The sequence below is a fragment of the Heterocephalus glaber genome, unplaced genomic scaffold (genome assembly GCF_053883595.1).
Source record: "Heterocephalus glaber isolate CG9 unplaced genomic scaffold, H.glaber_assembly_v1.0 deba00001689, whole genome shotgun sequence".
Lineage (NCBI taxonomy): Eukaryota > Metazoa > Chordata > Mammalia > Rodentia > Bathyergidae > Heterocephalus > Heterocephalus glaber.
In genome coordinates, this window is record NW_028258414.1 from 9,036,245 (window position 1) to 9,286,742 (window position 250,498).

Sequence of the window (250,498 nt, forward strand, 5' to 3'; positions counted from 1 at the left end):
CCTGATTCAGTGTAACATTTATGTAAAGTGTTTATCATTCTGTGGTCAGTGGTTCACAAATGTTTCTATGGTCAGCATTTGTGTTACCCACTCAGGAAAAGCTGGGAGAACTGATGAATCACTGCCTGGAAAAGGAAATGAGGGAAAGGAACTCTCTAGCCTTGAAATATTCTAAAAATTTTTTCTTTTTTTTTTTTTCTTTTTTGGTACCAGTGATCATACTTGGGTCCTTGCACTTGTGCAGCATTCAGAGAAACCACTGAGCTAAATCCCCGGCCCTATTCTAAAAATTTTAATCACTAGGCCAGTTCTTGATCTAGACTCTCTCAGGCCACAATAAAGCCGTAGGAACAATAGTCAATGGAGGCCTAGCCTCCGCAGCAGCCACAGAATCCAAACATTTCAGTTTTGGAAGGAGCTTCACATTTTTCACAGGGTGAAAGTGAGGCCTTAAAATTTCAGTTAACTGCCCTGGTGTGATTCTGACCTGTGCGTCTGTTTTCTGGGGCAGTGACTGTTTATTTCCGGCCGCATTTTCTCCCACCTAAGTGCGTGCCACCGCTCCGTGGAAGATTTGATGGATATGGACATGAGTCCCCTGAGGCCCCAGAACTATCTGTTCTGTTGTGAACTAAAGGCCAACAAAGATTATCACTTTAAGGTGGATAATAATCAAAATGAGCACCAGTTGTCATTAAGAACGGTCAGTTTAGGGGCTGGTGCAAAGGATGAATTGCACATTGTGGAAGAGGCAATGAATTATGAAGGCAGTCCAATTAAAGAAACACTAGCAACTTTGAAAATGTCTGTACAGCCAACGGTTTCCCTTGGGGGCTTTGAAATTACAGCACCTGTGGTTGTAAGGTTGAAGTGTGGTTCAGGGTCTGTGCATATTAGTGGACAGCACTTAGTGGCTGTGGAGGAAGATGCAGAATCAGATGAGGAGGAGGAAGAGGATGTAAAACTCCTGAGTATATCTGGAAAGCGATCTGCCCCTGGAAGTGGTAGCAAGGTTCCACAGAAAGAAGTGAAACTAGCTGCTGACGACGACGATGATAATGATGATGACGATGAGGAAGCTGAAGAGAAAGCACCAGTGAAGAAATCGATACGAGATACTCCAGCCAAAAATGCTCAAAAATCAAATCAGAATGGAAAAGACTCAAAACCATCAACACCAAGATCAAAAGGTCAAGAATCCTCCCCAAAACAAGAAAAGACTCCTAAAACACCCAAAGGACGTAGTTCTGTAGAAGATATTAAAGCAAAAATGCAAGCAAGTATAGAAAAGAGTGGTTCCCTTCCCAAAGTGGAAACCAAGTTCATCAATTATGTGAAGAATTGCTTCTGGATGACTGACCAGGAGGCTATTCGAGATCTCTGGCAGTGGAGGAAGTCTCTTTAAGAAAACAATTTAAACAATTTATTAAAATTTTGTGTCTTATTTCATTTCTCTAACAGTTGATATCTGGCTGTCCTTTTTTTTGGTACTGGGGATCGAACTCGTATCCTTCCACTTGCAAGGCAGGCGGCGGAACCACTGAGCTAAATCCCCGGTCCCTGGCTGTCCTTTTTATAATGCAAAGTAAGAACTTTCCCTATGGTGTTTGATAAATGTTGTCCAGGTTCCATTGCCAAGAATGTGCTGTCCAAAATGCCTGTTCAGTTTTTAAAAATGGAACTCCACCCTTTGCTTGGCTTTAAGTATGTATGGAATGTTATGATAGGACATAGTAGTAGTGGCGATCAGACATGGAGATGGTGGGGAGACAAAAATATACATGTGAAATAAACTCAGTATTTTAATAAAGTAAAAAAAAAAATCAATTAACTGAGCCAAGTGTGGTGGTGCATGCCTGCAATCCCAGGACTTGGGAGGCTGAGGCAGGAGGATCACCCTGAGATAGAGGCCAGTGAGTTATTTAGTGAGTTCAAGATCAGCCTGAGCTACAAAGTGAGACCTTGCCTCAAAAACAACAAAAAACAGGCTGAGGATTTAGCTCAGTGGTGCTGCTGCCTGCCTCACAGAGCAAGTTCCTGTGTTCAATCCCCAGTACCAAAAAACAACAAAAACTTTTTCAATTAATTGCTCAAAAATCTCATTAGTTTTTTTGTTGTTGTTGTTTGTTTGTTTTTTTTGGTACCGGGGATTGAACTCAGGTCCTTGTGCTTGCACAGCAGGCAGTGAAACCACTGAGCTAAATGCCCAGCCCTTCTCATTAGTTTTATTTGTATTATTAAATATAAAATTATACCCAAATGTAGATACTCTTACCTTGCTAATATATTGAAAAGTTAATTTCTTTTCTTTTTTCTTTGGAGACAAGGTCTCTCTTGTAGTTCAGGCTGGTCCTGAACTCTGAAAAGTTAATTTCAATGATTATTTTTGCTTTTTTGAGACAGGATCTCACTGTGTAGTACGGGCTAGACCTGAACTCACTATGTAGCCCAGGCTGGCCTAGAACTTGAGGTGATGCTCCTGCCTCAGCCTCTTGAGTGCTTGGATTACAGGCATGTGGCACCGTACTGTTTATTTGGCAATTTCATCTTCGCCAATACGACTTTGGTCGGCGCTGGGGGAAAAAAGGGGCGCGTGTCCCACAGAGGCCGGGACCTCCCGGCCCTGGCCCTAGGCACAAGCCTCAGAGGCGAGCTGCAAGGCAGCGGCCCACAGCAGGAAACAGCACACACCACCTTCTCCTCTTGGGTGGCCTTCGTGACTCGGGCAGCAGAGGGCGCCAGGGAGAGCGCCCCGCGCCCCGCCTCCAGACCTTCGCTCCGCGCCCCCGTGACGTATTTCCGTGTAATGAGCCGACGAGCTTCGCTCCCATTGGCTGCGGGCGAGGCACTGGGGCGGGGCCGAGCGGGCGCGAGGGAAGCCTCGCTCCGAGGCGGGGGCGTGGCTTCCCCTTGGCCGCCCTCTGCCGCCCTCCCCCGCCCTCGGGTCTCCCCCGCCCTGGACGCCTGAGCAGAGCGGCGCGAGCGCAGTGAAGGTGGTGTCGGTGGCGGCGGCAGCAGCAGCAGCTTCTTCGCGGGCCGTGTGAGCGCGAGCGCCGGCGACTGAGGGACAGGGAGGGAGCCCGGGCGGCCGAGCGCGCAGCCCTCTGCGGGCATCGCCGCCCGGACCTCCCGGCAGGCAGCCCCGGCCCGCGGCCGCCACCCGTCCCGCCCGCGTTCGTAATCAATCGGGGCGCCGTCGCCGCGCAAGATGCCCAAGAAGAAGCCGACGCCCATCCAGCTGAACCCGGCCCCCGACGGCTCGGCGGTGAATGGGACCAGCTCGGCCGAGTGAGTGGGCCGGGTGGGGCGCGGCCAGCCTTGATTTCCCCTCTCGGCCCTGTCGCCGCCCGAGCCCTAGCAGCTTCTCCCCAGGGGCCCCTCGTACACCCCCGGCTGCTGTCTGACGCGAGCTTCCAGGACTCTGGCCTGTACGGGATGGGGGCGACTGTCCGGGAAAGATTGAGGTCGCATCGGGGCCTTTGACACCTGTCCAGCCCGCGGAGTTGGCAGGAATTGGCATTCGCCAGCCCCATGCTCCCCTCGTGCCTGACACCTGTGGGGCCCGGAGCAGGTCGCTGCCCGGTGGGCGGGGGCAGACTCTCCTGGGGTTTTCGTGTGCTGACATTAGGGACTCCCTGTCCTTGGCCTTCTTCTTGGGAACTGTCTTGCTGGAAGGGAGTGGCATTTCTCTTCATCACATCCTTCATTCGTTCATTCATTCAACAAACTGCTCCTAGCACTCATGAGGCTAAGGCAGGAGGATTGCTGTGAGTTCCAGGCCAGCCTGGGCTACAGAGTGAGTTCAAGACCGGCCTGAACTACATAGCAAGAGTTTGTCTCAAAAAAACAAAAAAGAAAAGCAAACAAACAAACTATGAAGCAAAACCTGTTGCCTCCTGGGTGACTCCAGGGGCTTTCCTTACAGGATCAGGAGCCCTAAACTTACCTAAGATATGAGCACCGTGACCATGGAAACCACACAGGAGGTGCTCCATATTTGCAGCCTCTGATGTTGTTCAGGAACCAGCACTAATTTCAGGAGGCTGTTTTGTGGGGTTTCTGAGTTCCCACAGCACTCTGGGGTCCTGGGTAAGGGACAAGTCTTTGAGGGACAGACACCTGGATGGCTGGAGAAATAACCAGAAAAGATGAGGATTTTTTTTTTCCCCCTAGTGTTGGGGATCCAACCCAGAGCCTTCACACTGAGGCTTTTTACATTTATTTTAAGACTGGGTCATGCTAAGTTTCTACATTGCCCAGGCAGGGGACAAACTTCTGGATCCTCCTGCTTCAGCCTCCCGGAATACTGGAATTATAGGCATGAACCCCACCCTCTGGATCAGGTTCTTAATCTTTCCCTGTATGCCGATGGCTTTAGGAAGCCAACTGGTGAAATGAACAAAGCAGGCTTGACCTCTCCCCTTTGGTGATTTCTGTGACCTCTCCTTAGATTTGAGTAATCTGGACCTGTGGGCTTGGGGACTGTCCCTTGCTCTGCTGAACACAAGCCCAGCGGTGGGCTGTGTACTGTGTGAGCTCAGCCAGGTTCCCCTGCTGCTGCTCCTCAGTACCCTAGTGGCTGTTTTGCCTGGTGTTGACTTGTACATTGATGGTTTGCATTGTAATGTTTGTTCAGTTTTAATGGACGGTACAGTAGTTACTCCCCTAAAACAGACAGCGAGCCCCAGGATAGGGGGTCCCTCAGTAATTTCACTTTTTTCACGGCTAGTTTTGACCACGGTAGATTCTGGCTGAATGTTGGGGCTGGATAATCCTTTGCCTGTTTGATATGGAAGCCGATACTGAGTAATACCCAGCGTCATTCTGTTAATCGTGACATCTTTATTTTTGCAAGGAGATGGGGGGGTTTCATTCAAAGAAAACAATATAAAGAGTGTGAGAAAAAAATGGTAGCAAAATATCGGTGGGACTGGAAGGTTCTAAATAGTGATTGAAAGGTTAGGCTGCATTTGAAGCCTGACTGTTACTGTGGCTTTTATGATCTGTCTCTAGTCTTGCTGAGGCTTGGGGTTCTTTCATTTTTTTCATCTGCAAAAATGGTGCTAATAATAGAACCTCCTTAGGGTAGTTTTGACAGTTAAATGAGCTATTGTATAGTAAGCTTTCCAAAAATGCTGGCCGCCCGGCTTTGTCACTGGTAGAAGCTGAGCAGTGAGGAGGATGCTGGGAGGTAATTTCCATCTGTGGTGGTGGGTGTGTGGATGTGCTCAGTGGTTCTGGACAAACAGCCCTCCCCGGCCTGCTCTTCCGTGCCACCTGCACCCACCTCGGTGACTCATGGCCATGTTACAGTGGGAGGCATCTTGGTGTGGACTCCCGAGAACAAACAGGGCCGGTCCCTGAGTTTCCTAGCATTATTGAGGGTCAGATTGCTGGGATGCTGCTCATCTGGCTGCCAGCAGGGAGAACGCTGTCACCCGTCACCCTCATGATTTCTGCGATAAGACCACACACAGTTTCACAATTTTTTGTTTTTGTTTTCTTGGTGCTGAGGACCCAGCCCAGGGCCTCGTGCCTGCTAGACGTGTGCTCTGCCACTGAGCTGAATCCTTGGCCCCGCAGCACATATCTACACTCCATCAGACTTGTCAACTAGAGAACGCAGAGAGAGCGCTTGGTAGCAAATTGTCAGTGTCACTCATCCCTTGAGTTTACCTTTAGCATGGAGGTGAGCCTGCTTAGAGGTGGACGGGGTGATGTGGGGCCTGAAGTTTGAGCAAGTTGAGGGGAGGTCCGCAAAAGGAAAATTCAAAAATGTCTTTTGCAAGTGGTACAAAAATATATGAGCACATTGCTGAGCTCCCAAGTGTTCAAGTGAAATGTGCCGGCAATAAGGTCATCTTCTTCTTCTGTTCAGGAGGTTTTTCTGGTTCTGCTGCACTTAGAATTGCTGAGCTGCCTGCTGTGCCCCCCTTGCTGCCTGGCCTCCTAACCGTATTTCCTGTGCTCCTCCCCTGCCTTTCACTTCCTCAGGGCAGGACTCGTCTGACCTCCTGGCCTTTGCACATGTTCTTCCCTTTGCCTGGGATGATTCATCGCTCCCATTCCCAGCCGGGGAATGTTGTCACCCCTCTGTGCATTGTCATTTCCTCAGAGGCACAGACCATCTCGGCTAAAGATCCCCCTCTTTCTCATGTCCCTTTTTTGTTGTGTGAGGGTTACTGGATATTGGACCCAGGTCTCTGCACTGACTTATATTCCCCTACCTCATTTATCCATTTATTTTTTTATTATTTATTTTTTTGGGGGTACTGGGGATCGAACTCGGGTCCTTGTGCTTGCAAAGCAGGCAGCAGAACCACTGAGCTAAATCCCTAGCCCTATCCATTTATTTTTGAAACAGAGTCTCGCTGTGTAGCTCAGGTTGGCCTCCAGCTCTTGAGTATCCTCCTGCCTCAGCCTCCTGAGTGCTGGAATTATAGGCATGAGCCACTGTCTCCAGCTCTCCAAAATGCTCGGGTATGTGATCGTTCCTTCTATTGGTTGCAGAGTTGGCAGTCATGCTCGGGCACCACATCTTAGTTATCTTTTCTTCTAGAATCAGACTGTTGCTTCCAGCTCCTTGCAGCCTCAGAGCTCATCCTTGCATGGCTCCTTTGGGTCCTTGGAGAGTTCCCTGCTCAGGAGTGCACTGGGTAACTGAGGACCAGGCTGGTGGTGGAGAACTTGCCTAGTGCGGGAGGCGCTGGATTCCATCCCCAACACCAGAGCAAGGGTTGCTGGGTCTTAGGATCCCTTGCCCCTCCTTCCAAGATGAGTCCACTTTATTATTTTTTTCTTTTAAAATTTAATTTAAGGGGCCAGGGATTTAGCTCAGTGGCACCTTGTCTGCCTCGAAAGTGCAAGGTCCTGGGTTGGATCCCTTGTACCGAAAAAAAAATTTAATTTAAAATTTTGGGGAGCACTGAGGATCAAGGGTAGGGAATTGTGCAGGCTCAGCGGGGGTCTGCCACTGAGCCCCCTGCCCCCCCAGCCCAGGGCACTTTACTTTTCTTTTACTGGGAGCTGAACCCCAGGACCTTCACACTGAGCTACAGGCTTGGCCCTTTTTATGTTTTATTTTGAGGCAGTATCTCTCTAAGTTGCCCAGTCTGTGCTTGAACATGGGATCTTCTTGTCCCAGCTTCCCAGAGCACTGAGATTACAGGCATGCACGACAATGCTGAACCTTTGAACTTTGTGACTCTTAGTCTCCTTACCTGTGAAGTGGGATTGACTGAGATAGCCTCAGAGCCTTATCTGCTCAGGTCGTTCATTTTCTCCTCCTTGACTCTCCCATTCCCCAGTCAGCACTGCAGCACACTGTCCTCTTTAATTTGCCTTTTTTTCCTTCATAGCACTGGCCGCTAGCTAATGTTGCATAATATGCATTTGTCTGTCCCCAGCCCCTCAACATGTCACGATGGTTGGGCTTTGCTTTTCACCTTGCTCTCTGTGTGGAACTGTATCCAGCACAGGATAGGAGCTCTGTGCCTGGGAGCAACCGTTGGGCTGTTCCTGTGAAGGAGCCCCATGCAGATGAAAGAAGACGCCTGTACCTGTGCTTTGAAGGCCACAGGTGCTGAAGAAACTCAGGAGGGGCTGTGCTGGTGGTGTCTATGGTACTGGATTCTGAGCTGTTGCTGTGTAACCTTGAGATGAGAGCTAATTCCTGCACTCTGAACCCATTTCCTGCATCAGCAGTTCTGCCGGGCAGGTTCGGAAGGACACATGTCTGTTACAGCACCAAGGCCCATGAGAGAGGGGAGGGGCCTCGAGGGGGAGGGAGACCTGCCGATGTGCTTGCGGGCCTCCTGTTTCTTCTGAGCTGTGCGCGTGCTCATTAGCAGCTTGTGACTCGGTTTTGCAGTTTTTAACTTGAATGCGTCTGCCTGCTTCTCCCTGTTTTTCGAGTGGTGTCTGTGAAGTCAGTCCTGCTGAACCTGCGTCTGGAGACAAAGCTCTGTGGGGACAGAAGTGCCCAAGATTCAGGAAGATTGTGTGGCCCCCGGCAGGGTGCATGAGGCTCTTGTTTGAACATAAATACCTTCCACTTTCCCTTTGAGTTTAGTTTTTGGTTTTTTTTTTTTTTTTTGAGGCAGGATCTTGCTCTGCATAGCCCAAGGCTGCCCTGAACTCGAAGGAGTCCTCCTGCCTCAGCCTCCCAATTGCTCGGATTACAGGCCCACTCTCCCTTTGAAAGACAGAGGGAGGACACAAGTGTAGCTGTTGGGTCTGCCTTGCCTGTCCAGTGTGATTGTCCCCTTTCCCAGTTTCCACTGAGCACCCAAGCTGTCCTCACCTTGCCCCAAGCAGACCACCTCTCCCCGCTGTCTGCTCACGGTCTCCTGTGTAGGGAAACGCCCTCTCCACTTCTGTCATCACCATCATCATCATCGTACCCAAATGGTGGTGCAAGCACTCTGCCACAGAGCTCCATCCCCAGCTCTCTGTTTAGCTTCGATGAGGACAGGGACTATGGCTCTTGCTTACTAATTGTTCCCCAGTGTCTAGCACAGTGCCTGAGATAAATGAATGCTACTCGCCTTTCAAGACCCAGCGTGAAGCTTGTCTCCCATGGATATAGCCTGTCCATCTGTCTGTCCATCTTTCCTTTCTTTATTTCTTTTCCTACCCCCTCCCCATCCTATCCCATCCCCTCCCTCCCTCCCGCACTCCGTCCCTCCCTCCCTCCTTCCTTCCTTCCTTTCTTCCTTCCTTCTCTCCTTGACATAGTCTCACTGGTTAGCCAAGCTGGCTCAAATTCCTGGGTTCCATAATCCCCCTGCCTCGGTCTCCCAAGTAGCTGGTCTACAGCTGTGCACCACTGCACTTTTCTGTAGCCCTTTCTGACCAACTCTGTGTCATGTTAGTTATTTTGTTAGATCACTTCTTGGTTCTATAATTGTTTTTTTCTGAATGGATTAGAAATCCACCCTCTGACAAAGTCTTTACTGACAGCTTGCCATTCAGTTTGTCAAAGAATAAAGAAATACAGACTGCAGCAACAGCATCTCATACACGAGAAGTCATCATAACAAGAATCCTTGTCATCATTGTAGAAAAAAAAAATCTCCCCAATCTAAGAACTTAGTTTCGGTGATGAATGGAACTTTGATCCCCACCAAATGAGCTGATTGGATCCACCAGAGAATTCAGTCCAAGAGAGCAGGTAGGGAAGTGGTACTTACCTTTTTTGTGTGTGTGTGTGTGTGTGGAACTGGGGATTGAACTCAGGATCTTGCACTTGCCAGGCAGTCGCTGGTGCCACTGAGCTAAACCTCAGGCCCTATTTTGTGATTTTTTTTTTTTTTGGTACCAGGGGTTCAACTCGAGACCTTGCGCTTGCTAGGCAGGCGGCGAAACCACTGAGCTAAATCCCTGGCCTGGTACTTGCCTTTGAGATGAGGCCTCCCAGTGTTGCCTGGGCAAAATCCATCTTCCTGCCTCAGCCTCCTGAGTAGTTGGGACCTTAGGTGCATACCACCGTGCCTGGCTCTATTCTTTCAGTTTTTTGTATATTTGCAAAAATTCATGGTAAAATAAAACAAAATACCCCAAGAACAAAATTCATCCCAAGACTTATGTCCTATTTTATTCTATTTTGTTTTTCAGATTAAACCCAGGGAGTTCTGAGCTGCATCCCCAGCCCTTTTTAAATTTCATTTCAAAACAGGATTTTGCTAGGTTCCCTAGGCTGACTGAAATTTGTGATCCTCCTGCCTCAGCCTCCGAGCATCTGGAATTACAGGTTGGCCAACACACCCAGCTGTGTCCTTTTTTAAGTCGACTCACATTCCCTCTTGCTCATCCCCAAATCCCTTTGTATTTCTGGCCTCTCTTAGGTAATAAACATTACATTAAATACAACCTACCTCCACCTCCTTCTTTTTTTCTCATACGTGGTCTCACTATGTGGTCTAGGCCAGCCCAGACTTTAAGTCACTGTGTAGGCCAGACGGGCCTCAATCTCGAAATCTTCCTGTCTCAGCCTCCCAGGTGCTGTTATTACAAGACGTGGATCGTCATGCCTTGTATAATCTTGTGTTTTTTTAATGAGTCACCTCTTACTACTTGCATTACTGTCTAATTCTTTATTCATGAAGCGTACCTTCAGTATCTTTTCCCCTTAATTACCAGGGAACATGCCTGTTTGGACCTCGGGCTCTAGAGCACCGTTGTCTTGATGCAGCTGATCATCGCCGATGGGTTTGAGAAAACCAGAGCTTTTGAACTCAGCTCCCACAGGCAGAGCCTTGCTGCCTGCCTTTCCCTGTGAACAGCAGTCGTTTTTGCCACTTCTACATGAGCATAGGTCGAGTGGGGTGTGTCTTTCAACACCTGGAGGAGGTGAGCTCAGAGGGTACACACCAGGCCTGGGAAGGAAGCCTCGAGTTCCTATTTTGTTCCTCTTGCTCCCTTCCCGCAACCATCCTGGCTGTCCCGCTGCTCCTCAGTTCTTGTGTGCACTTCCTGGCCTGCGTCCTGTCTCGAGTCCCAGGAGAGCTGCCTGGAAGGAGGGAGGCTCGAATACCTATCCGCTCAGTCAGCCCCTCCAGGGTAAAGGGCATTTTGTTGTGAAATAGGTGTCCTCTGAGGCCTGGCAGAGGCAGAGCCGGGTGCCAGAAGTGCTGATCCCACCTCCAGTTCCTCTGTGGAGCTCTGTAACTCTTGGTGACCTGCTTTGGTGTGATGAAGGGACAAGTGGAGGCTACACGGGGCTGAAGACACAGTGGACCAGGCTGAATGACCTCCACCCCTCTCTGAATCGTCACCTTCTTAAGGACAGGGCTTTAGAAGCTGCCGTGCCTTTGCACCTTTTAAAGAAACAACCCACAGGCATCACATGCTTAACGGTTGTGAGTTCCATGATAGTCATTTTTTAGATAGTTGGGATCAGCTGCTGAGCACCCCCACACCCCACTTTTACACACAGACATAATCTTCACACTTAGCATTTCTGTTGGATGAAGAGGAGAATATGATAAAGTCTGCCTAACCAAATGGTTGGTTAATTTAGGTGATTTCCAGACTTTTACTTAATAGTGCTGTGATAAATGGATTTTGAACCAATTTATTTTATTTTACATTTGATCTTAGCCAAAAGGCCGAGAAGCAATCATTTTATTTTATTTTGCTTTCACATGAATTCACCCACCAAATCAAGGCAATGAACCGTGCTACCGCTCTTGTTACATATTAACGAGTATGTTCCATAAACATAGGCTGACCCAATTTAAAATGTGTATTTCAGCTATTTCCTCAAGCTTCAAGATTCTCTTAATGAAGGTTTAATGTTTTTTGATAGATTAATAGGTGGTATAAGGGCTCCTTTAAAGACAGTTTGCTTTCCTGTAACATAAGCTGTATTTTTGAAGTGGAATTCTTCTCTGTATCTCCCCATTTCCGTTTACTGTTATTGGACGCATACTGACTGTGAGGCACTGTGCTGGGAGCCACAGGGAGGCCGCTTAGAGATGAGGAAGATCACCTCTGCCTCTGAGGGTCTTACATCTCACAGGGAGTGAGGAAAGTGCCCTGAAGAAGGGGGACAAAGAAGGCACTGTCAGACTGGCTGTGTCAGGAGGAGGTGACACCGAACTGGTCTTGCAGGGTAGCTAGGATTTCAGGGGGGGGCTGTGCATGGCAGGAAGAGGGTGCAAGGTGAGCAGGCCTGCACAACTGGGAGCTTGGCTACTGCAGGAGCTGTGCAGTGCCTGCGGGGGTTGTGGCTCAGCACCCTGTATAGGGTGGGGGATGACACTGGAGAGGTAGGGTGCAGGTGTCTGGGACCAAAGAACATTTAGAAAAGCCACCCCCAAGCTTTTCCCCCTTCTGATCATTTTTTTTTTTTTTGGTACCAGGGATCCAACTCGAGACCTTGCACTTGTGAGGCAGGCGGCAGAACCAGTGAGCTAAATCCCTGGTCCCTTCTGATCATTTTTAAATAGATATCTCTAATAGTTTTTAAGTGCTTCATATTTTATGTGGTTACATTGTCCCATTGCATTTAATGTTAAATTTTTAAAATAATTCTCAAAAGCATATCTAGCCAGGAATTTAGCTCAGTGGTTTTGCCGCCTGCTCCGCAAGCTCAAGGACCTGACTTTGACCCACGGTACCAAAAAAAAAAAAAAAAGCATGTCTTGCCCGGGACAGTCTACTTTTCTTTGGCATTTAGATGTCTGTCACCCCTCCACAACTGGCTGGGGTATGTGGCTTCCTCCTCTTGTGGCCTTTTCTTTTTTGATACCGGGGATTGAACTCGGGACCTTGCGCTTTCGAGGCAGGCGCTGGAACCATAGAGCTAAATCCCTGGTCCTTCTTGTGGCCTTTTCTTTCCCTTACATGGTTAATCTATCCCATGTGGAGTTGATTTTGTTTGGTGTGAGATGTGATTATTTTTCCTCTGCAGTGAGTTCTGTGCTACTGGAATTTATTAAATAATCCTTATTTACATACTTGTATATTCAGATTTTTTGGTTTACTTTTTTTTTTTTTTTTGAGACATGGTATCACGTGTAGTTCAGGCTGGGTTTGAATTCACTGTATAGTCCAGACTGGCCTTGAAATCATGGCAGTCCTCCTGCCTCAGCCTCTCCAATGCTGGGGTTACAGGCGTGTGCCAGCACGCCCAGCAGGTTTTCAGGTTTACTTTTACTTGATATTTATAGTATTTTGATTTAATTCTAAAAATTTTTTGTAGCATTCTATGTAGGTTTTTTTGAGATGAGTCTTGTTTTGTAGTGTAGGCTGGCCTCGAACTCATGGGAATCCTCCTGCCTCAGCCTCCCCACTGCTAGGATTACAAGTGTATGCTACCACACCTGGTTACTCTATGTAGTCTTGTCTTTTTTTTTTTTTTTTTTGGTACCGGGGATTGAACTCTGGACCTTGCGTTTGCAAGGCAGGCGCTGGAACCACTGAGCTAAATCCCCGGCCCTACTCTATGTAGTCTTGATAGTATTTTTAAAAATTTGATATGGTTAAAGAAAACTAAAATTTTCCTATGGTGTCTTTGCATTTATTCTATGATGTTGTGATAGTTTCTTCCAAATAATTTTCTTGTGTTCTGACTTAATTTGTCACTTATTATTTTAATGCCATTGCATCTTCTTTTCTTTTTCTCTTTTTCTTTTTTTGGTACCGGGGATTGAACTCAGGACTTAGATCTTGCAAGCAGGTGCGGTGCCACAGAGCTAAATCCCTGGCCTGCCATTGTATTTTTAAATTTGTATTTTTCATCTTGACTATGTTTTGATTTGTATGAGTTATTTATATCTTATTGCTTTAAGTTTCCTTATTTTATCTGGTACTTTTTGGTTAAATATAGATGCATTTCTGGATATGCTAGTGACGTCTGCAAAACTTTGGACATTCCCACCTTGACTTCCTCTTGAGCCCATTGTTTCGTATTTGGGGGGCATTGAGGAATAGGAGGTTCCCAGGACCTTCCTGTCAGGGACTCTTATGTTCCACCCCAGGAGCCAGGAGTAGGTAGCAGAGCATGGTGGGACTGGATGAAGGGACCCTGCAGAATGCTGTCCCTTCCTCTGAGAAACAGGGAGACCAGGCCAGGCAGGGGAAGGAGGGGCCGGAAGGAGGAGCTGAGCTTTCCCAGCTCTCGTTCTTGCAGAGGGTGTGTGTGTGTGTGTGTGTGTAGTGTGTTTTCATTTGGGATGCCTACTAGTTTGAAAAATTTCCAAGTTTCCTCAATATTGAATTTGGTGACATTATCCAGTATTCTAAAATTTTTTTTTCTTTTTGTTTTCACGTAGTAAACTGAAGGTTTGGAAAAGTTTCCCTGTAGACCCTACTGTCATAAGTGGCTAAGTGAAAAAAGAATAAGGAAATGAAGGGGAGTTATTTTAGTCTTTGATCCTTGGGCAAGGGCTTTTTTGGTACCAGGGGTCGAACTCGGTTCCTTGTGCTTGCAAGGCAGGCGGCAAAACCACTGGGCTAAATCCCTGGTCCGGGGAGGGCTTATTTTTTAAGCTTCATAATGTCAGTTTCAAAATAACCAAAGTCGAAAGTCCCCTTGAAGTGAATGCTTTTCTGGAATTGACCTATTTTAGTTGAACTGTTACCAAGAAGGGTTTAGAATCTCCAAGGCTCTTAAGTGCATTTGCTTTCCAGATAAAGTGGGACAATTGAGTTGAATGAATAATCTGCCTGGGTGTGGGTCAGATTAAATCTTGAAATTTGGAGCCTTGTTGTAGGAAGAAGTGGCTGATTAACCACTCATAGGTTGTCCTCCTAGCTTTGTCTGGATCCAGGTTAATTATGTTTCCTTTTTTAATGAGTTAAAACTTGCATATTCAGGTTAGTTTTTAAAAATTAGATCATGTTAGACACGGGGTTTGATCCCCATGAACACGCCAGAAACAAAACAAAACATCAGACCCTTACATACTAAAGAGTCCAGAGTCAAAAATTTTGCCCTCTTTGCTTTTTGCTTTGGTAAACCTCCAGGAGTGTGCTTATAGCCAGGCATGGTGGCACACACCTATAATCTTAGTACTATGGGAGGCTGAGGCAGGAGGATCACAAATTCAATCCCAGCCTAGGCAATTTAGTGATTTAGGGAAAAGGCTAGGGATGCAGCTCTGTGCAGAGGCCCTGGTTTCAGTCTGGGTTTCCCCAGGGTGTGTGGGGGGGTGGGGGTGGGATGTGTGTGTGTGTGCTTGATAGGGGAGGCCTTAGAAGTTAACAAGAATTTCAAGCTACCTGTAAACCTTTTGTGTGGTGGCTTATTCAAAGCCAGATTGAAATCGTACCAGATTGTCAGCCTAAGTGTCAGCTCTTCTTTCCCTCGTGTAGTTTGTGGAATGGTAGGGAAAACAGGAAAAGAGAGTTAGTTAGCATTACAGTGATTATTAGTATCATAGAAAATTTATCTTGCTTATCTTAGGAACTCATTTGTGTCCACAGACAAAACTTGGACATTGGAGCAAAGGAAAGGCTTTTATCACTAAAGGAAAGACTAGTGGACCCTTTGGACCAGGCATCTGACACATTACAGACATTCCTCCTTCAATGACCAACTTACAGGTCTGTGACTAGGTCCTTAATCGGGCCACACCTGTAAGCCCAGTCCTTGGGAGGCTGAGGCAGGAGGACTGCCATGAGTTGGAGGCCAGCCAGGGCTGCATAGTGAGTTCAAGGCCAGCCTGAACTACATAGGGAGACCCTGTCTCTAAAATAATAATAATAATAATAATTGATCACTAACAGGAATTGTATGTAGTATGTACATTGTAGTATTCAGAACAAAGAAGTGATCAAAGGAAACTCCAGCTTGGTGACTTTGCTTTTATTTGCATAACTCTTACATGCAGTACTATAATGTATAACAGAGCACAAAACTACTGTTCAGTATACTACTATACAGCAAAAAGTACAGTGCTATATAAATAAGATGTACTACACACAAAAAAAGACATTGAGGCTCTATCAACAAGATGTTCAGAACTGTACAAAAAAAAGGACTGGTCATAAGTCTGAGCAACAGGTTGTAAGTCTGAGCAGTGTGTCTCGGTTATAAGTCTGGACAGTAATTAAACAGATGGATTGTTAACTGAGGACTATATGTTAATTTAAGTAGGGATTGCAACATTTTTATTATTACTGGAGCAACATTCCTTCTAAAACAGGCTGTTTTGCCTTATTTTGGTAATTAACCTTGGGTTACCCATAACTGTAGCTTGTTGTGTTTCTATTGCTGAGTGTTCTAAGTCACTGAACAATTAAAAATATAGCCCATTCCAAATAAAAAAGAAGCCATACCATCTCGTGTGTGTGTGTGTGTGTGCGCGCGCGTGCGTGTGCACGCGCTAGGGATTGAACACAGGGCTTCACGCATGGCAGGTAAGTGCTGTGCCTCTAAGTCATATCCCCAGTCCTGTTCCATCTTATTCGGGGCCCTCAAGGGGAGAGTTAATAGGAAAGTCCCAGAAACCGCCAACAAGTGTTTCAGTTGCACTGAACAGTTTTAGCTTGACGCAGAGTGGCTACCAGGAAGAGTTTGTGAATTCCTGCATGCGGCTGTGAGGTGGCAGCACACAGGGTGAACGGAAGTCAGTGCTTCCGGAGGCAGGGGCTGGGGTTCCTGGAGGCCAGCCCACAGCTGAGGAGCTGGACAGTCCCCAAGCAAGTCCATTCCTGATGGGCAGGACCCCAGCTTTAATCCAGGAGGTAATATAAGTGGATTCTGATGCCGGAAGGAGCAGTAGCATGAGGTCAGAGGACACCAGGCTTTTATTCCAGAAGGTATAGTTACTGTTTAATCAATCACAGGCCAATCTGACCTTCGTATATTCATGATCTCAAGTTTGCACTAAAATCATGCAAGAAAGATCATAGTATTCACTGGTGCACAAAAGAGAAATGAAGCTGGGGAAGTTAGGTAATTTCACAAGATTGCACTATGGAGTGGTAGAGCTAATTATAGAGCCTGGGTCTGTCCTATTTTAATGCCCATGCCCCACCCTCGCCCTGTGTAAAATGCTGGAGGTCTCTTGAACTAGAGTTTCCGAAACTACAGCCACAGCCACATACAGCTATGTGTATTTAAACGTGGCTTTTCTTTTTTTTTTCCGTACCAGGGATCAAACTCAGGGGCTTGTGCTTTTGGTTTTTTTTTTTTTTTGCGGGTCCTTGTGCTTGCGCAGCAGGCGGCGAAACCACTGAGCTAAATCCCCGGCCCGAGGGCCTTGTGCTTTTGAGGCAGGCACAGCGCTACTGAGCTACATCCCTGGCCCTAGCTGGTGGCTTTTCTCTTGAGCATCACAGTCCATTTCCATCACCTTCGAAAGTTCTACCAGTGCGGATCTAGAGGGCCATGACCTTGCCTTTTTATTCAATCAATTAATTAATTATTGCTCCTTTATTTTGTGGAGGAGAAAAGGAGGAACAAAGAAAAGAAGTAACTTGCTCAGGGCCCCTCATCTAATCATCCCAGGCTTTTGGACACATTGCCTGGTGGATTTTCCCAGGCCCCATCCTCTCCCTTAAAAACAAAATTAACAACGGAGACCTTCAAAAGAACTGACTTCCCTACTCACCCAGTTTCACCCAGCCTTTAGTAAACTAGATTCTTTGTCCCAAAGCACAACTCTATGTTTTCCCAAGTTCAAAGAGCATGTCCGGATTAGCTTTCTTGAAGAAAATGAAAGATGCTTGTCGGAAAGGAATTCTACACTTAATATATGAAGTGGCACTTAGATTCTCTTTGGTTCCTTCTCTGCTTTCCTACCAAGCACTTTGTAATTGAACTTGCAGCTGCTAACCATTTGTCTTCCAAACAAGACCAACTTCAGGACAGTTCAAGTGACAGAGGTATGGATATTTTGAATGCAGGCAGCTGCCTGTTATTTGTGTTGATTCAAATAGCATTTGTGTCAGGGTCAGATAGATTTAGATTATGATGAAAATTACAGTGGATTTCTAATTTATGTGTTAATATGTGTTGACATTCATCAGACTGATATGCATTACCTACTGGGTATTGGGTTACAAGATGGACTGAAAGGGTTTTGTTGAAAATTGAAACAGATACAGATGTTATGGACTTTGCAGCTTTTTTCTGAATTACATTGTCAGTGTTTGCGGTCGACATGTCTACCTATTTACTGTTGGAATTCAGTTAGGAGCTTCAGTTTAGATCATAACTCTGTAGTCAAGTGAAGAATCATGTGCAAATGTCCTTGTTGTAGATGCAATTAGAGACATTTAAATTATACCCTCCAGTGTCTAAGTGACAGTCTAAAGTGTGTGTGTGTTTGTGGGATGGGCACGTGGGAGCAAAAAGGAGGCATTGTACTGGTGTGATATTTTTAGAGAGCCTAAATGAGATGTTTGATTGCAGTATAACTAACAGACTCAGGGTTTAGAAAGTTCTCTTTCAGAAACTGAGAAATTAAAGTTTTGGATTTCTTTTTTTTCTTTTTTGGTTCTGGGGATCGAACTCGGGTCCTTGCGCTTGCGCAGCAAGCGGTGAAACCACTGAGCTAAATCCCCAGCCCTGTTTTGGATTTCTTAAAGAAATGTTAAAGTCTTGTGCACGAGTACATTCAGAAAGGTTAGAAATGGAGAAGTTGGAATGATGGTAAGGCATCAAGAAGAGTGTGAGGAGGTCAGAGGATTTAGAGGTGGCGGGAGCATTTGGAAGGGGTCCCTGGGAGCTCTGGCACCTGCTCTTAGTGCAGACCACATAGGTGGGGGAACAGAGCACCCAGCAGATGTCCTGTGCAGTTTTGTAGAGTTGATCTGACTTCTAGAGAGTCAGGAATCTGCTTCTGAGAGCTGTGGACTTAGCGGGTCTCATGCAGCTGGTCCCAGAGGACAAGTGTTCCTGTCATGGGCGCAGCAGCCTAGCAGAAAGCCCAGCTTCTGGAGCCAGTGTCAAGTGGTTTATTCGAATCCAAACCTTTTTTTCAGAGGGGTCCGAGAGTCTTTCAGGCTTCAGGGCCTTCATGCTGTGGAGCGACAGTGCGTGTGCAGAGTGGAAGTGTGCGATCTGAGCTGCGTTCCTGGTGCACCTGTCCACTCTGTGCTTGACTGTCCTGTGCCTCGGTTTCTCTGGGCACAGTTAGGGGTGGTGGCTTTCTGTCATCCAGCGTGTGAACAGGAGTCCCATGTGGTACAGGAGTCACCTTTCAGCAGGTAGTGAGTAGACTGAATTTTTTTATTGAAAGCAATCTTGAATGTTCTGTTGCAGTCCTATCTCTTGGCAGGGAAAGAATCAGTACTAAGAAAAGTTGGTTGAGATGTCACACAGCAGTTGTTTTGAATTTCTGACTTTTTAAATTTTTAGTATTGGGGGTTGAACTCAGGGCCTTTGCACTGAGCTACATCCCCAGCCTTTTTTTATTTTTAATTTTGAGACAGGGTCTCGCTAAAGTGCTCAGGCTGGGCTCAAACTTGTAATCTTCCCGTCTCAGCCTGAGAGTACTGGGATTACAGGTATGTGTCACCATACCTGGCTGAATTTGTGACTTTTGAGTAGCACAGTCTTGAAGGTGGGGGAGGACAGCAGAAAGGCTTTGGCCCCGGCAGACTTGAGTTTGAATTGTGACCTGCCTCTTACCGTGTGAACACTTGTAAATTCTTTCATATACCTGAGCCTATTTCTGCATCTGTAAAATGGGCATCATAACACCTGCAGAAAAAATGCACAGACACTCCATGTGTAAACCGCTTCTCGTGATGACTAGAACTGATGGTAACAGCTACAGGTGCCTTACTCTCTGCCAGGTGAGAAGGAGAGATGATTCTGACCTCCCTCAGGACTTGAGTGGCGGTTCTAAAGCTGTCTATCCACACAGACACAGAGGCTACACCAGATACACTTGCGATATTTTAGTGTGTGCAGGAAGCAAAAGAATTATTTTCAGTGAAACAAGAATCTACACAAGGTGCCTAGGAAACAACTGCCACACAGTGCATCCTAATATAGACTCCTCTGGCTTCTCTGGCACGGCCATCTGCCTTTGAGCGCCACCCAGGAAGCCCCACAGTCTTCTCCGGGAGTTTAACGGGATTTCCGGGGCTTTGCGTGTGTGCACACATGCTGGGAAAGGCAGTCACTGGCCTTGGTGGCACAACTGGGAGGTGGCCTCCCTCCTGTGGCAGACGGGAGACATTGGGGGTCAGTGCGTGGTTGTCTTGCTGTCCTGCCCAGTGGGCCCTGGGCTCTGGACACATTGTGCTGTCTAAGGAGTTCCCTTCTCCACCCTCCGTGTATGTTGAAATCTTTATCTGGCACCAGAGTCCAGCTTTTTCTCTAAATCCGGCACAGAGCCTGGCTCCACCCCATTCTAGGCAAGTGTGGAACGTGCGCTCTGCAGGGTGCTCTGCAGATCCCGCCTCACTGCTGCTGCTTGTGCAACCCTGTCCAGGCAGGCGAGCTTGGGACACAGGGCCGGGTCTCACTCTCAGTGCATCGCGCATTCCCTGGCATGGTAGTCAGCTTTCTGTCATTGTAACAAATACTTGTCATCTTAAAGAGAGAAGATTGATTTTGGCCCAGAGTTTTGGAGCTTTTGGTCCATGCTGGATTGGCTTTGTCCTTCTGGGCCTGTGCCAAGGCAGCACATCATGGTGGAGCAGAACTGTTTGCCTCATGGCCAAAAAGCAAAGGAGAGAGAAGGAAGGGACCAGGGACCCACTGTCCCCTCCAGGAGGTTGGCCCAAGACCTGAGATCTTCCCCTGGGCTCCACCTTGTAAAGGTTCACTGACTGCTCAGCGGTTCCAAGTGGGGCCAGGCCTGTAACACATGGGCTGGGGTCTGGCTGGAGCAGTGCTGTCCATGGCTGAACAAACCCTGAGGCACCTGATGACAGAGGGCGGGACTTCAGGGGTCTGAGAAGGGAGTTTCAATTGGGCTTCGCTGGGGGTTGCCTTTTCTCAGTTTACAGCTCTAGTCACAAAGGGTAACCATGCCCACAGTAATCATAGCATTTGTTCTTCAAAGCTCTGTATACTTGTTGATTTTACATCCATTTATCTTAATTGTTCAGCCGCATGAAGTATGGAGATGTGTGGATCAATGAGGAAACTGATTTCTTATAGAAGGACGTGTACATGTCACACAAGCAACTCAGAGTGCCGTGGTCCTCTTTGCTGCCTCTTAGGCCACTGTCCCTTCTTAGCACAGAGCAGACGAATTTGGGGAGTGTGTATTTCTGGGGACACCTTACTTGCCTTGAAGCACCCCTCAGTGTATGGAGGAAGGCTCGGGTGCCTGGAGAGCCTCTGCTTTTGACCTGCTTACTTCCCAGCAAATGCTGGCTTCTCGCTGGAGATGTGACACTGGTGGCTGAATTTACGTGGTACCTGGTGGCTTTTCACACTCCCCTTCATGCCTCCCTGGGGACTGGGATAGGACAGATGGCCACAGGCACAGTCTTCTCAGCTTGGCAGACTCTCTGTGAATCACATTTGGGAAAAAGTTAAGTTCATGCAGTAACTCAGTTTCAGGAACGTGGTTTCATACTGCTGGAAAGTTGTTTAACACTCTTGGATAAATCACACTTCAGCAGAACTCATTTGGGAACAGAGCTTCATTTCTCTGTAAGTGGCTGTGATTCCCACGCACCAGCCCTCCCACCCCATAATAAATCTAGGCTGATAAGGTGAATGCTATGCTGAGCCAGGTTGTTTCTGGGCCCACAATAGAATTATATCAATCTTCCTTTTCACCACCGCCACCTTTAATTCCTTCTCCCCTGAATATAGCCGCCTGCCCTTAAAATCTCAGAGATGGGAAAGATCACAGCAGTTCACCCTCCTTCCTTGTGTACACTGGAAGACAGCAAGGCCAGAGAGACTGGGCAGGGCCCTCCGTGTCGTGGCCACTGAAGCCCTGGACACGATCCAGGGCCTCTGACTTCTAACTTGGGTGTCCCGATTTCTGTCCTGCCCCACTCCACTGCCTGCCCTTTGCTTCTGTCTCAGGACAAGGGGTGTCTGTGACATATTCAGTTTACAATGAGTAAAGGAAAATATATGGTCACTGTTAAAGCCTGCTGGCCAGGATGGCTTAATTTCCTGTTAGCCCTTACTTTTTTTCTTATCTTTGGTAAAGGCCATTAAAATGTCCTGATAGATTTGTGTGCAGTCAAATGTAACCTTGGGTTTAACCCTGTATGGGCTTGACTGATAGGATTTAACCGATAAGGGGGAAAAAAGCAAAGGATAAGTGTGCTGAGAGGGAGAGAAAATTGTTAATGTTTCTTTTAACAGTTAATCTAGAATGGTGACATTGTCATTCATACCTTTTGGATCTAAAAATCATCAGAGTTTGATGTTTCAAATATGGTAGCCGGATATATAACTCAAAAGCAGGTATTCAGACTGCTGAAGGTTTTTTTGGTACCAACATCGAACTCAGGACCTTGTGCTTGCAAGGCAGGCACCAGAACCACTGAGCTAAATCCTCGGCTTTTGTTTTTTATTTATTTTTTAATTTATTTATGGTGCTGGGGTTGAAACCCAAGGCCTTATGTATGCTAGACAAGTACTCTAGCACTGAGCTATACCTCAGCGCCTGGCAACTGTTCTTGAATCTTTTTGGGAGGTCACTTTTGACCAATTAAGCATGGCCTTAGGCTGAACTAGTTGGAGCCTCCAGATGGGACCAACAGATGTGACTCCTGCCCAGGGTTATTGTAAGTAAAGTGCTTGGCAAAGTGTCTGGCACAGAGGGAATTGGGAGTATGAACTGGTTAGCTGGAGTCCATTACTAACCTGTACGTGACTGTGGTGGGAACAGATGTCACAAATGTGGCTGTAGTCTGATGGCCTGGAAGAATGAAAGCTCCTCCCAGAATAGCCCAGGCAGCTCCTAGGAAGGGGCTCGGAGGCACGATGTGGCAAACCAGTGGGTAAATGACGGCACTTCTCCTCTGGAAGAAAAGGAAGTAGGTGGGGAGAAGTAAAGGGGGGAGAGCTTGGTGGCCAAGTCTTTTATCTCTGCTATAAGCTTGTGCTTCCTCTTTGAATGCAGAACAGCCTCCGCAGAATTTTGACCCAAAGTGGTCCAGGTTCTAAGTATGCCAGTTACGCTGGTTTGGGAGTTGGCTTGCTTTTCCCCACAGCCAACAGCTTGAGTTTAATATGCAGTAGAGCATTGTCTTAGATTTTGTTTTCTTGGTTTTGTTTTTGTTTTTGGTACCGGGGATCGAACTCAGGACCTCGTGCTTGCAAGGCAGGTGCAGTGCCACTGAGCTAAATCCCTGGCCCTAGATTTTGTTTTCTAATCCTGGTCACCAGTGTATTCTTCCTCCTCCCTCACTTGGTGGATTCTGTGATACTCTGAGGATTCATACTGAATGTGGTGTGCCATCCTAAATCTCCTTTTCCAACTAAGAATAAGTTAGAAAACTGACTCCAATACATTTACCTACTTAGGCATTTCAGAACATGTTCCTTCCAGTTCTCCGTGCTGGTTCTCCTGACAGCCCACTGTGATACCAGGCAAGAGAACCTGTTCCAGGTCAGTTGACCAGTTGCCCACAGAGTTGATGCAGAGCTGCAGAGCTCTGGCTTCAAGTCCAGGGTTGTTTGTGCAGTGTTAGTACATTTGTGCGCATGTGTGGTGCTAGAGATCAAACTCAGGGCTTCAAACATGCTAAACAAGTGAGCTAATCCCCAGCCCTTTGGTACCTTTTATTATGAGCATAGTTTGCATATTGGAGGACAATTACTTTGCAAATAAAAATATCCCTCAGGGATCCAGTAATACATGAGTTATATAAATAGGCAAACTAAATTTGGTGAACTTTACTTCTCTGAAAAAGCATCTATCATTGCTAAACTTACTGGTCAGACAGCTCCAATGTAAATCGGTATTGGCTTTAGGAACGGGGACTTTATTTTGTAGGACTGTGGTTGCTGTGCAAAGCTTCTCTGACTTTCCTTTGGCTGGCACATCGGATGGGCTGTCTGGCTGTGCTGTTAGAGACTGCTTTGAGCTGGCCCTTTGTCATGTATCAGGAAGTGTAAGCACCTAAGAGAAGTCACCAGTGGGGCCTCCAAGGACTTGGAAAGCTGAGTGAAAGTTTTTGGACTTCAGATTTCTGTGGTACATAACTCTTTACCTTAAGGAAGCAGGTAACTTGAGTTTGGGCACTTTTTGACTCCATTCCTTTGAAAGTCCAAATTATAATTTTCTTCCCCAAACTATAATTTTTAGTTTCTTTTTGTTTTTGGTACTGGGGATCGAACTCAGGACCTTGCACTTGAGAGGCAGACAGTGGCACCACTGAGCTAAATCCCCAGCCCCCCCGAAACTATAATTTTTAGACTCATCCAAATATTGTATAAGCACATGATGGATGATTTTGCCCCCAAAACTGCATATTAAATTTCTTGCTCAAACTATATTATCTCCCCTGAATTTTAAATGTTTAAATTCTTTTTGTTTTTTGAGACAATCTGGCCTCAAACTCACGGTCCTCCTGCCTTAGCTTCCTAAGTGCTGTTATTACAGGTGTGCACCATCATGCCAGGGTTAGATGTTTAAATATTAAGACAAATATTCTTATGGGATTGCTGAGAAGCTAGGGTGTTAATCTGCTCCTCTGCTGAGCTAAACATGCTGAGGCATTCTAGGCTGCTGTTTTAAGGCCATCTTCCTCAGGCAAGAAGCTTGGCTATTTTCTTTGTTTTGTTTTTGGTACCAGGGATCAAACTCGGGTCTTTGCGCTTGCAAGGCAGGCGGCAGAACCACTGAGCTAAATCCCCAGCCCAACTTGGCTATTTTCTTAGTGTTCAACATTGTATTTTCCTCAGTGGAAGGGGAACAAGGGCGAAACAGAGCAGAACAGGTCTGGGACTGGGGGGGAATCTCCATGGGAGGGCGTGTGCTGAGCATGAAGAAGCCATGGGTTCAATGCCCAGCACCAAACAAAATGAACAAAACTATTGTAGATAAGATTGAGGACAACGAACCTGCTCTAGCCAGAATGAAAAACTTGTTGATTTTGAAATTCTCTGACCTTCCTGTACCTAGCTATTCATAGTAACACTAAAACAAATTATGAATTTAATTTGACAGGAAAAGAAAATAATTTAAGAAGCACGAAAAATCTCTTCTCCACTTCTGTAGTGTAGGCGTTTTCTCAGAGCTCACTGCGATCTCTCACTGGATTAGACTAAGGGTGGGGCACGAATACTTTGAGCCTTGTTGAGAATATGAGCACCTGTTAGGCAGTGTGGCAAACGCTCTGACCCAGGCAATGGCAGCGCACAAAGGGCACGTGCACTGCTGTGGGTGGTGAAGCCGGATCCTCAGAGAGGGGCTGTGGCTGTCCTTGGGCTCTGTGGTCTCCTCTCTTATCCTTTGAACTTTCCTCGAGCCTCTCCTGGCTACCCACATACCGTGTAGCCCACTTGGAGAGTGCTCAGCTTGTCCAGAAGAGAGACCCCAAGCCCTCTTGTCCTCAGGGATGACTGATGCTGACTCCCTGGAGTGAGGCTATGGGCTAGGGACAGTCCTCGAGGCCACCCTCATTCCGAACACCAGGCTAGCCACACTTTTTTTTTTGGTACCGGGGATCGAACTCGGGTCCTTGCACTTGTGCAGCAGGCGGTGAAACCACTGAGCTAAATCCCTGGCCCACACTTGTGATGAACTGGTTACTCATTGGGAACTTCCTGTTACCTCTCAAGTTCCGTCATTCACTAGAGCAACTCCCTGGACTCAGGAAGGCACTGTGCTGCTGCTTACAATTTTACTATATCACAAAGGCTAAGAATGAAGACTGGCAGAAAAAAGACTTGTAGGGGGAAAAAAGAGAGAGAGAGAGAGACAGACAGACAGACATGTAGGGTGAAGGCTGAGGGGTGCTAAGTGCAAAGCTCCTGGTGTCCTCTTCTTTTGAGTCAGGGCACACACACCGCTGTGTTAGAGAGCAGTGTGGCGGACCGGGTACTCACCTAAATTTCAGTGTGGCGAGTTTTGTTGGGGTTGGATTGCTGGGCATGACTGGGTTAATCTTTGGCTGAGTGGTCAAACTCCATCCCCAGCCCTTTGGCTCTTGCATATTGGGCTGAAATCACAGGGCTCAAAGCCCCACCTTGCCAAGCACCCTTGGCCTTTCCGGCCCTGCCCTTGTCCACTCTTCTCCTTAGGGCAGACTGTGGGGGACTCACCGTGAGTCATCTTACTTGTGTGAACTCCCAGGGCCACCATGAATATGCTACAGTTACTTAGGAAATTGGGAAGATTCACAGGCTGCCTCCCGGAAACGGGAAAAAGGCCGGGCAGATGCTTTCTTATCTACCCTCCCACCCTCAAAGCTGTCTACTCCTTGTCCTGTAGTGTATAACCAACACCTCCTGGGTGCCCAGCCAGAAAGCTAGAGTCTCCCTTGACTCCCCTCTCTTCTCAGGCCCAGGTGCCCAGGTGGCTGCCACACTTACTGGCTGTGACTCCATCTCCCCACCCTGTTCTCTGTACTGAACCCTGACTGTGTGGCATTCACATGCTTATCTGCTCTTGTTCTTCCCCTGCCTTCAGAGAAATTCCCTCCCTTGTTTTCCCCATCTCTATCTAAGCTCTGTGTTGCTGCAAGATTCTTGGTTAAAATGATCTTCTCATAGGCTTGCTTCGGAATTTGTTGTTGCAGAACAAGGTGTATAATTCCATTTGTGTGAAACAAAACAGAGCATACAGGATGTTCTCAGATGCGCTTGGAAGGATCTAGAAGAGGATACACTGAGCAGCGCACAGTAGTCTGTGGGAAGGTGGCACGTAGAGTGACTTTATGCAGTTCTGGACTGGTTACATTTCTTGCAATGAGCCCCCATCACTTTCTTTTTTTTTTGTACTGGGGATTGAACTCGGGACCTTGTGCTTGCGAGGCAGGAGGCAGAACCACTGAGTTAAATCCCCAGCCTGGCCCATCACTTTTGATGCCTGCTAAATTACAAACCCTCCCCTCCCACCCACTCTCCATCGCAGGGTGCTGTGCCCCTCAAGGTGCCTGGCTCCTGGACACCTGCTCACCCAGCTGATTCTCAGGCCTGGCTGCTCTTCCCTTCCGCTACACAGGGAAGACTGACACCTTAGGATGCAACTCAGGCATTGCATTCTCTGACCTCTTCTGCTTCCTTGTGTTAGATGCAGTTGGGGGCCATTGCTCTGTGTTTCCAGAGCCTCCTGTGCTCACCCTGCTTTCAGTATCTGGAGCCTGCCCTTCCCTGCCCAGCAGGGTTGCTACTGTGCCTGTTCTTACCCTTCCTGGTTTTAGGCTTACCTCGTGCTCTCGATGCCTGCCTCTACCTACCTGCTCCCCTACCTACTAATCTGACCAACCTGGCTTTCCCACTCTGTCCCCCTTCCCCTGAGTTGGCCCTGTCAGGGGCAGGGATCTTACTGTTTTTACTCTCTCCTTCCTAGCCCCAGTACACGTGCCTGCCACCCTGTGGATACTCCAAAATAAACCTGCACCACCTCTGACTGCTGCACAGTGCATGCAGTCAAGTGCCCCATCCTGTGCCCTCCCTACATTGGAGCCATCCTGGAAGTTTCTGCTCTCATGGTCCCTTCTGCCTTGGGACTCACTTTTCCTTTTCTTTGGTCCTTCTCTTCTTTTTGCTGTCTGTTGAACTAGTTTGGAATCTGGCCTTGAGTAAGAACAAGGCACACACAAAGCTACTATATTGTGTCTACAGCAGATTGGACTGAAGGTGTGGGGTGGAGAGGGTGTGGAGTGTATTGGGTTACAGGCAGTAGAGACAGCTTCAAACCTGGTGGTCTTAGGTATTTTTGGTCTTAAATGGCTTTCACCACTCTGCCATTGTGTATCCCCCCCTTTTTTAAAAAATAGGGTCTCGCTATGTAGCCCAGGCTGCCCTTGAACTCCTGGTAATCCTCCTGCCTCATCCTCCCAAGTGCTGGGATTGCAGGTGTGACCACTATGCCCAGCCCCCATCCTTTCTTGCTGATTCTCCACCCCCCCCACCCCCCACCCCCCACCCCCTCCCCGGCAAGATTCTTCCACTTTACTTTGCAACATAATTTAGTTTTTTGGTTTTTTTTTCTTTTGGTACCAGGGATTGAACTCAGGTCCCCTTGTGCTTGGGAGGCAGGCGGTGGAACCACTGAGCTAAATCCCTCGCCAACTTATAATATTCTTAATTCCGGTTCTACCCCATTGTGCAGAGGTTAGCTTCTACTAGAATGCCCTTCCTGCCTTGTTTTTTTTGGTACTAGGGATTGAACTCAGGACCTTGCCCTTGCCAGGCAGGTGTGGTGACACTGAGCTAAGTCCCCGGCCCCCTTCCTGCTTTTTGTTATTTAAATTTTGTTTATCAAGCTAGGTAATGGACAATTCAGTTCTCATCCCTCCAGAACTTCTGGGATATTCCGAACTGTGGGCGCTCTATGTCTTTGGCCCCTCATGAGAGAGGGTGCTGTGGGACGGACCGTGACCCCAAGTCTTTAGGGGTCAGGGTAAAACCAATTAAAAGTAGTGAAGGTTGTATTTAAATACATTGTGCATTTCCCTAGGTTATTTCTTCTTTGCATAAACAACATGAAATATAGGAGGTTTGCTTCCAGTGCTTGCTCATGTGCTTTCATTTTCTTTTCCCTCATAGGTGAGATAGTTTTGTATTTGTTTGGATGGTAACGTCTCTGATGTACATAAGTCTGTGTGACTCTGGACAAGTCACTTCTCTCTGAAACCTAGTTTCTCTAGCTCCAAAGTCAAGGATTGAGACTAAATGAGCAGAAAGCCAAAGCTTTAATTTAGTTTGTTTGTTTGATTGATTGATTGATCTTTTGGGTACTGGGGATCAAACTCGGGACCTTGCGCTTATGAGGCAGGCGCTGGAACCACTGAGCTAAATCCCTGGGCCCAATTTAGTTTTATTTTTGAGATGGGGTATCCCCATGTTGCTCAGGCTGTCCTCAGTTTTATCATCCCCCTGCCTCAGCCTCTTGAACAGCTAGGATTAAAGACAAATGCCACTACACTTGGCAAGTCTTGAAAATATCTTAGGCTTGTGGAGTATTTCACAGTTGTTAAGTGTTTGTATAGATACTCCCAGGCCTGTCTAGATGCTCTTTACATGGTAATAACTGACCCCAGGTGCTGTGTGCACCACGATGCTCCTTTTTTATAGGTAGAGAAACTGAGGTAGAACGAGCATGCTTTCCAAGTCTGTTGGTGCTGTTAGGGGAGAGCCAGGCTGCCTGTAGACTGTGATTCTTTTACCCCTATCCCCTTTTTGTGGTACTGGAGAATTGAACCCAGAGCCTTTACACTGAGCTACATCCATAACCCTCTCCCCTTTTAAAAAAAAATGTGTATATATATATTTTTGGTGGGTACTGGGAATCAAACTCAGGACCTAGTGCTTTCGAGGCAGGTGCGGCACCACTGAGCTAAATCCCTGGCCCCTGATTTTTTATTTTTTCAAACAGTGCCTTACTAAATTGGCCAGGCTGAGCTTAAACTTGTGATCTTAACTCAGCCTCCCAGAATGGCAGTAGTATAGTCATGTGCCATTACGCCTGGCTCCTGATCCTTTTACCTTTGACCTGAATTTTCCTCTGGAATTCTTGGTGTCTGGCTTGTGAGAATTCTGAGTATCAAAAGAGTCAGAAATGGGTAAAAGGTCTCATCTAGTCAGTCTTCATTGTTCAAGTCTAATTTTATTTTATTTTGAGACAGGGTCTCGCTATGTAATTCAGGCTGGCCTTGAACTCAGTACGTACATAGCTCAGGGCGGCCTCGAACCCACAGTGAACTTCCTGCCTCAGCCTCCCAAGTGCTGAGATTACAGGCATATGCCGCCATGCCCAGGTCAGGCCTAATTTTATATTGTGTTCTTTGTGTGTGTGTGTGTTCATTTTTGAAAGTTATTTTGGCCAGTTCTGGGTTTGATGGCTCTTTTCTTCTAGCACTTTTGAGATGTTATCTCCATTATCCTCTGGTTTGCATTGTTTCTGATAAGTCTGTTAGTGTGGGGTTTTTCTTTTTAATCTTGTGGTGTGAGCTTTTTTTTTTTTTTTTTAATCTAGGTTTTCTTTGTTAATTTTGGAATTTTTTTTTTTTTTAACAAGGTCTTACTATGTAGTTCAGGCTGGCCTTGAAATCACTAAGTTGCCCAGGCTGGCCTCAAACTCATGGTGATCCTCCTGCCTCAGCCTCTCAAGTGCCAGGATTACGGGTATATGTCACCATACCTCTTGAATTTTGGAAAATTCTTGACTGATATTTCTTCTGCCCTGTTCTCTGATTTGTCTAAGAATCTACTTATATGTGTTAGACCATTTGATTTTGTCTTACTACTCTTGTATGTTGTATTCTGATTTTCTTTTTTCTTTTTTGCACTTCAGTTTGCATCATTTCTGTTAACCTGTTTTTAAGGTCAGTCCTGTCCAGCATACTGAGGAGCCTGTTGATCTCTGATGGCATGTTTTAAACATTTCTAAAACTGGACACAGTGGCACATGCCTTGTAGTCCCAGCTACTTAGGAGGCTGAGACAGGAAGATCCATTGAGCCCAGGAGTTTGAGAACAGCCTAGGCAGTAGTGAAAATGCTGTCTAAAACAAAACAGAAATCTAGGATTTAGGGAATGTAGAATGTAGCTCGGTGATCAAGTGTATGGTTAGCATGGGCGAGGTCCTAGATTAAATCCTCAGCATCTCGTTAAAAATTAAAAAAAAAAATACCATTTCCACTTGATTCTACCAGTTTTCATCTGTGGTGAAATTCCTCTTTTGTTTATCCCTAGATGAGCCCTTTTTTTGGTGGTAGGGTGTAGTATTAGGGATTGAACCCAGGGCCTTGTACTGAGCTGTGTCCCCAGTGATATTCTGTTTTTTATTTTGAGACAATATTTCATTGCCCAGGCTGGGCAAGAACTTGTGATCCTCCTTCCTCAGCCTCCCAGAGTACTGGGATTACAGACTTGTGCCACCACCCCAACTATATTGTCCACTTCTAACACATTCATTATAGTTATTTTAAAGTCCCTGTCTGATGGTTCCAACATCAGGATCATCTCTGGGTCTGGTTCTGTTGATTGTCCATGATAAGATTATTTTCCCTCCATTTTGATGTTTGTGTCTTGTGATTTTTGAGTGGATACTGGCATTGTGAAGAAGAGAGGCTGTGCTGATCACCTTTATGGCTGGCAGTGGGTGCACTTCTGTTGTGCTGGGAGAGAAGGCGTGGCTGTTAGTGAAGAGTGGCGCTGGGTTTGGGTTTTGTTGTTGATGCTGTTCATTTCCGTCTACCACACTGGGTTCAGATTTCTCCAGCAGTCAGCTTTTATCTTGCGCTTAGAGTGGTGCTGAGCTGTGTAGGGTTTTTCCTCTCAGTATTCCTCCTGCGCTCTCACTGTGAACTGCCCCTTAATGCCTGGCCACAGGAGGTAGGTGTTTCTGCATGCTCTGTTCTCCCTGAGGTATAGACTGTAATTGCAGTATTCATTCATGTGCTGGGATGGAACCCAGGGCCTCGTCATTCATGTGCTGGGATGGAACCCAGGACCTCACACATGCTAGGCTGGTGCTCTGCCGCTGAACTAGACTCCTCAGCCCCCATTTGTTTCTTTTTATTTATTTATTTTGTTTTTGAGACAAGGTCTAACTTACCCAGGCTGCCCTTGACCTTTTGACCCTCCTGCCTCAGCTTCTCTAATAGTTTAGATTACAGGTGTGTGGTGCTACACCTGGCTTATAGTTGCTTTTTATGTAGTGCTAGGGTCAAGGCAGAGATAGGCAGGGTCTATGGGTTTTTTCACAGCATCCCTTCCCTTTCTCTGTGTGGCAGGTATACTCTACTCAGTATTTGTGGCAGGTCTTGGGGAAGAGGAAGATTCTTGTACCTCCCCCAGCAGTAGTAAACCTTTGCTTTGTGTTGCTCTTGAGCCTGGCTTTGGGCTTAGGTTATTTTGTTTTATTTTATTTTATTTTTGGTACCAGGAATCAAACTCGGGTCCTTGCACTTTTGAGGCAGGCGGCGGAACCACTGAGCTAAATCCCTGGCCCATTTTGTTTTATTTTTTGAGGCAGTGTCCAACTATGTTGCCCAGGCTGGTCTTGACCTCCTGGGCTCAGGCTATTTTGCTGCCTCAGCCTCCTGAGTGCCTGGGACTACTGATGTGTCCCACCATGTCTGACTGAGTCTAGAGTTTAACTGTGGGAAGCCGTACTTCAGTTCAGTCATTTTTTTGCGTGGTGTGCAATGTGCTTCACTGAATTTAGCAGGTTTTCCCCACTTTTCCTTGCCTCTGGCTGTGCATGCAAAGCACATTCTGGCCGCCTACTCTTCTCTGCCTGCTGACAAATGTGTAGGTGTGAAAAGTCTCGCAATCATTGTTCCTGAAAGCAGCCCTGGACCATCTGCAGGGCTAGTGACCTTGGTAGGAAATCAGCTGCTCCTGGGCCAGCACAGGTATGCTCTTTCACATTTAGTGTGTGAAACCAGTACAGAGAAGAAGAGCGTCCACGTGACTGCCACATGCTGTACTGCGGAAAGAGTTACAAAGGCTTTGGAGGTCAGAAGACCTGGGTTCAGCTGGGCATGTTGCCACAGGCCTGTAATCCCAGTACTCGGAAGGCTGAGGCAAGAGGTTCACTGTGAGCTGGGATTTAGCTCAGTGGTTTCGCCACCTGCTGCACAAGCGCAAGGACCTGAGTTTGATCCCCGGTATGAAAAAAAAAAAAAACCAAAAGATAATCACTGTGAGTTCGAGGCCAGCTTGGGGTACATAATCAGTGTCAAAAAAACCAACCCAACGTGAGTTCAGCTCTGATGATCATTTGCTCTGTAAATGTGTGCAGCCTGTTACCCTCACAGTTACAGTAGGAGAGTTGAGTAGGCTGGTGCCCAGGGCCGACGTTCTCCCCTCCTGGGGTCGTATCCTCCTCAGTGTTCCAGGGAGACTGCAGCCAAGTGCTGGGCCAGGCTTCTCAGAGTGCTTTGCTTCCCGTGTTCCATGGTGTGAGGCGCTGGCCATTTTTGCCTGCATAGAAACTTCAGTGACAATGATCGCATCCTGTTGTTTTCTCCTTGAGAATACAGGGGTCATTTTGTTTTCTGGGGTCTGCTCTGAGAATCTGAGAAGGCCCTCAGTAAGACAGTAAAAGGAATATAGGCAGCTAAGAGGAAATTAAACGAATTTGTGAGGAGAAATAAAAAGTTAACTGTAGCTGGGCATGGTGGCACCTTCCTGTAATCACAGCATTCTGGGAGGCTGAGGCAGGAGGATCACAAGTTTGAGCCCAGCCTGAGCAACTTAGCTAAGATCCTTTCTAAAGAAATATATATATGGAACTGGGGATATAGCTCAGTGTGAAGGCCCTGGGTTCAACCCCTAGTACAAAAAAAAAAAATCATTAAATGCTAGGAAGATATTTGTTATGTTGTTACTTGGTAATTGTTGGTTAATAAGAATAATATTTGAGGGCCAGGGATTTAGCTCAGTGGTTTCACCACCTGCTGCGCAAGTGCAAGGACTGAGTTCGATCCCTGGTACCAAAAAAAAAAGAATAATATTCGAGGGCTGGGGATTTAGCTCAGTGGAATAGCGCCTGCCTGGCAAGCACGAGGTCCTGAGTTCAATTCTCTGTATGAAAAAAAAAAGAATAATATTTGATTAGATTGAATTTATTGAGACCTACTGTGAGCCATGAATTCTGCTGTGATGAACTCCTTTAATGTCCTAACAGCCCTAACTCTCCCCAAGGCTAAGGCCTTTAAGTAATACCTGCAACCCCTGCTGACCTGGCTGCTGGGGGCAACAGGGATTCAGTCCACTCAGCAGGACTGGGGTGCAGGACCAGGGGCATTATGGGTTGTGAACGCATGGTGTGGTGGGTTTTCAGACCTGGGACTCATAGCCAGCACTCAGATCCAGAACAGGGCATGGCCAGTGCCCAGGGATTCCCCTCCTGCCTGATGTCAGGGTTCTCTGGAGAAACGGAGCCACCAGGAGCTGGAGCGGGGTTGGTGGTGGTAATATTCGTAGTTATTTCAGGGCATTGGCTCACAGGACTGTGGAGGCCTGGGAAGCCTGAAGTCTGTGAGGTGCGCCCGCAGCCCAGAGACCCCAGGGAGGGCTGGAGTGGAGGTCCAGGGGCAGTAGAGAGATTGGTCTGTTGAGGCCTTCACCTGATCAGATGAGGCCGGCCCACGTGTGGAGAGTAATGTCCTGCCATCAGAGTCCACATTTAAATGTTCGCTTCATAAACACACTGATGGAAACGTGCAGACAGCGTTTGGCACACTATCTGGGGGCTGTCGCCCAGCCAAGTTGCATCTAAAACTCACCCGCACACTCACTCCACTGCTCTGAAGGGTGCTGACTTTCCTTGTCTGCAGCTTTGGGGATTAGAACTGTGCTCTCCTTCCACCTGGCTGCTTTGCCAGGCCCCATGTGTACACCCTGGGGTCTCACTGGTGGGAAAGCGCCCCCTGGAGGCTGCAGGGTGGAGCTGTGGGCTAGGGTGGCTCCTTCCCCACCTGTCACCTGGGCTGGCCCTGCCCGTCGCTGCTGGCAGAGTCCAGTCACTTACTACATTGTCCCTCCAGCCACAGTGGCTTGACTTTAGAGACCCCAGTGCCAGTTTCCCCAGTTATTAGCCCTGTAGCCCCTCAGCAGGAACGTAGCTCCTCTGCTGCTGTCTGGGTCATGGTTATTTTCACAGCTCTCCCTTCCCTCTCGGTGTGCTGTTTTTATGGCTGTGGAAACTGAGGACCAGATGGAAGCCCATTTGGCCGGATTTCATGGACAGGGAGTGGCAGAGGTTGTGCAGAAGGTGCTGCAGCCACAGTCTAGGCGCCAGCCCCTCAGATTGGTCTCTGTGTCTCCCCCTGGTGTTTCTGCTCCTGGCCTGTTTCCTGCTTGCTTCAGTAGGTTCCTGCTTGCCAAATGCCCCATCCCCTCTCTTGGGCCCTCCGGCAGAAGCCTAGAGTGGGGTTGGTAACAGCTGGAAGAGTTTGGCTTGCAGCCCTGGCCTGTCCCTGTGGCTGACTGATGACCTCATTCTCTGTCTGGCCCTCACCTCCCCACCCTCCAGTCCTGCCTTAGTCTGTCTTCCAAGGTCCGAGGCCAGTGAGGTTGGCCAGGGCATTGTGGAGCCTTGCAGGAGTTCTGCTGCAGGACTTGGAAACCTGCCATCAGTGAGCTGTGTGACCTTGTGCTCTCTGGGCCTCAGTTTCCTCACCTGTGAGGTGAGGGTTGGACTAGGTGGTCTTTTGGGGGGATGTGTTTTGAAACAAGGTCTCATTATGTAGTCCAGCCTGGCCTTGAACTTGTTGTGTAGCCCAGGCTGGCCTTGAGCTTGTAGTTCTCCTGCCTTGGTCTCTCAAGTGCTGGGATTACAGGCGTGAGTCGCCATGCCCAGCCATGTGGGTTTTAAGGTCCCTTCCTGTGCTTCATTTTATGGTGCTGCCTGTGCCACTTGGTACTGGGGACTGAACCCGGAGCCTTCATACTGAGCTGCATCCCCAGTCCTTTTTTTCTTACTTTATTTTGAGACAAGGTCTTGCTAAGTCACTGAGCTTGAGAATCACTTGTGATCTTCCTGACTTAGCCTCCTAGAGTGCTGGGATGACAGGGGTGCGCCACCATGCCTGGGTATGCTGCTTATTTTAAACACTGAGCTGTGAAGGAAAGACTCGAGTGTGACTGTGTAATTAGGCTTGGCAGATGGGGTGCAGGAGAGAGAAGATGTTCTTGCCCATGGGAGATGCTCTTCCCTCCTTTTCCCTGCACCTCCCTGCTGTCCTCACAATGCAAGTGACAACCTTGTTTTTCTCTGCGTTCTCATTTCAAACCTGTAATCTTCTCCGTCTTCATGGACTGCTGTCTGCTGCTTCACAGCCCGGTGCAGCACACACATCACGCTGCTATCCCTGCAGTGAGGGGGCGGGGTGCTAGATGATTGGAGCTGGGTTTGCCTGGCACAGAATTATTGTGCTGGTTTTGTTTTCTGCTTTTAAATCTCCATTCTCATTTTTGCCAATTTTTGTTAAAACTGAGAGACTGCAAAGGAGGCGAGTTCTTGCTCCAAGTCTGGGGCTTTGCAATGTGGCTGAGGGGTGAGGACCCTCTTCCTCTGCTCACTGTTTGGAGCATGTCACCTTGGGCTGGCAGAACGAGCATCCCGAACACCACTGACTCCTGAGCACGAGCACCGAACGTGGTTATGTTATTGATTGGTTTCCTTCAGTGAACACCGAAAGCTGTTTTGATGCCAGGATCTTCCTTTCACCATTAGATTCAAAGTTTTGTCTTTCATTCTCTGAAAGATTGAAAAACAAAAAAAACTTTAAAAGTGCTTTAAGAATTATTAAAGGAAGCCAGGTGTGGCCCATGCCTGTGATCCCAGTACTTGAGAGGCTGAGGCAGGAGGATCTGGGCTACACAGTGAGTTCAAGGGCAGCCTGAACTATATATATAGTGAGACTCTGTCTCAAAAAAAAAAATTATTGGGGCCAGGGATTTAGCTCAGTGGTGACGCCACCTGCCCTGCAAGTACAAGGACCCGAGTTCGATCCCCGGTACAAAAAAAAAATTATTAAAGGAAAGGCAGAGCTGGGCATTGTGGTGCACGCCTATAGTCCTAGCGCTCAGGAGGATGAGGCAGGAAGACTGCTGTGAGTTCCAGGCCAGCCTGAACTACATAAAGAGACCCTGTCTCAAAAAAAAAAAAAAGAAAAAGAAAAAGAAAAAGCATAATTTCTGGATCCTGCTGTTGTCTTGGTTCCTCCTCCCCTCTCCTTAGCTCCTTCTTCCCTCCTCTCACCCGAACATTAGTGTAGAAATGTGTGGACAATTTCACTGTTTCTGCCCAGCATAGTGTCACACGCCTGTAATCCCAACACACCTGGGAGTCTGAGGCAGGAGGATGACAAGTTTGAGTTCCACCTGGACATCTTAGCATGACTCTATCTCAAAATATAAAATAGAAAGGGCTGGGGATGCAGCTCACTATGAAGGCCCTGGGTTCAGTCCCTAGAACTGTCACTGGTGGAGAGCCCAGGACGCCTATACTAATGACTTGTAAATTTGGTGATGCTCTTCTGGCCCAGTGCCCAGCCTTACCAGCTTTGTGAAGAAGGTCTTTACACTGTGGCTTGGCACACGGTCTAGCTGGCCATCCTGGGTCGGTTCCTGAGCAGCAAGTGAGAAGTGAGAAGGCTGGCACAGGCATCAGAGAAGGAAGGAAGGGGGCACAGGGCCCAGGCTTTGTTTTCTTCCTGAAGGTGCAAGAATGGCTTCTTCTTTCATCCAGGGAAGTGAGCGGTCGGCACTCCCTGTGCCTCACCAAGTGGAGCAAGTTTCCTGGTGGCTTCTGTTGTGCCATTGCCAGATTGGGAGCCGAGGAGACAGAGTCCAATCTGGGGAAGGCCCTGTGTGCAGGGCACACTGTCTTCTTGTGTGATGGAGCCTCAGTGTGTTAAATGCTGCAACTAGGATTCTTATCTTTGCTAGTAAGTCGCCTCAATGGAAATACTGAACTTTTAAAAAATGTAGCTCAGGCCAGGGATTTAGCTCAGTGGTTCCACTGCCTGCCTCGCAAGCACAAGGTCCCAAGTTCAATCCTCGGTACCAAACAAAAAAACAAAAAAAATATTTGGGCTGGGGATTTAGCTCAGTGATTTCGCCGCCTGCTGCACAAGTGCAAGGACCTGAGTTCGATCCCCGGTACCAAAAAAAAAAAAAATGTAGCTCAGGCCGGCCTTGACCTTGCTGTGTGTGTGGCCCTTGGCTGGCCTTGAACTCATGGTGCTCTTGCCTCAGTCTTCCTGGGCTTATAGGCATGCACCACCACACCTGTCTGCTGTTGGGTCTTTGAAGAGGCAGTGCAGTGCAGTGTCATGTAGGGTTAGAGGTTCTCTCTCCCCAGGTTGACCCTGGCTGTGCTGGGTACTAGCTTCTCGGCCTCGGGCAGTTTACCTCCCCTGCCCAGCTTCAGTTTGCTCACCTGTCCTCATCGGGTGATAGAGTGGGTTAGTAAGTGTAGATCACTCAGGAGAGTGTATAGTGTGAGAGGAGAGCCCATTGCCTTCTGGCCAGCCCTCCCTCTTGCTGCCTCAGGTACTCTGGGGTGTTTTTTTTTTCCCCAGTACCGGGGATCCAACTCAGAAACTGGTGCTTGCCAGGCAGTCATGGCACCACTGAGCTACATCCTTGGCCCATCTGGGATGTATTCTTGACCTCACTTTTGGTGATCCTGCCTTTCCACACAGCAGTGACCTCATCCAAGGCAGAGCCATTTCTCTCTCTGTACTTGATGCGTGTATCTAGATGTGGCCCCTGGTGGGCCTCTTTGTGCTGAGAACCCCAGAGGTGCCCACCGTGCCCTCCCAGCCACCTGTGCTCTGGGTCTTCGCACTGAGGGACTAGGGGCATTGAGACTTATCCCAACCTGTTAGCGCACGTTCGGCACATACTGGGTCTCGAAGTTTGGAGCCTGAGGGTGTCGAGGTTGGCCCAGGGGTTCTGAGGAACTCTTCCTGGCATGTGGATGGCTTGTGTGTTTGTGTGGCACCTCCTCCACACATACCCTGACCACCTTTCTCTTAAGGGGCCACAGGTCCTGTCTGACTAGGACCCCTCCCCTTTTGACCTCACTTAACCTTAATTAGCTCCTGACAGACTTTTTCCAGTCCTATTGGCATTCAGGCTTCCATGTGTGAATCTGGGGACGGGCATAATGCAGTCCATAGCATCAGCCCTCCTTCCCGGAGTTACCTGGGCAGGAAGTGAGTGACATCAGCCTGCATCACCTGTCGACTAGGCCCCAGGTGCCGTGTTACCTGCAGGGCAGTGCTGGTGTGTGGAAGGGGAGGTTTGTGGGGTCTGTCTTCCTGTCTCCTTGCACTTGGAATGATGGTGTGAAGGAAGCATGGAAGATTATACTTACTCCGCCTCCAAGCTCAGAGCTGCTGTGTGTGTGTGGGGGGGGTGCACATATTCTGAAGTGTAACAAGGCCTGTCTTGTTACCTCTGTCACTGTGTCATTGTGTAGACCAGGCTGAAATCAGATGAAACGCAGTGGAAGCTCTCTGCCACCTCACAGCAACAGCAAGCACTTTTTTTTTTTGAACCAGAGATCAAACTCGGGACCCTGCACTTTCAAGCCAGGCACAGCGCCACTGAGCTAAATCCCAGGCTAGCAAGCACTTTTTAGTTCTCTGTTAGATGCACTGAATGATGTCTGGTCTGCTCAGATAACCATGCCAGGTGTGTGCCCATTGCCACAGCACCCCCTGGTGAACTGGTGAACTGCATGCACACCCAGAGCCATTCATACTGCCAGCTGGCATCATAGCCAGCAGTACATTTAAAGATGGGTGAACTGAGGAAAATGACTACAAATAGAGTGATTTTCTTTTCTCTTTTCTTTTTTTCCTGGAGCTGGGGATCAAATCTAGTGCCTTCCTTGTGTGTGCTGCTAGGGAAGTAAGTACTCTACCACTGAGGTGCATCCCCAGGCCTTTTTCCTCTTCCTGTACATGAAGTTAAAAGCTCTGGAAAGACTCAGTAAAGCCAAGTCACTAAAATACAATACTGTCAAGTTAGGTGAGCAGTAAGATGGGAGGAAATCCTAAGACTAAAATTTTATGTCTTGTGATTACTCTACAGGCGTCTCCATTTTTACTTCATTGTGTGAAGTTAGGATGTGGAAATCAGAGAGAGTTTATATTCTGGCTGGTGAGGATGATGTGGCGCTCTTATAGTGGGCCCTAGTCCAGAGGGTCTTGCCTTGTGGTAGAGAATGCTCTCGTGAACACAGACTGATTGGTGTTATGCCAAAGTAATTTTAAAGATATCGTTTTTTTAAAAAAATTCTTTTATTGGTACATTTTAGGTATACAATATGTTTACATTTATCATTGGGTGCTTGTACCTGTACATGATGTATCTTAGTTCTTATTTTTTTTTCCCATTACCCGTGTGCCCTTCACCCCCTCCACCCTTCCCTATTTACATAGATTTTGTTTCCATTTTTTTTCTTTTCTTATAATTTTTCCTTTCCTTTCTTCCCTTTCCCCTTCCTTTCCCACCACCCACCCGTACACCTCTGGACCTTTTCCTATTTCAAATTATCAATTATTCATTTTAATCATTTTAATCCTTATTTACACTTTCAGTTTCTCACACTAGAGAAACTATTCGGTATTTACACATGTGTCCTGTTTATTTCACTTAAGAGTATGGCCTCGATATGCATCCATTTAGCTATAAATGTCTCTAGTTTCTCATTCTTTATGGCTGAGTAGTACTCCATTTCATAGAAAAACCATGTTCTTTATCCAGTTTCCAGTTGATGGGCATTTGGGCTGTTTCCAAGCTTTAGCTATCACAAACTGTGCTGCTATGAACATGGGTGCACATATTTCTCTGTGGTAGGATTCTTTTAATTCTTTTGGGAAGATACCCAGCAGGGGCATAGCTGGGTCAAATGGGACCTCTAGCCCTAGTAAAGATATCGTTTTTATGACAGTTTGTCCTAACTTTTTTAGTTAGCCTGGTTCTTAGACCTGATCACACCAAAACTGAAGGTTCTTATGCTGTGACTCAGTTTAAAGTGGTTTTGATTTCAATTGAGAAAATTTAGGGAATTTGTTTGTGTCTGTGTGTATGATATAAATGTAATGAAACCAACATTAGTGGGGCTTTTTGACTGAGGCTTGAAAGCAGCAGAAGGTGGCTCAGTCTTGATTTTAGTAGCTTCTTTGGTTTCTTCTGGAGGCATGCAGTATGTGGAAACCCTAGTGAGGTTGTCTTCCAAGTGAGGAAGTGAGGCTGCAGAGGGAAGCTGGATGAAGGGCCCTGGGGACAGGAGCTCTCAAGTGGGTGCCTCTCCAGTGACTATGTCGCCCCGCCCCTCCTTGCGCAGGACCAACCTAGAGGCCTTGCAGAAGAAGCTGGAGGAGCTGGAGCTGGATGAGCAGCAGCGGAAGCGCCTCGAGGCTTTCCTGACACAGAAGCAGAAAGTGGGAGAGCTGAAGGACGATGACTTTGAGAAGATCAGCGAGCTGGGTGCCGGCAATGGCGGCGTGGTGTTCAAGGTCTCCCACAAGCCGTCCGGCCTGGTCATGGCCCGAAAGGTGAGCTTACCCAGATAAATGACGGTCTGGGGACAGGCCAGGAGGAAGTCAGACTTCTCTCAGATTGGGGGGAGCACCCTAATGATTGTTGGCCTGTGTTAATCCCCATCTTGGGCCCAGGAAATACCAGCCAGGGGCGCTTCTGTAGCTTCTGGTGTGCTGTGTGGGCAGGGTGCCAGGTGTTGGTTTGTCGCCTGTCAGGTACAGGAGGAGCTGCTTTTGTGCTCAGGGTGCACCCTGAGTTCTGGTTGTTTCCTGTGTGACCGGCTCGCCTGTGGCTCCCTGCAGCCCCTGCAGTCCCACCTCTGAGCTCCTCTCCGTGGCAGCATCTTCGAGCTGGACTTTGCTTTTCTGTCCACCCTTGGTGCCTTTTCTGAATGCAGCTCTCACCCTGCCCTGTTCGGAGAACTTGGACTTGCCCATGTTACAGCTTACATGTCCGTTCCTGTCCCCTTGTTGTGCTTGTGCCCCTCACCCAGCTTTTTCCAGCTACTCCACCTCATGCCAGCAACCACACTTCATGTCCTCTGACCGTGACTATGGGCTTCTTTTTCTTGAGACAGACAGCTCTATAGTTCTGGCTGGCCTTGAACACACTACGTGGCCCAGGCTGGCCTTGATTTACTGTGATCCTCCTGCCTCAGCCTTCCGAGTGCAGGGATTGCAGGAGTGTGCCAACCACAGCCAGCTTTTTTTTTTTTGCTTTTTTGAGATAGGGTCTCACTATGCAGTTCAAGCTGTCCTTAAACTCAGTATGTAGTCCAGGCTGGCCTTGCACTTGTGATCCTCCTGTCTCAGCCTCCCTAGTGCTGGGATTATAGGCATGCGCTACCCCACCCAGCTGACTGTGATACTTTTTAGAAGCTCAGCATTAGTAGGTAACCACTTAAGGTGTCTGCCGCCTGTCTCTGGGGTTGGAACAAGGGACATTGTTAGGGGGGCATAAGGTAGCACCTGAGACTTTGGCTAAATCTCAAGCACATCAGGCTCCTAAGGGCACAGAGGAAGCTATTGGGCAGCCGAGGTTGGTGTAACCCAGCTTCCCATGCTTTCCACCCCAGCCCAAAGAGAAGCCAAGCCCCCCAGCCAGTTTCCCCTTAGACTCTGGCTCCATGGGTCTCTCAGGAGCAAGCCCTGTGTTTGTCTTGTTCTTGGGAGGCTGCGCCCCCATCCCTAGGAACAGCAGCTCAGCTGCTCTCATGCTGACCGCTCTGCGCTGCCCACACCTGCCTGATGCACCGGCACTCCCTTCCTTCTCTAACCTTCGGCCCACCACCTCTCTCCCCAGCTCATCCACTTGGAGATCAAGCCAGCCATCCGCAACCAGATCATCCGAGAGCTGCAGGTGCTGCATGAGTGTAACTCACCCTACATTGTGGGCTTCTACGGGGCCTTCTACAGTGATGGCGAGATCAGCATCTGCATGGAGCACATGGTAGGGCGCCTGCCGGCCCTGGGGCAGGGCCAGGGTGCTGGGGGCTCCGGTTGAATCTTCCGTGTGGGAGGTGACAGCTGCTTCCCTGTGGCTCCCTGGATCCACACCACTGTCTGGGGCTTCTGGGAAGCCTGACCGTAGAACCTGGCTTCCTTCTAGGTCCCTGCCTCTCTTCAAAGACAGGTGAAAGTAACCAGGATTCCCTCCCAGTTTCTCCTATCCAGATGACTCCTAAGATTTTGATGTTGCCAGGCATGGTGGCATATGCTTGTAATCCCAGCATTTGGGGAGACTGAGGCAGGAGCATTGCAAATTTGAGCCCAGCATGGGTGATTTAATGAAACTCTGTCTCAAAATGAAAAATGAAAAAAAAAAGATTCTGATATGTTTAAAATCTAGTTAATATAGTTTAAACCCATTTATTGTATATAATTCTGGGTCCTGGGTATAAGGTTCAGGGTTATGAAGATGAGTGAAATAGTCCTTGCCTTCAGAGTTTATAATCTACTTTGAGGGCAGCCTGAGGGGTGTCTCAGGGCCAGGAGAGGAGTAATCCCACCTGTACCTGCTGCACATTAGTGGTGGTCCCGGGCAGGTGAGAGCGTTCAGAGGCTAATGCTAGGTATATGATCTGCCAATCTTTTTACCATCAGCTGCCTAAAATCCCTTTCTTCTCAGTGACTAATGAGAATAACAATAATGGTGTTAATGCTAGTAACGATGAAATGATATTTAGTGGATGTGTTATTGTAAGCAAACCAACATTTTATTGCATTTTCTGAAAACCTTTTTGAATGGGTACATAATTCTACTCAGATGAGGAAACTGAGGCACAGAGAAATCAGTTAACTTACTTAGGTCCTGCAGCTGGTAAGTGCTGTTGGTAAAATTGAAGCCCATGGAGTCTGACTCAGATGCCTGTACTTTCTGTGATGAAGGGACCGGGGTGTCTCCTCCATGTGGCTGAGGGCTTCAGAAAGAGAGGTTGGCTTTGTGGCTGCTAGTTTTCTCTGTTCCCATTGTTGCACCATGGTATAGGGGACTTTAGAATCTGACAGGTGTTTCTCCATGTCCATTCTCCACAGGAACTTTGTCATGTTTGCCACTGAGTCTTGGAAGCCCAGACCATCATTCTTGGCAGGCAGGAGATTCTTGAGAATTGTTTACTGACTATCACTTTCTCGTGGTGATTTTGGGCAGATTTATGTACCTTTGCCTCAGTTTCCTCATCTATAAAATGACCATTATTAGACCTCCTTTATTGTGGCAAGGATTAATTAAACTAACAGAGTAGATACTGTGGCACACGTATGCAATTCCAGCCCATAATCTCAGCTACTTAGGAGGTTGAGGCAGAAGGGTTGCGAGTTTGAGGTCAGCTTAGGCTATTTAGAGAGAGACCCTGTCTCAAAATTAAAAAAAAAAAAGCTGAGATGTAGCTCAGTGGTACAGTGTTTGCCTCGCATGTTTAGGTCCTGGGTGCAGTCCTCACTATTTGCTGCAAATGTTAGCTTTCGGTTTATTTGCATGCCTGGCAGTCAGAGACAGGGCTGACAGGAGCCTGCTGCATGGTGTCTGCTATGCACTCTGTCCAGCATGGTGTCCCTCGGCGCCTTCCTTTCCCTTCCTGTCCCTCCAGCCCTGACCCCACCTCCAGTGCTGGGTCTCAGAGAACTCCGGCAGAGCCCTTCCGGGAGGCTCCTTTCTTGCTATGACCCCCATTATTCTAACGTCTCTTCATTGTGGTCATCAAGAAGGGTGATACACACTGTTGCCAGCCTCTGCCGACGTTTGTGGGTGCTGTACAAAACACAGTTCCCCCGCATGTCTTCTGGTGTCTAGAGGTTATTGGGAACCGTTTCTCCTCTTTGCTTCAGCTGCTGTGAAGCAGTCTCTGTGGGGCTCGCAGAGCTGCCTCTGGCTCGGTCCTGGCCCTGGGTCTGGGTGCCATTGCTTTCTACTACGACAAGGTACCCCCTCGGGTCCTGTTCTGCAGCCTTGTTTCTTGTGCTCAGTGGTGGTGGTGATGGGTTTCAGCTGTGGCCCAAGGGTTTTAGATGAGGGCATATAAATAGCAATGGAGATCCTGGAAGACTAGAAGGAAGAAGTGTGTGGGGTGACAAATCAGTGATGGGATTGGCCAGGGGAGCCTTCTTTCCTCTTGGCTCTTGCCGGCATCCTAGGAGGTGGGTGCTGGGTGGCTAGATAGAGTAGCAGTTCACATTTTCTATCACTTCCCTGGTCCTTGTCACCTCACACCAGCTACAGCCCCAAACTGCGAGGCGGACTGTTGACCCCCCCCCCAGCTTGTAGGTGGGGAGTACAAGTCGCACAGTAGTAAGTACTAGAGTTGCCAACCAAGTCTGCTCTTAAGTTTCCTATGCTCTCTGTTGTCCTAGGCAGGTTGTGTGCTCCCAGAACTTCCACCTCTGCAGAGAAGCGACTGGATGAGCTCTCCTGTTAGGGCCCCTGCTCACACCCTGCGTTTCTATGGTGTTTGGCCCTTGCAGACAGCCGGGGTGTATGTTAGCTGATCAGCATGGTTTCGGCTTCACATGCACTTACTTTCAGTCCCCTTACTGTCCACAGTGCCTCGTGAGCTGCCTTGAGGACACAGACATTGAGAGCAGCATCTCCATCCCTCCCTGAGTGGCTCACAGCTGGCTGCTGTGTTCCAGCACCTTCTCAAGGGATGGCAGTGTAGACAGAAGGAAGCATTTGAGAGCAGCAGCTGCGTGTAACTTCAGGCCTGCTCACATTCTCTCTGGACTGCCCAGATTTCTCCCTGTCATAGGAGAGCCAGGGAGCCATTTGAGGGCTGAGCGTGGTTGAATTCCAGGGTGCTGGCCTCAGAGTTTGGGCGAGGTGTCTCCTTTCTCCAACGGGAACTCTTTCACCAGCCTGCATGTCTTCCTGCCAGGCAGATGGGACGGTCGCATTTGTCTTACACTGACCTCTTCTGAGGTGGTCCTGGAATCCTGCTTATTCACTCTGGACTTGTAGACATTAGTCATGTCCTTTGTGTCCTTGCCATGTCCCCCTTCCCCAGTCTTCTCTAGCAGGAGATGACACTGGAAATAGTAGGGCTTGGATTCCCACCTTCTTGGTCCATTTCTGGTGGCCACGGTAATCTTTCCCCCATGGGTTTGACTCTTTGGGAACAGTGGGTGCTGCCGTCCAAGTCCTCAGAGCAGGAGATGTCTCTGGGATTACCCTGGGCACCTGAGCCTGGAAAACTGACCATCAGAGGCTCGGAGGTAAAAACCTACAGGCATGGTGATATGTGCCTGTAGTCCCACCTGCTGGGCAGCTGAGGTGGGTGGATTGCAAGTTCAAGACCAGCCTAGGCAATTTAGGAAGATCCTCCAGCCAGCCAGCCAGCCAGCCAGCCAAACAGCCAAACAGACAGACAAACAGACAACAGACAAAAAACCTTTTGAGGGCCCAATACAGTGCCAGGGACCTATTAGGTGATACATGTGGAGTGGCTGAATGAGGGTGGCAAGGTGGGTGGGCGGCCAGGTGGGGAGAAGGCCTGCTCAGCCTGGGGTTCAGTGGGAGTTAGGTCTTGGAGTCAGCTCTAACCCCTGGGTGTGTTTGGGTCCACAGGGCACCTGGGACAGCTGTCCATACTCTCAGAGAGGCTCAGAGTAGCTAGGCGGTCTGGGCAGGGCTGTGTAGAAAGCAGCTGTGGTCGGAGGTCCACGCAGCTGTGAGTGACAATAGCTTTTTATCCCCTCTTCCATGGTCCACCAGCAGGCCCCCCAGTGACAGAGCCCTGTCCAGCTGTCCTCCCTGGAAAGCTCTCTTTCTGCTGGCAGCTGCTTCTCTTGCGGTTTCTTCTGTTGGGCCTCTGCTCAGCGTTTCACAGGTGCTGTCGTGTGGGGAGCACTGCTCGGCAGTCACCTCCCAGTTTCTGAGGGCTTCGGGCCCCAGTCATGGTCTTTGCATGGAGTTCATGTCATTAACACTCGGTTCTAGGAGTTTATGATAAACATTCACAAGTGTACAGAAAGCTGAAGGGATGTACACCGTGCTCCCGTGAACCCACCACTCCAGCCTACTACATTTTGCTGCATCATCCACCTAACCATTGCTCACATCGTCTTTTGGGTGTGTTTGAAAGTCAGCTGTGTCCTCAGTGTTCCGCAAGCCCTATCTCCTGGAGGCCCATCCAGGGCTTGCCTTTCACGGCAGTGAGCTGTGTTTATAGTGAGGCCCAAGGGACACGATCTGCCTCATGGAGAGGAATGTGCTTGTCTTCGAGAAGTAGATTCCTGCCCAAGTGGTAGCTGAGCAACAGGGAACTGGGGACTGGAGTTGATGGTTCTTATGCAGGGGTAAAAGCTTCTGAGCTATTATTTTCATAAAGCACTTGTCTCTTTTACAGAAAACCTTCACAAAAGTACCATTGACATAGCTAATAATTGACTTCTAAAAATAAGTACCATTTAGCAATTCTAGTCAGCGAAGGCGGAAGGCAGTGAATTAGAATTAAAAGGCTCTCGGGTTAGTTGCAGGTGACTCTGGATGATCCTGATTAGCCGGGCCCCTGACATCCTGCTAATTCTGTTGTCTTCCCTGTAACTCTGCTTGTAGCCCACGAGGTTAAAGGGAAGAGTCTTGGTGTTTCTTCCTTTTGTTTTTTGAAAGTGAGTCTCACTATGTAGTGCAGGCTGGCCTCAAATTCACAGTGGTCCTCTTGCATCAGCCTCCCAAGTGTTGGGATTACAGATGTGCACCACCACGCCCAGCTTGTTTCTTCCTTCCTTTCTTTTTTTTCTTTTTTTTTTTGGTACCAGGGATCGAACTCAGGTCCTTCTGCTTACGAGGCAGGCGCCGGAACCACTAAGCTAAATCCCTGTCCCTTCTGTTTGTTTTTTGACAGTGCCAGGGTTTGAACCCCAGGCTCACACATGAGGCAGGTACTCTATCCTGATCTAGGTGCCCAGCCTCTAGTTTATGAATCTAAAGAGGTAAAATATTTATACATTACAGAAGATTTATAAGCTATAAAAAGCACAAAGAAGAAACTCATGCAGCAGAAATCGCGTTAACCCTACGGTCTAGATTGGAGGTAGTTCTAATATTTTTTTACTTTGTTTTGTGTGAGCATGCGTGGCCTTTTAATTTTTCTACAAAGGGGATTCTGCTTTTTTCCCCTGATATCCCACTTTCCAACTACAGAAAACAGTACTGATTCTTGAGTAAAATTTCAGTGCAAGCCAGATGTGGTGGTGCAATCCCAGCACTCACGAGGCTGAGGCAGGAGGATCTCTGTGAGTTTGAGGACAGCCTGTGCTATATAGTAAATTCAAGACCAGCCTGCACTACACATCAAGGCTCTGTTTTCAGAAAAGGAAAGATTTCACCTTTAATGCTGCCTTCTGAGTTTAGTCAGAACTCCTGCTCCCTTCTTTTTTATGTCTATAGCACTTTTCTTAGACGTCTGATTTGTTTATACATTTCTGATTTTTATATCAGTTACTAAGTTTATTGAGGACCCAGTGACTTTTATATTTTTGTTCCCTGTAGAAGCTAACGTAGTCCAGTGCACTTGTGGAGTGACATTAGTCTATAACATTAGTCTTTGGATCTGGCTAACTATAATTAGGAGAATGCGGAATGCAATTCTGAGAAAGTGCTACCATTTACTACGTGCTTGTTAGGGTCTGTGTGCTGTTCTACACGCTTTATGTGTGTTAGCTTGCTTAGTCCTCACAACAGCCCCATGAGTATGTCCTCAATGTCCTCAAGTCCCCTGGAGAGGAGGTGGCAGGCGTGGAGTTCAGAGTCCAGCAGTTGCCTGCAGAGCTGGCTCCCAGTCGTGAGTTCCAGCTTGGGATCCAGCACAGGGATTTGGGCAGGGAAGCTCCCAGGACTGGAGTTGCTGGAGGTCTGGTGCTTCCGCAGCGTTTTGTGTTCAGAACCTTATTTGGTCCTGGACATCTGGAGCAAAGCCAGAGTGCTTCCAGTAATCTCCTGGGAGACTGGCCATGAGTAAGGTTCACTTTCCTCCTGAAGTTTAGCACCTGAAATGAGAGAAATATTGTCACTAAATGGCCTGGCTTTTTATTCTCAGGATGGGGGCTCCTTGGATCAAGTCCTGAAAAAAGCTGGAAGAATTCCTGAGCAAATTTTAGGAAAAGTTAGCATTGCTGTGAGTATGTTGTGAAGTTGTCCTGTTGTGTTTTTTTTGGTACCAGGGATCGAACTCAGGACCTTGCACTTGCAAGGAAGACTCGGTGGCACTGAGCTAAGTCCCCAGCCCTGTTGTGAAGTTTTTCTTCAAGGTTCTTTCATTGATAATGACTTGTAGGAAACAGATAAGGGAGGAATCTAGAAAGTCAAGGGAGGGAAAATTTATTTTTAAAGAGGGGTTCTTTAGCCAGGGATGTTGGTGGACACCTGTAATCCTAGAAGGCTGAGGCAGGAGGATTGCAGAGGCCAGGTTAGGCTTCATAGTGAGTTCAAGGCCAGTGTGGACAATGTAGTGAGACCCTGTCTCAGAAAACCAAACCTTGCTGAGTGTGGTGGCGCACACCTGTGGGCTCAGCACTTGGGAGGCTGAGGTAGGAGTGTCTTGAGTTTGAAGCTGGACTATGCAACGAGATCTTGTCTAAAAAAACCCCCCAAAACGTGATGTATCCTGTAAAAGGTGGTTGGTTGATAATGTAGGTTGACTAAGTGAAATGAAAAATAAAAAGGGCTGGGGAGGTAGCTCAGTGGAGAGCACTTGCACAGTGTGTGTGAGGCCTGGGGTTCAACCTCCAGCAACGTCAAAGATAAATGCAGAAAAAAGAAAAGAAAGGGAGGTAGGTAAATTTGTTGTTGTTGTTAGATGAAACATTTTCTTTTTACATTCCCTTTGCTCCAGGTAATAAAAGGCCTGACCTATCTGAGGGAGAAGCACAAGATTATGCACAGAGGTAAGAAACTACTTGCTAGTCGTTATGTTTTGAATTTCAGCTGAAATCTAAAGGTTGTTGGGTCCTCCCTTTTTGTCTTTTGTTCTGTTGAAGGTAAAAGTCCTTTAACAACGTTTTTAACCTCTGGTAGAGGCCTTGTTTAGTCTCAGTACCCTTGTTTTTCTCTACCATTGCCTGCTGTGGACTATGTTCTGTGTTTTTCCAAGGAGAGCGCTAACTTGATTTCTATTCTAAAGAGAGGAAGATTTCACCTCCTCCTCGGATTAGTTCTCTTTCTTTCTCCTTCTGCCTATTGTTGCTCCCACCCTCCTGCTGCCTTTCCTGGCTTCGCCAGATGCCTCTCAGTGAAAGGAGAAGCTGCTGTATTGGCCAGATGGGTCCCAGAGAGTGAACCACCTGCCTTTGGGGAGCATTGACTGCCTGCCCGTTGTGCAAGGGGAGCTGCCTAGGCAGAGGCTGCCCGTGAGGCTGCGGGATCTGGCTCCTGCTGTCTGGGTTTCTCCAGAAGCCCTGGAGAGATCAACCATAAGGCAGTGCTTGGCTCTGAGAAAAAAGCATAGCCAGTTCTTGGAGACCTGAGTTAGGGTTCGAAAGACAACGGTGAGTCTTTCTGTCCTTAGGCTCGCGCGCTGTCAGCAAGTTCTGCCCCTGGTCCAATTATAATATGTTCTGACGAAATTTGAACTCCAGTTCTTCTCATTCTGTCTGTGAGGAAAAATAGGGAAGACTACAGAGGTTTTTTTTTTCCTATGTCTCAAATTTTTATTCTTTTTTTTTTTTTGGTACCAGGGATTGAACTTGGGACCTTGTGCTTGCGAGGCAGACTGTGAACCACTGAGCTAAATCCCTTGGCTCTTTATTTATTCTTATGGGCTGTTATTTATTTGCTGGCAAGAACTTCATGATTGTTTCAATTACCTTTTGCTATATAACAAACCACTCAAAGTTTAACAATTTAAAGCAGCAGTAATTTGTTACTTTCTAGCATTCTTTGGGCTGGCAGAGCCTCTTTTCCCATGTGATCCCTTCCTCCCCATGGGCTACCACTTAGCTTCTTCCCTTGCAGGTCTTAGCATTTGCAGCAGCAGATCCAGTGCCCAGCACTTTCAGCCTCTGTTCATGTCAGCGTGTTGACATTTTATTGGCCAAAGCAAGTGACACAGCGAAGCCAAGAATCAAAAAGTAGCTCAAAGACTCCATCTCTTGTTGGTAGAAGCTGCAGAATATTGTGGCCAGTTTTTTCACTCTTTCACAGCAGTGAAATCCAGGATTCAAATCTTGACTGCTATTTACTAATGTAACTTGGCAGAAGTATTTAACTTGTCCCAAATCTCAGGAAAATGGAGAAATCAGGACTTCCCCAAAGGGTTGCGAGGCTTAAGATAATGCATACAAAGCAGTTAGAATAGTGCTTGACACACAGTGAGCACTTAATAAATGTTAGCTGCTGCTCAGCAGACAGGTTAGTAGACTTTTTGGTGATTACCAGCATCAGAAACTGCCATTGGTTTCTGATTTAAATTTGCTTTAAGCTTCTAGAAACTTATTCATTAAAAGGATTCTGGGGGGCTGGGAATTTAGCTCAGTGGTTCTGGTGCCTGCCTCACAAGCACAAGTTCCCGAGTTCGATCCCTAGTACCAAAAAAAAAAAAAAAAAAGGGATCCTAGGGAAGCTCAGAATCCTTTGAGGAGCAGAACCTGCAGGCCTGGGTAGGCCAGGACTCGGGCCACTCTGGGTCACCGAGGCAGAAAAGCACTACTGCAGTCCTCGACTGCTTCTGGGTTGGTGATGCTGGGCCAGCTGTCCCTTTTCAGTCTTACAGCGGTGGGCTGGGGGACGCAGTCATCCCCCAGAGGGGCACAGGGTCAGTGCCTCTGAGGCATCCATGCCCTCAACATCACACAAGCACCTTGTTTTCAAGTCTGGTGTGCAGAAGTGACAGTTTCCCATTAGGTTGAAAGTGATTTCTAGATATGGTCTGCTCTAACTAAAACTAATGCACAAAAAGAACTTATAACAAGTTGCTCTGGGGGCATTCTTTGCTTTTTCGCAGGTTCATTATAGAGGAAGGATCCTATGGAAACTTCAAAAAGGCAAGCCAGCTGTGTCAGTTTGAGTCCAGCACTTTTCTCTAGGAGTAGTTGAGTAATAGCACACAGGCACACCTGCACGGCAGATGCGGTTTTGGCAGGTCACTGTTCTGGCCAGAGGAAGTGCAGGAATGGTGTTGGGGGAGACCAAGTGTTTGCAGGTACTGTCTGGTAATGGTCTTTCCAGCTAGGCAGTGCCTCCTCTGCTCAGTGCGTGTCCCCTGGGCCCAGGGAGGGACCTTAGCTGGCTTCCACACACAGCTGGCTTTCCGCATGTCCGGTGCATCCACACGGGGTGGGAATGCAGAGATAAGCAGGTCTCACCCTTACCCCTGAGTGACCTGTCTGCTGGCACAGCAGGGCCCTGGGCCGGAGCTCTGGGCAGCTGGTCTAGATTTCACCATAGGGGGCTGGTCCCAGTGATGTGTCCTGGTGCTGTGCAGAACACTGCATTCTGTCTCCCGGGCTGCGCTAAGGGAGAGGCCATCTGCGAGACTCAGCCTGCTGTCTGTGGTTTGCGCGCTGCTGCTGAGGGCTGGGCCCCTCTGGGAGTGTGCATTTTCTCAAGATCTGTGTGCCACCCTGGTGGATGGTTGTGGGTGGCTACATGTACATGCTCCTTCACGCTTAGTCCTCCTCATCTGAGACAGGCAGTTCATATTTGTAAAATATTTATAGAATACCTGCCAAGAGAGAGATACTGGCTGAATCACTACAGAGGCCATAAAGACGGCTCATAAATGAATTGTGTCTTCCAGGGGAAGGAGACTTATCTGTAAACTCTAGTGTACAATGGAACATAACCAATGTCATTTTTTTATGCATGAGTCATGACCTTGCCAACTTTCAAGCAGAATCTGATGTGACATAATTTATTGGCCAGAATTCTTTGGTTGTGTCAGAACTCAAGATTACTAATCAGAGAAGGATTATGTTGGTTCTGAAGACAGGGATGAAGATGGAGTGTGAGGCCCTCAGGACTGCAGTTCCCTCTTGGCTTTGCTCATTCTCGTGGAGGCTTCCTTTTCGGGCAGGATGTCCTCGCTGAGACCAGGGTAGCCCTCACTAGCTCCAGACATACCTGGTCCTTGGTGCTCCCTAACCCAGGGGATGCTCCGCCCACTCTCCCCAGCCCACGGCTGTGGTGAGCCTACTGATTGGCTCTGGTGAAAGCATCTGCCCAGGAGTGGGCCAATCACAGCACCCAGGGACTAGTGTGGTCTGGGGACCAGGCTGTGGGCTGTGAGCTTACCCCTGGGGTAGTAGGCACCAAGCCTCTTGACAGGCCTGCAGCCATTAGCTTGCTCTTACACTTCCATTAGAACATACTTATAAGGGATGTGGTTATCTTGATCTCCCATCTGTTTCTCCCAGATCACAGCCATTGCTTCCAGTTTTACAGTCTCATATCAGAGAGGGAAGAGCTCTGCTGGGCTTCTGGCAGGAGACTGAGGAGACTCCTCTGGGTCAGGCGCCCAGAACTGCTGGGGTCACCTCGGCTGGGGCATGGGCCCTGTGAATGACCCAGGCTGGGGCCAGTGGCCCTGTGGCGGAGGACAGGGTCTCTGGCTGTCAGTCTGCAGCCTGAGCTTCTGGGCTTCTGGGGGCGTGAAGGAAGGAGTGTGTCCCCTGGAGCAGTGTGTGTGGAGGTCTTCTTGCTGGACTGACAAGGACTGTGTTGTTCTCATATCACAAACACTGTCATCTGAGTGATTCCTGTCACCATCTGTCCCCAGCCAGGTGAGGAGCCTGACCTTCTGACCTCTGCTCGGGACTGTGCTGGTGATTTATGCTGGGCAGTAACCCACGCCCAAATGGCAGTGCTTTGGTTTGCTGGCTCCTAGGTCACCACAGACATAGTGAGTGACCTGACCAGAGGTCCTCATTTGAAAATGAACTGATTGTCCATGTGTCTCCTTTTGCCCGGTCTTCTATCCCTTTCACCTCTTGCTGAGCAAGAATTAGCCTTAAGCAGGTGGGAAGAGGATTTTAGCTAATTTCTGGTCTTGAGTGGCAAGTGCTAGGAATCCAGGTGGTCAGCGTGGCTGTCCTGACCACAGTTGGGGGACTGGCCTTGTGACAGATTGGGGTGTAACCCGGATAGTCTGGGGTGGGGGGTGCTGCTTAAATCCGGGCTTCTCTTGATGGAGAGGTTACTTCTGACAAGGAACTTCATTGTGGGTGCTCAGCATCCACGCCTGTCACATAGGACTGCTCTATCTCACATTGTTATAGACTCACTAGGATGAGAGCAGGGAATCCAAATCCCAGAGCCCTTCCCAGAACCATCCTTCTTCCCCTCCCCTCCCCTCCCCTCCCATCCTCTCCTGCCTCCCTGGCTCTCCTCTCAGTGTAACCTCTCTCTCTGGCTCTTGTCACACCCTGTCTTCAAAATTCAGATCAATCCTTGGAGTGGTGGACAGGGGTGCATGATGGGAGGAACCAGGCATCTGGAGGGAGGGAAAGGCTCTTCAGTGCAGATGCTGGTTAGGGTGGAAAGATACTGGAAGCAGAGGCGATAAAAAGGTTGCTTGTTAGGCTCTGACCCGAGCTCCTGGAGCCCTTGGAGCTGGGTGCTGATCAGGTGGAGCGGGGGGAGTGGCTCCAGGCTCTGCCTCACTTGTCCATGTGGGCAGTGCGCTGCTGAGCCCGAGCTCAGGCAGAAGGTTCACTCTCACAGCAGTTTCCAGGATTTCCGAGGCAGTTCCTAGAGCACTTAGCACCTCCTCCCCGGCTCAGCTTTCTAATGACTTGGGTGAAATTCTGGGGCTTGGTGCCCTGTGGTTTGCTTCGAGCCCCGCTGTCTGAGTTCTGGAGAGAGAGCATCCCTCAGGAGTATGGGGTCCAACTGTGCTGCCTGAAGGGGGGTCCTGCCTCCGCTGTGAGGGTCCCAATCCCCCCCTCACACCATGTGCCTGAGAATGTGTTTAACAGGCCTGCTGTGGGTTCACCCAGGGCTCCTGGGCTCCCTTTCCCTCCTAGTCTCTCAGCTGGGAAGCAGGGAGGAGAGGGTGCAGAGCCCCTTAATCAGCTGACTTGGGGAAGGAGATGGGAAAAGAGGTCACAGGGAAGGCTAATTGAAGGGTTTGGGATTTTCTCTGGATTTTAATGACCTTCCTTCCCTAGTTAGCTTCCTAAGGCCACGGATGGCTGGAGGTGGCCCTGTGCAGGCTATGGGTTAACTTGCCGGTCTTAGCACCCTTTCCTGTTCCTCCATCTGCACAGAAAGGTTCTTAGGGCTCTGCCAAGGATGCCAAGAAGAGGTGGTCTGAAACCTAGGGTCACCAGTTTAAAAACCTCATTTGGGGCTGGAAGTGGAGCTCTGTTTGAAAGCACTTGCTTAGCACACACGAGCCCTTGGGTTCGATCCCCGGTACTGTGTAAATAAATAAATCAAAATATTTACAATCTCATTTGCCTTTTTTGAAGCCTTTAGTTCTCACTTTTCCAGGATCATCTCACATTTGGATTCGGCCCGTGTCACAGATGAGCCGCTCTGGCCTTTGGTGTCACCCCTCTTGCTTGTTGCCCAGCCCCCGCTCCTTCCTGCCTCCTCTCTCCACACTCTTCCCGGCTCCCCGCTCAGTGCCTGTCCTTTGTCCCTGTGCCACTTTCCCCACCCTGTGTTAGGAAACAGCTCCTTTATTATCTAAACCAAGCAGAAGGAAGGTGCAGGGACACAGGGGACCCACTGAGCTGCTCTCACCTGCTGGGAGAACCGAGTCCCCTTCTCTGGGACCCTGCCCCACCTGTGCACGCATGCTCTGGATTTGATGGGCTCTGTCTCCCCTGTTGGTGACAGCCTCGAGGGACACAGACCAGGACTGTTTTCTTTACTCATTGCTCTGTGCAGGTGCTCCATGTGTTTGTGCAACAAACAAGTGGGCCACCACATTATTTTATCTAAACCCCTATTCTTCAGGGGCAGAAAATATTTAGAAATTAAACCTCAAACTATATGCTCCTGGGAAATTCAGGGGCTCTGAACAGTGGTTATTTCTGACGCAGAATATAGCAGAAGCTGGGCATGGTAGCACACACCTGTAATCCCAGCACTTGGGAGGCTGAGGCAGGAGGATCGCTGTGAGATCAAGGCCTGGCTGGGCTACATAGTGAGTTCAAAGTCAGCATGGACTACACCCCCTCCAAAAAAACCAGAAGAAAATACTTTCTCCCATTTAGGTTTTTTTTTTTGTACTCACAAGTGCAAGGTCCTGAGTTTGATCCCCAGTACCAAAAAAAAATACCTCTTTGTTTTTTTTCTCTTTTGTTTATTTTCATTTGTTTTGTTTTTTGAGACAGGATCTCACTATGTAGCCCAAGCTGACCTCAAAGTAACAGTGATCCTCCTGCCTCAGCCTCGTGAATGTTGGGATTACAGATGTGTACTCCCACACCTGGCCCTCTTTCTGTTTCAAGAGGAAGGATTACCTGTCATTGCAGGATCGGGCAACATGCCTCAGCATCCTGGGGGTCCCCTGGGAGCCCATGGTGAAGGATGCAGCCTGGCCTGCCAGCTCCTGGGCTCCTCCAGTGTCACCTCTTGACACTGAAGGATCAGTGAGAACCTGTGGCCTGGAGGAGGCTCTGGAGGTGGAGGGCTGGGCCTGCCATTCAGTCCCCTGTGGGTTCTGCTAGGACAGTATGGGAGAAGCAGGGTGCTGTGGCAGGTGGGAGAGGGCTCAGGAGAGCCAGCTGGAGGTGGGAGGGCATAGAAGGGAGGGCCTGCATGAGGGAGGCTGCCCTGAGTGGGCAGGGCTTGATGGGGAGAGGGGGAGGGGGAGGGAGGGAGCGCAGAGGCCTTAGAAAGCCAGCAGAGGGGTCTGTGCCACAGGCAGACGAGTCATGGCAGGCTGTGTGCAGAGGCTGTCCTGCTGGGGAGGGCTGGCTCCCATGCAGAGGAGGTGGAGGGGAAGCTGTGGGGAGGAGAGAAGCCGGGGAGGGCTGGCTGCTATGGGGAGCTGGTGCAGCTGCCCAGGGAGACACGAAAATGAGCCCTCCGACCTTGTGTGATGACATCCCATGTGTGTGTTCTGCTCTGTGTCCTGCCTGGCCGAGGCTTCTTGAAGAGGGTGGGTGCATGGTGTGGTCTGGCAGCCTTCATGTCGTCAGGTCTCCTGTCAGGCTTTCCAGGTCACTGCGAAGTACCCCAGTGCCACTGATGTCCACAGCCTGGCAATGGGTAGAATCATCAGAGGATGCAGGAGGCTGGTGCTGGCAGCGGGTGGAAGGGAGCAGTGTTATGTAAGGCTGAACAGGAGGCTGTGGCAGGAACAGCAGCAGGGTGCAGGCTGGCTCGCCAGGGGAAGGGCTGTACACTGCTTCTTGGAACAGCTGATCTGAGGGGAGCCCCTCTCTGTCCCTGTAGCACAGTATGCATCTCGAGGGATGGGCTCCATCCAGCGCAGCAGGCCCAGAGAGGAGCAGGGACAGCAGGTGGCAGTGCCGGAACTCGAACTCAGGGCGTCAGTCTCTACACAGAGGTGAAGGTCCAGCAGGTCTCCTGGCGTGGTCCCTTCCCGCAGCCTCCCACTCCACACCCCACATGACCTCTGGGGACTGAGGGACAAGGATAGTGCCTCTCACCGGCAGCTGCTGGACTCTTCCTGCCTGTGTCCCCAGAGCCTGTCCTGACAAGGCGAGGGGAGGGGACAGTCAGTCCCTGTGACTCTCCCGGAGGTTATGTGGCCCATGGCCTTCTGTCCTCGCAGAGGTCCCTTCATCCCCATCAGAGCAGTACCTTGCACTCTGTGCTCATACATGGCTCTGTGCTTGTTTTCTTGGAGGCTCATAAGACTGCCTGACAGCACACAGTGTTCCTTGGCTCACTTCTCGTCTGTCTTCTCACCCTAAAAATGTAAGCTTCTCAACAGTGGGGACTTGGCCAGCTTGTCATTGCCACCTCCCTGCACGTGGTGGGTGCTCGGGACCATGAGGTGAGCCGGATGGCTGAGGAATGTGGAGCCCACAGATGGGCAGAGGGCGGGTCCAGGTGTCAGAGGTCTGGGTCCTGCTTCCTGTGTTACTTGGTGTTCGCTCTGTGACCTTAAGCGAGTCCTTGTGATACGGCATACATATACTTTGGACCTTGTCTTGATGATCATGGAAATTAGAACTGAGGCAGCAGCATAAATTTACAGACAAGAGCTTTAATTGAGAAGGAAGAGAAAGTGGGGACCAGCCATGTGTGGTGGCATACATTTGCAATCCTAGCACTCTGGGAGGCTGAGGCAGGAGGATCACAAGTTCTAGTTCAGCCTGGACAATTTAGGGACTTAGCAAGAAGACTCTGTCTCAAAAATAAAAAAAGGTCTGGGGATGCAGCTCATTGCAGAGGCCTGGTTCATTCCCCAGGAGGTGTGTACCCTGTTAGACTCCGATCTTTATTTTTTTGAGGGGGGACACTGGGGATCAAACTCAGGACCTTGGGCTTGCAAGGCAGGTGCTGCGCCACTGAGCTACATCCCCGGCCCCTCCGATCTGTATTTTAGCAGGCATGGAGGTTTTATTATCTATGTTCAGCTGCCTCCCTTGTGACACAGCCGCAGACTCTGTCTCACCAGCAGGAATGGTTGGAGAAACAGACTTTTCATCTCTTTTTTTTCCTTTTTGAGACAGGGTCTCACTGTGTAGCCCAGGCTGGCCTGGAACTCATGGCACTCCTCCTGCCTCAGCCTCCCGAGGGCTGGGATTACAGGGGTGCGCCACCATGCCCAGCTTAAGAAAAGACTTTGAAAGCGTGACTATTCGTGGTAACAGACTCCTTCCTGTTGGTCATCTGGCTGGGTCTGCAACCTCAGTGGAAATTTTTCTTTGTGTCCCGCTTCTCTAGTCACTGGTCACTTTATCCCAACTGTCCTCCCTCGGCCCTGGAACAAGGGGGACAGGGCTTGGGTGGCCAGTGTGTGCAGGCTGCCTCCTAGGACAGTCTGCTCCTGGACCCGAGCTCAGGGCTGCCTGTCTGGGCCGCTCCCTGCCCTCCAGCCTGCCCGCATCTCCCCTCCACCTGCTGTTCCCTCTCCCCACAGATGTCAAGCCCTCCAACATCCTGGTCAACTCCCGTGGGGAGATCAAGCTCTGCGACTTCGGAGTTAGTGGGCAGCTCATCGACTCCATGGCCAACTCCTTCGTGGGCACCAGGTCCTACATGTCGGTATGAACAGCAGGTCCCATTCCGCAGGCTTCTCTGTGGGGTGGATGCAGAGCCACCATAGGAAGCCAGAGTCTTGTGCTGGGTGTCCGGCTGGGGGCAGAGGTGGCAGAGATGGTCCAGCAGTCTTCTCCAGGGTCAGCATCTGAGGAGATGACCTCAGCCTGTCACAGGCCTGGGTGCATAACTGGGGTTTAACCAATGAGAGACTGTAGCATCCCAGCTCCAGAGCAGGCTTCATCCGAAGAGACTGAATCCCAGCTGCCCTGGACATCTTCACCTGATTGTCCTCACTCCCACAGTGCCCAACACGGCCCCACCACAGACTGTGCCACCTCTCCTTTGCTGTTAGCAGCAAACAGCATCACTGCTTCTGGGGCAGAAACTGACTGTTTTTTGGTACCGGGGATCAAACTTGGGAGCTTGCTCTTGCAAGACAGGCGGGGGAACCACTGAGCTAAATCCCCGACCCAGAAACTGACTTTTTAATTCCTTCCCTGTGCTCTTAGCATGCAGTGGCTCCTCCCCACTCCTGACAGTTTTTGTGGTTCCCTCCATCCTGCCTCCTTCCTCCTCACTGCCTGTCTTCCACTCACCCAGCCCCATGCTCCTGTTTGGCCAGCACCCATCTTGTTCCCTATGCAGCTGGCTCCCACTGCCACCAGAGCACTTTGTGGTCGTCCCCCTGCCTGGAGCTCTGTGGGCAGAGCCAGGGCCACCGGTGTGTTTCTCATCCCTGGGGACTGGCATGGAATCAGCATGTGCAGGTGCTGAGGGAAATGCCTGTGGTGGGTGGGTACATGGATGGCGGAGGAGGCAGCAGCTGGCAGAGCTGAGCACGGGAGGTAGAGTGCATCTCCAGAGGGGGGCGCAGGCTGGGGTGGGAGAAGGCAGAGCCAGGAAACTGAGCACATTGGCACCCGGAATGGGCTCCTTTGAGCTACCAGGTGTTTCTTCTCGTAAAGATCATTGCTCCCATCCTGGAAGAACACAGCTCACCTCAGGGAAGTGATGTGACCCACCTTCGTGACCTCTCCACTCGAGTGTTGGAGCCAGCTGCCCCCTCCTCGATCCTTCCTGCTGACGCTGGTCCAGCACAGCACTCCCCCTTCGACCACCCCCACCCCTCTGCATGCCAGTGGCCCATGGTGCCACTCTCATCACACCTTCCGTCTTCCCCTTTGCTGCTTCCCTAGATGATTCACACTTTGGGCCCTCAGTTGCCAGATGCCAAGTCCCAAATCAATGAATGGGGCTGGAACTTACGGTCCAGGGTATAGTGGTTGGGTTTTTGTGGTCAGTTCCAAAATAGCAACAAGTGCTATGGGAAAAGTTAATTTGAGGTCTAAATAAATGTCCTATTGTCAGAGTAAAGGTTTTTGTAGTGTCCTTGAAATACATGTGCTTCCTGAAATACTAATGCTCAGTAAAAATAATGCTTCTGCATAGTACTGTGTACTTTTTTCTCTGACTCTTCCCATGAATGTCAGCTTACCTTTGTTCAGGATTTGCAACATGACACACATTTTCATTTTCATTTGGTTTCACTACCTCAAGGCCAGTGAGCAGAGTGGGTATTTTGTCCTGTCCTTGTTATTGTTACTACAGCAGCCACCCTGTTTTACAGATGAGGAAACTGAGGCTCAGGACCCCACAGCTTCTAAGCCTCAGATCCTTTGTGCCTTTACCCATCACATCACCTCATTCATGGCTCGTGTTTCATAAGCTTTGTATGAATGTCATGCTAGGCTTTGGACAGGCAGCCCTGTATCTGAAAGATAGTGCCAGGCAGGGCAGAGATGCTGTGGGCCCAAGGCAGGTTACAGGGGAGTGAGCAGAGAGGAGGGGTCCAAGCCCCGAGCCAGCTAGGGTCTGGTGAACATGACATTTGGGGGCAACTGAGCAAATCCATGAGGCGAGGGCACCCCTGAAACAGGCTGGGAGCTGTCCAGGAAGGGACCTAATGCCTCAGCAGGCCCCCCAACCCCATCCTGGCTGGCCCAGGTGACTGACCTGTGTCTCCCTCTCTCTTGCAGCCAGAAAGACTGCAGGGCACTCACTATTCGGTGCAGTCGGACATCTGGAGCATGGGGCTCTCTCTGGTGGAGATGGCGGTTGGGAGGTACCCCATCCCCCCTCCAGACGCCAAGGAACTGGAGCTGATGTTTGGGTGCCATGTGGAGGGAGATGTGGCCGAGACGCCTCCCAGGCCCAGGACCCCTGGGAGACCCCTCAGCTGTGAGTGGCTGCTGTGCTCCTAGCTCCGGCTGGGGACCCTTCCTCTTAGGATCTGGAGCAGCTGATTCCCTGCACCTCCTGCCAGCCCTGCCTCTGTCTGTTTTGTTGTTTTGTTTTGAGGGTCTTGGTATGTAGTAGAGGCTGGCCTTTAACTCATGACAATCTTCCTGCCTCAGCTTCCCAGGTGCTGGGATTACAGGTGTGCACCATGCCCAGCTGTGCCTGTCTGGATGCCAGGCTGTGGCTGGGAGAGTAGGAAATCACTGCTGTACCAGCAACTTCCTGCCCTTTACTGAGTGCCCGCCTTGTTCTAGGTACTGTGCTTAGCACATAAGGTGCTTTTTAATCATGACATTTTAGGCCATTTTTTATTGATATAATTTACATAACATAAAATTGATAAAGTACAGAATTCAACTGGGCGTGGCGGTGCACATGGGCATTACACTTGTAAGGCCAGTACTCTGGGATCGTAAGTTTGAGCCCAGCATGGCCTGGAGATGTAGCTTAGTGCAGAGGGCCTGGGTTCAGTCCCTAGGAACACGCGCGCGCGCGCACACACACACACACTCAGTTCCGTGGTTTGTAGAGTATTCCTGTTGTGCAGCCATCACTGCTATCTCACTCCAGAACACTTCCACTGCCCCAAAAAGAGCCCCCATCCACACCAACAGGCATCACCAGCTTCCCCTGAGCCCGTCCCCTGGCAGTCACTAATCTCCTCTCTGGCTCCGTCAGTTTACTGAGCACTTTCTAATCTCAGTTACCATCTATTTGTGAGCACTATTATGAGCTCTGTTTTACAAGTGAGGAAACTGAGGCACAGAGCATTTGACTTGCCAAGTCCCACATCTGCCTGCCATGGTGATAAGCATGGTCTTTACCACGATGAGGTCCCCATGGGAAAGTTGGCGTGTGGAGGGGGAAAAGGAGACCTGTGGGGGCTGATGGCAGTCACTGGGGGTGCGGGGACTGGGGCTTCTGGTCCTGTTCTGTTGTCTCATTTGCTCCGCGCAGCATAAGGAAGGAGGGAGAGGCAGATGTATCACTGTCCATCTCTGCTTTACAAACTCATTTCTGTCTCAGCAGTCACCTGATTCGCTGGAGATCACAAATCTAGGATGTGGCCTTTGCTGGTCCTGTCTGTCGTGCTTGTCCTCCAGACTTCGTTCTTTGCCTCTTGCTGACACGTAGCCACTGGTCTGTTGATAAGTGCTCTCTTTTTCCTTTTTATGAAACCTGTAGCCTATGGAATGGACAGCCGGCCTCCCATGGCAATTTTTGAGCTGCTGGATTACATAGTCAATGAGGTAAGCACGGCTGGCTTCCTTGTCTGGGAGTTCCTGTGCTCTTCTTAGGAAACACCCATGGGTAAGCAGGCTGGGAAACCGAGAACTTCCCGCAGTGGGGTCCCCAGGATGCTTGGCTGTGGGATCGAGTGGCTGCTTTAGAAACGGTCAGTAAGGGGCCAGGGATTGATTTAGCTCAGTGGTTCTGTCGCTTACCCCGCAAACACAAGGACCCGAGTTCAATCCCTGGTACCAAAAATAAACCGGTCAGTCCCTTCCCGGGGATGTTTGGGCAGCTCCACATCCTTCCTCCTCCCAATGGATGGAGGAGCTGGCCTAGGGAAGGGCAGGGCTTAGCAGGAGGAGACAGGAGGGCCAGCCTGGGAAGGGATGGGTTCTGGCACACTTGGGAAGGAACTGGGGCCCCCCAGCTAGCTGGAGTGTTAGGTACAGGGTAGCACCCCCTTCCTGTCTTCCTCGACTTTACCACTGCATGAACCAGACCCCAAAAGGCTCAAACAGATCCCCTGGTCCACTACAAACTCAACAGGGAAAAGCCTGGTTGGCCCTAGAGGTCACGGTAGCAAGGTTAACTGACTTCTCTGAAGTCTGCAGAACTCTCTAAGCCTCGTGGAGGCAGATGAGCAGCCAGGTCTGCTCCTTGCTGTGGAAGGAGTTAGGACGCCAACCCCAGCTCTACTGCTGGCTTCGGCTGCACAGTGGCTCTGGCAGAGCACTGTGCAGGTGCGAGGTGCCCAGGGGACACTTGCAGCTGCCTGTCCTAGTGAGCACTCACACTGCTCCTCAAGCTGCACACTCTCGTTCCTACTCAGTCCTTCTGAGCACAGCTGGCTGGGCCAGACTACAAGTGTCCTCTTCATGCAGGTGAGGAAACCGAAGCTCCCTGGTAAGCAGCAGCTTAGGGCCTTCGCGCCTGCTTTTTCTTCCTCACTACCTGTGACCCCAGGGCCTCCCTTCCAGGACTCCTGTGGCACACAGCCTGCCCTAGCCTAGAGTGGCTGCTGGCTTCCAGAGCACACCCTTCCTCCCCTCAGCAGCAGGACAGCCTGTAGGGCGCTCGGTCCTAAGAGCTGGGCTGTAGTCAACCTCAGATCAGAAGGACAAGGCCTTCATTCAGGGGAGGGGGTGAGGCCAGGCTTTTTGGTAGGAGGTGAGTGTTAGTCTTCTCTTTTTTGAGATGGGAGTTTCACTATGTTGTTCAGGCTGGCCTCAAACTCTTCCTGCCTCAGCCTCCCCCAGAGCTGAGATTATGGCTGCACACTGCTGCATCCAGCTAGTGTTTCTTTTTTGTTTTGTACTGGGGATCAAACTCATGACCTTGTGCTTGCCAGGCTAAATCCCCAGCCCCAAATGTTTCATTTTTAATCTTTTTTTTGGTACCGGGGATCGAACTCAGGTCCTTGTGCTTGTGCAGCAGGCGACGAAACCACTGAGCTAAATCCCTGGCCTTTCATTTTTAATCTTGAATCACCTGTTGATTTGGGGTTACACATCAGAGCAGTGACATCCTAGGGCCTTTTTTAGGTCAGCTTTTCCCAGCAAAGCACCACAGCTCCCAGCACACGTCATGTTAGTGGACTCGAGCTTCCCGGGCCCTTCAGTAGAGCAGTGCTGCCCGGTGTAGCCCAGTGTGGCCGCCATGGGGAAACAGGTCTGTGGCTGTTTGGGTCAGAGGTCCAAAGACAGCCTCAATTCTGCAGTGTACGGGCCTCCTCTTCCAGGCTCAGCCTTCTGTCAGATGATGTTTTATTAACTCTGTTTCTCCCTCTCCAGGCTCAGAAAGATAGGGGTCTTTGGGCTTATATCTGCAGTGTGGCTGAGCCTGAGCAGCCCTGGTGGTTTGCACATCCCCTAGCTGCTCCTGTTAGTAACTGCTGGTGACATTTCCATGGGAGCCACACTTAGTAGTCAGAGGTCGACAGGCACAAGCCCCTCATTTCATAAACAGAACTGAGGCCTACAGAGGAACGATGGTTTGTTCAGTCAGAAGACAGGTGGGTGCTGACATATGTGACATGATCCTAGTTCTTACTGTGCCCCGAGAAAGTTGAGACTTCCATCAGGGACAGCACTGCCCACAGTGGGGTGGGATGGGCAGGGGAGATGCTGGAGGGAAGGAGCCAGGTATTTCTCATACCTCAACCTGTGTTTGCAGCCACCTCCGAAACTGCCCAGTGGAGTCTTCAGTCTGGAATTTCAGGATTTTGTAAATAAATGGTAAGTCTGGGCCGGGGATTTTGTAAATAAATGGTAAGTTTCGCCACCTGCTGCACAAGTGCAAGGACCCAAGTTCGATCCCCAGTACCAATAAATAAATGAATGAATGAATGGTAAGTCTGCTCCTTATCTGGAAGGGGACCTGGAGGGGCTCTGGTGGAGCTCAGGGATATAGCACATGCCCGGCATGCATGAGGCCCTGGATTTGATGCCCAGCACCACAAATAGGTAGAAATAAAAATAATGCAGGGTGCTCTGGATTGGTCAGCCTTTCTGCCCCTTTCCTGTTTCCGCCAGCTTTGCTTCTGGTGGGCACAGCAGTGCCCTCTCCCCTCTTGAGTCCCTCCAGCTGCTGCCATGGCTTTCTTGCTGAGTGCCAGGAGTCAGGACTTTGATGATGACTGCTGCTCGTAGTGCTTGATCTATAGGGATTGGCTTTTGGGGGCCCAGGGGCAAGGTCTCCTTGTTTCTGGGCTGGTCCTCCAGCCTTGTGCTTAGGTGTGTGCCAGCACCCAGCACCTCGCTGGACACGGGACTGTGCAAGGCAGGAAGAAGATGCTTAGCACCCCTCTTCGGCATCTGCAGAGGGGCCCCAGGGAGCAGATAGCAATGTGAACTGGAGCTGGCACAGCCCAAAGCACTCAACATTACCTTTCTTCCTTCCAGCTTAATAAAAAACCCTGCGGAGAGAGCCGACTTGAAGCAGCTCATGGTAAGGCCGTTTATTTGATTCTCACCGTGCCTGCTCTGCACTCCATCTCTTCTTCCTGTCATCTGCCCAGGACTTCTGAGCCCGGGCTGCAGAATCCGCAGCACAGCTCCTGGTTCTGGACCAGTTCACAGGAGCTGGGGGACCCTGCCTGGGCTGCTGGAGTACACACGGGCCCTTGCTCTAACACTGACGGCTCCCGAGGCTGTCTTCTGGCCACCTCTATGTTCATGCCTTTGGTCTGTGCCTCTAATGGGCCTGTGCTGGCCCTGCTGCTGCTCAGCCGAGACAGGTTTCCCCACTTGGTGGCCTGTGTAACACCATTTCCTCTCCATGTTCTCCCACACAGGTTCACACTTTCATCAAGCGGTCCGATGCTGAGGAGGTGGACTTTGCAGGTTGGCTCTGCTCCACCATCGGCCTTAACCAGCCCAGCACACCGACCCACGCGGCTGGCATCTGAGGGGGGCCCAGCAGCCTCTTCAGGCGGTCCCCAAGCTCACTGCTCCGGCCTCTCCCATGCTTGTCTCCAGACGTGCATTTCACCTGTGACACAGGTTGCAGATACAGCATGTGCCAAGCTGTACTCGTGTTACTTTTAATACAGTCTTTATTATCACTGTCATTACCCCTAAGTGGATTGGCTTTGTGCTTGGGGCTGTTTGTGTGTTGACGATCAAACACATGCGGCTCAGCAGTGACACTAGGTGACTGTGGTGGTTGCTGATCCCGCTCCATCTGGCTGGCCTAGTCCCTGGTGTCTCTGGGTTCAGGGACACCTGGTGGCACTTCCCCCTGCCAAGCGCACCTTCTCTCAGCAGAGAGGGGCCTCCGAGTCCCATCCCTGGCAGCGCATGTGACGCATGCTGTGCTGCTGTGACACAAGCATCAGGAAGTGGACATCGTGTTATTTTTTGCTTTTGATGTAAAATTCAGGAATTTCCATCAAAATCTAGCCAGAGCCCCTCACTGCCATGAAAGCTGGGGCGTCACCAGTCTGTCCACCTGGTGACCTGTAGACTTCTGGTTGTGTTTCTATATTTATTTTTAAATATACTGTGTGGGTACTTAGTGGTGTACGTCTCTTTAGATTTGGATTAGTGTTTCTAAAATAGTGGAGTTATTTTGAATGTCACGAATGGATCAAGGCATTAAACGTGTCAGATTTCTACCTTCTCCCCAATCCAAATACCAATGCTATTGTAAACACTGTGTATAGTGCCTAAAAATTGTACGAAAATCCTTTTAATCACTTTAATCCAGATGTTTAACAAATCTAATCTCTTATTCTAATAAATATACTGTCAAATTTTAAAAGATATTTGTACTTCCGCGGTAGGCTTTTCAGTCTCTCCAGTGTACAAGGAAGAAATACTTCAGTCCCCAGCGGTGGTTGGGGGTGGGGGGGAGGACAGGACATGACAGGAAGGCTGCGCAGGCCGGAAGGCAGGCAGGGCCACATGCAGGGCGCCCCAGGGAGCCCAGGCAGCACCCTTCTTGGTCCCCAGCACCACTGGTCTCACCTTTTCCTCCCGCCTCTTTATCCCAGGAGGTGAGGCCTGGGAAGAAGTCTGACAATCCTGAGGCCCTCATTTCCGTCATGCCAGCTCCAGCCCGGGCTCCGGGCCCTTTGGGATGGCGCCTCCTGTGGATGGCGGCCGGCAGGATCCCTGTGTGGAGCAGAGGTTCCCTTCTCACCACTGCACACTCCCTGCTCCTCCCTGGGAAGAGTGCGGTCAGCGCTGGCCATGAGGCCCAAGAGGTGGCAGTGGAGCCTGAGAGCGGAACTGTGTCCCATAACCACTGTGCCTGCTCCGCTGAAAAATGATTCTAGAACTTGGGGAACATGTGAACTGCCAGATCGGTTTGTCTGCCCTTTTTCTTTTTTGAAAGAAAGGGTAGACTGTAGAAAACCAAAGCCTATGTGTATCTAACCAGGCATTGTGGCACATGCCTGTGATCCCAGCACTCAGGAGGGTAAGGTAGGAGGATCGCTGCCAGTTTGAGGCCAGCCTGGGCTACACAGAGAAAACCTGTCTCCAAAAACAAAATTTAAGCCGATTTCATTTTAGATGAAAAACAGAACTTTCGTACTGTCCTGCGTAGGTAGCTGCACTCTGGAGCTGCCAGAGCGTGGGATCCTGCCGGGATTTAAAGACTAGCCAGCTGTTCTAAGTCAAGTCTAACCTACACCTTTCCAGCACACAAACATTCAGGATGAGTTAAAACCCCATACCCTACGTCCTGGTAACGAGAGGATGCCACCCATACTGAGAATGTCTTTATTTAAATGAACAAACTGGACCAGGGGCAGTGGCACACGCTTATAATCCTAGCTACTTGGGAAGCTGATGCTGGATCGAAAGTTTAAGCACAACCTGGTCAACTAGGGAGACCCTGGTTCAAAATAAGGACCAGGCATGGTGGCGCACACCTGTAATGCCAGCACTTGGGAAGCTGAGGCAGGAGGATTGCCATGAGTTCCAGGCCAGCCTGGGCTACACAGTGAGTTTAGGGCCAGCCTGAATTACAAAGTGAAACCCTGCCTCAAAAAAGTTCTATTCTCTTTGATTATGTACTTCTACTAAACTTTAAAAAAAAAAAAAAAAAAAACGGGCCGGGGACATAGCTCAGTGGTCCAGGTTCCATTCCACCACCATTAACAAACAAAATGAACAAACTGCATTCCTTTTAGGGAGGATTATTGTAACCTGGTTATCTAACACCAGGATTTGAGTGCTTTCTTACTTGGTGTCTTTTGAAGGATGTTTAAAATTTTCTACTCACAGCTGGGTGTTGTGGTGCAGGCTAGTAATCTCAGCCCTCGGGAGGCTGAGGCAGGAGAACAACTGCTGTGAGCTCAAGGTCAGCCTGGGCTACATAGTGAGAGCCTGTCTCAAATAATTAACTCTTTACTCATATCTAAAACTTACATTTTGAGTCAGAAAAGTTTTCCAGTAATTTTTACCCAGAATGATTGTATTTGGATCCTAGCATCAGTCTTATGATTTGCCCTTGTGAGAGATTCCATCCTCAAACCTCCTCCTACTCACATACTTGTAATAGCTGGGCTTTAAATGGTACCTCGTTAGCACCTTAGAGCCACCTGAGAGCCTACTAGAGCAGGCAGAACATCCTCACTTTACCTGTGGGAAAGCCACAGCTAGGAAGAGGAGACAAGTGACCTCTTCCCTCAGTGGCACAGCGGGAACTGAGCCAGCTCTTCCAAAACCACACTTGTATTTTATATCAGATCCCAAAATGTACACATGGATGTAATATATTCCAAAACTACTTTTGGCAGGTTTCAAACAGCATACTCTTTTACACCCTGCAGTTTCCTGTAGGAGCACCTTACAATGACTTTAATGAAATGCTGACTGGCAAAATAGAAAAATGTGCTTATGTTTTCTTCTGAAGAGCTATGTAAATTCTATGGAGGTTCTTGGGTGTTTTACTTGCTTTTTCTATTGCTTGGGGAGGGGACTTCATAGAATTAAGTGACTTAACTATTGAGTAGAAAAGGGACAAGATACAGAAATTAATCTCAACTTTTTTTGTTGTTGTTTTGAGACAGGGTCTCAGTGTGTATTCAGGCTGGCCTTGAACTTGTAGCAATCCTCCTGCCTCAGCCTCCGGAGTACTGGGATTACACACATGTACCACGCCTGGCTAAATCTCAACTATAAATACAAGTCTCAACAACTCTTCCTCTGTAGCTGTTATCGCTTTATTGTAAGAATTCAACCCATAGGCATTTTTTTCTTTAATAGCACATTTCTTCTCTAAGGGTCAGAAGCAGGTCTGCAGCCTCCCGCTGTTCTCAGAGGAGGAACTGCTGCTTTCTCTCTCCATGTCTGGAAGCCAGCAAGCTCCAGGACTGCTGCTTACCTGTAATTTATCTGAGCACTTTCCCCAGCCAGGCGTCACACAGCACACAAGTAGTGTGTATGTGTGGGGGAGTGTTCCCATGCCTGAGGTGGCAGCAGCCTGTGCACTCTGCCCTTCCCCTTGATGTCTCACTCAAACTGCAGCCTAAATCTGCTCACAGGGCACAACGACAGCAAACAGCCCTCAATTGGTTTTCTTAATAGAAACATTATCCCTGGAAAGGCCAGCTTGTATTTGAACTTTGCCCTTTTGCAAACACCAGCCTTTTAAATAGTATTTCAGAAGAAATTTGTTTTTAACGTGAAACACTGAGTCTGACCAGATTACAGACACTGTACTATCCAAATGGCTCTATGTTAAGACATCATATCTCTCATTTTCCATGCCACTGTTTTTCTCCTCAGTACCAGGGATTGAATCCAGGCCTGACATACGAGAAGCAAGTGGTCTACCACTGAGCTACCTGCCCAGCCCAGATTTTCTGTCACTAATTTTCACACACCATTCCGAAGCCCAGGTTATTATGGGTTATGTGGCCACCTGTGCACTACACGTCCTCCTACAGATCTTACTTCTTTCAAGTAGGCCAAGGGCCCATGCAAGATGACCTCTACGAAGAAAGTGTCTACAACTCAGAGATTTAATTTCTGTAACTAACGCAGGCACCTGTCCCCTTCAGGAATCTGATTCTTCTTCTTCCTCTTCCTCCATCATGTGGCTCCTCATGCCCAGCTCCAGCGCAGTCTGGTTGATCGATGCTTCATTGTCTACGTGCACCAACATCTGTGTTGCCAAAGACACTGGAGATGAGTAAGGAAGACACTGGCCTCAAAGCAGCAAATTCTTTTAAATACTTTTAAAATTTTTAGGTTTATTAGTCCATTTTTTTTTTTTTTTTTTTGGTACCAGGGATCGAACTCAGGTCCTTGCACTTGTGCAGCAGGCAGCAAAACCACTGAGCTAAATCCCTGGTCCTAGTCCATTTTTTTTGCAGTACACAGTGATTACATTCATCATGGGGAGTTGCTACAAATACATAGACACATCTTAATTCCTTTTTTGCCCACTATCCATCTGCTCCCTCCATCTCTTGATCCCCTTCCTGAAGGCTGTCTCCATTTTTTTTTCCCAATTCTTTTTTTCATCTCCTCTCCCTCCACCTCTTGTTCCCCTTTTCATTTGAAAAAGATCTTCCCTATTTCCTCTTTTATTTTATGCTGTTTACATTTTGGGCCTCTCATATAAGAGAAAGCACCTGATATTTACATTTGTGGGTCTGGTTTATTTCACTTAACACTATGGTCTCAAGGTGCATCTTTATTTATTTTTTTGGCACGGGGCATCAAACTTGGGACCTTGCATTTTCGAGGCAGGCGGCAGAATCACTGAGCTAAATCTTTGGCCCCAGGTGCATCTATTTACCTATGACTATTTCCTGTGTAAACAACTAATACAGAAGGCTGGGGATTTAGCTCAGTGGTTTTGCTGCCTGCCTCACAAGTGCAAGGTCCCAAGTTCAATCCCCGGTACCTAAACAAAACAAAACTAATACAGAGTAGCCAGCTAATTAAACTAGAAAATTCTAATCAGAGTCTGCAGCCTACCATGCTCAAGGCTCTGGGTTTAATCTCCAGCACCTTGGCAGTTCCCAGAATCCTTGGGGTTTGGTAATGTGCTTTACCACAATTTTTGACAAAAGCAGGAAGGAGCAGAGCAGGCTTTGCATTCCCTCCCTGGGCTTGTACTTGATGAAGCTTACATCCTGTGACTGTTCAGCTGCAGAGTGAAAAGAAACCTTCCCATCCTCTGCTGTAGAATTGATCATCGATCGGAGGGCCAATTCTTCAACCTAGGAAAAGAAGAGTTAAGGACACTTTCCTTGGTACAGTATTTCACTGGGCTAACAAAGAAATTCCTTGGGATGCTGTAAATAGCAGGCATCATGGTAAGAGGGAAGACTATCATGGCTGTGCTTCCGGGGGCCAGGGGGACTCTTAGGCCTTACTTGTCTTATTTATTTTTGGTACTGGGGATCAAACTTAGGACCTGGTGCTTGCGACGCAGGCCTGGCGCCACTGAGCTACATCATGGGCTCTTCCATTTTTTTTTCTCAGTACTCCTGGCCCTCCCTGCCTTTTAAGGAGAGAAGCAAAGACTTAAGGAGCCCCTTTCCCTTGGACTATCCAGGTGTTCCAGTTAAGCCACAGATTCCATTCTCCCAGACCTAGCAGCTTCCAGAGGATATGCCATTAAAAAGACAGGTGTAGCTGGAAGTGGGGGTGCAAACCTCCTCTGGGAGGCTGAGGTAGGAGAATCTCAAATTTGAGCCCAGCCTGGGCGACTTAGTAAGCCCCTGTCTCAAAATCAAAAATAAATAAAAAGATATAGGGATATAGCTCAGTGCAAAGGCCCTGGGTTCAACTTCCCCAGTGTGGTGGGGAGCCAGGTGTCATTTTCTGGCTCTACAGAGCCATGGATTTCCTAGGTCTACACTCGTTTTCGGTAACGAGAAAGTGAAGCAAGAAGAAATGGAGGTATTTCCTGGAGCATGAGTGATTCTCGGTTTTGGAGGGCATCATCCAGGTATGTCAATCATCAGTTATTTGTAGGGCTACTTCTGCATATCCAGGCATTATTACTCCCCAAGGGAAAAACGCTTATTATTTTGACATGTCACAGTTACAGAACACTTTTCAGTTTACAAAGGGCTTTTGTAATCCTCAGGTCAGTTGGATTTAAAGATCCGGAATAAGGATGCCGATGGGGCATTACCATTATCGTGTTACAGAGGCTGAAGTGCCCACGGGTATGGAGAGTGACCCCGGTGGGCCTAACTCCTACTCCTCAACTCCACGAACTCAACAACAGCTCCAAAAGCTCCTGGGAATTCTACGCTTTGGGCCAAAACTCTCCCAGGGGTCAGTGGCTTCCTTCCAACAACGGAAGGATCTGAAAAGTCCTTTCAAGCCGGGGAACATGAGAGCCATTTCAAGCGACAATGCAAACTAGTAAGCAGGGGCTGCAGAGAGGGGCGGGCGTGGAGGTCTGGGCGGCCTCCGGAGAGTGCACGCCCTTGACCCGCGGGCCGTCAGCTTTCGAGCAGCCGGCCTGAATGGAGGCGCGTCAGGGACCACACTCGCCAAACAAGATTCCCGGGTTTGGGCCCGGATCTCTAGGTTCAGAGGGGTGGGGCCTAGTCGTCGCGAAGCAACCTCCCCAGCGGCTTTAGCTACTCATTTAAACTGCTAGATCGGCGCCGCGAGGGCTAGATAAGGCCTAGCGGAACCGGCGGCAGCAGGCAGACGCCGCGGAGGGCTGCGCTCGGGAAGAGGGTCGCGCAGGAGGAATGGAGGACGGCGGAGTCACCTTGAGGCGGTTCAGCTGGTCGTGTAGGGCCGCTTTCAACCGTAGCAGCGTCTCCTCTTCCTTGCGTAGCTCCTGGAGCCGGCTCAGCATAGTCTCGGATCACGCCGCCGCCCTCCGTACCCCGGTGCTCGCGCCCAGTGATGACGTGACCACCACTGTCTCACAGAAACGCGCGGAGGTGGGGCTAGCGGCCATGTTGAGAAAGGCAGAAGCGCTTCCTGCCGGCGCGTGGTGTCACCGCGTATCTGCGTTGGAGGCTTGCGGAGGGCCCACTTTCCAGGTGACAACATCTGGACACGAAGTGAAGTCTCCTAAAGCATCTGCTATGGAACCTGGTAGCTGTCTCCCTTAGAGAAAATGGGCACACTCCAGAGCAATAGTGGTCCATCCCACTTCCAATAGACAGCTATATTTTTTGTTTTTGGTACCTGGGATCGAACTCGGGTCCTTGCGCTTGCGCAGCAGGCGGAGAAACCACTGAGCTAAATACCCGGCCGATAGCTAGCTTTGATTTAGAAAGCCTGCAGAGGATGTGAAAGCAGGCATCAAAACCAGCTTCCAGAACCAAACTCAAGGACCTGAACCCAGTTAGGCAGACTCCTAGTGGACGCCCTCCCCTCCCCCCAACTGGCTTCCCTACCCTAGACTGCGGTAAGCTAATGGCCTTGCTAATTAGACTGCCACTGTCAGGTTCTTACTGAGGACCGCACAGACCTCGCCCTGGAAAAGTGAAGATGCTGACCAACTTGCATTTTAGTGCCGAGTCAAGGGTTCACAGCAAAAGCTGGAGCTAATTCTAGGGTGGAAGTTTCACAAGAGGGGACAAAAGCCCTAAAATAGTTTCGGGAACACTTCATAAGCAGTTCCCCAAGCCTGGTTAACCAACCTACCTGCAAGGCAAAACTAAAATATCCTTGAAAACCTTTAGGACTTTTTCAGCCCATGGGCATGCTTGCTAAAACAGTTATAACTTCTCCAGTTATTGCCTATCATCAGGTGACACTTCTTGAGTACCATCGGATTTTTTAAAGGTGGGGTGGGGGGACTGAACTCAGGACGTTGCACTTGCCAGACGGGCTGTGCCGCTGAGCTACACATCCCAGCCCAACCACTGGATCTTACCAGCACCTTCAAACAACATGCAACTGCACCCTATCAAATCTTCATGAACTTCAACTCTCGCTGGCTAAAATTTGAAAAGCCTTTTACATTTTATGGAGTTATTTACAAATCCCTCTTCCATTCAAATGGATGGATCAAGTATGCATCTAAGGTTCCATTTTGTACCAGGAGTACAGTATGGGACAAATTAAAGGCTATGGCAGGAAGATCCTGAATGAGGTTAGTGTCCCCTACCCCACTGGATTTGGAAGAGAACAAAGTATAATTTACAAAATGTTCTAATGAAGATTCACACAACAGCTATGTTTCTCACTGCCTCTTTGACCAAGTCTTTATTCAAATAAACTGTCCAATTTTATGTCACCTGTATGGGATAGAGATTTTGATTTTAAGAGTTTATGCAGCAGGCTTCTTTTCTTCAGCAGGTTTCTTTTCAGCTGCTGGTTTCTTGGTAGCTGCAGGCTTCTTGGAAGCTGCAGGCTTTTTCCCTAAAGGCTTCTTCAAGGGCTTCTTGGTACCAGCAACCTTTTTTCCTTTTTTCTCTTCCACGGGCTTCTTGGCTTCAACCTTCTCTTCCAATTTGGCTGCCCGTGCTGCTGCTTTATCCAGATGGATTTTGTGCTGCAACAAATTAGACAGAAAATGTAAGAAAATTTAAAAAAAAAAAACAAAAAACTTTGACCTATCACAGTAAAAACAAATGAACACCTACATTCCTGGCCTGGCGAAGAATGGTATTCCGGCGCATGGTCTTTGCATATGGGTTCAGCTTCAACATGATCCTCAGGTTCTTCAGAGGATTCTTCTTCAGGACTCTACGATGAATCTTCTTGCTATAAAAAGGTAGACAACAGACATTTAGCTTATATTATACACATTACAGAAATAATTCTGTGACAAGAATTACACTGTAAATGTCAAAACTTTACCGTGGTGCCCGGAGGGCTCTTTGGATCTCTGGACTCTTCAGGATTCTGCTCAGGTCTGTATTGATCATTTTGTGCATAGGCAGGCTGAAGGAGAGATTGACAATGGATGCTGAATTCTGTTCTCACAGAGCTGACTGAAGAACATAAACCTTAACAGAGTGTTTAAACCATTTAATTCTCCAGAATTCAGTAAGAATTTTCCCTACGCTTCTCATAAAACAGCAGCTGAATACTGTGGAATATTTACAACATGCTGCAGCATCCTGCTTATATCATAAATGGAATTGTGAGTAAAACACAATCCAGTTAAAGTATGCAAACCACTTCTGAATGTCCATGTACAGTTTAAACACTTACATTCTCTGTATGAATATGAGGAACACTCACTTATAGTTACTCTTGAGGGAAGCAGCTTTACGCCAAGTGCCGTACAACTCATCTAACTTCCGGAAAGCACTTTCAGTCCAAATGCAGAAGCGCCCCACATGCCCACCAGGAGCAAGTTTCAAAATATTCAGTTTGCTTACATCAAGCAGAGTAATGCCTTAAAAGGAAAGGAAAATCAGGAAACTTGTACTTCAGAAGAATCACAAATCATCTCTATAGCCTAAGTGCTACATAAGCTACGTAGGCACTATATTAAGTATGAAATTTCAGTAGTCCAATTCATTTAGCCAGATATCAGAACTTCCACAAAATCACGGATTTCAGAAACACGGACCATGAAGTGGAATTCATCATTATAAAGGCCGAGTGTGCTGGTACAGTAAAAGTCGGCAACATACACAAACAGTGTAAGAATTACCAGGGATATTTCTGAAGGCCTTGATGATACCATTGTCTTCATTATAGATGATGCAAGGTCCCCTGCGCTGGATGCGACGGCGGTTTCTCATCTTGCCCTTGCCAGCTCTCATTCGCTGAGAGGCGTAGACCTACAAAGCCAGCAGTTTTTTGAGTACTAATGCCTGATCCCTGCAGTTGATTGTCATGGTTAAAAAGCCCTCACATGTGGCATACTAGGGCTTGGCTATAGTTGTCCCTCCCTGTCTGCTAGTTCCACATCCCGAAGCCAACCCAACCCAGACAAGAAACATTCTGAATGCGTACACACACTTTTGTCATTATTTTCTAGACAATATAGTATAACCCACCGAAGTATAAATGTGCACATTAAACCTACCTTTTTGATATCATTCCAGGCCTTCAGTTTCTTCAGAAGCAAAACGGCCTCCTTGGTCTTCTTGTAACCTTCAACTTTATCTTCTACAACCAAAGGAAGTTCAGGAACTTCCTCAATTCGATGACCTTGACAAAGCCAATTGAAGATTGAGCTGGTTATCTGAAGGCTCTTGAAAAATTAACACGTGTATAAACCACAAAAGCAAAACATACAAACTAAACTGCCAAATCAGAATTTCCACAATTATCATGTGTTTCAGAAACACGGACCAATTAAGTGGAATTTCATCATTTTGACAGTTTAAACTGCCACATGAAACATAAAAGGGGTTTAAAAAGAAAGTTTTCTGCCAGGGACTTAGCTCAGTGGTTTCGCTGCCTGCTGGGCAAGCGCAAGGACCCGAGTTCGATCCCAGGTACCAAAAAAAAAAAAAAAAAAAAAATACAACCGAGTCACTATTTGAAGACTTTCCCAGTTATGATGTAGCTGATATTCATCAATGACTGATTTGTTAAGTTAGACTGAACCAGAACCTGCACTTAATAAAGAGATATGTATTTATTGCAGTGCTGGGGATGGAACCCAGAGCCAAATGCTCTGCCTATGACCTATATCCCTGGGCTATTAACGGACCCTTTACAGGACGCTCTGGGCTGAATAGTTACCACTGTAGGAGAAAGAATATCACCAACCTTTTGACATGACCAGCGCTGGCAAAGCTGAGGCAGCCAGGGCAGAGCAGATGGCATATCGTTTCTGAGTTGTGTTCACTCTGCGGTGCCAACGTCGCCAGGTTTTGGTTGGTGCAAACATGCGGCCTCCTCGACACATCTATTTTCTTAGTTAAGAACTGCACTTAACAAAGCTTAGGAGTTAAAAGCCCATGTCTTGCTCAGTAACAATTTTCGTCAACCTTCTGTACCAACTTACTGACAGCAGGCAACTGTCGCTGATAACAGAGTAAGACGCAAATTACGACATCATTGCAAGCAAAACATCTTTATGGGAAGCCCTTAAAAACCCCAGGATTCCACTTCTGCCTAGAGTGGTGTTTACCTGGAACACTTAGTATTGTGGACACAGATGTAGCATACATTAATGAATAAACCCAGTCCAGTCTGCTGAACTCCGTAAGTGCCAAACCAGCCCAGGTAATGAAACAAAGGATACGTTTCCGAAAGCACCCTGGCCAGAACGGTGGGTCCCACCTCCTCGAACCCTTGGAATTCGAGCCACAGCTCTGCCCGTCCCCCAAGACTCAGCACTGGTCTGGTGACCTAAAATTAGGAAATTAAAAGGCTTTAGCTACCTTTAAAAAGTTTTGGACCAATTCGATGACTTACTATCCATGGTAACAGGCAGTATCAGAATATCCAAGAAAATCATGTGTTTCAGAAACACGGACCAATGGAGTGGAATTTCATCACTACTGTAAAGCAGCTCTTAAAAGACCAACCCACAGAAAATGCAAATCCATACCTGCCAATTCGCTGACAGCATAGGGCTGCCTGTTGTTTTTACGCAAGTTGGTGTGAACAAAGTTCACAATATCTGGTCGAATGGGAGCCTTGAACACAGCAGGCAAGGTGACATTTTTGCCAGACGACTCCCCTTTTTCAGAGTACACTGATATCAGGGGACGAGCACAAGCCTTGGGGGAAAAAGATATTTATATTGACAAGCAATGTCAAAGGCAAACTCTTGGGGCCAGGGATTCAGCTCAGTGGTTCCAGTGCCTGCCTTGCAAGCACAAGGTTCCGAGTTCAATCCCTGGTACTCCCCTCCACCCAACGGCAAACTCTTTCACAGGCCAGCAATACCATCAAATGTTACAGAAGAGCCTAATTTTGTGAGGCAGACATTTAAAGCTGAAGGACCAAAGACTAAGTTACAAATTGTACCAATGGGCTGTATTAGTACTTCAATAAACTCTTTAAAACACTTAGAATGTCAAGCTCTTCGGCATAATTTTTAAAGACAAAACTCTATCAAAACATTGACAAGCAAGTCTTACAAAATGTTGTTTATCAGGGTCCACTGATCAAAAAACTTCCATTCCTGTCCTCTTATCCCATGGAAGTACATCTCCAGAAGCTTACTAGTAAAAACTCATTTTGTTACTGTCCAACTCTCTCCCCACGCTTCTCATTGAGAGTAAAACCAAAATCCTGATGGCATACACAATCTGCTCTTCTCTTTGATGTCATCTCCCATACTTTCTCTTCCAATACTTTTCTTTGAGGTGGAGACTGAATCTAAGCATTCTACCATTAAGCAACACACCAGTCCTCCCTTTCTGCCCAAGTCAGCAAGTCTTCATCTGAAGGCCTCCCCATCATCATTCTTTACGCCACTTTCTCTCATCACTGTTTAAAACTGAATCTCCGCCTTCTCTCCAATTCCCCAAGTTTTAGTACAGCTGAACATCACTATGTATTTAGTCCAACTCAGCCGTGATCCACGGAGGACAGCACTATCTCTTCTGCCCACAAACTCCTCTGGCACTGCACACTGTGTAATACACATACGGTCGCTGTACACAGAAGAACTCTACATGTAACAGCCGTCCTGTGCGCTAGCTGAGGGTTCAAACTCTTAGATACCAAGTCCAACCACTTAAGTGAAAGGAAACCAGGAAGTTTTTGCAGAAACGATTCTAAAGCTCGGCAGACAAGCATTCAAAAGCAACGTATTAACAATGATCTTTTCTAACAAAGGTTCTGCCTTGAAAGAAAATGCATCTTCCTAGACTGCACACGAATATGCACGGTCCAGGCAGCCTCTCCAATTCGGTCTCAGGCCCCAGAGTTTCCGTTTCCTGCACAACCAAGTTTTCTTTCTTTTGAGACAGGGTCTCGCTATGTAGCTCAGACTGGCCTTGAACTCACTATGTAGCCCAGGCTGGCCTCGAACTCGTGTCAATCCTACTGCCTCAGCCTATAGAGTGCTGGGATTATAGGCGTGCGCCACCATGCCTGGCACAGCCAAGTTTTCTAAGTTCCGAGGCCAGCTAAGATCCTAAAGGTCGCCGTCAGAGGTAATGGGCTCCTCCAATCGCTTCCAGGCAGCCCGGGCCAGGTATACCCACGTTGCGTCTAAGATGGCTGCCACATCTTCCCACAAACCTGCTCCCCGCCAGCAGCAAAAACATTTGGCGCTCATCTCCTCCTCCTGCTCGCGTCCTCGCCTTCAGACTTTATGTCTTGAGCCCTTCATCCTTCCCTACTGGCCCCGGGGTCTTGGAAAAGTCCTGCCAACCAAGTGAGGACTCACCATGGCGGGGAGAGGAGAAGGCCACGCTCCTCTCGACCCGGCGGCTCCCACAGGAAAAGGAAGCAGCTACCGCTACCACTCTATATGTATCCTTCACCTCGTTTCCCCCACCCGGCCTCGCCTCAGAACATACATAGAAACACGAAATAACTCCCTGCCCATCTCCAAAAACAAAAAATGTTGTGCTATTTCTTTATGTGTGAAAAAGTACACTATTTATTTTCTGCAATGCTAAATAATAGTGCTTAGAAAGGAGGGACTCCTTTTCGCGGACTAATCCGCAAGGGGCGTGACCAAGTCTCGCGAGACAAATTACTCGTTCCTCCAGTTTCTACCTTATTTTAACTTTTTTTCTGATACAAAAGGGAAGACTATTGGGACAAGAAACATACTTGGGTGTTCTCAAAAAAGTTTAACTTTGCGGACAAACGGAACGTGTCCGTTGTGAAAGTAGTTCCGGCTTGGCGGGGTCATGGCCTCTGACGTCGGCGTCCGGGCGCTCAATTCAGTTTGGCGATTCCGGACCCGACTGAGGCTGGGGAGGCATGTGGGCGCGAACGAACCTAGCGACGGAGGAGTTTTACGCTCGCCTCCTGCAGTGAGTTGTCGTTCTTACTGTGCCCGCGGTCCCGGAACAGCCCTTGTCCTTCTGGATGTCGGGGTACCTGCCCCAGGGCTTTTGCCACGCCCCGAAGACTGGCGCTTTGCCCGCTTTCCAAGTCTGGGCGTTGGAGAGGGGGCGGCTCTCTGTTGGGTGTGAGGTTAGCCTGGGGAGGCCTCCGGCAAAGCGACTCCGTTATCACCTAAGGTGCCAGGTGACAAGTGTTCCTGGTGCATGTCAGCTTCTCGCTTCTTTGCCTGTAAATCCTTCTCAGTCCTCTTTTCTTAGTTTTGTTGTTTGTTTCGAGACAGGGTCTTTCTATGTAGTCCAGGCTGGTCTTGAACTCATTATGGAGCCCAGTCTGGCCTCGAACTAGCAGTGATCCTCCTGCCTCTGCCTCCCAAGTGCTGGGATTACAGGCTTGCACTACCACGCCTGGCGACAAAGGGACTCTTTGTCTAGGAGTTTTTGCACACAAAAATGACCATATCTCAGCCAAATTGAGATCAACCTATGGGATAACAAGCAGGAAAGTTTGGCTCAGAACTTATCCTATAGGAACTCAGGTATGCACCATTAGTTGTAACTTTATACAGAGCAATGACATTCTTTAGAAGAGATATGAGTATCTTGTTCCTGGACAAGAAAATCCTGCCAATCTAACCAGGCCTTTTGTTTGTTGAGCCTCCAGTGCCCTGGCCTTGGCCATGGTGTTCTTCAGTGAATCTCCTCTGGCTGCGTGTTCTGTCTGTAACACTCTGTCAGACCACTCGCCACCTCCCCTCCCCTTTGGGGGCCAGTGCCACTCTGCAAAGTTTCCATTTTCCCACAGGGCCCTGCTCATCCTCAACATCATGTTTTACAGAAACTGATTGTTTAGATCACTGCTGGGTACCTCTTGTCAGGTTAGCAAAATGACACCAAATCCTTAGAAAATGGGACCTACACTCAACACTCAACCCTCAACCCTCAACCACACGAGTGTAAAGGGCTCATGATTCATTCTTCTCGGATCTCTTATCTCCCTGCTTCAGCTGTATAGCCCAGTCTGGCCTTGAATTGAGGCGATCTTCCTGCCTTGGCCTCCTGAGTGCTGGGACTAGACCTGGCTGGCTCATTGTTTTCAATTGCCATATAGTTTGTCATTCCATGATTGTAGTGTTTATTTGATCAGTTCCCTATCGATACAGCTTTGTTTGGACTCTGTAGTTCTCAGTTATTTCATGGTGTTATTAGTCTCTCTTTCCACTGATGAGCACCAAAAGTTTGTCTCTTAAAGCTACACATGGGACCTCAAAGTCAATACCACAAGACTGAATTAATCTTTCTTCCTAACATACTACTCCTGAATTCTGTCTTTGAGTTAAGATTTCCAAATCCTAGACCCCTTCTTTCCTTCTCTTTTCACTGCCCCACATTCCTTTTCAGTTCTCTTGAACTCACTATGGAGCCCAGGCAGGCCTCGAACTAGCATCGATCCTCCTGCCTCAGCTCCATCTATACTGTCAATCCTCTGAAGCACTGTAGATTATTCACGGCTGTTGCCCTGGACTCCACATTATTACCCTCCGCATTACAGTCATAGAGATCTTCCTCGCTGAAGATCTTGTATTAAGTTTTTCTGGACTTGCTGAATAAAGTTTGAGCCCTGTAGCTAAATGTCCACCCCAGCTTCCTACAGTGCTTGTCTCTGACTCAGTGACTATTGCTTTGCTCCTTGGACTCCAGGCAAGACTGTGCTTCTGTTTGATACCCTCAATATCTACCAACAATGTCTGGCCTATAATACATAGGATTGTTGAATGACTGATTAAGTAATATTGTTGAGTTATATATAAAAGACAGAATAAGTCACAATATTGTGCTATATGGCATAAGTAACTCAGCCACAGGCCTACGCTTCTCTTTCTACCGTAGCAGGTCAGTCATATGGTAGATCACAGACAGAGATGCTGTCCTCAAACTGTTGTATTGGGTTCCTTCAGTCACTAGAGATTGTTTTCTCTTTCAGGCTAGTTGTGCGTTTTTGTATTTAGTATGCTAATGATTTATGGTTCACAAGCTTCGGGATCCCTATTTTAAAACTTTCTTAAATGATAATTATTAAATGACATCCTGGAATGTTTTGCTTACTTTTTCTTTTTTTGAAACAGGGTCTCACTATGTAGCCCAGGCTGGCCTTGAGCTCACAGCAAGTGCTGGGATTATAGGCATGCGCCGCCGTGTCCAGCTCTTGCTTACATTTTAAAAAGGAAATGTTCGACGTAATAGAGTTTACTGATTGTTTTTAGTAACAGCTCATGAAACGGAGGATAAATGCTTCCAACTTAGTTATAGAAGTTTAAGACCTGAGACCCTTAAGTAACTTCTCAGGAGTTACCCATTGATTCAGTGGTAGATCAGAACCCAGTCGGTTTTACTTTCTCAGAGTCATGGGGCAGATTATATTTTAATATTAATTCAAGGGCCGGGGATTTAGCTCAGTGGTTTTGCCGCCTGCTGTGCAAGCACAAGGACTCCAGTTCGATCCCCGATACCCGCCCCCCCCCCAATTAACTTGTTCAAAAGACAGAAGAGTACAGATAGGCAACCTAATTTCCTGTTGCTTCTAAAAGATCCTTGTACCTGGCCAGGGATTTAGCTCAGTGGCACCGTGCCTGCCTCGCAAGTGCAAGGTCCTGAGTCCAATCCCTGGTACCAAAAAAAGATCCTTGTATCCAATTGTGAGCAGCAGCCTATTAAACTCTGCCACAAGTCCTTTTTCTCTTTTCTTAACCTGTCTCCCCCCCTTTCCATCTATGCCTGAAGGTCTCTGTAGGTAGTTTGCCTTTTCTTTTTCTATTCATACCATGCGGAGGGAAAGTGCTGGTTAACCTCTAAGTAGCAAGGCTGGTACTGTGGCTCTATTTTTCACATGTGGTTCTACATTTTAGGAAATTTAATGAAGAAAAGAAGGGAGTCTGTAAAGACCCATTTATCTATGAGGTATGAGCAATTTATTTGGTTTTAAAATATAACTCAATCCTAAAAGTGTGGGGTTTTAAGTTGGGTTTTTTGAAGTTTATTTATATATCATCAAATGTCACCCTTTTAGGGTACATGTCTGTGAATTTTGACAAATATACATTTAGTCTAAATATTTTCTCATTTGTCTTCATGGTCAACCCTTTCCCCTCCCCCTAGTTTCTTGGAAACTACAAACCTGTTTTCTTTACAGTTTTGCCTTTTCTAGAATGTTATGTAAATAAAATCATATAGCTTTGTGGGGCTGCATTTGACATTCATTTATGTTGGCAGTGCCCACAGCTGGCATGCAGAGCCCGCTCTATCGGCATGTGAGCCAGGTGTATGAGTTGTTTTTTCTAAACTAAAACTTCAGTATTCAGGTTTATTTCAGTGTTGGAATTTTGTGATAAATAAGTGGGTTTTGGGGCACAATTTGGCCACTCGTCTCTAAAAGTTTCACCATCACCTTGTTATGTGTATCAGCTGTTCATGCCTTTTTTGTGTGGTTTTTTTTTTGGTGCTGGGGATCAAACTCAGGTCTTTCCGCTTACGGGGCAGGTGGCAGAACCACTGAGCTAAATCCCCTGCCCTGTTCATGCCTTTTTATTGCTGAGTATGGTTGTGCTCAGCTTGTTACTTACTTTGGGTTGAAGGACATTTAGGTAGTTGAACATTTTTAATGACTATGAACAAAGTTGCTTTAAATATTCATGTATTAAGCATCTGAAATGTGCTAAGTATTTCATAAAACTTATAGTTGTGGAGATAAAAACCTACATCTATGAGTTAATGAAGTATATAAATTATGCATTATAAGATAAGCTATAGAGAAATAATCATGTATGATATGGGTTAATATCTGTATATATTCTCTCTGTCTCTGCTTCCCCCTATATATCATATATTTAAAATTAATAAAAGTACATAATCATAATGCAAGAATAAGCAGAGGAAGCCAGGAATGTAATATAGCTCAGTGCCACAGCACCTGCCGGGCAAGAGTGAGGCACTGAGTTCAATTCCTGGTTAAAAAAAAAAAAAAAAAAAAAAATATATATATATATATATATATATATATATATGTATATAGGTAAAGGACATGAGTGAGTAATTAAGAAAATGCACATGTAGTTATCCTTCATTGAATTCTCACTAACCAAACTCAAGAGTCAAGAACATCCACTTAAATTTATTAATCCTTCCCTATTTGGATTCTGGCTGTTTGGTATCCCTGTTAGTTTCCTAGGCTGCTACAGCAAAGGGCCACAAATCAGGCAGCTTAAAACATAAGAAATTCTCTCAAAATTTTGGACTCCAGAGATCCAATCATATCTCCCACTGAGGGCTCTAGGAAAGGGCCCCTCCTGGCCTCTGCTGGGTTTTGGTGGTTTCAGGCAGTCTTTGGCACTGCTTAGCTTATAGTTGCACTATTCCATTCTCTGCCTATGTGGACTCATGGTGTTGCCCTGTGTTTCTGTGTCTCTGCATCTCTTTCTCCTTACAAGTTTAGCGTCCATTGGTTCTAGGCCTCACTCGGATTCAAATTAATCCTTCTCTTAACTTTATTACATTTGTGAGGACTCTATTTCCAAATAAGATCACTTTTATAGGAATGAGGGGTTGGGGGGGCCACAGTTCAACCCACAATAGTAATAAAACTCAGAAGGCTTGTAGACAAGAATAGTGCAGTATCCTTGGCTGCCTGAGCTTGGTATCTAAATGCTTCAGTATCCAAACTATGATATCAAACATTCAAATAAGGATATATACTTATTAATAAGCATATTAGAAACCACTGTTCACCTTTATTAACGATCAAATGAATGACAATAAGATACTGTTTTTGTGTGAGATGGAAAAATAATGTAAATACTCAGTGTGTTGATGGAAATGAAAATATGTGGATATGACATGTCTGAAAGGCAGTTTGAGAATATCAGTGTGACTTTAGGTATTCATCTTAAGAAAATAATTCACAGATGCTATTGTCCGTTGTTTATCATAATAGCAAATAACTGAGAACTACCAAAATGTTGCCAAATGTGGAGTTACTAATGTGATAGTAGATGTGTAGTATTAGGCAGCCCAAGAACATTTAATGACATAGAAAGAGGTTCATGATATAAAACTACTTAAATATCTTATCTTTATTAAGCCAAATCCTACTAGATATCTAAATAGATACATTTTTATTTAGATAGCTTTATTTATATGCCTCATGAGAAAGAAAAAGAATATATATGGGGGCCGGGGATTTAGCTCAGTGGTTCCTCTGCCTGCCTCGCACGCGCAAGGTCCTGAGTTCGATCCCCGGTACGCCCCCAAAAATGTGTGTGTGTGTGTGTATGGGAAAAGAAGAAGTCAAACTATCCTTATTTGCGGATGATGTGATCCTTTACATAGAAGATTCCACCAAATGCTGGGTGTGGTGGCGCAGGCCTGTGATCCCAGCACTTGGGAAACTGAGGCAGGAAGATCCCTGTGAGTTTGAGGCCAGTTTGGGTACATAGTGAGTTCAAGGCCATCCTGAACTATGTAGCCCCTGTCTCAAAAACCAAAAAAAGAAGAAGAAGATTCCACCAAAAGACTCCTGGAACTGATAAACAATTCAGCTAGGTAGCAGGAGAGTCCAACCCTTGGGAGGCCAGTGCAGGAAATCACCAAAGTTTGAGGCCAACCTGGGCTACATAGCATGCTCAAGGCCAGCTGGAACTACACACCAAGACCTTGTCTCAACCTGAAAAAAAAATAAAAGCCAAACAAAAAGTGGTATTCCTGTACACCAATAATGAAACCACAGAGAAAGACAGGGGAAAAATACCATTCACAATAGCTTCAAGAAAAATTAAATACTTAGTAATTAACCTAACAAAGGAAGTGAAAGGCCTCTATCATAAAAACTATAGTACTCTGAAAAAAAGGAGATGGAAGAGAATATCAGAAAATGGAGGACCAGGGATTTAGCTCAGTGGTTTTGCCGCCTGCTATGACCCGAGTGCAAGGACCCGAGTTCGATCCCTGGTACCAAAAAAAAAAAGAAAGAAAGAAAGAAAAGAAAATGGAAAAAGCTGGGTGTGATGGCACATGCCTGTAATCCCAGCACTTGGGAGGCTGAGGAAGGAGGACTGCTGTGAGTTTGAGTCCATCCTAGTCTATATAATGAGTTCAAGGCCAGTCTGAACTGTATAGCAAGACCCTGTCTCAAAAAACCAGGAAAAAAAAAAAAAGCCCCTATTTGTAGAACCAATATGTCAAAACGGCCATACTTCCAAGTTAATATGTAGATTTAATACAGTTCCAATAAGAATTCCTGCAACATTCCTCACAGAACTAGAGAGAACAATCTAAAATTAATATGGAACCAGAAGAGACACAGAATAGCAAAGGCAATCCTGGGCAACGAGCAAAGCAGGAGGCTTCAAGTTGTATACAAAACTACAGTGATAAAAACAGCATGGTACTGGCATGAAAACAGATACGTGGATCAAATAGAAGATGCAAAAACAACCCCAGGCACATTCAGCCATCTGATCTTTGATGGGCTAAAAACTGCTGAAAGGAAGATACCCTCTTTTATAAATGGTGCTGGGAAAACTGGCTGTCCACATATAGAAGATTGAATCTAAACCCCTATCTCACTATGCTCTAAACAAAAATCATTTTGTCGTTGTTGTTGTTTGAGACAGGGTCTCACTTGGTAATTTCAGTGTAGCTTTGAACTCACTATAAAGCCCAGGCTGGCCTCAAACTTGTGGCGAACCTCCTACCTCATGTCCCAAGTGTTGGGATTATAGGTGTGCGCCACCATGCTCCCCATAAGATCTAAATATTAAAACAAACATTTAACTTGCTGGAAGATAAAACTCTTGAAGTCATAGGCATAGGCAAGGACTTTCTGAACAGAACCCTGGTTGCACAGGAAATAGTATTGAGACTCAACAAATGGGATCATATCAAATTAAAAAGCTTCTGCACACCAAAAGAAACAATGAACAGAGTGAAGAAACAACCTACATAAGGAAAAAAGTTTTGCCATCTATTTTTCAGACAGAGGACTAATACTGGTATCTAGAATATATAAAGAACTCAAAAAACATTAGACTTGGGGCCGGGGATTTAGCTCAGTGGTTCCACCGCCTGCCTCGCAAGCGCAAGGTCCTGAGATTGATCCCTGGTACCAAAAACAAAACAAAACAAAACATTAGACTCCCCCAAATAAAAGACCCAATCAAAAAACAAACAGTTGAAATGAATAGACACTTCTCAAAAGAAGTATAAATGGCCAGTAAATACACGAAAAGACATTCAGCATCTCTGGCTGTTAAAGAAATACAAATCAAAACAATACTGAAATTCCACCTTACTCCAGAAAGAATCACTGTCATCAAAAAATCAAATAATTAGGGCCGGGGATTTAGCTCAGTTGTTCTGCCGCCTGCCTTGCAAGTAAACGCAAGGTCCTAAGTTCGATCCCTGGTACTAAAAAAAATAAATAAATAAATAATAGCCAGGTGTGTTGGCACACATCTGTAATCCCAGCACTTGGGAGCCTGAGGCAGGAGGATCACCATGAGTTCAAGGCCAGCCTAGGCAACATAGTTCAAGGCCAGTCTGAACTACATAGCACTCTGTCTCAAAAAAGATAAAGAAAGAAATCAAATAATAACAGATGCTGGTGAGGCTGCTGAGAAAAAGAAACCTTTCTACATTGTTGATTAGAATGTAAACTACTACAGCCACTATGGAAATCAATACGGAGATTCCTCAGAAAACAAGCTAGAAATTCCTCTCTGGGCATGGTGGCACATGTCTGAAATCTCAGCACTCAGGAGGCTGATGCAGGAGAATCATTGTGAGCTCGAGGCCTGCTTGAATAGCAAGATCCTGTCTCAAAAAAAAAAAAAAAATTCCATTTGACCCAGCTATTCCTCTTCTAGATATCTTCCTGAAAGAGTTAAAGACATATTGGGCCGGGGATTTAGCTCAGTGGGACTGCGCCTGCCTTGTAAGTGCAAGGTCCTGAGTTCGATCTCCAGTTCCAAAAAAAAAAAAAGAAGAAAAGAAATTGCAAGAGTTAAAGACATGTAACAGTGATATATGCATACCCGTTTATAGCAATATAACTAATAATAACTAAATCTTGGGATATGTCCATCAGCAAATGTATGGATATAGAAAATGTAATCCTTTATACACAATAGAGTATTATTCTGCTATAAAGGATACATTTGAGTCATTTATAAAAATGACTGTGTTAAGTGAAATAAATCAAACACACAAGCTTAAATATCACATGGTTTCTCTTATATAAGAAATGCAAATATAAGTAAAGAGTAAAATAAAAGAAAGATAATAAGAGATAGGGAGGTAGATTGGTTGCATATGGGAAGGAGACCAAGGGATGGAGGAAGGTGGAAGGGAAAGGAGGAGAAGGGGACATAAAAAGTATGGAGCTGGGTTATGTATGTGTACCAACCCCCCACAATGTATAGAATCATGTATTGCTAACATGTACTAATTAAAATTTGAAAAAGATTTATATGCCTTCGAAAGAGAGCTGGCAACATTATAAGCCAACCAGGCTAATAACAGTAGCGATTATCCTAGGCAGTAGAATTATGGGCAGTTTTTTTTTAAGCTGTGTTTGTATATTTTCCTAAAGTAAATATTTTGTTTTTTGTTTTTGTGGGTTTTTTTGGTGCCGGGGATTGAACTCAGATCCTTGCACTTGTGAAGCAGGTAGCGAAACCACTGAGCTGAATCCCTGGCCTATTTTCCTAAAGTAAATATTTTGGATTTAATGAAAGTCTTCAATTCCTGCAAGCTGACATGTTAAAAGTTTTAAAATTTTATAAATGTACAATTAGAAGAAATGGTGAAATATAGCAGTTAATATAGTGAGAATAGGAACAAGGACTGTAGTGTGGTCCAAAGCAAAGGGATGCTTTACAGGGCACTGTATATGTCAGGTGGGCCTTGAAGCATGAGCAACGAGAGGTATGAGAGCTAGTTGACTTTCTATACACGAAAAATAACATGGGCTGCAACTAATTAAGGCTTATTTTGAAATTTATGTTTTGTTCAAGTTCTCTTTTCCAGTCACTTGCATAGAACTAGTCCTTATGTGTTTAAATGTTTGTACAAATATATTTACATCTTTGTATGACATTGGTTGGCATTTGTTTTTAACAGGCTGATGTTCAAGTGCAATTGATCAGCAAGGGTCAGCCAAACCCTATTAAAAATATTTTAAGTGAAAATGACTTTGTATTCATCATGGAAAAAGTGGTAAGCAGTGCTTGGGTTGTGTGGTCATTTACTCTTTGGTAACCAAATGTTGTTCTTTGGGAATAATTTCAAGCATACACATTTTTCTGCTGTATTAGTGGAAGTGGATACTGGTTCTTTCAGGAATAAGTACACTGCTGTCTAGTTGAAATATAATGTGAACCATATATAATTTTAAATTTTCTAGTAGTTTCATTGAGAAAAAGAAACATTATCATTAACTCAGTAAAACTGACTTTTTTCTTTTGCTGTCCAGTTCTGTGCATGCATAGATTATTGTACTCTCCAACAGTTGGGATATAGAACAGTTCTACTTCCCCAACACTCTCAGCTGGTCCTTTGTAATCTCATGCCCCCTGCTGGTGACCACCAAACCCTTCTGCATTGTGGTTTTGTCTTTTCAGTAGTGTCACAAATGGAATCACCATTTGAGTTTGTCTTCCTTCACTTAGTATAAGGCCTTTAAGATCCATCCAGAGTGTATTAATAGCTCATTTCGTCTTATTGCTGAGGGGTATCCTGTGGTAGGGATGTACCACGATTGAGAGCTACTGGGTTCAGATGATGGCTTTGCCATGTAGCACTTGTCATCATAGGTGGTACCTTTGTTTTCGTACCTGTTAATTAGGGATAATGATAGTGGTCTTTATTTTTGAAACAGGGACTCATTATATAGTTCAGGCTGGCCTTGAACTCATAGCCATCCTCCTGACTCAGCCTCCCAAGTACTGGCATTGCAGGCATGCACGATCATGCCCGGCCAATGAGAGCGTCTTATCTCAGTATTTTTATAAAGAATAAAGATAATTTAGATAACAGTACCTAGTACTAGTAAGAAATGTTAGCTCTACTGTTATTCTTTCCAAGGCTGAGCTATTTAACTATTTTGTAAATAAGCAGATTATTAGAGCCCTGTAACACCAGTGAGAACTGGTAGCCCCAAGAGGAATTGATATAAGAAGTGAGCGTGGTGGATCTGAGGTCACTTCCCAGAAATGTGTTCTTCCAGTCTAGGGAATGAGAAATCCAGTGAAATCTGGGGCTCCCCCATGGGTTTCCCTTAGTACTTTATCTTTACCTCATTGTTGTACTTCTCTGAATGTATCAGATGCTTCCTGGACCAACAGCAGTTAAGTTAGCATCTTTTTAGGGGACAGTGGGAAGTGCTGCTGACAGCCTAGTTTTTGGCTGTGATTCTTGCCATAACCCAATCATCTGTGCTTAGAAATATAGAAATGAATATTTTATGTTCTGTTTGTAAGATACTGCCTCGCATAGTAAAGAGTGGCCCACTATCTTAAACTCTCTTTTGCCTGGTTAAATAATTTAAAGCCCTTTTCCAGCCTTTAGAAAAGGAAGAAACAAGTCATGTTGAAGAACTGCAATCTGAAGAAACTGCTATTTCTGATTTCTCTGCCGGTGAAAATGTTGGGCCACTTGCTTTACCACTTGGGAAAGCGAGGTAAGTTTTTCTGAGTGTAAGGGTAGCGATGGAGGATAGGATTTAAATTGACGCATACTTATAAACCATGAACAAATATATCAGCCCAAATAACTCTCTTCTCCCCAAGATGTGTTCACCCAGCTCTCTGAGGGTCGCTCTGCATGATATCACACAGCTATCCCGAACGTGACGAAGACTGCAGTTACCTTTCTCCACCCTTCTCTGCCAGTTCTTGTCCTTGCACGTTAACTGTTTTGCATGTGTCTAAGATGGTTCCTCTCTGGCCTTTCTTCGTCACTGCTCCCAGACCATTGTTTGCAAACACCTGATCACCTTGCTCCCCTGCTTAAAACCCCTTTGCTGTTTCTTCAGTGCTTCATGAGAAACCAAATTCCTCACGAGTGACATATCGGAGCCTTCATTTACTACCCAGGAGGTCCGCTACCAGGCTACTGCCACACGCAGTGGCCATCTGAAGTATCTGGGGGTATTTTGGTTGTCCTGCTGACCCAGATGAGCTGCTGGCATTTAGTGGGTCTGGCAATGGGTGGTAAAAGCCCCACAACACAGAACTCTCCTGTGCCATTGTAAGTTACCCACCAGGATGCCAGTGTGCCCTGGGCAGAGCCTGCCACCTCTGACTGCCCAGGAGCTTCACTTCTGCTTCCCTGAGATGTAGCCGTCTGTATGAGGAGACAGAGTCCTGGCCATCAAGGAGCTCTGCAAAGTGGAGCCATGAAATAATGTTAGAGAATGATAACTACTGTCACAGTATTCACACAGTGACTTTCATTTTGCTTGGTAGAAGTTTCAAAAACATTTACATTACTGCATTAACCAGTCTCTTTCTTCACATGACTTCTTGAGTTGAAGGCATAGTGTGGCCTGCTTTCCTTTTCTCCATAATGACTGAACATTGTTCATATTAATTTCTTCAGCCAGTGTTGGTTTAGATTGAGCCATATGCTTGTCATTTCTTTGCTATTTTTTTCTTGCATTTCAGATCTTCCTTTTGGGATTATTGTACTTTCTTTTGGAAGTAAAATCCTTTAGAAATTCCTTTCCTGAACATCTATTGATAATAAATTAAGTTTTCATCTCTTTGAAAATATTGATAATAAATTAAGTTTTTTCTCTTTGAAAATTAAGCCACATTTTGGAGTAATTTTTTTTGGTACTGGGGATTGAACTTGGGTCCTTGCGCTTGCGCAGCAGGCAGCAAAACCACTGAGCTAAATCCCCTGCCCTGAGTAATTTTTAACCTTGATATATACTAAATGTATGGAAAAGTTAAAAGAATAGTACAGAAGCACCTATATGCTTAACTCCGATTCACCAGTTATCTACATTTTGCTGAATCCAGTTTGTCATTCTCTCTCCTCTTCCTCTGTACATGTAGATAGAGCACAGAGCAATCTATATAGTTTTATACATATTTGCATATAGTATATGTTATGATATACTGTCATGACTATATATTTTGTCTTTATGAAATGTAGGTAGCACTTGAAATATAGTATGTATGTATTTACATGTATAGGTAGCTAGATGTACATGTACTACTTAGATACATACACAGCTTTTTAAATGAAATAGAAGCAGTATCTGGGAGACATTATGTTCCTTTACCCCTAAGTACCTCATTATATACAGTAGAATCTCGGTTTACAAACTTAATTTGTCTTAAGATTTTGGGGAAAATGGCTGCGTTTGTGTTTGTGTGGGGAAGATGGCCGTGGTCATGTTTGTCACCCAATGCCGAGTTTGCAAAGAGAAACAAAATTTTGCTGAACACTTTTGTTTGCAAACTGAATCGTTTGCAAAAAGAAGCACTTGTGAACCAAGGTATTGCTGTATTTCTTAAGAGCAAGAACTACTTTTTTATGTAACAAAAAAACAATGATCAAAATCTGGAACTTGGGACCAGGAGTAGTGGGGACACATCTATAGTCCCAGCCCTTGGGAGGTTGAGGCAGGAATAGCACTGTGAGTTTGAGGCTGGCCTGAACTGTGTACCGAGATCCAGTCTCAAAAAAAAAATCTGGAAGTTTAGCATTATGACAATACTGTTATCCAATTGAGAGCTTATAATCAGGTTTCCTTAAGGCCCCCAGTGACCTGTGATCTTGGGCACCTTCTGTTACAGCTGTTGGCTCCACTTACTTTGCTAGCTTATCTCACACCCTGCTTCTATTCCTGCTGACCCCCGTCTTTGCCAGGTTGAGCTCCCTGCCTGTATAGTTCCTCCTACCCAGTTGCACTCAGTTTTGTGGCTGGTTGTTTGCTAGTCACGTTGTCACTTTCTGGTGTGCGTTTTTGTCAGCTTGGTAAGTTCCGTTCTCTCTCCTCTGGGCGAGGTACATATCCATTTATATTTGTGCATCTGACCACTTCATTTCCAGCTTGTTGTTTCGATGTGGCCCTTCCTTCATGGTATCTTTTTAAAAGAATATTTTTGTGTGTGTGTGATGCTAGGGATCAAACGTGGGGCCTTGAGTATGCCACACATATGCTCTACCCCTGAGCTGCACTGTGAGCCCAAAATGGTAGGTAATTTCTTTCTTACTCTTATTTTCAAGGCAGTTCATTGGGCTCTACACCATGGCTCACAATCCTAACATGACCCATTTGAAGATTGAGCGGCCAGTTACTGCCCTCCCTCCCCTTTGGGTCAGATGCGACAGCTCGGATCCCGAAGACACCTGTTGGCTAGGAGCTGAGCTTGTCATTGCTGGTGACAGCATTACAGGAATTGTCTTATATGCCGTCAGTTGTAAAGGTGAATGCTCCCTCTGTACTTTGTGTGTGTGTATTTATTTGCATAGTAATTGTTTTGTGGTTTTTACTGAAAATTGATAAAAGGAAGATGTACAGTGGAAATTTTGTTGATCAGTTGAATTGAATGTGTAACTTCTATGGATCGAACTCATGACCTTGTGCTTGCGAGGCAGGCGGCAGAACCACTGAGCTAAATCCTATAATCAGTTTTTTATGGAACATTCATTGTATTTTTAAAATCATGCCCATATATGTTAGAAGTTACAGCTGGGGATTTAGCTCAGTGATTCTGCCGCCTGCCTCGCAAGTGCAAGATCCTGAGTTCAATTCCCAGTACCAACAAAAACAAAAAAAATCCAATTATAATTCCATTCTCAAATGGGCATTTAGTTATATTTTTCACTTTTTCTTTCTTCTTTTTTCTTTTTGTTTTTTTTTTGAGATAGGGTCTCCCTGTGTTGCCCAGGCTGGCTGGTCTCCAGCTCCTGGGCACCAGTAATCTTCCCACCTCAGCAAGTGGCTGGGACTCTAGGCATGCGCCACCATGCCTGGCTGTTTAATTATACTTTTGATGATGTTATTAACCTTTGTTCTGCTTTCATTTTAAAAAAAATAAACATCTCCTTTTCTGTGATTTAAAATTTAGTTTCAACAATGATTGGTACTGAGTTATGGCATCCTCAGAATTTAAGAGATTATAATTTTTGAGCTCTACCATTATAATTTTGAATTGTATCTTTACATTTTTTTCTTTCTTTCATATCTTAAGCTGATAAAAATTATTTTCCAAGTCTGGAAAACCTAAAAAATTCACACAAGAAAAGACATCACTTGTCTGCAGTGAGTATTTTTCTTCTGTTATTTTCTCTTTTTTTCTTCTGTTATCTTCTTCAAGCTGTTATTGACCTACTTTCCTAGTTTAAAAGGTTTTTTTTCCACCCTTACTATGACTGAGTATTTTTCTATAGTGTCAAAATGTTTTATTTTTGTATAAACTAAGATCCAGTCATCCCTATGTATGCATAGGGGATAGGTTCAGGCTCTGCTATGCTCAAGTCCCTTATATAAAGTGGTGTGGTGTCTGCATATAACTGATGCACACTGTCTTATATAGTGCTCCCGTTGCTACTTTGCTAAAACACCTGTAATGTAAATTGTTTGTAAATAGTTGCTATTGTATTGTTCAGAAATGATAAGAGAAAAGGCTGTACAGACACTGTCTTTGTTGTGTAGTCTTGATCTCGGTTGATCCATGGATGGTAGAAGCCATGGATGAAGAACTCAGGGACATAGAGGTTGGACTGTCTGTGCCTTCCTGGCTGTCAGCTGTTTGTGGCTTCAAAGAATTGTCTTGTTTTTCCATTTGGAATGAAAGTATTGGTATGGTGCTTTTTTTCTTTTGGGACAAGTGTCAAAAGTGGTTTTGATCATGGATACTGTGACGACTCAGCTAAGTGTGTGCTGGGTACACTCTTTCAGGTAATGGCCAAAGGCTTTGCACAGTATGAGCTCTTTAAGTCCAGTGTCTTAGATGACTATGTCACCCCATCACACACGACCATCACTCTGGATATTTCCTGGAGCCCTGTGGATGAGATGCTTCAAGTCCCTCCACTCTCTTCAACTGCCATTCTGGTAGGAGACGCCCTGTTTTCTCCTTGGTCCGTGGGCTGCTAGATAGTACTTTGCTGGCTTGTGGCCGGTGCTGTGTGCTGCCAGGCTCATGGTCCCTGGGTGTGAGGCTGGACCACTCTGAAGGCCTTGCTTGCCCCTGAGGGCTTACAGGACCTCGGAGGAGGTTTTGCCAGAGAGCTGATCTGCCAATTGCTCCCAACCCCACAATTGTGGAACTTAAGAATTTTGCCTGGTTAATGAGTCTGTTGAGGGAGAACACAAGTAGAATTCTCAAAATGACTTAACCTCTATGACCCGTTGAGAAATGTTATGATATTAAACACTTTCACCGTGTGTTTACATTTCTAGGAATCTGTCTTAGGGGATTTGTCAGAATTAAGCCAAGCATGGTGGCACATACCTACCATCCTAGCTACTTAAGAGTCTGGGGCAAGAGGATCACCAGTTTAAGGCCACCTGGGTTACATAGGGAGACTCTATCTCAAAAATAACAAAAAAAAGAAGAGAAAACAAGTCAGAATTGATAACAATTTACATACAAGATATTTGGTGCAGTGAGACAGCTGTGTTTCTGAAATACTGAAAACAAAACCTGAATTTTCAACAGGAAAATAGAATTTCCATGATGAAATGTTATATAGGGTTTATAAAACGTTTTTGTTTCTTTTTGTTGTTCGTTTTGTGTTTATATGGCTTTTTGGGAGGTGGTACTGGAAGGTTGAACTCAAGGGCACTGTATCAATGAGCTGTACCCTCAACTTTCTCTTTTAAAATTTTTTTTTAAATTTAGACACAGGGTCTCATTAAATTGCCCAGGCTGGCCTCAAACTTGTGATCCTCCTACCGCAGCTTCCTGAGTAACTGGGATTATAGACATGCATCATTGTGCCCAACCTAAATTGTACATAATAATAACGAGGGAAAGAGCTAGGTGTGCTGGCGCACACCTGTGATCCCACCACTTGAGAGGCTGAGGCAGGAGAATTGCCATGAGTTCAGAGCCACCCTAGGCTACATTATGAGTTCAAGTCCAGCCTGAAATAAGACCCTGAGGCCAGGGATTTGGCTCAGTGGTTCCGCCGCTTGCCTCGAAAGTGCAAGGTCCCAAGTTCGATCCCTAGTACCAAAAAAAAAAGCTCAATGAACTAAGACCCTGTCTCAAAATATTAATAATAATGACAAGAAATTCTTCTTATTTGGCAAAAAAAGAAAATATACGAAGTAATATACACAACTGCTTTTTTAAAAAGTATACATAGAAGCCTGTTTTTAAAATATATATATAGGCCGGGGATTTAGCTCAGTGGTTTTGCTACCGGCTCCGCAAGCGTAAGGACCCAAGTTCAATCCCCAGTACCAAAAATAAATAAATAAAAATAAAATATATATATTAACAGTGGTTCCCTTGGGGTTATGGAATTATAGATAATTATACTCTTTTCTTGTACTGGGGATCAAACTCAAGACCTTGTGCTTGGAAGGCAGGTATGGCCCCACTGAGCTAAGTCCCTGCCCAGATAATTATACTCTTAGGCTTTTCCTGTAATAGGGATTTACATACATTGATATGTACCTTTTTTTTTTCCTGGTACTGGGGATTGAACTCAGGACCTTGCACAGGTACAGCACCACTGAGCTACATCCCTGGCCCAACATGTACTTTTTATAAGGTGTTAGGTTTGAAAAACTTTGACCTCTGGCTAGGATAGTACACACTTGGTTTTTTAGGAGTGTAATGAAGAGATTTTTTTTAAAATGTGTGGATGGTTTGGAATTCAAGTAACTGACCCCTATGAAGAGAAGATGGGCTTATCAGTGAAAACTGACTTGGATACTTTTTAGAATATCAAAGTGGAATCAGGAGAGCCCAGAGGTTGCCTGGATCATCTTCACAGAGAACTGAAATTTCTCCTTGTGAGTATCCTGAAATTCTTAACTTTTATTAAATTTCATGTTTTCATGAAAATATTTGCTAACATCTTAATTTCTTCAAAATTTGTTCCAAATGTTGTATTCATAGTGTTGACAGTTTGGGCAGTTTAACTTTGCTTATTTGGTAATAGTCCTTACAATTAAGAGGAACGTTAGTTAATAGTTATAGATCTTCCCCCCTTTCTAACTGGAGTGTTTGGTTTTTATTCATAAAATGCCCCCCCCCCCCCCCCGCCTTTTTCTAGATGGTCAGCTGCCAGTTGATTCCAAATACATATATAGCCTGGGTGTGGTGGTGCACACCTGTAATCCCAGCACTCAGGAGGCTGAGGCAGGAGGATCACTGTGAGTTCAAGGCCAGCCTGAACTACATAGTGAGACATTGTCTCAATAAAAAAAATTTATCTTCACATTCTTCCAGAGAACCCCTGGAAATGGCAGATAATATCATTTGAATTGAGAAATATGTAACCTCTCTTTCCTCTGGAGCCAAAGGAAATTTAAGTCACTTAATTGTGTTGTGTTCTTCCCAAAAAATTAGCAGTGGCTATTGTCTGCCATAAGAATTAGCAGAACCTTGGGCCGGGGATTTAGCTCAGTGGTTTCGCCACCTGCTGTGCAAGTGCAAGGACCCAAGTTCGATCCCCAGTACCAAAAAAAAGAATTAGCAGAACCTTCTTAAGTGTTAAGGTTTTTTTTTTTTTTTTTTTGGTACGAGGATTGAACTCGGGACCTTGCGCTTGCAAGGCAGGCACCGGAACCACAGAGCTAAATCTGCAGCCTAAGTGTTAAGGTCTTTGTGTCCCATTCCTGTTCCTTCTGACTCCAGTCCCCACTTCTCTCCTCCCTCCTTCTTCATCTTAGCCCTGCTCCTTCCCTGCTCTACCCCCAAGGTTCCAAAAACTACAGGGAAAACCCCCTTCAGAGTCAGCTCATGTCACTAGACTAGAACCCTTTGTGGCACCTGTGCATGTGGCATCGCAGTTCCCAACAGTGTCCTGGGAATCAGACAATGGGTGTTTTTCGTGACCCTGTCCGTTACTAAGTGTGACCATGAGCAAGGATTTAGCCTTTCTTAGGGTAAAAGTGACCTCTGCCTCATGGAGTTCTGTTAGGACTGAATGACACACTGCAAATAAAGCGCTTCTACAGTGCCTGCCACGTCAGAAGCACTCCAGAAATGCCACTGTAACCAATATTATTACGAACAACATCCTTGGTTAAGCTATGTTTGCCTCTAACAAGTTTCTGGGCCGTTTCCATGTCCCATAGGTTTTGGCTGATGGCTTGAGGACTGGAGTGACTGAATGGCTCGAGCCTCTGGAAGCAAAATCTGCCCTTGAACTTGTGCAAGAATTTCTAAATGGTGTTTTCCTAACTCATTCTTGTTTGTTTTCTTTTTTTGGGGGGGGGGGGTTTACCGGGGAATGAACTCGGGACCTTGTGTTTGGCAAGGCAGACGGTGGAACCACTGAGCTAAATCCCCGGCCCCCTTCGTTTTCTTAATTGAGAATTTGTATATTGCTAGATGTAAATATTACTTGTCTCTAGGCTTAACATGCCTTTTGATTGGGGTACACTACTGAAGCTATGAGGTCAGACGTGGTTGGAGGGACAGCTTTTGTTCTGAAGTACTAATTACAAAGACCTAATTAATTCCTTTTTTTTTGGGTACTGGGCATCGAACTCTAGACCTTGCACTTGCGAGGCAGGTTGCAGAACCACTGAGCTAAATCCCCGGCCCCAAGTAATTCTAAAACTTAGTAAGATTTAGTTTGAAATTTATATAATACAACCACCTCTGCAGCTGTAGGAAAGGAGGGAAGGAACCGTAAGCTTTGAATACTGTACTTGCCTCTGCCAATCCTGTGTGTCAGGAACTCTTGCTGTTACCCCAGTCCTGCCCCACACCCTGTACTTCCTGGGGGGAGTTCAGCAATTTACTAAAATCCCTAGCTGTGCTTCTCCTGTTCCCGTTTCCCACTGGGAAATAGGATTATGATGGAAATAGTTTGGAAAGCAGAAAAGTAAAATGAAGTTAATAAGCTTATGCCACTTTCTAGAATTAAATAAGCTGGATGGATTTGGTGATTCTACAAAAAAAGACCCAGAGGTAAGTGATTACTAATTACCACTTGGAAATGTATACTGGAATTGCTTTTAAAATTTGATCATACTATTATTATTCTCATACTACTCACATGGATCTGGTACGGTCATGTGTATTGCTAGTTGTTACATAGTAGAGAAGTGAGATGAATTCGCTAATACACAATAAGAGGGTGTTGCTATAATGTATTAATAGACTATAATATGGTATCACTAAATTAAATTATGCATTCTCATTTGACAAAAACAAAAATGGAGGCAAAAGTAATTTGATAAATATTTTGTGGAAGGAAAGCTGAATGGTTGCCTTCATTCATTACAGTTTTAAGACAAATTTGAGTCCAGTTGTTCATAATCTGTTGAGGTGTGTGTGTTCTTATAAGTAAATGAAGCCAGGCATGGTGATGCAAATTTATAATCCCAGCACCCTGGAGGCTGAGGCAGGAGTATCACTGCAAGTTCAAGGCCAGCCTGTACTACATAGCGAGACCCTGTCTCAAAAAAAAAAGGTAAATGAGAAGTTGTAGAAAATGTCCTTTCTTGTGTGTTTATGAATCCACAGTTTTTCAACAGTATTTAAAAGCTTAGGTTATTTCACTTTAAAATTAAATTAAATAAGTAAGCCAGATGTGATGGTGCACGCCTATAATCCCTACTCTCAGAGGCCGAAGCAGACAAATTGTGCTGAAAGTTTGAGGCTACTAGCCTGGACTTTGTAGCAAGTTCAAGACTGGCCTAGACTATGTGGCAAGACCCTTAGATGAGTAACAATCAAAAAACCTGAGCATTTTCTGACACCTGTGTCTTTTTCAGACAGTGAACCACGATGCTGCTGCAGTTGATAGGTCTGTTCTTATCATGGTGCGGGGTGATCTTGATTTTGCTGAACAACTTTGGTGCAAAATGAGCAGCAGTAGGTGTCCATTGTGACTTAAATTGTTCATATTGTGTCTTGGGTTTATTTTAAAGTCTTTTGGAAATAATTAAGTGTGTACTGTCCGTCCTCTGTGGAAGTCTGTTTCCAGTTTTATCAAATTCATTGCTAATAGTGGATTGGCACATTCTGCTCAAGAACTGTACTAAGGCAGCCAGGCCTGTAAATCCAGGATGTGAAAGACTGAGGCAGGAGGATTGCTATGAGTTTGGGGCCAGCCTGGACTGCATAGCAAGACCCTGTCTCAAAAAACCCCAAATAAAGAAAAGAAAGAAAGAAAAAGAATTGTTTTAAGGCAAGGCAATCCATACATCTATTCTTTTCTGCCTTTTAAGGTATAAGACTTAGTTGTTTTTTATGATATATTGATAGGACCAAGACATACCTTAATAAAGTTATAATCATTAGAAAAGCAAACACTATTTCTTAGTATTTTACTAAATATTTATTTTGGGGCAATGTGAGTTTGATGTTTTTCTTTAAAAGTACCTTAAATCTGTGTTGGGCGTGTAGCTCAGTGGTAAAGCACTTGTCTCGTATGTATAAGGCCCTGGGTTCAGTTCCTTAGCACTGCAAAAAAGAAAAAAAATACATTTAATCTTTTTTTTTTTGACCCCAAATTTTTCCTCCCTCATCCACAAATACAGATTTTTCTATTTCTACACTTGATCTTAGCCAAAAGGCCAAGAAGCAATGAGATTCTTCTATTTCATTTGTATAACTAAGGTGGATGACATTTTCACGTTTCTGTAGAAATGTGAAAATCACATTAGACTGACTTGGTTTTCTAGGTGTGGTTTCCTATCAAGATTTGGTGAAGTGCTTCACACTGATCATGCAGAGCCTCCAGAGAGGTGACATCCAGCCGTGGGTAGGTGGAATGTGTTCTTAGGGGCCTGGCCCGATGACTAAAAACACAGGCACTGGAACCGACTGCCTGAGTTTGTATTTCTGCTTCGCTGCTGTCTGGCTGTATAAATATGGGCAGATTCCTTTACTTCTATGTACCCTAGTGTCCTTCTGTTTAAAGGTAGAAAGGATACCTACTTTAGAGTGCTGTTTCAGGGTTAACTAACTGATGTAGAGCACCTCGTGCCTGGCTTGTAGTTAAGTGCTGTTCTGAGTATTTTCTTATACCACTGATGAATAAAAGCTGGCATATTCTTTCTGAAAAGCCATTTTGATGATGTATTGAGATCCTCAGTGTAGCCTGCCGTCCGAACCAATAATTCTTTTGTTAGACTCCATCATAAACTCATACATAAAAATGTGTCAAGATTTTATGTGTCAGAGTAATCATCATGACTTCATTTGTAGTACTGAAGAATGGTAAATGGCCTACATTTCCCTTGTTAATGGAATGGCTGTGTGAATAATGATACAGCTATGTAATGGCAAGTGGAATAGTTGGTAAAAAATGGCGCTGACAAATGATGTAGAGAGATGCTTATAATGTTCAGTTTATAAAACAGCATATACACAATTATATATGCAAAAATCTTAATGGTTACCTCTGGCAGAAGGGTTACAATGAGTATTTCCAACTGCATTATACATTTCTGTACTTCATGAATATTCTACAGTAAATTTGTACTTCGTTTACAATGAAGACAAAGCTAAGTAAAAACTTAAAAACAAAAAGAGTTCTTATTTATTAGGAAATATTTAAAATAATGTGGCTGCCAACTGATGATTACAAAAGTTAAGAACTTTCATAGATGTATGGGACCCTGTGTTTTAGACCCTGATTTCAAGACCCTGGTTTCAGGCCCCAGCACCACCAAAAAAAAAATCAGCTTTCATCAGTGTGGACAAAGGTAGACTGCAGAGCAAAGGCATGAGCTCTGCCTGACTGGACGTTCGTGATTCTGGGCATTTACATCGAGGGCATTGAAGTTTCCTCCTGAGAATTTCTGTGAGAATGAAATGTTTACATGTAAAATCCTGCCATGTGCAATGAGAGCAACCCTAGTGAAACTGGTTTTAAAAAAGAAAATGGAAAAAATTATGCTAAAAATGAAGGTAATATAGGGCCGGGGATTTAGCTCAGTGGTTCCGCCACCTGCCTCACAAGCACAAGGTCCTGAGTTCAATCCACAGTACCAAAAAAAAAGAATTCTTGGGCCAGGGATTTAGTTCAGTGGTTCTGCCGCCTGCCTCGCAAGCGCAAGGTCCTGAGTTTGATCCCCGGTACAAAAAAAAAAAAAAAAAAAATTCCTTATGACACATCCATGGACTTGTGACTATTGTGGAACAGAGCCTTCGTTTTCCTACAGCGGCAGGTTATTCTTGCAGAAGGAAATGTTCAATTTGGGGGAAAATGTCCAGTAGCATTTGAATCAGCCAGTAGGAAAAGAGCCTTTCTAGTTGGGAGCCTTTGAAGGACTGACCTGATGTGCTTTGATGAAGTTAAGCTTATCACTTAGGGGTGATAAATTTAAACTCTTCTTAGTTGCTCTGGACTTTAAACAGGTGAGGTAGGAATGGCATTTTAGAAACTGACATGTTTGTAATTTGGAGCTTTTATTCAAACAATTTATTGGGTCAGGAGAATTAAGAATACAGGTATGTAATTTTTGACTTCTAGTTAATGCAGTTTATTTCTTTTCCCCATATTTTTTTTATGTCTTTGTAAAATTTTCTTTATTTCCAGCTCCATAGTGGGAGTAACAGTTTACTAAGCAAGCTCATTCATCAGTCTTATCATGGAACCATGGACACAGTTTCTCTCAGTGGGACTATTCCACTTCAAATGCTTTTGGAAATCGGTTTGGACAAACTGAAAAAAGATTATATCAGTTTTTTCATAGGTAAATCGTTTTCCCAACTTAAAAAAGTAAAAAGCATATCACAGTTATCATTGATAGACATTCCAGGGTCTTGCCTTTCTCTCTGGCCCTGGTCATCCGTGCTCCTGGCTTTGCGGGCCCCCCCCCCCTTCACTGAGACAAGTGTTTCCCTTCTCTGTATCTTACTTTACCACCCAATAGAGATAACTAGATTACATACAGCAGTGGTCTTTGTTTGCTTGCTTTTAGTTCAGACATTTGAGATTTTATGAGTTAGTACGGTATATGAAAAAAAGGCTTTTATGAGGTGCTGTTTTATTTTTCAGGTTTTTGGTTTTTTGAGACAGGTTTGCTATCTATTCTAGGCTGGACTTGAAACTCATTATATAGCCCAGGCTGACCTCAAACTGTTGTTCTTCCTGCTTCAGCCTCCCAAGTGCTGGGATTACAGGCTGAGATTACAGGTGTGCACTGTCACACCCATCTTGAGATGCATTTTAAGTATCCAAGGCTTGGTACTTTTTTTTTGGTATGGGGGATGGAACTTGGGTCCTTGCGCTTGCGCAGCAGGCAGTGAAACCACTGAGCTAAATCCCCGTCCCTTGGTACTTTTTATTAGGGCTAAGCTGTGATCAGTTTTTGGTTTTTTTTGGTACCGGGGATCGAACTCTGGTCCTTGTGCTTTCGAGGTGGGCAGTGGAGCCACTGAGCTAAATCCCCAGCCCTGTGATCAGTTTTATAATAGGTGAGTCCCTTTCCCAACTTAAAAACCATGTTACAGGGGCTGGGGATTTAGCTCAGTGGTTCCAGCGCCAGCCTTGTGAGCACAAGGTCCCAAGTTCGATCCCCGGTACCCAAAAAAATAAAAAAAGCATGTTACAGTACTGTATGTATTTATGGTGTTATATGCCAGAAATATTTGTCTTGTACCATACTCTTAAGTGAAATAAATAGGACACACATGTCTAAATACCGAATAGTTTCTCTGGTGTGAGAAACTGAAAGTGTAAATAAGGATTAAAAGGATTAATAACTAATAATTGATACTTTGAAATAGGAAAAGGTCCAAAGGGGTAGGGGTGGTGGGAGGAGATGGGGAGAGGAAAGAATGGAAAGGAAAAATTATGAGAAAAAAAAAAATGGAAACAAAGTCTATATAAATAGGGAAGGGTGGAGGGGTGAAGGGCACACAGGTAATGGGGAAAAAATAAGAACCAAGATACATCATGTACAGGTACAAGCACCCAATGATAAATGTAAATGTATTGTATACCTAAAATGTACCAATAAAAGAATTTAAGCAAAAAAAAAAAAAAAAAAAAAATACTTGTCCTGTGGGGAACTTTTTACATTGGTCATCTCTTTCATTTAAGAAGTATGAAAATTTTTACCTAGGATCCTTAACATGTCATGGGTAATTCCTAAAGTTTATTTACATATATATATATATTTTTTTTAATAGGTCAAGAGCTTGCATCTTTGAATCATTTGGTGAGGTTTTTTTTATTCGAAAATTTATTTTATTCAGCTATCTTCCATGCAGTTATTAAATGCTTATAATGTGCTAGTCTCTGTTTTAGGTCCTAGAAAAGATTAGTAAGACAATCAATGCCCTTAATTATTACCACCTAGTCAGACAATGACAGAATCACCCATTCAGTGTCATCTCTCACCCTCTGTACGTCTGTGATTGTGCTGTGTAGTAGTCCTGCTCACGCTACTGTGCTGCCACAACTCTCCTGTCTCTAGAATTCTTAGGGAGTACCTGCAGCCCTCGGAAAGAATATTTGTTTTATATTCTCTTGAACCATTAGGTTATACTTAAGGGATTATTTTCCTAAGAATTTACGTTCTTCCATGTATTCGTTCAGTATATTGGCTCAAGACCAATCTCAGGTCCTTGAGGCTGCTCGCAGCCTTTGCCATACTCCTCTCCACAGAACAACCGTTGGCTCCGTCACTCCTCCTAAAGGGCTCCCCTGGTGGGTCACCATAGTGACCGGGCTGTGATTTCTCTTGATTAACTCCTGGTCATTTACTGATCTGATCACAGCAGCAATTCCCATCGTGACCCAGGCTCTGGCCTCACTCCAGGGGAAGGAATTAAACAAGATGTGCACTCTGTGATGCCAGAACATTGGTGGCCGTTGTCAGATTCCGCCTGCTGTGTTGGCCATGGATATTTTCTTAGGAAGAGTTCTCAGAAATGGGATTAGAAGGTCTGAGCCTTTTGTAACACTGGCATGCATTGCCAAATTTCTTTTCCAAAAGACTGCACCAATTTACCAGTTGTGTGTGAAAAGGAAAGCTTGTCAGAACACTTGCTAAATTTCTTGGTAGCTGAAGTTTACTGTCTGTTTTTAGAGCAGTTTAGCAAGTGCATAGTGGGTCTCCCTTTCGTTCCTTCAGGAGATCCTGGTGGGTGGGAGTGGCTACCTGCATGGGGTCCTGGGTGAAGTGGTTCTGCAGTTTGCCTTTACCAGAGAATATGTACAATCATTTACTTAAGACTTCACTTACAAAGGAGTGAAGGATGATAGGTAGTGGTAAATCTGTCCAAGTGCCTTCCCTGTGTTTTTTTCCTCCCTGTTACTAGGCATAATGTAGGGAACATGGCTATATTCTTTCCCAAGATGCTGCTTATCCTTTAACTCCCTATTTTGCGTATACTTCTCCAATCCAGGAATACTTCGTTTCTCCATCAGTAGAGATACAAGAACAGGTTCATCGTGTTCAGAAACTCCACCACATCCTAGAGATCTTAGTCAGTTGCATGCTTTTCATTAAGCCTCAGCACGAGTTCCTGTTTTCTTTAACACAGTGAGTATTTCTTGTCTGCTTACATAGAAATGTATTCTTTTCCAAAAAAATAGCAGCCAGACTATGTCCAGTTTTATTGCCAGTTAAGCTAGACTGTGTTTGTTCACCCTGTCTGTCTTCACATTAGCAGGAGTCCAGGTCAGGGTCAGAGGAAGGAAAGGCTTTGGATTCAAAAGGAATCCGGTTTGGCTGTATCATTTCTGAGTTCCTTACAAGTTTCATCTCCCTGAATCTTGTTTCCTCCTGTTAAAAGGGTCTAGTAACTCGATGCGTTTGTTCTGAGGATTAGATGATGATAGAATGTATGTAAGCTACCTAACATAATAGGTCCTGAATAAGTATTGTTTTTTCTCCTCCTTACGTCCCTATAAATTGAGTGAAACTAGTCATCTGCGTGGTAATGAGTGAAATCAGATCGCATACCGAGGCTGTCAGTAGCATTGCTGTAACGAGGACTTCTGACCAGTTGGACTAAAGACTCACTGCAGTCATTCTCACACGTGGAGTGCTGCTGTCTCGCACATGTTGGAGGCCTCAGACTAGAAATACATGAACTGTTTGTTGTCTTTTCCAGATTTAGAATTGCCCAGTTGTATAATGGGAAAAGTGTAAAATGGTTCTTATTCACAGAATCTAAGATTTTTTATTACAGATCAGTAGCTTTAATTCCCCAGATTCTGAAAACTGTGAAGCTTGTCTGTTGTCTTCTGTCTCCTGTTTTTTTCAGATGCCTCTTTCTCTCCACTGAAGCCTATATTTGGGCTCAAATTAAATATATTTTTATGTTTATGAGAAATATGTTAACTTTTACAAAGTGAATTAGATGTCCTTAAAATAATTAGCTAAGTTTTTTGTGTGTGGGTGTTTTTTTTTTTTTACTTTTGTACCTCTATAATCATTTTCTTCTAATATTTATATACACATCCAAATTTGAAGAGAAAATGTATTTCTTTAGGTTTCAAACACTGTAATAGATAAAAAGCAAAAATAAAAACCTATTACAAAGTTAAAAAAGAAACAAAACCATTCTCTTCATAGTGGTTAGTGGTACTCAATAAAATGTTTCCCTGTGCACTTTAAACTGTTCGAAAGTATCCCCAAACAGCTCTGTTTTTTTCCAAAAATGATTGTTTTCTTTCTTTTTTTTAGATCCTGCATAAAATATTATAAACAAAATCCCCTTGATGAGCAACACATTTTTCAGCTACCAGTCAGACCAGCTTCTGTAAAAAACTTGTACCAGAGGTGAGCAATTTCTGAGTCCAGCCATGATTCTTGACAACTTTGGTGCCCATGTTCCTTGGGGACCTCATGGCTCAGAGCTGCTTGACCACTGAAACCTTAACCTGTGGCCTGCTCCCCGGCCATAGCCTGCTAGTTCTCCCCCTTCTCTCGGGCCTTGTGTCTCTTCTTTCTAGACTGTAGAGCCTCTAGTCTTTCATTTTGCTCTCAATTCAGTTTTGTTGTAGAATAAGAAGTAAGGGAAAATGCAGCCAGGGAAATGACAGGTCGGGAGAAAAATGATCAGGATCTGAGTATACAGCTTCAGGAGTGAAAGAACCATTTGGGACTGGGAAAGGTAGGAAACCATGAGGCTGAGGTGTTAGATAAATAATGTGGTCGTCCAGTCAGATATGGGGGTTGCTACATATGACTGTCTCCCCTGAATTTCCCCTCCACATATGACAGACTTGAAATTTCTCTCCTGCTACCACCATTGTTTAGGTTTCAGACAGGGTCTCACTTTGTAGTTCAGGCTGGCCTTGAGCTCACAGTGATCCTCCTGCCTCAGCCTCCTGCATGCCAGGATGACAGGCATGTGCCTCCATACCCGGCTTACAACCACTGTTTCTATCCTATGTTTAGTTCTTTTGTTTGTTTGGTGGTTTTTTTTGGTACCGGGGATTGAACTCGGGACCTTGTGCTTGCAAGGCAGGTGCCAGAACCACTGAGCTAAATCCCTGGCCCTAGCACTGATGCTTTTTTGAACTTGTCTTTTTTCCTGGTTTCTGTGACATAGCATTCTGTCTTATTTTCATTCTCCCTGTCTGATTTACCTCCAAGACTGAGAATAGTTCTCTTCTCAAGTTCTTTCTTCTCTGTCTGCTTCTCATCTGTGGATTTTCTCCTGACCTCTCCTTTGTCCTCACCGTCTCTTACCTGGGTGATGAGTTCACTCCTAGCTGTCTGTTCCCCCGGGCAAATGAGGCCCACAGTGTCACCTCCAGCTCCTCCTCAGCCGTAGCACCAAGCTTCTAAGAGCCTGTTAGATATGAGTTCCCAGCCTCAAGTGCGGAAGGTGGTCCCGATCTGACACTGGGTGCGTTCAGTGCCGGTGGAGGACTACATATGAGAGCTGCTGTTCAGTGCGGCAGCCGTGAGTACTGACCATGCGCTGAGTTCGTGAATGGTGCTAAGAAAATAGACGTTAAGTATTCTCACCACAGAAATGATAACTTTGTGGTATTGTACATGCTAATCAGCTCAATTTAGCCATTCTACATGTATATGTATCTATATTTCAAGTAATGTATATAATATTTTTTTGTATTTTTGAGACAGGGTCTCACTGGAGTGCAGGCTTGCCTTGAATTCACTATGTAGCCCAGGTTGTTCACAAAGCTGTGGTGATCTTCCTGCCTCAGCTTCCCAAGAGCACCACCAAAATAGAAACTCCTGTCAGTTAAAAAAAAAAAGTTTAAAAAAACAAACCAAGCCCCTTATCCCCTTCCGCACACCTTTTGTTCCTCCTGTATTTCCTCATTCAAGTGACCCTCGTGATTCCCTGCCTGCTGTGCAGATAGAAGCCCAGGGATCTCTCACCATGCTTTGCTGTCCCTCCCCCCTCCCTCTTTAAATGCTCACCACGTCCTGACCCTCTTGGTGCCTCTTGAATCTGTCCCTTTCTCCACACTTTCACACCATCAGTGTTTTAGTATTTTTGCCTCTGCTTCACTTCATACCTGGATTCTGATAAAACCCTCTTTTCTTTTCTTTTACTTTTTTTTTTTTTGAGGCAGGGTCTCCCTTTGTAGTCCAGTCTGGCCCTGAACTCACTAGTCCAGGCTGGCCTCGAACTCGAAGTGATCCTCCTGCCTCAGCCTCCTGAGTGCTGGGATTACAGACATGAGCCACCATACCCGGCTTTGATAAAACACTTTTCTTAACTTCCATTATCTTCCTTCTTTATGCTGCTGCTGCTGCTGTTTTCTTCTGAAATTCAAATCTTGCAATGATTTGGTCCCTGTTACCTTTAGGACAGTAATTCCAATGTCTTAGTGTGGCCTGTGAGCCCTCTGGGCCTGGCCATGCACCTCTCTCTAAGTGCCATCAGGCCTTGCTGCTTCCTTTTTGTTTTTGAGACAGGGTCTCACTGTGGAGTGCAGGCTGGACTTGAACTCACTTTGTAGCCCAAGCCTTGAGGCCTCAAACTTGTGGCAGTCCTCCTGCCCCAGTCTACTGAGTGGTAAGAGTTGCTTCCCTTTTGAGTGAGGGACGTTCTTCTCCACACTCTGGCTTTCAGTGCCTGTGTGCCTGGCCTTTCTTTGCCAGGACCGCTGTCTGCCTTACTGACTCTGTCATTTCACACTCGGCCCAGGCACCACAGTCTGAAGATTCTCTCCAGTCCCTAAGCTCGGTTAGGGTTGTACCTCCTGTTGCCCTCTAACCCATTATGTGTCCCGTTCATGAGTTGTCATTCTTGTTCGTCCCCATCCCTCGGCTGTACTTGTGCAGGGTGGGAATTGTCATCTCGGTGCTTATCACATAAGGATGTCACTAACTGACTATAGAGGAAGGAAGGAAACAGCTGTTTGTTGTGTTGTCTTTACAGTTTTTCTTCTTTTCTTAGTGAGAAGCCACAAAAATGGAAGGTAGAAATAAACGGTGGTCAAAAGAAGGTTAAGACAGTTTGGCAGCTGAGTGACAGCTTACCTGTGGACCACCTGCGTCATCACAAACCTGGTAAAGATGGTTTGCAGTCTGCTCAGACAAATTATCCCAACAGAAAATAAACCAGATCTTACTGGGAGGAATCATTACTATAGCTCTTGTGCCCAGTTTTAAATAATTGTTCTGAACTCTTTAAGTGTAAAACATACTTTAAAAAAAAAAATTATGGGGGCTGGGAATTTAGCTTAGTGGTTCTGCCACCTGCCTAGCAAGTGCAAGGTCCCGAGTTCGATCCCTGGTACCAAAAATTATGACTTTTATGCTAGTGTACTGCTTAGCAAACTTCAGTGTGTGATAATCGTGGAAGGATGCTTGTTCCCATTGTCTGGGCTGGTGGCCCTGTCAGTGGATGAGGTCAAGCCAGAGGGACATGGAAGTAAGAATAGGTCACAGGATGGAAACGCTAGCTGTTCACACGAGCCTTCTCCACAGCTGGAGTGGGCCAACCTTCAGGCCCTGTTAGAGAAGTCCCTGTTAGTGAGAGCTCCCTGTTAGCCAGAGCATCTTAACTAACCCCTGCCATCCAGCATCCCCTCCAGAATCACTGTAGCCGTCTTCATGCTCATGGACTGAGGTGCCACTGTCTCTCACACAGCTCTGAAGGGCTGCATTCAGATAGTGCCAGGGTTATCTGAAAGCAGACCTTATAGTTTTCTGACAGAGTCCAAGAAGATTTCAGAGGCCTTAATGAGACACTGCTCGGAGTATATATAGTTCTATTTGACTGATTGATACCTTGTAGATATTTTCCAGAAAACAATCTCTTCCTCAGATATATTTTGATTCAGGTGTCATAGAAACATCATTCAAGTAGTTGTAAATTTTTATTTTTATTTGAGACTGGGTCTCTATACAGTTCAGTCTGGCCTTCAACTCACTCTGTAGCCCAGGCTGGCCTCAAACTCATGGCGATCCTCCTGCCTCAGCCTCCTGAGTGCTGGGATTGCAGGTATGTGCCACCATGCCTGGCGATTAGTTGTAAATATTAAAAGCTAATAATGATTTATTTTTTACTAAAGGTGGCTATTAATGAAGTTAGATTTTCTGGTGGGGTTTTTTTTGTTGTTGTGTTTGAGATAAGGTCTCGCCCTGTAGCTCAGGCTAGCTGCAAATTTACTTTGTAGCCCAGGCTGGGCTCAGGCTCTCAGCCATTCTCCTGCCTCAGCCTCACGGAGTGCTGGGATTACAGGTGTGCACCACCATGCTGGGCTCAAAGAAGTTAGATTTTTTTATTTCACTGGACCGAACACTTAGGTCAAAAACCATCTTTTTTCAAGATAACTAGTTGTATCATGCTCTTGTGTAAAACAGTTGGCATCAAAACCTGAAGCGCCTGAGAAAGTGTACTTTCAGCTGCCACGGAAAGAGAATAACGATTGGAGTTAGTGGGTGGGGGAAGGGGATCGAGTTGAGCGCCCCCCAGTGGGTGCTGAGTAAGTGATAGTTGGTAATGGTGGAAGGGGGTGGGGGCAGTGGACACCACAGTGTTGACCTGAAGAAGTGGGCATGATCCCATCTAAATGGTAAGGGGACCATTTGTTTTTGAAATGCAACAGTCAGTCTTTGGGAAGCAAAATGGATACGTGTCTAATTCTAAGGCTTTAAATCCTAAGTAGAATTTCTTTCCTGAAATGCATGTTAAGATGGGAAAAAGGGCAGTTATTTAACCTTAGTTGATATAGCACAAAAAATAAAGCAATACATTCCCAAATATTTTTCTTCAAAATCTGTTTCAGATTTCAGGTGTTTAATTATGTAGTAAGTACATCCAGAGGGTTAATATTTAAATGAGTCATCCTGGCTGAGTGCTAACAGATTCTCTCAAGTTGAAGACACGTGCTGTTCATGACCTTTTGATTGTAGTCTTGTCATAAAAGCATTGTACACAGTGGAAAAGTTGCCAGGGGTTGTGCAGTTCTGATTGCTCCGTCTTCTTGGTTACAGATTTTTCTGATTTAACACTAAATGGGAGCCTGGAAGAAAGGATGTCCTTTACCACCATGGTCACCTGCAGCCAGGTGCATTTCAAGTAAAAGGATGCTGGGGCCCTCACTGCCATGGTATTTATGTTCACTGTGTTCTCTCCAAAGACACTATAAGATATTAAAGGCCTTTCTTTTCTCCCTCCCTCCCTCCTTCCCTCCCTCCCTCCCTCCCTTCCTTCCTTTCTTTCTTTGGATACAATCTTGCTATGTACCCCAGGTGGCCACCACCTCTTAATCCTCCTGCCTCAGCCCCCTGAGAGTTGGGATTACAGGTGTGGGCTACCACACACGGCTTTTTAGTTATTTCTAAATGTTGATTTGATACATTAAGAATAAGGATTATTGGGCCAGGGATTTAGCTCGGTGCTGCACCTGCCTTGCAAGTGCAAGGTCCTAAGTTTGATCCCCATTAACCCCCCAAAAAAGAATTATTAAATTCTTAAATTATTAAAAAATATTATTAAAAAATAATTTTTTAAAGAATATGGATTATTAGTAAACACATTAAAAAGCTTACTGAGCTGTGGAAGTCTTAATTTCTTTTTTACCTTTTGTAGTCAGCCTACTAGATCAGTTTAATCCTAAAACCAAGGAAATGAAAAAAATATTTTTTAAATGGTGGTAATTCCTTTGCGTTTTAAATCTATACATTAGAAAGAGAGTTTGATTTCAAAATCCTGAACAAACATACCATTGTGACATCGAAGGGGAAGTTTTATCAAAAACGCTTTGAGATGGACTCAGGGGTGTGAGCTGGAGTCGCAGCTACACAGGAGGCCGATCTGGGAAGCTGGAGGCCGGCCTGGGCGATTTAGTGAAACACTGTCCCGAAATAAAAATGGGCTGGGGTCATAGCTCAGTGATAAGAGCACTGGCCTAGTGCACGTAAGGCCCTGGGCTCAGTCCTTAACCACTTAGTCCAATCTTTAAATACAAGAAGACCAAAAATTGCATTTTTTTCATTAGTTTTTGTAAGGTAATATAACAGGAAATATCAAATTTATCAAATTATTCAATAGAAGAAATGACTGGTTTAAATGACGCCTGCCCAAGCGATGCCCAGGAGAGTCAGTTCATGAACAGATGCGCTGCCCAAGTGTCGCTTGGGGCAAGCTGTTACGTGGTTAACGCAACAACAAAGTAAAACAATTCTACCTCAGTCCAGTTGCATGCTAAAGCCCAGATGTAAGCACTGTTTAAAATCTTTTGATTTGAGATAGCATTAATCAAAAGAACTAATGAAATAACATTTTGTAGTTTTACTTTGTTTCTGAAACAAAACTAAATGGAGTCAAATAATTAATGCCTAACTTTCTCATTGCTTTGTAAGCCATGTTTTGTTCCCAAATAAATGGAGATTAATGTTAGCATTTTAGCGTTAAGGATAAATTGGAAAAAATTAGGACAAAAAAAAAAGAATAAAATGGACCTTTATTTAAAAGAAAAAGTACCTGGTTACCTATGTGTAAATATATATAATATTTATTTTAATGCAATATTTAAAAGATATTCTGTAGTGCTTTTTGTGTTATTTCATTGGGTATAATAAATTGAATTTATTTATTTATTTATATTTTTTGGTACCGGGGATTGAACTCGGGTCCTTGCGCTTGCGCAGCAGGCAGCGAAACCACTGAGCTAAATCACCAGCCCATATTTTTGTTTTCTTGAGACAGGGTCTTGCCATGTTGTTCAGGCTGACCTTGATTCTCACTATGTAGTACAGGCCAGCCTCGAACTAAGGACGGTCCTCCTGTCTCAGCCTCTTGAGTGCTGGGATTGCAGACATGCGCCACTGTGCCTGCCTACAGTGAACTGAATTTATCGTAAGAAGTTGATCTCAGAAAAGTACACATGCTCATTCCTGTGGTGCCTACCCAGTGCTTTCTTCTAGTCGGCTAACAGATCTACAACCAGGAAGGTTCATTGTCTCTGGGGTGACACTGTCCTTCACATAGGACAGTGCTGAGATGACAGTCATTTGTATTGAACAATAACATTTCTGGGAAAATTTAAAATGACAAAAAAATCAAGTCACAGAACTGTACACTCTGGTCCTTAGGAGAGGAGAGATCACAGGTGAGTTTTATTTCATTCACACTATTTTTTTTTCTAATCTTAAATCCTAGCACATATGAAAAAGAGGAAAAAAGAAAGCTGTTAGCCCAGAGCCTTGCAACAGACACGTGTGCAACGTCCCATCCCGTGCAGCAGAGAGGACAGGTCTGAGGATCTCCCTGAGGTGCAGCTGCCCCGGGATCAGTGCTGGTCTCAGCGCAGGCCCCGAAGCAGGACCATGAGCAGCATCGCTGCGATGAGCACGCAGAGGGCGCAAACCGTGGGCACCGTGATCTCCGAGGCCAGGCGCATGTGCTTCAGCAGAGGCTCTGCAACGGAAGAGAGCAGCCAGGGAAAGCTGGAGACACGGCCTCATCCCAGTGGCTAGCTAGTCTCATTTGCTGCAAAGGGAACCTTGTAAATGAAATGTCCTTTAGAAATTGTGGGCTGGGAGTGAAGCTGTGGTGGCGCCCTTGGCTATCAGGCACAAGACCTTGGGTTCCATCCCCAGCACCTCCAACAAAGGAAAAATGATACGGGAGTTAGAAAAGGTTTTGGAAAATGGGTTATCTGCACTAGGTTCTTGCACAGGTGATGTAATAAAGTCTGAACGGGCATCCGTACTTAATGCTTCCTGTGTTCATCTCAATATTGGCAGACGTTCACAGCTTGTACCTTTTTTTATTGGGGGATTTGTAAAAGAAAGACCCTGGGAAACATTTCCCACCTTTGGCAGTGTTGTGTGTATCTAAGAGGTGTGGGGATGAAGCACTGACACAGCAGTGAACCCTGTACCAGTGCTCACTCGTAGTTGCCCTGGGCACCTGGTTCCTGTGATAAATCAGGCCCGGGCCATGTTCTCTTGGAGCTCACAGGCTGCCAGTACATTCTTCATTAGAACCACAGTAAATTTATTTTGGTTGAATGGAAATATACACCATTCATATTTCCTTGTTATTTATTTTTAGTTTTTTGTTTGGTATTTGGTTTTTTGAGACAGGATCTTGATATGTAATTTAAGCTGGCTTGAACTCACTATGTAGTCCTGGCTGGCCTTGAACTCATGGCGATCCTCCTGCCTCAGCCTCCCCAGTGCTGGGGTTACCGGCATGTATCACCACACCCAGTTTATTTTTGGTTTTTTGAGAAGGGGTCTTACTGTGCATTCCAGCAGGCTGGCCTTGAACTCACTATGTAGTCCACACTGGCCTCGAACTCAGTGATCCTCCAGCCTCAGCCTCTGGAGTGCTGGGATAATAGGTATGCGCCACCACACCTTGTTATTTAGAAATGGGCAAGTTGACTTACTGGTCCATAAAAATAGCTAGACAAAGAATTTGATTTAGTACTTTCTACTTTGGATATCACATTAAAGATGTGTTTATTTTAGGGGCCAGGGATTTAGCTCAGTGGTGGCTCATGCCTGCTTCTCAAGCGCAAGGTCCCAAGTTTGATCCCCCCCCCCCCCCGCAAAAAAAAAGATTGGTTTATTTAAAAAGGAAGTGATGGGCCAGGGATTTAGCTCAGTGGTTCTGCCACCTGCCTGGCAAGGGCAAGGTTATGAGTTCAATTCCCAGTACCCCCCCCAAAAAAGTAAAAAATAAAAAGGAAGTAGTTTTTGTGATTGTCATTATAGAGAAAGGTACAATTCAAAGAAACAAGTGATATATCTTGGCATTTTTTTTTCAGTACTGGAGTTGAACCCAGGGACTTCCCACTGAGCTATATCCTCAGCCTTTATTTTGAGACAGCATCTCATCACAGTTGTCCAAGTTGGGCTCAAACTTGTGATCCTCCTGCCTCAGCCTCCCAGAGCGCCAAGGTTACAGGTGTGTGCCATCAGGCCCCACTTGTGTTGGCTTTGCCTGATACATAGTTGCGTCCGGGTTATTCTGCACCTCTGGCTCTTGCAGACCCCGTGCACACAGAATGGTGCTGCTGCAAGGTAGGAAGCTGAGGGAGGCAGGAGAAGGATGGGAGTGGCCTTGGCTCTTCTTTGCCCTCTTCACCAAAAGTGGTCAGTACAAAAAGTTGCAGTGTGAAGAATGAAATTAGTGATTAAAGTATTTCTTTAACAGTGTATGTGTTTTTATGTATTTATTTATTTATTTTGGTACCGGGGATCGAACTCGGGACCTTTGCACTTGTGAGGCAGGGGCTGGAACCACTGAGCTAAGTCCCCGGCCTGTTTTTTTATGTTTAAAATACTTGAGAAGTAACAATTTGACACTTTCATAGTAAAAAAAAATGCCCATTTTTACTTGTAAGTGATTTGAGGGACTGACTTACAGTTTAGTCAGCAGCAGAAGGAGGAGGGTGTACTCACCTGCAGTGCGCATCTGGGTGCTGACAGAGCAAGTCTCCAAGGCTTCCTGGCACCAGCTCTGCACCTAATAAAGACCCACTTGGTGAGTGATGTTGTCTTACACCGATCAAAGTTATTCTTAAAATAAACATAGGCTAGGCCGGGGATTTAGCTCAGTGTTTTTTGCTGCCTGCTGTGCAAGGACCCTAGTTCAATTCCCAGTACCAAAAAATAAAATAAAAATAAAATAAAATAAAATAAATGTAGGATAAAATGAATACTTTTTGCCAGGTGTGGTGGCCCATGTCTGTGATCTTAGCACTTGGGAAGCTGAGGCAGGAAGATCGCCATGAGTAGCCAGCCTGGCTACACGGTGAGTTCAAGGTCAGTCTAAGCTACATAGCGAGACCTTGTCTCAAAAAGAAAAACAAGGTGTCAGCGCAGCACAGGTGTCAGTCCTACCTCTCTGGGCCCGGGAAACCCGTTGGCCGCAACAATCTTCTTGTAGAAGTGAGCTGAAGCCTTGGGGTAGCGAGGCTTGCTTCTGGCGGTGAAGTCCACGTGGAAGAGTCCGTATCTGTCTGTGTAGCCCTTCTCCCATTCAAACTTATCCAGTAGAGACCAGCAAGTGTACCCTTTTACGTTAGCACCGTCTCTCAGGGCTGCAAAGACATTTCATTCCATGTTGAATACTTTTATTAGGAGAATAATATTGTAAAGGTAATAGGAAAATCTTACAAGATTTAGAAGCAAGTTTAAATTGTGTTGATATTAGAAAAATAGGATCTTGGTTTGTGTCTTACCTTTCAGCATTTCATTGATGTATCCTTTAAGGTATTGAATTCTCCACTCATCACATAATTGTGTACAATGTAACTTTTGAGCTGTTCCATTTTCTGCCACGTATATGGAAGGATTGCCATATTGAGTCTGAAAGCAAGTCAGAGAAATAGATATTTTAAAAATTCTGACATAGCTCGGTGTGGTGGTGCACACTCATAATCCCAGAGGAGGATCCCTTGGGAGGCTGAGGCAGGAGGTTCACCAGGAGTTCAAGGCCAACCCGGGCTACATAGCAAAACCCTAACTCAAAAAAAAAAAGTGATCTACAGAAAAAAATTCTAATGTGGGTTTCTGGGTCAGAGCTCATGGCAATGTGTATTAAAGACTGCCATGGTTTTTGTTTTGTTTTGTTTTTAAGACTGCCATGGTTTTGTTTGTTTTTTGATATTCCTGAGACAGGCCTGACTATAGTCCAGCCCAACCTTGAACTTCCCCTGTAGCCCAGGATGGCCTCCTGCCTCAGACTCCCGAGAGCTGGGATTACAGGTATGCACCTGGCTAAGGCTGCCACATTCAAATCAAGTATATTTTTGCATACACTATGTGGCAGTTAACACATTTATTTAGAGATGAGTGTAGCCAGGAGGCAAGTTTACATGAAAATGTTTTTCGGTGAATAGGCCTTGTCGGGAAAATGCACCTCTGGTCCTGTTCTTTCCTGTGTTCCATGTCAGGTGAGAAGGGCAGCAGAATGACTGGAGCTCCCTCAGTGGACGTGGTCATCCCTGTGGGTGTCTGTCTGCGGGGCCTGCATCAAGCAGCTTCTGAAGAAGGCGGTACTGGATTTATTGTGTCACTAACTTGCCCTGGAGTTCCAGGGCTATGCTGTGAGCAGTGAACGCAAATCAAAGGTCCTGAGGTAGCTGAGAGTGATACGAACCTGAGCAAAGTGGAGGAGCCTCCTGAACCCCTACGGTACGGAATGGAGGCTTTGAGACCCCAAATCCAGCCAACTTGGGTCAACAAGTTCAACCAAGTCCTGGTCGTTCTGGTAGCTGGGCCCCTGGAGAGAGGGGCGGTTCCTTTCAGTGATGTACCGTGTGGTGAAATGACCCAGTCCCAGGAAGTCAGAGGTGCCTTCGATGTAGCCCTTCTCCTGGCGGGAGAACGCTGGCAGCCGAGACCGATCCAGGCCCTGCTCTGTGCTCTTTCTTCCTGTGAGCACAAAGGAGAATTTAAAGTCTGTATCTTAGGTTACTATTGCTGTGTCCCTTGATGAACTGGCATGGTGACATGAAAGCTGGACTTTAGGATTCACCTGCATGGAAAATAAAACTTTGGCTTTTCCTTTTGTTTGTTTAATGATTGATGGGTTTTTTTTACTTTTGAATCTGGGTCTCACTATGTTGTCCAAGCAGGCCTTGAACTATGTAGCCCAGACTGGCCTCGAACTCCCTGCAATCCTCCTGCCTCAGTCTCCTAAAGTACTGGAATTATGGGTGTGTACCACTGAGACAGGAGATTAGGGTTTGGCGAGCTGGCTGGGGAAGCAGGTGTAACCTGTTAATTACAAGATCCAAGACACATGCACAGAACAGTTCCCAAAGCCCTGCACGTGGACTTCTCCCGAGAACTGGAGCAGGTTTTCAACAGGATGGCCTGGACCTGGCCTCAGCCTGAGGTATGGGATCCCAGCACCGCCTCTCAGGACCCACACATAGGAGTTCTTGCAGATTTCCTCCAGATTTGGACAGCATATAAGGACGCAGTTGCCAAGAAGCGCTTGCTGTTGTGGCTTTCCTCATGATAGTCTGGCCTGCATACTCCAGGGTGTACTTCTATCTTGCTTTTTCCTCTTATCCGAGCTCTGCAGAGCCAGTTTCTCCCTTACTCTTTGCTTTTACTTTTTCAAATAAACTTTGTCACCGTTTTTTGTTCAATTCTATGTTAGAGATGAGAAGAACCTGGAAACCAACTCTAGCAAGAGACACGAGCACCACAAAACCCAACAGCACATTTTTGGCGAACCATTTTTAGAAGGAGACTGACTACCCAGTAACTGCACCATACCCAGCTATCACAAATAATTTTTAACTTATTGTTTTTTCCAGCCCTGGGGATTGGACCAAGGGCTTGGCACATACTAGATAAGTGCTCTGCCACCGAGCTACACCCCATCCCTGGAAGTGAGAAATGGTCGGGGGAGACAGATATGTTTAACCTGACTTACATCTTATTACACAATGTTAACATGCATCAAAACATTACATCGTACCCAGTACCTATGTACAATGTTTATGTTTTTAGGTGAAATTAAAAGAGGAAATATGAGTTAGGATCTCTGCAAGTTCGAGACCATTCCTGGACTACGTAGTGAGACCTTGTCTCCCAAAAGCAAAAGGAAATGAGACTTGCTCACCGATGCGCTCCTTCATGACTTGGGGGTAGTCGCCGGCATAGATGGGGTTGGCGAACCAGCCCAGGCAGAACTGCAGGTATCGCTCAGCAGCCTCTATGTCCCCGGGGTCACTGATGTCTAAGGGTTCCCCCCAGTCACAGTTCAGCGAAATCCCCACCAGGCCTTAACGGAGAGAAGGGCCTGGAAGTGGTGACATGGCTCCCCCAGCACAGGTCCACTCTGAGGGGGTGCGGAGGTCTGGACTCACCTTGCTGCCGGCTGCGCCACCTGCTGTCATACGAATGCCAGGTGTAGGTGTGGGCCTGCAAGAGGGACACAAATTCACCATGGGTGTCTGGCTCATTCATTTCTTTTCCTCCTTTCAACCTGGGGCATCCTCCCTCTCCCTCCTAGCTCTAGAGAGCCCATCTAAGTCCGGCCTTGATTATCCCAATCCACAGTCTCCCTTTCTCTGATTTCCACGGGCACTTAACTTTTTTTGTGCTGTAGAGGAGACCTGGGGTAAATCTGCCACAAACCACTTTGTGTCGTTACTTATTGTTGCTCTCTCGTTCCTGTTTTTCTTACTTCTTTTCCCACAGGTGCCTGGTGAGTGAGGAGTGTCTAGTGGGTGTCTCGAGAGAGGGGACTGAACATGAGCAGGCTGGCTGCTCTCCTATTCTCCGCCATGACTGGCCCACCTGCCTTTGAGCCGATTCCAAAGGCCAGTGCAGTGTTTCAGGCAAAAGCAAGCTGGGGCGGTGGATCCCAGGCTGCTCCCTGGGGCCTGGTTAGAAAGGCGAATTCATTGGCCCCGAGACAGGTCTGGGTCAGAACTCCGGGAGGGGTGCCCAGCGATGTGTTTTCATGAGGCCCCCATGAGATTCTGACATTTTGTTTGAGATAGGATCTCGCCATGGAGTCCAGACTGCCCTCGAAATCACGGACATCCTCCTGCCTCATCATCGTGAGTACTGGATTATAGGAGTGCGCCACCATGCCCAGCAGGATTCTGACACTTGCTGAAGTTGGACCAACATGGATTTAAACAACTGAACATCTCAAAGCTGCAGAAGCTGGGGATATCATCTGTTATGCCCAGAGAACTTTAACTCTCACCTTCTCACTGCTGCCAGCCAGCAGTGACTAATTAGAAAGAAATAATGAGCCTGGGGTTGTCTCATGACACTGGACATGTCAAAGACAGGGTGGGAGTCACATCTATCCAGCTGTCTTACAGTTAGTTGAGAAGGTCTGAAAAACAACGTCCATGTTCATTACTACAGATGTCTTCAGAGCGCTGCCCTTTACTCAGTTTAAGAGCTGGGGATTTAGCTCAGTGGTGCCATGCCTGCCTTGCAAGCGTGAGATCCTGAGTTCGATCCCTGCTACCAAAATAAATAAATACTCAGTTTAAGAAATCACAAGCCCTGGCTGGGGATTTAGCTCAGTGGTTCTGCTGCCTGCCTCGAAAGTGCAAGGTCCCGAGTTCGATCCCTGGTACCAAAAAGAAAAAAAAGAAATCACAAGCCAACCCAAGGTGGTGGCACACAACTGTAATCCCAGCACTTGGTAGGCTGAGGGAGGAAGATCACCACGAGTTCAAGGTCAGCCTGGATCCCGTGTCAAAAAAACAAAAGATCACAAAAAAGAAGCCAAATGGAGCAAGTCTTCTCCCTGTTGTGAGTCTGAGGGTCTGATGCATCATCCAGTTCAAACAGAGCATCCACCTTGTGCACTAAGTGTCCTGTGTTCCCAGTCATCGTCACCTGAAGCCACTTCTGGGCCTTGCAGGGTGTCGGCCTTGCTGTGCCGTGCTGCTTCCCAGCTACTCCTTCCCCTGCACCCGCAGCCCAGAGCCAGCCACTCCTGACCTTTACACCGCTGTCCTGCTCAACCACCAGTGACCTTAGCCCTGAGCAGCTGACGGACACGAGGAACGTGGTGACGCCACTGCTGCAGGCCTCTCACCTTGAGGACGTGGTGCACCGCCTGGTACAGGCCGGTGCCAGGCAGCCTCAGGCCGGGCGCGTGCTTGCCTGTCTCGTAGCCCTTTTCTACCATGGCCTGCGGGGACAGCAAGTGGAGACCGCAGATCCCGTGATCAGCATGGGGGACATGCTGGCCTCCTCACCACAGGCCCCGCTTACCCGAGGGTCGCTGAATGTGATCCAGTGCTTCACGCGGTCCCCAAAGGCCTCAAAGCACAGGTCGGCGTAGTCCTGGAAGTAGCCGGCCATGCTGGCATTCTGCCACCCCCCGAACCTCGCCTGGAGCAGCTGCGAACAGAGAGGTGGGCACCCGGGGACACCTGCAGCCAGCTGGCCACGTGTTCGGGAGAAACACGGTGACTTCAGCAGGGAGCATGTTTAGAGGGCCTTGCTCAGGGATGGAGCAAGGACCCGGGATGAGGTGGGAGCTTTTGAACAATTTAAAGGGAAACTCGGGACTGGGGGTGCACCTGGTGGTGCAGCACATGCTTAGCATCAAAATACAGAGAATAAATGCCAGGCATGGTGGCACACGCTTATAATCCCAGCTACTTAGAAGGCTGAGGCAGGAGAATCACAAGTTCAAGGCCAGACTGGGAAACTTAGCAAGGCCCTTTCTCAAAAAATAAGAACTGGAGATGTAGCTCAGTGGCAGAGCACTTGCTTAGCTTATGATCCTGGCACTCAGGAGGCTGAGGCAGGAGGACCGCCATGAGTTTGAGGCCTGAACTACATAGTAAGACCCTGTTTCAAAAAACAAAGAAAATGCCCAGGGAGAGGTCTGATCCTGGGAAAAGCAGCTGTGATGTAAGCTGTGAAGAGACGAGAGCTGGCACTGGGCAGAACGGGATTCAGGGCCTGCAGAAGTCGGAGACCTCCCGGGCCTGGGTTCTGTGTGCTTCAGGCTCAGGTGGACTTGGGGGAGTCTCTGGGACAGGTGAGTCTCTGGGACAGGTGAGTGGCAGCCAGAAGGGGCTTCCATTCCCCTCCCCCAGGCCCTGCGTAGGGGCCCCCAGAATAAGCCCCAGTTTCAAGTCCCTTTAGCTCAGGCCCAAGCACCTCTCGCAGCCTCCAGACTCCCCTCTGCCTTCTGCCGGCAGAGGACAGCGTTCAGGGCGCCATCTTGTGGCCACAGACAGACTCGCAACCTGGGTCGCCTTGGCCTCGGCCTTCCCAGCACCCGGAACTGAGAAATAAACCCCAGTCCTCTGGAAGTCCCCAGTTACCCCAGCACAGACGGGCTAAACGCGAATCAGGATTTCTTAAACTGCTCACACCTTGGGGTCCTGAGCCCGGTCCAGGTCCCGGCGCCCCCTTGGCCGCCCCCTCTCCCCAGTCTCCCCTTGTGCGCCTCACCTGCGGCAGATCCCAGTGGTGCAGGGTCACGATGGAGGTGACGTTGCTGCTCAGGAGGGCATCAGTGAGGTCGCTATAGAACTTGATCCCCTACTCGTTCACCTGCTCGGCTGTGGGAGGAAGAGGGTCCCGCGGGAAAGGACCGTGGCCACGGCTTCTGGGGCCCCATCGCCTGGTCCTGGGGTTTGCGGGCCAGATGGTACCTGAGCCCCAGCACCCCGCTCCCCCACCAGCCTGGGACACTGTGGCATCTGTCTCAAGAGGGACCACGCCGCAGGGCAGCTCACCTCGGACGCCTGTGGGCAGGAGCCGGGGCCAGGACAGGGAGAGTCGGTAGTGGTGGACGCGCAGCTCCCTCGGCAGCAGGACGTCCTCCTGTGTGGAAGAACAGCCAGGGAAGGGGACACGGGGTGGTGGGCTCACAGCTGCTGGGTGTGGCTCTGAGCGGCTGAGGAGGGGCCTGTCTCCGCCTTACACAGCAGGGCTGGCGCCACCTGCTCCCTCTCCCCGCTGGGCACCAGCCGAGAGCCACATACCATGTGGGACTCGGGGCACTTGGAGAAGGCCGCCTGGGGGTCTCGTAAGCGTGGGTGACGAATCCCCTCAGATGTCGATCCAAGAAGGAAGTGGGTGCTGAGGCTGAGCAGGTCCCGTTTCTCCACAGGGGGCGATTCTCAGGCAGGGGCCAGGCCACTGTGCCCTGTGGGCCCTGGGGTGGTGGCACTGGTCTGCCACTCCCGTCGGGGGACTGGGGTCCTGGTTCACTGCCCCTTGGGGCCGCGCTGGTTGACAATGTTGACAATGCCGCCCGCCTCCCTCTGTGCGCCCCTCCTAAACACGCAGTGCGTCCCTCGCTCACCTGGGCCTTGTAGTAGCCATCGAAGGCCAAGTCTGCGGTCTTGTCCCCGAGCACCTGTCCCTTCCTGCTGTGCGTAAAGGCGTCCCAGATGCTGGGTCCCTTCCCATCCTGGTCCAAGGCACCCTCTGTCTGGTAGGCAGAGCTGCCCACGCCCCAGGAGAAGCCTGCAGGTGGAGACCCAAGCTGGGCCCAGGCTGCCCCAGCCTTGTGGCAGCAGGGACCCTGGGAGCCGGAGGCCAGGGCAGGGTCGGGGAGCTGTGTCCCTCACTTTCTGCACACTCAGCTCTCGTTAGCCTTTGTCTCTATAGCACTTGGTAACCTCACAAACTCTGTTAGGAACTTCTAAAAATTTATATTTTTGGCAGTGATGGGAACGGAACCCAGGGCCTAGGCAATCACTCTGCCGCTGAGCTACACCCCCAGCCGTTTTTTATTTTGAGACAGGGTCTCGCTGAACGGCCCAAGTGGGGCTCAAACTTGAGATCCTCCTTCTCCAGCCTTCCAAGTGCCTGAGATGACAAGTGTGCGCACCTGGTTTTTCTTTTCTGGTTTTTTTTGAGGGGTGCCAGGGATCGAACTCAGGACCTTGTGCTTGTGAGGCAGGCGGTGGAACCACCCTGCCTTGGCTTTTCATTTTTAAGTTTAGAACAACCCCATGAAGGTATGCTTTTTTATCCTACAGTAAGGAAGTAAGCCACCATTCTCACTGGCAAGTCAGCCATGGCTGGCAGCCCAGAGACACAGACAGATGGACAGACAAACACAGCCAGAGCACGGGGCAACAGAGGGGCACACATACCCGGTGGGAAAGTCCCATAGTAGAAGGACGCCTCTCCTGGGGCTTCCTTCCCTCCAGTGCCCAGCCCAGGCAGCAGCATTAGCGCCCACCAGAGGGCGGCAGCCTGCACCAGCTTCATGGCACAGGGCGCTCCTCCAAACCTGCAAAAAGCGTCCATGTAGCTCACAGGTCCGGCCACGTCCCTGTTTGGGATGACAGCCAGGAGGACGGGGACAGGAGGGGGTGGGCACAGTCTCTGTCCCTGCCGCAGGGGCTGAGCTGGTGCTGGGCCCCATTCCCGGATCACACTGTGCCAGGGACAGGGCTGGGCTCAAGCACCTCCTGGTTGGAAGGCTGAGGCTCCCAAGTGGCCTCTCCCCGGCCTGGCTCCTGTCTTGTGCCTCTCAGTGGTCCCAGCCTGATGGGACCCAGCCCCGAGTCCTGCAACCCAACACTCCCCACTGGGCCAGGTGCCCAGGCCACCCCTCCCCAGCAGGGGCCACCCACGCTGCGGTCAGGAGGACTCCTTCCCCCCAGGACCCACTCTGGTGCCAGCCCAGCTGCCTCACCCAGGCTTGTACCTGGTCCCCGAGCAGCTGCTGGCTCTTCGAGCACCTCACCCCAGGTGGCACTGCCCCTCAGAGCATGGAAGGCTCTGGTCACGGGTGTGGCTGTGGCCTGACCCCCTGCAGAGGCTTCAATAGTGGAGAGGGGCGGGTGGGGGCAGAGTGCTGAGCTGGCCCTTAGGGCCTGAGTCAGGAGACAGCCTTGGCCCTGGGCCCTGCTCAGCCGACTGGACCTCCTGGGCAGAGGGCATCGAGGGGACCCTTCAGCCTCCTCTCTTCGGGACCCTCATCCAGCCCTGCGCCCACCAACACTGTCACTGCTGGGACCTGGGTTCACACCGCTTCCTCCAGCCTCCCTGCCTCCATGGAACCTCTGCCCTTTGATGTTGGGTTTCCTTTCTCTCTTTTTTTCTTCTCCTTCATACTGTAATGTATTTTTTTCAATTTTGTTTTTATTAGTTCATGTTTATAGTACATAATGTTTACATTTAAAAGAAAAAAAAAGAGCTGGGTGTGCTACTGCAAGCCTGTGATCCCAGAACTTGGGAAGCTGAGGCAGGAGGATCCCTGGGAGTTCAAGGCCAGCCTGGACTACATAGTGAGACTCTGTCTCCAAAAAAGAAAAAGAGAGAGAGAGAATGGTAAAGAGGGAGACAGATCTTTTCCAAGTGGGAGGGGATCCAGAGATGGAGGAAGGAGGGAGGTGGGGAGGGAGAGGGACAAGAAGAGTTCAGATGTACTGTCAGGTTGACTTTTTCTGCTCCCACAGTGGTGCCTCCTCCTCGAAGCCTTCTTGGACCTCTCAACCCCAGGCTGGTCCCACTAGCTGGGCGTTGCTGTGGCAGCAGTCTGTGTCTGACCTCCCCACTCCTGCAGGCTCCTGACCTTGTTCCCTAGCGTCCCTGGTGCCCACACACGGCTGGCACCCAACAGTGTGAGCTGAATCTAAACAACACACACATCAGCCTTCGAATGGCTGCCGTGGAACGGGCGGCGCTTCCACACACACTGACCTACTGGCTCCTCAGCTCCAAGACAGCTCCAGGAGCAGCCTCAGCCCTTGCTTGCTGTCAGCTGTCCCTCCTGAGCCTGTCTGGCCCTCTCCGGGTGCCTGGCTCTGAGGCTGAACAGTCACCAGCCTGTTCCCCTGTTCCCCAGAGGTGTGGGCCTCACTGACAGCCCTTGCAGGGCGGGGGATGCAGCCTGAGCTTGCAACTCCAAGGACCTGGCTCTCAGTCCTGGGTGGCACCATGTCCCCAGGTATAGGAACGGTGGGTGGGTCTGGGGCACAGCTCAGGGCTCCCAGGCTGAGCCAGCTGCCCTGCATCTTGGGAGTGACTGAGGTGCGGGGGACACTGGGGAGTCTGGAAAATGAGGTCCTCCCCGCACATTGTGGCCAGGACCGGCTGTGAGGGCCAGGCCAGGCACTTCCTCTCTGGCCCTGGCTTCCCCTTGGCTGACTGTTCTCTTCCCTGGCCGGAGGAGCTGATCTCGCCAGGGATTCTAGGCCCTTCCACCTACTCCTTCACTCCCTGTGCACCAGCCCTTCGGCCCAAATCAGCCCTGCCCAGCCCTGCACTAAGGGGACAAGCCCCAGAGGCAGAATCAGGTGCAGGAGACAGTTTAGTCCTGGCACACTATGCAATGTTAGGCCAGTCATTGCCCCTCTCTGGGCCCACATTTCCTTCTCTGTTAAAAAAAAAATTCATGGGCCGGGGATTTAGCTCAGTGGTTTCGCTGCCTGTTGCTCAAGTGCAAGGACCCGAGTTCGATCCCCAGTACCAAAAAAAAAAAATTCATATATACATATATATATCTATTTCGCTGGGATTTATGGCACATGCTTGCCGTCCCATCCCTCAGTAGGCTGAAGCAGGAGGACCTCTGTGAGTTTGAGGCCAGCCTGTCCAGTATCAATCACTGAATCCCCACTCAGTGCTCTGCTAGGTAGGCGGCTGCATACAAGTCACTGGCTTTCCCTGAGCCCTCAATTTCCTCACAGGGAATTGAAGATGACGCTCGTACCTACTTCATGGGGTCATTTGAACCCTAAATGACTTCATGGGCGAAAGGCCAAGACTGTGCTGGGCAGAGAGGAGCCCTCTCCCCAGTGCCATCCAGTCACAGACGCCCCCTGGTGGCCGTCAGGGGTCCCCACAGCCTGAGGACTTTGGGAAACCCCCGCATCAGTGGGGAACGCGCTGCAGGCTGGGATCAGCAACCTCTCCTCTTCCCCTACACCGTGGCGGCTTGGGGGTCTCCTGGGACAGCCTTGGTCATCAAGAAGGCGGACATTTCTCTCCCCAGCAGCAAGCGTGCCCTCGAACCCGCCTCAGTGTCTCCGGGGAGATAATGTCGCCACAGATGGGGCCCAGTCCCCAAAAGTGCCCCTTTGGCTTTGGATGCCGGCCACACCTCCTCGGGTTCCATTACTTCGCTTGTGCGACTCTCAGAGTCAGGGAAGCACTTGGGTCTCCTGGTTTATGTAAAGGCCACTGCGGAGGTGGGATGGGGAGAGGCCCGGGACACTGCCCCTTCCGGACCCCTCAGGTGCGTGGCTGTCCCGAAGCCCCCAGCCCTGTCGTCTGGTGCAGTTAGAGCTGGGACAGCCGTGCAGCGTGGGGGCGGGCAGGGTGTGGCCTGCGGTCACAGAGGGCTGGGAGCCAGCGGGCCTGTCGGTGCAGATTCCTCACAGGGCGCAGCTGGCCGGCTGCAGGGCGGAGGGTGCAGGACCTGCTGCCCCAGGCGTGCTTCACAGCAGATCAGACGGTTGCCGGTGGCCTGCTGCTGCGAGACGGAAGGCACTTCGGGGAAGAGAAATCCTAGTTTCTGGAGCAGCCTTGGGGAGGAGTTCTGGGCCAGGAGCAGGAGAAAAAGCCACACTTAGAGACCACCCCTCCCTCATGGGTGGCTCTGAGGGCTCAGTGTCTTACAGGGATGCATGGGATCCTCAAAGTCTGCTTCATTTCTTAGGGCCCTGGATTTTTTATTATAAAAAATACCCAGAATAGGCTGGGGATTTAGCTCAGTGGTACAAAAGACAGCCGCCATTAACCGCATGGCCCCTGTAAGCCCTTCCAGGGGCCCACTCTCACTCTGCAGAGCCCGCTTATTTTCCTACCTTTAATAAATGTAAACCCTTGCTATCTTCTGAGCATTTCTTCTCCAATTATTTGTTCAGGACAAGAACCTGGAAAGAATTCCTGGGAAGAGCACAGGACCTTACACCTGAGCTGTACAAGTGACTATTTCTCAACTCACAAAAGAGCACACCTAAGATTTCCCCCCTTTTGAGGTAATGTTTGTTTACAGTGAAATGCACACATTTTGTTTTGGTTTTGGTTTTTGTTGTTGTTTTTTGAGACAGGGTCTCACTATGTAGCCCAAGCTGGCCTCAAACTTGGAGGGATCCTCCTGCTTCGGCCTCCTTTGTGCTGAGATTACAAACATGTGCCACCATGCCCAGCAAAATGCACAAATCTTAGGTGGACCATGAACGTGTTCATCTCTGCCCCTGTGTCACACTGATCTCCTTTCAAAGGACTGTTTAGGGCAGAGTCCTGGAGGTCCTAAGACTGGATCCATGTCATCCATTTCCCTCTTAGCTCTGGCTTTTTGGAACTCCTAAGATCCACTTGTGCCCTATTCTCAGAAGGCACCAGGGACGGAGTTATGAAGTTCAGAGTCTCCTCTTACCCGCCCCCTCTCTGATTTCCTCTTCTGTTGTTTTAAAACCCTACTGAATTCATACACAACTCTACACGTCTGTTCTCAAATCCTGTTTTGGAACGAGACTGATGGAGCGCTGTGTAAAGAAATAATCACGTTGGAATTTCCAGGACATTTCCACGATTTGGAGTCCAAAACTGTGAAATTAGGGCTGTTCCAGCACATCTGGAATGAATTGACACCCTGTCCACACAGTGCAGACCTGTGTGCACAACATGCGGAGGCACGGACATGCACACACGCATACACACACACACATGCACACACAAAGAATTCCTGTCTTGGTCCAGACACAAACAGGCTGCAAAACCACCAGTTCCAAATGGAGAGATGGCACTTGGCACAGCCTGGGGCCCAGGATCCTGCAGACTCAGCCTGGGAGCGGACAGTGGCTTGAGCAGAGGCTTTGCTGGCCAGAGGCTGGCACCGGTGATGATGGTGATGATGACAATGACAATGAACGAGCCAGCACTTCCTGCTCTGAGCTCATCTGCTGCAATTTCCAGCATTTTCTACCCTCTCCACCCAAACTGGTGGCGGAGGAGTCCCCGGGTCAGGTGTCAAAGATCCCAGTCAAGTTTTGGCTTCCAGTCATGAAGGCTGAGGAATGAGGTTATGGGAGAGGGTAAAGGTCTCAACAAAGAGAAAAGGCCAGGCTCGATGGCACTTGCCAGTAATCCCAGCTACTCAGGAGGCTGAGGCAGGAGGATCAAAAGCTCTAGACCAGCCTGGGCAACTTAGCGATCCCGTATAAAATAATAAAATGGACTGGGGATATAGCTCACCAGTAGAGTACTTGCCTGGCATGTGTTCAGGCTCTGGGTTCCAGCCCCAGTACTGGAGAGAGAGAGAGAGAGAGAGAGAGAGAGAGAGAGAGAGAGAGAGAGAGAGAGAGAGATCTTCTGCCTTGGCCTCCCGAGTGCTGGGCTCACAGGCATGTGTGACCAAGGCCAGCAGAGGCCCAGCTGTAATGAGCCCATTTGATCATGGACTGGAACCACTAGAATCATAAGCCTAAATAAACCCCTTCTCTTTAGGGTCCCGGTGACAGACAGATGAACAGTGACCCTTGCAGGGCAGGCGTGAGGTCACCGGACCCTCTGTCTCCCAAACGTGTCCTCTGCCCCGCACACCTTCCCCATGTCTTCTTTGCCTGAGCCAAACACAGCAGAGCCTCAGGCCCCTCCTGTACCCCAGGCCCCAGAGAACCTATTCCATTTCTAGCACAGCAGGCCCCAAATCCTCCTCCAGCCCAGCAGGGTGACCTTGGACCCTGTGCTCCCCAGGCTCTCAGCAGGCCAGGAGAGCAGGAAGCGCCTGAGGCCCCGTCCCCTGGGCTCAGCAGTGAGCAGAGAAGCACAAGAGGGAGAGACTGGCGCCACAGAGGCCAGGACAGACAAGGCCTCGCTCCCAGCTCGAGGGACCCCAAGCAGCCTTGGCCCAGGAGGCTCCCCCCGTTCCAGTGGGATGAGGCGCTGCTGTGGGCTTTGCCTCCCAGGACGGCTTTGCGCCTGGCTGTGGCCTGGCCTGTCACTGCTGCTGTGAACTTGGGGTGGTCGTTCATGTCCCTGTGGGAGCTGTCTGCAGCCAGGGTAGGTTTATTTCCGAGAGTCCCCAAAGCACAGCAGGGCTGAGAACCTCAAGCTGGGTCGTTCATGTCCCGCCTCAGTCTCTCATCGTCAGATGGGTTCACTGGACACTGAGGCCTGTTCAGGCCCCTGGAAAACGTAAACTCCAGCGTGGCGAGTTTGGTGTCCAACGGTGGGAGGGCTTGCAGAGTGGGACATCCCCGGGGTTCCCTTGGCTTTCAAAACTACAAGGCCAAAAAAAAAAATCACAAGGGCACTGCCAGGTGTGGTGGCGCACCTCTGCAATGCCAGCACTTGGGAGGCTGAGGCAGGAGGATTACCATGAGTTCAAAGCCAGCCTGGACTACATGGTGAGACCTTGTCTTTTTTTTTTGGTACCAGGGATCGAACTCAGGACCTTGTTCTTTCGAGCCAGGCGTGGTGCCACTGAGTTAAATCCTCGGTCAGAGACCTTGTCTTTAAAAACCCAAAAAGTTGGTGGATGCCTATAATTCTAGCACCTGGGAGGCTGAGGTGGGAGGATCAGGAGTTCGAGGCCAGCCTGGGCTACATACTGGGCTCAAGGACAGCCTGAACTACATGGTGAGACCCTGTCTCAATACACAAAAACCAGCTGGGAATTTAGCTCAGTGGCACCGAGCCTGGCCTGCAAGCGAAAGGACCCAAGTTTGATCCCCAGTACAAAACAAACAAACAAATAACAAAAAAACCCCAAACCAACCAAACAAACAAAAACCCCAAAAGCAACAATGAAAATCAGGCCACGGGCCCTTGAGCTGTAGTCTGCGGGCACTCTTAACTGCCCCCTGGCCCCTCCATTTCTCTGGCAGCAGTGCCCTCAGCTGCCTGGATTTTCGCCCCGCAGAGCCCAATGCTTCAATGCTAACGTCTGCCCCTTGCTGTCTGGTGGAGGTCCCCAGATTAGAGGAGGCAGGGGAGCCCAGGCTTTGAAGAGCAGCTCCTTCTAAATGACAAGCTGGTGCATCAGGAGCAGGGTGCCGGGAAAAGGTTGCCCTGAGGCCCCTCCTCCCTTTCTCTGCTCCTGGTCTGGCTCTGGGCCTTCCTGGGGCACTGGGCAGGAGGGCTGAGGAGGCCCAGGGGCGGCAGCAGGCGAGGCTGGGGTGTCCTGGGCTCTTCCTTCGTCTGACAGAAAGGGGGCTGGGAGATCCACTCTGGGAGCTAGAAAGAGGGGTTATGCTACCTGCTTCCTTCAAAGATAGCTGGCTCAAGGGCCAGGCATTTAGCTCAGTGGTTCTGGTGCCTGCCTGGCAAGTGCAAGGTCCCAAGCTCGATCCCGGTACCACCACCAACAACAAAATAGCTGGCTCTTATCTCTGTCATTTTTTTTTTTTGGTACCAGGGATCGAACTTGGGTCCTTGCACTTGTGCAGCAGGCAGCGTTATCTTTGTCTTTATCTGACCGACTTCTTCCCAGCCCCCTTCCTCTGTCTTTTTGTTTTATGAGACAGTGTCTCGCTATGTAGCCCAAGCTGGCCTCGAACTTGTAGCAATCCTCCTGACTCAGCCTCCTGGGTGCTGGGATCACAGGTGTGCACCACCACACCCAGCTTTTCTCAGTTGAGTCTTTGAAACTTGGTGTGTGATTTACACTAACAGACGTCTCAATTCAGGTCTTGTTTCAGTTCTCAGTAGCTACGAGTGCCAGGTGCCACTGAATTGGACAGCTCTGAAAAATGCCATGAGAAAAATGTCACCGTATGTATGGGGTGAGCAGAACAGAAGGCCCTGCTGGAGATGAAGCTGTGGGTTTTCTCTTCTGTTCACTTCGTTTCCTCAGGGAAGAGGTAGGGGATCCACCTGCTAGAAGCTTCGTGTGTGTCTCAGGGTCAAGACACCCAAGCTTTGTCCAGGAAGTGGGGACCAGAAGGGGGGACCAAGTGGCCCTTTGTAAGGGTCAAAAAAGATAAGTTGACGGGGGTCCCAGGAGGGACCCAGGTGTTGCCCCCGGATGTATACCAGGGCAGCTTGTTATGCAGGAGGAGGGGAAGTGGACCCTTGTCAGTCTGCTCAGACAGAGCCCTTAAGCTTGGCTCTGGAGCCCGTGGTGTTCAACTGGGGACAACGTGTCCTGGCACGGGCAGAGCCTGACCTGGGCATGTTTGTGTCCTCTGACGCCCTGTCCATGCCTTCCAACCCTAAGGCCCCTCCTTGAGTTGCTCACGCAGTGTATGGGGTGCAAAGGCCCCTGGCTGAGGGTGGCAGGGGCCGCCTGAGCACAGGGCACTGGCCTGGGGTAGACGTCATTCATTCCCCACAGGAGCAGCAGCTTGGGCTGGCCAGATGCTGTCAGCAGAAGCTGATCGGCACCCCGCTGTCTCACCCTGGGACCCGTGTAAGTAACGAAGCTGGCCTGGCCGTGCAGCCCTCTCGTGGCACACATGGATAAACTGAGGCTGCTGGCGGCCAGAGGAAAGGGGCGCTGATTCAAGGTCAGCATGGGAAGCTCTGTGACCCAGCTCACTGGTTCCAGGTCTCAGAGGACCATTTACAGAGCTGGCAGAGGCCGTGGCTGGTGGGTGGCAGAGCTGGTATTCCTGCCTGGACAGGGGCAGGACGGGACCACAGTGCCCTGGGTGAGGTTCATCTTCCCTCAGCTTCTCCCCTTCCTTCTGGACAGGGAAGGAGGGTTTCAGGGAGAGAGAGCCGAGCACTAGGACAGGAGAGCATCCCAGACCTCTGACTTAGGTGAGCCAGAAGTAGAACTTAATTTTTCTGGCATCCTCCTGCCTCATCCTCCCAAGTTCTGGGATTACAAGGCGTGTACCACCAGGGGTGGTTGGGCTTTCAGTTCTAAAAGGGGAGCATCCTGGGTAGGCAGATGAGCGGTCCCCCTAGCTCTCTCCCTCTGTGACTGTTTTAATTGAAAGACTGTTTTATTCTACTTATTTATTTTTGAGACCAGGTCTTGCTCTGTAATTCAGGCTGGCCTTGAACTCACTATGTGCCCCAGGCTGGCCTCAAACTCGTGACGATCCTCCTGCCTCAGCCTCTCAATGCTGGGAAGGCTGTTTTAAAGGACATTTTTGTTTTGTTTTGTTTTTTGTTTTTTGAGACAGGGTCTTGCTTTGTAGTTCAGGCTGACCCTGAACTCACTATGTAGCCCAGGCTGGCAATCCTCCTGCCTCAGCCTCCTGAGCTGGGATCACAGGCTTGCGCCCCCACGCCCGACTTAAAGGACACTTTTTAGTGTTCAAATTTTGGTGTCAGGTTAAAGCCCTGAGTGGGGCTGGCAGGGGTGGGATCCGTGTAGACCAGTGATGACAGAAGCACTTATTCATCCCAAAGTGCCAACACTGCAATTAACCCTGAATACTAGCTGAGAAAAAACAACTACATTAACATGTTTTGTCTTAAAAACCCAATAACGTGTGCTACAGCCTCACCACCCCTGGTGTAGCCTGCGCGGTTCCTGTTGCACTTGGATGAGCCGCCTCTAGGGGGCGCTCACACCCCGCCTGCGGCCTAGTGTGGACGGCGTTGGCGCCCCCCCGCGGCTCCAGGGGCCAGGAGACTCCCCCACCCCGAGAGGGGCTGGGTCCCTGCTCCCATTAGGAGCCCAGAGCGCTGCCAGTCTGGGCCACAGGGAATGTGCCGTTCCCCTTGCCGCCCCCACCCATGTGCCTGAGGATCCCGGGCCTCAGTCTCCTCACTTTAGCGGGGCCCTGAGTGCGCACTGTGTGGCGTGGGGCTGAGACCCAGGGGGAGATTCAGGGGCAGGCCCTGCTGTTCCCCCAGAGCTGGGTGCAGAGCCCCTTGCTGAAGCCCCCACTCCAGGGACCAGGCCCCTAGTTCTGCAGGGCAGAGACGCAGCGGGTGCTTTTGCTGACCGAGCCTTCGCCAAGCCTCTCCCCGGACCCAACGTTAGGCAGCGGAATTAAGGTGCAAAGAGAGTTCCGGGCCCTGAGCCGCTGCCCAAGAACACAGACCGGCACACAGTAGGTCCCCAAGAAATTCTTATGGAACCAGAAACGGGTGACATTGTGCCATCCACACTGTGGGTGACCTCGGGCCAGTTCCTCTGTCCGCCTCGGTGGGAGGCGTGGCCCACAGCGGGACAGAATTGTGTGCTGGGAACCTCGACTCTCAGTGAGATTTCCACCTGGCTCCTGGGAAACACTGGCCTGGTGTCCACGCCCTCCGCATGGCAACTGGGCACCAACCCTATCGACTGCCGAATTAACACTGAGCACAACACGGTGGCCCAACACTTGGGAGGGATGCAGCTCACAGGTTCGAGCCCAGCCTGGGGGACAGTGAGGCCCAATCTCAACAAAACAAGGCCAACACTATAACAAAAATACTTTTGTGTGAATATTACAGAATTTAAATTTTGGGAGGGTTTATTTATTTTGAGGCAAGGTCTTGCTTCTATACTCCAAACTGGCTTTGAACTCACAGTGATCCTCCTGCCTCAGCCTCCCGAGTGCTGGGATTACAGACATGCACCACCATGCCCGGCGTTGGGGGAGAAGTACTTGTAAGCAGAAGGCTGGGAGGGGTGATGGCTTCTCGGCCCTTTCTGCTCACTTTTCAGAGGAGGGGAATGAGGTGCGGAGGAGGGTTGCACCCCAAGACTTTGGCAGAAGCTGCAGCCACCTCATCCTGCAGTGGGAGCCGATCTGATGCTGTGCAACCCTGGGGAACTGCCTGACCTCTCTGAGCCTGAGTCACTCTGTATCACTGGCTCAGCATGGCCCGAGTCTCACACGGCGACCCCAGGCATGACGATTGTCCATCCCTCGCTTGTGGGGCAGTCTGACTGGGACCAGGCTTCGGCTGTGGGCACGGTAGTCCTGGGCTCCGGGCCGGCAGATTCTCGGTGACCTGAGGCCAGGCGAGAGACGCCAGCCCGGCCGGAGGGGGCGGAGGAAGGGGAGGAGCAGGCCACGGCTGCCAGCCCGGAAGCGTCTGCCGCTGGCACTGGGCGTTCTGAACCGCGCGCTTCCTGCGGGTGCAGCGCCGGGTGACCTCACCCCGCAGACATCCCGAGGCGGCCTTCCCTGCTGTCCCCCGGAAGGGTAGGGCCGACCTCGAGGCCCCGAGCAGCCCATTCATGCTGCCGGGTCTAGCGGGCACCGTGCCAGGCACCTGAGGGAGGCTTCCGAGTTCACTGGCTGTGCCCACCCCCTGCCTGCTGCTCTGCCTGAGATTCGAGGTCCTTGGTTACGGGGTGAGGCCCGAGTCAGCTTCCATCACACACAGGCACCGTGGCAGCCACTTGTGGGCCCCTTCGGATCATAGGTTGGACTTTAGTCCAACCCCAAGAAGCTTACAGTCGAGTGAAGAGAACCAACACTAATGTAAGACGTCCCTGTGATCCCCTGTTGCTTGAGCACCTTCAGATTTGGTACACAGTAGGTGCTCAGTCTATGCTGAGTGTAACTAAAGCAAAAAGTACAACAAGGGGCAGGCCCAGAGCAGTGGGATGTTTTTCCAGCGGAGGGACCATTTACACAGGGTATTGATGGCTATATAGGAGGCCTCTGCCCTTGAGTCTGTCCACTGATCCTTGCTCCAGGCTGATGAAGACCACAGCAAGGAGAAGCCCCAGCCTCTCCTCCTGCTGTGTCCATGAAGGGCTCATCGGAACTCCAAGGAGACTCCGGATGTGGAGAGGAAGTGGCTGGGCTGCGGCAGGCAGCCTAATTTCCAGTGGAGCCGGCCCACCAGCCCTGGGTCCTGTTTACACAGCGAGGTGGACGGGGCAACGAAAGCCAGCGGCAAAAGCGCTCCTGCCTCTGAGAACAGAAGGGGCTGGCAGAGCCCAGCCAGGCGGGCGCACGGCCGTGCCCAGGGGAAGTCCGATGGGAGCGATGGGAGCGCCCAGACCTCCGTCTCCAGCCCGCGGCAGGCCCGCCCCCGCCCAGCGGGGAACTTACAAAGAAGCCCTGCTCGGACGGGCCAGGCCAGGCTGCGGAAGCCACGGTTCCCCCTGGGACCGAGGGGGCCGGGTCTGGAGGGGCCGAGCTCATCTGCTTCCCAGCAGACTGGGGGGAATGAGGTAGTGTTCTGCAACAGCCGGGCGGCAGACAGTTTGTGATCAGGGTGTAAGCGGGGCGCGGCGGTGCGTGCACGCCTGCAATCCCGGCACTCTGAGAGGCTGAGGCAGGAAGATGGTAAGCCCGAGCCCAGCCTGGGCAGTTTAGTGGAGACCCTCCTTCCTCAGCCTCCTGTGTGCTGGGATTACAGGGATGTGCCACCATGCCCAGCCAGCTCCCATCTCCCTTTCTAGCGAAGAAACTGAGTCCCAGAGGCAGTGTGAAACTACTACAAGCTCACACAGCAGGCGGTCGGGTTTTCCTGTGGAAAAGCCGCTTGGGCCTCACCTGCTAGTTTTGTTCTTTTCTTTTCTTTTCTTTTTTTTTTTTTTGGTACCGGGGATCGAACTCGTGTCCTTGAGCTTGCGCAGCAGGCGGCGAAACCACTAAGCTAAATCCCTGGCCCACCTGCTAGTTTTGTACACAGTAGGTGCTAAATTAATGCTGGGCCGGTCCTGTTCCTGCTTGCTGTATGATCTGAGTTCGGGCCAGCCTTCCCGAGGCCTCCACCTCCTCAGCATGGCGTAGGCGCGGGCATCTCTGGGTGGGACACGAGGCATTTGCACAACAGCCCTCTCTCGGGCCCAAGGAAGTGGCAGAGCCTGCGGTGTCGCCCCACAGCAACGCAAACTCCCGCAAGTGCTCTGAGCTCGTGCAGTGACGGCGCCTGACCACCAGATGGCGCCGCGCTGTCCGCACCTGCGCGCGTTTCAGGGCTGCTCTGAGGGAGGGAGGTTACCTGCCCTCCTCTCGCTTCACAGCCTGGGAAACCGGGTCCTGCGGGCTGCGTGGGCCACACTTGACGCCTCCCGGGGGTGGTAACCCCGGTTAAGCAAGGGCTCAGGGTAGATTCTTGCTTGGCCTCTGCAGGGGTCCGGGGCAGCTGTTGGGTTTCCCAGAGCCTCAGTTTCCCCATTTACAGAACACCGTGCGTCTTCTGCCTGAGGTCTGGGTGTCAGGTCTGGGGAGCCCATGTGAATCCAGGGGCTGCCTTTTGCCCAGCCCAGGCCCCTGAGGGACCGGGCCAGGACATTGGCAAGGAAGGGGCAGAGGAGCCGGACCACCAGGTTGGTAAAGGACCAGGGCACGCTTGTGATCCCAGCACTTGGGAGGCTGAGGCAGGAGGATCTCTTCGAGTTTGAGACCAGCCTGGGCTACATAGTGAGTTCAAGTCCAGCCTGAGCTACATAGCGAGACCCTGTCTCACAAACAACAACACCCCCCCCCCCCCCCCCGCAAAGGCCTGGTGTTGCAACCCAAGGAACTGCCCTCCTTGGGAGGGATAGCCTCCACCCCAGATCTCCTGTGGAAAAGCCCCTGGGCCTCACCTGCCCAGGCCTAGGCGGGGAGACTTTTAAATTTTTAATTCTCTCCTGGAAACAGGCTGCTTTTGTAAGCAGCATCTAGTGAGTATTCATCTATGCTTTTATTAAGGAAATTGAAAGATTTCTAATCTTTGTGACTAGTGGGCTCCCAGCTCGGGGTGCTGGGGGGCCAGGGAAAAACCAGTCAAAGCAGGAAAATACAAGGAATTGCAGATACCCCACCCCGGGCAGGCCAGGGCAGGGACCCAGCGAGGCGGCGAGGCGGCGCAGGGTCTGGGCAGCCGACGCCCGCCCCATCTCCCGCGGCCGTGGCGTCTCCCTGTCTCGGCCTCCCGGGCCGGGCCTGGGCGTTGTCTGCGACGCTACTCCCGCCTAATCTCCGCCCCGCTGGCGCTAGGCCAAGGACGCGTGGGAGGGGCAGCACTGTGCCCGGGACCCGGCCCCGCCCGCCCCTGCGCCCCGCCCCCGTCGCCCCCAGTTCAGCTGCTGAGCCGCTTCCCGGAAGGGACGTGCACCCCCCAAGGTTGCTTCTGGTCTTCTTGTTTTCCCCCAGATTTTTCCTTCCCTTAAAAGACAATCTAAGGATGCTTCATCCCAGTTAGTCACGTTTTACAGGATTTCACAAGAGAGGAAAAATTATGCAAAACAAAGCAAAAAACAAAGGCACCCAGCCCTGAAACCCATTCAGCCCGCAGGGCTGTGGGGGACCCCGGATCGCCCCAGGGCGGCCACGCGTGTGGGGCGCTGCAGCCCCTCTTGCACCCCGGCTGCTCACGTGATCCGAGGCCTGGGACTGCCGAGTGCGGGTGGGTGGCAGAGAGCACGGTGCATCCTAGGTAAGGACGCGCTGCGTGCGGTGTAGACGGAAGCCAGAGCGCACTCACATCTGGACTCAGCGGGCCAACGGCGGGAGTGGATCCTTGGGTTCCGCATCACAGGATTCAACCAAGCTCTGATAGAAAATATTTGGGGAGCCGGCATGGTGGCGAATAGCCTGTACCCCCAGCACTTGGGAGGCTGAGGCAGGAGGATGGCTGCTAGTTTGAGGCCAGCCTGGGCTACACAGACCGTTTCAAAGAAGGAAAGAAAAAGAGGACCATATTGAAGACAAGCAGCCAGAGAGTCTGCCTATGTTCTGTTTGATCTTTCCCCGTCTAATTGTAAGAACAGCGTGTGGGAGCTGTAAAGCTTCCTTCCGGGCAGCAAGACTCCTGCCGCGTGTTCTGCTTGTGGCATGATCTCTGGCTGGTGGGAGGGAGGCCCGGGCAGTGGCCTTTGCTCTCCCCAAATCTCTGACATTGGCTGTGGCAGCGTGTGCCTTTCAGGCCGCTGTCCACTTCCGTGCTGAGCCACTGAGCCAGGGCTGGAGGGGTCGATGGGGAGCGCTGGGTGGGCCTAGAGCCTCCCAACCCTCGGCTGCGCCTCCCAGCGGGCGTCTTGGCTTCTGTGATGAAGGACAGTGGGGAAGGAATGTGGGCAGACCCAGAGCCCGGCCAGGACGGGCGCCAGAGAGTGTGGGTGGCTCCCCAGGCCGGGGAGGAACCCTGTGTCACACAGACAGAGAGGGGACGCTGGGGGACACCCCGCCCATGGCCAGAGTTGCAACTCTGCTCAGCCTCATTCTTCTTTCACTTCCTTCTTCGTGCGTGCAAGCTAAGCCAGTGTGTGCCACTGAGCTCCACACCCCCTTCTTCCCGTTTTTTTTTTTTTTTTTGAGATAGGGTCTCCTTATGGAGTCCAGGCTGGCCTCGAACTTGTGGCAATCCTCCTGCCTCAGCCTCCCGAGTGCTGGACTTACTGTCTGAAGCTATGGTGTCTAAGCTCAGAATGCCCCCATCTTAGGTGCACCCAGGGGAATGCGACAATTACTGGTGGCTCCGAGGGGTCAAGGAGCCCCGAGTGTGGGTGCTCACCGAGCTCTGGGCAAGGGTGACCAGAAAGATTTATAGGAAGCAAAGCCACAGGGTCCTGGGTGCCGAGGCACTGAGCGCTGCTTCATTCCTGACTGCTGGGTCCCTGTGCTTCGTCTTGACCTTGGGCGGCATCTGCCCTTCCCAGGCCTCCATCAATCAGCACAGAGCTCCGACCAGGGTGACCAGGATTGAACACACGCTCCCGCTGCTGCCTGGGGAGCCAGGCAAGGCGCTAGGGGCTGGGGAGAGCTCCACCCTCTGGGGTCTCAGCATCCAGGGAGGGGACCAGCAGGCCTGGTTTACCTACCCCGATGGCTTTCCTGGGACATGAGCTGTCAGCATCTAGACCTGTAAAATCCATAGCAGACTGGGACACATTGGGCACTGTGTGTCCATAGCAGGGGTACAGATAAACAGGCTTTGTCAAGAAGACTGTGTGAGCCTGGTGTGGTGGTGCACACCTGTGATTCCAGCACTTGGGGAGGCCGAGGCGAGAGGATCCCCACCCCACTGAGTTCAAGGTCAGCCTGAACTACATAGCGTGACCTTATTTCAAAAAAAGAAAAGAGCCAGGGATTTAGCTCAGTGGTCCGGCTGCCTGCCTCACAAGCACAAGGTCCTGAGTTCGATCCCTGGTACCAAAAAAAAAACCATAAGAAAAAAGAAAAGAAAAAGACAGCTTGGGGAAGAAGTTCTGGCTGTCAGGGAAGATTTCTGGGGGCCGAGATGAGGACAGGAGGAGAGTGTACCAGCAGGTAGGCAGGGCTGGGGGCAGGTGACAAGGGGGTACCTGGGGACTAGGGCATCCCCAGAAACTCAGGTACCTGCACCAGGAGAGCCTGGCACGGGAGCAGGAGGAGGGTGGGTGGGGCCAGCGTGCTCACCCCAAGGCATCTTTGCACGCCTCTGCTAATCCGGGAGGTAAAGGGGAAACCGCTGCTCCTTCCTCCCGCAGGCAGGGGCTGTCCCGGCCGGGGGCACCTCGCCGCCTAGGAAAGGGAAGAGGCCACAGCCGCACTGTCTGCCGCCGGCCTGCAGACGGAACTGAACAGGCCAGCTTATCAGCTGTCGGCACTACGTCCACCCTCGGAGCTGGGCTCTGGCTGCTGGAAAGTGGCCCCTGTCTTTTGCCAGGGACAGCACTGGCCCAGGGTAGGGCCCTGCCCACCCCACAGGGGTGTTTTCCCAGGGGTCCAGATGGGACTGGGGTAGGGTCTGGTGTGGTGGGTTCTAAGAATGGATTTTTGGTGTTATTTTAAAGTGATACAAGATTCAAGAATGCTTTCTTCTAAAATAAAGAGGCAAGGCGGGCATGGCAGGGCACTCTGTAATGCCAGCAGTATGGGAGGCTGAGACAGAAGGGTCAAAAGTTGGATCCCAGTCTGTGCAACTTAGTGAGTCAGCAAGACCCTGTCTGAAAAACTAAAAATAAGAGTTGGGGATATAGCTCACTGTGAAGGCTGTAAGTTCAGTCCCCAGCACTGCAACATAAAAAAATTAAATAAATAACGAGGCAATGGTTCAGCTCGTGAATTACAAACTCCCTCTTCTAGAAACAGTCTGGTGCAGGGGCCCGGCTGTGCTGGGTGACATTCCTGTCCTCCTTCAGTCCTTGTGACCCACAGGGCTGGGCTCTGTCCCTCCTGCTCGTTTTACAGGTAAGAAACAGAGGCCTGGCAGGGTGAAGGTTTGTCCAGACCCCTGGGGAAGGGGCAGCAGAGGGGTCTCTGTGATGCGCGCCACTTTCTTCCTGTGGCCTCTCTGGGCCTCGGCATCCTCCGCTGAGCCATGTGGTCAGATGCCCTGGCCTACTTCCTGTTCAGGGTGGTGGTGACAGGGTGAAGGGGGGGCCGAGGAATTCCCCCTAAACACTGCGTTTGTCATACAAAGCCTGTCAACCCCCACCTGGTTCAGTCCCCAGACTTGGTCAATCCCTGCCCTCCAGACAAGAGACTCAAACCTTCTACTTCCGGGTCAGGGGCTCTTGCCCAGGAACTGATCCCCGCTGCCCTCTGCCGGAGTTGTCTCTATCCACGCAACCTCCTGCCTCCCCCTGACCCTTCCCAACTGCTGGACAAGATGCTGCCCCCACCCCAAGCTCACTGATGACCAGGACTAACAGCCAAGCACTTCCTGTGTGCTGGGCCCAATTCTAAACCATAAAATCACCTTGTACCCCATGTTTCACAGATGAAGCTCCAGGCTTTAAAACACAGATTCCGTCTCCCAGGGTCATCCAGCACTGGCTGTGGCAGACCGAGTCCAGGTCGAGGGCTTGGGAGCCCTGCTTTTGCCCCTTCCCGGCCCTCTGTCTTCCTGGGTGGGTGAGTCTCGATCTCGCTGTCCTTCCCATTGGAGCAGAAGGAGCCCTGGCCTTCGAGTCCACTCACACGGCTTCTGGTTCCAGCTCTGCGGCTGCTGCCCCGCACCTCTCTGGGCCTCCGTGTGCTCCTCTGCCATATGGGAGCAGCCTGTCCACCCTGCCCACATCCCAGGCCTATTTGGGAACCTGGGAGGAGGGGTGTGGGTTGGGCTGGTGGAAGTTTGTTCCCCAGAAGTGAGGCACCCCAACTCCTGATGGTGCCTGGCACCCAGCTTTGCACAGAGTGGGTCTGTGGGTGCAGAGGGCCTGTCCTGGAGCCTGGAGGGCTGTGCCCCGACCTGGGACCTGAAACGGTCTTGGCCTCCCTGGGGCTACTGGGCTCTGTCCCCTCCCAGGCCCCTCCTGCCCTCTTGGCCTTGGCCTTGGCCTCCAAGGCGTGGCCCGGACCCTGCAGGGGACTCTCGTGGTTTCGGAAGGACACAGACGGTCGTTGCCAGCAGGGCAGGGACTGCACGGTGGGGTTTCTTGGCAGACCCCCAGACTGGCGTGGGCACCACTGCGCCATGGAAATGTGTTTCTCATTACTGCGTGGATGTGGCCGGCTGGGCCAGCGCTTTACAGGATCTGAGGGGAAGGGACGTTAACCAGTTCCTCCCCAGAGGCCTTCGGACGGATGTGCAGATGCCGATGGACTGGAGGTGCCAGGTGGCCAGGCGCAGGACAAGGCCTCAGCCCCAGGTCCCCAGGAGTGAGGAAGAGATAACCTGGAGGGGACAGCTTGGGGAGGCCCGGAGTCCCAGTGTGAACCAGGCTGGTGACGTCCGGCTGTGGCCCTGGGGCGTCCTATGGCCCCTTGGCCTCAGGCTCAGCGGTCAGACTCCTGGGAGGGGAGCTCTATCCCTCTTTTTTGAGCCTGCTGTGAACACGAAGGATGAATCCAGCAGGGTGTTCAGCCCAGAGCCCTTGGGGGTGGCGGGGAGAGGACTTAGGCCCCGGTCTAAGAATCAAAGCGTGATTTCTTTTTTTTCTTTTAAAGCAAAACATTTATTGATACATTTTAGATATACATAATGATAACATTCATTATAGGGGATTTACACCTGTACATGATATATCTTGCTTCTTCTCAAAGCGTGATTGGTACTAAGTTTATAATTTTGAAAGTATTTTCTCACTGTGAAGCAATCTCTGGTCATTGTCAAGGTTTTGGTCCGAAGGTCGTGGCTGGGGTGCTCCCCAACAGGCAAGAGGCCCTTAGTTCCATCTTCAACACTGGAAAACAAAATTTAGTGTATACAATCGGTTTTGTTTTTGTTTGTAGTGGCACTGGGCATTGAACCCAGAATTTTTACACTGAGCTACATCCTCAGCCTTTTGTTTAACTTTTAAAGCTTCGAGGTGAGTGTGCTGGCGCGTGCCTGTGACCCCAGCACTCGGGAGGACAGGCCCAGGATGGGCACACAGGTGGCCTGGCCCTGCCAGCTGCCGCGGTGGGACTTGGCCGGCTCCCCGCCCCCCACCCCACCTCCTCCTTTCCCTTTGGCCTCACTGCCACTGAGAGCAGCTAGGTCCCCTCCCAGTACTCGGGGTCGGGAGCGTGGGGGGGGGACAGGGCCGGCCCTGGGCCACATAGCCCGTGTGGTGCCCAGCTGCCTTTCTTACTCCAGGCCAAGGGTGGCAGAAGAGGAGGGGCTCAGGGCAGTGGGTCTCGCTTTCCGTGGGGCACTGGCCTTCTCGTCCCCCATCCAAGTGATCCTGGGGCCCTCTGAGCACTCCCCCTGCTGGAGGCTGGGGACAGGGACCTGGGAGTGTCCCCATGTCTGTGAAAAAAGCATCACAAAATAATGTGTGGGATTCAGGTAGCCGCCACTGCACACGTTCAGAGGGAGGCTGTGGTGCATGGTCCAGAAGAGGCCTGGGTGGGGACCCCGGATGTCCACACGGGGTCTCCTGGGGAGGGGAACAAGGGCGCCCTCCCCCATCCCTTAGCCCTGCAGCACAGTCTGTTTGGGGACCCTAAAGGGCCACACGGATTCTGTAAGAAACGCAGCTGATGAGACTAAGGCCCGGAGCGCATGGAGCAGCCCGCATGCTGTCACTGCCAACTCTCCTCCTGAACCTCACACAGCCCTCAGCTTGTAATCCTCACGGGAAAGGCATTATGTTCTCTCTCCTCCGGGGATGAGGGAACCCACGATTACGACCAACCAACACGTAGCGCAGCATGGCCGGGGAAACTGAGGCCCATAGCCAGGCTGGGACTTGACCCAGAGGCTTCTTTTTAAATTTTAATTTCTTTTCTTGGGGGGTGGGGGGAGACAGGGTCTCACTATGTGGTCCAGGCTGGCCTTGAACTCACAACATTCCTCCTGCCTCAGCCTCCTGAATGCCAGGATCACAAGTGTGCACCACCACGGCTGGCTCCGTAAGGGTTATTTTTGTTTTTGATTCACTGGATGCCGTGGCCTGTTGAAGGACCTGTGTGCCCCTGATACTTCCAAAGAGAGAACGGAGAGAGAGAGAAGGGGCGGTTGCTGTGGGTCATAACAGCCTTGTGTGCCACCCTGGACACCCTCGTGTCCCTTAGTCGGGGTAGGCAGGCACCTCAGCCACACTTTCCAGAGGGGAAATAGAGGCTCAGAGTCCCCAGCCTGGGCCACCTGGACCCCAAGCCACACTCTGTGTCCCGTTTCTACCTACCTGGCCGGCTGGGGCCCTCTGTGTGGTGGGCAGAGCCCAGGCCTGGCACCTGGAGCCAGGCAGGCGGCTCAGCATGGACGCCCTGCCCTCCCCAGGCCTGCTCTGCACTCCGCTGTTGCTGTGTTCCCTCCTGGGCCTGTTATCTTCCTCGGAGCCCGACGCCTGCTTCTTCCTGTTTAAAATTTAGACTCTGGGCTTTTCCTCTGGGGGTGCCTTTGCGTTTGTTTTGTGTTTTGGACCCCTGGCCCTGTGTCTGGCACTTCAGATCGCTCGAGTTCAGCAACAGCCCTGCCCTCTGTACCTGCCCAGCACCTGGGCCTGGCTGTCACCCCCAGGGACCCCCAGCCCTGTCCTGTACCACCTTCTTACTGCACAGCTCCTCAGTGCCACCCAAGCTGGGGGTCCCCTGCTTCCTGCAGTGCTCGGCTTTGAGCCCCGTGCCCAGGAAGGAGGCTTAGCCAGAGAGCAGGAGGTGGCCTTCGAACATCACCCTCCCTGACGGGCTCTGCATGTGACAGCTGAGGCCAGGCCCCCACAGCCCTGCCTGTCTGCGAGAGTCTGCGGCTTGGGGGAGGGAGCCAGGGCTCCTGTCTCGCTGTCACCCACAGGTGTGAGCTAAGCGTGTCATGTCCCTCTCTGGGCCTCAGTTTTGTCAGAGGAGGGCAGCTGAGGAGGTGGCCAGCAGTTCTCTCAGGGCCTTTGAGGTTGAGAAGCCATGGTTTGAGGTCACCACGTGCATGTGATACCCTCAGGGACTCTAGGTGGGGGGACTGTGGGGTGATAGGGGACAGAGAATGGGCCCTGGGGTGTGCTTGGCCTGCAGGACACAGACTCCTCACTCCTAGCAGCTTCTCCATCACTTGCTCCCAAAACATGGGAAGGCCTGGGCTCGGGGTGACTGTGGGAAGGTCATCATGTCCCGACACACAGAGGTAGCAGCCCCGGTCTGCTGGGAAGACAGAGGAGACGCATCGTGTGTGTGGACCCTGGGTGTCTACACGGGGACACATGGACTTGCTGCCCGGGCCTCAGTCCCCTGGCCTGCATGGTGGGTGTTAGAACTCGGGTGTCCTGGGGCACCCAGCCTGGACCTCTGAGCTGGCTCCACTTCATGCCTGTGCCCTGGGGGTCCCACCCTGCAGGCAGCAGAATGGGGCTCTGGAGACGCAGCTGGATGTGGAGCAGCAGAAAGACGAGAATGTGCAGCCAGAGAACCAGGCCTGGCTTTGCCAATGGTGATAATGCTGCTTTGGCCCCTGGCAAAGTCCCCAAGGCCCCAGCTAGGCACAGGGGACACGGTGCAGCGAGACAGGCAAGACAGCCTGCTGTGAGCTGGGGCTGAACCCTGTGGCCTGGCAGCAGCACCGTGGGCAGAGGGAACACTGGGCAACAGGACTCCCGGCCTCCTGCCGCCAGTGCCCCAGGCCGCCTGTCTGCAGCAGCCCTGCCCTGCCCAGCCCGCCAGGGTGGCCGAGGGCCTGGAGCCATGGAATCAGCGTGCCCTTCCCTCCTTTGTTTGCGGGTGCTTCCTTCCCTTCCCAACGGCCTGGCTTTTTTTCTGGTTTATCAGGCCCTGGGGAGAGCTGGGGCCAGCCAGGCTCCCTGCCGAGCACCCCTGGGAGGCTGCCAGCCAGTGGGAGCAGACAGCCCCATCCTGCTGTTCCCTCCCACCACCCTCCCTCCGTCTGACCCCAGGCTCAGCCTCCCAACTCCTAGCATGGGGGTGGCGTCCTGGAATCTCAGAGTGTCCCCTTCAATGGGGACACCCGAGACCCCTGCCTGGAGACAGGCAGAGCCCTACACCCAGCTCAGGCCCCTCCCCATTAGCACACAGCTTCCTGCTGGGACCTGGGGAGCTGTGGTCTGGAAGCTCCCCCACTGGGCATCCTGGCATCTGTGCCTCGGTTTGCCCATCTGCACCATGGGGAAAGTGTTTTGAAGACCAGGGAGCTACTCAGGTGACTGCCCAGCCTGCGCAGGCATTCCCCAGGGATGAGACATTGTCCTCAGAGGGGCACAAATTGGCTAGGAGAGGGGTGTAGGAAAGTCTTAATTATGAAGATGGGTACAGTGGCGTTCACCCGCAATCCCAGCACTCAGCAGGCTGAGGCAGGAGGATCACAACTTTGAAGCCAACCTGAGCAATTTAGCAAGACCTTGTGTCAAAATAAAAAAGAGCCCGGGGTGCAACTACAGCCCCAGGTTCAATCCCAGGTATCACACCTGCACAGTGGGCAAAGTGGCAAGGATAACCCTCGTTCCAGCACTCAAGGCATTGCTGGAATAGATGGCCTGGAGATACGATAAGTCTGTTACATGTGGAGGGGGGACCACAGCCCTGTGGGCAGTGAGATGTGGTGGTAAGCTCATCTGGGAAAGGGGACATAAGAGATGGGCTTTGAGGGATAGGTAGGAGTTCCCATGTGGAAAAGTGCAGAAGGAAGTGCCACAGAGAGAAACAATCCAAACAAAGATCACGAAGTGTGCCTGAGGGCTGTGAGCCACCCTGTGAGTCATGGTGAGATGTCATGGTAAGAGGCCAGGGACCTGGAGTGTGGCTTCAAGGGACACCCTGTTTGTAACTTCTCTCTGGTTGTTTTTGATGTCTCTGTGACATCCTTTTATACACAAGTAGTGCATGTTCTTTGTAGAAAGACTGGGAAGCTCAGGAGCAAACAGAAGCCCTGCTTCCACCTGGGAGGGGTTAGGGCAGGATTTTCTGCCTGTTTGGTTTGCCTGGGTCTGACTTGGCCCCCACTGGAAGTCCTTCCTCATGTCTCTGCTAAGTCTCTCTTGCTGCAGCCCAGGCAGATTTCCCTGGCTTCTGTGCTGCCTAAAGCAGGCAGCAGACAGGAGCTCGGGTTAGCAGGGAGGGTAACTGGCTTGCCACTCAAAGGCGGCTGTGAAGATAAACATGCAGACCCATCCCTTGGCCCCTTGGGAAGAGATGACCTCAGCTGGGGGGCCTCCCACTGTCCCTGAATCTCAAGGCTTTGGACAGAGCAAGCCCATGAATTGTGGCCCTGTGTCGCAGTGCTCAGGCCCTGCTCCCAGCCAGGCACAATGGTGATCCAGCTACCAGGGCCTAGAACACAGATGGGGAAACTGAGGCCTGCAGGGATGAAGGCCACTGCCATGCCAGCTGGGGCTAAAGAGGCTGAATGGGTGGGAACTTGAAGATCCAAGTCCATGGATGACAAAACTTCGGCTCAGAGAGTTGAAGTGACCTGCTGAAGGCCACACAGCTCAGGCAGAGGCTGTGCTGTCCCCTGGCTGCTTGGAACACCTGTGTCATAAAATCTGCTAAATGAGCTCAGCACTTGGGTGTGAGTCTGGCCATTGCTGTGGCTAGGTGACTTCAACTTATAGCAATAAATGTATGCAGTGCTAAGTGCCCCCCCGGCCTCCCCAAACAGCTGCCTCCCTTCAAAAAAGACAGATGAGCCAGGTGTGGTGGTGCACGCAGTCAGGAGGATGAGGCAGGAGGATCTCTACAAGTTTGAGGCCAACCTGGGCTACATAGTGAGTTCAAGGCCAGCCTGAACTATGTAGTGAGACCCTGTCTCAAAACAAACAAACATGATGAAGGGGAGACCCTCAGCTGGCCCAGATCCTGCTCAGAGACCTGCTTGGAGCTCTGGTCCGAGGGTTGGAACTTTACATAACTGTGCTCTGCCAAGCAAGTGGCCCAGCAAGGCAGGCACCATCCCTCCAGGGTGGCTGTGGACGTCCAGGCTTGGCCTTAAATACCCTCCTGCACCACAGCCCCGGGCTCCCTGTGGTTCCTGTGCATGAGGTGGCTCTGCTCAGAAGTCCCTGTCCTGCCCCGCCCCCGCACACCTTGTTTTCGTGGTACTGGAGACTGAACTCAGGGCCTTCAACTGAGCTACATCCCTACCCTTTTTTGTTTGTTTGCTTGTTTTTGAAACTTTGAGACGGGGTCTCACTAAGTTTCCCAGACTGACTTGAACATGTGACCCCCCTGCCTCAGCCTCCCAGGATGCTGGGGTTGCAGGTGTGCACCACTGCACTGAGAAAGAAGCAGGGATCTGAGGGAGACTCCAGAATGGAAGGTGTGCAGGGAGAATGGTTTCCTGGGGCCTCCTGTGGTCCTCCATGGAGGCAGTGTGTTGGCACAGGGAGTCTGGGCCATGGTGGTGTCCTCATTTTTAAACAACCCCTGTGGTTCCAACCTAGTACTGTCACTGCTGTCCCATTGGCTGTGACTCCCTGGAGCCAAATCTCTCCCCACGGGGCCCTGTTCACATAGGAAGGGTAAGACTCTAGCTCCCCATTTGCCGCCTACACCATGGTAGAGAAAGACAGGCAATCAGGGCGGGTTCTGGGAGGAGGTGTCTTTGTGCAGATTCCTCAGAGGACCAGGCAGCAGAAACCGGAAATCAGGACTCAGTCTGCAGGAGCTGAGAGGCAGCAGTGGGAAGGGAGCTGCAGACTGGGCTGTGTGTAGCAGTGGCTGTGGGGCAGCCGAGAGCTCAGGGGCCTGTGGCTGAAGGTCACCCGAGATGGTGTGGGACAGACCAGGAGGCCCCACGTGCCTGCCTGGGGGAGGCAGGGGACCCCAATTTGCCCTTCTGGGGCAGGCTGCTCTAGGAGGCCAGCCACAGCCCGGTGGGTGTCAGTGTGCGCGGACAAAGGCCCTTGATGTTTGACGTCACCTCTGTCCAGGCGTGGCCTGAATCTGTGAGCAAGAGTGGAGCCATCTTGGAACAGGGGGACAAGGAAAGCCCAGGCAGGCCCAGGAGTTTAGGGTGGACTGGGAGGAGGACGCCGGGCTGGTGGGCACCAGTGGAAGGGGTGGGCCAGGACCCCCAGAGACTTGTGCACCCGAGGTGAGTGTGCAGGAGCGTGTTTCGAGTGTCACCCGGTGAGCCGCTGCAGTCACTGGGAGAACCCAGATGTGCACGGAACCCGGCTATCCCAGATCCCAGCCGCTCCGGCTCTGGCTCTGTCAGTCAGGATAAAGACGCTGGGCCCACACCCCTCCTTCCTCACGTGACACCCCTGAAACCCCTGCACCCCGGCTGGCTGGGAGCTGGGTGCCGTTGCAGGTTTCTCCTCCATGCCCTCCCGGCCCCAGGGCAGGGCCTGGGAATCTGCATTTTAGCTCCTGGGCTGCCACCTGCCTGGGCATTTGGGGCCCATGACCGGGTCCCCTTCTCCACCGGCTCCCACAGATCCTCTAATGCCTCCCTCCCTCCCCTTCGTGCACCCCAGGCCCTTCCTCTTGGGGCTCCCCCTGCAGAAAAGTGAAAACACATGGTTTCCCAGGCAACCGCATCTCTCCGGCCCTGGCAGGACCTCCCAATGACTCTGCTGTTCAGAGAAATATTTCAAATACCAGCTGCTGACAAAGGTGACTCTCCCCAAACCCTTCTCTCTGAGGGGCTGCGGCCCAGCTCCCCTCAAACCTGGATGCCTGGGGTATCTGGAGATTCCAGGCCATCACCCTGGTTACTACGTGGGCTCTTGCGGCCACCAACTCTCTGCTGAGAGCACCTTGCTGTGTGTTCTTCATCTTTAGATGGGGGTACCTGGAGACCAGAGAGGGCAAGGCCTCACCTCAGGTCACACAGCAAAACTGTGGTCTAAAGGCTGAAGGAAAGAGGAAGTAAGACTGCTTAAGTACCTGCTGTCCCCCAGACATAGCACAGGAGGCTCTGGAAGCACTAATTTGTTCTTCCTTCCCACAACCCCAAGGTCAGTTCTTATTCCTGTTTTATAGCTGAGAAAACCAAGGCTCAGAGAGGTGAAGAACCTTGACCTAGGTCACCCAGCGTTCAGAGCTTCAGGAAGCTGGGTCTGCTTGGCCACTGAGCCATGGTCTTCCCACTCCACCCTGCTGTTCTCAAAGCTGGCAGAGACTTGGGGGATCATGGGGCTCTGAGGATCCCTTCCCAGTTATTGTGTTTACACTTCCTCCTCAGTGTGTAGCCCAGGCTAGCCTGGAACTCGCCGTGATCCTCCTGAGTGCTGGGCCTACAGGTGTGCACCACCACGTCCGGATGTGAACATATATGTGGGTGTGCAGGGGTGTAAGTGTGTGCATGTGTGCAGGGGATCGTGATGCGTGGTCTACACAGTTGGGGCTCTCTGGGGTGTGTTGTTACCTGGTGGGTTCAGGCCTGGGGACCTGGTCCCTTGTCCTTGAGCTTCCCTAGAAGGGGAACTGGAGCGAACCCTGCCTATAATCAGCTCCTGGTACTGCTGGTTGCTTCTCCAGGAGGAATTTGGGGCTGAGTTCTGGCCCCAGTCAGGTCTCTTTGGAGGAGGAAAAATTGGAGAGGGGAAAACTCCCAAAAGGTGGCTTTATATGGAAATATTTCAAGACACGCAAACAAATAATTGATTTCCCTATTAGCGGGTGATTTTTGCCTGAATTTAGGAAATGAGGGGTGAGGAGCCCATGAGCTAGGCCTGCCCCGCCCTATCGTCCCCCGAGCCGTGCCTTCGGGGTGCTGCATTCACTTTCCAGGTGTCACTGTGGGGTCAGGAACAGCCCACCATCCCAGGCCTCCTCCCCTAACCACAGGCTACTGTCTGAAGTCCCCCGCCAGGAAGTCACTCCAGCTCCTGCTACGGGGTCGCTGAGTCCCCTTGGTTACTTATTTGTGTTTGTGGGACTCTGCAGTCTCCTTGGTTTTTTTTTTGAAACAGGGTCTTACTTTGTAGCCCAGGCTGACCTTGAACTCAGTGATCCTCCTGCCTCAGCTTCTTGAGTGCTAGGGTTACAGGTGTGCGCCACCACACCCAGCTTCCCCTTATAAAATGGGGACGTCTGTTACCATGCTCCAGGGTGGCCAGAAGATGAGCTGAGGCCAGGTGTGTGACTCCCACCCCCTGGGGAAAGTGGCTGCCTCAGGGATCCTCTCCTGTGGGACAGGGGCCCAACAGGTACCTGGAAGGGGAAGACATTTTATCGGAAAGGTTCCAGAGGATGCTTTAGGCCACCATTGTTATCCTGACTCATCTGAGGGGAAACTGAGGCACAGGGAGGCACATGCACTGCCTAGCTAGGTGGGGTTTGGACCTCTGTCATGTCTTCTAGTCATTCTGGAAATAGATGCGGATGCCTCTGCAGAGCCGGGACAGAGAAACAGCTTCTGTCTCCACCAGGAGGGATGGATGGACCAGGGAGCAGTGTGTCAGGACAGGCGAGGAGGGAGAGGGCCAGCCAGCCCTTCAGGGACCCTCAGGATGAGGCCGTGAGGTGCAGAACACAAAGCCTCAGGCCCTGCCACATCCAGAAGCCACGTGGCAACTGCTGGGAAAGTAACTTCTGGGCCCTGTGCTCAGTGCTGGTTCTGCCCCTGGGCATGGATGGGGGCAGGGGCTGGAGGCCGGAGTCCAGGCCGGGCCACCAGGCCTGCCGCTCCACACGTCCCCTTCCAGCCCGCATGGGCTTCCTGGGAAAGGCCCAGGGCCTGTGTGAAGTTCCTGTTCCCAGCGGCTGGCAGTCGCCAGGCACAGGGAGACAAAACGTCCCCGAAAGCAGCGGGGCAGGGAACAATATGGGGCCACAGGAAGCAGGGCAGGGACAGCGGGGGAGCTGGCCTGAGGCTGGGGGTGACTCAGGGACTTGTGACTTGATAAGGTAAGACGACTGGGCGGGAAACATCCAGAGTCTCCAGCACCATGTCACCCCAGGCCAGGCCGACCCCAGAGCCCGAGTGAGGCCCTGACCTGGGCTCTCGTGCCAGGTGTGTCTCCATATTCTTGCCAATAAAATGGGGGCATCCCTCCCCTCAAAAGAGCCCCCACAAAAAGGACCACTTTGCCATTAGAACTTAGAGTTTAAGAAAATATTTGAGAGAGGAAGATCATGTCTCTCTCCCAAATATTACAAGAAAACTTCAAATAAAATTAATAATCACAAGTCAGGCACGGTGGCACACGCCTGTAATCCTAGCACACTGGGAGGCCGAGGCAGGAAGATCCCAAGTTCAAGACCAGCCTGGGCAACTTAGTGGCTTAGCCAGACCCTGTCTCAAAATAAAAAAGGGCTGGGGATATAAAGGGCCTGTGTTAATCCCCAACACCACTACTGCTAATAATAATCACAGTAAAAATCCGACTCACTCTAGGGTCAGGGTTAATAAGAGGCCTCCTGTAGTGGGACTGTGGATGCCTGGGCCTCCAGCTAGGCTGTGAGCTTTGGCGGGGCCTGCAGTGGATGCAAGGACCCTGGGCTTGGGTCCCCAGTGTGACCTCGAACTGATCGCAGTTTTCTCAGCCTCGGTTTTTTAATTAATAAAGTGGGGCCCGGGTGACAACCTCCTCCCCAGTGGACGGGAGGGTTAAACACAGCCCAGGGAGCCTGGCCTCACTCAGCTATTGTTTGGCCTCCTTGGGCCACCCTGCCCAATTTCAGGAAGTCCATTTTGGCTGGAGATTTTTGAGGATGAAAGAATGTTGAAGAAGGCGCCTGGAGATAAGGCAGGGCTGTTGCTCTCGTGGGAGAGAACAGCAGGAATTTGCAAGGCTCTGTGCTTCAGCTCCCTCTCACCCTGTTCCAGCCTCATTCTGGCCCTACCAGACTTGGGCTTCATGGGGCTACAGTGCGCTGCCTCCACCCTCCTAATTAGGGTGCTGGAAGCAGAGTCTGAGTCACATTTGTCTGTTTCTTTCCTTAAAAACAACGACAGCAACAAAAAACCCCAGCTCTAAGGCCAGGTGTGGTGCATATGCTTGTAATCCCAGCACTGGGGAGGCTGAGACAGGAGGATTGCCATGAGTTCCAGGCCAAGCGGCAGCATAGTGAATTCAATGCCAATCTGGACTGCATGGTGAGACCCTGCTCAAAAAACCCCAAGCCAAACAACAAAAACCCCAGCTCTGTTGAGGTGCAGCTGACATAGAATAGACTACATATATTAAAAGTGTACAGTGTGATAAAGTTTGACATGTGTTTTCACTCATGAAACCATCACTGTAATCAGGAAAGTGTGGGCATCATTGCTCAGGGTTCTCCATTGTTCAGATTTGTTTTGTTTTATTTTGTATCCAATCAACCAATTATTCAGCACCATTTGTAGAAAAGATATCCTTTCCCCCATTGAATTATCTTGGAGTTTTTTTTTTTGGTACCGGGGATCAAACTCGGATCCTTGCACTTGTGCAGCAGGCGGTGAAACCACTGAGCTAAATCCCTGGCCCCTTTTTTTTGGTTTTTTGAGACGGGGTCTATGTAGTTCAGGCTGGCCTTGAACTCACAGCGGTCCTCCTGTCTCAGCCTCCGAGCACTGAGATTACAGGTGTGCACCACCACTCACAGCAAAAGTTTTATAATTTTCACTGTGTAGTCTTGGGTGTCCTTATGCAGATTTCTCTATATTTCCTTTTTTTTTTTTGGTACTGGGGATCAAACTCGGGTCCTTGTGCTTGCACAGCAGGCAGCAAAACCACTGAGCTAAATCCCAGGCCCTATATTTCCTATTTTTTTTTTTTTTGGTACCAGGGATCGAACTCGGGTCCTTGCGATTGTGCAGCAGGCGGCCAAACCACTGAGCTAAATCCCCGACTATATTTCTATTTTTAACGGTATTGCAAATAGTATTGTTTTTGTTTTTAATTTAAATTTCCAGGCCAGGTGTGGTAGCACACACCCATGATCCCAGGACTCAGGAGGTTTGGACAGGAAGATCAACAGGAGTTTGAGGCCTGGGCTACATAGTGAGTTCAAGACCACTCCAAACTATATGTGAGACCCTGTCTCCAAACAAAACACAACAGAAAAAACAAAACACCATAAATTTATTTATTTATTTATTTATTTATTTATTTATTTATTTACTTTGGTAGTACCAGGGATTGAACTTGGGTCCTTGAGCTTGCAAGGCAGATGGTGGAACCATTGAGGTAAATTCCTGGCCCCTATTTAGGTTTTTTTTTTTGTACCGGGGATCGAACTCCGGTCCTTGCGCTTGTGAGGCAGGCGGCAGAACCACTGAGCTAAATCCCCAGCCCTATTTAGTATTTTTTGAGACAGAGTCTCACTGTGTAGTCCAAGGTGGCCTTGAATTCACTAGGTAGCCCAGGCTGGCCTTGAATTTGCAGAGATTCTCCTGCCTCAGCCTCCCAAGTTCTGAGACTACAGGTGTAGTCTCCTCACCACACCCAGCAACATCATAAATTTAAATTTTGATTATTGACACTTTTGGGTCATAGGAACAGGATTTACCCTGTCATCTGAAATAACTAAAAAGCTTGATCAGTAATAAAAACCATAACTCTACAACATGGGGTAACAAACAGTGAAGGATAATGATCTCCTAAAAACAGAAAACAAAGCAGATGACTTCCGCCTGTCCCAGCCCATGGCCCAGAGAGCGTTTCTGAGCCATGGGAGCCCTTCCGGGTCACGGAGCAGGACTAGGAGCTGGGACAAAGCCCGGCAGTGGGCCCTAGCTGAGGAGAGGAGCTGGCAGTCCAAGGAAGCCAAGGTGGTAGGGTTTGCAGGGAAGGGTGCTGGGGAGGAGGGTAGATCAGACAGACCCGAGTAACGCCTGTTTCTGGCCAGGATGTGAACCATCATCACTCAGAGGCAGTCCTGAGAGAACAAGGAAAGCCCTGACTCCGTAGTACGGGGACAGCCTTAGACTAAATGCTCCCCTTGTCCTGCCTGATAAAGCTTAAAACCAAGACCTAAAAGTATCAGACTTTCCGAGTGACACAACCTCCTCCTAGATTTAATCTCAAGAATGCTTTTAGAAATACAAAAAGATTTGCCAGGAGTGGTGGGGCACGCCTGTAATCCCAGTGCTCAGGAGGCTGAGACAGGAGGACCGCCTGAGTTTGAGGCCAGCCTGGGCTACATAGTGAGTTCAGGGCCAGACTGAACTACAAAGGGAGACATTGCCTTAAAAAAAGAAAGAAAGGAAGGAAGGAAGGAAGAAAGAAAGAAAGAAAGAAAGGAAGAAAGAAAAGAAATACAAAAAGATTTTAACTAACAAGACAAAATTCATGATACCTAGCACCTGCTCAAGATCACCAGGCATTCAAAGAAGAAGGAAAGTGTAACAAACAGTGAAAAGAGGGTCATTAGCACAAGCCTGAAATCCCTACCCTGTGGGAGGCTGAGGCAGGAGGACTCCAAATTCCAGCCAACTTAGTGATTTAGTGAAACCCAGTCTCTAAATAAAAAGTTAAAGAGGGCTGGAGATGTAGTTCAGGGTGAAGGCCCTTGGGTTCAACCCCCAGTACTACAAAAAAAGAGAAAAGAAAAAAGAGAGTTATTAATGCATCATAATGAAGAAAAGGTAAGAAAACAGCTATTATAATTGGATTCCAGACATTTCAAGAAGCCAAAGGAAAGATTGGACATATAAATGGAGACATATAAACCCCACAAAAGATTCAAATCAAATTTTTAGGTATGAAAAACACAGTATTTGAGAAAAGATGAAAGACATTTGATATTATAGAAGAAAACCAAGCTGAACCAGAAAATACAGGATAAGGAACTGTCCAAAAGGAAACATAGCAAGAGAAATGAATTGGGAAAAATGAACAGAGCATTAATGAGCTATGGAACAACAATGTTGTGGGGTCAAAAATATGTGTAATTGGACCCCCCTAAGGAAAAAGAAAGGGTGGGAGCACTAAAAGATTTGTGACTGGGGTGGGGTTTCTTGCCTGTAATTGCAGCTACTTGTGAGGCTGAGGCAGGAGAATTGCAACTTCAAGGCCAATCTGGGCATCTTAGTAAGACCCTGTTCTCAAAATGAAATAAGGCTGGGATGTACTGCAGTGGTAGAGCACTAACCTAGCATGCAGGAGCCCTGGGCTTAATCCCCAGTACCACCAAAAAAGAAGAATTATTAAAGGCAGTTTGTTAAGCAAAAGGAATATGATGGTTGATGGAAACCTAGATCTACACAAGGGAGGAAGACCACAGAAGGGTGGGGGTGTAGCTTGGTGCAATGTGTATTTAATACGTGTGAGCCCTGGGTTCAATCCTTAGCAGCAAAACAGCCAAACAACAAATCCAGAAATGCTAACTACATGGGTAAGTGCATCTTTATAACAAACTATTAAGGGGAAATAATAACTATGTGTGTAGAGTTTATAACAAATTTAAATGCAAAATGTGTGACAATGTTGGCAGAAAGGGTAGCTGGGGACAGATGTAAATCCATTATGAAGAGATTTGCTTGCTGTGTGAAGTAGGATAGGATCTATGCAGAGATTAACTTGAGAAACAACACACAAGAAAAAAAACCACTGCTCAAGGACCCGAGTTCGATCCCCGGTACCAAAAAAAAAAAAGAGAAAAACCACTGCTAGCTGAGGATGTAGCTCAGTGGCATCACACCTGCCTGGCAAGCCCAAGGTCCTGAGTTTGATTTCTGGTACCAGAAAAAAAAAAATTCTGCTGTTTAAGAAAAACCACTGCTAGGGCCGGGGATTTAGCTCAGTGGTTCCGATGCCTGCCTCACAAGCGCAAGGTCCTGAGTTTGATCCCCGGTACCAAAAAAAAAAAAGAAAAACCACTCCTAACCAGACAGCAAAAGAGATAAAATAAAAGCGTAAAAAACTATTCAAGTACAATAACAAAAAAGCAGACAGGAAGGAAATGGAAATGTATAATAGAAAAAACAAATATTAAACAAGTAGCAAAATGATAGGTTTAAATCCAATCACATCAATAATCAAGATTAAATATGATCAAATGTGAACACCCACTTAAAACCCGGCAATTTTAGGTCTGATTAAAAGAGCAATATCTAACTAATGCTGTATACAAGAAGCCTAGTTTAAACTGGGCATGGTGGTGCACATCTGTTATCCCAGCACTCCGGAGGCTGAGGCAGGAGGATTACTGCAAGTTCAAGGCCAGCCTAGGCTACATAGTGAGTAGAAGGCCAGCCTGAACTACCTAGCGAGACCTTGTCTCAAAAAATGAAACAAAACAAGCAAAGACACCTACTTTAAATATAAATTAAAAATCAGTTAAAAGTAAAAGCACAAAAAGTTGCACTATATTAACATTAATCAAAGAACCCGGAGTAGCTATGTTAATACCAGAAAAAGTAGACATCATGTCCTAATGATGAAGTCAACTTACCAAGGTGACAATAATTCTAAATGTTTATGCACTAAATAACCGTACTACAAAATGAGTGAAGCAAAAAGTAATAGAACTGCAAAGAAGAAATATACAAGCCCACAATTACACATCGATCTCAACACTTCGCTTTCAGTAATTCACACAACAGACAGAACGCTGGTAAGGATAGGAAGGCTTCAAGTCCTACGAAACCCTGATCTGGTCAATGTTTCCAGAACCTCTCCGATATCTGAAGACCACACATCCTTTCTAGCACACACAGGACATTGATCAGGACAGACCACACTCTGGGACATCAGGCAAGTCTCAGTGACTCTAAAGTGACTCGGGACATCCCGAGTATGTTCTCTGGTGACAATGGCAATAACAGATATCTCTGGGAAATCTTCAACTGTTCAGAAACTAAGAGGTACACTTGTAAATAAGCCATGGGTCACAGAAGTAATCAAAAGTCCAGCCTCAGTGTCTGCAGGCTTGGTGTCCCTGGATGCCTCCCTCATGGTTCCTGTCCCGGTGTCACACTGTGTGTCCAAATTCCCTCTTCAGGACACCAATCAGATTGGTTCTGGGCCCATCACCGTGGCCTCAATTTGCCTTAATCACCTTTTTTAATTTATTTGAGGCACTGGGGATTGAACTTGGGTCCTCACACTGAGCTGCATCCCCAGCCCTTTTTTATTTTGTTTGAATCAGAGACTTGCTAAGTTCTGAAGTTTCCTGGGCTGGGCTGAAACTTGTGATCTTCCTGCCTCAGCCGCCCAGAGTGCTGGGATTATAGGCACATGTCACCAGGCCCAGCTCTCTTTAGTCACCTCTTTAAAAGCCTTGTCTCAGGCCAAGGATTTAGCTCAGTGGTTCTGCTGCCTGCCTCGAAAGTGCAAGGACCAGAGTCCGATCCCCGGTACCAAAAAAATAAAAAATAAATAAAAAGACTTGTTTCCAAATATAGTCCTGTTCTGAGGTCCTGGGAGTTGGGATTTCAATATATGACTTTGGGGGACAGGAACACAAAACACCCATCAGGGCTTCTCCCGAGGCACAAGTGCAGACCAGGACTTCCAGGAGGGGCTGCCTACAGGGCTGAAGCATTCTGGGAAGGGAGACTTATGAGAATTAGAAGGAAGGGTACTTCAGGCACAGGGTCAGCATTAACAGGGCCTGGGAAGAGGCGGCATGAGGAGATACAAGCTGGGAGGTTTGCTAGAGGATAAGAGCTGAGGAGGCCTGGGCAGAGGTGTAGCCCCTGTCCCCAAGCCTCTGCAGCACCAGCAGGGCGAAGACCCCAGTTTGCCTGTTTTGCAGACTGGGAGTGCAAGGTGGAAGGTGATGCTTGGGCAGGGGTATTTCCGGGTTCTGAGTTCAACATCTTGGGCCTGGGTTGCCATGGCATCTGGTAGGCATCTTCCGTGGCATCCACTTGGCACAGGCCTTTCAAGAGCACTGTGGTTGTGATTCAAAAACATGACCCAGATAGCTGGGTTGCCAGGGGGAGAGGAGGACATGCCCACCTTGGTCCTGTCAGTGATGCCCCAAATGAGGCCCTGCCCATAAGCCCCACCCTTCAGGCCCTGCCACTCTAGCCCCACCCAGTGCCACCCTGACTGACCCCCAGCTCTCCCTCCTGCTGGTTGTGTGATTTGGGGCAGACACTTCCCTGTACCTGTGCTCTCTGGTTAGCTTTGGCCAGGCCCTGACACCCACCCTCTGTCCTGGACCTTCTAGAATCTGCTTCCCACCCAGGAGTCTACACTGAGCATGGGGTGTGAGAGGTCAGTGAGACAAATCGGATCCTACTGTGACCCTGCTTGAGAATCCGCCCTAAGCCATTCACCCAGATGCTGCCTTTCACACTGACCTGCCTGATTCCTTGTGGACAGGGTCTCACTAAGTTGCTAAATTGCCCAGGCTGGAATCAAACTTTTGATCCTCCTGCCTCAGCTTCCCAGGGTGCTGGGGTTACAGGTGTGCATCACCTCACCTGGCTCATTCTATCTTTCTCGAAGGAGCCCAATCCCTAGGATTTAAGTGTGGAAAGCATGTCCTGCCCTGGCCTCTAAGCACTGGGCAGCAGGCTGAGCCTCACTGGCCCTCGTGGATACCTCAAGAAGGGAAGCCGTGCGCTGCCCTTCGGGTGTGTTGGGGTGTGGGGCTAGGGTGTGGTGGGGTGGTCACCCAGTGACTCCAACCCTGTGCTTGCCATGGGGAACTCATGGTCTGCTGGCTTTGAAAGTGCCAAGGAAGAACTCAGAAATTATTAACTGGGGTCCACCCTTTTTTTCAGTCAGTACTGGGGATCAGTAATTCCCAGTCGCCCGCAGACTTATAGGTGGGACCCAGAGCTGCTGGGACTCCTAGCCGAGTGCTCCTCCTGGGGTTCCCGGGAGGCACTCGTTATTTCAGTGGTTCCATTTGCTGCTACTTCCCAGAGCATTGTGGGGGAGCTGCCCGCCTGTTCCCAGGATCTTACTCTGCCCTGAGACCCCGGGAAGGAGCCAGCACAGACCAGTGACCCACTCCAGGCTCCACGTGGGGCCTAGGGCAGGCAGTGCCTGGGTGGGGAAAGGGAGGGGTCCCAGAGCTCCCTGTGTGGCATCTCCCCTGTGTCAGATGGGACACTGTGCACCCAGCCTTGCCCCTCCAGGGGGCTGAGAGCCCCAGGTTGTAATGGGCACGATCGACCAGGGCCTGGGCTGTGGCACCACTGCCCAGCTGACAAGGGCACTGCTCTGCTGCCTCCTATGCAAGCAGCTTTCACTGAGCGCTCACTGGGCCTGGCTGGAAGTGCTCCCCGTGCACTCATTCATTTTGGTGTTTGAGACAGGGTCTTGCTCTGCAGTCCAGGCTGGCTTTGAACTCACTGTGCAGCCCAGGCTGGCCTCAGAGTCATGGCTATCCTCTGCCTCAGCCTCCAGAGTGCCAGGGTCACAGACCTGTGCCATCATGCCTGGCTTCATTAATTCATTTAATTGTTCATGGACTTGGAAACAGTCAGGGAGAAGCACTGTGTGTCTGCAGAGGCCACAGAGGGCACAGATTCTCAAGTCTTTGAACATAAAGGGAGTTTTGCAGGCTGGACTCCTGGCCCCTGGACATGACTGCCCACTCTGGCCTTGGCTTCCTCCTTCTAAGCACTGGCGTGGTCCCAGCACAGGCATCCAGCCCCCCACTCAGCCCCCAGCCCTGCTGGAGGTGTTCAGGCCCCACGCCAGGGCCACCCTGAGATTTCCACTGCCGGATCCTAGCTGCAGCCCTGGGACGGCTCCGCTTATCACCCACAGCGGCTCCGGGCAGGCAGACTGTCTCCACCTCGCTGGGCTGAACTGATAACAGGACAGGCCCTTGTGTTTACTGTGGCCCAGCCTGGGGAGAGGCTGGCCTCCCAGAGGCGCCCGTCTCCTCTGGGAACAGACTGTCTGTTTGTGGAGATAGCATCGCATTCCTGCAGAAGGGCAGCCCTGGGATGGGGGGGGTGGTGGTGAGAGGAGGAAGCGGGACAGCTGCTGGCCTCTGCTCCCCTGGGACTGGTACTGGGGCAGTCACCGAGATCCTCAGGGGTTCTGGTTCCCCAGCCCGATGTCAAGCACTTTGGAAGGATTGGTCTCGGCCAACATGGGCACATGGCTCCCCAGCTCCCAAGGCCTTTCTCAGAATAGAGCTGTGCTCCTCCAAACGGCATCCTAAGAGGTGGTCTGGGGAACGGAGTTTCCAGAGAAGGAGATGCCCACGAGACCAGGATGGGCTAGGGACTGAGCAACGCTGTGGTGAGCAGGCTGGGTCTGGTGGAGGCTCACACTTCCAGTGTGCTGGCTGTGTGGTTAGGAGTCACAGCAGCCATCATGGGCAAGTGCTGCAGTGTCCAGTATACAGGTGACATCAGGGAGACACAAATCAGGTCACCTGCCTGAAACCACACAGGTACAGAGCAAGAGGCCCCAGGACCCCCAGCTTCACCACTGAGCTGCACCGCCAGCTCAAAGGAAGCTAGTGATGGATTCTGTTTCCACACTGGTACCGAGGCTGAGTGCCCTCAAAGCTACAGGAGGCCGCTGGGGCATGAGGGAATGGACTCCCCACACCGACACTAGTGAGTTTGAACACGCTGAGCCTCAGTTTCCTTAGTTGGCAAGCAGAGTCAGCACCTGCCTCTGGGGGAGAGTGTGAAGGGTTTGCTACACAGCGGATGTTCATTCAAGAATTACTCTGAGGGCTGGGAATTTGGCTCAGTGGTGCTGCCACCTGCCGCACAAGCGCAGGGTCCTGAGTTTGATCCCTGGTACCAAAAAAAAAAAAGAATTACTCTCGCCAGGTGTGGAGGTGCACACCTGTAATCTCCGCTACTCTGGAGGCTGAGGCAGGAGGATCACAAGTTTGAGCCCGGCCTGGGCAACTTAGGGAGACTGTGTCTCAAAATTTTAAAAAGGGCTGGGGATGTAGCTCCGTGATAGAACATCCCTGGGCCCTGGTTGGGTCCCTAGTGATGAAAAGAAAGACAAAGAAAGAACCTTTCTCTCTTGACAGCTGAGTTGGTCTGTCCTAATAGAAACTTCAGGGAGCATCTTTTAAAAGAAGTCCCTGTTACTCAGTTATGGGTACACAGGAGTGGGTAACATCTATAGGAAACATGAGCAAGAAGTTGGGACTCTGGCTTCTGAGTTGGGCAGACTTGAGAATGAGTTTCATCTCCCACCTTTACTTCCTGTGTTACCTTGGGGATTACATAACTTCTTAAAGTTGTAGAATGAGAACATTATGGAAGCTTCCTCATCGGGTGGGGAGAGTGGATGAGGTCATCCACAGGTCAGAGAGGCCTGCTGAGAAGCAGCCATGGAGACACTGGCAGCCATATAGTTAAGTGTCCCAGCTGTCTGTTGCTGGCATAAAATACCTGACACCCACAATTTAGAGGAGAGGTTTATTTTGGTTTGCGGTTTCAGAGGGTTCATGCCATGGTTAGCTGGCTCCAAGGCAGAAACATCATGGCAGAAGGGTGTGGTGGAGCAAAGCTGTTCAATTCATGGTGGTCTGGGAAGAGCCAGAGAGAAAAGGGCCAGGGACCAAATACTGTCCCCAAGATCAGGCTCTCTTGATCCACCCAGACACACCCAGAATTGTGCTTTACCGATCAAGCTGACCATCCAGATTGAGCATGAGAGTCAGTGCTCACCAAATGCTAGTGCGAGCCTTGCTCCCAGGGGCCAGGATAAGGAGCAACTACGAGTGTGCAGGCAGAACAGTGCCCCCACTCCTGCCAGATGTCCAATTCCTTGTCCCCGGCACCTATAAATGTGCCAGGTGACACAGCAAAGAGCACTGAGGCTGGAGATGGGATTTAGGCTGCTCGTCACCTGACTTGGCCATGGAGAGGGTGTCCTGGAACGCTGGACCTCAGGGGTCCTTGTGACAGAAGAGAGGGTGTGGTGTGGGCAGGAGACTTCCCCAGCTGGTGGTGATTTCGAAAGGGGGAAGGGGCCATCAGCCACTCAGTGCAGGCCACCTTCAAAGGGGGTGAGGCGGAAAACGAATCCTCCAGGAGCCCCTGGAAGGTAGGCAGCCCTGTCAACCCTCGGGCTGTAGCCAGTGATGACCATTTTTCACTTGCACACCTGGAGGGTGAGACAACGGATGCGTGTTGTTGAAGCCACTATGTTTGTGTAATTTACTGCAGAAGGAAAGGATACCAGGTGTGTGCTGAGACTTGGCCACTGGCAGGGTGGTGACAGGCAGAAGTGGGCAGGAAGAGCACAGTGTGGACCCCATGGCCTGGGCTGGAGAATGCAGGGCATGCAAGGGACAGGTGGGGTGCTGTGAGTGCCTTTGCAGAAATGGGCCCAGCCCTCCATCGTGGTAACAAACCGGGGAGGTCCTCAATAGAGATGGAGACGGTCCCCATCTCTCGCCTCTAGTCTGGGCCTTACGACTCGCTTTGGCCAAGCATATGTGAGTTCAGAGCCTGAGCCTCAAGAGACTGCACATGTCTACACTTGCCGCCACTGCCCTTGCAACTCTGCCACCAGGATAGTGCCAAGGCTGGTGACAGGAAGCCTCTGACGTGGCCCCCAGTAATTGCCACCTCCTGGTGTTAACGCCCTGTGTAATCTCTCCCAGTGTGCACAGGCGGGACACAGTTGCTTCTAGCAAACAACGCCGCGTGGCTGCCATGATGGTTGGCACGTCTGGAATTAGGGGTAAAAAGACTGTGACCTCCATGGAGGTCTCCCCTCTGTTCCCTTGGAAGAAAATGATGCCTTCACCCAACAGTCAGTGGGGACCCGAGACTTCCTGATGCCACGGGAGTGAACTGGGAAATGGGTGCTCCCCAACTGGCATCTCCAGAGGGCCAACTTGGTCTCTTTGATACCTTGATTTAGCTGTGGTACGGACCCTGAGCCAGTGGACCTAGGCAAGGAGCATTCTAATTCCTGACCCACAGAAACTGAGAAAATAAGCCTTTGTTGCTTTCAGCTGTGTGATTTGTTCAGCAGCAGCAATGAGCAGCTAATACACCTGCCAGCTCGTCTACTGGGTGATGAGTGGCACATGGCCGCATCCCTTCTTGTTACCCAGCTAATAGCCAATCAGCAGCCATGCCAGCCAAGCTTGCCCCAAGCAGCAGAAAGCGAGACCCTGGCCTTGTTAGTGATAACTCAAGTTTTTGTAAAAAAAAAAAAAAAAAAAAAAAAAAAAGTTTTCATTTTGGGATGACTCCTGAGTTTTTGGGTGATTTTACCCAAAACAACTGGCCTAGATAGCCTGAGGTTTGTACAAAGGGTGACCAAAAAATAGTTAACATTTACATTTTAAAATTATTACGGTAAAAGGCACAGTGCTATGAATTCCCCTTACAATACTCCCCTGTCTTCAAATACACTTATCCCATACACTTGCTGCTTTCTGAAGAGTTCTGGAAGTCCTCTTTCATGAGTGTCTTTACGAAGTGTGATAAAAATATAGTGAGTACTGCTGCTGAGTGCCATCCAACAGAAAGGCAGGTTGGTAAAAGCATCACAGTGTGCCAGATATGGCACAGTGTGACTTCTGGCTCTTCCCCAAAAGCAAAATGACCATGAAAAGTAAATGTTTTGAATGGATTCAGGACTTTGAGGCAGCCAGGACAGCAAAGCTAAAGTCGCTCATGAAAGAGGACTCCAGAACTGCTTCAGAAAGTGGCAAGAATGATGGGATAAGTGTGTTCCAAGTGAGGGGGAGGATTTTGAGGGGGTTTCATGGCAATGCGTGCCTCTGGGGTGATGGGAGAGAGCAGAGGTGGGCTTCCTCCAATCATCGTACCTCCTGGGAAATGTCATTCATTATCAGCCTCAGTTTCCCGATCCTCCCACTAAAGGGTGAAGTGAGTGCCACCCAGGCTGGACCCTCATTCATTTTCTGCATCTGTGAGACAGGATGTAATACTAATGACCTGAACAGTGTGAGCGCACATTTCTAATGAGATGACTGTTGCAGTTTAGATCCAAAGTGTCCCCCGTGCTCTAGTGTTCAGAGGACAGGCCCATCATTAACAGACTGTCCCGTGGTACAGGGCGATGAGGCCCCCATTTTCCAGCATGAGCCACCCAGCCCAGTGTGGTCACGGCTTCCCACTTCCAGCTTCCAGAAGGGACCTGCCTGTGTCCAGACACCAGGGTGAGCTCAGGGATGCTGGCCACCCCCTGGGAACCTTCCAAGAGGGCTAGATGGAAGCAGGACAGGGAGCTGCTGTCACAAGGGGCACGCCTGTCCCAAGTTGCTTTGGTGTCTGCAGCTGGTGTGGTGGATCCTCCATGCCCGCGTCACCTGCTGTGGAGCCCAGGACTCTGGCTGTGTAGAGCAATGCACCCTCAGGGTGCTGTGCTCACCTCTGCACACTCCAGGACAGCACCCTCTGGACCCTTTCCCATCTAAGCCATGCATTGGGAAACTCCTCCAGAGCTAGTGCCCGGTGTGACCCAAAATCATACTGCCACCTCCTAGCAATGCAGGTGAGGAATGTGTCACCTTGAAGATTCATTCTCAGCATGTGCAAGGCAGGCTCTGACCTTCCCCAGTGAATGGGCCCCTTAATGAACTTGTCCTTTGGTGCATTATTGCAAGGGGATGGAGACAGGAGGCGGGGCCTAGATGAAGGGCATGGATAATGGTAGCAGGGGTCTCTCTTTTGTCCCTAGCCCCTTCCTCTCTATTTCCATTTCTCTCTTCTTCCTGGTCACCACGAGGTGAGCAGCTTTCTCCCATCATACCCTCCTGCCATGATATTCCTGCCCTGCCACAGGCCTAAGGCATGGAGCCGGTTACCCATGGACTGAACTCCTGTTAACCATGAGCCACCGAAAACTTCTCCCTCTGCAAGTTGTTGATAAGGTCTTTGGTCACAGGATGGCAAATTGACTACCACAAATGACTGATATTTTCAAGTTCCTTTCAATACCCTTGTCTCCACTAGAGGTCAGCAAGGCAGGCAAACACACAAAGGTAAGAATAATGTTACAGCTAAAATCCAGTGAACATGCGTGCGTGCCAGGTTCCATCCTAACTACATGATTTATACGAGCTCAGCTACCCCCACGTATTTCCCCCATCATGGAGATGAGGAAACTGAGGTTAATTTGACCACAGTCACACAGGTATGAAGGGCAGAGCTAGGCCTTGGACCTGGGTGGGCTGGCACCAGAGCCTGGGCTCTGCCCTGCGGCCACTGGTAGTGTTTGACTGGCACCAATCCCATGGGAGGCTTCTGCACAGGCAAGTGGAAGAGGGTGATTAAAAACAAAAAGGGCTGGGATGGAGCTTAGTGGTACAGTGCCTGCTGAGTGTTCATAAGGCTCTCATTTTGATCCCCAGCAATGAACAAAAAGTCAGGAGCCAAATAGGCAGGTAGCCCAGGCCTGGCATTGTGGGTTCAAGGAAGCATCAGGGATTTAGGCTTCTGTTTCTGCTCTACCATCCCTCAGTGTATGGGTTCTATCTGCAAAGGTCACTTCATGGTCCATAATGGCTTCCAGGGCTCTGCCCATTACATCCGTACTCTAAGCTGAAGAAGGAAAGGTTAAAGGTCAAAAAAGATGCTTTCTAGTGGGGTCAGCTCCTGTTATACAGCCTTCCCAGAAGTCTCACACAATGCTTCTGCTCATATCTTAACAGCCAGAAATAGCCACAGGGCTACGCCAAGTACAAAGGAGTGTAGGGGTAGTCTCATGATTATGATCAGGCAAAGGCAATCTTTTCCCCCTGAATAAAATTTGCCCAGCTAAGAAAGAAATCACCATGATAGCCTGGGTTGGAGAAGCAGATAGGTTGCTCACACTGGGCCAGACCTCATAATCTGCTCCCCCCGATCCCTCCTGAGTCCCTACCACTCAGTGTCAGCTGCCATTTGTCATTGGTCTTGTACTGGCTTTTTTTTTCCCAAAGAGGAGAAAGAAGTAGTTCCTATGATCACATCTTTAAAAAGTGAAAGAGCAGGGTCGGGGATTTAGCTCAGTGGTTCCGGCACCTGCCTCGCAAGCGCAAGGACCCAAGTTCGATCCCTGGTACCAAAAAAAAAAAAAAAAAAAGTAAAAGAGCAAAAGATACATTGAGAGAGTTGCATGTTTCCAAAAAAAAAAAGAAGAAGAAAAAGGAATGTTGGGGCCAGGGATTTAGCTCAGTGGTTCCAGTGCCTGCCTGGAAAGCGCAAGGTCCTGAGTTCGATCCCCGGTACCAAAAAAAGAAAAAAAAGGAATGTTGAAAAATCCAACTGTCCTTCCTGCCCTGAGCAGGTAACTGCTACCTAGGAGTGGTGGTCCCAGCACTGGGAGGCTGAGGCAGGAGAATGTGTAAGTTTGAGGCCAGCCTGGGCTATTCAGCTTGATCTTGTCTCTAAAAAAAGACAGACAGGCAGGCAGGCAGGCAGACAGCCAGCCAGCCGATTCCTGTGCACCACTCCTGGCCTGGCCTGCCTTGGCTGATGTGTGGCTGCCCAGGGATAACTGGGCTCAGCCTCCCCAGCTGGTTGGTCCCAGCCCTCGTACCTCGAAGTTGGCAGGATCTTGCCCTTCTGTTCCAGGCAGCCTGCTTGGATTTCTTCTTCCTGAAGCCCCAGACACGTGACCCATGCACTCTCTCTTGCTTGCCCTTCGGGTTGGGTGCACACTCACTCATCTTACCTGGGTATAGGTGCAGAACACAGGTCCTCCCTGAGGTGACCATGCCTGTGCTGACACCAGGGATGTGGGCTCAGTGGGTCTGGGGTGGAGGGGTCAGCCTTGAGGAAACCTACTAGAGGCAGTAGTCCCGTGTCCCTGTCCCACCGGGGACGCTCTGTCCCCTGAACCTCCAGGCTTCAAGCAGTACCAACAAGGACAGGCCCAGGATGGATGCAGCCCTGGCTGTGCATTTAGGGGCTATCTGTGGGGCACAGGGTCTTGGAAGGGCCTCTTTTAAAATGTGGGGACACTGATCTCACTTTCTTTGTTTTCTCAGCACTGGGGATTGAACCCAATGCCTTTGCTCTGAGCTGCATCCCCAGCTCTTTATTTATCCTGAGAAAGCATCTTGCTAAATTACTCAGGCTGGGCTTGAACTTGTGATCCTCCTGCCTCAGCCTCCCAGAGTGCTGGGATCACAGGTGTGCACCACCATGCCTGGCTAGGAGACACCTTTTATTCTGAGCCTTTGATACTGTTTAGATTTGGTACCAGGTGCAAGTCTTACCTGTTGAATAGAATACATGTTAAAAAGCAAACAAAACCCCAATGGCCATGAGAAAGATAATTCCCCTGGCTTCTAGTTTCCCAGGGTCTCTCCAGAGAGACCCATCATAATCAGTTTATCATGTCTCTTTTCAGGCCTGTATACTTAAGAAATGTATGCAAAAATTGTCTATGCTGTTGCAAGTCACTTTATGTCTTGATCTTTTCATCTAAGGGCTGCCTGTTTCTTTTTTCACAACTGGGTGGTAGACCATCATTTTTTAAACTGGATGCTGCATTGATAAAGTGAAGTTTACCAGAATCTTTTCTTTTATTACTACTATTTATTTTTTGATTTTTCAGAGACGGTCTTGCTATGTAGTTCAGGGTGGCCTCGAACTCACAGTGATCCTCCTGCCTCAGCCTCCCAAGTGCTTGGCTCACAGGCGTGCACTGCCACACCTGGCTTTAGGCTTTGTTCTTTGGAGTCTCTTGGATGGATGTGCACACCATTTCCAGCCTTTGGGAGGAGGAAGGAGGGATGAACAGATGCTGCCCAGGCAGCGAGGGTGGTAGCTTCGGGCTGGGCCCTGGTTGGAGGGAGGAAGTATCGTTTGTTGAGAAGAAAAGGAGACTGGGGATTTTGGGCAGATGGATGGGCTCCCGCAGCATCCGGTGTGTTAGGGAGCCCTGGGCATTCTGGAGGGCAGGTCCTCTCCTATTTGGGTTCCTGGAGTGGAAAGGGGAAGGAAAACGGGACCCCACAGCCAGCCAGGCTGGGAGGGCGCTCTCTAGTTGTCAGATCCACTGGAGGGCTGAGGTCACCTTCAGGCAGTGTGGAGTGGCACTGAATGTGTCCCCTCACCCCCCAAGGCCAGGGTCACTGTGCTCAGTGGCCTTGGCTCACATCCCTGGTCACTGTTGCTCCCAGAGGGTTCCTGTGTCTCCCGAGGGCCAGGAGAAGGGTCCACCTCCAAACGGGGCTGGGGACAGGGGCTGTTCACAGTGACCGTGTCTTAGTGTATGTGTAGAGAGTGTGTGCATGGTACTGGGGACTGAACTGGGACCTTGTACATGCTAAGCGAGTGCTCTACCACTGAGCTACACCCCCAGCCCTTTTAAAAAATCCTTACTAATTTATTTTGAGACAGGGTCTAGCTAAGGGGCCCAGGCTGGTCTCAAACTTTAGACTCTCCTGCCTCAGCCTCCTAGGTAGCTGAGATTACAGGTGTGCACCACGGTGCTCAGCTTGACCATGACATTCTTCAACAGCTTCCCATATCTGTTCAGAAACTCACGTGAAACCAGGTATGGTGGTGCATGCCTATAATCCAGCACTCAGAAGGCTGAGGCAGGAGGATTGCTGAGAGTTTGAGCCCAGCCTGAACTACATAGTGAGACTTTGTCTCAAAATATCAAAAAACAAACAACTGCCCCCTCCTTTTGAGGAAGTAGCAAGCCCACCTCACTCATTCTTACCTCCGGTCACTTGTTGAACTTGTTCAGAGACAGGGTCTTGCTATGTAGGCCAGGCTGGCCTCAAACTCTGTCATGCTCCTGCCTCAGCCTCCTGAGGGCTGGGATTACAGGTGTACGTCACCGTGCTGCTTGTCTCTTGGTGATGGATAATATGTCCAGGGCCTCTGCTGATCCTGCCCTGGTCCAAGCCACCACCCCTAGCCTAGGCCGGGGCAATGACCTCCTGTGCGCTGTTCCCCGCACAGCCGCTAGGGGGAGCCTGCTAAAACAGAGGTCGGGAGGGTGTAGCTCAGCGCTGGAGCCCGAGACCATCCAGCGCCAGGCCCTGGGTTCCAGCCCAGGACTGCAAAAAGAACGATGACAAAGACTAGAAGGCGGGTCTTGTCTTTCCCCCGCTCAGAACAAGGGCTCCTCAGCGACTCAGAATACAGGCCGAAGGCCCAGCAATGGCCTGTATGACCCTATAATCTGCTGCCCTGGTAATTCTCCATCTGGTCCCTTCTTTGATATCCTGGAATATGCCAGGCACGCCCACCTTGTGCTTGCTGTCCTTTGTCCCTATAATTCTTGGAAGACTGTGCTGGGTCTTCCCTGCACCATCCAGACCTTGCCATGAGCAGGGCACAGTGGGGCATGCTTATAATCCCAGACTCTAGGAGGCTGAGGCAGGACAATTGCAAGTTCAAGTACAACCTGGGCAACTTGGTGAGCCCTTGTCTCAAAATAAAATAAAAAGTAAAAGATCTGTGGATGCAGCAAGAGGTGATCTCTCATGATGTCTGTGTTTGTAAGCAGTAGCCCTTGATCCTACTCCTTCCTGCTACCGGGAAGCAAGCTCTGCCTGGCATGATTTCTGCTGTTTCCGGCTTCTTGCCTTTCCAGCTAGTGTGCACACCTCCCTAGGGGCAAGCACCAGTTTTCTGTCCTAGGACCAGGTGTTAAGATTACCACTTAACCTCAGGCAGCCCTGGGTTCAAGTCTCACCTCTGCCACCTATTGGCAATGTGACCAGAGCAAATTACTGTACTTAACCTCTGTATCCTCTTAAAAGATGGGTCCGGGAGGCACAAGCTCTGCATAGTGATGTTGGGAGGAAGGCGAGGTGGTGCTGGGCTCGGGGATGGGCACAGAACCGGGCAGACAGGACAGAGGAGCACTTACTTGGTGACTCCGCAGGGCCCTGAGGACAAGCAGCCGGGTCCTCCCCTCCTTCCCTGCATCCATTCCAAACTGCATCAAGCATCATTTCTTGATTTTTTGTTTTTGTTTTTGGTACCGGGGATCGAACTCAGGACCTTGCACTTGTGAGGCAGGCGGGGGAACCACTGAGCAAATTTCTTGCGGAGCTGTATGGGGGCTTGGGTGTCCCAAGGCTGGGCTCTGAGGCCCTGCCGAGAAACACATCCCCTAGTGGCCACACGTGTGCCAGGCACTAGGCTGCCCGGGCCTGGGATCCCAGGGACAGGATGTGTGTGGGGGAGACCATCCCTGCCTGCCTCATTGACCTTCCTGGGGTTCGGAAGCAGGCAAGGAGGGCAGCTTCTGGTCCTTGTGTCATTTAACTTCCCAACCATTTGCAGCTCAACTCCGATCGATCCCATTCTGCAGACAGAGCAACCGAGGCTTTTGGAGCAGAGGGAGATACCCAGGCTCAGTACCGAACTCTGCCCACCAGACTCTGGTTTCAGGGCTCTTTGGGTGGCATCTCCGAACCCAGTGCTGCATCCCCCAGTGAGCAAGAATGGAGGCCAAATTCTGCCTGATTTTGTGCCCAGGGAAGAAAGCAGCCAGGGGGTGGGTTTCTCTTGGGACTGAGCCTTGAACACAGACCGGAGCCCCTCCAGGCTGCATGTCTGGGGGGGGTGGGCACAGCTCATATGGAGCTGGATCCGAGGAACCCTTCTGCCCCAGGGGAGGCCCTGCAGGTGCCCCTCTTGTAACCCAGCTCCTCCGGTGCTCACTACTCCTTCCCCAGGTTGCCTTTCCTCCACCCCTAACCACAAGCTGCGCCATCTTCTCCCCGTGATAAATGGCTCCTGAGGTCCCATACAGGTGCCCCCCCCAGCTGCATTCAGAAAACCCCAGCCCTAAATGGTGTGCTTGGGCAACACAGATACACCCACACGGCTTCCAGCTGTTGGGGTGGACATGCTCGCTGGCGCGTGCAGCTTTTAGCACATTTGCACTCTCAACACTGCCCTCCTTTCAGAAGTGAAATAAATGGGGACGCTCTCGTTCCTCAGTTTCCTCATCTGGGACGTGGTGGAAAATAATACTGTCTGTTGTGAGTAACCAAGCCCTGGTAATGCTAGGATTATTGTCTTGCCCACTATAAAGGGCCAACAGCCCTGCACTGTTAATGTAATTTGCATCTGAAGCAGCAAGGAACTTCATACCTTACATTTAGTTTCCCTTTTGTATTTTAAAATGCATTAATTTAGCCAGGGGGTGGTAGCCCACGGCCGTAATCCCAGCACTCCCCGAGGCTGAGGCAGGAGGATGGCTGTGAGTTCAAGGCCAGCCTGGACTACACAATTTGTTTTGGAAAACAAACAAAAAGAAATTCAGATGCATCAATTTTCCCCGGGGGAAAAGGAGTGACTTCTGGGGTTGGGTAACTGTGCTTTGTTTGTTTTTGGGGTGCTTGCTACTGATTTGTGATTTGTGCACTTGGACACCCTCTCCTAGGGTCTTCAAGGTCCTGGGTAGCAGGACCCGAATTTCTGAGCAAGCACCTCAGGCCAGGGGAGCTACAGTATTTGGACTGGGCCAGAGCAGTAGGGCTGGGCGTGGGGACGTCTCTCGTCCCATTCTTCATTCCGGAGGGCAATCGCCTCTTTGGCCAGCGCGCCACGCACAGTACCTGGGCCCAGGTGAGGCTCCCGACCCTCCCTACAGACTGCGCCCTCCCCCTTCCCCGCGCCCAGAACCGGGGCGACCCCGGCACAGACCCGGCCGCCGGGTGTGAGCACCCGAGGGAGCTCCGCGCGCCGGCGCCCCCGAGCCCCTAGGGGCCTGGCGCCCAGCCCCCGGCCAATGAGAGTAGCGGAATTTCTTTCATTGAGCGCCGGGGCCCGGCTCCTGCCCGGAAAGGGGCGGGGCCGCCGCGCGCCAGGGGAGGGCGGGGCCGGCCCTGCGGCCCGGCCAATCGGCGCCACGCCCGGGAGGGGGAGGGGGGGACCAGGCCTCTTTTTCCCCTCCGCGCGGGACCAATCCCGACTTTACAAGCTTGAACTTTTGCCACCCTCGGACGAGCGAGCGCGCCCGAGGAGGTACCCCGCCGCGCCGGCTCCAGGGCCCGAGCGGGCTTAACCCTTCCCGCGCCGGGTGTCCCAACCCCGCCCCCGGCTCACCCCCATTTCCCTGGTGACCCTTGCTGGGGAGAGCGCGATCCCCTAGCCACAGCCCTTACCGGGGAGCCAACAGAGCCAGCCGCCGGGGTGTCGTGACGCCCAGTGGAGCCATAGAGGACACACTCCCCACCCTCTCCAAGTCCCTACCTGGGGCAAGCCTGGATGGCCCTGCGCGCAGCGCCCCGCGCCGACTCTGCGCAGGGGGTGCGCAGTCCTGGTGCGCCACGGAAAGTCTTGCTCCCTTAGCCTATCCGTCGCCCCTGCTCCCCCTAGACGCAGGAAGGCTCACTCACACCCTTTTCTATTGGCCCGCGCTGGGGCAGGGGTTTGCACGACTCTGAAGTGCAACGCGTGTCAGTAGGTTCGTGCACCAGGCAGGGAGAGGCCGGGTGCCCCGTTCGCGTCCAAGATTCGGTGCGTGCGCGGAGCCCCGGCTCGCACGCCCGGGCGTTCAGCCCAGGGTGCGTGCGCGCGCGCGCGCGCGTCCCAGTGCTCGCGCGCACCCGTGCCCGGGGGTGGCCCGAGAGCGAGCCACCAGCGCTGTCCGGCCCCGGGGCAGGGGTGCCGGGGCGGGCGGGGGGCGGGGGCCAGCGCTTGGCCCGCCCCGGGAACCAGCCCCTCGGAGCCTCCGGCCCTGCAATGGGACGTGTTCTCCTTTAAGAGTTAAGAAACTTGAAACCTTGTTTGCGCAACAATCAGCGCCGCGGAGCCGCCAAAGTGTCTAGACTGGCATATGATGGGAGGCAGCCAATGACTCCGCGGCGCTCCTCCGGGGGCCCTCACTGTGCGTTTGAGGAGAACAAAAAAGAGAGAGAGCCGAGCGGGGGAGCGAGCGAGGGAGCCGAGCAGAGAGAAAGAGCTGCCGGCCACTGTGTCGCCGAGCCTCGCCGGGACCGCGGGGCCGCCAGGAGGCACTTTGGTGGCGGGGGGAGGGGGGGCGACCTCGGCAGCCGCGGCGCCCGAAGCGTCCGAGCGCAGCGTGGGGCGGGCTGCGACCTCTGCCTCGGCGGACTGCATTTTAAATTAAGGATTCCCAGCAGCTCTGGGGTTTTTACAGCTCCCACTCCTGTGTTGACACCTCGTTTCAGAGAAACTCGCTCTAAGTGCATCTAACGCCTGGGACCTGAGACGGAGTTGGCCTTCCGTGCATGCAAACCCTGGGATTGGGGTTTTGTTTGGGATTTCTTTTTCTTCCCCACCTTTTTTCCCCCCTTCCCTTTCTTTTTGCAGGGACTTGAGGGTATCCACAAGCCTGCCTTTCGGACCCTGCAGAAAGAGGCCATGCAGTGAAGCGCTTGGGTTTTAAAGGCAGAGTCTTTCGGGGCTTCGGCGCGAGCGCTTTGTGCTCACGGACCAGCACGCAACTTCTGGAGGCTCCTCGGCCCATGCGGGGTCCCTCCAGCTGCGCGCCGCCTGCAGCGCCCCTGACACGCGGGGCCCGGAGCTGAGCAGCGCGGCCGCACGGGTGCGTGCAGCCGCCGGCCCCGCGCGGGCTGCGGCTCGGCGCAAGAGCATATTCCCGGCCGTCCCGCCCCGGCGAGCTCCCTCATGTTGCGGCCCCGCGGCGCCACTTCGACGACGGGCTGCGCGCGCTCTGCACGGCGCCCCGCGGCGGAGCTTCATGCGGGGCTGCGGCCCGCGCAGCCAGCGCCTCGCTGAGGGAACGGACCCCCGGTAACCGGAGACCGCCCCCCCCCCACGCCAAAGGATATCGTATGTTCAGGTCCAAACGCTCGGGGCTGGTGCGGCGACTTTGGCGAAGTCGTGTGGTCCCCGACCGGGAGGAAGGAGGTAGAGGCGGCGGCGGCGGAGGAGACGACGAGGATGGGAGCCTGGGCAGCCGAGCGGAGCTGGCCCCGCGCGCACGCGAGGGCGCAGGCTGCGGCCGCCCCGACGTCCGCCCGGTAGCCCCGTGGCGGCCCCGGGACGCGGTGGGACCGCGCGGCGCCCAGGGCGCGGGCAGGCGCCGGCGCGCAGGGGGGCCCCCGAGGCCCATGTCGGAGCCGGGGGCTGGCGCCGGGGGCTCCCCGCTGGACGTGGCGGAGCCAGGAGGCCCGGGCTGGCTGCCCGAGAGTGACTGCGAGACGGTGACCTGCTGTCTCTTCTCGGAGCGGGACGCCGCGGCGGACGCACCCCAGGAAGCCGGTGAACCTCTGGCCGGGGCAGGTCCAGAGCCAGCGAGCGGCGGGCGGAGCCGCGAAGGCCGCTCGCGGCTGCTGCTGCTGGAGCGGGAGCTGAAGACCGTCACGTACTCGCTGCTGAAGCGGCTCAAGGAGCGCTCGCTGGACACGCTGCTGGAGGCCGTGGAGTCCCGCGGCGGCGTGCCGGGCGGCTGCGTTCTGGTGCCGCGCGCCGACCTCCGCCTGGGCGGCCAGCCCGCGCCGCCGCAGCTGCTGCTCGGCCGCCTCTTCCGCTGGCCCGACCTGCAACACGCCGTGGAACTCAAGCCCCTGTGCGGCTGCCACAGCTTCGCCGCCGCCGCCGCTGACGGCCCCACCGTGTGCTGCAACCCCTACCACTTCAGTCGGCTTTGCGGGCCAGGTGAGTGTGCGCCCACGCGGGGCTGCGGCTTCCTCCCTGGCCGACAGCTTTTGCCCTTGGGGTCTGCGTCCCGGGACCCTGCGGGCCGGGCGCCTCTGAGAGTGGAGGTCCTCGGGGAAAGGGCGTCCGAGCACTCTCGGCAAAGGGCAACTTCAGGTTAAGGCTCCAGCAAACAAAAAAGTGCACAAATTGGAGTTTGCTCTGTGTGGTGACAGGGACGCCTTATGGGCTTCACCTTCAAACCCTGAAAAGGGAGGGCAGGCCAAGGAGAGTTCAAAGAAATGGGTGCCACCCATTTCTATCCCTAAGCTTCTAGCATTCATGTGCATAGCATTCCTAGTACCGTTCTGATCCAAGGATCTGAAAGTTGTGAAACAGGGTGTGTAGACAAATTGTGGCCAGAGTCAAAGGTGTTGCTAAGATGTTCCACTTGTTCCGTTGTGTACTTGGGAGCAGGGTGACCCCTCTCTCCTTGCCAGCATCCTTTGGTGTGCGATGCCAGTGTTCTCCATCATCAGTTCTCCAGCCTGGAGCCAGGTTTCTCCAGAGCAGAGGTCCTGGAGGCATGTGAGAGTAGGGAGGAGCCAGCTGTTTTATTGCCCCGGAGAACTGCCTCCTTCTTTGTTCTCCTCCTGGGCTTCCTGCCACCCCCCTCCCCTTTGCTTACCTGGGGACAGGTGCTGGAGCAGAGGTGAGGGCCCTGGGAGGCCCCTGGCAAGCTGCAGCCTGCAGCCCTTCTCTAACCTCTGCACTGCAGGGATGATCTTGAGGGATCCCTTGGGTGTGCCATAGGCGGGTCTGCTGGGAGGGGACTGGCAGATTTGCAGGCTCTGGGCCCTGGGAGGGCTCTGGGTCCCCTCACTGTGTCCTCCCTGGACAGAGTCAGGACTCGAGGGTCTCCTGACTCTTAGTGTGGAAGGAGAAGGTGGAGGCTCTGCATCTACCCCCCGGGTCATGAGTGTGTTGGGGCAGGTAGTGGCTGGAAGGGAAAATGTGCCCTCAGTGGTGGGGGAATTGGTGGGGGGCTGCTCTTGGTCACTGGTCACTCCATGATCCATATAGAGCCCCTGGGCAGTCCCTGGCCTGTGGCCCACACTGGCTTCCCATGCCCCTCGTTCCTCTTGCTGATGGCCTTGGAAAGCGCTTTCTCCCTTCTGCTACTTGTCACCTTGACCCTGGGGAAGGTAACCCTAATGTGGTTGTCTGGTCCCTGGTTATTTTCTATTAGGAGGTGGACAATGAGGCTCACTCCTCTTCTAGAAGGGCCCAGCAGGCATTGTGTCTTTCACTATGTCAGTGGGCCAGTGTTGGCTGAGCATTTGCCTTGTGCCAGGCAGTGTGCTGGGTGCTGTAGCTGACAGAGTGGGAATGTAAGTAGGCTCTGTGCCCTTGCGTGGGGGAGATGGGAAGAAGGGAAGTGGGCAGGACCAGGTCAGTGGTATGAAGCTCCAGAAGTGCTGTGTGTGTGTGTGTGTGTGTGTGTGTGTGTGTGTATGTGTAACAGGATCACCTCTGGAGCACCACACTTCCAACCTGGGGCAGCTGGGTGTGCAGGGGCCAGGTGCGCTCAGGTGGGTGGACAGGAAGGGAAGGATGTGAGCAAGTTGAAGACCCAGATAGGACCTGCTTGGGCTCCTGCTGCTTGGACTGGGAGTTGGGCTGGCTGTGGGTGTGAGTTTGGAGGCCATGGGCAACTGCAGGCTGAGGCCCACCTGACAAGCTACAGACCAGTTCTTAACCATGGAACCTGGTCCTGGCCTCTGCCCCGCCTGGAACTAGCAAGTTGACCTTGGACGAGTCACTACCCCATTCGAAGGTCTTACAGGTCAGTGTGGGTGGCTCTAGGAACACCCCTGCATCTAATTCTGGACTGAGCCCTGGGCCTTGGCTGCCGTGCTATCTCCAAAAGGAGGCGCTGTCACAGGGCCTGCAGCGCCTGCCTATTGCCCTGTCTCCTTGCCGGCCACTAGCGGTTAACTCCCAAGTCAGCCACACTGGGGGAAGCTTCGAGAACTGCTGGTGTGGGACGGGTGTCCAGCATGCCCGCGCTGACCCTCTCGCCTTTGCTGGGACACAGAGCTGGGGAAGCCCTCTGCTGCCCACCCCGCCCCCGCCGCCTGGCCGGCAGCCTGGCTCCTGCAGCTGGGCGGGCGCATAGCTGGGACTCAGCCGGGCGAGGCCTGATTAGGAGAGCGCTCCTTGCAGAGGCTGGGACAGGAGCAGGGGAGCACGGAGCAGGCCCAGGGCTACGGGATACCGGCACCACCAGTCACTCCATGTCCCCACTCCTCAGCTTGCAGGAAGCCCAGTGACGGGGCTCCTTCCTGGGCAGTGGCGCCTCCTGGGGTTTAGAGCCAGCCTGCCCAGGCCCATCAGCTTCACTTGGCGCTTGCAGTACAGCGTCCCTCTCTGTGCCTCTTCCCATCTGCACGGTTTGGGGGTTCCAGGCTATGGGGAGGGCCCTCTTCATGCTTTCCTGTCCTGGAAACTGGCCTCTCAGTAGAGGCCCCACCCTTGGTGCCAGGCTGCATCTTGGGCACCATCCCAAGGTCCTCTCTGCCACCCTGTTCGGGGCACAGGCATCTGAGCCCGTGGGTGCCTATGTGGACGGAAATGTGGAGAAATACTTTAATCACAGCTCTGACCTGTGTTTATAGAGCTCCTTTCTCTCGAAAGTATCCATTAACTTTGGAGTAAATCTGCTCTGTGCTTCACTTTTTTTTTCTGTAATTATATTCAGTAAATTACTATTATCCAAATTGCGCCCGGGAAAGAGAGACAGAGGGAGAGGGGAGAGGGAGAGAAGGGGAGAGAGAAACTTCTAAACGACTGGAGGAGGCTGTGGAGGAAAACACAGGGTTCCCAGGCCAGGCCTGGAGGAATTAGACCGGCTCCAAAGTTTTCCTTTGCTTTGGCCTGGCCTTCTCCCTTTGAAATGAGATCAATTTCAAGCTGGGCTTCCCAGCCCCCGCCCGCCTGCTCCAGCCCTAGGCTGCCCGCCTGCTCCTCCTTGCTCCTCCTGGAGGTGAGGAAGGGGTGATAATGTGCAGTTTGCCTCTCACTGGCGCCAGCCGGCCTCGCTGTTTATCTGGCTGCCGGGGAAATCTGGGCAATTAGGCTCCACGGGCCTTAAAGTGCCGGGAGCTCCTTTTCTGCTCTCCCGGGCTGGGCCTGGGGTGGAGCCTTAGGGTTCTGGGGGGAGGAGGAGACCAGGACCCCAGAGGCCCCCTCCCTACCCACCCACCCACGGCCACCTTGGGGAGGGGAGAACTCGGAGGCCCCAGGGAGGCTCCGAGTCTTTCTAAGCAGGAGGCTGGCCTGATAGGATGGAGGTGGAAGGAGCAGTCCCAAGCTGAAGCCTGGCCAGGCGCTCCCGGCTTCAAAAGTAGGTCCAGATCCTGGAAGGCTCAGCAGCCCTTCTGACTGGAGGTGCATCTGGGCCAGGCTGAGCTGAGCATCCCCAAGCCTTGGAGCCCTGGAGTCCTGGCCCCTGGCTGACTGTCCCTGGTTCCCAGACTTGGGAGGAAGTTGGGGGAGATTCCTGAAGTTGAAGCCTCAGGCTGGACTGGGGGGTGGGGTGGTGCAGTTTCTGAGGTTTTTATCCCTAATTCCCTTTCTCTATTCTGCAGAGGGGCTGAAAGGGGTTAGGGAAGTCTTAGGGTTAGAATGTATGGTTTATTTTAAAATCACATCAACTTTTGCAAATGCTGGGGCGTCTTCTGAGAGGTTAGCGGACAGAGGACCTGGTGGTGACTCAGTTTCTCTTCTGACCCTTTATCTCACCCATGAGAATCCCACTGGAGTTTATGTCCTGGGGCTCCTGGATCTGGAAGACCTGACCATGTGGGAGTGGAGTGGGAGTGGCAGTGAAGAATTATCTAGAATTATCCAGTATTGTTCAGTGCACATCATTCATAACAGCAAAGAGTGGAAACAGCCCACATGTCCATTAGCTGATGAATGGATAAACAAAATGTGGTACATCCGCACAATGGAATATCATTGAGCCATGAAAAGGGAAGGACTGATCATGCTATGCACAGATGAGCCTTGCGAATATTTGGCTAAGTAAAAGAAGCAGGACACAAAAGGATACAGACTGTGTGGTTTCATTTACATGAAACTTCCAGAAGAGGCAAATCCACAGAGACAAAAAGGAGATTAGTGGTTGTCTTAGTTACTTTTCTCGTTGCTGAGGCAAAATGCCCAGCACCCACAAGTTAAAGGAGGAAGGGTGTATTTGGCTTGAAGTTTGTAGAGGTTTCAGTCTGTAGCCGGCTGGCTCCAATGCAGGGTTGCCTGGCAGAGGGGCATCCCAGAGGAGAAACAGTTCATGGTGGGCCAAAGGTAGCAAAGCAAGCAAGGGCCTTTAGCAGCTTCTTTCTGCCCCTTTTATATTTTATCTAGGCTACTGGGATTAGGATGGTGCCAAAGCTGTTAGTGAACTGATTAATAATCACACACCCTTAATCCTAGCATCACACACTCTAGATCCGGCCACCTCTGAAAAAGACCCAGCTATGACCGTGTGAGGCTTTGGGAGACATCTAGATGAAAGTTGTAACAGTGGTTTCCTAGGGTTTGAAGGCTAGGGTATAAGGATTGACTGCTAATGGGGTTAGGATTTCTTCCTGCAGTGTTGGAAATATCCTATAATTAGATAGTGGTGATGGTCGCACAACCCTTTGAATAAAGTAAAACCTACTAAGCTGTATGCTTTCAAAGGGTGAATGTTGGGCTGGGAATTTAGCTCAGAGGTTCTGCCACCTGCCACACAAGTGCAACGTCCCGAGTTTGATCCCCAGTACCAAAAAAGAGGGTGAATATCATGGTTTGTGAATTATCTCTCTTTTTTTTTTAGAAGATCATCTAGTTTTGGTCTCCAGCTGGCCTCCTTGCCTTAGTGACATCTGCAGCCACCTTCATGTGTGGCCTTGGGCGGGTCCTTTCCCTGCCTGGACATCAGGTGCTGAATGGGTTAAGAGAAGGAGCTGAGCATGGTGACCCCCGAGGACCCTTCCCTCTTGGACATTCGGTCTCCCTGTGTCACGTGGGGGGAGTCAGAGCCTTCAGACTTTTTACCTGCCTAGGGTGGAATTGTCCTTGGCTCCAGGTCTCCTCCAGTTTAAATGGAGTGGTTGAATGGTTAAGTAGTGCTGTGTGCATCTTTCTGCTAGGGTAAACGGGGGCTTGGTTGGCAAAGTGCCCTTGGAGGCCTTCTGCTCTCACTAGCTGGTGTGTCGGCATTTCAGGCTCCTAGGTTTTCTATCTGTCTCCCTGATGACATTAAAACCCCCCAACCCAGGCATGGCCTTGGGTAGTGGGTGTCAAACTCAAGGGCCGAGTGGCTTCTGTGGGCGATGCTTCATGAGCCCTTCTTGCCCTCCACCTTCTAGGTTTCGGGTCACCAATCCCTGCAAGAGATGCTGGCATTGGTAACAGTGGCTCTACTCTGGCTGCCGCCACCATGCTGCCAAGCCTCACCTTTGGGGACAGATTGGGGGAACAAATGCCCAGAGCTCCGTGCCATGTGCTGCTGGGCCTCGGCCAGCCCGAGTTTTGCAGGAGTAACCGAATCCAGGGTGACTTTCCAACTCATGGGTAGGGTGGTGGGGGGTGAGAGGCCGGAGCCCAGAGACCTGGCTCCAGTTCTGGCTCCATGACCTATGCCCACGGGAGCTGCTGCCACCTGCCAGGCCTTGGTCTCCTCCCTGTGTGGGGGGCGCCGACCTGGGGCCCAGGTGTGTTACATGGCTTCCACTGCTGGCCAAGGCCTTCCCCTTCGGTCTTGTTTGAGGTCTCCTGTGGGTCCCCAGTTGGTCCCCAGGTCCCCTCAGATGAACCCGTTTTACCAGTAACCCCATCACTGTTGTCTCTTGGAACAGTAGGGCCAAAGGGCTATGAGATGGGACACTGCCTGGGTCCCTGTTCCACTGGGCCTGGGTGCCAATCCTAGCTCCACCAGAGGGCTGGGGGCAGGGGCAAGTCAGTTTCCTCAAATGGGGATAAAGATTATTCCTAAAATGGGGATAATCTTGTCATCTTATTTATTTTTGTTTTTGAGAAAGGAATAAATGAACACAGTTGTCTGATGAGCCCCATGAACCACTCTGAACCTCAGGTCTGCAAGAATAAAACACAGTAGAGAGCCAGGTGTGGTGGCACACGCCTGTACAGTAATCCCAGCACTCAGGAGGCTGAGGCAGGAAGACTGCAGTGAGTTCGAGGCCAGCCTGGGCTACAGAGTGAGTTCAAGCCCAGCCTGAATTTTACATAATAAGATGCTGTCTCACCGAATGCCCTCCCCGCCCCCCCATAAGAATAAAACCCAGTATAGAACTGGGAGAAGTAGAGCAACATCCTCTCCAGTGGCTGCTCTGCAGCCTTCCCCTCCTAACCCCGGTGCCCATTGCTGCTCCCAGTCCTCAGCCTGGATGTGGCTGAAGTCACCCTGGGCTGGCCGGGCAGGTCGGGGGAGAGGTGAAGCCTGGCTGGGTGTGTGGAGCACTGCTAATTGTGCCTCATAATTGGGGAAAAAGCATTTATTACCCCTGTGTCATTTGTGATACTGCCTAATAATAGTTATTACCAGTTTATTATGGCGCGGTGCAGCCTGCCTTCGCTGGCGATTTGATGGTGTTGAGTTTCACATATGGAAAATGAAGGGTCATTTCATTCATGCAAATTGTTACTTAGTTTGGCAAATTGTTACTTCCCATAAAGCAAGAGGCTAAGAAATTCTTCAGAAGGCGAAGTGTATGTTTTTAAGAAGGAAGATTTTAGGCAAATGAAAGGAAACCCAAAGGAAGCATAATAGATAATGAGGAATCAAAGAGCCCCAGCTGGAGGCTGTGTCCCATCTCTGCCTTTTCTTTCCAAATGGGGAAACTGAGGCTGGGAGCCAGAAGTGACTGGTTCAAGGCTTCATATCTAGGTGCTTGAGCTGGGTTCGGCTCCAGGGACCCCAGCCCTGTGCCCTCCCTGGACCCATGGGTGTTGGTTCTGATGCAGCTTGTTTGGGAGCAAGTTTCCAAGTCTGGGTCTCTGCAGGCACCCTCAGCTTTGCCAAGGTTTGCCAGATTTAGCAAATAAAATGCAGGGTTCCCGGTTAAATTTGAATTTCATATAATCATATGTGTGTGTGTGTGTGTGTGTGTGTGTAGTTCAGGGTGGGGTGGAGCTCACTGTGTAGCCCAGAACTCACAGCGATCCTCCTGCCTCTTCCTCCCCAGTGCTGGGATTACAGGTGTGTGCCACCATGCTTGGCATAAGCATAATTTAGTGGAAGCATATCCCAAATATCCCAAAGGCTGTACTTGTACTAGAAGCACGATGCTGTGCTTACTCCAAAGTCGCATTTAACCAAGCACCCTGTATTTTACCTGGCAGCCCTGCCTGACTTCCCTGGCACCTGTGCCCGTCTTGTTTCAATGATTGTAGATACTTTTTACAGAGATGTTTTTCTACAGTGCCAGGAGCTGAGCTAAGCATTTTACACACATTATTTCCTTCTGCCCTCCAGCAAAACTGGGAGGTCTCTGATTATTATCCCCACTTTCTAGCAGAGGAGACAGGCTCAGAGAGGTGCAGGAACTTGCCTGAGCACACACAGCCTTCTGTGGCGGAGTGGAGATTGAGACTGGGTTTTTCTGTGCCCCGGGCCTGTGGCCTTAACTGTTGCAGTGCATTTGGGCAGCAGAGGTGGCAGGAGAAGTAGAGGGTGTCTTGAGGGCTGAGGTTATTGTTTGAGGAAATGAATCATTAAAACATAGTGTCGGGCATGGTAGCACACACCTGTGAGCCTAGTACTTGGGAGGCTGAGGCAGGAGGATCGCTTTGAGTTCAAGGCCATCCTGGGCTACATAGCGAGACACTGTCTCAAAAGGCAACAACCACAAGAAGTGTAAAAGCACAAAGAATCCAGGTCAACCCCCCACTGAACACCACCCCAGTAGTGACGAGCTGTCTCATGTCTTCCAGAATCACCACCACCTCCCTATTCTCGGCTGTCTCCTCCCGAAGAGTACAAGCCACTGGGTAAGTGTCCTGTGTTCTCTGCAGGGTGCGGGCTTTGAGATGGGCGAAGCTTTACAAACACTCCCACCCTTGGGCCTAAGCAGACCCAGCTTCTGCAGCTGCCTGTTTACATCTCAAAATTCCAGGGCTCATCATTAACCTCTTTGTGACCTTTAAACACCGGGCCTGGGGGAGTGAGTGGGTTCTGAGTTAATCAGGGCTTTGGGGGTGGGCTGGGATTCCTGGGTTTCTTTTCTTCTTCCTCCCCCGGCCTTGGGTTGTTCTGTAGCGTGAATTAATTTGGAGTGTGACAGGTAGGTCACCAAGTCTTGGTAAGAAGGAGCCATGTGTACCCTTCTTTCCTTTTTTTTGAGACAGGGTCTCACTATGTGGTTCAGGCTGGCCTTGAGCTCACCATGCAGCCCCGGCTGGCCTCAAACTTGCAGTGATCCTCCCGCCTCGGCCTCTTGAGTGCTGGGATTACAGGCATGCACCACCATGCCTGGCTGGCCATGTCATTTTAGACCGGGCCAATTCAGAGCAGGGCATGTTTTCTGTAAAACTTTGGGGCTAAGTAATCGGCTCATATTCTGGGGTGATCCATGCGGTTTTAGAAAGATGTGTTCCCTTCCCCATTGGCTGTCTGTTCAGTGGTCCTCAGCATGGGCTGTGACAAGGGCAATTCTAGAGCTGAAAGTCCCAGGATGGTCACTCTGTGACCTGGGAAGCTTCTGTGGACACAGGCATTGATGCTAAATAAACATCCCTGAGGGACCGCAGAATGGGTTTTGCTTTGCTTTTGATGAAGACATTGCCTGGTAATAGGAGGTGGAGGCCATATCTGCGGGTCCTGGGGCCCCACCCCACTTCTGCCCAGCCCCCCACCCCCTGAGGCCAGGGGTGTCAGCAGGTACCCTCAGTACTATGACCTGTGCCAAGGGAAAAGAGGTTACCTAGAGGGTGTTCGAGGCAGTGGCCGAGCGGGGTGGCTTCCCCAGGATTTGTTCCAGAAAGGTCTAGCGGCCCTTTGTTTAGGGGAGCTGCAGGATCTGCAGGGGTGAAGATAAGGAGCAGTCTCTGTTCAGGTCCAGGACACGCATCCTGCTGCTCCAGACTGGCCTCTGCATTTCCTAAGCCAGTGTCATGGAGCTGATCACGTGGAAGATCCCTAGTTTCATTAGAGAAAATACGACAAAAAGCCCTCAAAAGTTCATAGAAAAGGTAGCACTGTAGTTTGAAAATCAAGGATCCGTGCCCTGGGGACCATCAGTCAGCCTGTGGTAGAGGTTGGTGGCCAGGTCCCCCCAAACCACCCAGCCCTCAGTGCCATTTGGAAGTTAACACAAAAGTTCCCCATTTTTTTTATGAACGGGACAACTGAGGCCCAGAAAGAGGAAGTCTCATTTGCTGGTGGTCACAGAACTCGGCTCGCTCTTGTTTTAATATGGATTTCAAGCTAAGAATGATTTTTACTTTTTAAATGGTTAAGAAAAAGTTTTAAAAAATCAAGAGATGATTCCTGCCATGTGAAAATTACACTACATTCAGACATCGTGTCCAGGGACTCAGCCACGCCTGGTCACCTCCATCTGGCCCTGGGCTCCTTGTGCCAGAGAGGCCCAGTTGAGTAGTCGCACTGATTTGTTCAGTTGACAGAGCTGAAGATATTTACTCTCTAGCTCTTTACAGAAAAGGCCAGTGACCCTGAGATTGCTGTTTGTGGAGGCGAGGCTCGAACCCGTGTCCCTCCTTGGGGTTGTATTGTTCTTCACCTGGCCCTGTGACCCTGCTGGAAGTGCTGAATGTGAGGGTTGGTGGGGGCACAATGGGGACTTGGTAGCTGTGAAAGGTGGGAGCCACCACCTCAGGCAGAAATAGAACTCAGCCCCTGGTGTCCCCACCCCGATGGAAGTGGCTTTGAGCACTTGGGAACATCCGATATTAACAGCAAAAGTCTTTAAAGAATTTCCCACAGAGACATCGAGGGATGTCTCTTTTCTTTATTTTTGTTTTTGTTTTAAAGATTTTTTCCATGTGCCTTTATTTTCACCCTAATACTTTGACCAGCAGATAACATTTCTGTGCCCTGATAAATAGTCTAAGGGTTTTTTGTGGTTTTTTTGGTTATTATTTTCTTTTCCTTGCATTGTGGCTTTTTCATAAACAAAAAGTCAGTTCACTTCTAAGCCTCTGTGATCACATGAGACCAAAAAACAAAATAAAACCCAGAATACCCCAGTCAGCATCTGGCAAGTGGGGCAGAAAAAAAAAGGCCAAATTGGTTAATGTTTCATCTTCCTGCTCCCCAGACCATGTGGTAAAGGGAAAAATTCCTGCAGGATCGGATGGAATTCTAGTGAGCTAAGGCCCAGACTTAACAGTTCTGGCGCTGGAATCTCTGGCCTCCAGGGCCTCTACTAGACCAGGTGGGGCCAGCCCTATGGGATCTGGGGGCACTGGCTGCGGACTCCCCACACTCCTGGACAGGCCTGTCCCTTCACAGTGACAGCTCCCTACTGCGCCTGATGCCTGGTAGCAGAGGCCCAGGCCTAGGAGCCATTTCTCAAGTCTGCCTGTCCCGGAAGGCATCAGCCTGTCAAGCTAGCAGCTCAGCGATTGAGAGAAAATGTGCAAAAGAATTTCTCTCCCCATCTCAACTGCACTGGAGACAGAAAACAAATATTGCAGGCCACATGAAGGCCTTGAAGCTACTTTAAAAAAACGAGCACCTTCAAAAAAAGTGTAGGTATTGAAAATTGCACCAAGTGGAGGTGTAGGTGTTTGGGAGTAGGGGAGGGGCCAGGAGGGGAAAGAGAGATGGGGGAGTTAATCTGGGAGCAAATGTTGAGCCCTTAATTAGAGGGGTGTAAGCGGGACAGCGAAGATGACTGTGACTTGTTAAAACAAAGTTTCCCCAGCTCCAGCAGGAGGAAGGAAGGGAGGAAGGAAGGAAGCAAGCAAGCAAGAAGGAACACCTTCAAGAATTTTAATGGTTGTAATTATGTACGGCAACTCTGAATTGTTTAGGGGCTTAATTTCACCTTGCCCGGGACGCTCCAAGTTGCTACTTGCTCGGGCCCCTGAACTTGGGCTGTTTCTGTGGCCAGAACATTTGCTACTTTTTCAGGTTCCAGGACCTCAGCAGCCCACATCTGCCAGAAAAGTCCCAGGGTGGGCTGGGTGTGATCCCAGGGCAAGGTTAAGAGTCGCATCAGGAAGTTGCAAGGGACACACTGCCCTTCACCGGCACTCGTGTGCACACACTTGCACGGATATGTGCACAGACGTGCACACAGGTTCACGAGAGAGATGGAGCACGGAGCCCTCCAGCCGACTAAGTTTTCTCTCTCTTTCCCCCGCAGATCTGTCCGATTCCACATTGTCTTACACTGAAACGGAGGCCACCAACTCCCTCATCACTGCTCTGGGTGAATTCTCAGGTTGGCATTTCTTCTGGCATGTTGAACTGTGTGGCCGGGGACAGGTGGCGGGGGCTTGGCGGAGGTCCTTTTGATGTCCTCTCCGCATTTTGGTTTTCTCCTCCTACTCCTTGCATGGGAAGATGGCCAGTGTGTGAATCTGCTCCCGGGCTGAGGGACAGTCTGAGTGGAACCCGTGGTGGCTGCCTGTGAAGTGGCTGCCAACATGTCTCTTGTGGAAGGCTGAGGGGCCAGCGGGCTCCACCCGTCGCTTCAGCAGGGGACCCATTCCCGCTGTAGGGAACAGTGTGGTGGGGCTGCCATGCATTTTTCTTTCTTCTGTCCCCACACAGGGAGAAGGACCGATGTTTAGGGTCCAAAGAGGGCAGCACAAGTGGAGTGGTTAGGAGCTGGAGGGAGGGTGGGTCTGGCAAGTGAGGACTTTGCCAGAAGCCAGAGCTTTCCATGTCCCTTCTGAGCGCTGAGGGAAGGAGAGGGAACCCCGGTTTGGGGGCTGTTCCCTGACAATCTAAAGCCCCCACCCCGTCACTAAAAGCTGGCCTTAAGGGACCCCTGCATGTGGAGGAACCGTAATGAAGGTTTCCTTGAGAAATGAGAGGTGGTTGGTGACTGGGGCAGCAGGTCAGGAGGGACTCAAGTGATGAGATCGGGCTCCCTTTGGGAACATGCAGTGAGGGTGTGCTGTGGGGTCAGCTGGGCCTCGGCCTGGCTCTGAGCTGGTGGGCGGGGCTGGGTGTCTATTTTCGCGTGCACTGGCCTTCCCCACGCCTGCCATGCTGTGGCCACGGTCCTCGTGAGAAACCTTGCTGGTTATGGGGTGTTGCTGCCGGCCAGGCCCTGCCTGCATGGGGCCTCTTCACACACTTTGGTGCAGGACAGCCCGGGCTGGGGACACCAGAGGTAAAGGGACTTGAGGGACTTGACGCAGGTTAGAGACTTTGCATCTGGATCTGTGCTCCTTAGTGCTGTGTGCCCCTTTTGACCAAGACTCAGTGTACCTTTGATGAATGGGTTTCCTGTCATTCGGCCTGTCATTCTCCACATGCCTAAGGTGCCATGGAGCTGGCTGCTCACAGCTGCTAGGCTGTTTCCCCAGCCCTTCCCCCTTGTTCCCAGAGACCCCAGTTGTGTGGCCGCCTCCTGGAGGGACAGGGCTGGCCTGCTCTGACCACACTTGGGCTCATATCTTGGCCTATGCGGGAGGCTGGGTCCCCTCGTCCACTCCTGGCTGTCCCTCGGTCTCTGGTGTCCCCCTCATTGGGCCGCTTCGTTCTTGTCTCTGCCTCTGGGCCCAGTTTGGTTTTAATCTCTCCCTCAAAGACCCAACCCGGTGAAGACAGAAGTTACAGTGCAATCCATTCTTTTTCTTCTGTACCTGTGTGGGCGGGACCCGCATAGAATTTCGAACAAGGGGCTAAAAAGTGTCTCTGGCAACCCGGGAATATTTCATTGAGACAGACTGTTGCATTGATGATCTAGATCACAGGCACTCTTCTGATGTCCCCTGTCCCCGAATGTTTATGGTGGTGACTTACTTGTGTTTTGTGGGGTGTTTGCACACATAATTGCATATGATCCCTGCTCTCCTGGGGCTATGGGTGGGCCAAAAGGAGCAGACTTCACCCAGCACTTGCCAGAGGCCCTGCCTCCAACCTATCCTGGAGACAGCGCCCCCTAGAGGTTGGGAGGCCTGCAGTAGATGCCACCTGGACCACTGTTGGGCTGATCTGGGGGGTCCAGTAGCGCAGTGTTTGGGATTTCTGCTCCCTAAAAAGAGCAGAATCTTCAGTACTGGGCAGTGAGGCGGTCACTGCTGTTTTTTATTGCATAGTTTTCATCTAAAATATTTTGCATTCAGTGGCTTGGGATTTTTAAGGGGCTAGATTTGGGGAGAAAATTTGGGATTTCCTGTGACAGGATGAATGAGATCCAGGTGGCCTTAGGAGGTGAGTGGACTGCCACCTTGGTGGTCATCCAGGCCCCTTCCCGACAAGACATGTGTCCCCTCCTGAGCTCCCAGACTTGGGGCTGTGTTGGTCTTGGTGGATGGCAGTGGCATATCTGATTCTGCAAAGATGGACGGCACGGTGGCAGGAAGGTGGTGAGGGAGGAGTCAGGTTGGGACATTTGATCTTCACCAGTGATGATGGTCCTGGTGAGGACAGCAGGCAACATATAGTGATACTTACTGTTGACATTCTCTGTCTCTGTGACACCTGGCACTGGCACCTGTCACTCTGACCCTAGCCCACAAGACAGCTGGGATTCTCCCCATGGAACAGCTGGGGAAACTGAGGCTAGCAGCTCAGATTCCCAAATTGTCCACAGCAGGCTTTGGGTGTGTGCCCAGGCGTGAGACTCCCCGGCCTTCCCCAGCGAGCTCTCTATCCCCTTCCCACCCCAGACCCCGGAGAGGACTCTGGGCAGAGTGGAGACAGGGAAGCCTGTCCTCATTGTGTTCCAGGGCAGGGATTCAGTGACAAGGGGACAGGACCCCTCACTTACCAGACCCCCTCTGGGCAAACCTCTCGGACAGCGCAGATGCACCAGCCAGCTGTCAGGGGCTGCAGTCCCCAAGAGCCAGTCCCTCTCTCATCTGGGGACAGGTGGGTGTTCTGCTTCAGCAAGGTGTTTGGGGCCCTGGGCTGGAGGGTGGCCTTGTTCGTCTCACATGGACCATCCTGTGCCCAGTCTGGAGCTTTGTTTTTACCCAGCTCCAAGTCCCTGTTTCACTGTTCCTTCCTGTCCCCCGTCCTGCTGTTGAGGCCATCAGGGGGAATGGTGGGAACTTGTGGACTTGGTCACAGGTCCTGGCAGGTGGGGGTGCATTGGTGGCAGGGCAAGGTGCCAGGAAGGGAGGCTGTTGCATGTCAGTTCTCCACAGAAAAGCTGATTGGACATTCTCATTCGATCTCTGCCTCCATACACGATGCCCACTGAACACCCAAGAAAAACTGCAGCTCAGAGGACAGGCAACTCCACCAAGGTCACTTGGAGTGTGGGGAGCTAGGACACAGCTTTCACCAGATGGGAAGACCTTAGGCCTGGGCTCTTCTGTTCGAGGTGAGAGACTTGAAAGCCTAGTGCTTCTGTTTAGGTTGCATTCTAGACGCTGGCTTTCTTGTCTGACTCAGGACAGCTCTAGGCTGCTGACCTGAGCCTGTCAGTTTGTCTTCCCCCATTCCCTCAATTTCAAGTTGGTTTGGAGGAGTTAAGCATGATGTGCTACTTAAAGAAATTCATACTAAGATGTGAGTGACTGCTAGGCAATGCTTGTCTTTGGTTGTTTTAAATTTGAAAGAGGAAGGCTGGTGCAGGAGGGCCATTTCCTGCTGTGGCTTAGGAGAACAGAAGGGGCCTGGAATTGGGAGCTTTATGCCGAGAGTGAGAGGAGCCCCAGCCTGGGTGCAGGGTGCTGGGCACTGAGCATAGGGTGCTGTGTCGTTTAGTTGAGAGCCTATGGGATGGAAAGTGTGGTGTGAGCTGCCTGTCACAGGGACCGGAAGGCCTTTCTGGTGGCCTTGTTGTGAGTGACCATGGCTAGCAGAGGAGAAGGCCCAAGGAAGGAAGGGGGCCTGTGCAGGACTCCCGGGCATGTGTGGTCAGAGCTGGATGTCACGTGTGTCCTCCGCCAGCCACATGGGCTCCTGCAGGGCACAGGTCATTCTGCCCACACTCACATTCCACAGGTGACAGGGCCTGGAAACAGAGGCCAGAGAGGTTCCGAGCCACTGGGGTCACAGAGAGCATCAGTCGGAGGCTGTGGGTCCCTCCAGGGCCCTTTCGGGTGGTGCTGTCCGGCGTCCCACTAGGGCCACGAGGTGGAGAGGAGTGTGCACTGTGCATGCGCTGTCTGACCCTGGCTGGGGCCGCCCATACCTGCATGACCCGGGCTGGGGTCTCTGGTCCTCTTCTCAGTGCAGCCGCTGTGTTCTTGGTCTGGTGGGGGCGGGGCCCTGGAGTTCCAGCCCTGGCTCTGCCATTGGCTCGTTGTGTGACTCCGCCCCTAATGCCTTCCCTAATGGAAGGGTTTCTTGTGGGTCAGCCATGGCTGGCACCCTGCAGGTGGGTGTGGCCATGCCAGTGTCCCAGGCAATGGGCAAGGGCCACAGAGATGGACCTGATGTCCTGTCCAGCTTGAGCTGCTCATACACAGCTAGCAGGAAGCAGCAGAGAAGGAGGCGGGACTAGGGCTGGACTCTTGGTGGGTCAGGTGGCAGCCTGGGAGGCCTCCTGGAAGGGATGATAACTGCACTGAGCTCTAAGGGACAAATAGAAGCTCAGATGTTGGTGATGAGGCAGGTGGAGGCGGGGGCCTGAGTAAGATTTACAAAAACCTAACAAGCACACAGTGCCCTGGTGGCTGCCACAGATGGAGCCCGCGGGTGACTGTGGTCCCCAGTGCCTGCTGGGCTTGTGGCACCCTGAGTGGCTGGGAAGGGAAAGCGGGGAGCTGGGAGTCCAGTTTAGCCGGAGAGGCTCTGTTTGGCCTTGGGGAGAGGAAGGACATTTGACTTGGAGCTCGGGGTTTGTGGTCCCCTGGTTGCAGCCCACGCCTGCTCCTACTCTGCCTTATCGGGGTCAGGACGCCTGCAGGGGGCAGACGGACTCCTGCGCTCAGGCTAAGCCCAGGGCCAGGCCCAGCCTGCCATCCAGTCCAGAAAGCATGCAGTGGCGCACACCTGTAATCCCAGCACTCTGGGAGGCTGAGGCAGGAGGATCACAAGTTTGAGTCCCACCTGGGCAACTTAGTGGCTTAGTGAGACCCTGTCTCAAGATAAAAAATAAAATTAGGGGCTGGGAATGTGACTGAATGGTTGAGGCTCCCGGTTCAATCCACAGTACTGCCCACAGCAACCACCCCAGCAAAGCCTGGCCTCCTCGCCTTGTCCAGGGGCGAAAGGGACAGAGGAAAGGAGAACTTGGCCTCTGTCCCCAAATCCACAGGACAGGAGTGGCTTCAGCAGAAGTCTGGACTGAAGGGACCAGGCAGTTTGGAGAGGGGCCAGCCGACTCGGTATTGGAAGGAGAGGTGCAGGGCGCCGGAGTGTGTATTTGCTTTTATGGTGCTGGGCGCTGAACCCTGGGCTGTGCACTGTGCTATACCCCAGTCCCGCTCCCTGAGACACAGTCTCACTGCATTGCCCAGGCTGGCTTCAAACTTATGACCCTCCTGCCTCAGCCTCCAAGTAGCTGGCCTTGCAGGTATGCACCACCATGGCCGACCCAGGTTACATTCTGAACTCAGCTTTGCCATTCCCTTCTGTGTGACCTTGGGTGAGATCCTCCTCTCTCGGCTGCTTAGCTGGTCTCTCGGACCCTTTGGTGCTGATGCATTCCTGGCTGTCGCACCAGCTCCTAGCCTTAGCAAATGGCTGGGCAGAGTGCTGGGGCTGCTGACCTGCAGCATCTCAGCTTCTCTCATTATTTCCCAGAAGCACAGCTTTATTCTGGAGCAAAGCCATGCAGAGAACGTTGTCCTGAAGGCCAGGTCTCTGCTGGGGTGAGAATGTGAATGTTCAGGGAAACCTTCATGGAGATGGTGATTCTGAGTTGGGCTTTGTAGGATGACTAGGAGCACACCAAGAAGAGACAGGCTGCAGACATGCTCTGGGTTAGAAAGAACAGTTGTGCAAAGCAAGGAGTCATACAGTAGTATTACATGTTCTAGGAGTTAATGGCCAGAAGGAAAGTAAGTGAGAGAAGGGAGAATGGGAAAGATGAATCCAGATGAGATACCGTTACCCTGCATAGTGGAGGAATGGGTGGAGCAGAGGGGACATGGCCACTGTGGCCAGGGAACCCTGGCCTGTACTTGGTCCCCAAGGACCTTGTTGGTATCAAGGACAGGTTCTGGCCTGTCATGGGCTATTTGCAAAATGAATGAGTGAAATTTGGTCGGTAACAGAGAGCAGCAGGCTGAGACAGAAAGCTCATCCCGTGTGATATTCAGCAACGGCAGCTCACAGGAGCACTGTACCATGTGCCTTCTTCTGTCCCTCGAGAATTCTCATTTGTGGAGTCTTCCAAGCGCTCTGTGAGCTTTCCAGGTGGCCACTTTATTGACCAGATTAAGGAAGAAGTAACTGGGGTCCGGACAGACAAGTTAGGTAAGTTGTCCAAGGCTACCCAGCTGGAAAGCAGGAGGATCGGGGTGGGAACCAGGCAGTCTGGCCCCCATGGCTCCTGGGGTCTGGCAGGCATCCTCTCTGCCACTCTTGGCAGACACAGGGTAGGAACAGGGTCTGTGAGCTCCTGGAGTGGGCACGAGCGGCCCACTCACTGGGGGTAGTGGGTTCCTGTGGGGTGCAGGGGTGTGGAGTGCTGTCGGGAGCCAATCCTGAGCTGGGGACACAACTCTGATGCCCCAGGACACCTCCAGGGTGAGACCCGTGGCACCGGTGCTCTAGAAAGTCAGTTCACTGCACCTGGCCCCCGTGCCACCCTGTCCCCAGGCACCATAATGACCAGAGCTGCACTTGAGAGTTTCCTTGTCAGGGTAGAGTGGCCCTTGCTAAGAGCTAGTTCTTTGATGCAGGAAATATACCCTGAGGTACTCTTTGTCAGGTGTTTTCATGTTAAACATCTTCCCTGCGTGGCCCGAGGCTGCCAAGGGAAGCAGAGATCAGCGCTTTCCCAGTTGCCCTTGGCAGAAAGAATTCCTGATATTCATGGGCCTGTGCCCCTCATTGGGCTGGCACCCCAGCCAGAGAGGGTGAGGCCTGCTGCTGGCACCTCTGCAGAGCTAGGCCCCCTGGCCAGAGGATGGACCCCACCCTGCCCTTGGAGTAAAAGTTTCTGGGTTTGGAAGAACAAGTCTCAAGTCTGGAGTGGACATCAAAGCCACCAGCCCAGAGTGCAAGGTGACTGCTGCTAGGACTCGAGTGAGCTTTAAAAGGAGAGGGTGAAAGCCAGGTGTGGTAATACATGCTTAATCGCAGCACTCAGGAGGCTGAGGCAGGAGGATCACTTTGAGTTTGAGGCCAGCTTGGGCTGCATAGTGAGACCCTGTCTCAAAACAAACAAACAAACAAAATAAAGGGGAGAGGAGCCCATAGATAGGCCCAGGAGGTGGCTTCCCTCTGAGTCACCCATCCTAGTGCCAGTGCTGGCAGTGTGCTATGGTCACACAGCCTGAAATTGGGAGTGGCTAGGCAGGGCTGGGCACTGTCATGCTCCCCAACATCCCCTGGAGGAAGTGAGGGCAAAGGTTTTGATGGAATATGTGCTGTTGGGACTAGGGGCAGGGACTAGACGGGCACAGCTGTTCCCGTCTGGCTGAATTGGGGTGCCTGCAGCCGCCTCTGCAGACAGTGGTTGGGGGCAGGCCATCGGAGGTGTGGGTCCAGAAGGTCATGGAACCTTTTTGTCCCCACCTCCCATCCGTACCTACTCCTCTTGTGTGTAGGCCTCAGATTCTGCCCCAGGGACAAGAAAGTTGTGTGGGTTCAGCCTGGCTCACCTCAGGGCCAGTGGGGAGAAGGGACATGGTCTACATGGCATTTGAGGGGCTTGACCCAGGCAGGGTCTGGGTCTTGTCCACCTAGTGCCCACGGCAGGGCCTGGGATTGTGCCTGCACTTTACAGAAGGGTGCAGCTGCTCTGCCCCACTGAGGGTTCAAGCTGGAAGGGCTTCGGCTTGGGTTGGGAGGCAGGTGAAGTATCTCGGGGATGCTGCTGCTGCTGGGCCTGGGAGCAGCCAAGGAGGTTGGGGAGGGCACAGGCTCCTCTGTGTCCCCACTGCCTGCCTCCTGCTTCCCAGGACAAAGGCCAGACAGAGCCCCAGGGACCCCCATGTCTAAGGCAGCACCACCCCAGCAGGACAGGAAGCCTAGGTCCTCACTCTGCCCCTGTCTCCGGGTCATCTCCATTTGCCTCCTCGACTTCTCCATCTGTAAAATGGGTCCATTGGTCCACTTATGGGTCCTCACCCCTCTTTGCACATTAGATGATCATAAGAGTTTTGAAAAGCCCTGATCCACGTGTCTTATGTCACCAGTGAACCATGCCATTGTCGCTGCTGTAGTTGATATAGAAACAGCGTGGCCTCAGAAGGCCCCTCTCTCATTCCCTTCCAGCCCTCCCCAAGGTACCTGAGCCCAGTCCTGACTTCCCAGGCCTCAGGCGAGGTGTGCACAGAGGCTGATTTAGGGCTCTTTCAGTCAGCTGCTTCATTTAACTCACAGTGGGTGTGGTGATGGGTGTTGGAGGCATCCTTTGGAAGGGATGGAGGTTCTGCTTCTCAATGGGCACTGAGAGCTGCAGGCTTTGGTTCTCACCAGCACTGCTGAGATCCATATTCTGTGCCCGCCTTTTCATGGACACAGGACTTGCTCCTCGTGGCCGCATACCTAGGAGTGGAATTAGGCCTGGGGGCCCCATTAATAGGTCTCTGCTAGAGTGGCTGATTTCCCCACCATGGCCTATTATTATTATTATTATTATTATTATTTATTTGGTTTTTGGAGACAGAGTCTCACTATGCAGCCCAAGTTGGCTTTGAACTCTCAGTGATGCTCCTGCCTCAGCCTCCCAAGTGCTGGGATCACAGGCACGAGCCACCATACCTGGTGGGCCACTGGCATTTTAGTGAGAAGCCCTGTAAGGGGGGATTTTATTCCTGCCACCAAGGAAGGCCAGCATCAGTCCTTGGCCCCGGCTCCAAACGGCAGAGCTCAGTGCAGGCCCGGGTGTCGCCTGTGTGCCCAAGACCTCTGCCCACACGTGTGGTGCCCACCTGCCCCTCGGCCATAGTGGGCTCTGCACTCGGCTCCCCTCTGTTGCCCCAAGGGAAGATTTTTAGCTCCACGTCCTCTGCTGAGGCCCTGGGCAGTGCACTCCGGGAAAAACTAAAAGGAGAGAAGAGTGAAAGGAAACTAAACATTGGAAAAGAAGTGTGTTTCCAATAAACCGGGCCTTTCACCGGTAGCCAAAACAGTACATTCCTGTACCCGGGAGCAGCCGTCCAGCCTGGCCTCTGTGGCCGTAAATCCTGCTGGGAGTCGGGTTGGGATTGTCCCTGGGACACACAGGCCAGCAGTATTCTTCGGGTGCTGGGTCCCCAGGCTCGCGGGTGACCTGGGCATTTTGTCGGCGGCCTGGCTGTGGCCCAGGTGTGGGCACACGTCCTCCTGCAGCGGGGGTCTGGGCCTCGCCAGGGGACAGCGTGCAGCTTCCTGTAAGGCGTTAGCCCCTCCCCCCTTGGGTGCTTTGATGGGCGCAAGGTGTTTATAGGTTTGATTCACAACCCAGTTACCAGGGTTTTCCACGGAAATAACTTATTAAAGGTGCCGTGCACACAGCGACATTGAAGTCTGGAGGTGGCGGGCATCAAAGGTGGCCCGCAGCCGGCAGTTGGCATTTCGGGAGCCCCCAGCTGCAGACGCGGCCAAGGCCGCAGAGGGCCAGTGAGGGGGTGGCCGGGGCTGCAGGGAAAACACTTGGCCTTTAAGCAAACACACCCCAGACAGGCCGGATTCAGGTTCATGGAAAAAGAGCAGGCCCCAGATCCCGGATCGGCCTGCGCCAGACCCTCTGCCCCATCGTGGGGACGCCTGTGGTGCCCAGCCTGCTGCTGTCACGAGCAGGGCTCCCCTCGGAGGAACTGTCAGGGGAGCCAGGCGGCTGCCAGCATGAGCTGGGCCACAGGGAAGAACCCAGGGCTGGTGGACTCTCAGCTTCTGCCCTTCCCGAGAGTGCTTTCCTCTGATGTAATTCCATCTGATTTGTTTCTGAGGCTCCGTAAAAGCCTTCCTATTCCAGGAAGCCTGTGGGGATTGCACAGCCATGGTGGCCTCCTTTCTGAGCCTTTGTTTTCATCGGTATAGCTGATGCATTGGTCATCTGTGTCCAAGGCCAGACAGTGAGTGGCTTTTGGCCAGGCCTGCGTGTGCCCCTGCCCCGGGGGGTTGTAACCAGGAAACAGTGGGCCTGGGAACCTGGCATGGCCCACCTCCTGCAGGAAGGTGGAGTGCAGAGTCAGTGCTGGTCAGGACGCCAGGAGCTGCGACAGCAGAATCACGGGGCTCAAATTGGAGTTCAGGCGTGGTGCTGTCTCAGGCCTGGAGCTCATCTGGTCCCAGTGGGAGAGATTCTGTGGTCACTTATGCCCGCTGTACAGGTGAGCACCCTCAGGGTCATGAGGGACAAGCCACTTGCCCAGGGGGAGCACGCTAGTGAGTGACAGCCAGGATTTGGACCCAGGTAGGCTCTGGATCTTGTGCTCCATCTCTCTGGGCTTGAGGGGTCCCCGTGTGCTGTCAGTGAGTTTGCAGGCTTGCGGTGAGTTTGCAGGGTTTGCTACTGCTGTTCTTTTGGTTTCAGATACAATCTACATACTTGAAATTGCCTGGACATACGCTCTTGTATGTATGAGGTCATGTGACTGTCACCCCTGATGACAGAGAACAGGCCCAGGGCCGAGCTCCATAGCTGGGTGCTTGCCTAGCATGTGCAAGGTCCGGGGTGCCTGCCTCCCCAGCGCTGTGTTTATATAAAGAGAGAGAACACTTGTCCCCCTTACCCCCCGGCATTTTTTGGTGTATTTCTGTGGTCAGCCTCTACCCCATCCCCTAGCTGCTGGCAGTCACTGACCTGATTCTTGTCTAAGATTTTGTTCTTTCCAAAATATCCTACAAATATAATTACACATCAAGTAGACTTTTGTACAGCTAACTTTCCTTCTTTCTCTTCCTTCCTTTTTTTGGGGGGTGGGTTGGGGTGGGGTACAGTACTGGGGATTGAACCCAAGGCCTGCACACTGAGCTACATCCCCAGCTCTTTTTTATTCTGAGACAGGGTCTTGCTAAGTTGCTCAGGCTGGGTTTGAACTTGCCATTCTCCTACCTGAGCCTCATGGAGTGCTGGGATTACAGGTGTTCGCCAGTGTGTCCAGCATATAAATTTTCTTTCACTCAATATACTACTTTGAGACGCAGCTGTGTTGTTGTATGAAAGAATATTTGGGTTGTTTCCAGATTTTTTTTTTTGCTATAAACATTTGTGTTCAGGTTTTTGTGTGAACCTAGTTTTCAGTTCACTTGAGTAAATACTCACTAGGATCTCTGTATGTGTAGTAAAAGATTTACATGTTTGGCTTTGTTAAAAACTGCCAAGCTGTTTTTGCCATCTTGCAGTCCTAGCAAGGGTATGTGATTTCTGGTTCTTCCTCATCCTCCCCAGAGCATGGGATGGCCTATTTATTTTTTTGTGGAACCAGGGATTGAACTCATGACCTTGCGCTTGCCAGGCAGGTATGGCGCCACTGGGCTACATCCCCGGCCCTGGCCAATTTATTTTTATTTGAATTATTCCATGGGTGATGGTTTTAATTTGTATTTTCCCGCTGACGAATGGCACTGAGTGTCTCCTCCTCTAGCTTCTTCACTTTCTGTGAGTCTTCTTTGGTGAATTATCTGTTCAGATCTTTGCACTATTTTTTACATTGAGTGGGTGTTTGTTTTCTTCTTTTTTTGGGGGGGGGATCTCAGGGATTGAACTCAGGACCTTGCACTTGCAAGGCAGGAACCGGAACCACTCAGCTCAGTGGGAGCTAAATCCCTGGCCCTGTTTTCTTATTATTGAATTTTAGAGCTCTTTATATATTCAAGCTATCAGTCATGTGAAAGCTATGTGTTTTGCAGATAGTTCTCTCCTAATCTGCGACTCATCATTTTGTTTTCTTCACGGAGCCTTTCGAAGCAAAGAAGGTTTTAATTTTGCCACAGTTCAGTTTATCAGTTGTTTCCTGCCGTGAAGAGCACTGCAAGACCCACAAAGATTTTGATCTAGAAATTTTACTTTTAGGTTTTGTGTGTATGTTTATAAACCACGTTGAGTTATTTTTTAATATAAAGTGTGCATCTGAGTCTAGATTATAATTTCGTTTTTTTGTATCTGAAGGCCCAGCTGTTCGAGCATCATTGGTTGAAAAGACGGACCTTTTCACCTGGAATTCTGTTGGTTCCTTTGTCAAAACCCAGGTGATGATACAGGTGTGGTTCTCTCCCTGGAGCCTTTATGCCATTTCATTTCTGTGTGTCTACCCGGTGATGCATGGTCTTGATTACTGTAGCTTTTTATAAGTTTTGAAACCACGTAGTGTGAGTTACCCACGTTTAATCTTTCACTGTGGTTTCGGCTATTCTAGGTATTTGCAGTTTCACATGAATTCTTCCTTTATTTTTGCAGTGCTGGGGATCAAGCCTAGGAGTTTTGCACATGCTAGGCAAGTGCTTTACCACTGAGTACATCTGCAGCTCCATGTAAATTTTACTCATTTTTCCTAAAAAAATTTTTTTTTTCAGTGGTGAAGCTTAAACCCATGGCCTTCATACTGGGCTACATCCCCAGCCCCCTTTCTTCACTTTTTATTTTGAGAGAAGGTCTTGTTAAGTTGTCCAGGCTGGGCTCAAACTTGCAGTCCTCCTGCCTCAGCCTCCCAGAGTGCTAGGATTCCAGGAGTGCACCAGCATGCCCCAGTGTCCCCATGTCAATTTCAGAATCCGCCTGTTGACTTCCACAAAAAGGCATGGGATTTTGATTGGGGTTCCATTGAATCAGTGGATCCATTTTCAACGTATAAGTCTCACACATTATTGTGAAGTTTGTGCTTACTGTAGTTCATGCTTCTGGGGACTGTCATCAATGATATTTTGAACACATTCTAGTTACTTATTGTTGGTAGCTGGAAGTGGGGTGCTTTTTTCCTTGGTGACCTTGTGTGCCTGGGATTGATGCTTGGAGCTGGGTGCCATGTTTCAGAGGAAGAGTTAGAAAGTGGAGAAATCCTTCCCACCAGGCTCTGGGGAGTACTGCCCCTGCCTGTGGGTTTATCCCTCAGAGGGATGTGAGGTTGTGGGAGCAATGCCTGTCTGTAGAGAGGAAGAGTGGAGAAGCTGGATCGGATGCCAAGATGAGGTCCTTCTTGCCCGGGAGCTTGGTGTTCACAGCAGCTGCAGGTTGGACATTTAGACGAGAGCTCTGGTCTGGTCACAGGCAATCCTCTCTTGTTTATGGAACAGAGAAGGCAAGACACTTGCCTGGGGTTGCACAGCAGCTGGGACCCATCCATGAGCCCCGCATCCCTGCTCCAGACTGGCCTGGGCAGCTCGGCTCAGTGGGAGGAGGGGAGGGTGGCTGTCAGTGCCGGCAGCCTCCTCCAGAGTGCTGACCCTCAGAAGTAGCTGGTTCACTTTTGGCTGTTTTCAAAGGGCAGTAGCTTGGAAGTACAGGTACTGAGCACAGTGTTTAAAAGTACTCTTTTTTGGGGGGGTAGTACCAGGGATTGAACTCAGGACCTTGTGTTTGTGAGGCAGGCGGTGGAACCACTGAGCTAAATCCTCAGCCCTTTGAGCACAGTGTTTAAAGGTCTTGGTAACTCTTAGGTGTGGAACAGGGATCTGGGAATGGCGGGGAAATTGCTCTTCCCTGAGAGAGGGACGTGGCCTCCTCTCCCCTCCATCACGTCAGGGGCCTGGGAACCTTCTGGGGACAGTGTGCGCCCCTGCTGTGCTGAGCGCACGGAGCACTTTCTGCTGTTAGCTCTTCGTCCCCAACACCTCTGAGTTACTGTCCCATTTCACAGATGGAGACACCAAAGGTCAGAGAGGCGCCCTTCACCTACCTGTCACTCAGGCTGCTATGGCTCCAGCCTGGTTTGTGTCTGAGCTTGGGTGTGTCGGGAGGTGACTGCTGGTTGGGGACCGGGTTCTTTTCAGGGTGATGCCAGGCAGTGGCGGTGGCCGTACTGCACTGTGGATGTACCTCACGCCACCGAGCTTTAAAGCTGGAAAGTGGCAAAGGTGGCCAAGTTGTGTGTTATATGCATTTTGCTGTTGTTTAAAAGGCTGTTGGCCACAGCAGGCACCGCAGCTGGGGAGAGGGTGGCCCTCATGGCTCTGCCCCTGTGGGACTGCTAGGGTCTGGGCAGGAGGGTGGCAGGGGCTCTGGTCAGTAGGACAGCCAGGGCTGACTGGGCCTGTCCATGCCACACCCCTCTTTCTGGTGCTTGACAGTGTCCCCACGAGGGTTCTGCACAAGAAGGGTAGGAGCTGGGGTGACCATAGCCTGCTGGCCACCAAATCCACGATGTGGTCCTGGGCTGGGCTGGAGCAGGAGCGGATGGCCAGGTGCCTGCCTGGTTGGCCCCTGCTGTCTGTCCCTGGGCGTGGCAGAAGTCACAGCTCTTTTCCTGCCAAAGCCATTTTTGTTTGGGGGGAGGGATGTTGGAACCTTGTCGCCCCTGTTGTCCAGAGCCACCTGACGAATATGCATGGGTTGGGACTCAGGGGCCTCAGCCAAAACAAACAGGTGGGTATGAAATAGGAGAAGCTACTCGGAGCAAGGATGGTTGGACCTAGGTGAGAGAGGGTAGGGTGGCTTCTTAGCAGCAGAGCCTGAGCTGGGGTTTCAGATGCAGCTGGAGGATGGGACAGGGTGGCCCCAGGAGAAGGGACAGCAAGGGGGCCTCGGGGCTGTGGGCTCCACAGGAGGCCGGCATTGGCCTGGTCCCAAGGATGCTGGAGCGGGGCTGCCTGAGGGGAGGAGGAGTGTGCACCTGCTTGTGTGCACACACACCACAGAGGGCTGCGTGGTCACCTGACCTAGGACCGCTTTGCTGACATGGGCATCAGGGGCGCATTGGCCTCAAACTCCCAGGAGTAGGGATCAAGAGAGGACCCGGGCAGCATCGCCCACACTGGCATATAGGTATTGTTCTTTCTGCATTGGATGTAGGCTTGAAACTTTTCATAATAATAATTTTAAAATTTTCTACTGAAGCATGCTCACGGGTTCCCTCCAAACTCCCTGTGTTTCACTGATACAAAAGGGGGAAACCGAGACTCAGTGAAGTTAACTAACTAGTTCTAGGGGTAAAGTTGCCAGATGGAGCTAACACAAATACGGGATTCCCACTTGTATTTGAATCTTAGCTAATGAAAACAAGCTGGGTGTGGTGTCGCACATCTGTAATCCCAGCACTTGGGAGGCTGAGGCAAGAGGATTGCCACAAGTTCCAGGCCAGCCTGGGCTATATAGTGAGACCCTGTCTCAAAAAAACCAAAGAAAAAGAAAAAAAGAAAAAAACAGCATAAACCATCCCTGTTCATTATTTGGATCAGATTTGTCCTAGATGTTATTTGTTATCTGTCTGGAGCTCAGATTTGACCTGGGCCTCTTGAGTCCCTTGTCTCATAAACGGCAGAGCCCAGGTTCATGTTTGGGTGGGGTGATGCAGAAGCTTTGGTTTTTCATCCCTGCTGATAGAAGGTCTTGGGAGGCATCCTGCCTCAGGGGGCTTGCAGACTGCAGAGCACCCCAGACCCCTGAAATCAGAGCCTCTGTGGGTGAATCTTACCTGTAACCAAGGCTGAGGACCCTTGCCAGCATCCTGCCTCTCACTCCTCACTCCTTGAAAGTGTGGGAAGAAACCTGGGCCCTTAGAGCTTGGTCCTCTCCTGGCTCAGCATCCTCCCAGCATGCCCTGCAGCTGGTAGGTGAACGCTCAGCCCTGCACACAGCCCCTGCCTGACTGCCAGTGCCCCAGGGTCCTTCCTAGACTACGAACTTTGCTGTCCTTGTCCTGGAATGCCCTACTGGGCTGCTTTTGTCCCTGTGGCTCCTTGCCTCTGCAACCTGCCTGGGTCCCCACAGCAGAAAGGGACCCCCATCCTCCGCAGGCCCTGGCTTGGGCTTCAGCAAGGGGACAGCTTCTTAGCAGGAGCAGACGAGGGGTGCGCTGGCCCCTTTTGCTGCTGGCTCTGTGCTTCTCCGTGTATACTGCGGAGCCTGTATGGCCTGGTCCTTTGGCAAATGGGCGCTGAATTGGAGGGAGAAGGAAGGATCTTGTGGGGGGAGTGGGGTCCTCCTCACCTGCTGTCCCACTCTTTTTCTCGATGCTTTGCTTCCTGACTGGCTCTTAAGTTCTGTTTGCCTGGAACCCGGGCCCTTTGCAGCTCAAAGGTAAACAGGTTTATAAAAACTTGAGTGAAACGGGGAAAAAAATAAAAGCAAATGAGCCAAGAAATCTTGCAGTGCCAGCTCTGGGCCTGGGGAGGTGGAAAAAGGCCCGGATGGCAGACCAGAGCCTTGGAGCCAAGCCCTGGCCAGCCCGGGCCAAGCCTCCACTACCCAGAACTGCCCTCTGGATGAACACAGAAGTGGGGCTGGGGTAGAGGAAGGGCTTGGGTACGTGATCTGGGAGGAAGCCTGGGGAGCTCTTGTGCTTTGGGTGGTAGCAGAAAGGCCCTTTAATTGGAAAACGGTGCTGAATCCTGGGCATGGTGGTGCACACCTGTGATCCCAGCACTTGGGAGGCTGAGGCAGGAGGATTGCCGTGAGCTCGAGGCCAGCCTGGGCTACATAGTGAGTTCAAGGTCAGTGTGAATTACAGAGTGTGACCCTGTCTCAAAAACCAAAAAAAGAAAACTAAAATATGCACAGAGAGACTAGATTTACATCCATGAATGGGGAGAGAGGCGAAGAAAATAGCCTCTGTCCTTGGGGAGCCCTCATTCTTGGGGAGCAGATGATCCCAGGACAGATAGGACCAGGGTGACAGAAGTGACATTTTCCTTTCTGCCCTCCTCATCTCACATGTTTTTTGTTTTGAGACAGAGTCTCTTTGTGTTGTTCAGGCTGCTTTGAACTTGTGGTGACTCTTCTGCCTCAGCTTCCCAAGTGCTGGGATTACAGGTATGTGCCACCATGCCTGGCTTCACCTTGCATGTTAGAAATACTTTTCCATGTTGGATCCTGGGCATCCAGATGCCTGAGTCACCCTGCTCTGTGCAGGGAGCGTGTCTGCTGTTGTCACCTGTGAGAGGTGGGGTGGCCATGCTAGGGCCGGAGAGCAGGTACAGGCTGCGGCTGGCAGGTAGAGGCAGTGAGGCGCGGGCTTTGCAGCTGGCCAGACTTCTGCGGGCAGTCAGTGATATTTATGTGGCATCTTTGAGTCCGTATGGGGCGTTTGGCATCCGTGTCCCCTGGGGGTAGTGAAGCCAGGTGTGGATTGCTCCCCTCTACCACCTTCCGACTGACATAAGTGTCCATGTTCACGGGGCTCCTGGAGAGAGCTTCCCAGGTCTCTGTCTGGCCCCTGCCGGGAGTGAGGTCAAGCGGGACCTGCTCAGGGTCGCAGGTGTGCAGGTCTCAGGGCCTTGGCGAAGGTTGCAGGGGCAGGAGGGGCTGGCAGCAGCACCTCTGGGGATTGCTTTAAACCTGCAGGCTTTTGTTTTTCAAAGAAGCATGTGGCTTATTTTGGAAAAATTGGAAAGCAGAGAGAAATGCTAGGAGATGCAGGGAATGACGTTCTTGAATCCAGTGCTGCACAGATAGCTGCTGGTAATAGGATGTTTTGGCCTTTTTTTTTGTACAGGGGATCGAACTCAGGACCTTGCGCTTTTGAGGCAGGCGGTGGCACCACTGAGCTAAATCCCTGGTCCATTGGCTTATTTTGTTTAAAAATATATAAGCCAGGTGTGGTGGCACATGCCTATTATCCTAGCACTCGGGAGGCTGAGGCAGGAAAATTGCCTCAAGTTCAAGACCAGCCGGGGTTATGTAGTGAGTTGAGGGCTAGCCTGAACTCCATAGTGAGACCCTGTCTCAAAAAAAAAAAAGTACTGGGGCCAGGCTTAGTGGGGGAGCGTTTGCATGAGGCCCTGGGTTTGATTCCCAATGTCACAAAAATAAAAATTTAAAAAGTATAAAAATTGATGTGTATGGTTTTGTACCCAGCCCTTTCTCCTTGGCACTAAATCAGTATTTTCCTGCATTATTAACACTTCGTGAACATTGCTTCCAGGGCTTTGACTCTTCCAGGCTGGACTTGGTGCCTCCAGGTGGGAAGAGGAGGGAAAGGGACACTGCTGACCCCCGGTGCTTGCTGCCTGACTGGTGGGCTGGGCACCCTTCCTGCCGGGTTGGTCTTTTTCTTCCTTCATTTTTTCTTTTCTTTTTGCAGTATTGGGGATTGGACCAAGGGCCCTACCGCTGAGCTACAGTCAAGCCCTTTTTAAAATTTGTTTGTTTGTTTTGTTTTTTTGGTACCAGGGATTGAACTTGGGTCCTTGCGCTTTCGAGGCAAGCGACGGAATCACTGAGCTAAATCCCTGGCCCTCTTTTTAAAATTTTTTATTTTGAGATGAGATCTCATTAAATCACCCAGGCTAGGCTTGAATTTGCCATCCTTTTCTGCCTCAGCCTCCCAGAGTGCTAGGATCACAGGTGTGCACCACCACGTCTGGCTAAATGCCAGCTTTAGAGTAAGCCTTGCCATTTGCTAGCTGTGTGACCATGGGCAAGCTCCTTAGCCTCTCTGAGCCTTGCTTTGTCTTGTAAAATGAGGCTGATGAAAGTGCCCTACCTCGCTAGTTATTGTGAAGAAAGGAACTATACAAGTGCTGTGCCAGGGGCATGGCGGGTGCTGGGGAAGGGGCGGAGCTGTGCTGAGTGTCAGCCTCAGACTCTGGTCTCATCCCTGCCCCTCTGACTCACAGGAAGGACCCGCCGGTGGGTAATAGTTGACCTGACTATGCTTGACTCAGCTGCTTATGAATGAACCATCTCTGCTCCCTTTTCTTCTGCTCCTGTTCAGTGGGAGAAACTGAGGCTGCCCTGAAGGTCCACCCGCACCCCATGACTCCCCGGCTCTCTTGGGGTGGTTCTGGAGAGCCAGGGACGCTCGGGTGCATCCACTGGTGAGCCAGGGAAATAGCAGTAAGGATCTCATTTCCATAGCAGTGAGCTGAATCTCTCCAGCTGCCAGAGGTTTACGAGGCTGGCTGGGTGCCAGTGGTCACAGGCCTCCAGTGGCCCTCATCCCTCTGCCTTCCGGCTGGAAATAATTCGTATTTGAAAAATAACAATAATAAAAAAAATCTCCCTCTTCTCTGGCGTTCTGGTTCTTGAGGGCCCAGGTGGGGAAAGAGGGTGGACATCTTTGCACTGTGAGCTGGCTGTCTGGGCACCAGGCCAAAAGCGGCCCCCACTCCCCTCCCCACTGCTTGGGGCCCCTCGCTGGGCAGCAGATCAGCCCCTTGCCCCAGCTGAACCTGCCTGTCAGGGGCTTCACCTCGGCCTGTGGCAGACCCTGCTCTTAGGAAAGGGTTGTTTATCTCTCTCTAGGATCCCACAAGGGCTTTGGGTTCTTTGCCTGCTCTGAGCCTTTCCCATCTGCAAAATGAGAAAGGAGCCTGGATGGAAGGACTTGTAACATTCAGATTCAATGGGGAGAGGGGTAGTGGGGTACACACCTGTAATCTCAGCTACTCGGGAGGCTGAGGCAGGAGGACCAAAAGTTTGAGGCCACCCTGGGCAACTTACCAGGATCCTGTCTCAAAGTAAAATTAAAGAAAAGGAGGGGGCTGGGGATGTAGCTCAGTGCTCCCTGGGTTCAGGTCCAGAAAAAGAGAAAAAAAAAAAAAGGAAAAAGAAAAGAGACATTATGTGGAAACAGGGTCTTGGGGGTGAGGGTTTCCAAGCTGGGTAGCATCAGCATCCTGGAAGCTCACTTTGAATGCAGATTCCCAGGCACGCACCTGCCCAATCAGAACCTCGAGGGTGAGCCCAGGAGTATACATTTTTGGAGCAATAAAACAAAAGTCGAGGCTAATTTCACGCAGCGCCCTTCAGTTACTTTAGTGGGTGTGTGCCGTCGTCGCTGCCGTCCAGGGCCAGAGGCAGCAAGGTCCTCACTGAGTCCCCCGAGAGACCCCTTTGCGCCTCGCCCTGTTGCTAAGGAACTCTGCAGGTGCTGTCCCTGTGGTGCTGATTGGGTCCTGGGAGGCTGGGCGGGGTCACCCACTGGGAGAGTCCACTTTTGGGGGGCTTCAGGGGTTTGAATGAGTCTCCGACCAGGGGAGGCCTCATGACTCCACCCACACCACACCCTCCACAGATCCCCTAGGAGCAATTTGGAGCGCCCGTTGCCCCCTGACAGACAGGCCTCTGCGAGGATCTCAGAGTCATGGGGAGGGCGGGGGACAAGTTACTGAATTCCCATCTCGTCCATGAAAGGGGCTTGTTCCTTTTCTGGGGTGGCTTCTGGCTCTCGGGTCACCACTGGACTCCCTGTCACTGGCTCCTGTGCCTGGCCTACCATCAGCATCTCCTCCCCAGCCCTGCCTGGCTTCGGAGCCCAGTCCTGGTTTTAGGCTGCGCCAGGGCTCTCACTGGACTCTTGCTAAATCTTCACCCTGAAATCTTTTCTTCTGGGACCCCATGTGGAATCTGGCTTTGCCTTTGTGGGCCTCAGTTCCACATCTGTGAAATCCCAGGTCCTCTCTAGTGATGGCCTTCAGTGAGTCCTGTTACTCTCAGTGTGGACACTGGCTGTGCAGGGCCGTTAAGTGAACAGATGGGTGGGTGAATGGGTGAATGGATGGTGGGCGGATGGATGGATGGATGGATAGATGATGGGTGGATAGATGGGTGGATGGATGATGGGTGGGTGGATGGATGGATAGATAATGGGTGGATGGATGGATGGATGGATAGGTGATGGGTGGATAGATGATGGGTGGGTGGATGGATGGATGGATGATTGGTGGATGGATGGGTGGATGGATGATGGGTGAGTGGATGGACGGATGGATAGATAATGAGTAGATGGATGGATGATGGGTAGATGGGTGGGTGGATGGGTGGATGGATGGATAGATGATTGGTGGATGGATGGGTGAATGGATGATGATGGGTGGATGGATGAATGGATGGATGGATAGATGATGGGTAGATGGATGGGTGGATGGATGATGGGTGGGTGGATGGATGGGTGGATAGATGATGGGTGGATGGATGGGTAGATAGATGATGGGAGGATGGATGGATAGACAGATGATGGGAGGATGGATGGATAGATAGATGATGGGAGGATGGATGGATAGATAGATGATGGGAGGTTGGATGGATGGGCAGATGGACGTACCTGGCAGCCAGGCCCCATAGGGCTGTATCACTACACAGGGAGAGTTTGTTCCTAGAAGGGACAGTCACTCTGTGATGTTGGTGTTTTCCCATAAACTGGGCCCCCAAGGCCAGCTTGTGGTGTGGTTTTTAAGGGTAGCAGATGTTGGGGAGTGCAGGGTGCAGGCACAGCTGGGCAGGTGTGGAGTCGGGGAGCACCTGTGAAGTGGGTGTGTGTTGGGAGGAGGGCTTTGTGGATGTAAAGGGAACCCTGCAGTGTGTGTTGGCTTCCTAGTGACTGTCACCACCGTGTCTCCTGGTACTGCTGGTTCCTGAAGGAGGCGGGCCAGGCCCCCCCAGAAGCATTCCCTCTATTTTTTTAAGAAGTAATACATGATTAATGCAGAACATTGAAAAAACAGCTTACCCTGAAAGCAAGTAGTTGTATTACTATTCTTTGGAATATTGTCATTATTATTACTTTGGGGGAGGGCTGTCCTGGGGATTGAACCCAAGGGTCGTCTACCACTGAGCTATAGCCACAGCCCCTTTTATTTTATTTTTTTTGTTACCAGGGATTGAACTCTAGTCCTTGCGCTTGCGCAGCAGGCGGCAAAACCACTGAGCTAAATCCCTGGCCCTAATTTTGTATTTTTGAGACAGAGTCTCTGTAAGTTGTCCTGGTGGAATCTGAACTTGTGATCCTCCTGCCTCAGCCTCCTTCAGTGAGGGGATTATAGGTGTGTGCTACCCGTCCAGCTGGAAAAGTCTTTTTCTTGTCATTTTATTTCTTAGCAAAAAATGGGGACGTATAGTAAAGATGTTTTATATATATATGACATGCAAATGCAAGAAGAGAGCTAAAGAAAAGTACAGTTTTTTCCCCACTCCCTTCTTTCCTCTTAGCAATACCAAGGACATTTCTTTAAATCCACTGGGGTTCTGTGTGATCTCTACTGGCTGTTGGTAATTTGTCTCGTGGACGAGGGTATGTACTTAACCAGTCCCCACTGATTAAGGATGATCTTAAGGGCATCACAGTGATTTTTTTTTTTTTAATGACCGTAAAGGCTGTCGCTTGGCCAGCACCCTCACGCGCACATGTGCACATCCCGGTTACTTCCTTAGGATAGATTCCTAGAAGTGGGATCGCTGGGTCACAGGCCGTGCACGGCGGAGCTCAGAGTGCCCTCCGGAAAGACTATATCCGCTTTCTCTCTCAGCGGCCTGGAGCCGAAGGCCCGGATCCTGTAACTCGTAAGCCTTTGCTATTTCCAAACCTCGAGCCCAGAAAGCTGGAAAAAAAATAAAAAATAAAAACCGCCGCTCTGGGAGCGACTTCCTGCCAGAGGAAGGGAGGCATTTGGTAAATAGTCCGCTCCCAGGTTTTGAGTGTGACTACTTTGGGCCAGGCCTGTGAGGAAGGCACTGGGGCCTCTGTCCTCCGGTGGCTTCCATCCGTCCTCCTGCGAGGGGATGGCGACCATACGCAGGACGGCTGGCATCCACTCCACCCACCTCCGTCCCCCACATCTGGCCTTGTGGACTGGACGTGCAGGCTGTGTTTGTCGAACAGCAAAATGCAGTTACCACCCACAAGGCTGAGGGCCGCTCCTGGAAGTTGGGCTTGCGCCTTGTTCCTGGCTCCCTGCACCCCAAGCCCAGAGTCCAGTCATTGAACCCCAGCATTGGTGAGGGGGTAGCGGAGTGACCTGGATCCCAGGCTGTCCATGGATGAGCCTCAGTGTCCTAAAGGGACCTGTTCTTGGGAACCCCCTTTTGGGTTCCTGGGCCACAAATCTGGCTGCCTGTGGTCAGGCCAGGGGTGGCGAGAGTCGCTGGCAAGACCCAGCCCCCCAGGTGGCCTCTGGGTAAGGGCAGCAGCTGCCCAGCCTTGGTCTCTGCCACTCCCCTCCCCCTACTCCAGCAGCTTCCAAGGTAGCTGGTGACCCCCACCCCACCCCAGCATGAAAACCAGGTGACCCCATTTCTCTAGTGTGTCCTGCTGTTTTGAATAAGACTGTGCATTATTTATTTGGCTTTGGCCAAGCATCCTGCTTTTAAACTCTGGAGCTCCAGCCCGGCCCTCCAGGTCCTGCACCCCTTCTCCCCAACCCCTTTGGGGTCACCCTCTGTGGGTGCTTCCTGCCCTTCCTGGGCTCTCCACGGGTCCCTTCTGCCCCTGCCTACCCTCCCATTCCCAAAGTTCCCCTCCTCTGAAGGAGGAGGAAGGCTTCCTGCTCCAGGAGGGCACTTGCAAAGGCAGAGCCCTCTCCTGTCCCAGCCTTACTAGTATCTTCAGGATCTGAGCGCTGATCTGTGTTGTTGACAAGGACACTGAGCCCCGGAACAGCAGCCTGCTTAGCCGGCAGCCACGTGGCCCGGGACTGAGCCTTTTGTCTCCGGCTGGCTGTGTGACCTTGCACAAGTCCCTGTCCCTCCCTCAGCCTCCGCTTGCTCACCCTCAGAGCAAGTGCGTGAGTGGGTGGTGGATGCTTTCTCGTTTGTTCCACCTGTCCTCCATCTCTCAGTGAGGGTCCTGTGCCATCCAGTGTGGGGCCCATGAAGTCCTCCCACAGCCCCACAGCACCCCAGCCCTCCCTTGCGCCCCACTTCCTTCAGCCAGCTTGGAGCCGGAGACAAAGGCCTGCTCCAGGCAAAAGGTGCGGCCAGCGGGCTGGGTGCTGGTGCCTGGCTGGCGGGCCCTGATAAGAAGCCGGGCTCCCTGTGAATCAGCTGGGGTGCTCCGGGCAGGGGCAGGCGCACTAGCTGGCACTTGTCCTGCCAGCCTCCGCCTGCTCCTGCTGGAGCCACCACGAGCGAGGCCTCTGGCACAGGTGAGAATAGGGTCACCACAAATGCTGGGCCACCAGGAGACAGGGACGTGCAGCCTCAGTGACTCCCATTCTATTATGCACTTGTAAGGCTGGGAGTCTTCCGGTCCGGCTGGCCAGAGGCACGTGGGAGCGCGTGTACGTGTTCGACAGGACAAGAGCACTTGCTGGAAGCTTGGGTCCCCCTCCCCAGCAGGCCAGGGCTTTGTTCCACGTTCTCAAGGACCCTGACTTCACCCTATTGTTCCGCCGCTGCCACAGACGCTCTGAGTTCTCTCTGGATGTGCACTGGGGTGGGGGCCAGGCGCAGGCTCTGTGGATGCTTGCTTATTAAAAGTGCTTTGTGGGGCTGGGGATTTAACTCAGTGGTTTCGTCACCTGTTGCACAAGCACAAGGACCCGAGTTTGATCCCCGGTACCCCCCAAAAAATAAAAAATAAAAGTGTTTTGCTACTTCAGGGAAAGTGCCACTCTGGAACGCCCCTTGCCTTGGGAGGCAGAGTCAGTGGCCATCTATGTTTGTATCTTTTTTGTTCTTTGTTTGTTTTTGGTTTTATTTTTGTTTTGAGACAAGGTCTCACTGTGTAGCCCTGGCTGGCCTCAAACTTGTGGAGATCCTCCTTCCTCAGCCTTCCAGATGACAGGCATATGTTTTGCATCTTGAGCTTTGTCACTCTGAGGCCTGGACACTTTGGCTGTGGCTGATTTTGTGCTTTTGCTGGGTGTTAATTATCTCGGGTACTTATGGCTGGTCGAGGGTGACGTTTAGTCTGACAGCCACTGTTGAAGGAAGCTGCAGCAGACTCTCTTGTCCACATGAGAAGCTGTTTATGAGGATTCTCCAGGGACTCCAGTGAGTCCCCGAGCACAGATTCACAGAATGCTCCCAGAACTGAATTCCTCAGAGATGGGGACATGACCCAGGGATGGGGGGTGCTGGAGGGAAGGGTTAATGTCCTTTTGAAGTCTAAATGACAGTGTTTGTTGAAGCTACTTTCCAGGATATTGAGCCTTTGGACATTTAGCATGTCAATTACTGGAGTAACAGCACTAATACACAAAATTCCTTTCGGCCTGATTTTCGTTTCACAAAGTCTAATCCAATTAATTTAATTGATCCAGTTGATCTTCCCTGAGAGGATCCAGCCAGGGGAGGGGAGATTCTTATCTCTGCTTGGCAAGGTTGGGGAAGAACACGGGGGAGAACGTGGCTCTGCCAGAGGCTGCCTGGCTTGTGGGGTCACAGGGCCAGGCCTGAGGGGCGGGGATGGCCAAAAGCCAGCCTTCCTGTCACACTTGCCCGTCTTCACCGTGACAACCTTCCCTCCCTTCGAACAAACCCATGACAACTGGCCCGTCTGCCCCAGCGGACTCTGCAGGCCCTGGGCACCCAGTCTTCGGGGTTCCACAGGGTTGGGGGGCTTCTGGTCAGGAGCTAGGAGATGCCCTCAGCCATTGGCGTTTCCCATTTGTCTACCAGCAGTGCTGCTGCTTCGCAGGTTTATTCACAGGGAGGTTGGAATCCGAGGTTCCCTCTTGAGTCACATCTACAAAAACAAAGCTGGGCCTGGTGCCACATACCTGTAATCCCAGCACCCTGGGAGACCGAGGCAGGAAGATTGCAACATTGAGTCTAGCCTGGACAATTTATCAAGACCTTGGCTCAAAATAAAAAATAAAATAAAAAGGGGTAGAGATGGAGGTCAGTGAGTAGGTTCAATCCCTGGCACTGCAAATTTTTTTTTAAAAAAAGGAAAAAAGTTGATAAATGAGAAGTACAAATATGATAGAGGTTATGCAAAATATACCAACTTAGAAGGTAGCAAGTTTTGGGCCAGTGATTTAGCCCAGTGGTTCTGTCACCTGCCTCGCAAGCGCAAGGACCCGAGTTTGATCCCCGGTACCAAAAAAAAAAGAAGATAACAAGTTTAAGTGGTGGGCAGTTATGGGACATCAAGAGTTTTCTGTGGCTGTCACTTCTGCCCGGGCCTGAAGTCTTTCTTGAGAGCCCCCCACCTCCAGCAAGAGACACAGGTTGGGGTGCACAAGGCTACCCCACATCCTAACTTCCTGGTGCAACCAGGCCCCTCCCTCTCACCATGAACTTCTCTGGGCTTCATAAATCACCCTAAGAGCACATTCCTTGGGGGATTTGTAAAATAATCAAAATATTTGGGGAAAAGACCATAAGATTACTTACGGCTATTAGTGGGATCCATATATTTTGGCACCAAGCAAGGCTTAATTGAAAAAATGTGTGTGCTTGGTGATTTCTTTCTTACTTTTTTTTTTTCTTATAAGGTGTAGGGCCAGAGAGAAGAGTGGTTAGGTGAGGGGAAAAAACCCAGAGAGGAATTGAATATCAAAAGAGTTTGTGTGGAGGAGCTGTTTACAGGATGGTAGAAAATGTAGTGCTAAATGGAAAGTAAGCCCTGCCTATATCATCCGGGATTATTAATAGCACTGAGCTGCAATGCACATAATGAACCTTTTAAGAGACCTGGGACAACTTTCCCCTTTGCAAAACAAGTTTCCTTCAAATAGCACCATTCACACCGCTCAGGGCATTGGGTTACAACAATAAATAAAAATGAACAGTGCCCTGAGAAATGCAAGGAATGCACGAGCCTTTCAGTGATTTAGTATGAGAAAACACTATTTCAACATTTAATTGAATTGCATACTTTCATCTTTCGGATGCTGGCATTTGAACTGCCACCTGCCTCTCCCCTGCTCAGGCTGAGTTGGGGGAGGGGGCACTCTCCTGCCTCAGCCTGGGGTCCCCCTTCCCTGCCGCTGTTCTCAGCTTGCTTTTGCCCAGGATTATCAGGAGAGGGGGACGCCCCAGGAGCTCATTGTAAAACCATCAGGAGAGGCTTGGATGAGCCTTGTGAGCCGTGGACGCCTGGGCTGGTCACTGCCCCTCTTTGAGACTCAGTTTCTAACTTGGTCACCATTCATGTGCCTGGTGGCCACTCCAATTTCGTGGGCTCCCCGGCTGTGTCACTTATGCCTTGCTGGTTGAAGTGACTCGAGAAGAAACTCCGCAGGGCCTGGCAGGTCCAGTAGACTAGTGGACAGGGACAGAGTGAACTACAGGCATCTGCTGGGGCCACCCAGGTGCTCAGGATTTAGTGAGATGCCTGGTTGGATCCTCTGGGGTCAGGGACCTCAGGAGCTGCAGAGGAGGCCAGCCCCATGGGGCACACCCTTGTATGAGGTGAAGCTTTTTGGGTTTTTTGGGAGACAGGGTCTGTATGTATTCCAAGCTGGCCTTGAACTCACTATGTAGCCCAGGCTGGCCTCAAACTTGTGGTGATCCTCCTGCCTCAGCCTCCCAAGTGCTGGGATCACAGGCGTGCGCTGCCACACCCCGCTTGTGAGCTGAACTTTAGTCTGTGTGCAGCCAGTTGTAGTTACTACTCAGCAGAGCCTACGGGGGCCTGCAGACAACTGGGTGTGGCTCTGCAGAAAGCAAATGAAAGCTCGTGTCAGCACCACTGAGCAGCGCTGACCACTCTTGGCCTTTGAGGTTCATGTGTGCACCCGGGAGCCTGCACAGCTCTGCACACACGCTCTTTCTGCAAAGGGTACCTAGTGGTCCTGTGTGGATTACCTACTGTGTCCAGGGCACCCTAGGAGCTGCTGTGGGGGCACACGGCTTCTGTGCAACCTGACCCTGGAGGGGCTTGAAATCTGTTTTCACTGACAGCCAAACCTGGTGGGAGCCACCTCTCAGTGAGACACAGGTATCACATCACAATGCCTAGGAAAGACCTCTTGGTACCAGAGCCTCGTTCCCTGTGGATGTCTTCCTGAATTCTTTGACGTCACCTCCTGACTGGGTCTAGGGTGCCTTGGGGACAAGGATAAGCGTTCTTCTCTGTGCTCAAGATGGGGACACTGTCTGTGAAATACTCACAGAATGACTCATCTGAATTTGGTTCTGCTCCATGTATGGAGCCTGGCCTGTGCCCAGTGTAGGGGCCCTGAGCAGGTGAGAGCGGCACTTGCTCCTGCAGCCCTTCCCGGCTCTCGAGGAACTTGGGCTTGGCCAGGGTGTGATGCATTTGGTGCCAGGGGAGGCTTTCTTCACTTGGGTGTTTCCAGGAGTGGATCCTGAGATGGAAAGGGGGTGGGTGGACTCCGGGAGCAGCGGGAGGAGAGTGGGGAAGGGAAGAGAAGGGAAGAGATAATAAGGAGAGCACGTGGAGCTGGTTCCCTCTGTGGGCAGCTGGGGCTGAACCTCCCGGGAAGTGCTGGGAACTCTCCAGAATCCCCACCTCATCCCACTCCTCGAGAGCCAGGACGCTGGGTCCTGTTAGCCCACCTGGATGTCCATTCTCACACCTCCCCGAGCCCTGGCAGGGCCTCAGACACAAACAGGTGTGTTCTGGGCGAACTTGATCATGCGGTGTTCACCAAGCCTCTGAGTGCCCGGCCTGGAGCAGTGGTGTCCTGAGTGGGGTCTTGTCCTCCCCCGTGGGCAGCTGGGAGGAGGCGGGGCCGTCTTAGCTCTGCCCAGAGGGCTGAGATCTGGGGGGATCTCGCATCTGGCCCCAGAATCATCATGAGAGCAGCTCCCAGGGAGGTGTTCCGTCCCGTGGTCCCAGATGCCCTAGGAATGGCGTTCCCTGTCCTTCCCCTGCAGGTAACCGGTGGCGTGCACACAGCCTCCCGCGGCCTCTCCCACTGCGGGAAACCCGGCCCTGTGCACACTGCTTTTCTGACAGCATGACAGGCGTTGTTGAGGTCAAGGCACTTGAAAAGCCTATCTGCGGGGAGGAGCCCTCTGCGGAGGAGGCCTAGGCGCACTGGAAGTCGGCTCCTGGTTGTCACTGGGTCCCGGCACCTTCAGGGTGCCAGGCCCCAGGCAGGATGGCTGAGCTGGAGGAGCTCTGGGCGTCGACCAGACCAGACCTTCACTCTGTTGGGAAGAGGAAGTGACCCCAGAGACACCAGCAACTTCCCAGGTCCCACGGTGACTTTATGACAGGCTGGACTCGAGTTGGGCCCTGGATGGCCAGTTTGCCTCTTTCCCACTCCTCCTATAGGATCCTGCTATGCAAAACACATTCTATATAGGACTTAAATTAAAATTCCTTAGGTTGAATGACAGCTCTTTTTTTGTTTTGTTTTGTTTTTTGGTTTTGTTCTGTGTGGGTTTTTTTTTTTTTTGCGGTACTGAGACTTGAACTCAGGACCTTGTGCTTCCCAGGCAGGTAAGGTGCCACTGGGCTAAATCCCCAGCTCTATTTTTTGGTACCAGGGATTGAACTCTGGACCTTGCCCTTGCAAGGCAGGTATGGCACCACTGAGCTAAATCCCAGGCACGATTTTTTTGGTTTTTGAGACAGGGTCTCACCATGTAGTTCAGGCTGGCCTTGAACTCACTATATAGCTTAGGGTGGCCTCAAACTCATAACAATCCTCCTGTCTCAGCCTCCTGAGTGCTGGGATCACAGGCATGCACCACCATGCCCGGCTGTTTGTTCTGTTTTAGCAGTGGACAGCCCGGCTTCACCTGCTTCTCAGGAAAGCTGATAGGGTTTGAGTTTTGCATCTCATTAGTCGACAGTCGTCTGTCCTGGAGATCTGAGCAGGCTGCTGTGGGCCCAGCAGGAGCTGCTGGGTGGGTGTGGAAAGGCCTTCCTGGGGGGACAGTTGGCCCACAGGAGACAGCGAGGGGCCAGAGGGAGCAGGTGCTGGGGAAGCCTTGTGCTGCTCGCCTTCGGGAGGCCACCTTGTTGTGTTGTTCCAGACACCCTGGAGGGTGCCTTGGTCGTGGTCCTCGTCATGTGAGTGCCCTGCATCCTCCATGCAGATGTGGTCACCTTTGTCCCCCACAAAAGCCCCTAAACCTGCTGAGACTTTCTAGGACCTGGAGGAAGGTGACGAGGCTGGGGGTGTGGATGGGGATGGGCAGGGTGGTCCCCGTCTGTTCTGCTGTCACCCCAGCAGCTTCTGTGGCTTTGGTGGTGCCAGGCCAACTCCAAGGAGCCCCCTTGGTTCCTTGGTGGCCTTTCCCCCGGGTCCTGTGTCACAGGCCTGAGCTGTTAGGTCGCACGGTATTGGAGGCTGGGCCAGCGTTCATGGCGACCCCGGGGTGGAGTGACCAAGGCAGTTCCCCTGGCCCTGCTGTGGCAGGGCAGCTAATGGGGTCCAGGGCTTGCGCCCCAGTCCGAAGATGCAGCCTCCCTGCCCTCCGATCCTCACTGAGCTTCCTGAGGAAACTTGGGCCAGCAGGCCCCGAGCTCTGTGGAGTCGGCAGAATGACCCTAGCTGGACCCTCCGGTGCCTGGGTGCTGTCCTTACCTTGTGTCCTGCACCACCTGCCTCCCTGGCAGAGGCCCCAGAAGGCAGCGGACAGGGTGCGTGGCAGCTGCAGAGACTTGGGGTGCTACATCAAGGGTGCTGGGTAGAACAGTGTCCTGTGTGCTCCTCTGTAGAAGTCCTGTCTGGGCAGTTGGTGACCCAGAGCATGTCCTCCGTGAACAGATGCTGTCTGGGCCCCTTCTCTGTCTGTCTGACTCTGGGGAGCTCTCGGACTTCCCCAGCTCCCATTTTTAGCGATGGGATGACCCCTGCCCTGTGCCTTCTTTATATCGTGGGCAGGGGTCAAGCTAAGGCTCATGCCTGCATAAAGTCAGAGCTTTTCAGGTACTAGGTGCCTGGGCGTGGTAGTGCACACCTATAATATCAGTGCTTGAAAGGCTGAGGCAGGAGGATCACCATGAGTTGGAGGCCAGCCTGGGCCACATAGTGAGTTTAAGGCCAGTCTGAACTACTAAGAAAGAGAGATGGGAGGAAGGGGAGGGAAGAGGAGAGGGGGAAGAGAGATCTGTCTGTCTTGACTATGGGCACAAAGGGCAGACTGGAACTTTGGCCCCTGGCAGAAGTAACAAAGGGGACCCGGAGTGGTGGGAGGGTCTGGGGCGGAGGCACAGTGTCAGTGTCTTTCACATCTCCCAAGAGATGAGACTCCAGCCAGGGCCGGGGAATAGGCTGCTTTGTTCTTGTAATTCCTCCTCAGCTGCTCATTTGATGTGTGATCTTGGGGAAGTGCCTTTCCCTCTCTGGGCCTGGAAACGACTGCTCACCCAGGGCTCAGTTAGTTATGTGCAGCAGGAAGCGGTTCACTAGTTCTAGCACTGTCTTCACCCTGAGGTTTCATGAGGATGTCGAGGGTGTGTCGTGGCCCGCCCAGGGGTCCCGCATGGCTGGGGTCCAGCAGTTCTGAGGGCTCGAGGGAAGCTGCTGGGCCGGCCTGCATGGGCTCTCAGCCCTGTCCATGTGAGAGCAAGGCACTCCCCATGACCAGGCCTCAGTTTCCCTGTTTGTACCAGCAGAGGGAAGAAGTCTTTCTGAGGGAGAAGGGGCCTTGGGCTCCATCTCTCACTGCAACAACAGACTGGGAAGAGAACCGTGCAGGGCTGAGGTGGCACCAGACACAGGGCAGGCTCAGCTCGAAGCCTCCTGGCCAGCCCTTCCGCCCAGGGTACTGTGTGGCTGGCCTGATCTCCATGGCATTCGAGGGATGTGCCCAGCCCAGCCCGGTTTCAGGTCTCTGGGGAGGCAGGTGCAGGCTGGGGACAAAGGCCAGGTTCTGTGCTGAGACCTTGTCCATCTGCAGACATCGGCTTCCCTCAGAGGCCAAGGGCCTGGGCTCCGGGGAGTCCCCCTCTGGCCTTGCTGTCCTTGGGCTCTGCTGCACTGTGTCTTTCAAAGTGCTTCCTGCTCACCTCTCTCCTGCTCTGTCTGCACCCCCAGTGTGGGCAGCTGCTGCCGCCGCCACCCCATTTTATTTATTTTGTGTATTTAGTTTTTGGGTTTTTTGAGAGAGTCTTGCTTTGTAGCAGGCTGGCCTCGAACTCATGGTGATTCTCCTGCCTCAGCCTCCTGAGTGCTGGGCTGACAGGCCTGCACCGCCACACCTGGCAGTCACCCCATTTTAGAGATGAGGGCCTAGAGGGGAGGAGCCTGTGGGAGGTGGGCGCCTGGCAGTGGGCCATCTCTCCGCCCTCTCTGGGCTGCACGCGGCTCCCACTTCTGCACATGGGCACAGGGCCAGGCGAACCCACTGTGGCCTGAACCCCAAGGCCTCCTGCAGGAAGGAAAGGGTTCCCAGAGTTCTGTGCTTCAAGCCATTTGGGTAGGAAAAAAACCCCAAATTAGAGGTGACAGTGGTGAGCTGTGTGCTCACTTTTTCCTCCCTGCCCCTCGCTGTCCTCCTGTGTTGCGTCCTTGGGAAAGCAAGGTAACCTTGCAATTACTGAAGATAGCGTGGATCAGTGGGGCCGGGGGAGGGACGCTGGGCATGCAGGAGGCCCCCTTTAAAAAAAAATTTTTTTTTTTAGGTTTTATTTTTTTTCCTTTCGTTTGGAAAAGGAGCCCTTTTGCAGTCACGCTGTCACAGTTAAAATAAGGTTTAAATTACAGGCCAGCCCGTGGCTTTTCCCCTTTCTTTCAGAATTTCTGCCAACTTGCAATTTACTTAATGAAATCCTGCTATTCCGTTTAACGGGGATATTTTTTGCAGATGTTGATCTAACTTAGCTTTGCAAAATATGTGAACTGTACTGTTTCTTTTCCTATTTTTAACGGTTTTGGGATTCTGGTCCGGCAGCTCCTCTGTCGACTCTGCCATGCCAACAGCGGTGTTTACTCCTGGGCCCTGGAAATAGTTGTTTTCAGTCACTGCCTGCGCCGTCCTCCCCAACCTCCCACCAACCCGAGGAGGGGCGGGCCCTGCCACAGAGGGGGACCTTGCGTGGGAGACGAAGTCAGCATCATGGCCGGTGGGCCTGGACAGAGGGCGCTGACAGGGGTGCCAGGATTTCTTGTAGTTTGGCCCCTGGATCTGAGGCAACAGAGGCCTAAGATCATGGAGTAAATTAGGGCCAGAGCAGCTTGAGGGTTAGCTGTGTTTCGACCAGGTAAGGGCAGGGCTGGGGCGCCTGCCTTGGGATTTGGGGCCCCTGGGCTGTTATTCCTGCTCCTCCCCTGTACCCCAGTGTTGGGAGGGATGTTCTGTCTGCCGTCTGCCCTAGGCATAGTTGTGGTGTCCTGGGAAAGCCCTGTCTGGGAGTCCTAACTTAGGGTGGGGGCTCCTGGTGCTGACTGGTGTCTGCCCAGGGTCCCTGAGCCTCAGTTTCCCCATTTGTGCTTTGTCCTGCAGCCTCCTGCAGGGCCTGCCCTGCTCTGGTCTGGAAGGGAGCTGGAGGTGGCCATGGCCAGTACGAGGACAGGGCCATGCTCAGAGCACGAAGGGCCTTGTTCCACACTCGCCCGGGATGCTAGAAGCTCTCTTGAGCTGCAGGGAAGGCAGGCAGCACAACAGAGTCTGGGCCAAGGTGGGGCATGACCAGGCGTCAGGCCCTCAGCAAACATAGTGGCGGCTGACTGGGGTCAGGGAGGGAAAGTTGCTTTGGACACACACACCACTTCTTAGTCTGTGGAGAGGGGCATGGGACCCCCCTTGACCCAAACCCCACGCTGACTCCAGTTATGTGAAGTTGCTGCTGTCGGTGTGTGTGTGTCAGTGGGTGGAGGTGGTAGTGGAAATGGGTGATGGGAACCTTTGTGAGGAGGAAATTTGTTTTGTTTTGTCTGGCTGTGTAGCCCAGGCTGGCCTCAAGCTTGAGGCGATCCTCCTGCCTCAGCCTCAGGAGTGCTGGGATTACAGACATGTGCCACCATCCTTGGCTTTTCAAAGAATTCTTCATAGGGATCCTCATATCTTTATGAGTCTTGATGCTTTCAAACTCTTTTTTATTATTAAAGATGAAGTGATATGTGATTCCACACATAGCATGGTCATATATATATGTATGTATATGTATATATATATATATATATATTTTTTTTTTTTTTTTTTTGTACCAGGGATCGAACTGGGATCCTTGCTCTTGTACAGCAGGTGGCAAAACCACTGAGCTAAATCCCTGGCCCAAGTTATATTCTTTATTGAGAATTCAGAAGAGACTGATAAAGCAGAATTGTCCTCTTCCTCCCTAAGCCCAGTTCCTCCTGAGTGTTATTTATTCCAAAACTCAAGAGGATGAAAACAAGATACACAACCACACGGCAGGTCCAAACGCCAGCAGTGATAAATATGAACACATTAAAATAATATTAGAAGATCCCAGCCTAGGGCTGTGTTTCTATGCTAATCTAGAGGAGGCCACTCACCAAATGGTCCAGGAAGGCTGGGGCCAGAGGGAAAAGAGGTACATCCTGAGCATCCTTGATCCAAAACTATGAAATTCAAGATGCTCTTAGAACTCTGTGAGCACTGTTGTGATGTCACAGGTGACAATTTCATGAAAGTACCATCAGGCTGTGTGTATGAGGTAGATATGAAATAGGAGATCCTCCTGCCTCAGCCTCCAGAGTGCTGGAATTACAGCTGTGTACCCTCACCCTGGCTAAACAGGCCTATTTTACATAGGTAAGGGACAAACTTTCTCTGCAAAGGATCAGAGTAAAGTTTTGAGGATTTACAGGCCACAGCCTCTATTGCAACTAACTGCCAGCTCTGCCACTGTACCGCCAAACCTATAGTTAACAGCGTGTTAAAAGGACCACAGCTGGGTTCTAATAAAACTTTATTTGCAAAAACAAGTGGCAGGCCAGATTTATCTTTTGCTGATGCTGTACATAGGCTGAAGCTGAAATTATCAGGAAGGTACAATAATCAAGAATCTTTGCATACCTGATAACATTAAAGGTTGCCTGGCATGGGCAAAGGCTTTGGGTTTGATTCTTGGCACCACAATAAATAAGGAGGAGAATTTGACAAACTTTTTTTGTTTATTTTTTAGTACTAAAGGTTGAACCCAGGGCCTTCACACTGAGCTACATCCTCAGCCCTTTTTTATTTTTTATTTTGAGATAGTCTCACCAAGTCTCAAAGGAGGACTGAATTTGGGATCCTCCTGCCTCACCTCCCAGAGTGCCCAGATTATAGACACTCCACTTAGCTGGAAAAGTGAGTCTTTGTAGTAGTACTCTTAGAAGGTGGCAGATCCAGTTAGAGAAAGAGACAAAAATTATGGGTACCACAATAAACCTGATCTGGGAATATAGATATGTTCTTAGATGCTCATGCAGAACCTCTGTTCCTTCCTTGGATTTGGCCACTGAGCACAGTGTCACTGACCTCTAACTGGGCCTGGCAGATAAAGCCCAGACAGAGAAGTCTGTCTGAAGTGTTGGACGCTGCGTCCAGTCCTAGACTTGGCATTCACAGAGTCCCCAGCTCCTAGCATTAGTCACATGTAGTCGTCGGCACCCTTGGGGACCCAGAGGAAGTGTGGGGCGGGGTCCCCGCCCTTGAGAAGCTGCCCGTCTGCTGGGGTGTGCACGGTGAAGTGTGGGAAACTGGTCATGTCCTGTCCCTCTTGCTCAGCATTGTGCCGAGGCTCGCTGTGCCCACACCACAACCTGGTCCCCACTCCTGGTTGGATATTCGAAGTTGTGTGTGATCTGGCCCCCTGCTGGCCTCCGCAGTCTCTTTTTCCCTGGCCTTTGGTGGTTCGGAGTCCAGATCAAGGGGACCATTTGGGGACCATGCCCCTCCTCACACCTGGAACAGCCCTTCCCCTTGTCATCTTGAAATCCCTCTGTCCCCTGCCTCTCTCTTCCTGCTTATAATGCTCATTTGGGGTCACGTCCTTGCAGGCAAAGGTGTGTCCTGGCCTCCTGGAACCTGAACAGAACAGTGCAGTACATGCGGTAGGTGGAGGGTGGCTGCTGGGGATCACAGGCTGGGGACCCCTCTTCCTGCAGGGGCAGCGGACCCCAGCACCACCCCTTAGCAGTTGTGACCTTGGGTGGCTTCAGGAAGCCCTTGTTTCTGCCTCTCCAAATTTGCCTCATCTATAAAATGGGACAGTTAATAAATCTTGCTCCAGGATTGTCCTGGGAACCAAGTGGATCTGGCACATGGTGACATGTCAGCCATTATTAGGACATTGGTCCCCTTGTAGCAATTCATTCTCATGAGCATCCTCGATCCCTCTTCACAGCCAGGGAACCTGTGGCCCAGAGAGGCGAAAGCCATTCATCCCAGACACACAGCCAGGAAGTAGCAGGGCTGGGATTTGAACTGAGGTCCTTGATTCAAATTCCCACAGGGAGGTCTGTGCGGTCCCCAGAGCCTGTCCTCGAACACACCCGGACACACTGAGTCAGGGCCATCCCCGGTGGCTCCAGAGTGTCGCCTTCCCGGCTGTGTCCCAGGCCTGGCGCGGGGACGTCCACGTCCGCCTGATGCTAGGAAGTCGATTTGGTTTGATCTCCTTCCTGGCCCCGTCTTTCCTCCAGAGGCCGCCAGCTTTCCTGCCCTGTGCCAGGCTGCCGAACCCTGCACTCATGTGATCCTGACCTGTCAGAGCCAGAAAAGGGGCCTCCTAAATCTTGTTAAAAACATAGATTTTTGGGCTCCACCCAGGACCCATGAATCAGAATCTCCTCGGGTGGGGCCTGGGAATCTGGACGCCTGGGCTCGAAGTAGGAGAAATCCAGGCTCTTTTAACCCTTTTGCTTTGCGGCTGCAGAAGCTGGGATGCAGAGAGCAGCATCTGCATCACCTTGGGAGGCCCTGTGAGTCTGGGGGCCCAGAGAGGCCCCTGGCCTGTACCCTGGGCTGTGCCTGCTGCATTTTCCAGCACTGTCTCTCCCTGCCCCCCACCCCCATCCACAGCCTGGGAGTCTCCAGAAACCCATCCAGTGGCCGGGGCCGAGAAGGGGTGTGCGGAGGCCTGCTCTGGAAACATAGGCTCTGCTCTCAGACTTCCTGTGTCTTACAATGTTATCTTCAGAATAGGAAACTTTGCCCCATTTTTGCAACGCACATCCTTCGCCTGAGAGTCAGTGGTGGTGCCGGCCAGCCGGGGCGGGCCTTCTCAGGCCCAGGCGGGGAGCTGTTCCGACAGCCCTTTGAGGAAGGCCCCGCTCTCTGCTACCCACGAGAACAAACAAACAGACTGTTTTTGCACAAATAATTCATGTTGGTCAGATAAATCAGGCTTGTACATCTCAGTTCCTAGTGCCGGGTGTACTGAGGACAGGGGTCCCTTCTCAGATACAGCCGGTGGGGAGGCCCCACCCTGCCGGTGACTTTAGCAAGTGATTTCAGTTTTCTGTGCCTCAGTTTCCTCTTCTTTGAAGAGAGGAGTTTGGGCTTAATAATCAATCTCCAGCACTGACATTAAGCAGTTTCCCAAGCATCTCTTCGAGTCCCCTGACTTCTCCAGGTTTATCCTTGAAACTAGCATGATGTTGTTGCTTGACAGTGTATTCCCCAGCACCTCATAATGTTTAGAGTTTGTGCCTGAGAGGGGTGCATCCCTTTCACCCTGAGACACTTACACGCACACTGGTGCTGGGTGGATTTCCCAAGCCACAGAGTCCCTCAAACCCCTGGAGTGGGGCAGGGACTTGGAATCCCCTGAGCGGGGCATTCTGAAGGCTTGTGGTTAGTGCCCGCCTGGCTCCTGCTCGCCTGCTGAGGGCTGGCAGTAAGGGTGTTTGTGCTGCTCTTCCAGCCAGAGGGAGGGCTGTTCGGGTTTGTGGGAAATAGCAATGTGTGTATGGCCCACTAAATAACTTGGGACTGACCAGAAAGAATGATGTTTGCAAAAATAAGAGTCTCCCCACTTTGCTTTGACACCCCTGTTATTTTCTCCTTGCCTCAGAGTGATTCATCCCTCGGTGAGTCCGGGTTCCTGCATCCTCGCACACAGTAGGCATTGACAGAGCAGGCAGGGAGCCCAGCTGCCTAAGCAGAGGCTCTGCTCCCACCCCAGCCGAACTGCTGCTGGCCAGAGACCAAAGCCACAATGAGCAGTTCTTGAAAACATCCTACCCACTCTTTCCCTTCAGGGAATTTGCTTCCAGGGTTTCCGGGTGGAGCTCCCCATGTTCAGGGCTGGGCAGGGCAGCTCTCTGTGGCTGCCTCTGAGGGGCTTTTTGGAAGGTTGAGGTGCCCAGACTTCAGGAAGAGCAACCTGCTAGGAAGTGGTTCTTATTGGGTCTTGATGAATAACCGCATCCTTTGGCCTGTTTTCGGGTCAACACCTCCGGGAAGGAGAGGATAGAACATTGGATGCTCAGATTCCAAGCGGGGCTGAAGATGCTTCCAGCCATGGAGTGTAGCCAGTGGAGGGCCGGCTGTAGCACCTTCATTGTGGAGGGCCAGATGTCTGTCTGGTGGCAGGGCTCATGTAGGGCAGCAAGTGCCCACCTTAGTGTTTTTGGTGGTAGCAGTTTCTGAAGCCCCAGAGGAAGGTGCGGAGGAGTTGGTAAAGGGAGGGAGAAAAAGGTGTCCACCTATCCCTGCCCCAAAGGATGCACCTTTTGCAAGAGACACAGCAGAGCACTGTCCCTTGCCAGCCGTTCACTCACCCAGGAGGTGCCACTGTGGTCTTGTTGTACTGAGAGTTGTCAGAAATGCCCACAGGGGACACAGCCCCTGGGCCACGCCAGACAGCAGTCTCCATGAGCTCTGCTCTACAGCTCAGTAACAGGAGGCGGAAAGCAGAGGGGTAGGAACAATCCTGTGGCCTGCCACTCCCTGCCCAAGTTCAGCATGCCATTCACAGAGACTCCACTTCCTCAGGGGTCCTGCGGCTGGAGGGCTGGGGGCAGCGCCAGGACAGGGGCACCCCGGGGAGACTGGTGGCTCCAAGTCTCTCTGGCTCGGCTCCAGCCCCCACGTGCCCAGAGACATAAGCGGTTGCTCCCAACTTGGTGCCGTTAGGGACCCGCCCGGCTGGAACCTGCCAGTCCCCTGGTAGTGCCACCTCCCCGACTTGGCAGGGCTGTCGCCTGAGCTGGCTCAGCCCTTGGTATTTCTAGCTTGGCCCCTTGCCTGCTCCTCTGGGATCTTGCAGTCTGTGCTGTTGGGCCAGCACTGGGGCACCCCCTGATGGTCTCTTCGTGCCATCCTACGAGCCTGGACTCATCTGCAGCCCCCTCACCTGCATTGTCACTGACTGCCCCAAATGGGATGTGCTGCTTCCTCCCCGGGAGAGAACCTGGGGCCCTGCTAATGTGGAAATCACGGAGGGGGCCACAGACAGGTGACCTTGGTTCACCTACTGCAGTTGACGCAGGAGGGGTTTCCACACAGGGCTGGGGCTCCTCCCTGCCTGCCCTCCCTTGGAAGTGCCTGAGCTGGCCTTGTCCCCTGGCCCAATGCCTGAGGAAACGCTGTTTCTTTAAGACAGAAACAGAGATGACTGGGTGGCATGATGGTGTTCGGGCCAAGGGTGATCGCTCCTTCCTGGGCAGCCAGTGGCTACCAGCGAAGGGCTCGGGGGCTTCCTTTCCAGACACAGGGGGCGTTGGCAACTCTGGGACTCCTCAACCAGCACAGGCTACCAGGGTGACTGCAGAGGAGACTTTGACTTTGAGAAACCAAGTTTTGTGATTTCTTTCAAACTGTGACACTAAGCGGTGGGTAACATTTCCTGTTCGAGGTCATTTGGAGATCGCCTTTAGTGCACAGATAACAGTGATTTGTAATTGGTCTGCCGCTTGTTTATGTAGTGCGAGCAGGATAAACAGCCCTCCAGAACCTTACTTATTTTGCATTTGTTTACCAAAACTTTAAAAAAAAAACAACTTCGAGGCAGCTGCTTTTGGAATTGTTACGGACTCTGGGTTTGAGTCCTAATTAATGGTGCTTTATTGTGTATGCACAAAAATTTCTCTTGGCAGCATGCATGCTTTATCGAAGAGCCGGCAAGAGAAGCCGAGACCAAAGTGTCCCTTCTTCCCCAGAGTACCAGTGTTACAGAAAGGTAGGGATCAAATCATTGGTCTTAGGAATCTATAAGACATGGAGTAGAGAGCATGTGAAATTCAAACACCTCTCCTAGACATACCCTAAGGCGCCGAGCCTAAGTTGATGTGCTGTGGTGTGTAAGACTAAAAGCACACCCAGCGGTGATTATGAGCAATGACAAGTGTTCATCCTTAACATGGATCCCCATAGGTCACTGCTACCATTGTGCCCTCTTATCTTGTGGCTTAATTTTTTTTCTGAGATGAGGTCTCCCTGTGTTGCCCAGGCTGGTCAGGAACTTGGGCTCCTTCCACCTCAGTTTCCTGAGTAGATGAGATTACAGGTGTGAGCCTCGGGCACCCAGCTCAAAACTTAATTTTAACATTCATCCAGCTGGCACCGACAGTGTTAGCATCGGTATTGCTGCGAAGCGCCCACTTTCTAGCTTGTAACTTGGACGGGGGAAAGAAACCCGTGCTATTTAGCGATTAGATACAGCTCAGCTCTGGGGTTTCATGCTAAGCTCGGGGCTGGGATCTCTCAGTTGAAATTCACTCTCACCAGGTACCTTGAAAACCACACCGGTCAGCTCATTTCTGGGGTGCTTTGCTGTGCAAAGGCCTCCTGCAGTTATGACCCAGACAAAGAGGGCTCCTGCTTTCATCCCTGCAGACGCTGGAAGGACTTTAACCTACCTGCCCAGCAGCTCTCACCTGCTGCCCCCACAAACGCAGCTGCCCGGCGCCGCCTTTAGCCAGCGAGAAGTGCACATTCGCAGGTAGCAGCGCTGCCCTCCCAGCCCTGCTGGCCCCAGGATTGCTGCTTCTTGGCTTTGTCTGAAGTTGGAGTGTCCTTTTCTGAGAGTGACCAGAGCCAAGGTCTCCCCATCACGGGCTTCTTGCACTAACACACGCAGCAGCCTTACCTTATAGTGGGGGACACCTCCCCATTTTCCAGCCTTAGGAAACTGAGGTGTGGGACGTCTTCACGATGTTGGTGGTGCTCAGGTGGCATTGGCGCTGTGGGCTGAGCTGGGAAAGGAGACCTCTGGGTGTTTGGGTTTTCTGCCCTTGTTTTTAACTGATGCGAAGCGGCCTTTCTTGCAGCTGAGGCCACAAGACAGGCTGAGATGTCGTGCGATGCTGGGTGTAACCGAAAGGGCCTGGCCTGCGCCTGCCTTCCCCGCCGAGCAGGAAGTGGTTAGGTGGCCAAGAATGCAACCTGCGCCTCCCAGATTAATTAATAATTGAGAGCTGGCCCCTGGCCAGGCGGAGCGGGAGAGATGGTGAACAAAGAGTGGTGGCTAACTGCAGGGGGAGGAGAAGTTTGACTTTGCCTGTGGCTGAAAGGAAAATTCATAAAGGCCATGATTTATGTGCCGAATTACTCAGGATCCTCGTTAGTGCACCCAGGCTCCAAGGGCCATCGGTGCCCAGGGGGAGGGAGGAGGTGGCCCAGCAGGCGCCAGCCTTGTGTAGCAGGTACAGTCACACCCGCAGGGACCGCCAGGAGCGGGCTGTGAGGGCACCTGCTGGAATTAGGTAGAGGCTGGCAGTAAAGTGGTGTGGAGTCTCAGTTCTTCTTTATTATCCGGGTGACCTTGGACAGGGGGCTTAAGTTCTCTGAGCCTCTATTTCCCCTGTAAGTGTATACCTGACTCCTAGGGTTATTCTGGGTGTTAAGTGAGATGGTGGGCAGTGGGTGCTTATTAGTAGAGACTGGATTTCTAAGAGGTGACCCAGCTGAGACGGAGGGCACTTGCAGTCACCCTCTGCTGGGCCCCTGCATGCCAGGTGCTTGCTGCTTGTTGGGGTGAGGGTGGTGACCCCACCTCTTGTCAGGACCCCTGTGGCTGCAGACAGTTCTGCCCCAAAAGGCGCCTGGGCGCCGCCCTCAGTGGTGCCCAGGCCACTCTTCTCCCAGTTGTTCCAAAAAGAAATCAAGACTTATGAGGGGACCCTGGAGGGTCGGGGATTTAGCTCAGTGGTGCCACCACCTTCCTCGAAAGTGCAAGGTCCCAAGTTCGATCCCCTGTACCAAAAAAAAAAAAAAGAAAGAAAGAAAGAAAGAAAAAAATAAGAGGATAGTGGAGAAGAAGGCGACATCCTCTTTGCTGAAAAGTTAGGCTTGGGAGTAAGACACAGGATCCAGGCACAGAAACGCGGCTGTCCCTGAGTACTCCTTGGATCGAGTCATACTGACAGCCCTGCGCATCCAGGTGCAGACTGAAGGTGATGAGAGCCCAGCACCCAGGCGACAGACGGCACCTGGCACCACCTCATCATTAACTGGACCATGGGGCGGTCACCTCGCCTCCTGAGACACTCCTAAACCTAAAAGGAGGCCTCTGTAAATGGGCTCAGAGAATTCAGAGACCCTGGACAGGTGCAACAGCATCCCAGTGGGACAGAGCCGCCCTCCTGCACGGGCTTCAGGGCTGTGGGAAGCCAGCCTGGCCTCCTGCTGCCTTGGAAACCTGGCATGGACTTGGGGTCTGTGCAGGGTGACCTGATGGGATGAGTAGCCCACTTGGCTCCTTCCTGGGCAGCCTGGGAGCTGGCCAAGTCACCTGCACAGTAGCCTGGCCGCAGACGGTGGACAGGTAGACAGGTCCCCAGGGCAGGCAGCCTGGAGCTGCCAGCCCAGAGGTCACTCTGTAGCACTGCTGAGGGGAGACTTTCGGGCTCATGTTACCCCCTCCTCTATGGCAAACACTAGCACTCAACACCGATGGATGATCCCTCCAGTCAGTATTAGCTTTGAGCAAATCATAAAGCACTCCTGTTTGTTCCAGAGATCTACAAGAAAGATTCAAGCAAACTTTGCTTTAAGAAGACCCAGCACGTACTCACCTGCCTTCATGTATCTTTGTGCTACAAAAGAACATTTGAAAAGAAAGGATTTCATGCAAGAATTATTTAAAAATTGAATGCCCACCCCTGGTACTTTAATTTTGGGATGTTTATCCCCAATTGCATCTTTAGAGTAAGTCAGTGCAGGTGTATCTGACTGGTGAAGGTCATATATAATATCCGGTTGGTAAATAACAACAGGCTGATGTTAAATGAGGCTTATTTTTGTTACTGTTGTTGGTGGTTGTTTTTTTTTTTTTTCAGATAGCGTCTTGCTGCGTAGTTCAGGCTGGCCTCAAACTTGCAGTGACCTTCCTGCCTCAGCCTCCTGAGTGCTAGGATCATAGGTATGCGGCACCACACCTGGTCTTTTTTTTTTGAGCTGTGTAAATAGGAAGACCAGGACCAACACCCATTCTTTGGCTCCCTTGTCTAAAACTATGGTCTCTAATCCTTTACCCTTGCAGAGTTAGCAAGCTAGAGGAACTGAGCCCACCCCCTGCCAGACAAGGGGGCCACAGGCTTTAGATTGTTTTTGCATCATTATTTTATGCATGTAATGAGCTCATACGGACAGGGTCACAACCTGAGGACCAGCGAGGAGGGACAGTGCTGTTCCCCTTGCCTCCATGTCCAGGCGTCCGAACACCAGGGATGTCACCTAGTAAATGGGGACAACACTGCCACTGTTCCTTCTCCAGGGGTGTGTGGGGGGGCAGGGGCTGAGAGGAAACCAGATGATTTCCCAAGTGCTCTTCCAGCCCTGTGTGTCAAATTCTACCTAGCACCCCAATCCTGAGGGCACCCTGGTTAGGGTGCTGGGTCCCATCCCTCCTGTTGTCAGCATTGGTGACAGTGTCACAGAGGAACTGCGGCTCAGATCTTGCTGCTGAACAAAGGCTGTCTACAGGACAGTGACACTGGGGTCCAGAAGGTTCAGCAAGCGTCTGCCAGGCGCCGGGGAATGAGGACGGAAATGCAGTCACCAGCATGACCACGGGGTTGCTGAACTCCTCCAAGCCCCTCGCCCCTTTGAGCTAGGTGACCCCTAGGGAACACCCGAACTGGAGTGTCTTGCACTGGGCCTGGGCTCGGAGGTGTGGTCACCTGTTCAAGGGACACAGCTCCTAGGATGTGCACTTCCCTTCTGCTGCCCGGGGCTGGGAGCCTTGCAGATGGAGCTGGAAGGCGTCGAGCACACACTGATGGGGAGCCAAACTGTGGGGCCTCACTCTGAGACGTCTCTGCCTGCGCCCCGCCCCAGACAGGTTGATGGAAAGCAATGTTTAGGTGCTTTGCTTTTATGGCTTTATACTGGGTCCAGGTGGAAGTCTGAGGCAGGAAGTTTGCCAATAAAACTCAAATTGCATTTGGGAAATAAAAGAAAAATGGAGGTGCCCCTGGGTCTCCACTCTGGGAACTTCAGGGTGGGGCCTCGAAGCCCAGACACCTGCCCTGTGCCCTGCCACACATACTCAGACTGTCCCCGTCCGAATCCCCCAAGGGCTGATTTTGTTCTCTGTGGCCTCAGATTCACCAGGGAAGTCAGTGTTGGGGTCAGGCCTCGACCTTGGGTGCTAAAGCCTGAGATGAGAACCCAGATAAGACCCAACTCGGCCAGCCCCCAGGACCCGGGAGCCAGCCCATCCCTTCTCACTGTGTCCAAGGTCCCAGAATCCTCTCAGGGACATAATAAAACCCAGCTTTCCCACCCCAGGTGGTCTTTGGAGAGGAAAACAAACAAACATCCTCCCCCGACTTTGTGATAAGACAAAAGGAGGCCTTGGAATGGGAGTAAAGTTCAGAGGGTTTTGTTGCAGAAACTGGTTCCTTCTCAAGACCTGGGCTGATTTCATAAGCTGCTTATCTCCTCTGTCTCTCATGCTTGTCGCCTGTCATTGTACTTTGCGCTCTGCATTTTCCCAACATTCTCCCTCCTGGGCTGTTTCCTCCCCAAGGGGACTGAGGGGCTTCTCTGCCTTCCCTCTTAGGTGGTGTTTTTCTTTGAGGCTTTAACTTCTCTTTTGTTGACTCACTATGTAGTTCTTGCTGGCGTTGAACTCCCTGTGTAGCCCAGGCTGGCCTGGAACTCCCTGGGATTCTCCTGCCTCATCTTCCTTCGTGCTGGGATTACAGGCATGTGCCACCAATGCCCAGCTTTCTTTCAGGCTTTAGTTGTGGGACTTCCTCCTGTGTTTCTGAGTGAGTGGTCTCACAGATCAGCTCTGCAGTGGAGGAGGTGCAGTGCCTCTGATGCCAGCCTCCGTGTGGCTTCTTGGAGTCTGAGCGGCTTTTGGTGTTGTTGAGCTTGTATGACTGAGCACAGGGACGTGGGCCCCAGGAGGCCCAACAGTCTTGCTGGGCAGGTTGTGTCTTTCCACAGACCAGGACGGGACCTGCAGGTGGAGGGCAGGGCTGCTGACAAAGGGGCCTGGGTGTCCTGCTGGCTGGTGTGCTAGGACCAGGAGGCCTCTGGGACATGGGCCTGGGCATTAGGGCCCAGGCAGAACTGGCTTTGGGTCAGGGTTGTGGGATGAGTTCATCTTTTTAGGATCTGCACAAGATAAAAGGCTGGGAACCTTACCCAGCTTGGCTGGGCCGCCACTCAGTGCCACCAGAGGCATGAGGCCGAGCAGGCCAGGCCTGGGTGCCAAGGATAAAGGAGAGGCCTTCTGGAGGGTGTCTTGGGCTCTCCTTGGGAGAGGCTGTGATAGCCCATCCAGGTGGCCACCAACATGGCTCCTGGTGGTGGCGCGGCTCAGAAGAGCACAGAACAGAGGGGGCAGACAAAGCAGCAAGCAGTGCAGGGAGCCCATGGGGAGAAGGTGGGCACGGGGCTGCCTCGCTGTCCTGCTACGTGACCTCTCAACTTGTGGTCTGCCAGAGATGGGGGTGATTCTGCTTCCCAGATGTGTGAAGTTCAGAAGGGCCAGTGAATGCACAGCAAGAGACCCACGGGTCCTGCATGTTCCCGAGACCAGGACTCATTCCTGCTGCGTGGCTGGCACATGCTTGTTTTCTAGAGCATGTTGAGGGGTGGAATATTAGCATGCAGGGAGGAAGCTAAACTTAAAAGCCCGTAAGTATGTGTGTTCTCAGGCTGCATAAGGGGCCACACATAGCAGATATGGCATGGCATTTAAAAAGCCCTCTTGACCTTTAGGAGGGTAGGCAGCATCTTGGGCTGGGGGCCAATCCTGACACATCAGAGGACACCCCACCTTTTTCTCGTTGTTTCTGCTGGGGCTCGAACCCGGAGCCTTGAACATGCTAGGCACGCACTCTACCTCTGAGGCTCCATCTCCAGCCCTGAGTGATGGCCCACAGTGGGCATGGCCACACAAGCAAGGCACCTTTCCCCGTGGTGCCTTTTCATTCTTTGCCTGGCATTTACTAAAGGTTCATTAGGTGTTGGCTGGTTTATTATTTTATTATTACTATTTCTCCTCGAATCTCCACTCCATTGGCATGGCTTATCTCTGCCGGTGTTATTATCTGTGTGAACACACTTATGCACTATCAGGGTGAGTCCATCTATTATATAATTTGTGCAGCTAATATATATCCAGATAAGACTGCATGGTAGTAATAATAGCTGTTTAAATTACGGAGTGATTATTTTAGCTGGGCATTGTTTGATACACTTGAAATCCTGGTACCCCAATAAAGTAATCACTGATTGCACCCCCATTTTTTATTTTTTGTTTCTGGTACTGCAGATTAAACTCAGGGCCTTCGCACTGAGCTATATCCCCCCCTTTACTTTTTAAATTTTGAGGCAGAATCTTGCTAATTGCTAAATTGCCCAGGCTAAGCTGGAACTTGCCTGCCTCAGCCTTCCAGACTGCTGGGATCACAGGTGCGCTCTACGACTCCAGGCTTGCACCCCATTTTACAGTCTAGGAAACTGAGGCCCAGAGGGGTGAGGTCACTTGCCCAGTGCTGCGTAGCGGTGAGTGGCAGAGCTGGGATTTACAAACTGTCGACCTGCATCCTTAACGCAGCCGCACAGGAGGCCCCAGGCTGGTCCCTCCCAGGAGGCCGATTTCCTGTGTGACCTTCCCATTCCCTCTCCGGGCCTCTGTTTCTGCACTGCAGCACGTGGGACCACAGAAAGCCTCCCTCCTCTGTCACCCCTGCACAGACCCTCCGAGGAAGCCCTGAGCGCCGTCTGCAGGGTGGTGCCCAGCACGGACCCTGCCTCCGAGACCCGAGGCCAGGAGAGCCTCTGAGGTGGGGCCGGCCAAGGTGGCCCCTTGAGGCCAGCCGCAGCGGTGGCCAGACCGCCCGTGATGCAGTGAGTGATTAGGAACTTCCTCTTGGACTCCGGGCTTCCTCCCGGAGCCAGAGGTGCTGGAGGCGGGGAGTGGGTGGGTGGGAGCAGGGGAGGAGACGCCGGTCAGCTGGGCCTGGCTTCTGGCCTGAGTTCACAGAGGCTGCTGACCATTAGCGCAGCCAGCCCTGGGCACATTGGGCACATTCCTCCTCTATAGCCAGGAGGGAAGGGGCCTCCAATTAATGCCCTGTCCTTCCAAGCACTGCAAGACATGAAGCTGTAGACAAAGGAGGGTTAAGTGGAAACTCCTTTTTTGTCTAAGTTTGATAACAAAAACTACTTATCTAATGGGCAAATGGAACCTTAAAAGGGTGTTAGGTTAACCAGATGCAGGGCCAGGTAATTACTCCCAGGCCTGGGGCCACAGATGAGAAGCTGCTGGTTGGATGGGAACTTGAAGCCACAGCCACCACCGGGACAGAAGGAAGGACTTTTCCAGGAGGGCTGGAACCTCTGTGTAGCCCTGTGCAGAGGGAAGGAGCAAGCCCAAGGCTCCTCTCGGGCTCTGCTGGGCAGCCTTGGGCAAGTCACTTAGCCTCTCCGGTCTTCTGAGCACTCAAGTCTCTCTTCTCAGCTCTCTCTGGGAGCTGGGCCAGCGGGGGGCCCTTGTTTCAGTCTCACTGATGTGGGGTCCCTTTGGGGCATGACTGAGCCCAGAGCCGCTTGGCCAAAAAGCAAAGGGCAGTGCAGAAAAACAAACCACAGAGCAGGAGCCGAAGCCCCCCGGGGCACAGGGACCAGGGCCGCTCCTGCCCTTTGTTTTCACAGAAAACTGCTGATTCCAAGAAGCGAAAGCTGGGATTTCAGCTCTCGCTGCCACCCCCAGGCTGCAGGCTGCCACCTCGGAGCCCTGGCACCCCCATAAAATTACACGTTGGGCTCTGGGTGCCCTGGCTGGGCAGAGCGAGGGAGGGCTATGGGCCCAGCAGCCTATTGTTGCCTCTGCTCCTCCTCCTCCCTGCGCGGCATCCACTACCCTCTGGTGGCAGGAATGCGGGCATCACCAGGAGGTACAGCTGTCCCCAGGCCATTGCAGGTCTGCCGAGTCCCCTTCAGGACAGACAATGCAAGCTGACCCTCGGGAAGCCTGTGGCCACTTTCTCCTTTTCAACTGTTTCAGAGGTATCCCACCTGCAGTGGAAGGCTCAGCTACATGTTGGGAGCATGATACTCTGTGGCTTTGGTTTTGGTGTTTTGAGATAGGATCTCCCTATGTAGCCCAGGCTGGCCTTGAACTCACAGTGGTCTTCCTGCCTCAGCCTCTCGAGTGTTCCTGACATTGCAGCCGAGTTGCCACACACTACACTTGCCCCAGAAATTCCCTCGTGACCCTTCCGAGTCGCCCCACCCCCAGGCCTGCTCACTCTACTGATTTTGTTTTTCCCTTTTTTGTGCTGTTGGGTACAAACCCTTGAACACACAGAGCATATCGCCACAGACTGCTCTGCCTGCCCAAGAACTTCGTATCAGTGGCGATAGCATGTCTTCTGGGTGTGGCTTCTTTTGCTCAGCAGGATGTACCTAAGATTTACCCAGTGTCACCTATTTCGACCATTTGTTCCTCTTTATTCCTGAGTAACATCCGGGGATCAACGTACTTAGTTTTTATTTATCTATTCTTTTTCCCTGTTACTCGGCTCCAATTCAGGAGTGTTCCATTACTGAGCAAAACTTTAGCTATTGTTTGTTTCATATTTTTAGACCAGGTCTAAATTGCCCAGTCTGGACTATAACTTGCGATCCTCCTGCCTCAGCTTCCTAGGTAGCTGGGATTACAGGTGCATGTCACCGTGCCTGGCTTCGTCCTCCTGTCCGTTGACATCTGAGCTGCTTTGCAGGTGGGGGTCATGACTAGAGCTGCTGGGAACATTCACCAAATCACAGATATTTAGAACTGAGAGTTCAAAGTACAGGCTTCATTGTTGTGCAGATGGGAAAACTGAGGCCAGAGAAAAGCATTGACCTGCCAGGTCAGGGCCAAAGGGCAGGACTTCTGATTCCCTGGACCCAACGCTGGGCCTCTTCCCCACCAACCCTCAGACCCCATGGGACCCAGCGCCTGGCTGGGAAGCAGGACAGGCCAATCAGGGGCCAGTGAGTGGAAGTTTCGGTCAGAGCTCGGTCAGCTTTGATGTCAAGCAGCCAGGTCTGACTTCCGGGGATTTATTTGCAATTAAAGAGCTGCTTCCTAATTAGGCTGATGATGGTAGGAGATGGCAGGGACTGCAGACTGGAGTCCAAGGAGGGAAAGACCTTCCTGCAAGAGGCTGTCCCTGTGCTCCTGCAGTGGTGGGCCTGGCTGTGGACGAGGGCACAGTGGGGGACCGTGGTCTGGGAGCACTGCCTCCTCCCTCATGGTAGCTTGTGGGCATGCACCCTGTGACATCCCAGGATGCGTAGGGGCATGGGTGTGGGGATGGAGTTATCCGCCCCTTCCTTCTCTAGCCCCTTCCCTGAATGCCTGTGTCGCCACAGTGCCGGGCGGGGGCTTTCACAGCGGGTGAGGGACTTGGCCCTGACCACTGTGATCCCAAGGGGAAAAGAGAGCAGGAACTGATGACCCAGAGGCCCCACCCAGCTGATTTGCTGCCAGAATTTCCAGAGTCCCCAGAGAGCTTGGGTGAGTGAGGCACTTGGTGCCACATCTGTCCCTTTACTAATAGGGGACGGTAGCTTGGGCACAGCCAGCAGTCTGTCTCACTCTGAAACTTTGGCTCATCTGAGAGCAGCGTTCTGGGGCCTCAAGTTCTAGTTTCTACTCTGTCACCCTCTTGTCCCCAGGCAAGTCACCCTGCAACCTCCGAGGTGTCAGCTTCCAAGCCCAGGGTCCTGGGACTCCGTTAGTGGAGTTTTCTGTGGTTCTTGGTGAAAGAAATGAAAACAAGGTAGAAAGTAAGCGGAGATAAAGTCGGGTCACTCCCAGCCCTCTGTTACAAAGTGTTCTGGATGGGCCGGGGATTTAGTTCAGTGGTTTCGCCGCCTGCTGCACAAGCGCAAGGACCCGAGTTCGATTCCCGGTACCGAAAAAAAAAAAGGAAAAGAGATGCTACAAAGTGTGCTGGTTTGTGGACCCCCTAAAGGCTGGGTCCCGGAGGAGAAGGTGACAAGGTGATGTCACAGGCTCCTCTTGGTCCCACAGAGGCCTGTGCCTGTGCCCACTGCCCTTCCACTGCCCAAAGGCCTGAGGCTGCTCACCCCACTGCTGGGCAGGGCTGGTGGAGTGGGGTCCACAAGGGGCACCTGGGGTTAGCTTTATTTCCTTCTAGCACTTTTGGAGCAGCCTGGGCCACAGAGAGGACAGGGGCCCCCCCTCCCCACTGGGAGAGTGTAGACCGGCAACACAGGCTCCTGCTTGGGCCAAAGGAGGGGCTGCATGGAAAGGTCCCCAGGAGGAAGAGGTCCTGGGGCGCTTCCCTGGGATGCAGTCTGTTGCCTGGAACATGGCAGATTTGGCCAGAGGCCCTGGCTGATGAGGTCACCAGGTTGCTCCCCAGAGGGTCCCCAGCACTTGGGAGGCTGAGGCAGGATGATCGCCATGAGTTCCAGGCCAGCCTGGGCTACACAGTGAGCTCAAGACCGGCCTGGACTATATAGACTCCAAAAAACATGCTCCCATCCCTATGCGGGGCCCTGGGAAGCCCCGCTGGGAGTAGCCTAGAATGTGCCGGTCTCGGGGTCCTGGGACCCCTACACACTCTGACCCTCATGGCCTCTGCTGACTGGCAGCCTCACAAAGCCCTACTGTACACAGACATAGCAGTGACCCCTCTCCCAGGGATGGCAAAGAGAGCCCCTGATGGGACGGCAAACTCCTCCTAAACTCAGTCCACGGGAGCATCGTGGTTACAGATAGGGAAACTGAGGTCAGACAGGAGGGGCTTGCCTGGCGCCTCAAAGGTTCTCGGAGATGCCTGCCACCATCCTGTCCCCAGTGCCCTTGGGCACCTCTTGCCGCCCTGCACACTGAGAGGATTCTTGTGGGCGGGAGTCACCAGGCTGGCGTGGTGCTGCCCCGTGCCTCAGGAGTTTGGGATGCTGGAGCTCGGCATGTGGCAAGTCCTGCTGTCCCAGGTGGGACAGGCCCGGTCCCTGTGCTATCCTGCAGTTGCCCCTGTTGGCACACTCTGCCCTAGTCAGTTCCCCTGCTCTTTGCGGGTCCAGGTGCTCACGGTGCAGCCCTGGGTGTGCTGAGGGGGAGCCTCACTATGGGACGGGGCTGGGATGACAGCATGGTGCGGGTGCCTGGCGGGTCGTGGACCCCCTCTGATGTGTGGGGGTGTGAAGTTCGCGTGGGTGGCAGCTGGGTGTGGCTCATGGCTACCTTGCTGCCCCGGAGGCGCCTGGGCTGGCTTGGCCCATGCACGTGTGAAGGAGGCCTTGGCGGCCCCACGGTGTGCTGTTTCTCGGGCCGTCCAGCCCAGTAACCATGCCCTGTGCTTGCCCACAGACGCCAGCATGTCTCCGGAAGCCACCAAGCCGAGCCACTGGTGCAGCGTGGCGTACTGGGAGCACCGGACGCGTGTGGGCCGCCTCTACGCGGTGTCAGAGCAGGCCGTGAGCATCTTCTACGACCTACCTCAGGGCAGCGGCTTCTGCCTGGGCCAGCTCCACCTGGAGCCCCGCAGTGAATCCGTGCGCCGCACGCGCAGCAAGATCGGCTTCGGCATCGTGCTCAGCAAGGAGCCCGATGGCGTGTGGGCCTACAACCGTGGAGAGCACCCCATCTTCGTTAACTCCCCCACGCTGGATGCGCCCGCAGGTGGCGGCGGCGGCAGTGGCCGTGCCCTGGTCGTTCGCAAAGTGCCACCCGGCTACTCCATCAAGGCCTTCGACTTCGCGCGCTCGGACCTGCTGCAGCACGCGGCTGAGCCCGAGGCCAGCGACGGCCCCTACGACCCCAACAGCGTACGCATCAGCTTCGCCAAGGGCTGGGGTCCCTGCTACTCGAGGCAGTTCATCACCTCCTGCCCCTGCTGGCTGGAGATCCTGCTTAACCACCACAGATAGTGCCAGCTCCCTGGGGTCCCCCGGACGCACCCCCAGATATCATCTACCTAGATTTAATATAAAGTTTTATATATTATATGGAAATATATATTATACTTGTAATTATGGAGTCATTTTTACAATGTAATTATTTATGTATGGTGCAATGTGTGTATATGGATGCAACAAGAAAGACGCACTTTGGCTTATAATTCTTTCAATACAGATATATTTTCTTTCTTTTTCTCTTTCCTCTTCTTGTTTTGTTTTTTTGTTTTGTTTTGTTTTGTTTTTAAGAAAATGATACAGCAGAACCAGGTGGAAAAGCCTGGGTTTGGTGTATGGTTTTTGAACTATTAACGCCCAGACGAAAAGCTAATACCAGTCACTCGTTGATAATAAAATATTCGCATTATAGTTGTTTTATTTTTTTAACTGTCTTCTTTTTACAAAGAGGGATGTTCAGGGCTCCTGTGGGTTTTCCAACCCGTCAGACACCCTGAAACTTGACTTTTGTGGTTACTGGATAACAAATAGAGGGAACTGGCAGGTGTGGTGGTGTAGGGCTGTAATCCCAGCACTCGGGATGCTGAGGTAGGGCTCAAGCAATCCTCCTGCCTCAGCCTCCTGAGCAGTTGGGATTACAGGTGTACACCCCCCCCCCCCCCGGAACTTCTGCTGTGTGCTACTGACCGATAACACAAACCACCCCTGTGACAGCGTGGGGAGTCGACGCAGGAGTGGGAATGTCAGGCAGGGGCAGGAGGCAGGACCACCAAGGCCCCCCGGAAATACACATCCAACACTGTTCCTAAAGTTACTCATCACACCATCCCTTTCCAGCTCCTTGGGTCCCCTGCCAAGGCCTGCGGGGGCTTCCGGCTGTCCACACGAGGGCGCTCCCTGCCAAGGCCCTGGGAGATGGCACCCAGCAGGGTCTGTGTCCCCAGTGTGCAGTCAGGGCAGGTGGAGGTGACAAGGACTGGGAAGCGGGGAGCAGCTCTGAGATGCTCGTGCTTGGACCAGGGCTTCTGGAGTGAGGATCCCGGCTGGGCCACTCTCAGGGTGACTTGTAACATGCCTCCATGACAGATGGGAGTGAAATGGTTCCCCAGGTACCGTGAGGGTGGAGTTGTTACCAACGTGCGTGGCTGAACAGGAGAGATGGGGACTCCCACTCCACCTCCAGGCCGTGGGGAAGGCGGGTCCATTTCTGAATGGACCAGAGAGATGAGCAGAGCCAGCCCTGGGGATTAAACCTATGGCCTTTGCACTGGGCTATACCCCCAGCCCTTTAAAAAAATTGTTTTAAAATTTTGAGACATGGCCTTGCTCAGTTACCAAGTTGCCCAGGCTGGGTTGAAATTTGTGACCCTCCTGCCTCAGCCTCCCAGAATCCTGGAATGATAAGTGTGCACCATCACAGCTGGCTGGGCTTTCTTCAAGGTTATTGGAGGGGCTTCAAGGCCTGGAGAGCCATACAAGAAGGAGGGCCAGGGTGTGACCAGGGATGCTACAGGTCACCCCCAATGCCTAGAAATGGACGTGAGGACCGAAGTCCTCGTCACCTTGGTGATGTATTGGGCAACTTCCAGGAGAAGGCATCCTTTCTTGGGGGTCTGTGAGGCCAGTCCTGGTCCTGGCTCCCAGGAGCCGCTGCCCCAGAGCAGTGCTGGGTGGAGCTCTGCGGTTTCCAGGCCACCCAAGGTCTGGGGTGACTCAGGCTCGATGGACACACTTTCTAAATAAGGCCCGTCCCTGGGCCCTGCAGGCTCTGGAACTTCCTGTCCCCAAACCTGAGCTCAAGCACCTCTACCCCAGGGGGATCCTGCAGGGGTTTGGAGAAGGGTTTATCTCTCCATTGTCTTCCCTGTGTCACCCACTTCTCTGACCTCTGCCCACTTTCTTTCTGGGTGTGTCTGTTGTTGGGGCAGACTGGGAGAGTGAGGGATCCAGGGAGATTTTGTGTTCCTATCTCATGGTACAACCTGAGGCCCAAAGGGAGTGTGAGTGGGCAGAGGTCACACAGCAGGTACATGGGATTCATTCATCTCCGGGGACTTCCTGGTGCTCTACACCCTCACCCCTGTGTCCCAGCCCACACAGTGCAGGGGGCTTAAGTGTTCCAGCTCCTTTGTTCTAGTCTGGACCCTGCCACTTCCCAGCTGTTTGACCTTGGGTAAGTTAATTGCAGTCTCTGTTCCCTCCCTGTAAGAATCCTGACTCAAGCTATCCACCTGGTAATGACACGGCCCTGAGTTCCTCCCTGTCAGCTCTCAGAACTGTTGAATATTAAGTAAGGACTCAAATCCGGATCCAGAAACTTGCTGGTGGCTTAGGGCAGTCAAAGTGCCTGTGTGGACCCATTTCCTTGGGTGGTAAGTAGAGTCGGTGACCCCTGTGATGTCCCTGTTCAGGACACAAGGACCCCCATAGATGACCCCTGCCCCTCTCCTCTAATTCTCCACCCAGCACGACCGTCCCCTCCACCACCAGGCTGGGGTGGCCCCTGTGCCCTCTACCCAGGGCTCCCTGCGGCCCCCATCCTCTGCCTCTCTGCCGGTGTCTGCTGTCCTCTCCTCTGACTTCCCAGCCCCTGCTGTCCTACCCCAGCTCCAAACTCGCTGGTGACCCCTCCCGTCCCTCTTAGGCAGAGTGGGGCTCCCGGATGTTTGTGGAATGAGAGGGTCTGGAGGTGTGGGTGTGGGCGTTGTATAAACTCCAAGACCTAGCAGGCATGGCGGTGTTTATTAGTGTCCTGCATATCCGTGGCAACTCCCAGCTGGTGTCTCCCTCAGGCCCTGGGAACTCTCAGGCCTCCCCTGGTCCCAGGGCTCCAGCCCTGAGACTCCCAGGATTCCATGGGACAGGGACATCCCCTGGATGACTTACAGAGGCCCAGGGAACTCTGGGTGCATATGCTGCAACAGCTGTCCTGAACTGAGGTCCAGAGAGGGCAAGGCGCTCACCAGCGTCACACAGCAAGGTAGTGGCACAAGAGGCCACAGTCATGACATGGTGCCGCCTCAGAGCCACCCCTGAGCCCAGCCCCAAAGGCTTTGGCAAGGAAGAGACAGACAAGGAAGGTGAGAGGGCAGGCTATGAGTCTACATTATGGTAAAATATGTCTATTGTAAAGTTTGCCATTGTAACTTTCTAAAAAAATATAATGGTTCATTTAGATGGTTTCAAGCCAGATATGATGCCACACACCCATAATGCAAGCACTCAGGAGGCTGAGGCAGGAGGTTTGCCATGAGTTTGAGGCCAGCCTGGGCTAGATAGTGAGTTCAAGTCCAGTCTAAACTACATAGTGAGACCCTGTCTCAAAAAACAAAACAAAACAAAAACCCGGATAGATGATAGACAGATAGATAGATAGATAGATGGTAGAGTTATGGCTTATATCTAGATTTCTCCCCAAAGCCTCATGTGCTCTTAGGTGGGTCTTTTGGGAGTGGCTGGATCAAGGATATGTGATACCCTTGGGTGTGGGTGACACCAACAAATAGGCTTTCCGCTCAGCCTGGATGGGATAAAAAGGGAAAGAAGGAAGTCTCGCTGCTTCCTGACTACCCTGCCATGGACTGTTTGTCTTGCCCCCAGGCCCCTCTGCCAAGCCGCCCTGCCTTGGAGCCAGCCTACTATGGACTGAAACCACTGCAAACTGTGAACTGAAATAAACCTTTCCTCTTAACTTGTAGGTCCCGGGTATTGTGTCCCAGCAACGAGAAAGTAAGACCGACAGATAGATGGTTTTGAATGGTTTCTCAGTGGAGTCCAGCATCTTTCTAACAGGGACAGTCTCATTGCCAGGCAGTGGCTTCAGCTTCAGCTTCAGGCAAGAAAGCCTGGGTATTTTATCAGCTTTGGCTATGTTTGTACTAATGAGTCAAAATGCTTGATGATAACAGTTTTAAAGTCCTTCACTACTTCTTTCTGAAAGGTTCCCACTTCTTTTTGAATTGTTTTAGAAACCTGTTCAGAATTTCTTTCTCCTTATTGTACTTTTGCCTCTTACTCTTTTATTTCCTTTCTAGCTTGCTCTATTTTATCTGCTTTGTTAGCAACTATCATTTTTTGCCTTAGTTTCATGGGGTGTTTGGTTTGGTTTGGTTTGGTTTTTGAGACAACGTCTTGCTATAGAGTTCAGGGTGGCCTTGAACACATTATGTAGCCCATGCTGGCCTCAAACTCATGGGGAACCTCCTGTCTCAGCCTCCTGAGTGCTGGGCTCATAGGGGTGCACCATCACACCTGGCTTGAAGCCAGCCCTTTAATGCTGACCCTCTCACCCTTCTTCCCTTTCCCTCCCTACGGAAGGAACAGGGAGTTTCCCATTCCTGGCTGTGATGATGACTATTTTGACTCTACAAATCCCCTCCTTTATTCTGTCTAAAATGTTAATGAATGTCAAACCCATATCAGGTCCCCAGGACGCCAAGTGCCCTGGGTCAGTGTGGCAGCTCCTGGGCTCTCTTCACTCTGGGAGATCTCAGGGGTCTGAGCTGTGACCTCTGGGGCCACTTAGTCCCATCAAGGACCATCACCAGGACCCTGCTCACCTGCCATGGTCACCAGAACCCTCGAAGCCTGCAGGAAGTCAGCATAGGGCGCACCGCAGCAGCTTCTGCTGAGGTTGGGGCATCCACACATCCGCTCTGCCTCCTTGAGTGCTCCTCAAGGGAGGGCTCAGGCTGGCCTGGCCCTGGCCTAAGCAGGAGACGTCATCGGAAGGCTTCTGTGACATTTCCTAGACCCTGGGAGGTGGGGCCAAGTGACAGAGAACCCAAAGACTTTGGGAATCAGCTGGGTCTTGGATTTTCCGTGGCTGGGGCAAGAAGAGATGCAGGGAAGTAGGCAACCGAGGAGCCATAGGTACGCTGCCTGGACAGAGGGATTGATTCCCTTCTGTCCTCCAGGACCCCTGTGCCTGAGCTGCCCACTGCTGGAGGGGACAGCTGAGAGGAAGGACGCCTTTGGTGCAGCGTTGAACCCTGGCCCTGCCAGTCTCCAGTTTGGGAACTTGGGCATTTCATGCATCTCCTCCAGGCAGGGCTTTGTTTTCTCCCATGTGAAATGAGGGTGACGTCCTCCCATGCACACACAAGAATGATGCAGTGTAGGGGTGATTGTCAGGGGTCTCTGCACATCTCAAGAGGCCCCGACTGCATGTGTACTGCCACTGTCCAAGATGTGGGCTCCCTAGGCTCAGGGCTCCTCACGTGTCAATACCCCACCAAGCATGCAGATGTCCCCCTCTTACTCCCCATGGCACAGGAAGACAATGCAGATGTGATGCTCATGTGGGGAGTCATCAGAGTCCTTTGTCTCTGACTCAGAGATCTCCTGACTTTCATGCTACCACCTGGGGAACAGGGGCACGCTACAAGGTGTGATAAAAAATAGTCAATACTTAATTTTTTTCTTTAAAGTTTCATTACAGTACAAATACACTTATCCCCCATCATTCTTGCCACTTCCTGAAGCAGTTCTGGAAGTCCTCTTTCATGAGTGTCTGTCATGCTCTCGAGGCTGCTTCAATGTCCTTAATAGATTCAAAATGATTACAGCAATTTTCATCAAATAAAAATGTGACTGTGTGTCTTCATCTACCTTATTCACCACATCTCACACTGTGTGACTTCTGGCTCTTCCCCAAAGTTAAACTGACCATGGAAGGTAAATGGTTTGAATCAATTCAGGACAGTGAGGCAGCCACACAGCACGGCTGAACATACTCATGAAAGAAGACTTCCAGAACTTCTTCAGAAAGTGGAAAAATGATGGGATAAAGGGCCAGGGATTTAGCTCAGTGGTTCTGTCACCTGCGCTGCAAGCACAAGGACACGAGTTCAATCCCTGGTAACAAAAAAGAACAATGCGATAAATATGTTCGAAGCAAGGGGGAGAATATTGAGGAGGTGGTGTGTCTTTTACTGCAATAAAATTTTAAAAACATTTTAAACATTCACTGTAGTTTTTATCACACTATTTCCCTTCTTATCTTGTAAAGAAGGTAAAATCCCAGACTCTTCACAGCCCCTGACCATTTGTTGAGGAGGAGGGACTCTGGAGAGATCGAGGGCAGGCCCAAGTCCTCCTGCATGGAAAGAGACTCAGATAGGATTTGTCCTGGGGGTGGGTGGCAGAAGGTCTCCTGCCTCTCAGATGGCAGCTGCAGAGATGCCCTGTATCTGAGACTGGAAGGAGGGACTCCAGGCTATTGCTGTGGACAGCACCTGGGGATCATTAGCACTGAGGCCATGCACACAGGGACATGGAGGTTGGGGCACTGGTGCGTTTGAAGGGTAGATAAGCCCCTCCCGCAGCCCACCACACCAACTCGAGGTCCATTTGGAGGTGACAGTAAAAAAGTCTCAGGGTTTTTGTTTTGTTTTGTTTTGTTTTTTACCACAGGGATTTTGGCCTGCTTGGGGAATTGGCCTGAGACAAACTCTCAGAGGAAACTCAGTGCGAGTCTAATTCCAGCAGTGCCCCATGGGAAAATAAGAAATGGGCCCAAGGAGAGTTAGACTGACTGCCGCCCTGAGCCCATCTCCCGAATCCCTGTGTTGAACCCTGAGAACTCAAAAGACGCCACATTAGTAATAACCGGCAGGGGTCCCGGATTCAGGTGACCTCCTTAGAAAGTTGTGCTCTCTGTGAACCATCCCAGCTTGGCCAGAGGGCAGCAAGCCCGTGGCCCCAGCCAGGCGGCAGTTCGGCTATGGCTGCTGGGTCCGGGTCACCCCTCACCTCTCCCTCTGCTGCTGCCACCCCAACCTCAGCTGCTTTACGAGGAAGAGGACTGGGATGGGGCTGGAGTCCCATGTCTCCAAGGGAGCCAAAGTTCAGGTGCTCACCCTCAAGCACACTGAGAAACCTGGGGAAGAGAGGGACTCAAACTTTTATTGGTCTCTGGAGATAGGCAGCCCAACTGCCACCCTGTGTATGGTGGGAGGGAGGCCTGGGTTGAGCCAATGGGGTTTGAGATGGGCTTAGGGCCAGAAAGAGAAACTCCCATGATCCTTTGGACCATGGCAAGGCTCTAATGATCAGGTGACTGCACTTTCCTGTCCTCAGGAGACTCTAGATGGGGAAAAGCCATCCAGGAAGGAAGGAAGGAAGAGGTGACGGGTGATCTTGCTCATTGAAGCCCAGAGGCTCCCCTTGGTTAGGCACACCCCTTTTAATGCTTGCTACTGGGCTCTCAGGACACTGAACCCCTGACCCACAGAGGTCTTTTGCCCGTGTGGCCTGATGCTGCCACCTGGGGTGGCTCATTCAGAACCAGTGACTACCAGGAGTGGTGGCCTTGGGGATGTGCTGGCCGGGTCCCAGCAGCATCTCAGCCCCACAGCTCTTTGGAAAGCCCTTATTCCCCAGCTCCACTCCCAGAAGTGAAGCTGCTGGCTCCACAGGATTCACAGAGGCTCCCCTAAGTGCTTTCACTTGGTTTGTGAATGGCTGCACCAAGTCCTAGCATGGTGGTGCCCACCAAGCTGCTGTAGTCCTTCAGCTTCCATGCCAGTTCTGCAGACCAGAAGCAGGCACTGTCACCCAGCCAGTGGCAGAGCTCAGTGTGTTCTCACAGCTCTGGCCAGCACGCCCCTGCTCAAAGCTTGGCGTATTTTTCCTGGCTCCTGCACGTAGCTAATGGCTTGGTTCATCTACCACTTGGAAAACCATAGCCTGGCAAATGAACGATGACCCTCTTTGAAGCTGAGGAACAGAAACAATCAGAAGCTGCTGAGTGACCTGCATGGGGCACCATGGAGATGCCCACAGTGAGTTTGTTCTTGGCTAAGGCTGCCTGGCAGGCCTTCCTATCCCCACTGTTCCCTGGCTCCAGACTCAGGACCCCTGATCGAATCTGGCCTGAGTGCCTTGAACTTTTGACCCTATCTTGTGGCTGTCACTGCTTGGGACACTTTTCCAGGTTTTGGTGGCCCTGTTCCAGTTGAATGCACCAGTTCGAGCCACGATGTTAGGAACCCAGAAACAAATCTGTCTGCCAGGCATGATGCTTCTTGCTTTCCACAATTTGACTGCTTCTTGCCTTAACTTTACCGAAAACCTGAGAAGTTATAGGAAAAAGTGTGCAATAGCCCAGCTCCTGCACCCTACAGTCAGGACATGGGGCCGACTGCTGCCACCTGCCTGAAGGTGTGGACACACACATGAGTCATGGGCCCTGAGGGTAACCTCGCCCATCAGCTGCTCACAGGACACCTCGGTGTCTGCCAAATGCTGTCCTCAGTTCAGAGAGGCAACCTTAGAGAAGTTGAGTGATCGCCTGAAGTCACACAGCCAAGTGGGGACCCTGGGCAGGTTCACCAGCTCCGATCCATCATTCAGTTCTGCCACACACCTTGCACACCCATGGACTCTGGCCCCAGCTTCCTGTCTCAGCCTGAGCCTGGGCACTGCCTGGACAGCATCCTTGGGAGGGAGGCTGGGAGGCTGGGGGATTGGAGCAGCCAGTGGGCTTGCCACCCACGGTTCCCCTGAAGGGAACGAGACCAGGTGCCTCCAGGCTGAACTCCTTCCCCAACCAGCTTCTGTGGCTCTGCATGTGCCGTCTCCCTGTGACGTCACCACAGCTGTCCCTCCTGGTCCCTTGCCTGCCTCTGATACCTGCTTGTGTTTCCTCCTCTAGGATGCAGCCGGGTGGGTCTTCTGGGAGCACAGCCCTAGGCAGAGCCCTGCACCGGCTGCTGGTAGGGTCCACACTCTGTATGGGGCATGCGAGGCCCTGGGTTGGACCGAGGTGAACCCAGCTGGCCTGCCCAGGTGGTGATGCCTCTTCTTTGAATACCCTTCACCCACCCCATTGCTTAATTGTTAAACTCCTTTTTTGTCCTTTACATGCACAATTCTCATGATACTGAATGAATTTCTGCCTGTCCATGAACAGAGTGGCCAGAATAAGAAGTGCCACCTCCCACTCTGCCAGCCACTCTGGTCCCCTGGGGTTACCTTTACCTGTTTTATTGTTTTGTTTGGTTGCTGTACTGGGGATTGAAGCCAAGGAGTCCCAAGTTACACCCCAGCCATGTTAATTTTTTATTGTCAGACAGGGTCTCACTAAGTTGCCCAGGCTGGCCTCCATTGAACTTCGATCCTCCTGCCTCAGCCTCCCGGGCAGCTGGGATTATAGACACACACCAGCCGGTTTGGGTTACCTGTTGCTTGTGTGTCTTGGTTTTCTCTTAGTACATTGGCATCTCAAACCCTTCCTCTGGGACCCAGACCCTAATGTTCTCTCACCTAGTACAGCTCTCTCACCTGCCCCTGAGGCCTCCCTTGTGATATCACTGTTTAGCGGCCTGATTTCTTCCTGGGTTGGTTGTTGCCTGAGGACTGTAGCTGGGTTGTGCTGGTGTTTGTGTCCCCAAGCAGGAGGCCGAGGGGCCTGGCACCTGGTGAGTGCTCTACAAATAGAAATTAAAACCAATGCAGAGCCAGGTGTGGTGCTGCACACCCATGCTCCCAACACTCAGGAGGCTGAGGCAGGAGGATCCAACGTGCAATTTAGCATGAACTTGTCTCAAAATAAAGATAAATTTAAAAAGGTTGTGGCTGTATTTCAGTGGCAGAGTGCTTACCTAGTATGTGGGGGGCCCTGAGTTTATCTCTATTAGTATCCCCCCAAAAAAGTTGTGCTCCACGGAGTGGGGGTAAAGTGGCTTGTAATATGAGGAGAATTGCATGTTTTCCTTATCTGCCAATGGGATTGTAAATGGGGCTGGCTTATGAAATCAATTTCTCAACATGGCAAAAAGATTTAAGCCTTAAAGATGTTCATGTTCTTGGGCCTAGGGGTTTGGGGCAACATAATGAGAACGTTTCTCACAGAAGGGAAAAATTGATGCCCTTTGTTCCAGTAATTCTGCCTCTGGGGAGCTTTCCTGAGAAATATTTATTTTTCTTTTTGGTTTGTTTGTTTTTGAGACAGGGTCTCGATACATAGTTCAGGCTGGCCTTGAACTCACGGCAATTCTCCTACCTCAGCCTCCTGAGTGCTAGGATTACAAGTATGCCCCACCATGCCCAGCTATTTTTCTAATAACAGAAAAAAATTCTAAATGTCTATTAACAGGAAATTATAGGAAGGCACCATATGTGCCAAAATATTATGTAGCCTTTAAAAGTCCTGTGTAATATTTGGGAGGGGTACTGAGGATTGAACACAGGGCCTTCCCACTAAGCTGCATGACCAACCCATTTTTACTTTGAGACAGGGTCTCACTAAGCTCTCAAGGGTGGCCTGGAACTTGGGATCCTCCTGCTTCAGCCTCCTGAGTAGCTAGGATTACAGGCATGTGCCTCAGCCTAAAAAAATCCCGTGTAATTGTTAATGGTAGTTATGCTTGGGAAATGGAAGGGCAAATTGAGGTAGAATGGGTTTCTTTTTTCCTTTCCACTTTCTATTTTTCTGCACTGTTTACCTTACCAGAAGCATATGTTATTTTTAGGAAGAAAAATATCACATTTTAGAATGTTTTTAATTATATGAGAAAAAATCATCATTTTGTGATGTCAGATGGGAAAAAAGCAGATGATAAACCTACATCTATGTAATAGGATGCTTCATTTATGCGTAGATAATGCACAAGCACTGAATCCATCCTGGCTCATATAAAATGCTGAATTTACACATGCATATTGACACAATGCTATTAATTCACATGTACGTGAATATAAAATATAACCAGCAAATCTATGTGGGAGCTGGATTGGTGATGTTTTCTGTATCGTTTTTCTCTTATACTTCCCTCTTTTTTTCAAATTTTCTATAGAAGTCATATCTTTATTATATTAAACTTCATCATGAGTCATAATTACAAAACCAGAATCTCCATAACCAAACTGAAACCTCCATTAGACATTTCCACTGCTGGTGTTTTGTGTAATTGAAGTTTGTACAGGGAGTGATAAAAATATATGGTGTTTAAAATTTTTCTTACAGTAAAAGGTGCATCACCATTCGTGCCCCTCTAAATCCTACCCCTTGCCTGAAACACACTTCTCCCATTTTTCTAGCCACTTTCTGGCTCAGTTCTGGAAGTCCTCTTACGAGGTGTGATCAGAAATACAGTGAATGCTGAGTGCCATCCAGTGGGAAGGCAGGCTCATAAAAACATGGTGTGTGGTGGTGCACACCTATAATCCCAGCACTCGGGAGGCTGAGGCAGGAGGATTGCCATGAGTTGGTGGCCAGCCTGGGCTACATAGTGAGTTCAAGTCCAGTCTGAACTACAGTGAGACCCTGTCTCAAAAAAAAAAAAATTTTTTTTGGTATGTCCTCAGATGGTGAAACAGAGATTCAAAGAAGTAAGAAGTACCTGTCCAGATGTATGGTGAGTAAATTGGAGACTTGGAATTCAAATCCAGCTTGCTCTGCTTCCCAAAATAAGGTCCAGCACTTACCTGACATAGCGTATTCTCACTGGGACTTATTAGAAACACATGCACTTAATCAGCACCTACTGAATGCCGAGCCCTGATTTATATTCTTCTTTTTGGTACCGGGGATCGAATTCGGGACCTTATGCTTGTGAGGCAGGTAGCAGGACCACTGAGCTAAATCCCCGGCCATGGTTTATATTCTTTTTTTTTTTTTTCCTGTAACTGTTCGTTTATATTCTTTTTATATGTAATCTCATTTAATTTTCAAAGCAGCCTCGTGTAAGTATCTTCATTTCACAAATGAACTTCAGGAGTTTGTCCAAGGTCGAATTGAGCCAAGTCAAGACCTTTTTGAAAGAAATTGAGCAATGGGAAGAGCAACCTGGGCCCAGGCATCAGAGCCCCAGAAAGGCCTGGGAAGATGGGGTCTATGGGGGCTGCTAGGAAGGCACCATCTCCAGTCACAGGAGGCAGCGGAAGTCAAAGGGTGACTTTGATGTTAGGCAAACCATTGCCCCTGCCTCAGTTTCCTCACTTAACAATGGGGCTGCTGGTACCTGCTGTATGGGCTGTTGTGAGAACTAAATGCAATCAAACACAGGAAGTGCTTAGGGCAACACCCACAGTCCCCATTGAGCCCCGAGCCCCAGCCCCCCTACCCCTCCTCTACCCACTGCCTCTCCACGACCCAGCAGTCCTGGCCCTCTTTTTCCAGCAGCCCGTGGCCATGGCCCTCTCAGCCCAGCAGCAGCAGCTGGGAAAGTGACTCCAGCCCCACGCCCCTCCCCACACTCACACCTCAGCCTTGCTTTGGGAAAAGGGCGGTTTTCCTTTCTTTCCTCCTCTCTGTTCCTCCTGTGCCGTGGGGATGTCTCCCGAGAGACTCTTCGGCCTGGGCCCATGGTCCCCGGCAGCCCTTCTCTGTCTTGTTTGGTTGAGGGCTGGGCCACCAGGGCAGCGGTGTGGCCCTACTGTGCATGGGGAAGGAGCGGCCTCCAGAGGCCCCTACCAGGCCCCCTATTATACTGGCTTCTATTAAATCGAAACACATAGCACATCTATTACACAATAAACCACAGCTATTTCATGGATCAAATTAAGTTTTATTTGGGCAAATTACAACCTTTCCTACAGTCATGCCTTTGTGAGCCCATTCCTTTTTAATAAAAGCAAGCATTTCTGGGGCTGGCCCTCCCGGACCACAGCTCCAAGGCGGGCTGGGGGCTCGGGTCGGGGCTGCCAAGAGGGTGGGAGTGCGTGTGCACACAAGTGCCATGGGAGCCCTTGGGCCCCTCCTGGGCATGTGCTTGGCCTCCCCCTCCCAGCCCCCCTGTCCTGGGGTTGCCATGGAAT

At 50.6% G+C, this 250,498-nt stretch overlaps 6 protein-coding genes, 4 non-coding genes and 2 pseudogenes across 22 annotated transcripts; 4 read left to right on the forward strand and 8 right to left on the reverse strand.

The window, feature by feature from the left end:
- Positions 1–753: 753 nt before the first annotated feature.
- Positions 754–1,673, forward strand: LOC101711575 (nucleophosmin pseudogene; annotated as a pseudogene).
- A 1,197-nt stretch (positions 1,674–2,870) lies between these two features.
- On the forward strand, positions 2,871–65,991 carry Map2k1 (mitogen-activated protein kinase kinase 1). 2 transcript variants are annotated; one of them, XM_004855601.4, is made up of 11 exons: positions 2,871–3,288; positions 40,385–40,595; positions 41,884–42,030; positions 48,113–48,190; positions 48,908–48,959; positions 58,079–58,203; positions 60,237–60,438; positions 61,684–61,748; positions 63,904–63,965; positions 64,632–64,677; positions 65,024–65,991. In XM_004855601.4, exons 1-11 carry the CDS (start codon positions 3,209–3,211, stop codon positions 65,135–65,137), a joined length of 1,182 nt encoding a protein of 393 aa, XP_004855658.1. In that variant the 5' UTR covers positions 2,871–3,208; the 3' UTR covers positions 65,138–65,991. The 2 variants fall into 2 exon arrangements, with proteins under 2 accessions (XP_004855658.1, XP_021092688.1); XM_021237029.2 differs by lacking the exon at positions 48,113–48,190 and having other exon boundaries at positions 2,954–3,288.
- On the reverse strand, positions 42,359–72,093 carry Snapc5 (small nuclear RNA activating complex polypeptide 5). 4 transcript variants are annotated; one of them, XM_087199076.1, is made up of 4 exons: positions 71,932–72,093; positions 70,325–70,414; positions 69,232–69,348; positions 42,359–48,062 (listed from the first exon to the last, which is right to left on the reverse strand). In XM_087199076.1, the coding sequence occupies exons 1-3, from the start codon at positions 72,019–72,021 to the stop codon at positions 69,241–69,243; spliced, it is 288 nt and encodes a 95-aa protein (XP_087055202.1). In that variant the 5' UTR covers positions 72,022–72,093; the 3' UTR covers positions 42,359–48,062; positions 69,232–69,240. The 4 variants fall into 4 exon arrangements, with proteins under 4 accessions (XP_087055202.1, XP_004855660.1, XP_004855661.1 ...); XM_004855603.4 differs by lacking the exon at positions 42,359–48,062 and adding an exon at positions 65,838–66,344; XM_004855604.3 differs by lacking the exon at positions 42,359–48,062 and having other exon boundaries at positions 69,188–69,348.
- A 1,261-nt stretch (positions 72,094–73,354) lies between these two features.
- On the reverse strand, positions 73,355–78,676 carry Rpl4 (ribosomal protein L4). Of its 2 annotated transcripts, none has more exons than XM_004855600.4 (10): positions 78,439–78,676; positions 76,645–76,816; positions 76,336–76,442; positions 75,858–75,996; positions 75,166–75,290; positions 74,788–74,917; positions 74,370–74,526; positions 73,983–74,066; positions 73,766–73,886; positions 73,355–73,674 (listed from the first exon to the last, which is right to left on the reverse strand). In XM_004855600.4, the coding sequence occupies exons 1-10, from the start codon at positions 78,439–78,441 to the stop codon at positions 73,450–73,452; spliced, it is 1,263 nt and encodes a 420-aa protein (XP_004855657.1). In that variant the 5' UTR covers positions 78,442–78,676; the 3' UTR covers positions 73,355–73,449. The 2 variants fall into 2 exon arrangements, with proteins under 2 accessions (XP_004855657.1, XP_087055200.1); XM_087199074.1 differs by having other exon boundaries at positions 78,291–78,473.
- On the reverse strand, positions 74,660–74,728 carry LOC147821849 (small nucleolar RNA SNORD18). Its single transcript, XR_015446533.1, has one exon. It is a non-coding gene; the product is annotated as a small nucleolar RNA SNORD18 (small nucleolar RNA).
- LOC147821850 (small nucleolar RNA SNORD18) lies at positions 75,390–75,461 on the reverse strand. Its single transcript, XR_015446532.1, has one exon. It is a non-coding gene; the product is annotated as a small nucleolar RNA SNORD18 (small nucleolar RNA).
- On the reverse strand, positions 76,055–76,153 carry LOC147821851 (small nucleolar RNA SNORD16). Its single transcript, XR_015446535.1, has one exon. It is a non-coding gene; the product is annotated as a small nucleolar RNA SNORD16 (small nucleolar RNA).
- Positions 76,526–76,596, reverse strand: LOC147821852 (small nucleolar RNA SNORD18). Its single transcript, XR_015446534.1, has one exon. It is a non-coding gene; the product is annotated as a small nucleolar RNA SNORD18 (small nucleolar RNA).
- Positions 78,677–78,734: 58 nt separating the features above from the next.
- On the forward strand, positions 78,735–113,391 carry Zwilch (zwilch kinetochore protein). 5 transcript variants are annotated; one of them, XM_087199071.1, is made up of 19 exons: positions 78,735–79,036; positions 81,973–82,024; positions 88,238–88,333; positions 89,677–89,795; positions 92,357–92,556; positions 93,325–93,395; positions 94,035–94,190; positions 96,033–96,104; positions 97,395–97,488; positions 98,186–98,235; positions 99,045–99,144; positions 99,957–100,036; positions 101,819–101,975; positions 103,417–103,445; positions 104,638–104,774; positions 105,924–106,019; positions 108,625–108,737; positions 110,670–110,785; positions 112,840–113,391. In XM_087199071.1, the coding sequence occupies exons 1-18, from the start codon at positions 78,984–78,986 to the stop codon at positions 110,756–110,758; spliced, it is 1,764 nt and encodes a 587-aa protein (XP_087055197.1). In that variant the 5' UTR covers positions 78,735–78,983; the 3' UTR covers positions 110,759–110,785; positions 112,840–113,391. The 5 variants fall into 5 exon arrangements, with proteins under 5 accessions (XP_087055197.1, XP_087055195.1, XP_087055196.1 ...); XM_087199069.1 differs by lacking the exon at positions 81,973–82,024; XM_087199070.1 differs by lacking the exon at positions 81,973–82,024 and having other exon boundaries at positions 110,670–110,743.
- LOC147821853 (U2 spliceosomal RNA) lies at positions 99,646–99,860 on the reverse strand (annotated as a pseudogene).
- Lctl (lactase like) lies at positions 112,766–126,989 on the reverse strand. Its single transcript, XM_021237032.2, is given in 13 exon segments — positions 112,766–113,097; positions 115,095–115,158; positions 115,536–115,735; positions 115,877–116,003; positions 116,797–117,071; positions 118,276–118,437; positions 118,523–118,577; positions 120,226–120,321; positions 120,405–120,533; positions 121,602–121,711; positions 121,889–121,976; positions 122,461–122,624; positions 123,260–126,989. Coding segments are annotated over 13 exon segments (1,743 nt in total). The 5' UTR covers positions 123,417–126,989; the 3' UTR covers positions 112,766–112,981.
- Positions 126,990–172,610: 45,621 nt separating this feature from the next.
- Positions 172,611–238,147, forward strand: Smad6 (SMAD family member 6). 4 transcript variants are annotated; one of them, XM_087199148.1, is made up of 6 exons: positions 172,611–174,566; positions 179,428–179,532; positions 182,547–182,603; positions 185,945–186,022; positions 197,924–198,015; positions 237,192–237,488. In XM_087199148.1, the coding sequence occupies exons 1-6, from the start codon at positions 173,741–173,743 to the stop codon at positions 237,300–237,302; spliced, it is 1,269 nt and encodes a 422-aa protein (XP_087055274.1). In that variant the 5' UTR covers positions 172,611–173,740; the 3' UTR covers positions 237,303–237,488. The 4 variants fall into 4 exon arrangements, with proteins under 4 accessions (XP_087055274.1, XP_087055275.1, XP_087055273.1 ...); XM_087199149.1 differs by having other exon boundaries at positions 197,924–198,003; XM_087199147.1 differs by lacking the exon at positions 197,924–198,015 and having other exon boundaries at positions 172,627–174,566; positions 237,192–238,147.
- Positions 238,148–250,498: the final 12,351 nt, after the last annotated feature.

Excerpts from the sequence above, each read along its gene's own strand:
- Map2k1 (XM_004855601.4), top strand. The coding sequence starts at position 3,209 with ATGCCCAAGAAGAAGCCGACGCCCATCCAGCTGAACCCGGCCCCCGAC. Across the intron at positions 42,031-48,112 it reads GCATCTGCATGGAGCACATG|GATGGGGGCTCCTTGGATCA; the intron begins GTAGGGCGCCTG and ends TTTTATTCTCAG. Across the intron at positions 63,966-64,631 it reads CAGGATTTTGTAAATAAATG|CTTAATAAAAAACCCTGCGG; the intron begins GTAAGTCTGGGC and ends TCTTCCTTCCAG.
- Snapc5 (XM_087199076.1), bottom strand. The coding sequence starts at position 72,021 with ATGCTGAGCCGGCTCCAGGAGCTACGCAAGGAAGAGGAGACGCTGCTA. Across the intron at positions 70,415-71,931 it reads ACCAGCTGAACCGCCTCAAG|GTTGAAGAATTGGCCCTCCG; the intron begins GTGACTCCGCCG and ends TTCTTTTCCTAG. Across the intron at positions 69,349-70,324 it reads CAGCTGAACAGTCACAGGAT|ATGTTGGTGCACGTAGACAA; the intron begins GTAAGCTTCATC and ends TTGGCAACACAG.
- Rpl4 (XM_004855600.4), bottom strand. Across the intron at positions 74,067-74,369 it reads TCCCTCAAGAGTAACTATAA|CCTGCCTATGCACAAAATGA; the intron begins GTGAGTGTTCCT and ends TCTCTCCTTCAG. Across the intron at positions 73,887-73,982 it reads AGAGCCCTCCGGGCACCACG|CAAGAAGATTCATCGTAGAG; the intron begins GTAAAGTTTTGA and ends ACCTTTTTATAG.
- Zwilch (XM_087199069.1), top strand. The coding sequence starts at position 78,911 with ATGGCCTCTGACGTCGGCGTCCGGGCGCTCAATTCAGTTTGGCGATTC. Across the intron at positions 93,396-94,034 it reads AAAGACATCACTTGTCTGCA|GTAATGGCCAAAGGCTTTGC; the intron begins GTGAGTATTTTT and ends ACACTCTTTCAG. Across the intron at positions 100,037-101,818 it reads GAGGTGACATCCAGCCGTGG|CTCCATAGTGGGAGTAACAG; the intron begins GTAGGTGGAATG and ends CTTTATTTCCAG.
- Smad6 (XM_087199147.1), top strand. The coding sequence starts at position 173,741 with ATGTTCAGGTCCAAACGCTCGGGGCTGGTGCGGCGACTTTGGCGAAGT. Across the intron at positions 174,567-179,427 it reads CAGTCGGCTTTGCGGGCCAG|AAGATCATCTAGTTTTGGTC; the intron begins GTGAGTGTGCGC and ends TTTTTTTTTTAG. Across the intron at positions 179,533-182,546 it reads TTTCCCTGCCTGGACATCAG|AATCACCACCACCTCCCTAT; the intron begins GTGCTGAATGGG and ends CATGTCTTCCAG.